The 282,143-nt window shown below is 47.7% G+C and overlaps 10 protein-coding genes and 1 long non-coding RNA gene across 17 annotated transcripts in view; 8 read left to right on the forward strand and 3 right to left on the reverse strand.

Annotated features, from left to right (window-relative positions):
- Positions 1-9,329: 9,329 nt before the first annotated feature.
- UBE2B (ubiquitin conjugating enzyme E2 B) lies at positions 9,330-16,478 on the forward strand. The gene is made up of 6 exons (XM_072348608.1): positions 9,330-9,485; positions 11,790-11,870; positions 12,604-12,629; positions 13,718-13,807; positions 15,190-15,278; positions 16,039-16,478. Exons 1-6 carry the CDS (start codon positions 9,442-9,444, stop codon positions 16,165-16,167), a joined length of 459 nt encoding a protein of 152 aa, XP_072204709.1. The 5' UTR covers positions 9,330-9,441; the 3' UTR covers positions 16,168-16,478.
- A 39,109-nt stretch (positions 16,479-55,587) lies between these two features.
- On the forward strand, positions 55,588-111,713 carry JADE2 (jade family PHD finger 2). 3 transcript variants are annotated; one of them, XM_072347925.1, is made up of 12 exons: positions 55,588-55,974; positions 61,486-61,543; positions 63,297-63,382; positions 71,582-71,739; positions 83,243-83,412; positions 90,915-91,126; positions 93,580-93,747; positions 94,659-94,775; positions 99,964-100,425; positions 102,432-102,549; positions 106,101-106,229; positions 107,825-111,713. In XM_072347925.1, exons 2-12 carry the CDS (start codon positions 61,486-61,488, stop codon positions 108,667-108,669), a joined length of 2,523 nt encoding a protein of 840 aa, XP_072204026.1. In that variant the 5' UTR covers positions 55,588-55,974; the 3' UTR covers positions 108,670-111,713. The 3 variants fall into 3 exon arrangements, with proteins under 3 accessions (XP_072204026.1, XP_072204028.1, XP_072204027.1); XM_072347926.1 differs by lacking the exon at positions 55,588-55,974 and adding an exon at positions 56,115-56,248; XM_072347927.1 differs by lacking the exon at positions 106,101-106,229.
- Positions 111,714-122,740: 11,027 nt separating this feature from the next.
- Positions 122,741-134,272, reverse strand: SAR1B (secretion associated Ras related GTPase 1B). 3 transcript variants are annotated; one of them, XM_072348631.1, is made up of 7 exons: positions 133,872-134,272; positions 129,151-129,224; positions 126,826-126,945; positions 126,073-126,138; positions 125,399-125,502; positions 124,455-124,586; positions 122,741-123,315 (listed from the first exon to the last, which is right to left on the reverse strand). In XM_072348631.1, the coding sequence occupies exons 2-7, from the start codon at positions 129,206-129,208 to the stop codon at positions 123,199-123,201; spliced, it is 597 nt and encodes a 198-aa protein (XP_072204732.1). In that variant the 5' UTR covers positions 129,209-129,224; positions 133,872-134,272; the 3' UTR covers positions 122,741-123,198. The 3 variants fall into 3 exon arrangements, with proteins under 3 accessions (XP_072204732.1, XP_072204733.1, XP_072204734.1); XM_072348632.1 differs by having other exon boundaries at positions 134,079-134,252; XM_072348633.1 differs by lacking the exon at positions 133,872-134,272 and adding an exon at positions 133,600-133,756.
- A 98-nt stretch (positions 134,273-134,370) lies between these two features.
- SEC24A (SEC24 homolog A, COPII coat complex component) lies at positions 134,371-156,930 on the forward strand. The gene is made up of 23 exons (XM_072348630.1): positions 134,371-134,571; positions 139,400-139,915; positions 141,548-141,715; positions 142,417-142,494; positions 142,822-142,985; positions 143,519-143,691; positions 145,293-145,395; positions 145,896-146,022; positions 146,345-146,454; positions 146,817-146,929; positions 147,673-147,791; positions 148,416-148,471; positions 148,779-148,985; positions 149,180-149,300; positions 149,830-149,988; positions 150,511-150,684; positions 151,150-151,260; positions 151,497-151,672; positions 152,111-152,248; positions 152,574-152,678; positions 152,816-152,908; positions 153,444-153,547; positions 153,940-156,930. The coding sequence occupies exons 1-23, from the start codon at positions 134,499-134,501 to the stop codon at positions 154,052-154,054; spliced, it is 3,303 nt and encodes a 1,100-aa protein (XP_072204731.1). The 5' UTR covers positions 134,371-134,498; the 3' UTR covers positions 154,055-156,930.
- Positions 156,931-157,267: 337 nt separating this feature from the next.
- On the forward strand, positions 157,268-161,573 carry CAMLG (calcium modulating ligand). The gene is made up of 4 exons (XM_072348582.1): positions 157,268-157,516; positions 157,734-158,188; positions 158,900-158,965; positions 159,701-161,573. The coding sequence occupies exons 1-4, from the start codon at positions 157,360-157,362 to the stop codon at positions 159,890-159,892; spliced, it is 870 nt and encodes a 289-aa protein (XP_072204683.1). The 5' UTR covers positions 157,268-157,359; the 3' UTR covers positions 159,893-161,573.
- Positions 161,574-161,981: 408 nt separating this feature from the next.
- On the forward strand, positions 161,982-180,162 carry DDX46 (DEAD-box helicase 46). The gene is made up of 23 exons (XM_072348178.1): positions 161,982-162,108; positions 164,176-164,358; positions 164,608-164,748; positions 165,811-165,928; positions 166,569-166,734; positions 167,031-167,182; positions 167,480-167,593; positions 168,135-168,300; positions 168,560-168,680; positions 169,035-169,210; positions 169,658-169,779; positions 170,623-170,701; positions 172,500-172,582; positions 173,166-173,330; positions 173,679-173,841; positions 174,581-174,774; positions 175,346-175,483; positions 175,865-176,014; positions 176,668-176,865; positions 177,404-177,622; positions 178,141-178,285; positions 178,879-178,952; positions 179,668-180,162. The coding sequence occupies exons 1-23, from the start codon at positions 162,092-162,094 to the stop codon at positions 179,713-179,715; spliced, it is 3,132 nt and encodes a 1,043-aa protein (XP_072204279.1). The 5' UTR covers positions 161,982-162,091; the 3' UTR covers positions 179,716-180,162.
- Positions 180,163-184,271: 4,109 nt separating this feature from the next.
- On the forward strand, positions 184,272-195,042 carry C13H5orf24 (chromosome 13 C5orf24 homolog). 2 transcript variants are annotated; one of them, XM_072348305.1, is made up of 3 exons: positions 184,297-184,430; positions 190,237-190,666; positions 192,621-195,042. In XM_072348305.1, exons 2-3 carry the CDS (start codon positions 190,240-190,242, stop codon positions 192,659-192,661), a joined length of 468 nt encoding a protein of 155 aa, XP_072204406.1. In that variant the 5' UTR covers positions 184,297-184,430; positions 190,237-190,239; the 3' UTR covers positions 192,662-195,042. The 2 variants fall into 2 exon arrangements, with proteins under 2 accessions (XP_072204407.1, XP_072204406.1); XM_072348306.1 differs by lacking the exon at positions 192,621-195,042 and having other exon boundaries at positions 184,272-184,430; positions 190,237-191,369.
- Positions 195,043-196,311: 1,269 nt separating this feature from the next.
- On the forward strand, positions 196,312-199,310 carry TXNDC15 (thioredoxin domain containing 15). The gene is given in 6 exon segments (XM_072348273.1): positions 196,312-196,394; positions 196,396-196,451; positions 196,534-196,925; positions 197,549-197,712; positions 198,226-198,356; positions 198,772-199,310. Coding segments are annotated over 6 exon segments (1,008 nt in total). The 5' UTR covers positions 196,312-196,326; the 3' UTR covers positions 198,969-199,310.
- Positions 199,311-199,605: 295 nt separating this feature from the next.
- PCBD2 (pterin-4 alpha-carbinolamine dehydratase 2) lies at positions 199,606-216,663 on the forward strand. 2 transcript variants are annotated; one of them, XM_072348358.1, is made up of 5 exons: positions 199,606-199,715; positions 200,965-201,096; positions 214,754-214,834; positions 215,534-215,630; positions 216,457-216,663. In XM_072348358.1, the coding sequence occupies exons 1-4, from the start codon at positions 199,632-199,634 to the stop codon at positions 215,627-215,629; spliced, it is 393 nt and encodes a 130-aa protein (XP_072204459.1). In that variant the 5' UTR covers positions 199,606-199,631; the 3' UTR covers position 215,630; positions 216,457-216,663. The 2 variants fall into 2 exon arrangements, with proteins under 2 accessions (XP_072204459.1, XP_072204460.1); XM_072348359.1 differs by having other exon boundaries at positions 215,534-215,634; positions 216,457-216,587.
- A 30,952-nt stretch (positions 216,664-247,615) lies between these two features.
- PITX1 (paired like homeodomain 1) lies at positions 247,616-261,175 on the reverse strand. Its single transcript, XM_072348402.1, has 4 exons — positions 261,114-261,175; positions 253,251-253,432; positions 250,376-250,581; positions 247,616-248,155 (listed from the first exon to the last, which is right to left on the reverse strand). Exons 2-4 carry the CDS (start codon positions 253,411-253,413, stop codon positions 247,616-247,618), a joined length of 909 nt encoding a protein of 302 aa, XP_072204503.1. The 5' UTR covers positions 253,414-253,432; positions 261,114-261,175.
- An 18,225-nt stretch (positions 261,176-279,400) lies between these two features.
- LOC140258028 (uncharacterized) overlaps positions 279,401-282,143 on the reverse strand; it is a 3,804-nt gene continuing 1,061 nt past the window's right edge. The window contains exons 2-3 of the long non-coding RNA XR_011905168.1: positions 279,879-279,998; positions 279,401-279,618 (exon numbers count right to left, since the gene is read on the reverse strand). This is a non-coding gene — a long non-coding RNA (uncharacterized lncRNA). The remainder of the gene's footprint in view (positions 279,619-279,878; positions 279,999-282,143) is intronic.

Below are 282,143 nucleotides of genomic sequence, written 5' to 3' on the forward strand. Positions count from 1 at the left end.
AAGATGGGTATTTTGAACTTGGATCCCTTTTCTGCACAACAGCCTCACAAAGACGCACATCCAGGTCTTCAAACTGCAGTGAAATGCAGTCTATGAGATAATTAGCAGCTGTATTCAAGTATCTCAAGGGAGGATTCAAGTTCTGACTTTTGAGAGGATGTTTGTATGTTTCATGTAATTCTATCTTGTCACAGTCTGTGTAAGTTTTCTGTGACAAGAACAGGAAAAAAATTAACCAATGAGCCTAAAATGCTGGGAAAATAACTGTTTTGTTTCAACATCTGCTACATCTTCACCATTAAATGTAGAGACTGCTGTTGAACAGTGCATTACAGAGTACAGCTTTTACTGTCAGAATTGCACTACCCCACAGACAATATGGGAGGAAATCTGCAGCACTTCAGAGCAATGCTCGATGTAAGGTGCTCTTTGTCTGACTCAGTCTCTGTTCCTTAAAATCAGCCTTTTCACTTGGAAGAGGTATCTCAGCAGTTGAGCAACTGTGGCATGTTTTTAAACAGTCATTTATAGGCAATCAATACTTATTTTTGGTATTTTCTGCAGAAAAAAACAAACAAAAATCATAGGAACTGTGCCTTCAACTGCAGCAGTAAGTGCAACAGATGTTTCTGTACAGGGTAGTGATTTTCAATTGTAAAAATACTACCCCCCTCTCTCCAGTTTTCTTCTTGTAAGGAGGTTCCTAAGCATTATGATTCCCCATTTCAGTGACATCACATTTGCTAGCTGGGCAGAGCAGTGGAGGTGTGCAGCATGCAGACAAATCACAGTTCCCTGGTATCAAAGCACTTAACAGCAGAACTCATTTGATTATCACTTCTGTCTACCCTTTTAAAACACTCTTTTGCAGTGCAGTTCTAAAAGAATTCAAATGTCATTCTTCTGTGGGGAAAACATCACATGTTAATATCAATCCTAGCCAGCATTTCCCATCGGTAGCTCTCAGAGGCCTTTCAGAAGTCAGCACCACTTCACAGATGAGGAATCTGATGTGTTCAGCAATAAGATTACTTCATTCACCCCAAGTCACTTCAGCCAGCAGCACAGCAAGGAAGGAGCGTGATCCAGCTGTCTTCTGGGCTGCTGTCAGATCCAGTTTGCCACTTTATATAAAATCTATTTTATTTTTTGTTCTTGGAGAATTTGCTCTGCCTACAGCACACGTCTTATCTTGGAGCCTCTGATGTACTGCTGTGCTTTGTGAGATCTTCCAAGAGTTCTCTCCCACCTTCCGAGCTGAGATGCAGTGAATTAAGTCTGCTTTTCTCAGCTCCAACTCAAACCTGGAGCTCATCTAGGCTTTTTCTGGATTTGGTTACATTAAGCCCCATTTTCCTACTTACTCTGAGCCCTCAAAATAAATTTTGAGATAGGATTAAACAGGAATACGCATTAGTAGAGGAAGAGATTTTAAAAATAGCCTGGCATCTAAATCTCAATTTAATCTCTTATAATTGTCCCAGTATTTGAGTTCAAGGCATGGCGATGTACCAGCTTAGTGCTGATAAAGAAGGGCTGTGTGTAGCATACACACTTCATAAAGACAAATCTGCGAAGCATTCTAAACTGTTTATTACACATGGAAGTTCTCACTAAAGGTTTAACTACAGTAAATCTGCTTTCTTCAGAGGGCCCGTGTGGCTTTTCTCACCCATGCGTGTGTGCTGCATACAGTAAATCTTAGATAGCTCATGGAAAGAGTTGCTACTGTTTGTTTCTGTCAGTCAGCACTTCGTTAATCCTGCCACAGCATTGGCATTGCTCCTGCATCGACAGGCTGGCAGCAAGTCACTGGCCAGAGAGCAAAACCAAAAGGGCCACACAGTTCTTACATTTAAGTGTAACACAAAATGCAACGTTAAATAAGAAGAAATTAAGATGTGCCCTAATTTTAATGGTCTGATTTTTTCGTTCCATTTCAGTGTTAAGTAAAATTCTTCTCCTATTTCAAGATTTTGTTTTGCAATTACTGAATTTAATTAGCTCTGGTGCTATAAGGCCATCAAAGAAAAGAAACATTTATTTAAAACAAAAATATAAAAATTAGATTTTTTTACTGTTATTTTTCTAGCATTCCAAGTGATTCCAGCCTGCAGCTGTTTAGCTCAGAGTGTCTGTACTTCTTTCTAGCAATGTTAGAGACCTCTTGGAAAATGCAACAGAAGAAAACTGTCACACCCAGTGACAAGCAGTAAGCACAGGCACTGGCTGACCTCTTGGCTTACACGGTAGTTACGCTGGCTGCTAACGAGTAACCGTTTTCCCTTCTGCAGACCTATAGTCAATCAAGGCTGGTTATAGAAAAACTCGAGGTAACTACAAAATACCTCTTCGTTCCCTGTTAGGATCTTGCTTTGTGATTCTCTGTAAGGTGTTTCCTCCCACAAGTGCCCACTCGTATGTTTTTTCTGATCTTTCGCTATTATGCGGATTCCTCATTTGTTATGTATCCTGATTTCTGTAGTATGTCATTAGTTCACAGCGCATTCAATTAATTTAGACATAAATATTGGAGAAACTTAATTAGAACATGAGTGTAGTATTATTCCTATGAAATGATTTGCTTTTTTTCCCACTAGATATTGAACAAGCCAAAGACATCATTTGGTGTTTCAGTGTGTGAAGCCACAACTGCAGTGTTATGAGTACACTGCCCTGGTTTCAGCAGCCCCTCTTTTCCCTGTGCCCTTTTTCCCTTTGCAGGCTACTGTTGGACCTGTACCAAATTTGTGAGGCTGTTGTGCAGGAAAGGGATCCAAGTTCAAAGTACGCATCTTTGGTCAGGTTATTTGAGTCAAGATCATGTCCTTTACCACGTTCACTGCACAACCCCACCAACTATTTCACCAGCACAGCTTAGGGAAAGATGCGGGACCAGAAACAAAGAATGTGACTTTGAGCTGCAAGCATCAGCACTGCAAAGAAAGGAGAAGAAATAACAACAAACCCCCCAAACCAAGACATGGATCAAGCTGTAAGGAATGTCTGTTTTGAAGCAGTTTTGAAGCAAAGTTGCAGAACGCTTTGTAGATGAAACGTGCTAAGTCGTTAGGATAAAAGGCTACAGCCACAGCTAAATGTGGCTTCTAATTATACCGAATAAACACATACGGAATTAGACTATGTGAATTCTAAATAGGTTTTAAACAGTGAATATTTAAATACTAGGTATTTAATAATAAATCATACTAAGTAAATATTTTTAAGTCTTTCATGTCTGTCATCCTGCTCACCAGGGTACAGCTGACAAGAGTTTGTTAGGAGAAAAGGGGTTTCATGGGCAATGGTGGATTGCTAACTGGGATTTTCTCACAGCACCATGAAAGTATGCTGAAAATAGCTCTCAGCTGAGATATTCCTCCTAACTTTGTTTGTACATCAGCTTTACTTTTGTTAAGGATGCTGTGGCTGGAAAACCTAACAAACAGCAATAGCTGTGGAGCCATCATCTGTAAAAATAGATCTGAAGTCTTGCACAGGAGAAATTTCCTTTTGTTCAAGCTGTATGTAAGATTTTTCACCTGGCAACTGGTTTCCCTTAAACTGACAAGACATTAAAACATGAACTAAAAATAATCATTTTGGCTATTCCAGTTCAGGAAATTTCTGAGACTAGTTTTTCTGAGTGTTATTACAGGCATGAAGGACCCCCACGTATGTAGCAGTCATGTTTACAACTATAGCTCCTGAACGTGCCCTGGGGTTTCTGATGCTGAAAGTAAGCTTGCAGTATTATTATATCCTTCGTAGAAATGGTCACAGAGATTTCATCCTCATCCGTTCACTGACAGCCGGTTGTTTCAGAGGCAGGACCAGGCTCTATAGCCACACCTGCTGGCTGGCTAGCTGAGCACAGGGCAGGGAGGTTCCTAGTGAGCCAGTGAAGTGTCAGGATGGTACACAGACAGCATGCTGTGAGGAGTGCTGTGTGTTACCACATACAGAAACAAACCCATGTCAGTTTGCAGTCTATAGGAGTCACTCGTTTACGAATGTGTGCGTAGTTATGAACTTGTATCTGTTCATTTCAAAGGTGCACACTGCTAGGTTATAAGGGGTTTTCACATGGTGTTGTTCAGTTTCTGTTCTCTACTTAAATTCTCCTTTATTTCTTTATTTATTTTGCCGTTCCACCTGCTTCAATATCACCTAGGATGTCTGGATCTTATTCTATTGCTGTGTAACCTAGTTCGCTCTTTTTTGGCTCGTCTTACTGAACTGGTACAGGGTCTTGATGGAAGGTGAGTTATTATTTTAGCTCCCAGTTCTAGGGTAGGTAAGGGCCCTAGAGCTTTATCTAATTATGCTGGAGAAAATATTCCCTTTAGGAGCAGGCTGCAGGCTGTCCCAAAATACTCCTCGGCTTTGTTAGATGGGGTTATGAATGGACTCTCAGAGTAATGTGGCAATGATACACCGACTCAAGATTTGTTCAGCTCCCCTTTCTCTCTAGAACCAATATCTTTATTTCCAGATTGCATTTGTGTATGCTGCACTTCTTTTTAAGCTTCACATGCACAAGAAAAGACTGAAGTTCCTATAGTTGTGCTTATTAAATGAAAAAGGCCAGGTGAGAAGGGTAGGAACCCTATACCAACAGAGGCATTCATCCTTCAGTGATTCAGAACTTCAGATTTAAGCATTCATTTCTTGCTTAAGTAGAATCACCTGAAGCATTTTCTGAGGGTGTCTGCTCCTCTCCCTTCACCATTCAGATGGAGACTCTTCTAACCTACCTAAGTAAATTAGATGGCTGAAATAGATGGGTTAATACCCCTGATAGTACCAAAAAAGTCTTGTCATAATTCTGAAAGACTATCCTCCGTCCATTGATTTCCATTGTTGCTTCAAACTGCCACAGCTTTATAATGGCAGCCAGTTCTGAAGTGAGTCACTCTGTAATGTCCCTTCATGCTGTCTGTGATTTCTCCTAAAAGAAACCCAAATAAACACAACAAGCCAAAATAAAATCAGTCCTGCAGGAAGTTCTCTAAATGTTTGTGACAGGATTTTGAAGGGTTAACAAGGCTTGTTTCCTAAGACGAATCCTAAGAGCACAACAGATTGGCTGTTTTCCTCTCACTCATACAGTTCAATTCAAAGCTGCATTTCAAGTAAAAAACATAACTGTTCCAACTGGACACCTTCTGAAAGTGTGTCTGTGATTCAGGCAACACGTCCTCACATCCTCAAGAGAAACGACTTCACAGACTTGTGCAGATTTCTCACTAGGATATCAGATCTTAAAGGGCACAAGAGAACCAGGCAGAATGATACTGTAGTGCCCTCTGAGCAGCACAGCAGCCTCGCTGCAAATGCTGTGATTCAGCCACTGAAGGAGATCTTGGCTGCCAGTCTTTGATTTCCTGTGTTCCCCGTGAATGAATGAGGACGTTCATTTCTCTGAAGCAGCTATATTAGTCATAGCCTTGCTATGGCCAGTGAAAGTGCATCAGAAAAGCCTGCTGGTGAAGGCTTCACTGGTCTGTGCTAAACAAGCACTTTGTATTCTTTGTTCAAGTTTTTGTGGCGCTAATAGCGATGCCTGGTAGCACCACTAGCATTGTGGGTTTGCAGATGAGATCTTTATCGTTTATTTTAAGACCTAATGAATAAGCTTTCTATGTGGAAGGGTACATCTTAGGTACGCTCTTAACAATGAAACGGAACAAGCTAGTAAAAAAAGAAAGTGCATCACAATTGCATTAATCTTCCTCCATCTGCTCTCTCTCAAATCTTTTTATGACAGGAAATTGCCTATTGGATTTTGTGTTTTTCTTAATGGAGGTGGATGTGGCAAAGCCCAAATCCATTTCCGTTCCCACTGATATCAGGGGAAACAAGATTCAGTGTCTGAACAGAACCGTTTTTTTAGAACCATTAGCATCTCTGACTGCATTTCAGTGAATATGGCAACTGTGACATCAGTGAATTTCAGTCAGCTGGCTGGATGCTGATGACACAGCGGATGGGCACTTCTGCTCCTGAATCTCGTGGGCACTTCTGAAAATCCCAGCTTCTCTAACTATCAATTTCTGATGTGTGGACGTTCCCAGTGAAGCTGTCTGAGTTACCCATATGAGCTAAGGCTATGGGCTGTCATGCAATGGGATTTCTTGTAGGAAACACCAGTTAGTAGATTAATTAGAATACTTTACAAAACAGCATTCGCACATTCAGCTGTAGCAAGAGGAAAAAATAATGTGTTCTGAAAAATTGTATTGTCTTTTTCTGGTCACATTCACGTGTTTCACAAAATCAGTACAAGCAGTGACATCTCCACCAGGTGCTCCTGAACGTGCATTTCTTGTATCCCAAATCTCCCTGCCCATCTGAATGTAACTGAATGAAATTCATCCTTTAGAGCAGACACCTCCTGCACATCTTCAGGTGACTCCTCCTGGAGCAATGCTCAGGGACATGCCGCGTCAGGTTATTGCCGAGTGGGACACGGGCTGAACAGACAGCATCAAGCCAGGAATCTGAATGGATAAGCTTGCAATGCAATGACAGGTTATGGTTCTAGGTCTGATACTTTGCAGAAGTTCAGTTAAATCAGAGATGGTTTCTCTGACTAAGAGGAATTCCAACATGGCACGTGTCCAAACCAAAATGCAACAAGAATCACAGAAATATGGCTCAGTGCAAATGTTCCCACTGAGCTTTGCAGGGAGATTGCACTGTGCCAACGCAAGAGGAAGAACCTTCCTTTGAGCGTGGCAGTGCCTGGCACAAGCTGCACAGAGGGGCGGTGGGGTCTCTCTCTCTCTAGAGATTCCAAACCCATCTGGCTGTTTCCCTGTGCAACCTCCTGCAGGACACCAGCTCTAAGGGTTGGGCTGCTGGATCTCCAGACATCCAGCCCTTACAGTTCTGCAATTCGGTGCGACTCTGTCATTTACAATGCTGAAATCTCTCGCCTCAAGGCAGTATTTGTAGATAATCCCTCGTCTGTTCGGGGATGGCACAGTGCTGCTACAATAAACACACCACCCCTTCTGTGGCCAATGTGCACTGAGAGTCCTGGGAAGGGAGCCAGAGCGAAGTGATGTCACCCGCAGCTGACAGAAGGGCCACCTGGGGCAGCGAGGGCAGCAGGGCTGACCTGTGGAAGAAAGGAGAACAAGGGGCGGCCTTTCAGACAGCCCTGCCTTCCTTCTGCCGCCTGGCAAAGCAGGATCGCACAGGGACTCCTATTCAAGAGGAATAACGCCTGAGGGCTGCACCCACTGCGCTGCCCCCGGGGTTTCTGCAGCCCGAGGCCGTTAACTCGGCTCTGAGCACAGCCGACCAGCAGCCTGCACTGACTAAACCCCACTTTAAACACGTGCCGAGTCGAAAGGAGGAAGGCTGTAAGCGGGGCACGCAGCCCCCGGCGGCGGCACGGCCTGCTCTGCGGAACGCGCGCCGCCGCCATGGCAACGGGCGGCGCATCCCTGTGACGTCACGGGCGCGTCGGGTGCGTCCGCACTCCCTCGGAGCGGCGCCTCCCAGCGGGCGGAGGATGCGATGGAGGGCGGGGGGTGCACGTGGAGACCCCGGAGAAGGGGAGTCGGCAAGGGCAAGAATGAGACGGCGGAGCGCTCGGTGCGGAGAGGCCGGTGTGCAGCTGTTGGTTTTGTGTTCCCTTCTCGGTGGTGTCGTGCCCGCGAGTAAAGAAGCGTGCAGTTTGCCGGAATACGTTTAAAGGATAATTGAGTTCTGTTGGTCACTGAGGTCAGCAGTTTGCTGTCAGAACAGGCTGAGGAGCTTCGTGCTCTGTTTCCTTGCAGGGACGGAGCCTGAGGTGTGTGTGCTCAGGAGTGCTTTGGGGACACGAGGCGGCTGCAGCCTCCCGGCAGTGTATGGTGGGTGACCCGTGTGACCTGTCCCCTTGGAGTACTGCGTTTGGCAGATGGGAACCTGGGCAGGAAGTGTGAGGAGGTTATTGAGAGCACGGGGTGCCCTCAGAAGCAGGAAAGCAGGCAGTGTGCCTCGTGCTGCTTCCCAAGCTCTTGGTCTGATGGACCTGAGGAATGATTCCGTTTTACAAGAGCTCTGCACAAACTCGGTGTTACCAAAGGTTCAAACAGAATGACTGCGCTGCCAAGTGCCGCCTTCTTATTTCACGTCACCCTTAATCAAATACTATTTTCCTGATAAAAGAGGAATCAATAACAACTAGAAAGAAGCTTCCGATGAGGGTTATTTTCCTCTCTTTCTGTACTACTGAAGTGGTTTGCAGATCCACTCACATTCTAGACTGAATGCTGCGAGGACTTGTTTTTTCCTTGCAGCTTTCAGAAGAGCTGCCATAGCAGATCAATCCAATGGCTGCATATGAAAATCCCTCCAGACACCGCATGACAAAGTATGTCTGAAGTCGAACCCTGCCTCTGATATTTATGGAGTTAGGAGTATAGTATTGATTTCACTATGGGGGTTTTATTTTAAACATTTTCAGTTTAGCAGTGATGCATTTAAATCCATTAAGTGGCGAAATACAGGAAATGATTAACTTCAGATAGACACCTGTAATGATTATTTACTACAGGTTTTGTTTTGAGATGCATTAATCCACCAAGGGCAGGGCCAGGTTTTTGTACCTGGACTGGGTTGTGGTTGACTGGATCTAAAAACCTACGTGCCAGTCAACGAGCAGAACATAAACCAGCTGGTTCTGTGGGGGGGAAGTGAAGCTTTTGAAGGCTTGTCCCCTCGCAGCACCAGCTGCATTCCGGTCCTTGCCAGTCAAAGAATTGCAGCAATCGCGTGCGGTCCCCGTTCAGCTCAGCACTCGTAGGCTCCGTCCAGAAGTAACTCGGCATCGATGCTTTTCAAACGCCTGGGCAGCTGGGGGTGAACCAAGCATGCAGGATGCGCACCGCGTTCATCTCTCTCGCTTCAGGATGAGTCTCCTGCTGGTCGCGACCTCCTTACGAACACCTGAAGGAAAGGCAGGTGGAATCGCTGAGTTCCGCGGCGAGCTGCCAGGGCTCTGCGTGAGAACTGGGTCAGGGCTGGGGGAGGAGCGGCTTCATCCCGCGCTGCTCCCATCCTGCGGGACAGCCCGACCCGCGGCCGGAGCCGCGCTTTGCTCTTCGTTCAGAGCTGCTTTTAGGGGCCGTCACTTAGCACAAACAACCCGCCCCAGGTCAGCAGCAGCTCCGGGCGCGGTACAAAGTCCTCGTTGCGGGGCGAGGCGCTTCCCGGGCCGCTCTCAGGGCCGTCGTTTCCTCCCTGCCGGCGCGTCGCTCCGCACGGCAAGACGGGCCGCCCCACAGCGGAGGGCAACGCCGGGCCGCGCCGAGCGCTCCTCCCTCCCTCCCCGCCCGCCCCCGCGACGTCGGCCGGCCCCGCCCGGCGCGGAGGGAGCCGCCATTGCGGGTTGTTTGTGCGGGAGGCGGTGCTGCGGCCGGGGGACGGTGCTCCGCCGCGATCATGTCCACCCCGGCGCGGCGCAGGTTGATGCGCGACTTCAAGAGGTGAGCGGCGGCGCGGGGCCGGGATCGGGGCCGTGCTGAGGGCGGGGGCGGGCGGCTTCCGCGCTCCTTCGAACCGCCGCGGCCTCCGCGCGCCCCTCCCCCGGCGCCTCCGGGCGACCCTCCCGCGGTCCCGGCGGCTCCGAGGCTCCGCGCGGCGGGGCAGAGCCCTTCCGCCTTTAACGGGCGCCGTGCGGCGCGGGTCGCGGCCGGCGGCGGTTCCCCGGGGCCGGTTCCGCCCGGGGCCGGTTCCTCCCATCCCCCCGGGGCCGCCTGAGGTGAAAGTTGTGGCCGCACGTCCCGCGCTGCGCGCTCCGTTGTGTTGGCCGCGCTGTCCGGCCGCGTCCGGAACGAACGGCTGCGGGGGGCCGCGAAACATGGAGAGCGGCAATTAGCGGGGTTGGGAATGTTGGAGGTGGAGAATACTTTGAAGCACAGCGAAACGTGGAACGCGCTCCCGTTTCTTTATCAGAGATCTGACCTCTTTAACACCCCAAACATCCGTAACTAGCTCCTGTCCATTTTTCCCCTCCCTCCTTCCCTCGGTTATATTTTCGTTCAGCCTTGCGTTCCCCTTACCTCATTCTGAAGCAGCAGGCTGTGCTGTGAGCTCTGATTCACCCGGTTAAATATAAACTCCTTTTGCATCTTGTAATTGCCAGGAGTGGTGGAGAGGGAGCAGTGTCTTGTACCACCTCATTAAACCAACAGAGAAATGTCATTTTTCCTATATTCACGTATTGTTATGTATAAGCATTGTCTATGTGTAGGTATGGCTAGAGAAGGGCTTACAAATATCATGTTTTCCCTAATTCTTACTGACTTCCAGGCCCTGTTGAGACTAGCCTGGTGTGCAGCCCTTGCCACAACCTGTAGTTAGTTAGACCTTTTGACAGCGGGCTGTGTGAGCCTTTAAAACAGCTCTAAAACCCAAAGCCGTCCTTCTGATACATTGATCAGGCAAGGTGCTCGGGCATTATTACCAGCGTGCAGTCTGGCATGGAAGAAAACACATTCCTGATCTCCCTGACCAAAATAGTAGGTGGTTTATGCTGTTCAAATTAAGCTGTCTGGACTGCATGTGCTCACAGAGCAAGGATGTAAACACAGTCCGCAGGGGATCTGGATTGCAAGCAGGCAGAGCCCAGCTGCCAGCCTGGCTCTGCAGGCAGCGTCATTGCTGGTGTCCGTGTACAGAGCAGCTGTACTGGCTGTCAGCGGTGCACATAGAGGCATAGGGGGACTTGCAGGCATCGCTGCTGGCGCTGTGCCTGGCTCAGCCCTAATGAGCTGAAACTGACTTCGAGTTTGTCCTTCGGTCTGTAGAGCTTCCAGCGAGGGTTTGTTCTTAATGTCATTCTGCTGCGCGGTCAGATCTCATGTTAACACCGAACAATTGCTTCAAAGCGAGGGCAGTTGCTTCATTCTCTTTCTTCTTGCATGATTCAAACATGTGCAGTGGATGGGAGCCGTCACAGAAGGATCTGCCCGGGCAGTCCCCAGTGCTGTGGGAGGTTACTGCTGTATGTTGTTCCAGGGTCTGATGTGATCCTTCAGCAGAAACACACAGAACGGGCAGAAGGAGGGAACCTGGGTCCTGTTATGTAGTTAGAGCCTATATTCGTCTTGGCATGAGTTAATGCAGCGTTCAGTAGGCGACGTGCTTTTCACTAGTCCAAGGATTAAGGATCTAAAAAGAATTGTAAATGCTTCCACTACCGCTTTGGAGACAAATATTGACATTTGTTGAACTGCTATCAGGGAACAGTACAAAGGTTTCCCCTTGCTCCCTCTTCCCTTTTGAAGCGGTCAGCTCAGCAGCCAAAGCAGGCTTATACCAAATTTAGCTGCATCATGCACAGACTTAGGGATGCAGGAAAAGCTCAGTTGACAGTTCTTTGCCCTTAGTTCCAGTCAGTATGTCCTGTAAGTGCTGTCGTGCTGTGCTCAGCTCCTGTTTCAGGCTGTGGCTTATTCTCTGTTTCAGCGTGGCAGCCAGCAGCAGTTCCTTGTTCTGCTCCTCCGTAGCCGTCTGGGTGGTGCTGCAAATCCATCCCAGCTCCGTGTGGTGCTTTACAGCATGGTTCCTTACGGTGCTTTGCAGCCTGCTGGGCTGTCATAGCGTGTTGATGTAATACAGGAGCAAATCTCGGTGTCTTTGCTAACCTGCGTGTAACGCTTTGTTTGGTGATGTGGGGTGAGAAAAGGTTGGTAAAAAAGTGGATGTTGCTATTGAATCAGCCTTGCAGGTGGGGTGGAAGCATTTCACTTACGTAAGGCTTGCTGTTCTATATTTGTCATTTCTAGACTGCAAGAGGACCCTCCTGTGGGTGTCAGTGGTGCACCATCTGAGAATAATATAATGCAGTGGAATGCGGTGATATTTGGGTAAGAGTTTTTGCTCGCTGTGAAGTCCCTTCCTTTGGGAGGGGGAGGAGGGGATGGTCTTTTTTATAACATCCTTTTTTTTTCCTTTGTGAATGTAAAGTCAGGAAATGTACAGAGATGACCAAGTGTGCAATCACAGTAAGAGTCTGCTCTCAGGGTAATAAGGAACGGCTAGGGAAAAAATATATTCACTGTCTTTTTTTTTTAATGATGTTTGCATGTGGTTTAATAAATAGAGGAGGTTTTATAGGAGCCGGGTTATGAAAAAGCAGGCTGGCTCTTTAAAGGTACATAAGAGCACCACATGTTCTTGGCCATCAAATCCAGATGCATTGGCAGCGTTTGGATTGATTCCTGGTAGAATGAGGCACAGGTTCCATCTAGGAAGTTACACTGTGTGTCCTCCAGGAGGGGAACCCTGGTAGTATCCCTACATAAACCTGAAGTCAGCTCACTGATGATCTCCTCGTTAATTCAGCTCTAGTCTGAAACGTGGCACACGCACTGCTTGGGGTGATAACAAAGCGGGTATCTTCACTAACAGATTGACTATGGGGAAGTCTGCTGGAAGTGACAAAGCTCCCAGAGGCTGCCTTTGGAGACTAACCTAAATACCTGTACGATTGTCTCTGTGTCTGTCTTGAGAAGAATAAGGAGTAATGTACATGTTTAAAGTGAATGTTTAGAAGTAATGGTCATTTTTAACTGGAATTTATGTTTTGTAACCTTTCAGCCCAGAAGGGACGCCTTTTGAAGATGGTAAGCAGCACACTTCTATATTCTCTGTTGCTCCTGTGAATATTGTCAGTATTAACATTGTTCTGCTCTAGTATTACGTAGGTTGGGATAGTCTAAACAAGCAAAGACTGATGATTCAAAGTCAGGTTAGCTATGAAAATAGTCAGCTTACCCATGAAAATACTGTATTTCTGTGTAAGCAGTGTCTTACTGCAGTGGTCGATGGTGAGTTACAAAGCTATGAAGCAGTGCTTATACCAAGACTTGTTTAGACACAGAACATTGAGCTTTTGGTGGGGGAAGTTAGTCTAATGCTGCCAGATGTGTTTTCCCATCTCTGCAGCTAAGCTCAGCAAGATAGCTGAGCAGGATGCTTCCCTGGCTTCATCTTTGTAGCATGTTTGATTCATCTCTGTTCTTCTAACTAAGAGCAGGTGAAAAATCTTGAATTGTTCTGAAAATAGAACTCAGTGAGAGGGGGGAATACCAGATCTGTACATAAGCATGAAAGTTGATGTGTAATGAATCTCCCCCAGGCATATGAGGAGTAATGAGTTTAATAATTATAGCGTTATTGCAGTAATCAGCAGCAGATGGGTTTTTCCTCTGTGTTGGGTTGGAGGAGTACAGTAAATTATTCACTGATCCGTAATAAAGGTTTTCAGTGAATCAGTCATGAGCCCCAAAGACTGAGATTGCTGATGATGGAATTCCAGTTTTTGCTTGCTGGCACCACGGGGCCTTCTTAATGAAACACCTTAAAGTCACTGAAGTCTGTAGTCCAGGCGTATTTGGTCACAGGGAAAAGGGAGGATGGCAGTGGGGTGATTGATGTTGGATGTAAGCTGCTTTCCCCATGTGTACAGTGGGTCTCAATGCTTGGACCTTGCTGCTGCTGCTGCTGCTTTTATTGCTGTTAGTAATTATTAGTTCTGTAGTTCCATTATCACGTGAAATATGTGAAATGAAAGCAGACTTAGTGTGGTATGTTTGCATAATGGTGGGAAGAAATATTAATTATGGAGTTATTATGAATTAACTTACCCAGTTGGTTCCTGGGGCATTTTTTGTTGGTGGCCATCTGATAGAATTTCTGTTCCTTTGGACAGGTACTTTTAAACTAGTAATAGAATTTTCAGAAGAATATCCAAACAAACCTCCAACTGTCAGGTTTTTATCAAAAATGTTCCATCCAAATGGTGAGTAAATCATTTTTATTTCACTGTAATACTTACTAACTCTTATGGTGTGGTCATGTACTCTGCAGAGCTCCAGAATGCTTAACGGTTTGCTCTCTGCTCTGCTACCTGCTAAGTGCTTGTCTCGGGATGATGGAAGAATCAGAGTTGCGGTGCTGTTAAGTAGCAGCTATCTGTCTCTTTCCAATCAATGTGACAGCAAAATCTGTAAGCGTTTTCAGCTACAGCTGCACTTAAGTTGGCCTAAAGGGGCAATCCTGCTTCAGGTTCCTGCCCCCGTCCATTTAACAGCACTTTTATCTGTGTAGACACATCATGAATCCAAGCAGGGAGCTGATGGTGCCAAATGTTACTTATTTCTGTCAGGTGAGAGCTCGGCCAAGCTGACCTGCATGGGGTTTCCTGTGCTAAGCAGCACTGGCAGTGGGAGGCTGGCAAGAAAGTGCACTCCTAGGGGAGATCAAAGGGGAGGGGGCTGCCCCCACCTCAGTGGGAGGGCAGCCATGGTGTGCTGTGCTTCTCGCTCCAGCTGTCTGTAGCTTTTATCTGGTTGCTGGATGCAGAAAACACAAACCATGCCTCTCTTTCCCATTCCCCTCTGTTACAAAGGGTTATAGATTCAGTTCAAGGGTTTGAAGCATGAACCCGTTTCAGCACTTTCTGTAGCTTGAGCCCTCCTTGAACAGAGGCTGGCTTTAACCACAGTTCTGTGGCTTAGGCAGTCTTCATAGGCAATACTCTCTAACCATTTATCTGTCACATAACAAGAAAGCCAATATGCTTCTGACCATTTTGTTTTATTATATTTCATTACTGGGATGCACAGGCTAGAAAAAAAGCATGTAGAAGTTTGCATGACAAATCTCAGTTTCCTGCAGGCTCTTATATTCAGACAGAAGTGCTGTTTCAGGCAGGCAGTATTTCCTATTGTCTGCCTTAGTGTCCTTCCTAGTGCTGAAAACACAGTGCCGAGTTCCCCCATGCAGTGCATGATGACTGAGATCCTCGGCTGGCGCAGTGCATTCCATGCCTGCAGCAAATGTCTCTGCTTGCTCAGAGGCATTACGTCGACTTGAATCTGGGCCAAGCACACAGGAGGAGCAAGAAGCTCCGTCTAGGTCTACCTGTTCCTGTGCTACTGCCAGAATGTTTGGACCTTCCTTCATTTCCTCTTAGGTGTTTTGTTACTTCCAGTAATACATCTCCTTCAAAATACCAGCTATCGAATTAAGATAGTCAGCCATAGCTGCTATAATCTGTCCTACAGCATTTTTTGAACACAGGCCAAATTGATACGGTAGTTTATGCTTGAACTGTATTAAATGAATGGAATGTAAGAGAAGTCTGATAAATGGTGACTGAGGTGTGTGTTGTGTCCACAGTTTACGCGGATGGCAGCATATGTTTAGATATTCTCCAGAATCGATGGAGTCCAACATACGATGTTTCATCTATTTTAACATCAATTCAGGTAACTCTAAATCTGTTGTAGCAGTTCAGGGTGTTGTTACAAGTTTGTATTGGAGAGTACACGGCTCTGACAAAACTGGTGGATACTTCTGTCCAGGAACTTCCAATACTTGCAGGCTGAGCAACAGCTTATTTGATCAAATAAGCAGAAAGAGCTGACCGTGTAATTACTGATTGTCAGCTACAAAATCGCTGTTGGATAATTTTCCCAAGAAAACAGATTTGGCAAGATGGGGAGATGGGCGGTCAGGTGTAACATTTGTATAATGTAACATCTGAAACCATTTCACAAAGCTTTGGTCTGTCACTTCAGGTGCTGCTGAAATCTGCTTTACTTGCCTTAAAAAGAAACGATTTGGCACACTGAAAATAAACTCTTTTTTTCCCCTCCTGGATGAATGTTTTTATATTTCTACAATGAAGTTTGTAGAAGTGACTTATGCTTCTCTTTAGTCCTGCATGACATTAGTGGTGTAAATGCCAAATAATCAGCTGGTTTCATACTGCAAACTGACACAAATGGCCGTGTGTCTGTAAGGACATGAGGAGCCTAACAATGTATACAGCGCTAAGGTACATAAAATGATAACTGGAAGTTCAGCTCCGTGAGGGGTGCCTCATCTTAGCTTCAATGTGTTTTATTGTGTTTTGTTTTTTAAGCGGGCTCTCCTGCATCACGTTTGTTTCCTGAAGCATTAGATAAGAAAGATGTTTTTCGCTGTTCTGGCTTGTCTCACTTTTTGTTTGTCCCTTCTTTACAGTCTCTGCTTGATGAACCCAATCCAAACAGTCCAGCAAACAGTCAGGCAGCACAGCTTTATCAGGAGAACAAACGTGAATATGAGAAAAGAGTTTCCGCTATTGTCGAACAAAGTTGGAATGATTCGTAACAGCTGCTTCGTGGCTCTCCATCCTCGTAATCATTATGTACAATTTAACTCTCGATAGAAAGGCTACCAAGAATTTCAAGTGCCACAGCTCTAAGAATTTGCATAAAAACTCATTTGCAAACAGAATTAAGCCCTCCAGTTTAGGAAACATAAAAGCTTGTGTATCTTGATTAACGTACTTCTTATTGCATGGTATGAACTAAGTTATTGCTACATAAATTTGTAATATATCCTGTTTGTATTTTTTTTCCAAGTGTATAATGTTGGTGTGGAATTTTCATGACAGAATATACACATTTTGTAAATCTGTACTTTTTCAAATATTGAATGCCTTATTTTTGAATTCTTTAGATTTTTAAATTGGAGAAAAGCACTTAACAAAGTTTTTATATATAAATATTTCATGTAAAACTGTTAAATACATAACCTCAGTGCAAGACACTCTTCTCTCATTCTGTATCTCTTTCAAAAGGCTCATTGAGTCCATTCTGCCCTTTGCCACATCCCGATTATACCGTGCACTTTAAAACCAGGAAAGTCAATCCATGATGTAACTGTCATCTCTGTGGGTATCCCTGCAGCTGCAGCAGGTCTGACTGGGTTCTGTGTTCCTCAGTTGTATGAGGAGGAGAAGTGTTGGTAGCTGATGCTTTGTGAATGGGGAGACGTAACTATAAAAGTTCCACTATGAACCAACAGCAGAGTTGCAAACAGGAGCTGGATCGGCAGGCTTTGGTAAGGGTATATTGCCAGGCTTTGGTAAGGGTATATTACCAGGCTTTGGTAAGGGTATATTGCCAGGCTTTGGTAAGGGCATGTTCTGTTCTTCAGGGAGATTGTGTTTTACCAAACTGTAAACTGTTGTCAGCTAAATCTGTCTTCTATTCATATATTGATGCTGTAACACAGGCCTGCATGTCTTCTAACAATTAAACAAGTGTTCCATTAGTTTCCCTTTGGCTAGGGGAGAAAATGACAAACAGGAGAGAACGTGATTGCAGCTGTAATGGAGTCCTATGGAGCATCGTGTCTGTGTCACAGAAGTTCTTAGTACTCCTGTGCTGTGGGTGTTAAAGCAGCCCGGTTCTGTCTGTAAATGTGGGCAGTCGGGGCTTTATTCCCTGTATCACGGAGGGTGTTTGTACTAAACAATTAGGACGCTGTTCCGGCGCGGTTTCCCTGCATCACACCGCGCTGGCGACAGGGCGGAAGCTCCGCAGTGCCGGGGAGGCCGTCCGGCCTGAGCCCCGCTGCCGCCGCCGGAAGCGGTCTCACGGGGACCGGAAGGCCTTCTCCTGCATGCCGGCTCCTGGGTCCGCTCTGCCCCGCGCCTCGTCTGCCCTGGAGGAGCGGGGTGGCTGCCGCGCAGGCGTAGTGCGTGCTGCCGCGCCCGGGCGGAGCGGAGCTGTGTGGGCCGTGTCCCTGACGGAGGAGTGCCGGTCGGTCACGGCTGCGACAGAGCGGGGCGGCACCGGCGTGAGAGCCGGGCTGCTTCTGGAACCCCGGGGGCCTTCAGCCCAACCACGCTGAGCCCGATGTCCCGGCCAGCCCCACACCGAGCCACGAGGCTCGGACCCTCACAGCTGCCATCTCCTCACGAGTGCGGGCAGCCCCGACGGGTTCCACGCTGTGTAATGCAGCAGCGTGAGCTGCTCTGCGTGCGGCCTCGTTTGGGGTGGGTTTGCATTAATAGTGAATACGAGGTGTCAGACAGACACACCTCCAAATGCCTCCGGATCAGGAGCTCCCTAATGCAAAACTTACAGAAGAAAGGAAGATTCCCTGCTCGTTTTGCTGCCGTTCAGTTACTCAGAGAGACAAGAGAATATGGGCGTAGAATTGCATGTCGTTGTGTGTCTGCACAGTTCTGTTCAACTAATCTCTAGATAACTCGTGTTTTTTTCCCCTATCCTGAAACAAGGAAGCAAATACAAGAATCCACTGCCTCGATACTGAAAGATAAATGGTATAAAGGGCAGCAGAAAAAGAAAAGCCCCGTAAGAAGCAAAGAAGAGAACCCATCACAGAACCGTAGGCTTCCCCGCTTCTGAGACTGCTGCGAATTCAAAGGACTGAAGTTGTCATTTAAGGAAATAATACACCCTGGGTGATGTGTGTGTGCGTACGTGGGAGAGCAGAAAGCGTTCTGAGCTGGTTATGGTGGAATCTTAACAAGGATGTGTTGGGTGGTGATACTGAAATGAGGTGGGGCTCAGGGTTTTCTTTCTGTGCAGCGCTGAAGGTTGTTATTGCACCTCGAGTTTGTCTCACTGCACAGCTGCCGTGAGCACAGAACAAAAAAAACACGCGGAACTTTTGAGACTCCCGATAATGGCTGTAATTAGCATCACAAGGCTGTGGAAATGGCAGTATTCCCTGAAGGTTTCTTGTCGTTCTCTCATGTTTCTGTGCTGGATATGAAGATTTCCAAGCAGGATACGTGCTGTGTTTGGTACTGTCCCACCCGCGGTAGCATTGCAGCCTCCACAGCAGCGTTAATCCGTTCTTAATGCCTGTATCAGTGTCGTGTTTCTGAGCCGGTCTGTGTGAAAGCTGCATCCTGCCAGAAAGTAAACAGACTGCTCTTAAACACTGCGCGTTGTTCAGCATCCAGAACGAGGCCTTTTCCTTTATGATGTGGTCAAGGCACGTAGCGTGGGATTTTCGGAGCTAGTGAAAATGTTGGTCGATGAAAGTGCGTTTTAAAATCCCAGTATGAGAATGTTATAATCAGGAATCCGGTGATGTCATAAATTATTATTGCCCTTAAACGTGTGCCAGGGCTGGGTCAAACCCCAGCATAAAGGCGGCATTATGGAGTGATGGTGCTGACTGATTTATTAGAGCTGCGCGGCGGAGGCTGTCAGCATTGGAGGTGGATGGGCTCAGCCTCCCTCAGCCTCCACCTGTAGCGTGGAGCAGTCGGTCCTCAACCCACACGACTGAAAAGATCGCGTGTTTCCTGCCTTGTTTTTTGACTCGGGCTCATTAACTGCCGTGTCTGATTAATTTCCAAGCTGAATAATTGTGACAGCTGCCAATTTGGTACACATGCCACAGGAGGAGCCGCGGTGCTGGGAGGGGTGCTGCAGCCCCAGCAAGGAGCACATCTGCACTCTGCACCGGGCACAGGGAGGACCCAGGGACGCGTGGAAGGGGGACCTCTCTGCCACAGCGAGGTCAGCCCAGGCTCTGAGCCCCACGCTGGGTCTTACCTGAGATAAGCCATCACTTACAGATCTCTGAACAAAGCCTGAGCTGAACTTTGAACTGTTGGGTCTCAGCATCAGATCGTTAATAACTTTTCATTGCCATCATCACCATTTACTCCTTGACTTTTGTTGCTGTTTATTCAGTCCTCACACCCAAGGAGAGCAGGCTGGGCTCGGGATGGTGTGCAGAGCTCTGTCCCCACAGTCCTAATGCCCAGTAAATGTAGATGTTGCTATAGTTAATCTGCGGTGTCGTTTCTGTTGTGATGAGAGTGGAGTTTGGTTCTGAAATGCAGCACTTCACCCAGACTGAGGCAGATTGTCTTCAGTGACTGACCAGAGCCAGCAAGGAGACAGAACTGCCATCTCTTCTGAATTAATGATGAAGCACACGGCTCTTGCTGTTATCTGCTTACACGTTGTCTGCCTTGTGATGAGCTGCTGAGAGATTTCCTTTCACTGTCTGGTCCAAACATACTGTAAGTCCAATTTCATTAATAAGCCCGCTCGCTTTACTTGTTAAAAGGGTCATTGTGTTGTTACAGTGTTTTCTTTGTGCTCGCTTCCCCCAAATTCCAGTAAGTGTTTTGTAGAGAAGTTTGGAAGTGAACTTTTGATGCCTGTGAAAGCTGCTTCGTTGACTTTATTGACTCCAGAGCCTCACGTTCTTTATCCACTGAGATCTTTAAAAGGACACTAAAAAGTTGCAGCCAAAGCTTATAGAATTTGGTACTTATGGTTAAGTATTATAGACCCAATGTCGTTCCCATGGAGACCTAAAGGAATTTTTCCATTGAATTAAGTGGTAGCAAAGCATACCCTTTATTAAGTGGGATAAGAAGCAGACCGGAGAGCTCAGTTTGTTTTTGCTGGTTTTGTTTGCCTGCTTGCCCTTCTGTAGCACAAAGTAAACCAGAAGAAATGACAGATATTTGCGCTGTGATTCATCTGCTTCGTCCTTGCTGCGTTTGGAGATAAGGCTGTGTTTGTGGTCACGGAGCAGTAACCCAGCAGGCGAGGGCAGCTCTGTTTCACTCCTTGCTGGTGCCTTTCTCTGCAATCTGGATGCAAGGGGAGCGTTTCAGACGCTGCTTCTGTTAAGGAGAGGTCAGCAGGACTGCAGCTGGGCACTGCAAGGTGCTCTGCTGCCTGCAGGTTGTGCAGCACGTGTTCCTAAGGGCACTTTGAACAACGTCGGTTTGTTAAACCACTCCAAGTTGTTAGCAAGATCCCAGTAATTTACAAAGGAATCCCAAATATAGTCACATTTAAAAGGAGATCTTCCATTCTGGAAGGTTGGGCTGTAGCTCAGCAGCTGCCAGGAGTGGTGGATGAGGTGTGCCCATGTGCTGCTGCCGACCCACAGCCAGCTCCTGCATCTCGTGTGGATGCAGACCCTGAGCGTTCCCACACAGCAGGGTTATTGAGGACTGAAACTGTGCCTTTTGGTGCTGCAGTGTATTGTGTTTTTATTTGTTCGTTTGTCGTTGGGACTGTCACGAGATCCACAACTACCGAAGCCAACAGATTTGTGGTTGGTTTAAATGGATTGAGGATTTCCTCTATAATGAAGTCCTTTCACTTTGGATCACTGAGATTTCTCTTGTTCTTTCTTAGCGCCGTGTGACACATTCACTCCATCCTTGCCTCAAACAAAGAGAAATTATGCTATCATAGCCTCCCTTTAAATATTTTCTATTTGACAGCCTACTGAAAAAGCTCCAGAGGCAAATTCTTGGTTTGGAAGTTGCTATTTATGTCTGTACACATCTGAACGTCGTTATGCCTTGCATGTTCTGGATTGCTTGCCATTTTCTTTGTGAAGATGTATGAGTCTAGGGAGAGAACGCATTATTTTAAATGAATTTGAAGCATGCTTTAAGCATCTCAGGGCTCTACTTGTTGCTCCTAGCTCCCTTGATAAAAACACATCAATATAAGCAACACTGCAGGGAAAATTTGTGTGTTGCTGTTATAAAGCAAGGGGAAGACGTCAGTGTGTGATGTTGGGTTCTTTTAGCATATGGCGTTGGAATGATGGTGGGCTCTGGGCATGGCTGCTGCTCCTGAGGGCTTGCAGTGGGGATGTAGGGCAGGAGGTGGTGAAACTCCACAGGACACAGAAGCACAAGAGAAGGACAAAATGATAAGGGTGACAACCAGGATGTTGGCCTCTTTGTTCCTAATCAGCTGTCCTGATTCTTAATGTTTGTGGGTTTTGTGTGTGTTGTTTTCTTAATGCTTGGCAATTGTAGCAGAAATGCTAAGTCAGGGCTTGAAGCAGTGATGGAGCACCTGGTGGGAAGGCAGGGCCAGCCCAGGGGAGCTCAGGTGTATGCAGTGCAATGCAGCTGAGTGACCAGAAGGGCTGGAGCCAGGATTCACCCCTTCCCAGACCTCATTTAAGAGCTGGCAGTGGAGGTAAAAGGATCCTGTTGGAGGTTCCTGCCTACCTGGGGCCTTCCAAAGGTACACAGTTTTTTCCCTTTATTTCTATGTCTTTGGCTGCTGCATTTGGGCTTGTCCTCATTTGCTGTAGCCAAAGACTTTGCCACCCCACTATTATCTCTGTACTTTCCATCACGTAATGGCATTACAGCATTTTGTATACTTAATAAGAGAGCCATACAGAGTTTATGCACACCTGGAGTAAGAACCTGGGCTGCCCTCAGTACGTGCATTTCAGCTCCAGAAGCAACCTACACAGTGCAGTGTTCCTAGACCAGGGGACCTCCCTTCCACCTTTATTTTCATACTGTTCTGTAATTCTAAAGGGTTTCTCTGAAGCATCCTGGAGTGCTGGAAATTAAACTGCTGCATGCTTTTGTTCTTCCTTGAAAGCTGTATTTTCATGCCACGCAGATATGAGTGCTGGAGGATCAGCATGAAAGCAGCCTGGCGCTCTCTCTGCCTGTAAAGGAGTTTGCGTGTGCACTTAGAGAAGGATGGACTCAGAAGTCTTGTAATTATGTCTGCCTCATTGTTTTGTGTGCATGGTGACTGTATGGGAAGGGCTGAGTTATGGCCTGAACTGCTGATTGAGCACCTGGGGAAAGGACCCAGTCAGCTCTGGGAGCACAGGGAGGTGTGACAGGAAGGGCTGCAGCCTGGCTGTACTTTCCTTAGGCCTCATTGAAGGGCTGACTGCTGCTGGGGAAGGTCTCTTTCTGGAGATCCCTCCTTGGTGAAGCTCTCCCCTGCAAACCTGGAATCTTCTGATATGGGTGAGCATTCTTCTTCCCTTCCTTCATAGCACCTTTCTATCGTGTTGGTCCTTCCACCATCACACCTCTGTTGTAATGCCTTTCCCATTGTATTGATCTGTCATGTAACCCTATGCATTAAATCAACGGAGGATGTTCTGGTCCGTTCTGAGGGATGGACCCTCCATGCTGGTTACAGGACTTGGCACCAAGGCTGGTGGGGAGCTCAGACAGCACCTGCAGGGACATTTCAGCTCCAAATGCTCAGGTGTGCAGGACAAGAGGGGAACTCCTTCATTTTGCATCACTGTACAGCATGCAGCACGTCACTATAAATGTCTGTGTATCAGTTTGTCTGACTTAATTGTGTTCCTGCTGACTGCGTTCTGTTACATTTCTTTCTGAAGGACGAAGGAAATATTTCAAACGAATGATCAAAAGAATATTTTACTCCCTTCACGTTCAGAGTATGGAGCCTCTGAAGGATTTATTCAGGAAATGAGTTATTAGGGCCTGACAGCTCCTGCAGCAGCACTGAGTGAGCAGGTTATCTGCAGATTGCCGCTACAAACATCCCGTGCTTTGATGAGTACATGAGTAATGCCATTAGAGGAGTTGGAAAGCAAGATGAGGTTGGTGCTGGAGCTCCGAGTCACTTCAGCAATTACCACGGAGCCTGAAATGTAGCAGTTCATTAAAACAGGTGCTGGCAGAGAAATTGACATCTAGCTGACATCTTTCTTCAGCGTTGGGTTTCGCTTTGTGGGGCAAATAATCTTGTCTTGGTTGTGCAGCCAGTGTTTGCCGTCAGCTCTGTGAGAGAAACTCATCTGGGGTTTGGATGTTTTCTCTCAGCATTGCCATCTAAATGATAGAGACCCTCTCTGTGAACTTCAGTGGTTGGAATCTGAGACCTCTGATTGTAATTACACTGTTTGATGTGTCAAGATCTTCAAAAGCGTATCGCTTCTGGTGATATCAACCTAAGCAGCTTAGGTGATGTAAACCTAAGTAGCTTAATAGCTTCACAATGCCATATAACGTATTGGGAATCTCCCCGCACGGAGAATCTGATAGGGGAAATCTGAGTCATGGTAACAGCTTTAACAACCAGGAAGGCAGCGGAGGGAAGTGTGATGCAATGAGCTGGGTTAGGTGAGCGTGGGGCTGCATGCAGCTGCATGGGAGGCTCCAAGCAGAGCTCCAGGCAGGGATATGTGGTTGGTGCTGGACGAAATGGCTCCTCTTTGGAGCTGCAGGGGAAACGGAGCTGGGAGCTGGCATGGCCTCCCAGTGCCATGATTGTGCAAACATGTGGATGTGCCACAAAATCACCTTTCGGTGACAGACTGAAGTACAGCACATCCCAGCAGTACAGACTGCTGAATTCTGTCTGCGTGCATCTTTTCCATACCTGAACCTTCACACCAACAGCACTTTCCTCTCAATATTAGAATGTATGATTCCAGAATTCATGTGTCCCAGTTTATTTTCTGATTCTGAATCTGGAGTTACAGGACTTCCCTACAGCAGTGTCCTCTTGGTGTGGGATATCACTGCTCAGAGCATCATCCACCTCTGTCCAACCAACTGCCTGCAAGCTCTGCCTTTGCATGGAGCTGGGTGGTGTGGGCAGCCCAGGGCTGCTGCTGTGCTGATTGCAGGGATGCTGCGATGGGATGCAGGGATCCCCAGGGCCCAGCTCTGCAGGTGTCTATTTCTAACCCCGTGAGTCCCTGGGTGCTGCAGGAGCTCAGATTAGAGATTGGAGGCTGTGGGGCTGTGCTGAAGTCCATGTCACGTGCCTCAAAGGGCAGCTACTTATTTACAAAAGCCCATCAGATCTGAATTGTGCCCTGATTGAGGCTATATGGGAGCCAGACATGTGACTGTGTTGGTGTTTGCGTTATTTCCCGAGAAGGTAAAACTCAGGCGTTTATTTTTCATGTTTTTGCACAAAGCCAGAAGGGTGATTTGTATTCAACTGCTGCATATTGAGGCCGGTCATCAGTCTTGTAAATGGTAGATAGGAGGAACAGCTACAGCACAGAAATATTTCCTCTGGTTCAGTATGGATCCTAAGCAGGGCCCTCTTACTCCCTGCAACCAAAGCAGAGTTCTCTGCCTGGTGTTCCCTGCCCCACACTTGTGGTTATTTATTCCACGATGTGCAGGAAGGAAGGAGATGTGTGCAATCTCCACTCTTGTTAACAGGAATTGTGCACCTAATTCTCCGTGCATTGTGCCGACCATGAACTGGTGAGACGTGTTCTGCATCAGCAAAAGGGCTGCCTTGTTCATCTGGAATGAGAGCGTGCACGCAGTAACTTAGGAGTAAAGAAAATCACTGTAAATGGTTTCTTTAAACTGAGCCTGTTGGGTTTTTCCCTAAAATTCTGCTGAGAGTGAAGATTCTGTAGCGTTTTTTCCCTCCTTTCTCCTTCCCAATCGCAAAGCTTTCATTGCGCGCGTTTCTGCTGCTTGTAGCACTTTTCATCTGGATGGCAATTCTTCACCTCCTCCCCGGCTCGTGGCTAAAACAGTTCTTCTAACAGGAATTGGTGTCATTTACTCCCCAGAATCAGTATTTCCATTTGCTCCTGGTCTCTCCCATCCTCAGGGGAAGGGTTTCCTTCTGTCTCACCTTGATGGATCCATCTTCCCTGCTCCCCTCCTTCCTGCAGATGCTGTCTCTGCAGCTGTGTCAGCTGACAGCACCTTTGTGAGTCGTTTCCGAGTTGTTACTGGTTAGTGCATGGCCTAAATCAGGGCTGAAATGCTGCTGACTGGCTGCTCAATTAACAGTAATGCACCGGCGTACTCATGCATGGCAATGGTACGATGTGGAACTGACTTTCTCTGTCTGAAAACTTAGCAGGACGTTTCACAGAGGTGCCACGAAGTGCTGATAGTCACATTGCAGAGACTGCTGACCAGTGTGAGGGATGGATGGAGCCTCAGTGAGAGTGCTGGACACCAAGTCATGGGAATAAGTGAAGGTTTTGGATATTTGATTGCATCAAATGTATGAATTCTGCCCGTATTCGTGGAGCTGTTGTATTATCTATTGCCTTACTGTGTAATGAGAGGATCTGTGCTCTGTAAGGGATGGAAAATCTGCAGCAGGAAGGAGCAGAGACAAATTTAAGTGCTGTTAAGAGGGGATGTGACCGCTGGGTGCAAATACACTGAGGGCAATGGAACTGGAGGACCTGTGAGCAGGGAGCCCAGGAGGCATCCGGCCCGATGAAAGCTGAGTGATGGCATGGGATCTGAAGGGCCTGGAAGTGCCCGGAAATGTTTAATGCTCTGCTTGAATGTGTGTACGCTTGGGTTATCTCTGAGTAACTGCCTTGTGATTCTTCTGGATTCCCCCGGGGAGCCCTGCTTGTACTGTGCTTGTTCACTCATTATCCCTGAAGGGTTAAACTATAAACTGAAGTACCCTTAAGTGTAGAGCTCAAGTGAGGGTGGTTTCTGAGCTCCCGCAGTCTGATGGCAGCTGGAATGCAGCATCATTCCCCAGCAGTGAGAGCAGTGGGGCTGCAGGAGCCGTTCACAACAGCCCCATTCTGTGGGCATCACTCCCTGGTATGGATTGGGGTTGGTGTGAGGACAGGCGCCCATGTGAAGTGTAAAGTGGTGTTTGAGAGCTGGATTAAAAAAAGCCACGTGGATGTCACTGCTGATGGGATTTTTCCCTTTGCCAGGAACAGTGCTGATGTATTGTAGGGCTGCTCCAGGATGGGCAGTTATACAGTGCCTGGTTGCTGTCTGTACTGCTTTGGTGGATCTTATGTTTCTTCCTGTGGGTGAGCATGTACAAGTGAAACACAGACCTCCATTCTTAACTTCAGGTTCTATCAAAGCCATTCACCTGGTGTGTCCTATTGGCTGGGCATTCCTGGTGGTGGGCACAGGGTCCCAGAGCTTCCCAGGAGTCATGGTTCTGCAAAGCCAGGAGGCTCCTAGCAGCAGAAGCATCGTTTGGCCATTTCCTGCTGATGGACACAGTGCAAGACCTAGCAAGGGTGCTTTGTGCCTGACACAGGAGAGCCTGGGCAGGCTGCTGGGCTGCCTTCCTGCTGGCTGCACCGGGTGGGTGGCTGTGTTCCCGCTGGACTCAGTGGTTCCCTATGGGAAGGACAAGCTGCCTTCTTGCTGCTGAGGTTCAGCCCCAGACAGGGTTCGTTGTGCATATGGAGAAGACACGTTATCAGCAGCCTTGGGTCCCCCCTGGAACAGCAGAATGACTTTGAGTGAAACCACGGATGGGAGATGAAGACAGCTCTTCCCTCCAGCTCCACGGCTCCTGCAGGCTGTAATTAAACGAGGAGTGAAGCTTTGCTTCCTGGCACAGGAGGCTGGGAAGCTGAATGCAGCTGCGGTTATGCCTGAAGTTAGGCCCGTCAGACATCAGCATCATCTCAAGACAGACATATCTGTAAAAGCTGACTCTCAGATGGTATCTGGTGAAAGGATGCTTTGCCTTTTTCTTCTGGGCTTTTCGGTGCAGTTCACCACACACCCATGCAGACGGACCAGTCGTCTTTATTTTTCTCTGCCTTGTTTTTGTTTTTTTTTGTCTGGCAACTGCACTATAAAGGAAGTATATTTGTGAGGTACCTGTAGTTGCAGTGCTTCCCTCGTGCAGGATGCTTGTTACCGATGGGATGATTCTACAGTCAAATACAAGTAAAATACTTTCTTCTCTGCGACCCTGGGGAGAATTTTAGAACATCAGATGTTTTTTTCCTCTCAAATCAGTGTAGAGCCAACCCTTCCGTGTTGCCCCTGCAGACTTGCTCAGCCAAGCATGCAGAATCTGGTGAGCTCAGCCCCAGTGAGCAGCTCTGACGTGTGGCTTTCACTGACCAGCGTTCTCTTCTGCTCACAGCGGCCGCCCAAACTCAGCACACCGGGCTTCATAATGATTAATTGCTCTAAACCAGGTGCTGAAAAATGTGGTATGGATGGCCTCCATGCGTGCGTATCATGTGAAAGCATTATGCTGTGGCGCAAACTGTCAGCGATCAGATTTCCATTACCCAGCGATGGGTGTGAACAGGCAAAAATACTGAGTCAACAGAATACCAGTTTGAGACCTGCGAGTATCCTGCTTTAAATATGGCAGCAGGGTTAGCAGATGCTTTCCCAGGAGGCTGTCTAATGAGTAAGCACTACTCAGTCCTTTGCATTTTTTTCCCCCTCTTTCTCCTGAGAAACACCTATCTCAGAGCATGCCATTGGAGAAATGAGATCAAGGTCTCTTGTCGGAGCCCATAGCAAGGATTTGGCATGGGTAGAAGTAGTGAGCAGGGCTGTTCTGAAGGTGATTTGCTTTGTAAATTGATCTCACTGATCTTGCTCTAGACTTGCTCTAGAAATCAAGGATAATCTTAGAGAATCTTGGGAGATTGGCTTTGGTTGGAAGGGACCTTAACAGTCAATTCTAGAATCATAGAATGGTTCTTAGTGTTGGCCTTGTGGGGTGTTTCTGTTCCCTCTGTGCCTTTGGTTTTGGATGCATCGCAGTTGCAGGTGGTTACTGGTGGTGGTGAAACCTTACCCACTCATTGTGAAAACATGAGCAGCAGCTGTCCTAGCAGCTTCGTGTTCACCTGATCCTGAGCACTGGGTCATCAGGAGGGTGGATTGCCGCTGGGTTCGTCGCGGTCTTTGTGCCTTTTTCAGTTTTGTAACTTTTCTGTTTTTTTGTCTCAAAGCTGGATGTCTCAGCCACATCGCTCAGGACTTGGGAGACTTAATTAATATTAATAGAGCCCATTATGGGAACTTAGCCATAGAGAGGAGTTTCTTTAAAAGGTGAAGTAATAATAATGATGAGAGTATCTGTGTTGCTTGGATACTGAGAGCTGCCCCAGTCTGCTCCTCGGTATTTGCCTTTCATTACAGTTATTTCCCCCCACCCTGTGGAAAATGAATTTTAAAAGAGAGTAATTATTCCATTGACAGCCATGACTACAAAGACAAGTCTTTCCCTGAGCTTCATTTTCTTGCCATTTGGTGTTGGTTCTGCCAGCTGGAGGCCACACAGATGCTTGTAAGCAATAGTCCAGTGAGAGCCACAGCTGGCAGGCAGTGGCAGAATGTGCTGCATCATTGCTGGTTTGTTTTGGGAGCATCTTTGCAATAATCCTCATTTCTCACTTTTCCAGTCTGTCTTCAGAACTGTCAGGACTGGTTCCCAAGCAGACCACACATCTGCCAACCCATCCATTTCCCAGCACAGACCTCGGCCATTCATCTGCAAATGTGTGCTTCATCCAACTTCACAGCTGCACATATTCTGTGGCTTACAGGTACAGCCTTGAAAGAGAGCAACCACGTCGTCTTGAAAGAGCTGCAGCAAAAGTAAGTGAGCATCAAAATAATCACAAGTGGCAGATTCAGCTAATCAGGAGTTCCGATTGTCTGCGTATCAAATCAGTTGTATTTAGTGGAATAAAGCAGGTAGTCACCACTGGAGCCTGATTACCTTTTTTAAAGAGAGCTGCCTGATTAGATTAAACTTGGAGCCATTTGTGGCTGATTTTGGGTAAATGGGAAAAAATCAGAGATGGGATCCAGGCATGTAAAGCTGGTCCAGATTGTGAGAGTGAAAAATTCAGACTCAAAACCAAACCAGGATCCATGTTCTGTTTCCACATCCTGCAAGTTGGGGCTCTTTGGTGTTCCTGTGTAGTGAACTATTTGCTACCATGCTTTATGTTGAGCCATGGATCGAACTTAACTCTTCAGGCCTTGTGAAGGCACGTGTCCTCAGTACTGAGCCTTAACCAAAGATAAGGTCTGAAACACGGAGTGGTTTGGATGTACATAGAAATGTGTGTAAGGAGATACTTCATCAGTTCCATAGTTTGCAATCCAGCACCTTCGCAGGTCACCACATGTATTCAGTTTGAGCCTTTTGATTAATTACGCCGTACCCAAACCATACGTATTTATAGCTTGCAGAACCAGATAAATTCTCCAGATGTGGCTTCCTCTTAGTTGAGTGGAGATGAATGGAGATCAAAGCCTTTCATGTGCAGCCTGCCTCCAAGTCACTGCTGACACCGGCCGCTGGAAATCATGCACTGAAGGGAAATGGGCACAACAAACTCAGGTATGGAGGCAGCTAAAGGAAAGCCTATGGGGAAAACACTTTGCGGAGGATAAATCAATATGCACCATTGAGTCCCTACTTGTGAAAGTGGAAGGCAGTATTCAACGAACCCTTTACTCTTAAACAACGTATTTAAGTAGATCGATTTTATGTTCCAGCCCAGAAATGATTTAAGGCTTTTCAGTGTATGGATATCCTCTGTGATACGCAAAACTGGCAGAAAATGTCATTGTGAGCTGCTTTATAGCCTCAATTAAGGCTATTTCCATTGCTCCAGATGTGTAAAGCAGACTTATAGCTGAGTTCCTGCTATAGAGAAATCCCTGGTGTGTCCTCGGATCAGCGCTGCCAGCTCAATGATGTTTTCTTCACGACCCTTGGAAAAAATGATGGATAGCCAGGGAGCTGCAAATTCAGATTGAACTCTCACAACATGAGCACTTATAGGAGTCGGTAGCACAGTGCTTACCCAGTGGCAACTCTGCCCATCTCTGCCCCTTTGGAAGCTGCTGTCTGCCTGCATGGTGTGCCAAAGGGGCTCTGGCTCATGTGCTCTGCATCTTGAACTGCTCTGTACAATGAAGCTGATACTACAAAGAAAAAACCCCAACCCAAGCTCAAGGGCACCATGAAAGCAGTGCCCCACAGCAACCTGGGCCGGCACCTGAAGATGTGGATCAAGGAGCCTTCTCTGAGATTTATAGGCAATTTTTTGGGTGTAAAAGATGAGCAGAAGTGTTGAAGGTGATGCTCTTGGACGCCTTAAATAGTGAGAAGAAAGGAGATGCATATCTGAAAGTGGAAGACTTTGGTGATGCTGCCAATTGAACTCTAGTGTTCATGGTCCATAGAAAGAAAGGGAAGCTGGCCTTCACAGTGGGTGAGTTCCATGAACTTGGGGAGCTTCCATGGGAGAGAAAAGGCCAAAATGGCAACTGTTCCAGTGCAGAGAAAATACAGGAGATGCAGCTGGTCTCCTGAATTCAATTCCTTATTGGCATCAGAGGAAAGAACTATGTTAGGTTAGTTTGTAAGATTACTGCAGGTCATCGTGAAGAAATAGATCAAATCTGTAAGGGAAAAGCATGAATGAAGAAAATCCAATGTAGCCAGCAATAGACTTCGGGAGCAACCAGAAATGGTTCTTGAACCCACTGATAACAGGAGGGTGATCAAGTTCAAGATTTGTCTGTTACTTCAGTGAGAGGAAAAGCTCCCAATCACTGAAAACAAAGTGTTTGTGTTCTCTCCTTCCATAAAAGGTAAATGGTGTATAAGCATCTGCCACAATTAATGTCAACACACACACACACAAAAACCCAGCCTAGATTAGGGGAAAAACAGATTAAAGAGCTCTTAGATAAGTCAGAGGTTTTTAAATTGGCTGGGGCTGCCTTAATCCTACAGTAGTGGAAGAACTGGCTTTAGTAATCTCAGAACTGTTAATGGTATCTCTGAATTCACGGGAGGGCTGGGGTGATAGCAGAAAACTGATGTATTACTTATCTCTGAAAGGTGGGAGAGGTGAGGGGAGAAGGAGCAGGAGAGTGATACAGCAGTCAGCTTACCCAAAACATCCAGAAAACTGCTGCAACAAATAATCACCACCCTGGAAAATAAGATGAGCAACAGCCAGTGCAGAATCGCTGAGAACAAATCATGTCAAAGCACTCTAATTTCAGTTTAAAGACTAACAGACCGTGTGGATAGAAGGAAAAGAGTAGATGTCAAATATATTGACTTCTGTCAGGCATTTGACACTGCCGGTACTTTGGTTTTGACCCCTTGCAGCATTTCCCTTTCTTTTATGTATTTTTAGAAAGATAATTTAGAGGGAAATCAAAATTGGGCATTACCCAATTTAAAGGGTTTTTTTAAGCCTAGTGATCCAATGTCCAAAGCTCAAGGCGAGCCTCAGAGCTTGTGAAGGCTGCAATGGCAGGCTCCTCCATTGCCTCTCAAGAGCTAAGCTGGGGGCTCGGATCACCTCCTAGGTGACAAAGTGTTTGTGCCTTGGCAGTCAGTGAGTACAGGGAAGAGAGCAAGCCATAAGGCATCCTCCACTGCAGACCCTGGAGCAGCATTTGACCTTCCAGGCAGTAGCTGAAACCCAAAGGCACTGCCTAGAAGTGATGGATGTTCTTCTTCATCACTAGGAACCCTGAGGCTTCTGCAGTGCCATGGGTGCGCAGCCCACACTGAGAGGGGTGCCCCAGTTTTGCAGTGGTGCCAAGGTTGCCGTTTTCCTTCAGCCTGTATCCTCTACATCTACTATCCAAGAAATGCCTACACCCAAAGCTGTCCCCCCAGAGGCTGCTGCTTTTCACCACGGTAGCAGTGGGCAGCTCCAAGCAGCACATCTGCCCAGGGCAGCCCTGCTCCTTCCTCACCTGGGCAGTGCTGTGCTGCAGGCAGCTGCTCGTGGCCTGGCCCTTCCCGTGGCAGGCAGCAGAACGAATCAGACACTTTGCATTTCATCAACCTTCACAGAGAGCACCGCACAATTGTTCCCACAGCAGGATGCTGAGCAAGCCAGCCTCAGCGAGCACCACCTTCCTCTGCATCGGTTCATCTGTCTGGAAGAAAGGAATCAAGGGAAGGAAATGAAGATGTTACATCTGTAATCATATTTCACAGCTGCACAGCAATTTTCCTCCTGGTGCATTCAGCAGCTGGGATGCTGTGACCTCTGCCATAGCAGACAGCAGCTGGCCCATGGCTTACTGTGGAGGCGATGGAAGAGTCACAGAGGAGTGCTTTGCTTGGAGCAAAAGAGGAGCCTTTTGTTTTCAGGTGTTCTCAGAATATTCCCTGGTGGAGGTCACCTTGCAGCGCTGGAGAGCCGGGCAGTTGCTCCCCTTGTAAGGTGGGGGTCAGCTGTGCTGCTGCATGTCCCCTCCCTGGCACGTGTTTGCTGGCTGTTTTCTCACAGGTACAGTGCAGTGTGAGGGATCTCCTTCTGAATGAGTATCTGCTCCAGCAGCTCTCCTTGCTGGGATGGGCTGTAAGGGAGCAGGCTGAGGAAGACAAGACATTTGCTAAGGAGGTGTGTGCTCCTGTGCTGCTTTCCTGGCTCAGCTGAGGTTGGGATGTTAAAAATGAGCTAATTTCTTCACAAGGCTCGTAACGTCATATTAAATGATAGGGGTAATGTATCCAATTTGAAGCCCTGCCTACAGACCTACATTTGTAACTTCTCTCAGCCACGTGCTGCAAACAGTCACCTAAATTTTGTGCATTTCAGTGCTGGGTTTTACACCTATTTTGTTTGTAACGTATGGCCCTTTTTAGGAAGGGTTGGGTTTACTTGTCTCAGTTATGAATCAACCATGTGTTGCCAAAATGATGCAGACTATAGGATGGGACATTACCGAAGTGCTATTAACTATGCCTGCACCTTGTACTTCTCCGAATATTTACGGTATGGCTTTCTTATGTCTGATTCCTTTGTTGAATGGACCAGAGCAGCAGAACCCAATGTGACGTGCCATGTGGACATTGGCTGTAACCCAGCAGGGCTGGCAGAGCTGATGGGCATTGAGGGCAGATTTCTGCTGCATTTGTTGGAGAAGCAGTGTAAAGAATTAATGCAAAATGCAGAGAGGACCAAAATTTAAAGATCATTTTTGCTTGCCTCTATTGCTCCTTAACCGGGCTGCAGATGTGGCACTTAAACAAAATGCCATCTGTAACGTATGGCCTTTGTCACTGGGTGTGCTGTAAGTGCTGTTGGACTTAGGAGAGCTGTGGTTTGTGAGAAGTCTAACTCCTGCTCCACTGCATCTGCATGTCAGCAGCACTGGAACACTCACTGGGGACATTTTTCTCCTTAACAACCAACTTCTGGTCATGCTTAATTACAGCAATCACTTTTTATTCTGCTTTATGATGATCCGATACCATAAATTTTCTCTGCAGTTAGTAGAGAGGTGGTTTCTTGTCAGTCCTGCAGTGCTTTAATTCTAGATGGAAGGAAAGCTGAATAATTCCCTCTGCCTCTTGGAGCAGTTTCTTGTTGGTGCAGTCCTATTCGGCTGGTAGGAGATGAGCAGCATTTCCCCCTTTAAACTCTCCTTTGCCTGTTCCTCAGGTTGCTCGCTTTGATTAGCACTGTTCCATTGGATGCTGCCAGCTGAGGTACAGGCACAAGACCAGCTGTAGGTACATGTTGGGGAACCCATGGCTCCTGGCTGCTCTGTTCCGAGTACCCCTAATGGAGACCCCTGGAACTTGCAGGTATGAGTGACCAACAGGTGGGACTGGAAGATCATCAAGTGATTTGGGTTGGAAGAGACATTATCTAGTTCCACCCCCTTGCTATAGACAGGGACACCTCCCAGCAGACCAGGTTGCTCACTGCCCCATCCAGCCTGGCCTCAAACACCTCCAGGATGGGAGCATCCACAGTCTTGCTGGGCACCCCATTCCAGTGACTCATCACACAGTAACAGATTTCTTCCTAATATCTAGTCTAAATCTTCCCTCTTCCAGTTTAAAGCTATTTCCCCTTGTCCTGTCACTACATGCCTTTAGCATGACGATCTGGTTTGTAAAACGGAGGTGATGCAGCATGGAAGTAGGAAGTAGGAAAATCACTCCATCACCTTTTGCAGTGTAGCCAGCAGTCTGCATGCCTCTGCCTGGCTCTACCTGCGTGCAGAGGTGTCCCTGGGGGGACCACTGGCTTCATCTGTAATGAAAAAAGCGTACAGCCTAACAAAAGCCCCAAAGCCATATGGTTCAACATCTGATTTGTTTCAAGTCACTCAAGTGACAAGCTGAAAAACCCTCCCTTTCACATATGCTTAGGAGTTGAGGTGTGGATTTCTCCAGGAACAAAAAAAAAAGCCTTCTGCCTGCCTTTGAAGGCAGGGCTCTGCCTTTGATGTAGCAGAGAGCAAGGAGGTGGCCGCGTGCTGCAGCACAGTGATGGCTCTGCTCCCTCCCAGGTACCTGCCCTGCCGCCTTATTTACAGCTCATAGAGAAAATGAGAAGCAGAGCCTTACAAAGCGCTGCTAATCCTGACCAGGCCAGGTTTATTGTAATTTGAAGCACAGTGTATGTTTTGTCATATCTACTCTGCTGTTAAGGAAGGGGGGGGTTCATTCTAACAGACTCAAGGGTCAGGTGAGGGCACAAGTGGGCACTTTTGGCCCTGAAATAGCACTCTGGGGCAGATTTGCTTGGAATGGGAAGAAGAGCAATATGGGGTATGATGTGCAGCTCCGGGCTGCTGGGAGGAGCTGTGGCTGTGGGGAGCAAAGTGCTTGGGGCAGTTATGAAGTCTGCAGGAAATGAAGATTAAGTAAGTGATAGGAATGGTTACACCACAGGAATAGCACAGTGTGAGAGATGTTGGGGTAAGACCTTGGGGCATGCTGGGGCATTCCTGGGCGTGCTGGAGGGCACAGGGGTGATGTCCCCCTGCAGCAAAGCTGCTCCAAATGGAGGCAGAAACAATGACATTCAAATCCCAGCTGGGACTAAGTGATGAATCTAAATAACGTGGGGCTTATTGCAAATTGAAATTTGAATCTAAATTTGAACAAACCCTGCCAGTCTCTGCTTTCTTTGGTATTGGCAGCCCTCTCCTTCTCCCCAGCTCCCTTACCAAGTAAAGCAGCACCGTAAGCATCCGGACCCTACTATGCTGTAGCATAGCTGCACAGCATTGCGCTGCTCATCCCACACCAGGTCTGAACCCAGAGCTGTGCCTGGGGCCATGCACTGCCTGCAGCCTGCAGCTCTCTGTGCTGTAATGTTGGCTCTGAGCTTTGTTTGTCTGAGGGGGAAATTTCCCTCCTTTCTGGTTATTAAATTGCCTGTCCTGAGTTGAAAAGTGCATTGCAGCTGAAAAAGGCACAGAGCGCAGAGCTGCTAATACAGAGCTATTGCAGCAATTTGGTTTGCTCTCACACGGTAAATAAGAGTTACCTGCTATTCTTTGATCAGCCTTTTTTTCTGTTATGAACTGAATGTGTTGACAAATCGTGTCACCAAAATGAAATGCAAGGCTTTGATGAAATGAAAGGAAACGAGCTTGTGCTGGAGGCTTGAAAATGCACCTGGGGAGGCTGGGTGGGATGCAGTGTGGCTGGGGGTGCTGGGGAAGTGGCCAGGATGGAATCAGAGTGAGCTGGGGGCAGTGCCTGTAAGTGGGGAGCAATGGGCACTGCAATGCTCTGTGATGAGGGAGCAGGAAGGGATGGGAGTTGGATCTGTGGCTTTGCAATGGGAACTGTGTGAAGCTTTAGGAAAATGGCAGTGGAGGTGCTGGAGGGGTTTGGTGGTGGTCAGATGTCAGCTGGGAAAATTCTAGGTTTCTGTCAACTGTTCCCCAGAATGCTGAATAACACCAAAACCAAGAGGTTTCTGTGTCTGCTTCTTGATTAGCTTGATGGTGGTGCCAGGGGGAATGAGGTGCCACAGATGAGTGGGATGCTAGGAAGCGCTGCTTTGGGATGGAGTTTTGCACAGCTGTAATCATAGAATCAAAGAATGGCCTGGGCTGAAGAGGACCAAAGGACCACAATGATCATCTGGTTCCAATCCCCTGTTATGCACAGGGTTGCCAACCACCAGACCAGGCTGCCCAGAGCCACATCCAGCTGGAGGCACTGAGCTCCCAGCACTGCACTCAGCCCAGCCAGCTCCACTCTCTTCCTGCAGCTCCAGGCTGTGGGTGCAGATGTGGGTGGCATGGTTTATGACCACCAGCAACCACTCCTACCAAATCTAACAGCACTTCATATCTGTTCTAAGTTTGTCTCTTCACCTTAATGAACACTGATTAATTAATCAGTATTAGTGAAACTATTCTTTATACAGTCATATACTCAAATTAGTCAGAATTAAGTAGAAATCTTTGTTGTATTTTGCAGTGATTCCAGCACATGAAGCCCCAGGAAAATGCAGTGTAGTTAAATCCCTGTGTAGTGTGGGAGGAGCTGTGTTATGGAATGGGTCTGTTCCTTCTGAGGAAGACTGAGAGATGTCCTCTGAGTGTGAAAACATTCAGGAACTCATCCTTTGCTATTTGTGTCTGTAGTTGCTGGATGTCATCTGCAAGGCACGTTCTGTGTTCAACACACACGGGTCAGCCTCGTGCTTGAAGGCTGTCTGCAGAAGTGGCAGCCCAGCAGGATTGTTTGCACAAATGGAACAGCACGGCCTGAACGTCCCCTTCTGATGCCATGTGCTGGGACAAGCAGTGAGAGGAGAGCAGCAGGGTGTTCCCAGAAGGGCTGAGGATGTGGCCAAACAGCTCCTGGCAGCAGGTGCCAGGGTGGAAGTGGCTGTGGTTCCAGATAAGATGTCAGGTGCTGTGTGGGACTGCTGGGGAGCTGAGAGCTGCTGGTGTTGGTTGGAGAGCACTCAGGGCAAGGCTGATGGGGCTTCTGCAATGTCCACACACCTTTAAACATCTGTTTCTAAATACTCAATATGAATTATGATGTAGTTGACACTAATATCTATTTCTCTTGCTTGTAAATGCTGAAGGCTGATGAAGTAACTTCATCCTTTACCAAAGTGGGATGCTCCAAGCTGAATGCCCGTTTTGTACTGTGTTAGCGGGGCTGCTGCTGTGCTATCAGCCCATTCTTACAGTTCATTGCTGGAGCAAGTGGTTTCAGCATGTCCTAATGCAATAGGTGAAGATTGTTCCTGGTTCTGTGTAGGTATGTATGGAACTGGGAATGATAATTGAGTTGATCCTTTCTCATTGCAAGTTGGCAGTTGACCATTGCGTATAGGTGCATTACTGCTCGTACTGTTTCTGTTTCCACCAGTCTGAGGGCAGCTCTGCCCAATGCTTTCAGTTCTCATTGCCATCTCTTGCAAACAAAACTGGTAATGTGAAAATTTAGCTACTGAGAAACTTGAAGTGTGTTAAATGGGAGCTCTCTAAGTGGAATGGCACTGGTGTAGGTAGGAGCACGCACACTCCACCCTGCCTTGTGCCCGGAGCCTGCTCTGAGCACATTCTATTCCCCAGCTCCATTGGGTGATGTGGGCAGGAGAGCACCCTTTAATCAGGCTCTGCACCTCGTGGCACAGATGTGTACCCCATCCCATATGGCTCAACAGATGCATTTGAGCACAGTTTTGTTGCAGCTCTGCCAGTTTTCCACCTGCATGGGTCCTCAGCAGAAGGTGTGGATCCATTTGTTGAAAACAGCTGAATCAGAAATGGAACATCTGCCCAGGAACAAACGTTCTGATGAGGCCATGGGTGGCAAAACACACTCCGTGGTACTTTATTTTTGCCTGAGGCACCTCTTTTTTGCTGTCAACATATTACCTTGTCTGTCTGGGAGCAAAGCAGTGCGATGGGCTTACTGACAGCTTCTCTGCTTCTTTATTCCTTCCCTCTCATCACAGCCACTGCACAGCATGTGGAACGACAGAACATGGAGCTCCTTTGCTGGTGCTTTGCTCAGTTGACCCACACAGGGCTGGGGACTGTCCTGGGGAAGGATGGGGATTAGCCCTGAAATCCTGAACCCAAAGGAGTCCTGTTCTACTCAGTGAGCCTTTCCATGTGCAGTGAGTGCAGAGGTGTCCCTGGGCTCCTTCCTCGGGGCTGGGAAAGGGAGCTGTGGGAAGCCCACCTGCTGTGCCCCAGGAAGTGCTGGGGCTGCAGGAACAAAAGCTCCCTCCCAAGGGGAGATGCATTGCTCCGTGTGAGCTTTGCTGCACTGCCCGTGCAGGGCAGGTCTTTCTCCTCCCCTTGCCTTAAGGTTTGCACTTTGTTTTGTCTGTGTCTGCTGGATCTTGCAGGGAAGTCTTCAGAGTGGAGGTCACAGCTGTGCAGGGGCTGAGCACCTTTTGCTGTGGAAAAAGGACCAGAGCTGGCAGGGAAAGGCCTCTGGGTGATGTGAAAGGCTCTTGAAGCAACCCAACTTCAGGAGAAAGCCAGGAGGGGTAAAACGGTCTGTGACCTCTCCGTGCTGGCCTGATTGGAGCTTGAAAGGGAGCTCTGGAGCCCTGCTGCTCACTGCTCCAGCAGTGACCTCCTCCCTGTGAAAGTTAATTCAGCCAGGAGCAGCCTGAAAGCTCTTGAGATCCGTATCTGTAAGGGACAGGGATGGCCCTCAGCCTTCAGGAGAACAGCAGTGCTGCGAGGGAAGGTCCGGGAGAGATTTTGCAGCTTCCTGGAGTTATCTCAAACCTTCATCTCCAAATGCAAAGGCTCGACTTTGTATTCTGGTAGTGTAACACCGAATGTCCTCGTTCTTCAGGTATTTATAGCAACTTACACAGCTCCCATAATAGCTTTTGTGCCTCAGCACCTCACAACAGAGTGCATTGTTATCCCCTTTCCATGGATGTGGAATTAGGGCACACAGATGCAGCCGTTTTCTGCTGTATTTCCTATAACCCAGAGCGGAGCCCTGGCCCCACAGTGCTGTGAGATGCCCCAGATGTGAGAGAGCCCTTGCTCTGTGCCTCGGTTTCCCCACCCACAAAGGCTGCATTGTAACAGATTACCCAGCAGGCTGAAGTGGTATGAAGCTGAATTACTTTCTGCTAACATTACTTCTCGCACCCTGATAGTGCAACCAGCACGATGCTCTTTTGCATTGTGGTGTGGTGGTGATGTTATGCTGCAGCATAGGAGTTAAATTCTCCAGTGTTCTCCCCTACTGACAGAATAACTTGGCAGTGGGGATGGAACTCAGGTTTCTCCTGGACTGGGAGCTCTGGGAAGATGGATTCCCCCAGCACAACCAAAGCTGCGGTGATACAGAGACGGTGCTCCATAATGTTTCCATTAATGCTGCCATAGGAATGCCTGCGGCTCGCAGCCCCTGCATCTTGTCCTGCTGGTACTGAACACACGTGTAGCCATGTGCCTGCTCCAGCAGTGCTGCAGCTCAAAGCCGTGCCTGCTCTGCAGAGTTGTGCTCCAGCACGTGTACATCAAAGGTCTGGGAGGCCTTCAGTGGAGATGTGCTGTGCAGATGGGAACTTAGAATTTCTAATAGGGAGGTACAGATGCAGGACCCTTTAAGGATTACGTTCTGTGCAGTGCAACACTTCTCTATGGCCAGGGGCTTAACGTGCTCTGTTTCCTGATGGTGATTAGCTGGATTAAGTTGTATTGATAGAGTAGGAGTGGGACAGTTGCAATAAATGCAATGAGCAGTGTTTGCTCTGTGCCAGCTGCGGAGCTTTGGGCACACAGGGCTGGAGGTGTTGTGCTGCACTCGGAGTGCCAGGTCAGCCAGCTGTGGGCTCTGTGGCATCTGCTGCTCCAAGCAGGCACTGCTGGACCCAGGGCTGGGGGCACGCAGGGCCCTGCAGGGCAGCACCAGTGCATCTGACCTGTGGGATGCAAAGGAGGAAAAGGTGAAGCAGCAGAGGGTAGCAGTAGAAGGAGGCTCAGATTACATCAGGGCTGCATTTTAATTGCATTGTTGAATTCCAGTTTCTAACTCCCCGAGACCAGACATCAAACGGAGTGTTAAAATTGCTCAAAACCAAGCTGCAAGTCTCAACACCAGAATGCCTGTTACACTTATCTGTGACCTTTTTAACGTTAAAACCGCCGTATTATTATTATTTTTACATCTCCACGTTATTATTAGGCTTCTGAAATCTGCTGCAGCTTGATTTGTGGAAACTGCTTAGTCACTGGCACCGGTGCTGTGCTGTGAGGGAGGGATGCTCTACAGTGCCTTGGCAGCCCAGCACCCCATTACCCAGGCAGCCCAGTGCCCTCAGCTGCTCCTAGCCTGCCTGCTGGCAGCCTTCCTCTGTGAAGGCTATGGGGGAAATGGCCCCACACCCAATTAACGAACCCTTCCAATCAGCCGGGTTGCACCAGCTTCATTCTTCACATGAAAAGCAAGCTTTGGTTCTGCTGCATGCTTTGCAAGGAGCTCTGCCCTAGATTTTAGACAGGTTGTGGGCTGATGAAGTTGAGATTTGGGTATTGGAAGAAGCGCCTTCGGTGACAGAAGCAAGAAATGCTGTTAGGAAACCTCCTGCTTTATTCTGGAGTGCTGCTGTGTCCTTTGCTGCCATTCAGCAGCCCTTGGAGTGCTTCCCCACAGATTGGTCTGTGGGCTTTCCCTGCTCATTGCAGGGAACGGGGACCCAAGAGGCTTGGAAGGTCCCTTCCAACTCAACCATTCTGTGACTCTGTGGCTCTCAAAGCCCAAACAGGGCAGGGTTCTGTGCTGAGCCATGCACTGCTGTCTGTGACCCAGCTCAGCCGAGCTCATACCCAGAGCAGACGCTGCAGGACAGGCCCTTACATGACAGCATTCATCCTGGGTTTTACATACACGAGACCATAGTAAGTGCTAATAATTGACTGCAGTCTGAACAAACCAATTATAAACCTGTTTCTCTCTGTTATTTGCTGAGTAATGGCTGTGTTGAGCTCTTCATAAAGCAAATGCAAGATCCCAGACCTCAGCCCTGCACCATGTGTGCCTGCATGGCTCTGGAGGGACGGCTGCTGTCCTCCTTGCTCACACCTCACTGTGCTGCAGAGCTGCCATCTGGACCGTAGCAACAGGCAAAAGGAGAGGGATAACAGATCCCAACTGCCTTCATCCCACTTTCTTCTGTGGGTAGGTTTGAGGCTCACTACTGGAGTGTGCCTCCTTGCAACACACTGGTGTCTTGGAGGTCCAAATGGGAGGGCCAAAGAGCACCCCTTGAGTAAGGAGCTTAGCCTTGCATGTCTTCGCACTGGAATAAGCCTTTGTTGAACACATTCAAGGAGCTACCAGAAGTAAAACAATAATTCTGCTTGGCAGAGTCTGGTGGACAAAAAGAGGCACAGATATAAAGTCCTGAACTGCTGAGAGCAGTTGGAAATAACGGATTAGTTCTTCTCTCCTGACTCAACGCCTTTATTCCTTCAGACATGATTTTTTATTGCCCGTGCTCCTGTAATGTGTTGTGGTGACTCAGTGAAAGGTCTGCAATAACGTTTCATTGCTGGGAAGTCACCAGATAGCCACAATTCATCGCCCAGGCTCACACAGTTACTAGTGCTTAGAATACAGCCAGAAATGGGCCGTAATTGATAGGAGAGGATAAAATAAGAGCTGGGGAAAGCATTGCAGAGCACGTATTGAGGAATTACACACTCAGAAAGCAATGTTCTGGACAAGTTCTGGGAATGACACGAGTTGTCTGATGCTTTACCTGATGGGACAGTAGTGCTACTTTCACCTTTCTATTCCAACAGACCACCCCAACCCTGCCTGCTCTGCATGACAGCCCGCCGAGCCCCTTTGTGGGGACCTGATTCAGTGTGCTCTCTCTGCAGGGCCACCTGAAGGCCACGAGCTAAGCTTGGCTTTGTAACAAACCTGTCGACTTAAGGCGTTTGGGGGCATAAATCCAATAGATCCGTGTTTTGCAGAGCGTACTGTCAGCCAAGTCCCTTTTGCTAAAAGGAATTATATTCTAAAGCAAACACAAAACACAGCAAAACTGGGAGAGTGTAAAAATGGAGAGCTGGCTGTGCAGCATCGTGCAGCCCTGTCCCGGTTTGGATCCATTTCTCAACTATTGTCTGCTTTCAGCCCAATAGTAAAGTCATATTTATTTACTTGGCTCTGCTGCGTTAATGAAAAAGCCACTTAACAAAACAAATAGAAGGAAGGACATTTGCAACCAATTATGGTATTGCTGATCAGTCAAATTGCGCTGGAAATTACATGTTGGAGTTCATTCGAGGCAGCTGATCAATTACCTGGTAGCTTGGCATCGGCGCGCCGTATCAACTTCATAAATCAATTTAATTTCAGCCTCTGCGCCAGAATATATATACATATATTCAATATGACATCAATATTATATAATGATGGTTAAAACTAATTGGCCGAGCACTGCGCTTTCTTATCTGCTTTGCAGCCCCGCCGCAGCCCGGCGGTGTTCCAGCGGCCTGAAGCAGTGTGGAATTTGGCTAGCTATTCTTTAAATATACCCCTGGGCACCATTTAAAATGGTGTTTTTAAAGCCTTTCTTTTTTGTGTGACCACAAGGGAAGTTCTCACTCCAGCATGTAATTCAGGGCTGGCCCAACTGCCGGCATGCTGCAATGGGAATGAGCTGCTGCTTTCCTTTGCACATCTTCGTGGCTTTGTGCACAGCTTCCTCCTCTAACTTAGCCGGGACATTTCAGCTGCCATAACACAGGCTTGGTTTAGAGGTGAAGGCTGAAAGGAGCAGTTTCTGCTGCAAAGTTTGCTTGAAGTAAAGGGAGAGATTTCTGAGATGGGAGGGCTCGGAGCACAGCAGTGTGTGGGCATGAGAGGGCCTCTGTGGGAGCTGAGCTGCAGGTGCTCACTGAAAGCAGACAGAAGGACAGCCCTGCAGTACTGCAGGCACTCGTACCTGTGGGGATGGGGATATAAAGGGATGGAGGGCAAAGACCTTCTTTGGGTCATGGTGGGTAATGCTTTGCTGAGAGCAGAGATTGAGAACAAGGAAGGAGAGGATCAGCCCATCCATCGCCTGCTCAAAGGAAGGGCAGCGCTGTGTAGCTTTGGGGGCACAGAAACCCCAAATGCTGCGGGCTCTCTGCAGACAGGGGTGGCTGATCCATGTCCCTGCGCTGCTCTCCTCCTCCAAACAGCCCCAGAGCACCACTGGGCCCAGTGCTGGGAGACCGCCGTGATGGCAACACGGGAAGGGTGGCAGCAGGGATTTGGGCTGCCCTGCTCTGTAGCTCTGTTGTGGTCCTTGGGGGATATTGGAGTATTTGTCCAATGTGTATTTTGATTACTGTGTATTTACTTTGATGTCACTACCAATTGGCATCACAAAGCGCGGGTGGCACCCCAGCTTTGTGCTCTGCCAAATGCTTTATCATCTGACAGCGGCTTCACGCAGATGAAGCTTCTCCTGAGAGTTCCAGAAGTTCCTAGCAGAAAAACGTGATGAGAAAATCTGGTGGTTTATGCTCTCTGACTCTGCCCATCACTCAGATCAGAAATGGCAGCGGGCTGTGGAAAAAAGAGTAATAATTAAAAGATTGATGCTTGCTTGTATTTTTCCAAACCACCAAACCAGTCTGCCCATTCCTGAGAAAAGACGCAATCAAGTAACGTTGTCCTTAATGCCAGAACGCAGAATAAGGCCTAGATGGGCTTTTCAAAGATTGTTATGCTTGTCCTGTCAAATGCAGACGATTATCAGCTGGCCTTTCCTCCGCCCCAAAACTAGAAATGTTAAGAGCTCTCATCTGCCTTCATTTCTTCGCATGGTTTGAGAGCATTTTCCTTTTATATCAATTGCTTTCATGTGAGAGTTCAAAGATGCAATGTAGAAGCGTTGGATGCAGATGGGGGAGTTGGGTCTGTGTATGCAAACAGTTGGACTGGGAGAGCATCCCATCACAGCATGGTGGGATGTGCAGGAGGTGTGAGATCCTGGGTGCACAGCAGCAGCACTTCCTTCAGCTTTCGTTTGATGTGAGTAATAGAATAACTCAAGATTCTTTCAGGAGCAAAAGCAGACGTCTACAAAGCAGCTCCTTCTTTCTGATTCTCTTCAAACTGAAAGCCACCATCACACTGTCTCAATTCTCATCCGCCCCAGCAGCAACCGCCTTTCTCTCAGCAGCGAGCCCTTTATCACAGCTTTGCATTTGGGTTGGTGTGTTCCCATGCAGGTGGGACAGGCACTGAGGAGTGATGCACTCTCTCCACCCAAACTCTCCACCTGGAGCGGGGAGCATCTGCCAGAAGTGCACGTGCTGCTCAGGTTTGGGAACAGCGATGAGGTCCTACGGGGCACTCTGCCGTCATGGGCAGGCAGTGGGTGCTAGCAGGGAGCAGTGGGTCTGTGCACTCACTGCATCTCCTCCTGGCACTTCTCTCCCAGGCAGCACTGTGGGAATACGAGCTCTCCCCATACCTTGCAGAAGTGGCTGTGTACTCGTGTGTGCTCCCACATGCTGTGACAGCTGCTGCCACTCGGCACACAGCTGGGGCTGAGGTGAGTGTGATGAAGGTGAAGGGACCCACTGAACCACGATGCTCCCGGTGCTCCAGCAGGGCAGGTCTGCAGGGTCAGCGTCTGCCCAGAGCACAGCACCGGAGCCCCGAGGCAGCTCTTTGCTGTGGACCGCAGGTGCCACGGAGGGATGGGCATCTCTATCAGCTTCAGACGGTTCATCCCGCGATCCCACTGCCGGCACATTTGCATAAGAAGGCAACTGGGTGAGTAATACCTGCTCTGCAGAGGTCGAGAGCTGGAAGGATTTTGCGGTAAACCTGTTGCTGGGAGGACGTGCTTTACTCAGAAAGCTAACGATGAAAGCCTGTGTGGCAACATCTGTCCTTTGAAAGTGACGGAGCCCAATCTCCTGTACAAGCAACTGTGCGATTATCAGAATAACTGATCTCACCGGTGCCTGCGCGGAGCGGAGCGGGCACAGCCTGCAGCCTCACTGCCTTCTGCTCGTGCTGCTCCGACAGCACACTGCTGCTAATTGCGGTGCGTTTCTTACCAGGAGATAACCACGCTGGTCCTGAAAAGTGGTATTAAAGAGCCGGGCTGTGCTGAAGGTGGTTGCTGTGTAGGCTGAGCAGCATGCAGGGCTGGTGGTGAGTTTGTTGAACTTCCCTGAGGAAGGTGTGCGTCTGCACAAAGGAAAAACAAACTGCAGGAGGATTTTCTCATATGTAGGCTGGGGAAATAAGTCATCTGCAAAACAGCCAACAGCTTTCAGTTACTGTGAAGATCAGAATCTCACTCCCAATTTCACATCGTGATAAAATCCAGGCATTTCGTTAACTTAATGCTCCCGAGGTTTAATTACTGCCGCTCTGTAATCAGAATTAAATGCAATCTGCAGCTCTGAGCTTCAAGGAGAAATGCAGCTCTGCACAAAGCAGTCAGGAAAAGGAACCTGCATGCACAGGTTCTGTGCTCCCTTCCACAGCTGGACTCGCAGCTCTGCTATTCCTGAGCATCCCTCTGGGCCTTGAGGTCTCCCCCAGCAGTCACTGAGCGCCGGAGCTCCTTGTTACTATGTTTTAACTTTGTCTGCAATTTCTATCTATGTGTCTCCTCCTGCGGGGACCTCAGGGCTCCCACACCACACCTCAGCCCAGCCGAGGTCTCACCCAGTGCTGTCCTCTCTCTACAAGTTATCTCCTCTTTTCCAGTGCACTTTCTGAGCACGGAGCTCTGCCTTCAGCCTCTGGCGAGAGCTGCGGTGCTCTGTGTTTTACTCATCGTTTTACACATGGGGTTTTAGTGAACAAAGCCGTTATCCCCAGCACAGCCCTTCCCACAAGAAGCAGCACACTTTGCAGGCAGCTCCTCCTCGGGGAAGCAGGAGATGCCCTGTTAACAGTCTTCAGACAAACACAGTGCTGGCCCGGCCACTGCCAGCACTTTCCATCCAGGAGCAGTATTTGTTTTTCCATCCTCTTAATCTTATAAATTGAATGGAAGCTGATAAAAGGGACTTCCTGAATATTACGAAACATTTGGTGTCTGTCAGGGTGGAAGACAAACAAACCCGACCTTGAACTTGGAAGGTCTCCCCGTGGCAGGTAGCACTTCCAAAAGTCCCTTTGAACAGCAGCTTCTCTCAGTAGCAGCCTCAGCCCCCCCCCCCCCCCCCCCCCCCCCCAGCCCATGCTGCCTCTGGAGCACCACATCCCTGCTCCAGGGGAGGAATCCTGTCCATATCTGGCATCATGTAGCTGCTGGGGATTAATTAAAGGCTTTTTCAGTTTTTCTTTCAATCCCCACAACATTCGTCTCCACCTCACCGAATAGGGGAAAGGGAGAGGCATTTTCTCTGGTGAATCACCAGGCTGTTTCAATTTTCAGTTTTACATCGCAGTAATGTTTTGTTCCTAGGGGAATACCACAGGAAGGCCCAGCTCCAGCCTCTCAGCATCACAGCGTTATGTCACTAACCCAAGCTGGAAATCTGCAAAGCAAACATTGTCTGCACTTGCTGGTTGTGCCCTCCTTTCCTTCCTGCTCCTTTCCCCTCTCCTTGAAGTGCGTGTTGGGGCTGCAGATCGCCCCATGGGCTGTGGTCTGGGGCCCTGTGTGCGGTGATGCTGCAGGGGCAGGAGGGTTTCCTGAATCCCAGAGCTGCTGGGACTGAGCCCTGAGAGCAGCAGAGTTCTGGGGCAGCAGGATCCTGCCTGACTCAGGCTGTTGCAGCTGGATGCAATGGGGAGAAAAGAAGCAACCCAACCCTTGGAGCTCCCTGCCTTGGTGTGTGTTGTCTTCTCCTCCTCCTTATTCCTTCTATGTCTTTCCAAGAGCAAGACACCAGGACACGTGGAGTTTGCCACGCAGGTTTCTAGTTGCCCAGTGCTGGAGGAGCAGGGTGCTGAGTGAGCTCCAGGCTCCGACATGTGCTGTGCCCTGCCTGGTGCCCCCCAGCTCCTCTGGCCGCACCGCTTGTCTTCTGACCCCATTACCTATTCCAGTGTGGATTTCAGCTGCTTAGACATGATTATTTTAAACCCCTTCTATCTGATTACCAGCCGCCCAGCCAGGGCAGAGATGCTGCTTCCGGGGGGATCCCCAGCAGCATCGCAGGAGGAGGATTTGCCTCAGCTGTGCTCCTGGGGTTCTTGGACAGCACTGCAGGGACTGTGCAAGTCTTGGGGGACCCTGCTGTGCTCCTCATGCTGCATCCTCACAAGGCAAAGGGTTTCCTCCTCGTTGCCATGGATAGCACTGCTTGCCCTGATGGTATCAGCACAGGGATGCTGTTGGGAGTGGGGTGATGTCCATGCTGGGCTGCAGTGGGTCAGTAAGGAAGTGATGCAGCCACATGCAGCCTTCCCAGCTCTGCACCTCACTCCTGCTTTTAGGTTCCCTATTGTCATCCTAAAGCTGTCCTCCTCCTCCTCCCCCTTCAGTGGGCTTCGGGAGCCTCCAGCTGGTCCAGGAGCTTATCAGCTCTGTCTGGCTGAGTGTTAACAGCTATTTGCATAAGTACCTGTCCCCATCACATGCTGCTCTGTTACATGGCTCGCTGCATTTGTTTAGTTTTGCTTGGCAGTGAGGCACTGTGCGCCTGAGGTGTGTCCAGCAGATGCCAACACCCCAAGGGCACACACTGTCCCCCTGATCACCCTCTTCTGTGCGCCCAGGGGATCTGCTTCAAAAGGAAACCTGAAACGTGCTGGGTCCTGTTTCTGCCTGGTTGTGAAGATTAAAACCCAAGTTCCCCTCTTTCACACTTTGACAGCTGTTCCAGTCTGGATGCTGCTCCCAGGAATGCTTATTGCAGGAGGCACTGCACCTGGCAGGGGCAGCAGGATGGGCTCCTGGCTGCTTTCTCCCTGAGATCCTTGTAGCCCTTTCTGCACCCAGATGCTCCCACCATGGCCATCACCCCAGCCCTGCTCCCAGCACCAGTGGTGACCATGGAGTCACCTCCCCAGGTAGGAGCCAAGTGCTCCTGTTTTGCTCATTAGCTCCAAAAGGTTTTTCCATCCATAATAAGAAAGTCATTAATGTTAAACTTCCACTGCCAGCTCCAGTTCATTTGAAGATTATAACCACTGTAAAAGTGGAATGCATCGCATATGCAATTGTTAAAGTCCTGGCATGCAATTGTTGCCTTGATGGTTGTCTGTCATCCCTGGAGCTCGACAGAAAAGGGCTCAGCAGCCCAGCAGTGCTGGGTAGAGGCTTATTTCCAAAGAGCAAAGGTAAATTTAAATCAATGGCTGCAAAGGGGCTGTAATCCTATCCTACAGGACAGCTGACTTAATGAGTTTTCATCCTGTCCTTGCTGTGCTATTTTACAATCTGAAGTCCTCTGTGCTTGCAGGATGGCAGTGCTCAGGGTGAGATCCTTCCCAGCAGTGGTGAGGTGCTGGCACTGCTGCCCAGAGCTGTGGGTGCCCCATCCCTGCTGGTGTCTGAGGCTGTGGATGGGGCTGCAGCCCACTGGTCTGGTGGGGATATTCCTGCCCTTGGGTTGGAACTGGGTGAGCTGTCAGGTCCCTTCCAACTCAGCCATTCCACGATCCTATGATTCTGAATGCAGCCCTGCCTGTTCATTCAGCCACCCAGCTGCTCCTTGTAGGTAGAACTTGTTTATTTTACACGCCGCACCTGCAGAATCGTGTGTTCCCAATGTGGCTCACATTCGTCATTTAAAACACTTTTGGCAAAAGCTCCCCTGAGCAGCACTTGGTGTGCATGGCTGCTCTGACGGCAGCGGGCAGAGAGAACTCTGAGCAGAAAAAGGAATAATTCAGCTCAGCTCGGCACATCCAGTGTGAGGTTCTGACGTGCCGCCTGGGATGCGATGTGACAGGGGCAGGCTGCAGAGTGCTGTTCAATGGAGGGAGGTGAGCGGAGGAAATAAACAGCAATTTGCTGTGAATGTGGCTGCTGCAGAGGACCAGTGGGTTAGATTGTCCAAAAGAAAATGCAGTGAGCAGCAGAGGGAGGAAACAGAGAAGGGAGAGAAGCGAGCAGACAATGCACTGCAGACCATATCTGGAAGAGGAGCAGAGCCTCAGAAGGATGCAATCGTGAAGCCAGGAGAGCAATATGGGTATCTCACTCCTTTTGGAAGCGCAGTGCCTGAGCTCTCAGCTTGGGCTGTCTCAGTGGCAGCTGTGGGGGGGGCACAGGTTGAGCAGACAGGACCAGCAGCATCGTGCTTCAGAGGAGCCTGATGTGGAGATCCTGGATCTGAGACCTTATTGACCACCCTGCTCTGACAGCCCCTTTGCACCCTTGCCCTCAGAAACAGCACTGCACATGTACACCTGGATCCAGGCCCTGCAGAGATCACTGGGATTCAAAGCCAGCACATCATACCACGTCCTTTCTTTAGCCAGACCCCATCAGTTTTCTCCAAAATAAATCCTGTATGAACTTGTAAGTCCCAAGAACCATCTCGCTTCTCATCCCTTCCTTTCCTGCCCAGCACAGCCCCAGCTGAGCCATGCACGCACAGCCGGCCCCATGAGCAGCCCCTCAGCTTCTTATTTATGAACTTGGGATGAGATAATGGTTTTCCACTTTGAAAAGAAAGCTCTCTCCCTCAACATTTATTTTCTATAAGTGCCTTGGCATTTATATTGCAACAGGAGACTCTTCGGTGACATTACCTGATAAATATCACGTTATGCAGCTGCAATTTACAATGCATATATTTTTTACGGCGCTTCTAAGCTAAATTAAATGCTTCTAAAATACGGCACTTATGGAAAACAAATGTCTGCTGGAACGGTTCTGTTTTCCAGGGTACACTATTTTTTTAAGAACCAGATACCATCTTTATCCTGTCAGGCAGTAAATTATGCACTTGCACTTTCATAAACTCCCCCCTTGGGAACTTAGTCAATGAAATGGAAATGTCTTTTTCACACCCTCCAAGCGCAGAGGCATACAGTGAAACAGCTAACTTGGTTATGAACCGAGCGTCTGGAGGGAATCCGCACCACGCGTGGATTAATTGCGGCCTCGGTGCGGGTATCATTCAGCGTATGTACCGTGTGCTCACGTGGTGCATTGAGTTGTGACTCAGATCTTTTAATCTTTTCTGGTTTGTCGCTGGTTTTCTTTCTTACTGGGAGGTAATGGTGTGTTCTGTGAGGCGGTGGGACCCGCAGGTAGGGGCTGCCTGCTGCACTCAGTGTGGGATGGGACCGGAGAAGGGATAAGCCGAGCAGGGGAAGGAAGGGCCAGGCGACAGGAGAGGGGCACAGGGCACAGCCTGGGGTGTGAGGGAGAACTGCTGTGCTGTGAGAGCGGCAGAGTCCTGGCACAGGTGCCCATACAGGCAGGGAATCTCCTTCCATGGAGATACCCCAAACCCACCTCGGGGTATGGGTGCACCAGGGGACCTGCAGAGGTCCCTTCCAACCCAACCATTCTGTGTTGCTGTGCTGTCTCTCCAAACATGCTCTGCCCTCAAGGGCTCTCTGTGATCCACACTTCTACCAGCCTGGGGCTCCTTGGGAAGAGTGTGCCATAGTTCATGTGCTCCCAGACAGAACAGAAACTACAGAAAGCAGAGAAACCAACCGGAAGGGAATCCTGCTATCTGGCAGCAGAAATTCAGCACACAAGAACATGAGCATCCCTACACAAAACCACTTAGGGAGGCATTTCTTAAAGACTGACCCTCTGGGCAGAGGGAACCGGCCATTTCCCTGGAATATATTAAAGCAGCTGTTGCTAGAACACAGCAAATCCTGAGCTCTCCATCAAGAGATGGACTTTGTGATGCTGTATCGGTGTTTTTTGTTTGTTTGTTTGTTTATGGTTTATTTTGATGCCAAATTTGCAGCTACTAGAGGTAATCGAGACTGCAAACCAAACCTCTCTATCCACTGATCTGCCAAATCAAATTCTCTTCTCATGTAAGAGCAGCGTTTTTGCTTAGCTTCAGAGAGGAAAAGAATTATACAGAATGACTGACAAAGCAAAAGGATTCGTTTGTGTAATGACCATAGCAGCCATCTCGCCCTTGATCTTTCTGTAGTAGTTTGTTCTCAAAGATGGGAGCGATTATTATTAGAAGAGAGCTCGCTCTTTTCCTTTTTACTGCATCTGCTTGCTCTTCTCAAATTAACACATTTTAATCAAAACTAGATATCCTGATTACAGCTGGGGTATCAGAGAGCCCCACCAGGGGTATGGATGCAGTGAGATCTGTGCACCTCTGTGCTCCCTTCAGAACAGCCACGTGCTGCTCTGCTCCTTGGCAGGAGCTGAAGTGGCCAAGGGGTCACTTTGCATTCTCTTGGCTACTGCAATGGGATATCTAAGGGGAGTAAGTGAGCAGCCATGAGCTTCTGAACATCTCCATGAGCTCTTTGTCACCAGAGCTGGTCCTCCAGTGTGCCAGCTGAATGCAGCAGGTGAGGAGCAGGGCTTTCCCAGCACTTTTTTACTAGTTAACATAAGGGTAAATGGATCGTTAGCAATGTCTCCAAAATAACACTGAGTTTTCATTGTATCTGGGGACCTCTCGTGCTCCCTTGGACCTGGCTGGCATAGCAGATACTGCAGAAACCCAGCATGATGGCAGCAAGGCACTCCTCTCCCATCAGCACAGGAGTTTTCAGGGCTCTCAAGTCTTCTTGACAAGTTTTACCAAACACAAGTGTCCTGAGGTGAACTCTTACATGGGATGCTCCATCCCTGGGGGTGCTCAGGGCCATGGATGTGGTGCTGGGCAGCCTGAGCTTTGGGGACATCTGGCCTAGAGCAGCACACTGGGGATCAGCAGGGTCTCTTTGTGCCCAGCCATTCCATGATTCCACAATATGCTCGTTCTTCAGAAGTTTGAGCAGCCCTGTAATCACAGCTGCATGGTGAGTCCACTCACCCATGAAATCAATGTATTTCCTGCAGGTTGTGCCACACTCTGCTCCCTCCACATCCCAGCAGCAGCCCCAAGGCGATGGAAGCAGCGGCATCGCGGTGCTTCGGGGGACTCTTGTAGGTACAGCACTGAGCCCTGCGGGTTCCTTCACTTAAACATCTGATAATTCAACATAGGTGCTCACTGTCAAAAGGCTGTCTATATTTTTCTCTTAGGTATGCAAAAATAAGCACCGGTGAGTGAAGATGAAAGGAAAAGTTTGCTGGCTCCTTCCCCGGGAGATCGTATTTCTTACTTGTTGCATAACTGCTTATTTTAGCATCCATCAGCTGAGCCTTTGTTGTGTAGACAATTCGGTCCCTTTGGAGGATTTGTGCAGCATTATTTCTCCCCAAATGCTTTTTTTTGTTGTTGTTTTTATTATTAGTTTTCTCTCTTCTCTGACAGCACCATGTCAGAGCTCTCTGTAACGGATGTGCGCTATGAAACAGAGCGTCATCTAAGTAATGTTTGTGACCTTCCCATAGTGGAACCACTCATGGGGTGTAAGCTCTGAGTATACTCTATGTATGTGCTACAGATATAGGTTCGTATACAAATTTGGGACCTATGCACATATTTGGTAACCAAAATCTGCTCGGTGATCAAATACTCAAACATGAGAAGCGTGAGAATTCTTGGTGCCGGTGCAGCTCCGTGGTGCTCATTCATCAGAGCAGAGAACTCTTTCACTGCATGTTTCCTTCTGTGCCACTGGGTCATGCAGTGTGTGGGATGAGCATCGAGGGACTCAGCGCTTTGGGTGCATTGCAGTTGCTCTGCATACAGTCCTAGGCCTTAGCTCAGCATGTTACGGTGCTCACAGCAACAGAAAATGCAGTTCCAGCATCTCAGTGGGCAGTTTTAGGGCCAAGCCAGGTGCTCATCATTTGGACAGGGAGGTGGCTTAGTGGGTGTGGGGGTCAGCAGTTGGACGAGGTGATCTTAGTGGTCTTTTCCAACCTCAACGATTCCGTGCTTCTATGATTTGCAGTTGAGGCCGTGCCTAAGGGCACAGCAGACCCATGGTTCTCAACCAGCCTGCACTGCTTTGCAGCTCTGCATTTTGACATACTGGGACATCCTTTAGTGGTATTGCCCCCAAACCCTGCAGAAATGGCCAGCAGGGGGGCTATGGGACCATAGGTCTGCACAAGGAAGCCAGCAGGCTGCCCTGAAAACGGAATTATTCCTTTTCCCACTGCTTCTCCCATGGTGCTTTCCACTACACAGCATCAGTGCTGCAGCACTTTGCTCATCCTCCCCAGGCACCCACTATGGAGATGGGTTGGGATGACACGTGGATGGATTAAGGTCAGTTTTGACTAATTCAGGGCACTCCTGAGCAGCAGTGTCTGCGTTCTCAGAGCGCTGAGTGTGCTCCAGCACTTCAGACATGCAAGCACAGCACCCACTGCTTGCAGCTGCACGACAGTGGGTGTCAGCAGTTCGGTTTCAAGCTACGCAACCCTCAGCACCTCCACGTTTGTTTTAATGACTTTGTTAGCACTGCCCCTGTGGCAAGGGCAAGGAGAGTCCTGTTCTTTGGGACAGTCCCAAAGCTGTGCCCTGCAGCTCTCACCTCACTGCTGGGGCAGCTTTTGGCTTGGCAGATGAGACCTGGTGGCTGTGGGTCTCCTTCCTGATACAGAGCAGGTCCAGCATGTGCAGGCGTTATAATATATAAGTGTGACAGCGTAACTCAGAACTGCATTAGGATTATGAGAAGGAAATAAAACAACAACAACAAGCTCTGCACAGAATGCCTCAATTTGGGCATACCCAGCGTTCTGGCTGCATGGCACGGTGACTTCACTTCCCAAGGGGAGCAGTGGGGTGCAGGGGGTTCTGAGAGCCTGTTGAGGTCCCACTGCTCCCTGCTGCTAGGAAAGGCTTTTCCTAACCAGTGCCTGATGGTCCCCATTCTTCTCTGGGGCCGCATCCCAGTAAGCAGGCTCCCCAGAGAAGATGACAACATCTTATTTCCAAACCAGAAATAGGCAGAGCGCTGCTCCATCTACAGGGAAATGGGAAACGTCCCTTGTTCCTCCAGTCTCCCCACACCATGCCCCATGGCCATCCCCAGCACCTCCAGGCCCATCTGCTGCCCGCTGCTCCCCAGCGCCCCCCACCCCCCCCCCAGGCCTCATTCTCCCACTTTTGCATTTCACTCTCTCCTTTCCATCCACCCTCTGCTCCTCATCCCAATACGGGGTGCCTGGGGCTGCAGGTGCCCCCAGAGCAGCTTCTAGGAGATCCCAGCAGCCAGGATCAGGTGTGTTCACACCATGCATTGCGAGCTGCTTTGTTGAGAGACCTCCAACACCACCAGTTTGGGCTCCTTTATCTAAAAGCCCATACAAGGCTGCCTCGTGGTTCAATTCAGGGCTGTATTTCCAGAGCTACAATCCTTAAAAGATGATCATTAAATGCAGCAATCCCAGCTGTGACCGAGGCAGTGCTCTTCTCCTCCTCAGTCTTCATCCTCAGAAGAGCTACTGGACTTGAAACGATCAGGAAATGCCCAGCACAGGTTCCCGAGAGAGAAAACCGCAGCCCGATTGATGGAAGTTTGGGCAATTCGGGCACCGCGCTCAGGGATGCTCGGCGCGTCGGTCCCGCTGCTGTCCCAGCGGGCGGCTCGGGGTTGTACAGCTGCCCGCTAAAGGCGCCCGCGGATGGGCGGCCGAATTTTCACCTCCCGCTGGAGAGCACTGCCGGACCCCCCCGCACTGTGCGCTCCCACCACGGACCGCTCCATCCCCGCTCCCCGTTTCCACCTCTGAACAACCAACAACCCCCCCCCCCCCTCCCCCCGCGCTATGGGGGCAGCTCAAACCCCCCGGGGTTCACCGCTCCGCACCTCCGGGAGCACCAAGCAACGCAGCGCTGCTCCCCATGGGGGGGGCCGTGCCGCAGCCTTCCCCCCCAGCCGTGCCCCGCTCCGCACCCGCGGAACTCGGCCGCGCATTGGGAAGTGTTGGGTTGGGGGGGGGGGAAGGGGAGGAGGGGGGTTGAAGCGGCTCCGCGCTGCCGCCCCCGCCCGCTCCGCGCCGGGCAAGAACCGTCTTTTTGACGCAGGAGAAATGGCAAATTTTAAGTACGTCATTAATATGGCGCCAAAAGGGTGGTTTTTTTTTTTTTAAGTATAAGCCTTTTTTTTTTTTTTTTTCATTTTTCATTTTCTTTTTTTTTTTTAAGGTTGCAGCAGCAGCCCCGCGTGTACCGTGTGCGTAACCGGGAGAGGGGAGCGCAGCGGGGAAAGGGGGGGGCGGGGGGGGAAGAGGAGGTAAAGAGTGAGCGGGGGGTGTGTGCGGGGCGGCCGCGAACGGGACGCGGGGCGGTGCGGGGCGGTGCGGGCAGCGCCGGGCTCCGGCCGCAGCCATGGGGCCCCCGCGGCCCGGCGGGGGCTGAGCGGGGAGCGGAGACACCTGGCCCCGCGCGGAGCCCCGGAGGGGGAGGAAGAAATTAAGGGGGAAAAAGATTTGGGGCGGGAGGGAGGGGAGGGTGGGGGGTTGGGGGGGGGGGGGGGGGGGAGCGGCAGCACCATTATCCGGCCCCGCTCCGAAAGTGGCTTCTCCGCCTCCCTCCTCCCGGAGCCCGAGCGGCGGGGCGAGGAGATCCTGAGGAAGTGCGGGGTGAAAAAAAACCCAACAGAGAGCACCCGCGGCGGGCGGGCAGGGCTCGGCGGGCCGCGCTGCGAGCGGCCATCTCGGCTGGGAGCAGCCATGGAGTTCCCGGGCGGCCGCCCCTGAGCAGGGCCGGGACGGCGGCGATGACAGCGGCGTGAGGGGCTCTGCGCATCCCCGTCCCCATCCCGTCCCCATCCCATCCCACCCGCCCCGCCCCTCCCCGCCGCCCCCCGCTGCCAGGCGCAACTCTCCGCGGACGCTGCTCCGGCAAAGGTGAGGCTGCGCGGGGGGAGGCGGATGGGAAGGGATGGGGGGGGGGGGGGGGGGAGGTCGATCGAGGGGGGGCATTTCGCAGCGCTTCTCTTATTTTGTTTTAATTATTTATTTCCCTATCTCCTCTCGTTATTTATTTATTTCCTCGTCTCCCTCCTCCCGGCTGGGGGATGTGCGGCATTTCCAGGGGGCGGATTGCGCATGTTGGTCCCTTCCCCGGTTTTAAAGTGCGCGAGGCGATGAGCGGCGGGGATGTAAACACGAACTTTTCCAGGTTCGCCCCGCAGCTTTTTGCTTTTTCTTTTCTCTTTTTTTCCTTCTCCCCCCTTCCCCTCCCCTCGTATTCCCCCGAAATTAATGACTGCGGCAGCGGCTGTGCGGACGGACCGCGCTCCGCGTTTCTAGGGGGCTCTGCGCGTTACCGGGGGCGGGGGGGGGGTGGGGGTGAGCTCCGGGGTGGGGGGGGCCGTAGGGGCTGTGCCCGGCGGCGCGGGGATCGGGGGCGTGGCGGCCGCCTCCTGCCCCCCCCCTTCCCCCGCCCTCCCCAGCTCTCCGCCACCCCCGGGGTTACCCGGCCCCTTCCCCACCTGCCGCCATCGGGGTTGTGAAGGGGGGGGTGGGAATAACTCGTACCTGTGAACCCCGGGCGAATGCGGAGTGAGGAAGGGGCTGAAGGCATCCCGGAGGGAAAACACTCAGCTCGTCCTCCCCGCCCCCCTGTCCCCCTCCCGCACCGCAGTGAGCGGTGTTGAGTTTGGGGGCGCTGGGACGGTCGGGAGAGAAGGGGTTTGCTTGGGAAACATCAGCGAGCTCCGGCTTCCCCCCGGGAGTGAGAGGAGATCGTAGGAACGGGGTTTGACCTTTAAGCGTTTATTGGCTACCGAGGTTAAAATAAGCTCGAGATAGGAGCAAAAATAGCTCGCAGAAAGGTTACATCAAAGGTTACGTTTGTTTTCCTTAGGAAAATTGAGGCTGATCTCTAAAAATGAAGGCTTGGAGCACAGAGTGGGAAGGGGACGTGCGAGATTTCTAAGCGGCGAGATGAAATTCATGTGGTTGCTGATGGGGTTTGGGCACCGAGTTGGGAAAGTCGGGCAGGTGGTCCCGCACAGAGGCAGGCACAGGGCCGGCGCGGGGCGCTGCGTGCGGGGTTTGGTGCGGGGGTTCCGCAGCGGCTCAGGCCCGTGCGGTGCTCCGGAGGTGCGGGATGGGGATGGCCTTGGGATGGCCCGGCTGATTGCCGGCGCTGTGTCGGGGCATTGCTGCAGGCAGACTGGGGAATGAGGGGATAACAAGTCAGGAAAGGAAAGTTAGAAATGTGAGTAATAAAGTTAAAAAAAAAGAAAATCCCCTGCTAGATTTGGGGCAAAAAAATGGCAAAGCACAGGAAGTAAACGAGGGCTTGTTTTGTTTTAAATTTAAATGAGATTAAATGGTGCCCCCGGGAACCGAGACAGCGGCGCAGCTGGAGCGAGGGGCGGCTCCACCTGGGCGCGGGGCTGTGCCGGGAGCCCTTAACCCGCGCCCCTCCATCTCCCGCTGCCGGCTTCGGGCTGCCCGGGGCTGTGCTGCTCTCCCCGGAGGGTTCGGGACGGAGCAGCGCTGACCCCCCGCCCCAGACGCGGGGCTGCGAGCCCACCCGTGCTGCTGGGCTGTGGGTACGCTGCGGGGGCATCCCCGGTCGGAAAGTACGTCTTGCCGTCGGGGAAGCGGGGCCGCCCGGAGCTCCCCGGTCTGTTATGAGGAAAAAGCAGCGCCGCCAGGACAGCGGAGCGGGGCTGGGAGCTTCCCACCGCCTCCCCACCCCTCCTCCTCCGTGAGCAGCTTTCTAACAACGCGCTGCTTTCCTAGACAGAGCCGGGAAATGGTTAACGCGGGGGGAGCGCTGGAGGCCGCCCCCATGGCTCCGTGCCCCCCCGCGCCGGGACACGCCGGGGCGCACCGGGATGCGCCGGTCCGAAGCCGGGCGGGTGCGCGTGCCGCTGGGGGCACTATTTTCTGTTTGTGTTCCTATTTCTGTGCCGGAGGAACAAACAGGGAAGTGGTTTTCTGCAGTCTCATTGCAGCTCACAAACACAGCGCATATCTCAGCCGCTGTTGCTCAACTGTCACCGAGCGGAGGTCGCGGTGTTGGGAGCGCGGCGCGTCCCCGAGCGCTGCCGCGAGCCGGTGGCCGAGCCCTGCTTTTCCTGCCGTTTGTGCGGATTTCTGTGCTGCGTTCCCTGTAGAAGCAACTAATCTGCGCGAATTTCTCTTGTCCCAGTTCAGAGCCGCTCCCCCAGTGACCCAAAGGGCCGCCGCACGCGGTGCCACCGGGAATCCCCTGAACGCACGTGTGATGCTCAGAGCGAGGAGCTCGCAGGGAGCTGGGAAACCTCTGTGGTTCCCCTGAGCGAAGGTGATGGCAGAGGGCGAGGAGACGGCCTGAGCCCTTTCCGGGCTACATGGGACCTGGGGACAGACAGGACGGCAGCTCAGGGTTTGGGCAGGTGCTTCTGCTCTGCCTCCACTTCTCCGCTCCTCTACTTCTTCCCGTGGGCAGGGCAAAACCGCATCCCCTCGTCTCATAGTGGCGATGGGGATGCTTCGCACCGGGGTTTCCTCCGGCAGGGATGCTCGAGTCAGCGGCACGGGCTATGGCAGCATCCCCATCCGCCGCCCACCCCCACTCTGCTGCCCATCCCGAGGCTGATTCGCCCCGGGTCCTGGCGATTTAAATTTGTTTAGGCTGATGGCAGGCCATCGCGTTCCTCGGTTTTGCATTTATTTGCCGTTTTCAGCTGGAACAAAGGCGATGCTGAGCATGTGTTAGTTCGCAATCAATCCGGTTTTCGAGTTTCCAGGCACTGGCGCAGTCCAGTCGAGTTGCAGACACTTCAGGGGGATGTTCATTTGTTTATAAAAGAAACCCACATCTGTTTCTATTTGAATCTTTTAAGCGAGCATACATAGAAACCTTTCTCCTGGTTTCTGGCTCTGTCAAAGCCAGATTTTGGGCCAAGTTTGACCTAAGAGCGACCTTTTCAAAGTATTACAAATTTTTTTGGTATTTGTTTATGACTTTAATAATGATGCCATGTGGGGAACGGGTCAGTTAAAGGTGAAATTAGCTCCTAATGTAAACGGAGGATTAATTTTGGAGCAATGCACTGCGTTTTGTGGAGACTTTGAATGGCTCTGTATCACACCGGCTGAGCCGAGCCCGGAGTTGGAGGCTGGTGGGGGGCAGGAATGGGCAGAGAGAGCTCCGGGGGTGCGAGGGCTGGGATGCAGGAATGCTGGGGAGCGGGAATGTGGGCAGCAGGGATGGAGGGATGCCAGCAGGGTGCCCAGCCACCATCAGACTTTATAGCCCTGAGCTCCAGATGGGGAAATGGCCCAATTACCCTTTTTCTACAGTAAATTCCTCTGTTGAGTACCGTGCTGTTTACTGCTGTTGGGCGGGCTCTGGAAGATGAGTCCTTCAGGAAGCTGCGTCCTGGAAGTTACTTTCTGAAAGGTCTGCTCAAGCTTTGTGTTTTAGGTGTTTCCCTTCCTGCAGGCGGTTGGTGCTGCTCTGTGCTGTCCCCTTCCCGGGCTGGGGCTGCATTTTGGTGCTGCTGTGTTCAGAAAGGTCCATACTTTGCTCAGTCAGGGGTTTCATTCAGAGCAATTGAAATGCAGTTTAGTTCAGAGGATGCTCTCTTGGTGCCTGTCACACTGGGGCAAAAATAATTTGTTGAAATAGGGCCACAATTTAACCTGTGGTGTTGAGCTACTTCTGTATGTGAGTACAAACTCATCCCACAAATACCCCATAGCCACAAGCAGCCCCCAGCCCTGACACCCCCCCTCCCCTTGTACTGGGCACTGAAGATGCACCTTCTTTCCCATGGTAGGACAGTGATGCCAATTGTGCTGTCTTGCTATAAAGCCAAAGATAGGAGAACTGGAAATGTCTTTGGGCCCCAGTAGCATTCCTTTGCTCCAGCTCAGGTGGTTTTTTTCTCTGTTGGCTTTGGTTTATGGGATGTCAGTGTTGAGCGGCTCCATGGATCAGTAAGCACAGCTCCATCTCTATGCTCTAAGAGCCAGCCAGTGGGAGCCAAGCATTCAGGTAGGATTTCCATTGAAAGAAAGCAAACTGCAGGTAAATCTGCCTTCAGTATCTTCTTCCCCAAGCAAAACCTAACGGCTGCTTGGAACACAGCTGGCTTAATAACAGCTGCTTCCCTGGGAATCACTGGAGGAATGTATCAGCATTGCCATATTCTCAAGGAACGTTTTTAATGGTGTTTTGACAGGGCAATGCCTTACAACAGCCTCAATAGTTCAAATGTTGATGGTGCTTTGTGGCGTTGTCCCTTCTGTTGGTGTGAAATGCAGCGCACAGATTGTTGGGTGCAGGTGCTGGGAGGGGCCGGTGGGGAACTGTGCCCAAGTGGAACCTCCTCCAGTGTGCGTGGTGTGCTGCTGCTGACCCTCACAGGACAGTTGTGTCCTTTCCCCTGGATCACAGAGTCTCTGTGCCTCAGGTTCTCACAGAATGTGCTTACAGAAGGCACCAGGGAGGTGTCTGTGGGGTCAGTGCCTCTTCCTGCAGGTGCTGGTGGCTCTCAGCAGCATGGTCCATGCGTAATGCTCCATTCAAGCCCTGGAGGTGGGGCTGTGCTGATCACCACCAGCTGAACCCTGAGGAACCAAGCTCTTCTCAAGTGAAAACCTTTGCTTTCGTTTTCATTTTTCCCTCTTTTTTTTTTTTTTTTTTTTTTTTTGCCTTTTTTCCAAGCACCTGCTAACACAGGTGTTAACACAAGTGCTTACCCTTCATTACCCTTCAGCTCTGCCTGCTCAGTCCCTGAGTGGAGGAAGTGTTGCTATTGGACACTCCTGCCTCGTTCTGAGCCCCACTGCAGCTCTGCCCTGCACTGGGTGCCCACTGCCCATCTCCAGGAGGTGACAGGGCTGTGGCAGCAGCCAGGGACTGCCCAGCAGTGCTGGAGGAGGTCTGGGCTGCGGGAGGCATGCTTCAGGCTGCGGATACATCACAGCTCTTAAAAGAAGTCAGTGCAGTCCGAGTGGGAAGATGACTCAGAGGGTAAAACCCCGGGCTGGTTGCACGCAGGGGTCCTCTTGAACTCAGTGCTGCATGGACTTCCCCTGCAGGCATACGAAGAGTGCACAGAGTTTCCATTCCTGTAGCTGTGCACTTCCCACAACCGCAGCCCGGTAGTTCTGGGCACAGCCTCCAGCCCTGCAGCCTCATGGGGCACCGCGCGGCGTGGAGCTGCACATGGCCCTGAGGCTGTGTGTGCTGCAGAGCACTGCTCTGAGCAGTCAGTGTGTGTTTCTGTACTGCCTGGGAGCAGGGAGAGCTGGGAGAGAAACACAGCCACGTGCTGATAAATGAAAACCCAGCGGGGATTTCACATGTCCATTTTTGGAGCCAGGGTGGCACCTGGGGCGGGCAGGTGAGGGTGCAGAGGGGGGATCTGGGAATGGGCTGTAATGTGCTGTTCATTTTTGTTGCAGATGGAAGAAAAACGACGGAAGTACTCCATCAGCAGTGATAACTCAGACACCACTGACAGTAAGACCTTTAATTTGAGACTTTGGGCTAGATAACTGAAGTGGTTCACCTCCAGCAGGGGAAGCGTTGGAATAATTACTTTGTAAAGAGCTGAGGAAGCTGTGTCTTCTGCACTTGCTGGAGATTTGCTTCACAGTGAATCGCACATAGGGTTGGGTTTGTCAGAAATGCAGCACTGATGTACAGCAGAAGCTGTTAGCAGTGGAGATGTTGGGCTGTGTGCACCTCGTTCTGCTTTAAGTCCCCCACTCATGCAGGGAGTTGAGCCCCATGAGCCCCCAACTGAGCTGTGCTGGGGGACAGGGAGACTTCTGCTGGGGTCAGGGTGAAGCCCCTTCCTGTGGGCTGAGGAGGGATGTGGGAAAAGGGACAGAGCTCAAGCCAGCAAAGCTTGCAAGCCCACGCTTGCTGTCAGGCACATACCTCACTTCATCCTCATTTGGTGGAGTGCAGAAGCATGTGCTCAACAATAAATATGTGCAAATGTGCTGAATTTTGGCTATAAATAGAGTGCTTTCCTCTCCCACTTGTCGCAGGGCTTTGCCCGCTGCAGCAGCACCACTGAACTACGTTGGGGGTTGAGGCATCCCCCTGGCATCCACGTCCTGGCATAAAACATCGTGCCCTTATCTCTGTTGGACTTTGATACTTGTGCTGCAGGTGATACTGAAGCTGTTGACAAATGCTCTCCTGCAGGATAACTGTAAACAGAAGGATGACCTCTTTGCTGTGCCTTTGCCCAGGAGATGTGGTGGTAGTGGTGATCTAAGGCTCTATGACTGCAGTGCCACATGGCACTGGTTTGGCACTGGCTTATAGGCACAGTGTGGTTCAGCCCTCCAGTGGTGAAAGCGGTGCTCAGTTGACCAATCAACAGCCAATTTGGTGTGCTCCCAAAATACTGCTGTGCATCCGGAAGGATCCGGTTGTACAAAAGATGCTACCAGCAATTAGTTTATCATTTACTATCACCAAATGCTAACATCTTTTTTTCTTGATGCTGGCAGTAGCAGTAAAAGTAACACAGGTGAGCTGGAAATAGGAATTAATAACAGAACTCCCATTGCATTTCAGGCTCCAGCAGCCATTGCCTCATGGAGGTGGCAGCAGCAGTGGTAGTACTGCATGAGTCAGGACAGTGAGAGTCCATTCATAATAATCCCAGAGTAAAGCAATCCCAGATCCCATAGCAAATACTCTCCTACTACTGACATGTGCTGTTGTGTGCAGAGGGGGCTGCTGAGCTGCACAGAGCATGGAAGTTACTGATCCTGCTGCTGGTGAGGAAGTTTTACACTTGCATCCAGTATTTCTTTTTGCTGGAGTCTGAAGTCCTTGAGCGGTTCAGGGCCTTCACTGGGAGCACCCATGCTGGAACAGTTCAATCTCACCTCCCTAAGTGGTGATTCCAGGAGATCCCTGATTTCAGGAGCATTAAGCCCTGGCTTACTTCCTCATAGAAGCTGTTTGTTCTTCTGGCTTTGGGTAGTTGTGATATCTCCTCTTGAGAACAGTTTTCTTAAGTTTAAGGGGCTGTGTTTCATTATCTGCAGCATCGGGAAAGCGATGTTAATGTGTTCTGGTGAAGCACCCTGAAACGCACACAGCAGTAATGCCGCCCTGGGGTTTATCACCTCCTAGCATTGTCCAGGGTTGGCTTGGGGCTGTAGTGGCAGCAGTGACACACAGTGATGCAGACACAGGCAGAACTTGGATCTCTTTGTTGGGTGACGTCTCTTCTGCCTCCTTGCAGGTCACACCACGTCCGCGTCCAGATGCTCCAAAATCCCCAACACCAAATCCAGCTGGTCCCGGCAGAAGGAGAAGAAGCCCTCTGAGGTATGCAGTGTGAAGTGCTGCCCGTGACCTGATATCCTGGTTCTCAGAGGGGTCCTGTTCTTGCATATGGGGTTTGGAGGTGGCCTTATGCTGGCATCCCAGGCTTGGTGCCCACCTGGTGCCCTTTGGCTGTGCCCTGCTGCCTCTGCACGGGTCCCAGTTTTGTTTCCAATAGACATAGAAACTATACTGAGCGTGAGCTGTTGTTGTAGCAACTTCTCTGTTTAGTGGCAGTCATCTTCATTCCCAGAGCAGTGTGAGCAAAGCCAGAGTGACATTGCTCACACATTTCCATCCAGACCAGTGTCCAAACAGAGCTAAGTTTAGCTGAAGGTGGAGCTGGCAGGGCTGCAGCCTCTCTGAACGCAGGCAGTAAATCCTGACTTGAGCTGCCAAGCTGTGCTGCTCCTGGGGCTGTGGCCTGGTGAGCACAGACCTTTGTAACATCCCCCCTTTGCTTTGAGCTGAGCAGAGATTTTGAGGTTTTCCTGTGGTCACTGCCTGAGTTACAGCTGCGCTTAGTTTTTATCTGTGTAACAGATTTACACTGATGTATCTAATGTGTTGGCAGTGTATGGGGGCTTAAAAAGCCCAGGTTGCTTGTGCCTTAAGGGCTGAGGAGCTGCTGTGACTGCTCAGGTACTTGGGAACTCTCCAGTGAACAAAGAGCCTAGAAGCAGGTGTCACTGCCTGCTGACAGCACTGCTGGGACAGTGTGCCAGGGCTGGGAATCTCGCTTTGTGGTTACCAGTGTGTGTCTCAAAATGAATGAAGGGGGTTCTGTGAGCTGAGCCCCAAGTGCCGAGACAGCATCTGGGGCATCTCCTGCTGCTGGGACACCATCACCCCTCCGTGAGATCACACTAAGGATGGGGGGTGAGCTGGGTGTGCGCCCTGGGGATGTCACTGGGCTGTGTCTGGGGCGCCCAGCAGGACATGTGAGGTCCAGGACCAGGTTCAGAGCATGCAGCTCTGTAGCAAGCAAAGTGGAACAAAGCTTGGCAGTGCAACGCTGGAGAACTGTTCTGGGTTCATGTAACAGTTGGGGCAGAGTGATCCACAGCAGCACATTGGAACTGGAACCGCAGGGGACCTGGGAAAGGCAACACGCAGTGCTGGAGTTGGGCCAGGACACTCAAGCTGACAAACCAACTATAAGAGTTCAGTGGGAACCTGAGCAGATGTGAGCTGTCTGGATCTCGGCTGGAATCCCCCATCTTGCTTCTTCCCTGTGGCTGCTGGGTGCAATGCCAGCCAGGTTCAGCTCTGGGTGGAAGCCAAGGGCTTGGCTGAGCATCATCGGCATGGCCCAGGGCACACAGCAGTGGTGTGGAGGTCTTCTCATTGAGCATTGGTTTATGCATTCCCCCTACAACAGCATCTTCCAAAGCATCCCCAGCTGCCTCATGTCCTGCTGTGGCCGTGGCACCCTGGGCATGCTGTGCCTGGTGCTGAGCTGCAGCAGTGCCTGCCTCTGTCCATGGGAAGTGCTGTAGGGCTTCGTGCAGGGAGATTTTTGGGCACAAAGCTGGGTGGGCATCATGTCCTGGAATGGCAAATGTGGAAAAGAGCAAAACCCTCAACACGCTGCTGTCAAACCTGCTTCACTTGAAATGGCCGGGAGCCTTGATCATCGTACTGAGAATGGAGAAGGCAGCAAGGGAAAGCACAATGAACCTACTGGACATCACGCCCTGCCATACAGCCTGCCTCAGTCATTTTGGGGTGATGTAGCCATTTCAAACACCAGCCCAGACTCAGATTTGCACAAGGCTTCTGGATCCAAGCAGCACTCTGTGCACTGCCAGCTCCCCAGCGCAGGCAGCTCAGGTACAGCTTGGGATGGAGGGGCAGTGGTGTTGGGGGACAGCCTGGAGACCACCCCCAACCTCTGCTGTCCCTCCTAAAGTTGTGTCCCTGTTTCCCTGCAAGAGGGCTGGAGGCCCTGCTGCCATCTGCATTCCCCTGGCAACGTGCACAGGAGATAAAAAATCAGAAGCATTAGTGTTACATAGTTATTAGCTGGGTCAGGGGGTGATGTTTATTATGAAAGACTCTGTGAGAAGGGATTAACTATGCACATTAAAAACCACCCGATAGGAGGCATCTGGAAAAACAAGCTTCTTAACATGGAAAAGTACTGAGCTGTTTGTAAACATCCGTGATGGTGGCCATTGCCAGGGAGGGTGATTATATTTATCTGTGCATGTCACAGGGCTCTGCCTGGGCTCCCTCTCGATGTGTCCCAGACACCAGGCTCTGTGAAAGCTCACAAAGGTGGCAGCTGTCCCCGTGCCCACCAGGCTGCTGGCAGGGAAGCCTCAGGGCTGAGGATGGAGTCAGGCAGCTCCTTGTATCAGCAGTGCCTGATTGCGTTAATCTCCTGATTGCTTTTATCTCATTAGGGCTCATTCATCCCTGGACATGGCCTGGAGGGAGTGGGGGTTCCTGCAACCCCAAGTACTGCTGCCCCAAGCAGTTCTGTAGGGTGCAGGGATGCTGCTGGTGGCAGCAGGGTGCAGGATGTGCTCCTCCTGGCTTTTGATGCTGAATCTGTAACAGAGTTGAGATGTGCCTGAAGTATGGATTTTTGCTTCTCGTGCCAGCATGTTAGTGCAATCCTGCCCCAACTATAGGGCTGCGGGGATGCCAGCGTAAGCCTTGCTGGGTCTGATGGGAGTCATCAGCCCTCTGTCCTGTTTCTGACAGGGAACAGTTGTCAGTGTCTAAGCAGAGGATATAAGAACAAGGCAAGTGTGTAACAATGCTCGCCGGTTACATCCTGCAGCTCCCAGCCGTCAGCGGCCTGGGGACTCTCTTGGATGCTACATCTGAGTCACTGTGTTAGCCAGGATGTTAGTCATTAGCTTCTGAACTATTCGGGATCCAGAGCGCTGCCGCGAGCTGCACTGCTGGAATGCTTTGTGGGGGCAGAGGTACCTGCTGCTCTGGGTCACCCTGCTGCCCGGCACAGCTCCGCTGTCAGCTCTCTCTGTGCAGCTGCTGCTCATCTCACCCAGTGTCAGCACTGCCCCTCTCGTTCAGACCCATCCTGTTGGGGATCTCAGGGCTGCAGCTGCACGCCGCCTTGAGGATGAGGGGGAAACTGTGGATTTATACAATTTACATTATTTTCTGCTTTCCTCCTTTAGATATGACTTCCGTGCTGGGAAAGACGTCTTTTTCCATCTCTTTACAAGCACTTAACCCTTTTTAAACACTCTCATTTTTATATCATTTACCTTCTGGAAAGCAATTGCTATTGCACCGGTTCTCTCTCTGTTGATATCTTTTCCCATTGCAGTTGGTACATACTGCTACAGGGCACTGTGAATTTAGTCCCTGGGCTCTTTGTGCTCTAAGAAAGACATTTGTAAGAGGCCATATGGCCAGGCAGCGCTGGACGTACTTCTGCTGTGCTGGATTAAGAGAAAATATGCCGCTGCTGAAAGGTTGGACTGCGGTGCCTTTGTTGCTTTTCCCAAGCCAGCGTGGTTCTAACAGATTAAAGCCATTGTCTTTTGAATGCTGAGAAGGGCAGGACGAAAATGCTTCTAGTTCCTATTTTAAATTCTCATGTTCATTGGGTCTTTTAACATTCAGCATTTCAAGAGGAAACAAGAATAGATTAAGAGATAGTGGCCTAGATCCCAAATGAACATGAGAGTAAGTATTCTTCTCCCCACAGGCAGATAATATCACGGCTCACAGACATGCACCAGGCACTGCCACGTTTCTGAGCCCTGCTGCTGCTCATTGCTGCTCTGCTCCTTTTGGAATGGGCCAGAAGAGTGTGACAGAATGCCTGGGAAATGAGATGGGGAGGGAGCTGGGTGGGCGGCCAAGGGCTGGACCCACAGAGGTGCCAGCTCCAGCTGATACGAAGACAGTTTGTCCAACCAGAAGATATTCCCAGGGCTCCCATTGTTCTCATTGTTTTCTCTTTCTCTCAAAATCCTTGTGACTCATGAGCTACAGCAAACAATTTTCTGCTTGAAAGAATGAAGGGCTCATTGCATCGCCGAAGGAAGGAGAGACCTACAGGGATGGGTGAGACCTTGTGGAATGGGTGGTGATGGAGGAGTGGTGTCGGACCAGAATCCAAAGGAAACCTTTTGTCTGAGCTTCCAGAACCGCTTCATGCTGGGAACCATCACTGCACAGCCATGGAAGAAACAGTGCCCAGTGCTCCCGGTGGTGCTGTGGAGCCTGCAGGGATGCTGCTACAGGTGCTGGGTATCAGAGAGCGCCGCACTCTGCAGCGTGGAGCACTTCGGGGAGGTTCATTTTTGCAAACCCTTTGTGGGATACAAACACCATCATGAACAAACAAGAACCTGTACAAGGGCTGCCACCACCGCACAGGACCCGGTGTGGTCCCCGGGCTCACTGCACTTCTCAGAGCTAATTAAAGGCAGCGCTAGACGAGTGTTTCTTTAGTTTAGATTTAAAGACCAAAACAGATTCAGCTTCTTGGCTCTCGCCCAGCAGCTGATCTCATATAAGTGGAAAGCAGTTAGTAAAGGATGTGAATCTGATGTTCTCGGGTCGGTGTGTGGGGCTGGTGGGGTAAGTGGCAGCTTTGGCCCCGCTGTGTGCTCCCTCTAAAAGCACAGTCCTTGTGTTAAGTGGAGCTGAGCAGTGACAAGCTCAGCACACTGCTGTGTTGAGGAGGTTTGTAGGTGAGTGAGAGGACCTTGAAATTGATATGGGGATCTCAGAGAGGCTGTGAAGAGGTCTGAAGGCAGGGCTGATGGGCAGTGAAGTGCAGAACTGGAGGAGGATGCTTTTTGTGTGGTGCAGCCCCACGTTGAGCTGAGCCCTGGATGCATCCCCAGGTCACAGGAGGGGACATTTGGGTTGCTGTTGCAGCCACAGGAATACTCTTCTGGAGCCAGGCAAAGTGAGAAATCAGGATGTCAGAATCAGAAGTTTTGTTTCTCATTAATGTAGTGTTTGGTTTTAGTTGAGAGAGATTGATATGGTTTTTGCTTCACAGCAGCGAACTACAGAAATAATAACAAAGATGGGTATATCCTTGGGTAATGTGATAGTTCTTGTTCTGCATTGACTTCTCATGTTTCTGGACCTTTAGGGTGGGCTGCCAGCCCAGCATCATGTGTTGAAGGGATGAGGAAGTGGCAGAGGCAGGTGTTAAGGGGCCAGTGGGCAGCAAGTGACTTGATGGCCCTGTCACCCCGTGGGAAGTCATTGGCTGGGTGTCCTGCAGGTCAACTGGAACCCAGTGGTGAAGCTGAGGAACAGGACAGATGATGGTCTCCGTGATGGGATTATTTCCTGGAGAAGCTGTTGTGCTGCTCGTGCAGCTCTTGGCAGCACATGGGAGGAGGCAGATGTGGCTTCTTCACATCGTTCAGAGGAGCATCACCCAGAGGTACCTCGTGCTCCTGATGATCTGTGTGGTTCATCCATGGGACGTGTATGGTAGGACTTGACTTAACTAACAAGAGCTGCAGGAGCCTGTAACCCAATGGTCATATATATTGACCAGGTGTTTCTGGGTGTAAGAGCTCTGCTGGCCATTGGAATCATGTAGTACCATGAAAGCAAAGGGAAATAATTCACATCTGCAGTTTTTGACTGCTGGTTCCGTATAGCGTATGACAGCTTGGCTGCTCTGTCCCTCTTGGTGCTGCCATTGGCCCTATGTGCCACTGAGGTGGGCACCCAGCAGTCCCTGCAGCACAGCAGTGGCATGGGGGGAGGTGGCAGCCGGGCTGCCGAGACAAACTGTGAGTTCCTGCGAGAGGGAGGAAACAGTAAACAGTGCTATTGAGGGAAAATTGCTTGTTTTCTGGTACACAACTTTCTCTTCACCGCCAGGTCCTCAGTTCATCAGTGCCCAATTTGTCCTTTATTTAGTTTTCATAAATAATTCAGAAGAGTTTGAGTAGAATAATTGAGTCTTTTCCCATCCCTAATCCCAGACAATTCAAAACAAAAAGGCATTTAGATTACAATTTGTGCATATTAGCTGTTGGGAGATTTCCAGACAACTGATCTGCTTTCCTTTACAATTTCTCTGGCGTTCTATCATTTCTAAAGTGTTCTGCTTTGATGGTTAATAATTTGAGCGTTTCCAGTTCTTCATGAAGAGACAGAGGCATCGCTGTGATAAAGTGCTGGCGTGCTCGCTGCCTTTGGAAGTGTGAGCTTATCTGTTTTCCAAGAAGGACTAAATAAATGAAGTGGTAAGATTGCACATCCAGCCCGCGATGCGCCTTATCATCATTGGGGAAATAGATACAATCGTGCTTATTTGGCTTAAAATTAAAGCTCAGCTTCTTCGGGGATGTGGGCTGAAGAGCCAGAAGGGGTGGATTTGGGGAAGAGACGGGGGGCAGGATCTGTAGGGAGGGCTGTGCAGTGGGGAGGTGTGTGCGCTGTGTCCTGGCCGGAGCATGTAGCAGTGGAGCTGCAGCAGGTTGACCTTGTTTACTTCTTGCTGCCTGGTGCACCAACACGCGGCTCTGCGAGGATTATGACTTCTTGCATACTCCTCGTGCTTAATTAGTGTTGATCTTAATCTCTATTTATTTATTTATTAATGCACTGACAGCATAGCAAAACGTTACCGTGGTGCTTGTAGCAAGGAATCTGTTGCACTCGGGGGCTTAGAGGAATTTGATCTTTCTGACACGGAACCCCATTCAGACGTGGAGTCCCTGTGTGACTGCAGTATGGAAGCTGTCAGTTGTGACCATTGAGGGATGCGCTGGGGCTGTGCTCAGATCTGCTTTGTAGGAGTATGGGCAGTGATGAGAAGGAGGTACCTGCACAGTTCCAGGAGGTCCCAACATGGAAAAGGTCATTTATTGTATTTAGCTCTAATTGGGTTATCAGCTGAGGCTCTGGGGATTAAACAAACTGACCTAAATCCTGGTCTCAGTGGTCTTAGTTAATGTTTAGTTTCCTGCCTCTTAGCTGATTTAGTTTCCAAAACATAGAGTGTTATCATTGAATTGAAAGTGTTAAACCATCCTGTGGCATCTACTGTGGATCTCACAAAGCAGTCCTCGATCTGAGGCTGACACTGCAAACAGACAAATCAGTACCAAAGGAAACACCTGGTCTGTCCCAGCTCTGCAGAAGGAGCACAGTGCTTGGAGCTCGGCGGTGTCCCAGTCTGGCTGCTGGCACCATTGACATCATTGCAGCTAATAGCAGATGGTGGAGAGGAGAAACCATCCATTTTCATTTACGATTTATTTTTACCCTGCAAGAGACAGGATTGCTCGCGCCGCTGCTGTCAGGCAGTCCCCTGGAAGGAAAGCCTTATTTACCGCAGTGGGTTATTTTGGAATGCTTTTCTCATCTCAGTGCATTGGGGGAAGGCTCTGCAGGGCCAAACGTGAGATGGGAGAGAGCCCATTCCCTGCTCAGGAGTTGGGGTTGTCGCAGGGAGGGCTCTGTGTCTGTCTCCGAGCGGGTTTAGTGGGTCAGGAAAAACCTCGTGTGTTTGGCTGTGGGCATGGACACAGGCATCTATATCACCATTTAGCCAGAGATTTTCCTGTTCACTAAGCAAACAGATTTTTTCCAAGACTGTAAACTCAGCTTTGCCCTCGGGTATGAGGGAGACAATAAGCATGTGAAATGGCATTACAGCTCAGCAATGCCTTTGTGTTTCCACCGGCCCATTAGGCGGCTGGGAGCCCATTTTAACACACCAGTTCCAAACTCCTCACCCAACCCCAGACCCAGCCAGGCAGGCTTTCCATAGCCATGGCTCCAGCTGTGGCCAGAGCAGCAGAGCTGCAGGATTATCGTGGGGATGCTCTGATGCTGATGCTCTTCACTTCAGCAGTCCTGGAGATGGAGCTGCTGTCAGCTATTCCCATAAATATCCCTTCAAATTCCTTCTGTTGACCCCAGTAACATCTGGAGTTACCTGCCAGTGTGCAGTGCCAAAACTGGGGCAGGGTCACCCAGTGAGGTGGGCTGCGCTTCATGCCTGTGGGTGCACAAAAGCTGCTCATCGCCTTTCACGTCAAGAATAAGGGGAGCATTTCCTGCCCCAGTGAAAGTGGTAGGAAGCCCATTGCTGTGAGCACCGATCACCCAGGAGAACGCAGCCCATCACGGCATCAGGCCAACATGGCACATCTACCACACCGTCGCCCATGGCCATGCCCCAGTTCCTGCCCTCCACCCACTGTTGGTATTTTCCCTTTGCAGGTTTTCCGCACAGACCTGATAACAGCCATGAAGATCCCCGACTCCTTCCAGCTCAGCCCTGAGGAGTACTACGTGCTGGCAGACCCCTGGCGCCAGGAGTGGGAGAAGGGCGTGCAGGTTCCGGCCAGTGCTGAGGCCATCCCTCAGCCTGTGGTCAGGTAAGCAGCATCCCTGCACCTTGTGTGCTTATGGCTGCAGGGTTCTGAGCTGGGAAAACCAGAGAGAAGCCGTGAGGATGATATTAGGTTGGATATTAAGATTGATTTCTTCTTGGGAATAGTGGTCAGACATTGGAGTTGGTGGAGGCGTTCCAGAAACATGGAGATGTGGCACCTGGGGATGTGGTCAGTGGGCATGGTGGGGTGAGATGGGTTGGACTTGAGGATCTTAGAGGTCTTTCCCAACCGTAATGGTTCTGTGATTCAGTGCTCGGAGGTGTGGAGCACCTCTCACATGTTGAAAAGGGCTGCGGCTGTTTGGCCTGGAGAAGAGAAGAAGGGAGACCTCGCTGCAGTCATCAGAACTTGAGGGGTGCTTGTAGACAGGGGGAGGGAGACTTTTTACATGGACAGTGACAGGACAAGTGGCTGATGGCTTTAAACTAAACAAAAGGAGATTTAGATTGGGTATTAGGAGGACATTCTTTACCCAGTGGTGGAGAGTCACTGGCACTCAGAGATGTGGATGCACCATCCCTGAGCAGCCTGAGCTGCCAGGGCACAGCCAGCCAATGCTGGGGGGGCTCTGAGGTCCCTCCAACCCAGCCCCATTCTATGGCTATGGTGGAGCTGTATGTCATAATGTGGGGGTGCAGGAGCTGGCCCCTAAATTAAGAACTTCTGTGAGCTGTTCTTATGTGTTGAAAATATGATGGGGATGCAGGGATTGGAGGGCTGGGGAGCCCAGCATTAGCCAGGCATCTGCAGGACTTTGTATTGGCCTAGATTGGTGCCTCATTAGCTATTTTAAAATGGGGAACTGAGTTTAAAGGAGACACTGAAGCAGCTGCTGAGGCACAAAAGAAACGTGGGCAAGCCACTGCCCCATCACAGCAGTGGCTGAGGATGCCATGCAGGGAGCATGGGGAGCTATGGCACGGGCATTGTGCTCTGTAGGGTGGGCTGGAGCTGTATGCTGCTCATCATAAGGGGTTCAGGGCAACACTGGTCCCATCAAGGCTCCATTTGTCCACAGCTGCTCTTGCAGCTGCCAGCCCTGGGTCTGATGCAAACTTTTGCGTGTGTCCCCCTTCCCCCCCCAGCTCTTCCCAGGGGGAAACAGAGAAAAAAACGAAACTTTAATGAATCCGAGCACATCAAAAGGGAAGTTGTAAAGGGGGCTGTTGAGTTGATTTAATCCTTAAGAAAAGAAAAAAAGAAAAAAAAAAAAAAAAAGGAAAAAACAAAAAAAGAAACAGTGAGTGGAGTATCTTTTTTAAGTTGTCTTTGATAGCTAACCGCAGTCTGTGCTCTGCTCCCCAGCTGAGGATCGTGCTGGGTCTATTTCCAGCTGAGAAGTGATAGCTTGGCGGTGCCTGGCCGAAGGTGCCCTTCTACAGCTGACCCCAGCAGCATCTGCATGGCAGTGCTGTGCCTGCTCCTGGGCAGCTGGCTGTGAGCTCTGCAGGCAGATCACACCTCTGTCTGCTCCCCACCCCTTGTTTCCAGGGCTCCTGAGCACTGGCAGCTCCGTCCTGCTTCCTGTGGGGTTTCTGTGCAGACCAGAACCAAATCACAAAGGCCTTCTGCTCACAATGCTCTGTTTCTGTGTGGGTCCCTGCCCAGAGGACAGCTGCATGTTTCCCACTGCAGCGAGATGAGCTCATGGCTGTGCAGGTGCCTTTTCTGGCAGGGTGGCACACGTGGTGTGGGGGACTCTGTCCCTCTGATGGCATCAGTATCCTACATCCTAAGTCAGTTAATGCTGTGGGCTGGTGATGCAAGGAGCTTTTTGCAGGCTGGAAGTTCCAAGCCCAATGGTTGTTGCTTCAGGGCAAGAGCTGGCACAGCCCCGGGTGCAGCACTGCCAGGGGAAGTGTTTTGCTTTGTACCTCATCTCAGAGCGGAGTAACAGAGCATTGCCCATAGAACTAAGGGGAAGTGCACTGAAAGGTGCAGTGCACGCAGCTGCCTCTCTTTTAATCTCTTGCCTGTGTGCTTGGAAGTGCGCTCTTCCTCCTTGCGCCTTGCCTCTAGGTTGTGCGAATCCAAAGCTGAAAATGAGATTTTTGAAACGTTTTATTTTGCTGGAGCTCTAAAATGTCAAAGCTGTGGGTGAAGCAGGAGGAAGGAGCTTTCTTTTTAAGGCATGCTTTACCCAGAAAGCAGCTGCCTGGAAATGCCTTTGCTGAGAGCCACCTTAACACGGAGTCCATTGCAGACTGGTGTGAGCCACAGAGGAAGAGCATCCTTTGGCCCCATGTCACTGTGCTCTGGTGCCCAGGGCTGGATGCCACCAGCCATGTGGGTGCTGCCTGCACAGCAGGGCTGCTGGGCAGTGCAGGACATCGTGTGCTTCCTTACCACAAATCTGACTCATCGGTGCTTAAAAGGAGGTTCATTTTATGCAGCAGCTTGCTTGGGAATTGCCCACAGCCTGAAGGGCAAAGCTTGGCTCTAAAAACCTTTGGAAGGCAGATGAGAGCAGGAAAATGAGGAGTTAGTTTCTCCCAAGAGTGGTGTTTCCCATCCCCGTGAGTCCCCTAGCCAGGAGGTGCTCTGGGCTGCTCACTATTATGGCTAAGCCGTGCAGCCCCCAGGATGGGTTCACAGATGGAGAAACCCTGGCACAGACATTTCCAGGATGCTGGATGCAGAGTGAGACCATCACAGCTTGAGGTTAAGGGTTAGCAAGTAAGGGAACAGCACTGGATGCAATTATCCTGATAGTCTGGGAGCATCAGAGTGTGGGGACTGTTCAGATACCAGCTGGGAACGAGAAGTTTTGGGGCAACCTATGTTGCTCCAGGGAAGGTTCAGGTTGGGTATTAGGAAAAATTTCATCTCTGAGCAGCCAGGCACGGAGACAAGGAGTGGGGGAGTCACTGTCCCTGGAGGTGTTTCGGAGCCATGGAGATGTGGTACGTGGGGACATGGTAAGTGGGCATGGTGAGTGTGGTCTGGGTTTGGACTTAGGGATCTTAGAGGTCTTTTCCAACCTCAGTGATTCTCTGGTTTTATGAGCTCTTCCTTTCCACAGTTATGCCATCATGACCTCTGGAAGAAGATGCTCTTTGCTTTCTGCATGGTTTCTTATCTGGGGCCACAGAGCCCTTCCCTCACAGTGGGTACAGAGCCTGACCCCAGCTCACCCTGCTGCACTGGGAGCATCGCTCCATGCGGCACTGGCACCTATCCCTGGTGCTGTGCACCTGCAAGCCTTTTGTTCCTTATTTACTGAATCGTTTAACATCTCCCTTTCCCGAGCTGACAGCAATGCAGGCAAGACCTCGAGGCGGCTCTGGGAGCTCGCATTAAGCTCCATCAGTATGTGCTGTATACTCTGCTTCCTGTGAATGTGCGCACAGCGGGAGGACGAGCAGGAAGGCTGCTTCTTGCTGGCAGGGTTCCCAGATATTCTTGGCGTCGCAGATCTCTCCTTGCATCGATGCTGTGGCCCTGTTTGAACAGAAAACAGAAAGTGCTGTGGCAACAGGAAGGCACAAATCCTGGTGGGGGGTCAGCGGGAGGGGATGAATGGCTGCCACAGCATCCGGGCAGTGATGTGACCGTCCCCTCTGTCCCATCTCCTCCAGGAGCACGGCTGCAGGTGGAGCTGAGCTCTGGCTGTGCTGCCTGGTGCTGATGTGGAATCCTGGGCAAGATGTGGGGCTGCCAGGTGTTGAACCCAGGAGGTGCCCCAGCATCTCTCCTGGTTCTGTTGGGCTGTGGAGCCAGCACACTGCGTCCCAGCTGGGGCTGTGCTTCCTTCCCTCCTTCCTCCCTTCCCTCCCTCTCCTGCAGCCGGCTGCCTGCTGCCTGTTGACTCATCAGCAGCTTCCCTCGGGCTTTGCTGCAGAAGGGGCAAGCAAGATTCTGCAGCACTCTGTGTATCTCTTGGAGCTGCGCTGTTGTTTTAACATGAGATGCCTGGGTTGTTTTTTCTTCTGTTTGTTTGTTTGTTTTTCCCACCCACTTCCAGCCTGTGGTGAAATTGTGTGAGCTCAGGGCTCCATCAGGTCCATGTGAGCGGGTTCCTTTCTCAGGAGCTGCAGCCCCAGTGGGGTTGTCAGGTTTTGGGGTTCCTACTGTGGGAGAAGAGCGTAGGAGCATCAGCATGGGTTGGGGCACAGCACTGGTTTTGTATCCAGTGCTTGGAGAGGAAATGGGCACGATTGCCTTCCTTTGTTATTTCTAATCATTTCTACTTTACAGCCTGCTTGACAAATCCTCAGGTATGCTTTCAGTTTTTATTAGTTTGCTGTGGGAAACTTGTTAATCCGGCACATTCTTACCTAGTGCTGAGCCACTTCTGTTCTAAATGTTTGCTGCTTCTCTCTGTGGATATCTGTGGTTTTTGCTGGATCTGGCTCGTGGCGTATCCCAGCAGTAGATGTGTGGAAGGAGAAGGGCTGGTTTCCACCGCCCTTGGGGAGCTGAGTGGAGCCTCTGCATCTTCATCACCTCCCATCTCCATCCTCATCTCTTCCCCACCCAGAAGTGGGTCTGAGCTCTGCTGCAGTAATTACAGCTCCATCCCCTCATTAGTGTGCCTTGCATCCCTGATGAATAAGATGAGAAGCTCTCAGGTGTCCCTTGGAGGTGTGAAAGGGCTGGCCTTGTCCAGCAGCACTGATGATGGGACCAGCTGTTCTGTGCCTGATGCTGCTGTTGGTCATCCTCATGGAACTGAGGTGAGAGCTGCACTTCTGTGAGCTAAGCTGAGCATGCAGGACCATGCCCATGGCACCTGGAGAGCTGGTGCGAGGTTGGAGCTTTTGCAGTGCATTTGAAGAAGGTCTGGAGGATTCACTGCGGCATGTGTCGCTTCACAGCAGTGTGGTGGTGGGAAGGTGAGGGTTCCTCTTGGCCACCCTCTGCCTCTGGTGACTCAGAGCTGGAACTGTCCTCCTGTGTTTCAGAGTTCAGTGTTCAAGCAGTGATTCAAAGTGCACTGCAGAGTCTGGCTGCTGCCCATTCAGATTGCTCACAGCCTTGCTTCCACTTGGATGGGTTTGTGCACAGAGGAGACCCATGTGCCCACACTCTGCTACCCATGGGAACACACAGCCCTGTGCCCCAGCTTTGACCTGAGCTTCAGCTGCACTCCCTTCGTGGTCACATGGGGTGGGTTTAGGATTTGGGACTAGGAAGCTCCTGCTTGCAGAAGAGCAGATGCAGGACTGCTGCCATTGCTCACAGCATCCTCCTCTGCTCCCCATTTATAGGTGCCTAGGAATAAAAGTTGGGCTATTGCATTATTGAAGTAATTGTGGAAGCATTATCTGCCTAAGACAATTAATTCCAGATGCTTTAATGTTAGTAGCATGGCTGAAGTTACATGAAGAAGCAACATTTTTTGTCTTTCCGTATTCAGCAGACATACGTGTAAGTCTCCCTGCCTTCACTGGTAGCAGCCCTAAGCTGTGTTACTTTACTTCCCACCCAGACGCTGCCATGCTCTGGTCAAGCAGAAAAACAGCTGCACTGTGTTGCTGGAATCAGAGCTGGGACCTGAATAATTCATCTGTTGAGCTGAATCTTGGGGAGATTTAGCTTGGAATATAACTGTGAGAGAGATGGGAACATCAGCACTCTAGTCTTCATCTTGTCTGCTGCGTATCGGGCTTTTATATGGTGATAAACAGCTCCAGAACGAAACTGGAAGAGCTGTCTGGGCTTAACAAGATGGCTGTGTGGTTCCTCCTGCTCGCTTGTTTTCCTCTTTTTAACACATCAAAGAGGAGTGAATTGCTTTCTCCAGGGAGGACTGCATGACTCCAGAGGGCTGGAAGGACCTACTCTGCTTACAGGCTGCTACCAGAGGAGATTGGAGATGCAGAAGGCAAAAGGGAGCGTTTTCCTGATGGCCCCTGCTAACTGTGGCATGGAGATCCAAGGACAAGTTACAGAACCATGTGTGCAGTGTCTGCATCCTAAGGACCACCCAGCCACCGCCCTGGCATATGTAACAAAATGGGGTTCTCAGAGGGGGATTTGCAAACCTGAGCAGCCCAACAGTGGCCAGAACCATAGAGCCAAAACAAGGATTTTTGCAGCTGGGACATGCCCTGTGCCAGCAGCTGCAAGAGGAGAGGCTGTGCAGGATGTACCTGCAGAGCTGCGCAGTGGCAATCGCTGTAAATTTGCAAATGCTTTCAGAGCCCAATAGTGCTCATTTATAGCAACCTCTGCTTGGGGAGCGCTGGGAGTTCAGCTGGGAAAAGCCTTGGCTGGACCCTACCTGGCTGGGGACACTGAGGTGCCTGGCACAGTGGGGTCCCTGGCTGCCCCCCAGCAGGATGGGATGCAGGACATGATGCGCATCCCGCAGCCAGCCGGGCATTACGTCACTCACAGCCGCGCTCACTGGCTGCTGTACCGGAGGGCAGGCTGATGCTGCAGGCAGTGTTAACCCTTCCTGGGCAGCCTGGGCAGCACAAAGGGACCGTGGCTGTGCTGAGAGATAGCCACTGGTGTTTGTGTAGTCATGGAGGGGGGGGGTGCTTTTAGGCACGGAGCTGCTGTTTCGGGAGCTTGGTGCATCCACCAGGGGCTAAATCCAGCTGCTTTGTTTGCCTGAAACAGCAGTAAGAAGCCAGGCAGGAGCTTCAGCACTGAGCCATGCGTTTAACCATGCCCAGGTGTTTAGAACAAGTGCTTTAGTGAAGGTTTGGGTTATACCAAGCAGGAGGGAGGCTAAAAGGAAAAATACCGCAGTCCTCAGTTGCAGTGCAGATTTCAGTCAGCTGGGGACCGCAGGGCTGGAACTGAAGGTACACAGCCTTGCAGCCCATCGGCAGCAGTGACAAACCATGCAGTTATGGGGGGCTGCTCACTGCCATGTGGATGTACCAGGCAGGGCTCTGTGGAAAGATCTTTTGCTTGAATTGTGGTAAGGTGCTGGCAGCAGGCTGGCCTCACAGCAGGGGGGAACACAGCTGAGGGTTTGCATTCCCCACCTTTGCTCCCCTGAGCTGATCCTGATTCTCTCAGTTACGTGTTTGTGTGTTTGCTAAGACAGTTGCCAAATCTTGAGTCCCCTGGAATTGACTTGTGGAATCAAACTCTATTCAGAATGGGAGCACTGAACACACTGTGCTGCTGCTGGGGCAGCATCCTCAGCCACCTGCTGGGACCTGAACCCACATCCCAGAGATGTTCCTTCAGCCGCTCCCCCCCTGACCCATGTGCTGCTTTCAACGTCAGGCCAGTTCATGTAGAGCCTGACTGCTGTAATATCTCCTTGGATTTCCCTTTTTCTTCTTTTGCGCTGAGCTTTCAAACTGTCATTTTTGGCTTATGGTTTTACAGGCTTTCAGAGGAGCTGTAGAGGTGGCATAACAACCATCGGTAAATCAGGGCTCAGGCACACGGAGGGTCACAGAGTGCTGTTTGTGGTGCAGCCCCCTGCCCTGCCACCCATTCTCCGTTGTGCTCCTTTTCTCTCACCTTTCACTCTGCCCTGCTATTTGGAAGCAATAGTGCTTATACAATCCATGAGCTTACATTGGTAAGAAGCTTGGGGCGTCTGGTCTGACTGCCTTCTGGATACTATTTTAATAAACAGAAAATGAAAATCATCCCTTTAAATTGTAGAATGCCTTTTTAAAGTTGGAGTGTGCTGCAGGAGAATTCCCCCGCGAGCAGAGCTGGCAGCATAGCAGGATCAGCATCCTCTGAAGGTTGCTGGCAGAATTATCTTTCCACTGACTTTCCTAAGCTGATTTATTTATGGACACTGGACAGGACTATTTTAGACTGGAATGTAGGTAGTGAGAAGATGAGTGGCTGAAGCCTTCATTGTCATAAAGCAAAGCATTTTCGGAAGGGAAGCACTGTGCAGGGTTATTTATTATTTCTATCTGGTGTATTAAAAGGGAGAATACAGGGGGGAAAAAAAAGCCTTCTTCCTTAAGCCAAAATGAAGCATTCCGTTTACAGAGATGATTAACCGTGGGAATTGGCTGAGTGTGTTTTATTACCACATAATCTTCTCCCAGGATAGATGTGATCCTCAAGAGTGTTGGGGTCCACTTACTCCTTTCCCTCAAGTGCCCTTGAGACGCACTTGCAGACTAATGGCCTCAGGTTTGTTGTGCTTTTCTGGCTGATCCCAATTTTCAGCCCTACGTTTAAATAAGCTCTTGATTGATACAAATACTTTTAAATGCTGCCTTGCTAAATAAAGGCATAAACTCCTGCTCATGCTTTCATTTTTATTTCCTGCTTTGCTGTCATGCACCCTCTGCCCATCTTCCCATTTTGGAGCACTCTGCGGCTCTGGTTATGAGTCATGGTGGTACTTCCATCATGCTCTCCTCTCCTTGCTGTGTCCAGGCTGTGTCCATGTGCTCCATGAAGAATCTCACTCTGCTAGGTGCCCCAGTAAGGGCAGTGAGGCACTGGCATGGGTTGCCCAGAGATGTGGTGGGACCTGGTTGAGCCATGGGTGTCCCTGTTCATTATAGGGGACCAGGTGACCTTTGAGAGTTCCTTCCAAATCAAGTGATTCTATGACTGTGAGTACCCAGAAGCTCTTTGCCATGTATGTTACCATACAGGAGGGAATGTGCTGCTGCTTCAGAGTGCTTTCACCTGCTGAAACCATATGTAAGAGATGTTCCATATCAGTGCTCTCTCCTATGGGATCAATGAGTGTTGGATGCAGCCTTTGACTATGAGCTCCCCAGGTTTGGGAGGTGCTTGGCACTGCTGCTCCAGGTATGTTTCAGATGCTGCTGCTGAGAAAGCGTGTGGGGCACCATTAGGTCTTCGTGTTTTCATTAACTTGGTCTTAATAACAAGAAGCAGAAAGCAGCTCTGTAAGTTGCAGTGCGCAGAAGACCCTTTCCATTTTGCAACACTGGGAGAAGCCACCCTCCAGGTATACTTGGCAGCAGTGCTGTTAGCATCAATCCTCACTTGAAGCTTTGTGATTGCATCACTGAGCTCTTTGCAAAGCCAGACAACACGCTTCGAGTACCTCCTGCAGTGCTGTGCCACCGGCTGCTTGTGTAACGGGGATTAAGGAGGTCAGGAGGCACAGCTCTGAAGGAATGCTCAGTGCTGCTGGGTGACTCTCCCACTGCTCAGAGCTTTTGACTCCATGCTGAGCTTGCTGCTGCTCAGCCCAGGGCTTGCTGCTCTGCAAACCACCCTGATCGTGGCTCATGGGACACAGAGTTTCAGTTTTGCTGAGAGCACGCTGCTCCAGGGTATTTAATAGGGCTGGGAGCTCCTTGGAGGAGAGTCCTGAAGCTCATTGGGTGCGTGCATATTTTCAGTGTTATTACTGCTGTCTGCATTAAATACATTAAATACAGGCTTCGCTGAATCCCCAAGCCCTGTCCTAGATTACAGTGAGCTCATTTTAAAATCTGGAGACTCACAGAGCGGTGCTTTCATGGCTTTACGTTTAGATCCTCAGCTGAGATTTGGAGGAGCTGTCCTTGGAGTGCTGAGGCGTGTGGTTATTTTCCATGCACTGATGGGGAAAGGAAGGCAAAGGAGGCAGGCTGCTTTGCTGAGGATCTCAGCAAGTCGTGAAAAGTTGCAGAACCTGATGGTGGTGGTGCAAGGAGGGTGGGAGCCCCAGGCTCTGCAGGGCTGTTGTTCCAGGCAGAGCAGCAGCTGGGAAGGGATGGCGGTGCTGTTTGCTGTGTTTCTTTGCAGCATTTCTGTGTTGACATCTGGCTGGGAGGTGGTATTTTGGGGGCAGAAACGTGAGCTGTGCAAATACAGCAGCAAGCTCCAGCTCCCGGCTTTGCGGAGATCTGTCATCTGGCACCGCAGGCTGCTTCTCATTTCTAGCTCGTCCTCTGCTTGCATGTCATTACATGTGACACTGTTGACGTGTGCATGGCAAGTGTCATCCATGTTGCTGCCGACTTGCCAAGAAGCGCAGGCGAAGTGACAGAGAGTGCTGGGCAGGAGGCCTGCAGCCAGTGCTGCTGCAGTGTGCTTGCTGCTGCTTAGAGTGCATTGCTCCGAGCAGCATGGGATGTGGGACATGCAGTGTGGGACACGGAATGTGGGACATGGCCAGGCATGAGGCTGCAGGCATCATAAACCAGGGCAGAGATGGGAGCTGGAGGCCTGCATGGAGCAAGTAGGGCTGCCCTTGAGCATCTCACTCCTTCAGCCCAGCACCAGCAGCCCATCTCATTGTGCTCCAGTCAGTGAGCAGTAATGGGAAAACTATTGCCATGAGGAAAGCTGCTCATTGTGGATATAATTTGGAAGGGCAAAGGGAAATGACCTTTAAGGGCACTTCTCCCGTGGCTGGCCGAGTTACACTTCCAGTGCTGCATTGTGCAGATGCTCTTGGTGCTGTATGAGCACCAGGACTGGCTTTCTGGGCAGGCAGCTGGTCAACATTGGTGTTTCCAGCCCAGCCCCAGCTGCCTGCGTGGTGCTGGGAAGGGGCAGAGGGCAAACCCCCAGCTCAGAAGGATGGGCGTGCTGGCTCACTTGGCACTAGAGCACACACGTGGGAGGCTGCTGGCAGCAGGCGTGCAGCAGCGCTCGTGAGGCGGAGAGGGAGCAAGGATCCCTGCAAAGTGTAACAGTGGCTTAATTTCTCATAGCATGAAGGGAAATCATGTAACTCCTGCAAAGTGAGAGGGTTCCTGCAGAGACCCCGACACAAAGCCTCCCGGCTGCTGATCCAGGCTGTGATCTATGGGGCTGCACCAAGCGAGGGGGAGTGGGAGAGGTTGGTTCTCATTGAAAAGCATCCAGGGGGCTTTAGGAGGAGTGGGGAGTGACGCTAAAGCCTGAATGTAGCAATGGTGCCAGTGTTATTTCTGTAGAGGTCAATGTGATGAGACTGACTGATAGAGGCTGAGGCATATGGAGGCATGAGCCAGCACAACGAGCCTCATTCCCAGATCAGTAAAAGCAGATTCTCTATATGAGCTGTGCTTGTGTAAGCCTAAATAGGGGCACTTTATGTCTGTGTCCCCATGGTCATTGCAGCTGGCACGGTGTTGTGTGGGCAGAGCAGGCAGGCAAAGTGCAGATTCGCTGCCCATGGGAACAGACTGTTCATCAAAGTCAGAAGTGGATATTTTTCTGGTTTTACGTGTTTTTTTTCCTCTTTGATGACATCAAAACTGTTCGTGAAAAAATGAGCCTGAGCCGTTTGTTTTGGTGCTGTGTCCCGTTTACTCTGGCACACAGCAAACCCTCCTCTTTCTGATGTGATGGCAGCCGCACAGCTCCGTTCCCGGCAGCCAGAGCTGTTTTCTTGCTGGTGGAAGCAGCCCCAGCCCTTCAGGTCCCCTCCTCCATCCTCAGGAGCTAGCAATGAACGCTTTAACTTACTCACTGCTGATTCCTTTCTCCTGTTCAGCAGTGCCTCATCTCCCTCCTGCCATGTTCTCATTTGTAGACTCAGAGTATCAGTGCCGTAAGTTCACCCTCATGGCCAAACACGGCCTCTGGACTCCCAGTGGGATGCTTTGTAGCTATCTCTCAACCTCTCATTCCTCCCTTCCAGAATCATACCCCAGCTGGAGAACCTGCCTTCCCCGGTGTCCCCCAGCAGCCTGCCGGGCTCTGAGATTTCGGAAGCCACGAGGACGTACCTGCAGGGCGTGAGCCGCTACGACCTGGACGAGCTGGATGCCTGCTGGTTGGAGCTGGTGAACATGGAGCTCAAGGAGATGGGTGAGTCCTGCAGGGCTGCCCTGAGCAGGCGTTAGGTCTTTTAAAGTAATCATCAGCGCGTTTTGGTTGAGCGCAGGTAACTGGACTGGGAATTTGACAGCTGGCACTTTGCTCTGCATGGTCTGCTGGGCAGATCTGTTGGCAGGGGCTTTGGGTGTGTAGTCCTGCCTGGGGGTGGGGGGATTTTCTAGTCCTTGTGGTCTGGTTGCTGCCACACAGGTAAGAATAACAAAACAATAATACGTTCACCTTTTGAGTGCAGTGAAGGCTGTAATATGCCTGCCCATTGCTCCCAGTTCCAACAATCTTCAAGGGTGGGACAAGCACATTATCAAGTGCTTGAGCAGACCTGATGCATTGCTGAAGAGGACAGATCTGGTGTTGTGGAGCTTGTGTAACTGGCAGGTTGCCATCAACATTGTCCTCATCAACTGGGCCTCTGTTAGCAGCCTTATCTCTGTCTCTACACACCTCAGTTTTGGTTCTTTGCAGCTCAGGCTGAGCCCTCAGGCAGTGCAGAGCAGTTGGTGCTCACACGTAAAGCCAAGTGCCCCCATACCACTCCAGTGCCCCAGTGGTCCCCCCCTACTGAAGCTGAGTGTCTATCAGAGGCATCTCTGGGCTCCAGGATAGGGCTCTGTCTCTACTTCCAGTTCCCCTTGCACACACTTCTTTAGCCTCTAGAAAGGCAGCGGGCAGAGAACTGCCTTGTCCAGCTCGGTTGGGTTAAACTTGTCTCGCTTTATTTCTTCAGAGTATTTGGTTACAAACACAATGCCTGAAATGGTTTTCAGATGTGGGGCTCTCTGGCTGATGGATCACTTGAAGGCTGAGCCGGGGCTGGTGCCACGGAAGCGGGGCGGGGATGCTCCAGCAGAGCCAGATGTGTGCTGGCCACATCCTTCCCATGTATGCGCCATGATGGGTACCAACCCAGAGCAGCTCCAGTGCTGCACCTGGCTCTGTGCAGGCTGCGTGCTGGGCTGGCACTGCATGTGTATGGACACACAGCACCCAGACAGATGCACCTGGATCCGATGTCAGGATGCAGCCAGCGCATTGCCAGTGATGCTCTCTGAGCTGGCTGCATTTTGTTCCTGCAGCTCTGTCATTCATCAGGCAGTAAGCTTTCACAAGAGCAGTCCTGTGGGGGTATCCATACAGAACAGGGACCGCAGTGTCTAGTGAGCTCTCTGTAATAACAACTGTGGATGGTAATAATGAGCCCAGGGGATTGCAGCAGTGGTAATGTGAAGAGACTCACTGCCCATCAGCTGATTCCTCAGTCCATTCTTGTTGGTATAAGAGCTCTGTAATTACTGTGTGAGCCTGAAATATGCTGGCAGCTTGGGAAAACAGTGTTTGCTGTGTGAAATCTACTGCAAATGAGGCTGCAGCCCAAAGCTCTCCCCATCCCCAGCTCTCCTCCTCGCACATCAGGGCTGGCTCTGGTGCAGTTCTTGCAGTGCCCCGAGCATGTGCAGCACTGGTCTGAGTCCCTCTAGGGCTCAGCCTCTGCTTCCTGCAGGGCAAGGGCCATGGGGTGTTCAGCCAGGTGAGAAATGGAGCTTTTGTGCCCTTCATCACCTCACCCAGAGGGCTGCAGTGTGCACAGGGTGGGCTGGAGGTGATCCATAAATAGCGCTTTCTTCCGGAAGCCCTCGACATGAATGACATGCTGAGATTTCCAAACCAGCTTTGCTAATCTCTGAGATCATTGACATGACTTAACTGGAGAGCTGCAGCCTCTCCCCGAATTCAGAGAAGTCAGAAGTTATCTCCCAGCCTGAAGAGATATGCAGAAGTTGAAATTCTTCCTGGGTGTTCAGCTGAGCTGCTGTCATTGGGCAGTTCATGGGCACAGTGTGTCATCCACAAAGTATTCAATGACAAAGAAGGAGCGTGATCTCTGACTGGCTCCTGAGCAGCGGTGGGGAGGAGAGCTGGAAAACACCTATTAGCTCATCTCAAGGCAGCGCTGATCACCGAGCGTAGCACATGCCTTTTCCAGTCCTTTTTAGGTCACCTCCGAGGTGGAATTTTATCACTGGGATCAGATAAACCCCCAGATAGCTGCAGCTATCTGCCGCTGCTGCTCCGCTCTGAGTTAGGGGGGCAGCCTCTCTGAAAAGGGAAAGTCTCACATACAATGGTTTTAAATATTTCTAAACCACCCCCACCAGTAACGTGTTTCAGTAGCTGGGACGGTACTTGATGGAAATGCACTGTTTAAAGGACTCCTGAGTGCTGGAGGTAAAATCAATATTTAAGCCAGCCTGAATGTTTTATTTGTTGCTGCTGCAATAGGAGACAGCACAAGAAGTGGGTCTGGAGGTTGTGTGAATGAAACCCTGAACCAGTTTATGCATGCGCCACTGCTGGCAGCACAGGGCTGTCCTTTCAGGGTGCCCTGAGCCTTTGTTTTAGTTTTCATTAAGATTTTATGCTACGTGTTGCAATCTCCGTTAAATACAAAGCTGTGGGAAGAGTGGGGCTAGGGAGACTTCAAAGACCTGGGCTGAAAGATCCCTTTGCAGTGATCAGCTCTTCATAAAAACATGCGGAAAATCCTAAAGAAATTGCTAAAAACGTTGCCGGAATCAATTTTGCTGAAAGCAGAATAGAAGTTTCTAAGTATTCCCTTGACTTAATCCATATGGTGTATGCTGCTCACATATGCCCACCACAGTTTCTATCTTGGGAGCTGGAGGTGTTCCTGTTATTTTATGGCAGGAACATGCAAAGGTCACATTTATTGCTTTTGAAGCTCCAGGGGGAATTCATCACTGCATACTTGAGATATGTCTGTGTACTAATTAGATCATACCTCCCTCAGCGGAGGTGAAGTTGGTCAAGTAGATGTGCAATAAACCTGGGTCGGCAGAGGAGCTGTGGGGAAGACACGCTTGCTTGAGCAGAGACTGCTGCTTAATGTACTGCAGGAGAGCAGGGATGCCCTGCCCAGGGCTGTCCCATCCCATCAGGATGTGGGACCCTTTTTCCTCAAGGCGTCGTGTTGGATTCTCAGGGCAGGGCTGCAGGTGGGATGTTTCCAACAACACCCCAGCACAACTGTGCCCAGCTGGTGCCACCTGCTTGCAGGTGCCACAGTGCACAGCCACTCCAATATCTGTCATGTGAAGCTGCTGTGGTATTTTTAACGTTGGGGACACAATTCCCTGCCGTGCTGTGGCTGAAGAGAAGTAACTCAGTGCCATACTGGTGCAGCTAGACAGAATACTGCAATGGGACTAATGCGGATGGACTGCCATGATGGGACTGCTGTGATGGGACTGATGCAGTGGGACCACTGTGACTGGGACTGCTCTAATGGGAACGCTGTGATGGAACTACTGTGATGGGACTGCTCTGATGGGACTGCTCTAATGGGACCACTGTGATTGGGACTACTCTAATGGGACCACTGTGATGGGACCACTGTGATGGGACTGCTCTGATGGGACTGCTCTAATGGGACCACTGTGATTGGGACTACTCTAATGGGACCACTGTGATGGGACCACTGTGATGGGACTGCTGTGATGGGACTGCCGTGATGGGGCCTCTGAAGCATCAAAGGACTGCCTGTCCCCGGGGGGCATTTCCCAAGCCCATCACACAGGAGGATGTGCACAGGATGTCCCTTTTCTAGTGGGTTCCATTTCCTTTACTCAGCAGCCCAGCTTTCCCCTTTCAAGTGTCTCCCCACATCCCACAAACAGGAGGGGCAGCTGATGTACAAAGGCTTCGCTGAGCCCTCCACCACTCGTGTTGCCTTCACGTTCCTCAGCCCAATCGGTTTCTGTGTCAAGCCGTTGTTCTGCTGTTTCCATAAATTCCTTGCAGTAATTGCAGCAGTTCCCAGCAATCCTCAGCGTGCTGCTGCTGGGTGGAGTGAAGAGGCTTTAATCAGAGTGCTCCAGGACAGCTCTGTCAGTGCGCAGCATTAGCGGAGGGAGACGGCAGATTATGAAGTGGCTTCTAAAACATTTTGTCATCGTCTTAAATTTGAGCAATAATTGATGTCGGTGGGTGGCATAAAGGGTGATAATTGGTTCCTGTAAATCTCTTAAGTGCATTAGCGGGCTATGTTTGTAACAAAATATCTCCAAGTTTCACTGCCTGTGTTCAGCTCACGCGGGCTGCGTGGTGCCGTGCGCTTCGACAGTCCCACACCTTGTTTTGGCTCTGTTTGTAAATAAGATCGATCCGAGATGGATGTGAAACGGACCCATCTTCCAAACGCAGTGTGGGCTGTGGGAGGCTGTTGGGCTGCAGATGTGCAGGGCAGGAAGACACAGCGGGGCTGCAGATGGTTCACCAGCAGCAGCTGCAGGGCTGGGGAGCAGCGAGGAGCACACATTGGGGTGTGCATCACTGCCTGCCCTAGTGGGGTTCCCTGGGACATAGTCCTGGGGCTGAGCAGGAGCTGCATCTTTTTGCCCCTTGTGTTTCAAAGGCATCTCCTTTTTTTCTTTCTTTCCTTCTTCTTTTCTTTGGTTTGTTTTGTTTCTTTGCAAACGGAGCAGTAGTTTTGTTTATGCATTTTTGTGCTGAAAAAGAGACTTGGAGGTTTATGGCTTGTGGATCGACTAATGGCCCAGCCTGCAGCCCTGATGAGTCTTTGTTCGTGAGCTGTTTCATCTCCAGGTACACTATGCAGGCTAAAAGGATTTATTGTTTCGGCAAATTGATTTCAGCAGAGTGCAGTTTAGTCAGAAATAGGTCTCTGTTCTGTGAGAGGTGGCTCTCCAGCTATTTTTCCTCCCTGCACAGTGAATAGGCTCATACCAGGATAAGGAGTAGCTGAGAATTCATTTAGCAGAATATTGCTCCTTCATGCCACATAAATTATGGCGTTGCAGAAATAATGATAGCGGAGGCTGGGAGCATGCAGGGGAAGTGTTGGGATGCTCGGGGTGGCTGCCCACGAGCACCCAGCTCTGGGGCAGGGATGGGGGAGGTTTTGTCCCAGTGGGGATCCCGCGGTGGCTGCACTGGTGCCTGTGCTCCCTGGTGTTGAGTCCCCAGAAATGTGGGTGGCAGCGGGAGCCAGAAGGGAGCATCGCTTTCTAGGGAAAAGGATAGGAAAGCCTCATCTCTGAGTATATGGGATAATGAGCATATTCTCATTTCTGTGCCTCGTGCCCTATAGAGTGTGATAGCCATATCTCCATCTGAAGGACCTTCCAGGAGCTTCATCTCTTGCTGTTGACCTGGGTGCCATCTATGCTGGGAGCATTTCGGTGGGGTGTTCTCTGCCGGGGCACTGAGCCACTCGTGGCTGGGTGTGAGGGGAGTTAGGAAGACCTGCAGGTTTGGTGAGGTTCAGAGCCACATCCAAGAGTGATTGTTGTTTCTATGAAACATGTTGGACCACAGTGATGAGCATGAGGATGCTGCAAGTCCACAGTCTTGATTACAGCTCAAGCCATGGTTGTGAGCTGAGGTTTACTCCTTGCGCTTGTTCACCTGGAGTCACCCAGTGTATATCCAAGTGGATCTGAATCTGGTTCTTGGCACTTCATGCCCTGGAGCAGGTAACAGTGATACTGCATACTGCACAGGCAGTGTTTTGGTGGAGTGTTTTTGGTTTTGCTTTTCGACAGGCCGTGATCAATACAGATAGCGTTTTCTCAGCCAAAAAAATGACAATTTTATGAATGGAGTTTAATAGCAGTGCCTTTATATGATGCAGAAGGAGATAAATGGAGCGCAAATGGGAAAGGAACTTCACCCTCAGGCCCCATTGTTTAGTGTTTCATAAGCGATTAATCGCTTCATCCCCATCAAGTGCAATTGTCAATTCAATAAGCTCCGAGGTATTCTGAATGGCGCTTGGCAAACGGATTCCTAATGTAATTACATCTAAGCGGAGGGTGAGAGCGCGTGTGTGCGGGAGGGACGGAGAGATCTGTGTTTTTTGGTGTGACAGCGTAACAAATACGTTGCTGTAAGCCGGTGAGAAAAGCCCTTCTGCTGTGGGTGATGATTTCACATGGCGCTGGGATGCAGTGTGGGATGGGAGCTGAGCAGGGGTATGGCAGACTCCAACCTCCTTCTCTTGTTTTCTGCTGATGCTTGAAATGTGGGAAGCAATGGGATTTGGAATAGTACATTTGATATATATGTATGTGTGGTACAGGCTGCATGGAGAGCTGTGGGTTCCCCATCCCTGGAGGTGCCCAAGGCAATATATGGGGCCCTGGGCAGCCTGAACTGGTGGGGGGCAGCTAGCCCATGGCAGGGTACCTAGATGGTCTTGTAGGTCCCTTCCAACCCAAACCATCCTATGATTCTATGGAAATAGCATCTTCTTCCTTCCTACAGCAAGGGCCTTGGGGTGGTGTGTTTATGAAGACTACTGTTGCAGGAAAAAGAGTGCAGGGCTGGGGCTCCTCAGGCCCCACAAGCCCCACAAAGCCCATTGGTGGGGCTCGTGGCTCCCAAAACAGGCCGGACCAGCTGTGTGTTGCAGCACGGCCGCTGAGCACTTGGCAGGGAGCGATGGGGAGCGATAGGGAGCAGTGCTGTCTGTGGCAATGGGATCTCTGCCTCGACACAGATGTGTGCAGTGCCAGGCCGAGTGTTTGCAGAGACTTGTCAAGCCAGGGGAAATCGTGCCAAGGCAAAACATTGGGGAAGATCTCGAAGAGGCAGACAATGGTGCGTTTGCTTTCTGGTCTTGCCTGCGGGTCTCCTTTGCCCCTTGACTCAGATTTTTTGGCAGATTGGTGGGGGAAAGGAGCAGCTCAGCAGCCTCATCCCGCTGCAGAGCTCGTCCCAGCACATGGATGGCACCCTGCAGCCCAGCAGAAGCCCAGCGAGGCGAATATTTCCTTGTACTCTTAATAAATAACCGCACATCAGTTCTTCCTCGATCCCTTTTCTCCTCTGTTCATAAAGGAGATATTGTCTCCTGTTGCCCTGTAGCATGTCCATGTGTCCACCACTGGTTTCCATTAAAGGTACTGGTATGGTGGGGATAACAGGCAGCACAAACGCTCTGAGCCCCCACCCCAGGTCCGACCCTGTGCCCCTGGACTCAGCCAGTTAAAAACACTTGTTTGTCTGCAGTTCCAACCTTTGACTTCCATTTTACAGTTCCATTTAATTGGCCTTTAAAGGGTCAATATTCACAGTCTTAGCAATTAAAGCATTGACTTTCTGTTGCGAAAGCTTGTCTGAGCCCTCACTGCAGAAAGCATCTTTGCAGAACTTGTCTCCTTGAACGTTTAAGCTGTCAGACCTAATTATCCGCATTGGTTCAGCTGAATGGATTTCTCTCCTCTCAGCCAGCAGCAATATTTTGTTACTGTCTATGAAACATAAACTGTATCCTGAGTTAGAAGCAGCCGTTTTCTGAATCGCAGATCTTGCCACTGTGGTGGATTTGAAGTTTAGATTAGAGCTGAAGTCTCAAGTGCCCCCCACCTCGCATGGTGCTGTGGGTGCTCTCAGGGTGCCATGTCCCCATCAGAGCTTTGCTTTGTGCTTTGCAGAAAAGCCCGAGCTGGATGAGATCACCCTGGAGAGAGTGCTGGAGGAGCTGGAGACGATGTGCTACGAGAACATGAACATTGCCATTGAAACAGAGGAGGGTCTGGGCATCGAGTACGACGAGGACGTGGTGTGTGATGTCTGCCGCTCGCCAGAGGGGGAGGATGGCAACGAGATGGTGTTCTGTGACAAGTGCAATGTCTGCGTGCACCAGGTGAGCAGCAGCCCGAGAGCCACTTCCCTGAGCGTGCTGCGCTCCTGCCCCTCTTTCCTTCAACCCCGTGACCTTCTATTTCTCCTCTTCCATGAATGTGCTCATTGTTCCTTGTCCTTGCCAAGCTGTGGGATCCTAAGCACCTCGGGACAAGCAGCATGGCTGCTGGCTTCCCTTAAGTCTGCACTTTGTATTGGGCCATTAGGACCTTCCAGCTCCACCAGCTTTGTCACACATCACGGGGCTTCTGTCCCAGCTTCCCAGTGTATGATTTCATTTTATTTCGCTGCCTGGAGGAAAACATTTTATTTTCAGAACTGAGCGTAAAGGCTTCAAGCCTTTGCTGGAGGGAAGAAGGAAGAGCAGCAATATCTGTGGGCTCCTGTGCATACATGCTTGGAGCAGGGAAGTACTTGGCTGCATCCTGCTGCTGAGCATCCATCTCTACTGCGGGGGCTCCAGGGACACTTTGCTGGGTGGGCTCCAATGGGAAGTGGAACCCTTGGATGTCAGCATCAGCCCCATGGCCTGGAGAGTATAAAGCAGAGCCCCTTTTCAGTTCCTTTCTGAGAAGGGTGTTTTGTTGGCCTTTTTTTTTTCCTGCATTTTCTCATCTTTTGGGCAGCTTTTCCATCAGCATTTCCTGGAGGTGGGAGAGTGCAGGAGATATGTATAGTTGAGAGAGGTGGGTGTTTTGAATGGTTTCCATCAGTGAATCAGATTCCACAAAAATACCAGGATGATTTGGGGATGGTTTTGGGTTGGTTTCTTCCTTTTTCTTTCTTTCTTTCTTTTTTTTTTGGCGATTCTTTTTTAGTAAGCCCAAGTAGAAATTTCTGGCCATGGGCTGACGTGTACCCATTGTGCAGCAGTGTGGGGGCCAGACTCCATCAGGACAGACAGACGGACCCGGCAGCAGCCTTAGTGCTGAAAGCAGCATGATGCTGCAGGAGGAGATGCTGCAGAAGGAGATGCTGTGGGTTGGATTTAAAGGCTGTTGGAAAAAATGGGTGATTTTATCTTGTTTTCAGGGCACACGCTCAGGTCTGAACCCCAGCACCCCCCTGTAAGCTTTTAAAGATCCCACCTCTGTCCCCATTCACATAGCAACAAAGTCCAGAGCCTCCAAGCAGGGGAGGAGCTGTGCTCAGATATGCATGCTGGGGTCGTTTGTTTGGCTTTGCCTCATACCAAACCAGGTGTTTTGTAAACATCTCTTACAGAAACGATCTGTCTGTCCAGTTTGGAGGTGCTGTGAAACACATTTAAGTCTCCATGAACCATGTCGACCTGCAGCAATCATACTACCTCCTTTAATTCTTCATTTTCCCAATAGTATGTTCATAAAGTGACTCTTGCTCCATGGAAGTTACAACTATCAGAGTTCATCTGTGGTTTGGGGCAACTTAAAATTGTGCTTCAAAGTCTCTCCCTGGCCATGATGGCTGAGCATCCCCCTTTCCCGTGCTCGTGTGTGTACCATGCTCATGTAATTACCTGTTATTAAATCATCTCTTGTGACATAATAGCACAGGCACAAGCTTCTCCACTGCTCTCAGAAACCCTCAGTGTCCTGCAGCCTCATGTCAGTGGCCAAGGCAGTTGTCTGCCACTCTTTAAAACTCTTGAAGTACAAGTTATAGGGACCTGCTGGCTAAAGACTGTCCAGTTTTAGTGGTTGCTCTTTAATACAATCATAAGTTACTGCCGAAGTGGAAAGTATTTTATCGTTATCATTATATGATAGAGCTTATCATTTGGCTCTGCCCCAAGTACGGAAGAGAAATATTTATTGAGCCCTTTGGCTTGTCTGTGCCGTGTGTTATCGCAGCAGGTCTGCTGGCTCTGCAGGCAGCACAGTCCTTTTGTTCTCTTCTGCTTCCCACCGTCTTGGCCACAGATATGTCCTCGTGTCCTTTGGGTTTATTGCTCCTTCTCATTGAGGCTCCTCCCTTCTGATTTATATTCATTACTGTCAGTTTCCCCTTTTTACTTTTACGCAGTTCTTTTCACTTCCCCTTTTGGTCTGTGCTGGGTGTTTAACCAGTGTGGCCATCTTTCCCAATCATGGGGTTGTGGCTTCACAGCCCTCATCTACCCTCAAGGTAGATTCACCACCCCGTGCCTCATGGGATGGGTCAGCTCAAGGTGTTGGTTTTACATTCTCATTGGAGCTGCTCTCACTGCTTTTGCTCCCATTTGCAGGATATAAAACACATTTGTACACTCAGTTTTTAATTCTATCCCAGGACATACTGATAAAGCATTAGTAGCCATGCGAAAATAAGAACATGACAAGGAGGGAAGAACTTAAACTAGCTGCTTTGGTTGTGGAGCAGCTTTGTTCTTTACCAGGACACCCAGATGCTGTAGTGATCAGCCAGTGTGCCGTGCTGTGGGAGGATGCTCGCTGCAGGATGGCCAGGTTAACCAACCTTACTCCTGCCTCACAGGCATGCTATGGAATCCTGAAGGTCCCCATTGGCAGCTGGCTGTGCCGGACCTGCGCCCTCGGCGTCCAGCCCAAGTGTTTGCTGTGCCCGAAGAGAGGGGGAGCACTGAAGCCCACTCGGAGCGGGACGAAATGGGTCCACGTTAGCTGTGCCTTATGGATACCTGAAGTAAGTAAGATGCTTTCCAGCCTTCTCTTGAAATATGGCACAGACATGATTTCCAGGTGTAGCGGAAATACAAAGTCACAGCTTGAAGCAGTGATTGAGCACCTGGTGGGAAGGCAGGGCCAACCCAGGGGAGATCAGGTGCATGCAGTGCAGCTGAGTGACTGGAAGGGCTGGAGCCAGGATCCACCCCTTCCCAGACCTCATTTAAAGGCTGGCAGTGAAGGCAAGTGGCTCTTGTTGGAGATTGCTGTCTTTGTGAGGCCTCCTGAAGGTAAGCAGACTTTTATCCTTCATTTCTTTATCCATGGATGCTGCATTTGGGCTTGTCATTGTTTGCCATAGCTCAGGGCTTTGCCACTCCACTATTATTGCTGTACTTTCTATCACATTATAGCATTGTACCAGGTCTGAGCTCAGATATCTATCAAGACTAATTCTAGTTGGGCTCATCGAGCTGAGGTTGGAGTCACGATGCCCATCAGGCTCCAAGCTGAGTGTTAACAGCCAAGCAGCTCCCCATTAAGGAGAAAACTGGAGGGTGCAAGCTGCTGCCCTACTCAAGCACCCACACTCCCCAAGGAGGGGATGAGGTTGGAACAGTCTGTGAAGTGTCACTTTGTTCTCCCATGATGTGAGGTGCAAAGAGGAGTGCCAGAGAGGTAGGGATGTACCAGCATTCAGAACAGTAAGGATAAACACCAGCTCAAACTGGCAGGCAGATGGATACAAAAGAAAGGCCAGAACATCACCTGTATTTGTTTCTGGGTTTTGTGTTGATTTTTTACCCAAGTTATGAGTGACCTGAAAAATAAGAAACAAAATACACCCCTCGTTCTGACTGCCTCAGATATCCCCTGTAGATGATTTGGGATAGTAACAGGTACTGAACATGTCTTCTATTTTGTGACCAGGTTAGCATTGGATGTCCTGAAAAAATGGAACCCATTACAAAGATCTCACATATCCCAGCGAGCAGATGGGCTTTGTCCTGCAGCCTCTGCAAGGAGTGCACTGGAACCTGCATTCAGGTATGTGAATCAGCAGTGAGGAAACTCAGGCCCCTTGGTTGTGCCTATAGCAGCCACCAGAGATTCTCGGGCTGTTGGTGGACGAGATCCAGGCTGGGATCATTCCTGGCCTAAGTCCCAAGAGCGCACCTAACAAGAAGCATGAACACCAATCAGACATCATTAGCCATTGTTGCTTGCAATCTTTTAATGTATTGAGTGCCAGGAATCTAGATTAACTTTCTTTTGCATAATACAGCGATGTTGCTGTGGTGACACTAATTACCAGGACTGCAGATGACCTTGGTTGGAGATAGGAACCCCCAGCGGAAGGGCTTGGCGTGGCTGTCAGGAAGCCCATTTCTCATGGGATTTAAAGCCTGAGCATTTCACAAGCTATGGGGTTGAATGTGAAGCCTTTCTCGAGGGGGACAGCAGGAAGCCTCAGGATCAGGCAGCCCCCCTCCTCACCCACCCCCAAGCCTGCTGGCTTGCAAAATAGAGTATTTACTGCATATTACATTCCCAGCTGTTCTCCTGTTTTGCTGCACCTAAGCAGAGCACCGCAGACATCCGATTTCCTGCTCTTCCCACAGCAGCAGCACGCTGACGAGGTGGCGAGGCGTTCAGCTAAAAGCAGGAGCTCAGGACTCTCCTCTTAGAAAAGTGGAGCAGAGCTTTGGGGCTGTGCTGTCAGTGCAGGAGCTTTGCTGGGTCGCTTGCATCAAGCTTCACTCTGGTGGTCCCAGAGGATGGGTTGGGATCTGCAGCTGTACGGTGCTGGTGCTCATGCTTTCCTTGGCAGACCAGTCGTGGAAGCAGTCTTGGCATGCAGTAGGGAGATGGAATAGCCATTAAGCTTTGAAAAATAGGGAGAAAGGTTTGGATGCGTCCCAATCCCAGCTAATCAGCTCCTGTACAGCACCGGGAGCTGCACCATGGAGGTGGATGCGTGTGGCAGTAAGTACTGGAGAGCAGAGCTGGTGGCAGGAGGGTGATGGAACAGGGCTGCAGGCTCTGCTGCGTTGGTGTGACTGCCTCAGGTTTAATACTTTAAAGGGAGCTATTTAAAAGCAATCCCCTTAGCTTGAAATGAAACCTCACAATACTTCTTTAAATCTCTAGTGTTGACTCACTTCTTTTTTTTTTTGATGGTTCTGGGTGGATCTGCTTATTCACCCTGCCAGATGGAGATACTGTGTCATAGCGGCAACTGCTTTCAAAGAACGGAAGGGCAGGGAGAGGAGGCAAACAGGCTTGGCAGCATCAAAGAAAATTCAGCTCCTCCAGGGCTTCATCCTCTCAGCACTGGCATTACGTGTTAGCATTGCAGTCCCCGGGACTGCATGGATTTGCATTAAATGTCACCTGAAATGGAACAGGAGCTTTACCGTCCGATGTGACTTCATGAGGCTGTCAGCAGAGTGTCTGCTGATGCCACCTGAATGCTTTCAGGGTGGGTTTTGCTTCAAGGAGGAGAAAGAAGCAAGCAGTGCCTTTGTTTGAGGATTTGTGGAGTAAGTCAGCAAGCTCACTTGTAGATAAATAAACACGTTCCGTATGCATCAGAGGTAGAGATCTGTGTTTTGAGAGCTGATGTTTATGGAGCATATTTTTGATTAGTGCCTGTTTATACAGGTGTAATCTAACTACCTTTGTCAGCGTTTTAGGTTTATGACACAGCTCTGAGAGGAGAGGGTTGTTTGCTGTTAAGGCATTCAGCTTGCACTCCTGGCAGCAGGAGCTGATGCTCCAGGTACCCGCAGGCTGCAGAAGGTCCTCGCTGCTTCCAGGGCAGGTTTATCTGAGTGACTGGAAGCAGGCTCAGCCAGAACAAAAGGCAATATGTCTGGAAGGGAGCTGGAAAGCAGGAGCTCATCATACCCAACAGGCAGAGGGTAACCACAGGCAGAACTGCTGCTTCAGAAGCCTCCACTGCTGTCAGAGACCAATGTGAGGCATCTCTGTGTTGAGGTATTCCTTCCCGTCCAGATTTGACCACCAAAAGGGAAGCATATCTTCTGCCCTCTGCGCCTTTCTGTGTCTCTGGTATTTCTGATTGCACATCGGTACTTTTCTTGTTTTTCTGGTAGAAAGCTGTAAACTTGCTGTAGTTGATCCAGTGCTCCCTTGTGCTGGGTGTAAGTAATACAACCCTGAAAACACCCTTTTCCCATTCCCTCTTAAGGAGAAGTCATGACTTTATGTGGTGGTTCTTGTGGTCAGACATCAGGATATACCAAGGAGCACTCGGTATCCAGCAGGAATTTTCTTGTTTGCATTGCTGAACTGCAAGAGAGAGTGCCAGGAACCAGGATCTGTGCAGTCCATGTCCTGACACTCTTGTGGACAAGAGGAACCTGCTGACCTTCTCAATGGGAACAGAAACAGTCTCTTCTAGAAGAACTTAACTTTCAGGACAGCCCGAAAAGCTGCATCTCCATTAATTGGTGGCAATCTTCTGCAAAGGACATCATCTTTTGCTGGCATCATCCAAAAACTTGAGACTTGGGAGCAGGGGCAGAGCAGTGTGAGTGCTCACCAACATCCTGAGCCCCAGTGTGAAGTGGAGCCCCGCCATCACATAAGGACACAGAGGGGCTGAAACTGCATTTTCTATCTGAAAAGTGCCACCAGGAACCAACCCATCTGTGGTCACTAAAAATTGCATGGTATTTCTTTATGAGGATGCAGAAGTGTCATATTTGATGGCTTGGCTGGGGTTCAGCGCTGGTAATTGGTTTTTCCTTCCTAAATTTCCCTTCCAGTTCTGTTGGAGTAGCCACTTCCTTCCACTTCTGCCTCAGAACTACAGTGTAGCACCACTGTAAGCTGTTAAACGTCTGCTGGGTTTCATGGTTAGCAGTGTTTGAATTCCATGGGCAAGTAAAGCCATCCCTCTACTTCTTCCCACCAGGATCGGTTTGAGAACTAATTAATAGCCCACATCGATCTCTGGTGCAGTTTTTGCCATCTCAGAATTGTGTTTGGGAATAGATTTGCTTCTACCTGGTGCAGCGGATGTTCTGAAATCCTGGAGCTAAAGGCACCGCGGGAGCGGGATTGGATGCAGAGCAGGTCAGGGGGTGCCCACTCTGTACACCCAGGCTATTCCATGTGGCAGCACCCACACAGATGAGTCCAACCCTGCTCCACTCTGCTCACCAGGGCTGGGATGGATCAATGTGTGCCTACTTTTGGCTCAAACAAGGTCACTGAGAGCTGCTGCTGACCAGATATGTTCCTTTGTTGCCATGTCATTGGAGCAGCCTCATTGTTTTCTGTTTGCTTTTCGGGCACGGTTTCTGACAACTACTGCTTGCCATCTGCTGGAAGAGGAATCTGGGATGGATGTCATTCACTTTGCTTTATTCCTGAAGTGTGATTGCCCCTGGTGCTGTCCAAGTGAGCCTTGGATGTGTTGATGATGACATCACACTGCTGTGGGCTGCCCCCAGTTCCGGCTGCTGTGTCCCTGTTTCTGTAGGTATTTATGTGCATTGCAACACAAAGAGCTCTTCCTGATGATTTAGTTTGAAGCACCCCCAGCTGTTACACCAAAATAGACACAATGGAGTATGTCCATGGCCGTATATCTCTGTTCGGTAAGATTACCATCTTGGCTACCAGACAAGAAAACTCAATCAAGGGAACTTACAGCTGGCAAAGGCTTCCAACCTTAATGTGCCATTAAAGTGAGGAAGAGGGACTCCATCAAACGGCATTGCATCTCTTCCTTGTAGTAAATCTCTCTCTGTGACTGCAGGAGCGAGCGTGTGCACTTTAAAAGCCAGCACATGATATATTAACTCCTCCAAAAGCTGGCAGCCACCTTCACATGCAGTTCCGGGCTGAAATTAGGAACAAGAGGATATATTTGAATAGAGCGAGTTGAGCTGCTTGCATTCCGTGTCAGCACCTGGAGATGCGAGTATGGATGGACACAACAAGTATAGTGGATGCGGAGCCCTGGCCCTGGTGGCAGCCTTGTGCCACCAGCAGCTCCACCAGCAGCATGTCACTGCTGGGAGAACTGGTGCCCAGCATCCACCCCTGGGGCATACTAATGCTTAGCAATCCAGGTTCTGGTTCCTCAGATACTATCAACATTTCTATTCCATTTGAAAATCAAAGTGCAGCACAGCAGAGCCCTGGTGGAACCCTACAGCATCCTGGTGGTTTGTGTTCTGTGTGTGGGGAGGTTTGTGGCCAGGCTGGTGCTGCACCACGCTGCCCAGCCAGAGCAGTCCCTGCATAATGCTGAAGTGCTGTGCCTACAGTAATAGGTCACTTAAAATGCCTCATTATTGCAGTTAAACTGGTCATTAGCAGCTGGAGGAGAGTGATTTCTTATGGGTTATGGTTGAAGCAATTACTTGACATTATGAACCATTAAAAAACAGTTAATGAACAGAGGGGGAGGCTGTGCTGATATGGGTATGGGTGCTGCGATGGCAGTGGGTTGCTTTTCATCTGTAGGAAACCAGGTCTGGGGTTCTTCTGTTTTGCTGATGGTGAGATTCAAGTAACTGAAGTGTAAGGTAAGTTAGGGAAGTGGTCAGGTCTTTGATAAGTCTAGACACTGAACCAATTCTCAAACCTTATTTCATGATCATACGGAGCATGTTTGCTCTCCATATAGTGAATTTCATTCTTCTTTCCTATTTTTATTTTTTTTTAATGGAGCTAATTAAAGTCTGTATAACTTCCAGAAGAAAAAGGCATTGTGATTTGGGAGCATTGGCTGCTTCTTACATACTCCATTCACTCCCAAACCCTAACACCTGTTGGCTGTCACTAACAATGGCATAGCAGTGGTGTAGGGTAGGGAGCGGGATGAAATCAGGATGGAAATTTCTCAGGATGAATCAGCTTTCAATCTTTGGGCATCCCATTGGCTTGACATGTTGCTGGAACAACCATCAGAGTCTCATATTTACGATAGGTAAAAGGCATCATGGCTTGTTGCAGAGAACACAAGCAGGTTAGGTGAGGAGGTGCCTGGTGAGCCCTGGGTTCCTTCTGCTGGGGATTTTGGTGCCCACCCTCATTGGTGTGTAGGACTGGGGCAGTGCAGCCTGAGCAGCATGTTATAGAGCATCTATTGCTTGGGGGTGGGTGCTGTCCCCCTGAGGGCATCGCTCCCTTAGTGAAGCTGTGTTGTGGTCCTGTTGTGCCCTCACCATCAGCCCTGTCCTTCTCCCCACAGTGCTCCATGCCCGCCTGTGTCACCGCGTTCCACGTCACCTGCGCCTTTGACCACAACCTCGACATGCGGACTATTTTAGCAGACAACGATGAAGTGAAGTTTAAGTCCTTCTGCCTGGAGCACAGCACCGGTGCCACCAAACTACCCGAGGAGGCGCGGACAGAACCTGACCAAGCCCAGCTGGACCTGGAGAAGGTGACGCTGCGGAAACAAAAGCTCCAGCAGCTGGAGGAGGACTTCTATGAACTCGTGAAGCCTTCCGAGGTGGCAGAAAACCTCGATTTAAGTGAGTCGCTGGTGGATTTTGTCTATCAGTACTGGAAGCTGAAGAGGAAAGCAAACTCCAACAAGCCGCTGCTGACACCAAAAACGGATGAAGTGGACAACTTGGCTCAGCAGGAGCAGGATGTTCTCTACCGGCGCTTGAAGCTTTTCACACACCTCAGGCAAGACCTGGAGAGGGTGAGTGTGGTTTTCCCTGTAATGGCAAACCCATGTGCTCCATCAGGGTTGTTGTTGTGCATCCCTTTACAGACCGAACTCTCCCAGGAGGCTCAGTGTGGATTTGGGGTGATGGCAGCCCCCAGCAGCTCTCCAGGCAATGCTTAGAAATGAACCGAGGGTTGAGGTTTAGCTCTGCAAATATGTCAGTCCCATTTCCTGGATATCCTGATCTGGTCCTCCCAGCTTTTCCTCCTTTTCTTCTTGGCCTTTTTTGTTTAAAGCCTTTACCAAGAGCTGGCTGTTTAAATTAGTTGTAACAAAAAGCTGTATGGTTCCCAGGCTTTCATCCCAGCATCTCAGCTTGGCTGGGGAAGCAGTGCGGGTGCTGTCTTACTGTCTAAGTGTGTGTAAATACCAGCAGTCTCTCTAAGCAGAGTGCAAGTGATGCTTTCTTCCAGGAGTATAAAATTGCAGAGAGGAGATATTGCCAAACACTTTGATATATTGCTTGCCAGAGGCAGTTGTTTTCCTCATAAAGAAATTTCAGTTTGATGTTTTCTTCCATCCAGAACAAAAAAAAAGAGAATGTAGTAAAATATGAAGCAGCGAGCTGTGTGCTGTATATTTACAGCTAAGAGATGGAAGGGGGAAAAAAAGCTTTTCTCTCCTGTACACCTGGGTGTTTCCAGACTGTCCCCAGGTGGCAATGAGGCCACAGGCTGCTCACTGTGCCCATGTGTGGGTTCACAGGTTGGCTAACCCCACCAAAACTAGTCATGTCCTGGGGAACCACTGCATGGCTGCAGCCGTGGTGACAGAGCTGGGCTGCCCCAGTTGTGCTGCACACAGTGTCACTGAGCCTTAGCACCAGGCTGGCAATGGAGCTGTCTGCAGCTGCATGCCCATGAGAAGCAGCTGTGATACCACTGGTTTGCATGAGAGCTGCAGGAACTGGGGGATGCATCCTGCCCTTGATGGATGTGCTGCTGGTGGGAGCTTGTCCTGGGGGGCTAGGGCTGGAGAAGGAAGCATTAGGGAAATGCATATTTCTTATCCTCGGTGTCTTGCATGTAGAGCTTCCCTCTTGGTTGGTAAAATGTCATGAGCTGTAGTACAAAATGAAGTGAGGCTGCAGGTACCTGTGGGGCAAACATGAATCAGTGTGTGGAGGGGAAGGTGCTGGCCAGCTGTGGGTCAGGACAGCCACACCTGCACGTGGCTACTGGCACAGTCTGATGTCAGCTGGGTGTTCTGCTGTTTGTACACCATCAGCACCTGCTGCAGGGCAGTGGGCAGTTCTGCATGGCTCATGCAGGCAGCACAGCTGTGCTGCTGCCCCCCACTGCTGGGCCTGGCTCTGCCCTCCTTGCCCACCTTTATGCTGGATGCAAAAGGAGAATTAATGGATAAGGATGGAAATAGTTCTCCAATAGCCCCACAACTTCTGATGTGAGTCCCTGTGTCGAGTGTGAAGTGGTCCATGATAGGAGGGGATGCCCCAGCTGCATTACAGTACTGCTCCTGTGGCATCCCAACCTCTGAGACTTGCATAATGCTTTAGAAACATTAACTGCATCATTAGGCCTGTGAGCAATTAATGGGAGATTACAACAGCTTGCGCATCCACACTGTTGCTGTGTGGTTTCTGGTAAGGTACCTGGGGTTCTCTTAGCTCTGTTCCCTTTTGGTGAGTATTGCTCTCTTTATGCATTGATGTTCTTCAGCAGAACAGATTGAAGGATGCACTTCAGGTTAACCCTGACTGCTCAGGGCAGTGCCCTGGACCTGTTTTCCTGCCCAAGAGCTGTGTTAGAAAGTATGGGTGCAGAAGTGTGAATCCTGCTTGTGAGTTCTGCCTGTGAAGGAGAGGTTACAGACTGAGGTGGGTGTTTGTGTTCAGCTTGGGTGAGGCTGGGATGGACAGCCAGGCACAGAGCTGTCCCCAGGAAGCAAAACAGTGATGCAGCTTGGGGATTCATTTCCAGCCCTGCTAAACCAGACACTGTTTCTTGTGTTTCTTTTAGGTTAGAAATCTCTGTTACATGGTGACGAGGCGGGAGAAAATGAAACACACCATTTGCAAACTCCAGGAGCAGATCTTCCACCTGCAGATGATACTCATCGAGAAAGATCTTTACCCAGGTCAGTACCACTTGCAGGGTCTGCTCAGTGCCCTCCTCTGAGCCTCAGTACCCCAGCAGAGGAAGGCAGAGCCTCCCTTGCCCTGCTGGCTGCTTCCAGCGCGGTTCTTATGTTGACTCATCAAACACTGACAGCTTTGTTCTGAAGCGTTCAATAATGCCTTACCGAGGAGGACCGAGGTGCCAGCAGTCCTTGCTGTCACACATCTCTCCTGATCCTCACTCAGATGACTGCTGTTAGGTGCTGGTGCTAAAGCAGGATCCCAGGGTTCACATGAAGGCGCTGCTGCAGTAGCACTTGATTCCATTCCTCACTTTAAAAGCAAGTCCTGAGCACGGGGCTGCTCCTCAGCACTGCTTGGCCCTATGAAGCAGCTCTGGGGTCTTGTTTGGTTTGCTCTGGTTGTGTCAGAAGTTAAGCTGTGGATGGGATGACTTTTACCTCCATCAGCTCTGTGGCCTGTAGTTCTTCCTGCTCTGTTATACTGGCTAGTAGGAATGACACACGCACTTCCTGCAAAGCCTCTGGCACCTCTTCGTTAAGGAGCTGAAATAAAGTTGTTTTCCTTCTGTCTTTTTTTTCCCCCTTTTAAACAAGCACTGCCCAAACCCGCAGCCCTGCATCCCTCCTCCTTTATTTCAGTGGCAGCACAGGACCAGGCTCTGTGGCTGCAGAACACTTTTTCCAGAAGCAGCATCTGGAGCTTTGGCAAATGCTCTTGTTGTGTTTGTGGCTTTGGAGTTGCATTTGAATCCATCACATGTTTGGGGTTTCTTCAGGAACTGTCTGGGCTGAGCTTTCCTTTACAAAGGTTCCCTTTGACTGAAGTTTTGGAGGCTGAGACGTGTGTGTGTTGAGACGTGTGGAGCTTGGATCCTGTGCAGCTTGCCTTGCATGGCAGCCAGAGCTGGGCAGCACGCGGCCCAGGCTGTGCAATGGGGATGTGTGCTGATGGCGGGGGCAGGTTGCTGCTCCCCTGGTTAGCAGGTTTCACTGTAAGGGCTGCTTCAGGAGCACAGCCTGCTGTCATGTCGGCTGTTTGGGGAAGCTGGCTGAACCCAGTTCTTCAGCTTGGTCCTTTTCCAGGAAGGCTTTTGGCAGGATGGGAACTCGCTTCCTAGCACAGGACTGAATGGAGCTGGAGCACCAGAGCATGGGGTGAGAGCTCCCGGTAGCATTAGGTGTGCACTGGGGGGAACTGGAGCACCTGTGAGTGTTTAGCCTGCCTGGAGGACTGTAGTTATGGGGTGATTGATACAGCAGATAGGTATGCAGGCTTTGTAATTGCATTTTGATGCAAGTGCTATTCTCATGTAGCCCCAAACACTTTGCATTTGCCTATGAGCTTTATGCTCATGTGCTTGTCTGAGCCAAGCTGCTGTTCATCTGCTGGGTGGCCTCCCTGGTGCACTTTCCATGGGTCAAAGAGCGTTTTGGTGTTTCATTTTCTGTTGACAGCACAGCTCCCCACTGTGGGGTAGCACATCCCAGCCCTCAGGACATCCTTCCTCCAACCCTACACACTGCTCCCATCCTCAGTGCTTTCATCCTACACGATGCTCTCAGCACCCATGTGTTTTGCTGGGTCTCCTCGCTTCAGGTGACTTAGAGCTAAAGGTCCTCAGCAGCTCACAGGACTAAACCTATGGATACCATGCTGCTGTGTTCTGCATCGTTAGTGGCTGGAAAGTGATTCAGTGGCTGAGTGAGTTGCAGTCAATGGGGAGTGGTCCCTGTAGCAATCCTCTGTGCTGCTCCTGACTGGATTGCTCTGCACGCCTGCAGTTTCTCGGAGAAAGAAGAAAATCTGTACTGTTTTGCCTGGATGAAGCTGGTTTTTATCCCCTTTCCTTATAGCTGTAACCAAAGTCTGTTGGGGTTATCCCAGAGATGGTTTAAGCTCAGGTTAGTTTTGGAATGGCTCCTATATGAAGCGCCATTCTTGAGGGGTTATTTTTCTCACTGATAGATGGTGATTTCAGCAGGAGGTTTTTAATAAAATCAGTGAGAACTGCCCATGTAAGATGAACCCATCTCTCTCTCCCTTATTTTTATTGCATGAAGCAGAAAGAAAACTCTGCCTGTCTTTGAAACATGGCTGCTGTTTTGACAGGTCCCTCTCCACAAAGTCATGTTCATGTTTTTCTTTAGATCCGTTGTGCTGTCCAAACAAAGTTATGTTTTTATTTTGCAAGCAAAGTGAAAAATGTGTCTGTTTCTCCTGTTATTTGACAGGAATGGCAACAAATACCCGTTTTGCTTTTGCTTTTCTTTCTTGTGGTGAGCCCTGTGCTTGTGAGGGGTTCTGGCAGCTCTGGGACTGTAAATCCCCTGTGCATGCAGGTGCTGTGCAGATGCCCTCCTCTGCTGCCCCCTACGTTTCCAGCCCAGCTGGAAGAAGAGGAGCTGTTCTCTGGGCTGCCCCCATCCAACACAGTAAATTGATGCACTTGCATCAGCAACAGTATCCAGTTCTTAACATCGTTGCTTTGGTAGCTGCATGGCTTTTGCAGGTCTGAGCTGTTGGCCAGGCTGGCAACCTCCATCAGCTCACCTCCATCAGCTGTCCAGATGCTGGTGTAAGAGCACTGTCCTTCCCCCTTCAAAAATCAAAACGGATGCTTTAGCACGGACTTCTCTGGGCCTGAGAGAGTAACTAAAAACCTTTGGAGTATTGCGCTTGGCAATACAGGTTGTACTTTTATAGGGTATGTGTTTGTCCTGTTTACCCAAGAGGAATAAATCCAGTAGAAATTCGAAACCATTTAGGACGCATTGATTTTTAGCTGAACGGCTGCATAGCTTGCAGTTACATTCCTGGCTTTCCATAGGTGATGTTGCTCATCTTTCCTCCTCTGTTTAGCTGTGTTCAATACACCAGTTTTATAGCTTTGTTTTTTTTTCCACCGCCGTCTGTAATGAGTGTGAACAGTTACCACAGCTGAAAGGTAAAATCACACCGAGGTCTGCTGAGAAACACTGCCAATGCCATGAACTTTGCAGCTCAGTCCCTCCTGCAGCTGTGCCCACAGCCAGCCTGGGGTGTGCGCAGGCAGTTTCCATGATGTGCCAGCAGGTTTGGAGTGTCCCTGGTCTCCTGGAGGGCTTTGGAATGGTTTGGGTGCGTTGCTGTTCTTCTGCAGGGTTTCTGAATGGAGTTTGAGGTTATTTCTCATCTCCCAGTGGGTTTTACAGCAGGCTTTGGGCTTGTTCCTGGACTCTGTGAAGTTTCCAAAGCAGAGTTTGGGGGCTGTCCCCTCTGCTTCTCCCTGCAGTCCCCAAAACCCCATTCCAGGAGGGTGCCTTGGTGGCTGCACGATTTCTAGCAAGTTCTCTGCCTTTGGTGGCACCGCTCTTGTGGCCGTGCCACAGCCCAAACCTCTTTTGTGTAGCCTACAGGATTTACGTTGCCTTAACCCATAGAGACGTGAGCCTACTTTTTGGCCAAGAGGTGGCACAGCCTTTGTCCCTGTAAGGTGCACCCTGTGGAGCTGGCTCACCCTGGTGCCTTGTCTCACACAGAGTTTTCCTTTTTCTCTAAAAAATGCCAGAACAAACTGGGAAGAAGACAAAGGGTAAGAAAAGTGATCCGAGAAGGAAAGGAAGAGATGGTAGAAAAAATAGCCCTGAGAAGAAAGAAAAAAGGAAATCAGTCAACGAAACTGTGTTGGGACAACTGGGTAAGTCTGATTTTATGGGCTTCTGGTGGGCTGGCAGCTCTCTGGAGGCTCCTGCTTTTAGGGAGCAGAGTTGAGGAGTGCGGTGCAGCCCCCAGCCCATCCCATGTGGGATCAGCCCCAGCATGCCATGGCCACAGTGCTGCAGCAGAGACCTCACCCTGCTGGGTCCAGGTTATTAAACAGCCTTGGGGTTGCACAGCGTGCAAGAAAAGCTGCAATTGCACTCAGTGATAAAATCAGACTTACCCACTTCAAAGCAGGGCGGATCCTATACATCTTCTGTGCCATTTTGCTTGCATGTACCTCCAGCACCATCAGGGCTGTTCCAGCAGATGCTTCTCCCACGTCCTGCTCTGCTTCATCAGCTTCAACCCCACCAGCAGAGCAGGGGGAGTTTTGGGGGCAAACTTTGTCCTATTGAATGGGTCCTATGGGGCTGTGGAAAGAAACTGCCCTTCAGTCAGTCTGGAAAACCAGGCAGCAGAGAAGAGGAGCGAGGTCTTGCAAAGCTTCACCAGGGTCTTGCAGCGTGCTGGATTTTACAAAGAGCTTGAGGCATCGCTTGGGGCTGCTGTGATGGGGGAAGAATTTTAGGGTGCCCTGAGCTGATTGCCTCTGTGCCACCTGCCCTGCAGCACCATCAGGGCTGTTCTGTAGAAGAACCACAGGGGCACATGGGGACTTCTTCAGGGTGACGGTTCCTAGACTGGGCTCACTGCAGCTTCATACCAGCAGTTAGCCCCTGGGGTGCTCACCCATGCAGAAAGGCAGCACTGGGTCATGCACCACAGGGAGGTGATGTGTTTGCCATGCTGTGAGTCAGCACCATTGCTCCATCTCTGCACTGCTCCTTTGACAGGCGAGCACTCACAGCAAAAGTCAGATCTCATCTTTTCCCCCAGCCCTGAAGGAAGCTGTGATGTCGGACTGATGGGTTTCTGTTGTAGGGATTGAAGTTGGTTGTGTGCCTTTGGCATTGCTTCTCAGTCTGCTGCTTCAGCACGTCCCAGCCCATCATGCTCACTCTTGCTCTCAGACAGAATTATTAGGATGCTTTTCAGCTTTTTCCATTCCAGCCTGTCATTTCTGCTGCCTCTCTTTGGTTCTCGTGCTTCCAAGTGCTTGGAGAGAGCTCCCAACCCTCCTCCCATCTCACCCAAGGCATGCTGTGTTAGGGTTCACTGCCTGTTCAGGAGTGTGCTGGGAGCTGTGTTAGTGCTGTGCTGCGGGCAGTGCGGCAGCAGCTGGGGGGGTGGGTCAGACAGGACATGTCCCTGAGCCAGACTGTGCAGCAGCTCCTTGTGTGGGGATGCTGAGCCCTCCTTGTCTTGCTGCCCCTGCACTTGTACTGTGGTCCTAGGCTGTGTTTCAGTGCTGCAGGAAGATGCTCCGCTCAGATCTGTATGTGATATGACCCCAATTCACCATTCATTTCTGCAGCAGCCCCCCCCTCCTAGCTCCCCACGTGGCACACTGTGCTTTGTCATTCTGAGTTTATCCCATGTCAGGGAGTTTTGCTGAGCTCTGCGTGTTCTCAGTCAACGGGAAGAGCTGCTTCTTGTTCCTGAGCCAGTCCTCCACTTTTGTTTTCCCAGGCTTGTCGACTTCCTTCCCCATTGACGGGACCTTCTTCAACAGCTGGCTGGCGCAGTCGGTGCAGATCACAGCCGAGAACATGGCCATGAGCGAGTGGTCCCTGAACAACGCACACCACGAGGACAGCACACCCGGCCTGTCCGAGGAGCTGCTCCAGGACGAGGAGACGCTGCTCAGCTTCATGATGGACCACTCCCTGAGGTCCCCATTCAAACAGAGCGAGGCCGCCAAGAAAGTGAAAAGCAAAACGAGAACGAACACTAAGAAAAAGCTGCCCCGGAGCGGCCTGAATGCCGTCTTCAGGAGCCAGCAGGAGGGCTCTGAGCAGTGGACTAACCACGCCAGCGACCTGTCAGACGATGCTGCCAAGCCCTGTGCCCAGGAATCACGGCCCGGCAGGTCGGAGAAAGGGGCGGCGAGGCCCGCGGACCGCAGGGGATCGGGTGAGGCAAAAAGGGTGGCGAGGAAGGGGCCCGGCCCCAAAGGCAGCGACCCGTCAGCCCCGAGGAGCTGTGCAGGAGAGGAGGAGGCGGTGGTGGCGGCCAACAGCGCTCGGCCCGAGCCCAACCCCGCGGCTCAAGTGCCTGACCCCGTAGGTAGCCCGAAAACCATCGTCAGGTTCAAATTACCAAAGGAGAGCCGAGGGACCCGGCGCTCGCAGCCTCCCAAGACCGACGGCCCCGGAGGGCCCCCCCTGCATCGCTTCGAGGCCGAGACGGACGGCTACTTCTCCGACGCCGAGATGAGCGACTCGGACGGGGAGCCGCGGGGCGGCCGGGCGCAGCGGGGCCAGCTGGAGCCGGGCGGCGAGGAGATCGTGCGGATGAGCATCCTGGCTTCCTAACGGCACGTGGCCACCCCGCTCCTCCCATCACAACTGCCATGTCCGATTTCTGCCTAGTATCACAGCGAGAGGGGGATTTTTAATCTGTATATATAGTTGGAAATTCGGCACCGTTGTCTTTCTCTTCTCTTTTTGCCTGAGATACAGCTTCAGCTTCACCGACGTAGATTGCTGTGACAGTAGTTGTCCCCTCCGGCTGGCCTGCTCCCTGCAGGGCTGGCCACGCAATGGGCATTATTCCAGAGGGGCAGATCTCCCTCCTTGGGCTGTATCGGGGTAAGGGCAGGGGCCGGGAGCTGAGCAGGGAAGCCAGCCATGGGCGCGTGCATTGACAAGGCAGGAAAGTACGTGATGCTAAAATAAATAACGACAAAAGCACAATGAGTTCGGTGGGGGGGGAGCGCTTGGGGCGGGAGAGAGCCACTTTGTGTTTGTGTTTGTAGAAGAATCTCCATCATTGCTTTTTTCCCTTCTGACCAGAAACCATCCTGGGTTATCCCTGTCCCCGAGGCGGCAACTCGGCCGCAGCCCTCAGAAGCAGTTTGCTCAGGTTCATGGGTTAGCACCCAGCAAGCTGGGATGGAGGTGTAGGGAAGGACAGGGAGGGAAAAACCCTTTAGGAGCAGTGAGGGACTGGGCAGCCCCGCACCCAGCTGAGCCCCCCTGCACAGCAGCGTGCTCAGCCCCAGGCACTGCACTGGGGGGGTAAGGAGCACGCTCTGCCCTCTGATTTTCTAATGAAAACGCTACAATGGAAACGGTGAATTTATTCCTCCCCATCCTTGATCCTTTTTTGTTGTTGTTTTTCTTTTAATTCCTTAAACCCTGGTTACGAGCTGTTGACTCCTTGTGTGGAGGGTGATTCACAGAAGCTGACGTTATCAACGATGACAATAATTTAATGCATAAAACGTCCCCCAATAAGCCTTAAATATTGTTCAAAGCCCACGTTACCGACGAGGCAGGCGAATTTCCGTGTTTGCACTTAATTGCACCATTACTTCAGTTTTGGCTTCAAAGGTCACAGTGAAGTCGCGCTACGTTGTTTTATTGGAGTGACCCCAGTGTGAGCTCAGGGAACAAAAAGACAAAAAAAAAAAAGGAATTCACTGAAACTTTTGTTGTTGTTTTTTTAAGAATAATTTAAAAAAAAAATGTTTAAAAAAAGGAAAAAAAAAACAAAAAACAAAAAAAAAGGAAACAAAGTAACCTGGGACACTTCTGCAAACTGGTTAAAACCCATCACTTCTAACAGGAAACCCTACGGTTGTCCAACAGAGCAGTCAAATCTTTTCTTGTGGATGCCAAAGAATTACGTTGACAAGTCAAGCAGCACAGCCAGAAACCGGAAACTTCTCACTAGGAGCAGTTGGAGTTGTTTAGCACCCGAGGACTAACGACACACTCATGCACACTGCTGCGGCGTTAGGTTCCAAGCTTGCTGAAGGGGTGCTGAGCCCGCGCCCCTCCCTTTTGATTTCCAGTGCTTTTTGCTCATTTCACTGTGAGCTTTCTTCTGATACTCTGAGACTCCTTTAACCGACTGTCCCGGTGTTTTAGAGTAGATCAGCTTTTATCGGCCTTCAGAGAGTCCTTATTAGCAGTCAGATTGCAGCCCGGCTGACCCCAGGCAGCCCACGGCCCCAGGTGCTCCCCGAGCTGGGATGGAGCACCCAGAGCACAGCTGCACTGCGGGGAACAGAACCATGGATCGGCCAAATGGGAACCACCTCCCTTAGAAATTCATCCATCGAGGCTGGGAATGGAAATCTGCTCATTAATTAAGGCTCGGTATGTTCAGATAATGTTAAATACAGTAAATAGGACTTAGTTTATCTTATCAGGCTTGCTAGCTTTAGCTACAGTATCCTAGTATAAGAGTCATACCAATAATCAATATGCTGCCTTTTAATGAATCTTGCTTCCGTGTGCTTCACTCAGTTATGGTTAAACAAAAGCAATCCACAACTTCTCACTGTCCGCAGCTCCACTCATCGGCTTCTGCACTCCTCGTCTTCTCAGTACAGGAAAGCAAACGGGGGGACCCTGCGGAACTCTGCCGCGTGGTTTGGCACCGGGTCGGGAGGAGCCGGGGGCTGCGTGATGAGAGCGATGCACAAGGGCCATATTACTTTTTCTTTGTTGGTTTTTCTTCTTTTTTTCTTTTTTCTTTCTTTTTTTTTTTTTTTTTGATGATGATGATGATGATGCTGTAAAATGTATTTTGAGACGAAGAGAAAGAGAGAATCTAAGGGGTTTATTTTGCTAGAGGAAAACAAATATATATATATTGTCTTTTCAGATGTATAAACTGCAGTTTTGCACTGTTAAGAGCGCCCGTCGCCTCGGCAGCGGGGCAGCCCCATCCAGCAGCCCCGGCAGCAGCGCAGCGCTGGGTCAGCCCCCGCTCCCAGCTCCGCTCCCCAGACCCGCTCATCCTCCTCCCCTCTCACCAGGGACGGCGCTGTTTTGTTCCGCCGGGTCTCCCCGTTTGCTCCATCCGCACACAGCCCAGACCCACCCCACGTCAGTCACAGGAAACGATATGAATGTCGCAGGAGGAGGAAAAGCCTTCTGTTTTCTTTGTTTCAAAGAACGTGATGTGCCATTTGTTAATATAAAAGAGAAATATTGAAAATATATTGAAAAGAGCAATTTTAAATTATTTTTGGCTTATGTTGCAATATTTATTTTCTTGTATTAGAAATTCCTTTGTAGAGAAGAAAAAAATGTATTTTTCATTAATGCAAAAACCTATTTCTCCTTTTTGTACATTTTCCATGTTAGTTAATCCTTAAAGCAATATAACGTTATCAGACTCGTTCTGTGTGAGACTGTATTATGCATGCTCTTTGTGTTGCCTTGGAATAGCTCTGTCCGCCATTACTTTCATCCTGTTTAGGTACAGTGTATGCTTTAATACACGTTGGGACCATGGCCCATTGCTTATGAGAGAAAAAAAACAAAACAAAACAACAGAACAGAACCTTTGCATTCCTCAATGTGTTGGCAAATGCAGTCAATAAAGCAGTGTTTTACGTGTGCGTGCATATCGGCGTGCTCTGTACCACTGGGTTGTGTGGCTATCTGTGCCCAGAGGGTTTGCACTTGGGCATCAGTGCCCAGAGGTGTTCCCAACCCATGGAGATGTGGCGCGTGGGGACGTGGTTATGGTGGAGGGATGGGGTTGGATGGGGGATCTGCGAGCTCTTAACAACCCGAATGCTTCAATGACTCTGAAACACCGATGGGGTGGAGCTGTCCCCATAAACCCACTGCGATGGATGTGGAAGTGAATGAATGTGCCCTCAGCTTCCCTTGGAAGGATTGCGGTAGGATCTCCTTCATTGTGTTTAATGAAGTGCTGGTGGCACAGCGTCGCTTTCTCTCCCCATTACAGCCACTGCCGTGCTGCTGCCTAACTGCCTCAAATGTGACAAGAGTGCCTTTAGTATTTACTCTTCTGAAGTTAATACGTCGAAGGGAGGCATTTAGCACTCTAAAAATAGCTCCTTGGCTTTGGATTTCCATGTAGGGCTGTGAAATGATGCGTTTGCTGTGATTGCAACAGATGAATAATAAAAAGCTCTAAAAAAAATAATAAACAACCCTCCGACTTACCACGAAATGAGGGAAGCATCCAACGTCAGCCCCAGGAGCCAGCTGTGATCTGCTGCCCCAAAGCCCTCCCAGGGGCTGCTGATGTCTCACCCATCCTGGCCACTGCTCTCCAAGCATCTTCCCCATTCCTAAAGCAAAAGCCAGAATACTCATACATGGAATGAGGATGGTTTTAATGCAGCCACACCGAGCCCATCGCCCACCCATGGGCTGTGTCTGTGCAGAGGGCAGTGCAGATGGCAATGGAGACCTGGGGGGACTGATTGCATTGCTGGGGGGGCGGGGGGTCAGGCTACCCTGGATGTGTCCCAGTGCCACACGGTTCGGTGTAGGAGATGCTGCTGCACCTTCAGCTGCAATGGAGATTATAATAATGGACCACATGTATTTTAAGTGGCACTTTGTAAAGCTGACAGTGAATGCTGGGAAAAAACACGGAGGTTAAAGCACTGCTGGTGCAGCGCGGTCATTAGCAGCCCTGCGATGGGATTGGAATGGTCTGATCGATGAAACAAGGAGAGAAAGGTGGTGTGAAAAGCCAGATAACACGTCCACAGTGAAGGGCAGCTGGGCTGTGCCTGGCAGGAGGGGGGTACCCCGCTGGGGTGTCATTGACATGAAGGAGGTGGCACTGCCATGAGGGACAGCACTGAAAATCTCAGCGTAGCACTCGGCATTTCCCTGGCTGTGCACTTCACTGCGATGAGCTGCCTGCCCACTTCCCCAAACTTCCCAATGACCTTCCATTCATTTGCCCATCTTGGGGCACTCAGTGCTGCTCAGGTGCAGCAGCAATGCGGAGCACACAGGTGCTGTGCGCTGCGTTGTTCTCTTCCTGCAGATTTTGCTGTCTTCTAGCTAATATTTAAGTATGGAGTGATTCCTTCTTTAAGCACCCCATCTTATCTGTGCGCTACGAATCTGCAGCTGTGACATTTCAGGGTTATTGCCTTTGCAGCATCTGTACTAACAGAAGGATGAGGAACGTCACCGTGCACGCAGGATGGATGAGCACATGGCAAACATGCACTGAGCATTTGGGATTGTTTTACAATGGAGAAAAAAGAGAAGGGGTTGTTTTCCATGTGAGGAACCCGGCAGTCGCAAGGAAAAAAGTTACAGGTTGATTCCAAGTGATGCCATCGGTCCATTTCCCCTGGGTTTGGCCTCAGGAGAAGGTTTTGCAATGCACTCACCTGAAGTCTGCCTTGAAAGGGAGGGATGTTGTGATGCCTCCTGTGCTGCAGCCCAGCAGATGAGGGCCCCATTTTGGGGTGCAGGTGGGGTCCGATGTGCATGTGGTCTCCAGGGGCACAGATCAGGGCTGTCCCCATCCCACAGCACAGCAAAGCACTGCCGTCTCAGTTCTGCTCTGAGTTTTGACTCATCCCAGCCCAACAGTCAGAGCGAAACTGGTGAGGGGACACATAACCCTGCAATGGAGGCAGCAGTGCTGAAACTGCAGGGCTGCAGCAGGGGTGTGCGCTGCCTTCATGTTGAGCTGAACATGACCAGAGCAATGGCATTGCCAGGAGTTGGCTTTCCATCCTGTGATGTCTTTAAGGTTGAAGGCAAACCCCATACTGCGGCAGCCTTGACCCTGCCCTATTCTTCACCCCACTCCTCTAATGGCTGTCCCAAATTCCCTGCCGCTGATTGGGAGGGTGCTCTGCACACACACCATCACATGCAGCGATGGTCCCGAATTAACAAACCAACCGTTTCCATGGATGGGAGTGCAGGCAGCCCAAGCCAGGAGGAACTGCAGACTTCCAAAGACTGAACTGCTTCATCAAGGACCTGCTGTCACTCAATGTGCCATGGCAGTGGGCACAGATGGAGCTGGAACAGCACAGTGACAGCCTGAGCCTGAGCTCTGTGCTGCAGCAGCAACCAACTGCTGCTCTGTAGTGTCTCCAAGATGGAAATTGCTCCCTGCGAATCTCCCAGTGAGGAAAGGAGCCCTCAGAAGCTCGACTGTTCCTTGGCCTCTATCCAGGTGCAGGACCCCATCCCCATCCATCTGTGTCCCCCCATGCTGCTGCCTCCTAATGAATGACCACTGCAAACATGACCAAAAATCAGCAGCTCATTTTGTGTTAGGTACTGTACTGACATAAGATGGTAACGTGAGTTTAATTACAAGGTAATGAAGCCCTCATCTTTCTGTTATCTGCAGCTGTCAAGGACAAGCTGAGAGGACCTGCTCATCTGTAAAAGCAGTCTCTTGTTGCTGCTGGGTTCTGAAGCATCAAAATGAGGAATTCTGCCCTTAGTGTGAACTTGTCACCATTAACACTCCATTGGGCTTTGTTCTGAGCTCCGGTGTGGAGCAGCTCATGGGGAATGCTAAGGTGGAGAGGCCAGATGTGTCAGCCTCTCAACATGATGCCCATCACTACACATCACCCATCCTAACACAACAGCCATCTCAACATGGTGACCGTCACGGCACAGCGCCCATCAGCCTGGCCACCTACAGAAACACTGCATTTCAGGTTGAAAGATTTCACTCAGGATTGTTTCTCTCTGACAAAAAACCCTCTGCTTTGGTGGGTTACAGCCGCCATCACTCCAGGAACATCTCGTCAGCCAAAAGGAAGAATACCTTCAGGCAGAGAAGAATACCTGATTCAATTAAAGGAAGGATTCATTTTTGCAGGTAAAAAAGTGCAATTCAGCCTAAGCTGGAGTGATCACAGCCCTGTTCTCCTACAGAGGGGAATCACTGAAGATGCTGAAAGAGCACAGCTCCATCCTGCCCCACATTTGCTGCTCTCTGGTCTCACCCAACCTCAGTGCTCACAGCATTCCCCATTACATCCCTGTATGGGAAACTGCTGATCACAGCCTGAACCTCTGATTGACCATCTGAGGCAAGTGATGGGTCAGCTGTGGGAGCACAGGTGAAGGTAATTCAGCTGTGCTCCAGGAAGGGGTAGAGCTTGACTCCACCTCTCCTAGATCCCATTTAAGGGCTGACCAGCACTAAGGCAGCATCTCTTTCTGGAGGTTGCTTCTGTGTGGAGTTTCTACAGTGAGCTTCAACATTGGTGAGTCTTTCCTATATGATCTCTGGCTATCCATTTACTTTACCTTTGTATAATTTCAACTGTACAGTCCCCCAGTGCTGCAGCCAGTGTCCCACTGCCTCCTGCAGTAGATGCTCTCCTGGCCTGCAGCTTGCCAGCCTTCCCATCCTGCCTGCTGCTGATGGAGCCCATCTCTGCTATGGCTGCATCCCCAAGTGCCACATTCCCCTGGCTCTTGAACACCTGCAGGGATGGGGACTCCCCCACTCCCCAGGCAGCCTGTGCCCATGAATCACTGCTCTTTGGTGTTCCCTAACACCCAGCGTGGACCTCCCTTGGCACAATATGAATCCGTCACCTCCTGTACTATCACTGTAACCTGGGAGCAAGAGGCCACAAAGTTGTGCTGGAACAAAACTCTCCTCTCCTGCTACCATCAAGTTTGACTTTGCTATCTGTCTTAATAGCAAACCAGGCAAACAGCACGAAGGATGCTTCGTTCCTCTTGTGGCAGCATCGTGCACTCAAGGTCTGGAAATCATTGCAGAAAAAGCCAGCGGCTGTGAGGTGACAGATGTGAGGGCTGCTGCCACCTATGGATGGAGAGCTGCGGGAGCAGCCCGGCCTGCCCGCACCCATTGGCTCCGCGGGACCTGAGCTTCCTCCTGCACAGAGCAGCGCCGCAAGGAGGGAGCCGAGGGGAGCTGCTGTCCCCATGCAAACGCATGGAGTACAAGAAAGGACCTTTGCTGGGAGCTTGCTTGGTTAATCCGGCTGCATTGCTTTCGTTCACAGCCCGTAGCTTATCCTCCCTTTCACCTTGCTCCTCTGATGTATTGAAATCTTTTTCAGGTGTGCAGCTTCATGCTCAGGTTGCTATGCTAATGATTTCTGCGCTAAAACTGCACCGCGTGCTGCTGGCCCATGGGAGATGCATTTGCTCTGCGCACACATCCATGTGTGCTGGGACACAGGGAGACGTTGGGGTACATAGAGGTGAGGCAGCTGCACACAGCCCCACACCACTCCCCCTGCCAGCACTCTGTTACCTGTAGGAAAAGATGTCATCTGGCAGCACAAGGTTAAAGATGTCCCCCTGCTTTACTCCTTCTTGCAATCTTACAGGCTTCAGCTTATTGAAGAACCTGTTTTTCTTTTACCCTGAGTCACTGTGCATGAAGAAACCATTGTTTTAAAGGTGACTCATCCGTTTGCATCACCAGCTGCCATGCCCCCCAGGGGTACACAGGCTCCAAGCAGGCAGCAGCCAACAGCTTGTATGTCCCAGGCTGCAGGCGCTGCACTCTGGCTCATCCCTACCAGCCCAGCCCTGCACTGTGGGCACCTGTTTGCTTCCACGGTCTTCCTTCATGAAGTGCACCTTGCTGACAGGCTGCCTGCTGCTTGAGCAGGGAAACCTGTATGGTGAGATACGCACCTGATGCTGAAATAGCCCGGACTAGTGAGTTTCCTGAAACCAGCATTCTTCTGGGTAGGAAACTTCTTTGCTTATTACCAAGACACATCAAACACCCTGGAATTACAGGGCAAAGGAAGGCAACACCCAAATTACCCACTTCACAGTGCTTTCTCTCTTACCTGCTAATGTGGTTGGGTATGGTCAGGCACAGCTGCCCAGGGAGGGGTGGGGATGCCACCCCTGAGCTGTTCCAGGTTGTGGAGATGTGGCACTTGGGGATGTGGTCAGTGGGAATGGGCTGGGATTGGATTGGGTAATCCCAGGGGTCTTTTCCAGCCCTACTGGTTCTGTGATTCATGCTGGTGTTTCTCATGTCCCATTGCTTGACCACCTTCCAGCAGCACCACGTTCTACAAGCTAAGTCCAAGCAAACCCCAGGGACAGCTGACCAGGTCACACAGGGACGGCACCGGCATCATCATGTGGAGCTCATTTCATAATTGCATGTTTACAGAGACATAAATAGAATCCATCCAGCAGTCACATGCATACGGATCTGTTACACATTCCTTGCTGCCGTCAGATAAACTTGCAGGACCTCAGCAAACTTCAGCTAACCACGACTGCAGCTCTCTGGTTTTCACTTGCTTCCCCCAGAATAACAGCAAACACGGCGTAGATCTTTCCCTGGCTCTCTCTTGTGTTCTGTCTGACAGCAGAGAGGAGAACACAGGCAGGATTCCGGCTTTGGCAGATTTCTTACCTGGGATTTCAAGCTAAAGTCTCTTGAGAAATGAAAGCTCCCCAAAGCAGCCTGGGGGAAGGAATAAGAAAAACTCATGCTGAAGAGGCAATTCAAGTTAGAGATGAGGAAATAAAATGGCATTACAGAAGGAGCAACAGCAGATGGCAGGACTAGAAGGCGAGTAAGTTACAAGTGCAAATCAGAGCCGTGCTCTCTGTGCAGACACACCTCCAGGCACAGCCATCGCATCGCATTGCATTGCTGCTCCTTCTCCCAGGGCAGTGTGCTGGAGTTGCTGGAGATCAGTGGGTGGGAGGCAGCCAGTGGGACGGCTGGTTTCATAGGAACACCCGTTATCCTTTGGCCAGCTCTAAAAGCATCTCAGATGCCCGTAACAAAGCATAAGCTCTAAAGAAGCACAGTGGTGCCATGAGCTCTGCCTCCTCCTGCTGTGCCCCAGCACTGTGCCCCCAGCAGCACCCAGAGCTCCAGCTGCTCTCCTGCTGTGGCTGCCCATCTCCACTTCTCCATGTATTTACTCACAGTAAATTAAAGATTTCTCTCTCCCCTGCAAATTCCTTCTCTCTGATTTTTTCCTTTAGGACCTACTGAGCACTTTTGCTGGATGTCCTCTGCAATTCCGTGCTAATGCATCCCAGTAACAATGCTTCCAAAGGGTTTGTTGTAAATTCCTTCTGTGTGTATGTACACGTATCTATTGACACACTGTAGATGTTTTACATGAACCAGCGGCAAGGAACAGAAGAGCGGCGGCACACCCAGGAGCCTTCCCTCCACAGCTCCATGGAGCTGAACCCTACCCAGGATCCTGCTCCAGGAAAGCAGTGAGGAAATGGCATCCAGGCCCTGGGCTGGAACTGAACATCTGCGGAGCTCAAAGCCCAGCTCTGAGTGCCAGCAGCCATGAGAGCCCCAAATCCAGTCCAACATCCTGCAGCTCATGCTTATCTCTGGTCAGAAACGCTGAGCTTGAAGTGATGCCCCCAGCACTGGGATGCTCCACTGGGGCTACTGAGAACCGCTCTCCCCTTTTGCTCTCTGACGAGGGGCCATATTTCAACCCAGATAAATTCTCCTTTCCTCCATCCCACAGCTGTTCTCAGCCATTAGCTGCCAAGGAGCTAAAGCCATCAGCAGCTCGGCTTCTCCACCAGGACACAGCACTGCAAGAGCCGGACTGATCTTGTCCCAGACCAGCAGCTGTCACAGCACACCCCTGCCAGGGGACTCCCAGGTTTGGGAGCACAGCTAAATCACTAAAAGCAAATGCAAACCAAGCATTTCCTCTTCTGTCCACAACGCGGACAAGCAGGGTGCAGGTTCAGAGGCACTGCTCCAGGCTGCTGGTGGTGGCTGTGAGCTCTCCCTTCACTCAGGCAGTGACCAGGTAGGACATCTTCCTTCTGGACCTTGTTCTCCTCACGCTTAATCAAGGACAAGAGCCCTCTGCAGCACAAGGATGGCGAGGCAGCATTTGCATGTAAAAAGCCAGAATGAAAAATCCTGGACTGAAAATTGCATCAAAGGCTGTGAAAACAGGTATCGTTTGCCTGTAAAACTGGACCCTCCTATCCCATTTCAACATCACAACACAGGTAACATCATCTTTTTGTGATGTTTTCTGCATTAAGGATCTGCTTGCATGCAGACGTGAACAGAAACACTGATGAAGAACAGGCTGAGCTTCCATTACAGCCAGCTGAAGAAACCCCCAGTCACTACCAAATGTGTGCTATGCCACAACACTTCTGCTTGTCCATGGGCAATGTAATTATTTGACAAGAATTACCTGCTTAGAACTCCTCTTCTTCACGCTCCAACACAGAACTTTATTTTCTATTCCCAAAACTTAAATTCCAAGCCTGGGATGCGATAGCGTAATAATAAGAAACACCACATTAAGAACATCTTTAAGACCGCTTTCATCTTTAGTTTTTCCTCTGCAGTTTATTATATAAATTATGCTTTTAAACATTTAGAGCACTCACATTTCAAAACAGAAAATGGTTAGTTCCACGCTGAGATACTAGTGCAAAGGTGGTTTATCTAAGTGCAAATAAATTACACGTCCCCACCGACAGCCAATGGATTAGGCTGTTTGTAATGCGTCTCCGAAGCCCATAACTCACGATTACATTATTTACACTAAGTTTGAGCATGTTGTGGTGGATAGAAATATTGGACTTTGGTTGGTGACAGTACAAACCGGACAGAACAATTCTACATGAAGCAGACCTGTTAATTCACTGGGACTGAAGAACAACAACATTGTTTTTCTGAGTTGACTTTAGTTACAAATAAGCAGATGTCAAACGTTCTATTTGCTGCTGAATTGCAGCTATTAAAACACAACAAGGCTCGCATGCATGCAGGTATTACGTTCCAGTGAATGCCATGGGTCATCTTTGGCACATCATAGACAGTACCTGAACACTGAGTACAGCATTAGATAACACACTTCATGAAATAGCCTTGGTCTGGACAAGGATAAATGAGAACAGTCAAAGATCTTTCCCATCTCCAATGCCAATAATTGTTGCTAAAATAAATGTATTAAACCAAGACTGAAATACAGCAATGCCTCTCAGTTACACAGTACATACTAAAACCAATGTCTAATTAAATTCAAGCAAAGTAAACCTCATTCAACTCACAGATGCTTCCATGTGGGGTCACCGCAGTGAAATACGGGCTGTTTTGTCTCAAGTTGTTGTTAATAGTTGTTGTTAATATCTTTGAAATCTGCACTCGTTTATCTTAAAGTTGCAGTGTAAAAACAAATTAGAGACTCTCCACAAATAACGTATTTATTAACAAGTTTTCTTTTTCACATTCTTTGAAGTGACGCTTAATTGAAATCTGCATAGTCAAGAGTGCAAAAGTAATTCACAACAGTCAGACCCAGATGTGAAGGCTGCTTCTTTTATAAGCAGGTAGGACTGGTCACAATCATAGGAATAAGCAACCTCCAGAACTACAGGTGTGGGAGATGCACAGGTGGTGGGGATGAAAACCACCAGAAGAACACTCACGAGTGTATTTTTCTATCAATAAAGTCTTCACACAGAGATACACAACACCCATTCACATTCATGTGCACAACAGAATGTAAACTACAGAGGAAATATTTCCTCTCCTGAATGAACAGTGAGATTACTGGTGACTGCTGTTCAGCTGCTCCCACAGCGGGAACCATTACGATACCCAGACAGAAAACGAAAGGTCCAAATTTCTTCATGCCCTTATTACAACCACATTTAAACTAGCATCTCACAGTATGAAACATGAGATCTGAGTATTTCTGTAACACTAGGAATTACCCTTCGCACACAATTTTAAAGCAGCATCGCCTCTGCTCTTTATTAGCTCTTAAAACTATCATCCCTCTCCTTACAGCTCATGTTATTCACAGTTGGTTGAATGGCAGCTGAAGAGGACCCAACACCCGTGGAATGGCTCAGCCTTTGGAAGGGGCCTGCAGGCACCCCCCACTGCAGGGAGGAGCACAAGGGCAGCACATCTCCACTTCCAGCTTCATTTCCATCAACACGGGCAGCACAGTCCCAAGAGTCCCCCCTTCAACACCACTGTGTGACTGCAAGAAGTATTTTTGAATATTTACACTGTTGCACTATAACCATTATCAGAAGAATCTGGGGGGTGGGGAAAGATTCGTGTTCCCCAAACGTAACTGCTGGAAGGAGCAAAGACTCACGTGTTGTCCACACACCTGTAAGATGATCTACAGTTTGACTTAGGCAACACGGAGGCACTGCTCAGCAGCACAGAGCAGCACATTAACTCATGCTGGTCAATCTACCTGACAGCCTCACTTCTGTTCCTCACCATGCACAAACTAGGCTTAACATTGTGCAAGATCGTGCTGAAACTAGTGCCAGCTATCTTCTATATCAGTTAGGTTGTGGATTATTCATTCGATTCAGATGCACAACCTTGGACTGAGGGGGAACCATCAACATTATTTAATCACACAAGCCCTGACCTGGGCAAGGAATGCACCCCATTTATTCACCATGTGCCTATTTAGAGACTACAGGCTCACATTTGAAGTCTGTAGGCTTTAAATCTGAGATTCAAACTCAGTAGTTTAAGAGAGAAAATTATGAAACCAAGACACAGACATTTGTTTGCTGCTATGGATTTTGAAGAAAGAGAGCCTAAAGCATTTCAGAGAAGATCTACAACAGTGAGTACAAAGTAGTCCCAGTGCTGGGATTCTGTAAGAACATCTGTAGCAGTTCATACTTTTCACCCTGGTGCAAAGTGAAAGCACAAGGGTGAAACCCAAACCCACTGCAGTGGGCTGAAGCCCTACCTTCATTAGCTACATCACAGAAGAAAGCATCCTGCTGCACACAGAAACGCAAATCACAGTTCCACGGCAATGTCAGCAAGTGTCAACAAGGCGTCGATGCATTCAGTGCGTCACCACTCCTTCTTAGAAAATAACCTGCTCAGGGAGCTGATGCACTGAGAGATGGGGAAAAAACAGTCACAAGTCTGGAAACACGCACTGAAGATAATGAAATTTTACCCCAGAAACAGACCACCTGGGCACCAACAACTGCCATTCTGACTAAGCTTCAGGGCAACACTGCAGAAAACAATCCATCTTGTTCCGACTCAGAACACCAAAAATAAAGTTGGCCAATTAGGTGTGGGCTGATCAATTTTCACAAGCAACAGCAGCAATTCTTTTTTTTTTTCCTGGCAATGTCACAGGCAAATCTTCTGGCAGAATCCAAATCTACTTAAACCAAGAACAGAACAATTTAGTGTCGTACTGATGTTAATTGTGATTTTCGTGTCGTTTCAGGGGTATAAGTCAAGGTACCAGTTGAGTAAGACCACTTTTTACATTGGTTCAAGATCTACATTGGCACAACTGATTTCCGTGATTGGTACTTTTTAAAGGTGGTAGTTATACGGGCATCAGATCCGAGTTCTATTCATGTAAAATCCTAAAGGAGATGCAATTTGGTAGTCTGAAGGAACACCTTACTCTTTAATATACAATAGAAGTACTTTGTGGCCTTCTGTGCTTCAGGAAAACATCCCCCATATTCAGATCGTCAGGCAGCCTCACTAGATAAGACACATTCAAATGAAACATTTTCCATTAAAGTTGCCAAAAAACTGGATTTAAATTTATTGCATGACGTTGCATAAGAAAGTATATTATTGAAAACTGTAAGGCATCATGCAATCATCCATCAGCTAATTATTTATTATTCCTTGAAAGATGGTTATATACTCTAAAGTTATAAAACCAGTTTCAAAAAAGTACATAAAAAAATTTAACATGATAAGCATTAAATATTTTTCATGTTTGCAGTTTTTAGCTGTTAAAAAGTGCATTCAGACATACTGTACTGGAAAGTCGCTCTGTCCAAAAATGGTGCTGGAGACTTGTTAAATTAAAGGTTGCAAAAGAACGCTGTATGGGATTAGAAAGCTAACACGTCGTGGTACTTCAGCTTACAAACTTGCTTGAAAGAATTTCTCAATCCTCACACTTACAATTTAGCATAGGAGATACAATTATGTAAAAATGTATGTTTTTATAACTAAACAGTCAAACGAATCCAAATTGCATACACTGAGTGATCAAATAAGGAGCAGACTTAATATTCAGACATGGGACAGGATGTACTAATGTGATCTTGGCATTAATCAATGTACTGTGCCATCCAACGGAATCCTTCTCCATAGCCTTGTCTCTTTAGCACGCTGCACATGAACACTTCTAGTGGCCTTGCATTCAGTTCTTTCAATGGTATATTGCCCTGCAAAGAGACAGAAGTATTCCAAATTACAGTACCTTTACAAAGAGGCAGCTGCTTTGCACTGACACTTGTTTCCATACAACAACATTCTTTAACTTACGGTTGATGCTAGAATTTTGGGGCGAAAAAAATGACTCTAAAACTTCTGCACACAATGCCAAGCTTACAGTCTCTGAGCATATTTCCATGTGCAGCCACATTCAGAGAGCATAAAGTGTATGGCACCCGAGTGCAAAAGCAAGCACTGAGAATTTGAGAGCTTATGCTCAGTCTTCAGAAGCGGTTCCCTGCTCTAACAGCTTTCCAAGCAGATAAAAAGAGCATTTGCTGCAAATTGTAGGGCTGACCACAGTCAGAGTGCAAGTTGCTTTCTTGCCAAGAGCAGCACAGTGTGACAAAGCTATTGCTCAACTGGAGGCTCACGACAGGATTCTGACTTCACAGACTGCATGCGGTGTTGTAAAGTACAGAGCAGGATACAAAACAGAATGATAAAAAGAAACGACTAATAATTGTTTATATTCCATTACACCTATTCTAAAACTAACCCACGCAATTCTTGTTTCTATGTAATTTCTTTTTAATTTCTCGTACCCAAAACTCCATTACAAGCAGTACACGGTGTTTCCTTTAAGGAAAGCCGAATTATCACAAAGATGGGTAATATAAATCTGCAAGTAGGAATGTTTTTCCACAACCTACAAACTCAGATTTCTGCAGCAGTATAATCGTGTTTCTAAATTTCAGTTAAATGTGTTAAATAATAAATTGTATTTAATCTGTACTTTGAATGAAACAAATCACTTACTGGAAAGATATCTCAAGTTTTCTCTTACAGATCCCACTAGAACTGTAGCCTATGAAAACATGCTCATCTTTTAAAAGTACTGCACAAAAGTGTTCAAGTACTGAAATCTATACTTAGTACAACTACATTTTCCCTGGCAAAGTGTGTTATTGGAAATGATGAATAGAAGCTGCAGTAGAGATGCTTCTAACACACACAGCATTCATTTCATATAAACCTACTAAGTAGATTATAAACTAAAAACCATTTATTTTGTGTAGCTGCGTGGACCAGAATGAACACAGAACTGCAGGGTAAACATGAGATCTCTAACAAAAAAATGGAGCGTTACCTTTCCTGTTGTCTGGCCATACAGACCAAACATCTCTCGTAACCTCTCTTCACTGATGGCTTCAGGTCTGTCAATCTTATTACCAAGGATTAGTATAGGCACATTAGCAATAGTTTCATCTGTCATTAGTGACTAGAAAGGAAGGGAGAAAGGGGAAAGCGATTATTTTAGGATATAGTCTGATCTAAAGGTTTTTTTTAGGATATTGTTTGATTTAGGGCTTTACATTAAGATAAAATGTTAACAATGGAATTAAGTCATTTGGTGAAAGTTGGCCATCTTAAAAAGTAAGGGTAGCAAAATTCACTGTTATTTGGTCCAATGAAAGTAACTGATGGGAGCTGTTTAATGTGCTTGGGATAAAAGAAATTGTATTACCCATTCACATCATAGAAAACATCATAAATGGTTGTATGGGAAACTGGTAATCACAGCCTGAACCTCTGATTAATCAGTTGAGGCAAGTGTTGGGTCAGCTGTGGGAGCACAGGTGAGAGTAATTCAGCTGTGCTCCCAGAAGGGGTGGAGCTTGACTCTACCTCCTCCAGACCTCATTTAGGGGCTGACCACCACTAAGGCAGCATCTCTCTTGGAGACTGCTTCCTGGTGGATACTGCTCCAGCATTTCCCAGCGAAGGCATCCATACTGGTGAGTTTTTCTTATAAATAACCTTTTGAATATCTGTTATCATCTTTGTATCACTCCACCTTACAATGGTGAAATAGTGATTCAACTGGTAGAACAGAATGTTAACCTACCTTCAGTGCACACGGCAATGAATAGGATGAAGAGGGTAACAGAATACAACTAGTTGGGAATGAAGATGCTAAAGGTGAAATTGCTAGATTACCAGGAGGGCAGGAGAGCACTCTTGAACATGGGGAATTTGAGCTTATTCCTTAGAAGTTAGAATCCAAACTTTCAAAAACACAGTTAAACTTACATCGAGCTCTTCTTTTGATTCAAGCAGTCTGTCATGGTCTGCACAGTCCACCAAGAACACAATGCCATTAATAGCAGGCAGGTAGTTTTTCCACACTCTGCGAGCTACAGGGAAGACATGAAATAAAACCAGTGGAAAATATCCCCAAACTTAGAGCAGTGCACCTCAGTAATGAACAAGCCACATGTATTTTTGAAATCTTAGCATATATTATCAGTCTTCAGGATGCAATCCTGTGTCTCATAGAACTTGAGATAACAGAGCAAATGCATAATTCCCTCTACTGTTATCACTACTCTGTCTCACATGCACACACTGATGTACTGAACCTTTTTGTGCTTCCCCAAGAATGACATCAACAAATCTTAGTTTGAAGCACAGAGGTTAAAGGTATACACACAAGGAATTCAATGTCCTAAAACAAAAACTATCTAATCCTCCTCAAAATGCTTGCCATCAGTCAAAAAATCCTGCTCTACTGCAGCTCCTGCCAAATTGTATTTGGGAGTGCAGTATGTGGCAGAGACAGGAATGGAGCAGTGAATGTTTTTAACGCTACCAAAGAGAGTGTGGGAAGCTGATCTCTGCAGTATGGTCATATTTCTGATCTGAGGCAAACTGACTGTAAACAACTTGAATTCACTGCAGTTAAATGAGTCAACATATTCTCTTACCTTGAGCATGTCCACCCAGATCAAAAGTAGTGAAAGTCATGCCAGCAATTGTCAGCTCTTCTGAAGCTACAAATACACAGAATTATGTTCTCTGTGAGGATTATATCTCATTATATACATACTACACGGTATTCCACTACACGTAATAGCCTGACTATTCAGGGTACGGATTTTACTTTCTCTTGTTATTTCCAGTTTTGTTTCTTCAAGAAATTTGGCAGTGCAATACAATTTCTTTCAAAATCAGTAACATTTGTGTAATGACAGAATGTGGTTAAAACAAATGTCAAAAATCTACAGTGTTAAGAGAACAGTAGAGAATGTCTGTACGCACGCGATTTATCCCTCCCCATTACAAAAACAACAGGTAGCTCTGGCATCTGGTTTGCCACATAGCTGGAATTTCACATGCAGTACTGCCAGAGGTCGCTCCTTGTTGTGTCCTTGCTTAATTGCTCACCTCCTCCTTGGACTTCACCAGTCCATATTTTTAACCTCTGTTGAACTTTTCCTCCTGCAAGCTGCCACAGTAACAATCACAGAGCAACCTTTGAGTCAATGAAAATCCAAACAGTGTATGTAAATGCTAACCTTCCAGCTACCCAGAGAAGCTGCTCTCAAATGCTCTCAAATCAAGTGCCAATTTCTCACAGCTTCTGCAATTCAGAATTTCTCAATTCCATTACTCTTTGTGATGTATAATCAGGTTTCCTGCAATACTTCCTAGCAAGGGAATTGGGAACATTAACTTACTGGGGTGTAGTGTGGGGACATGCTGTCCCAGTCTGTCATCTTTGAGCATGTGCAGCAGTGTAGTTTTTCCAGCATTGTCCAGTCCAAGAAAAACTAGTTTGCCTGATTTCTTGTACAGTCCTGTAACAAAGAATAACCTACTGAATAATCAGTTCTATCAGTGGGAGAATTATCCAAGCAGCACTGTCCAACAGGAGCATACATCACATACATATAAAATACAAAGATTTAGAGTGACAGCAATAGCATATTCCAGCACTCCTAAGCACAAGCTTCCCTCAGATCCTGTGTGGTCTGCTAATCAGCATGACCAAAACACCTTCCTACATGTGTGTCCTACAGATTTTTATTGGCAAAGCTGTAACAGTCAGTAGAGAAAGGGTGTGTGATCACTAACTAAAGCAGCTATGTGATGACTTTGCTCCCAGGAGAAAAGTCGTACAGTCATGGCACAAAATACAGACCTGGCAAGCTCCACAGTGCACTTTATCGATGCCCTTTGTCAGCGAGCGCTCTCCTACTTGTACTAGCCACATTCATACTTGCTCATGTGCTTATCACAGTTATGCTTGCTACAGACAGCTTATGTGATGCTGAGTGGCATCTGGGGAGAGAGGCACATGACTGATGTAAATGTGTCACACATACTTGCATTTACTTTATCTGGGCAAAGCTAAAAGAAAACTCAACTCAACTTTGCCATGGTAGTTTGCTCTGCCCTTCAGAATGACAAATGACCAAATGAATGTCCCCTCCAGCCCAAGCCTGTCTATGATACAGTGTTAACAGTGGACTCTAAAATATCAATAATCCTGGATCTGGAAAAGAGTATGTTTTGTTCAACTCCATCCCATTATGACAAAAAAAAAACCCAAAAACTAGATAATGTCACAGTATTGTGGCAGACACTGAAGAAAGGTTTATTTTCCAGATGTTGTGATGACACAGAAATACTTGTGTGGTGGTGACTTTTAATCAAATACGCTATCCTTGCACATACTTCATTCTTGTCAGATTTTAAATAGCACTGTTACACAGGGGGTTCCTCAGCCACCCCTGTGGATGCTGCAGCAATCCACAATCACATGTGCCTCTATCTGCCTGACCTTTACACTGCTGCTGTTTGCTCACCTTTCCCCCCCCTTTAAGCTAATCTCTGGAATTGCATTCCACCAGGGCATGCTTAATAACCTGCGGGGCAGAATATTCTTTCATATTCCTCAGCTTGTTTCATTAATAACTTTCTTTACTACAAGAAATGTAGAGTGTTTTCATAGTTCTTTTTCAAATACAACTCTTATTTCCCAGCTCACCTTCTCATATATCCAAATATCATTAACTGTTAATCTACAGGACAGAGGTGAAAGTACTGATGTCAATAGGGGGAGAACTGAACAAGCATTTCCATATACAAACTCGTATCACAGAAGAAACTCCAGTTTATACTTACCTTACAGGTTAAGTGAAACACCACTAAACTCTAGTAAAATAACTGCATGTTTTGCCACTCTCTCACTGGACATGAGAAGGAAAAATGTCTTTTTTTTAGAATAAGAGGGACGTGTAAAGGAAAATTTCTCTTTTCTAATGTAGGCTTCAGCATCTCTCACTAGAATTAGACTTTGTATGAGCAGGTATAGGAAAGCAAGCTAGCGTGCAGCAATCACTGCTTGGCTAAGTGAGATAAGAAAGATTAGTCAACTCAGTTAAAGTTTTACTGACTAATAGTTCAATGGCAGGCCAAGGGTCTAACATTAAGCGAAGAAGTTTAAACTTTCAACTGATAAAATGCAGGTGGCACAGACTGCCATGACCCATTCATCACAAATTCTTTTTATTTACTTTATTAGAATCCCTGGAACTTGTAAACTGCCCTTTTTATCTCCTTTATCTGCAACTTCTGTTCCTCTCCTAAGTACCGTAACATTCCCTTTCCTCTTGTGCCATTTTTTTTTCTCCTTATATCCCTATGCTCAAAAGAATTCAACCAAAATAACTGAGTCCAGTTCTTTAAAGCAGAGATAAAAACAAAATCAGGGGAATCTTTGCTAAAGTAAAGTGAACGACACCAGCTTAAATGTAGTAATTAAAAAAAAAAAAGCAAGCCTATTATGTTCGTGAAAGAAAAAGTAATTTTCAGGAGGTTACAGGATTAATGTAAGATTGAGTGGAGAACACATTATGGAAATATTCAGTGTTGATATGCAGAACTTATTTTTGAGTGATACCAAACATACACTAAAACCAATATGATTATTTATCAAATCCCTCTGTTTGAAGATAGGTTAATAGACATACTATACAAAAACAGCAGGAAAAACTTACCTAAGAACTGTAATACACTACTGAAACCACTGTAAATCCAATCAAATATGAAGGACATATCTGAATCTTTTAGTCTGAAATAAACAGAAGATAGAATGCTCTGTTAGAACAGCACACCAAACATTGTGAGGTGCTTACTCAAGCTGACTCCTGAGAGGTTCCACAGGTAACACACTGCTGTCTGCACTCCTCCTGTCTGTTTGCCTTGCAATGGGCCCACGGCACTGGAACCTCCACTTATGGCTGCAACCCCCAATACTGTCTTGTACAGACTTCTACCACCTACAGCTTAAACATTTAAGCTCATCTCAAAGCAGAACTCTAGCACACCACGTTCCTCCCCCATTTCTTTTGGACGAGGCTCAGGAACAGAGGGGTCGAGGTGAGGGTGCTCAGGGTGGCACCAGCTGTGGGGCAGATGCCATTTGACAACAGGATGTACACTGGGACTTTGCAAGATCCCCTTCTTTCTAGGATGGTAAAAACAACACTATTCCAGCCCCTGGGGGGCAGCTAGTGGCCAGCTGGGCCTGCAGCACACAGCCAGCCACAGCAGCAGCTTCCAAGGGACACCTCAAACCTTAAAAGTCTGGAGAATTCATAGAGCACAGAGGGAGGCAGGCCAGGACCTCACAGAGTCACTTAGGTTGGAGAAGATCCTTAGGATCACCAAGTCCAGCCGTCACCACCACCACTACCAAGTGCACCTTTTCTGAAGCTGTGCCTTCAGGTGTGAGAATGCTGTCACTAGGTTCGCTGTGCAGCCAAGAGCAATTAATTTCTTAACTTCCATCTTAATTTCCTCATTATCTAAAGTGAGGGTAGTCACACCGAGAGCACCAGTCTGACAGAGCAAATTAGTACCTAGCAGAAAAAGCTTTTGCAAGACCAAAGGGCAGCTTCCTTAGAAGCATTAGCTAGCTAACCCTGCTGCAGTACTTAATTCCTCCTAACAGACAGGGAAGTTGAAGCCCAGGTCTTTGAGCTGAGGGCAGCACATGCTGTGTGCCAGCATTTGTATTTGTGTGCTCGGGCTTGCAGGATGGCTTTAGGACAGTTCTGAACCTGAAGCATAGCACAGAGCACTCAAACTACAGGTCAGCACCAGACCCAAATCCATCTATCTGTCCCACTGATCGCACTTATGACAACACATGGAGGTCTTCCTCCGCACAGCAACAGGGATGGCACAGCAATACTGAAAGAGGATGAAACATGATTTATGTTTGCTCACATAGGAACAAAATCTGTTCAGCCTATACTTGTCCTCCCTGATTGAGGATGACAAAGCGTTAGGCTTCCCCATGACTAACCCTGACACCCTTCCCTGCCTCCCACAGCTGACCAACTGGAACAGTTGCAAATTTCAAGAAACACATAAGCTTGTCAATGCATAAACAGCCAGTTACACAACGTCATGGCTGAAACTGTCACTTACATGTCTAAAAAGCAAAGGTCAAGAATAAGCAAATATGGCAGGATGGACACGTCAGCAGATTTATTTATTGCTTGAACAGAGCAAGAAAAGCCTCTGTGAGGCTTAGGAAAATGATCTGCTCAAGTAACTCACAAATCAGTGCAAACAGCGTGATGCAAGAGCAGCGCTCGGATTACTGAGGTGAGAATAACCTCACAGAGTTTAGTTGTATTAACCACTTCCTTCTGTGAAGCTTATGGATGAAAGAAGGAAATCTTCACTCACTGCTGAAAACCTCTAACAAGGCAAGGTTCCAGATACACCAGAACCTGCTTTGGTATCAGCCAGCAGCCCTTAAAGGGAAATGCTACTTTAAAAATGGGAAAGAAATTGACAGCAAATTGCAAAACAAACTCAAGCTATTTGAACAGAGATATTAAATCTACTCTTATCGCACAGAAAAAACACCAACACAGCTCAGGGCACACTGAAGCACAACAGCCTGCAGCACACCGCACAGCTGGGCCATGCAGACAGCATGCATCAACTCTGACCTTCTGGCCCCTCGTGATGCACCATTAAAGCAGAGCAGTGAAAACTGTTTTAGGACTATTTCGAGAGCTCCCTTGAAAGTAATGAGTCATGAGGAGTCAGACTCGAGGAGAAATTGTTACAGACACCTGACAACCCGTTGGTACCGACTGTTCACAGCCAGCGCCATCATCCCCACTTGTGGATTCTCAGAAATATGAGAACAATTTTCTAGCATCAACAACAGATGGTTCCCACCTCCAAACACCTTTAACAACTCTGGCTATCATTATTTCACAAGCAAAGTGTCACTTGTGTCACCTGTGGAGCCCCTCCAGCCCATCTTCTGCAAAATGCTGCTGACAGGAGGGATAAGCCAGCAAACTTGCTCACAGTTGTTCCATGTTTTCTTTTTCTCCTGTGAGAAGCAAGGATTCTGCCTTGGATCTGCATTTTCCTGGCTAAGATTTAATGACTGCATTCCAGAAACAGAACAATGCTTACTTCTCAAATGTGCAAACCTTCAGATAAGAGAGGAAGGACAGCAGCCTTGTAAAGACAGCTCTCAATCCCTGTATGGAATAACCAGGAGGCGGCAGCTAATTGCACCCTACCACACACCTCATGCAGCTGGAAGTCACTGCACCAAGAGCTACCAAAGGAACCCTGATTCGCTCCCTGAGAAGACGCTCTGCTGAACACAATTTGCAAACCAGTGCTTAAAACCCACTGTTATGAGCGTGTTCATTTGGTGCTTTTTTTTAACTATAATCTTAAAAATGATCGCCTGAATGGTCATTTCAACTAAGATCACCTGAACGATCGAAATCATTTCTGCACAACAACAAGAATCAAAATCCGTCGCCAGTTCAGCGAGTAAAAGGACAGTCTGCTGCCTCAACCAAATACATTCTATGACACAACACAGTCTGAAAGTGAGCTAACAGCAGGTTTTCTTTGGGTATTTTGATCAGTTTTCTGATAGCAAGTCACCTCTGAGATTTCAGAAAGTGCAATCACGGTGCTGCTACCAAATGGGCTGAATAACAAAGATTATATGCTGCGTGACATATACTTAGCTCCACTGCATCCTTTATTCCGAGACAATATATTTGAAGTTAGCACTGATCCAAAGTGATCTGAAACTGCAAAGTACACAGTTTATCTGTCAAGGCAGCACTGCAACAGGCACACGAGGCCCTAAAAGCAGCTGAGTAAGTGCTTCAGTCGCAGTCCAGCTCACAGAAGTTGCTCTCAGATCACAGTCTCAAAGTGGGGCCCACTACAGCCATTTCTGTACTTGCTTTAAAAACAGGCCATCAATAAAATAACATATTGGAGCATGAATATGTAATTATTTTTGATCTGCCAGGTGATCCATCATGGTCTGTTTTTGAAGAAGTGATGCTCAGAACAAACGTTGACAGTCCATTACAACGTGCCAAACAACCAGATGAGAAAGTTGTAAAGCATCTGCAGGTTAGTACATCGCATTGCAATACGCTTTTTGAAATCACAAACACCAAAGTGAAATCTGAGCCGGGACTAAAAAGAACCTGCCAAATAATCATCCAAGATTAATGAAGCGGATGGTAGGCACAGGGCTGGTTATCTCAGAGCAAGAGCAGAGTCTGCAGAGCACCCCCCAGAGGGGGGTGAGCCCAGAGGGGCTCTGCACAGAGTGAGCAAAAAGAGGAAGAAATTAAATGGGAAGGAAATTAAACCACATGCTTGCAGGCAGGCAGGTGAGGGGAGAGAACGTAAGGGGTGAATGGGATTTTGATTCACAGCATTCAGAAGCTATAGGCTGTTTCAGATGGTGCGGAAACCAATTCTAATTCTATCTACAAGCAAGAGGGCTGTGGGTTGTTTTCCCTTCGGGAAACGTGACAACAGCACACAAATCCAGGTGAGAATTCAGCGATGAATGTACCCTAAGCAGCCTGACAGAGCCTTGAGAGCCCGAAGAAGACACACCATGCCACACCGCAGCCTTCATAGCTGTCAGCTCAGCATCACTGACCAAGAGAACAATGGCTCTTTCTGTTGCTAGGAGCACGGGGACAAAACTAACAGGAGGGAAGCGTCGGGCAGAAACGCAAAATTCACCGAGTTCCCCACCACAAGGGTTATTCTTTTTAGCGGCATTTGCGAGGAAGGAAACACCGAGCTGACGGGACGGGCACCCAGCGCGGATCAAACCCCTCCAAGCCCCGCTCCCTCCGGCCCTACCCACGCCACCACCGCCGGCGGCCCGACTCAGCCCCGGCCGCGCTGAAGCGCCGTCCCCGCGGCCGCTCTCGGTGCCCGATGCTCCGGGCCCGGCCGCCCCGCAGCGCGACCCGCGCAGGCCGCTCTAGGCCGGAGCCCGCGGTGGCCAAGCGGCGGGGATCGGGGCAGGCCGCGGCCTCACCACCGCCCGCAGCGCGCCGCGGGGCAGCCCCGGAGGCCGCAGCCGGCACCGAGGCCTCACCCCGTCGGCTCCCCGGCTCCCCGCTCACCGCCGCCGCCGCCGAGCCTCAGCTCCGGGCGCTCCGCCGGCACCGACACCGATCGCGACCCCGCGGCCGATCCCCGCTCCGCCCCCGCGCGGCGCCTTCCGGGCCCGGCCCGGCCGTGTGGCACAACGCACGGCACGGAGCTCCGCCCGGCGCCTCCCCCCGCTGCCATCGCGGCGCGTCTCGGCTCCGTGACAGCCGCGGGTCCATCGTGTGTGTTCCCACGTTCCCGTCGAGGCGGCGGAGGGGAGGCGGGCTCTCCTCACGTCCTGCACCTTTTCTCCGCAGTTGCTGGACGGGCACGGGACGCGGCGGGGAAGTGTCACCACAGCGTCACCGCGGGAGCGTCCCGCACAACCTGCCGTGTCACGATCGTGTCGGCTCGAGCAGCGCCGTGTCGCCGCGCCGCCAATCCCGGCCGTGGGTGACTCGGGGCGGCTGCCGGCTCTAACCGGGCACCGCGCACTGAAGTGCCGCCTCACCGATAGCGGCCGTACAGTGGGGACGAGAGGAGCGCGGGATGTTGTTGTACCAATGACCCCGTGTTTCACACGCAACTCCCTGCCCTGACAGGTGACAGGCTGCCCGGACACGTCGCACGGCCCGTGGGCGCGGGGCGTTCCCGCACAGCAGCCCCACATGGGCGGACCCCGCCCGCGGCCCGTCCCGCCCCTCCGCTGTCCCTTTAAGACGGCCCGGCCCGCCCACTTACCGCAGCGCTGCCGCTTCCGGAAGTGCCACGTGTACGTAATGCGCATGCGCGCGCAGCCGGGTAGTTCCGGTGTGGAGAGGCCCCGCCCCTTCTCGCAGCGCTGGGCCGGGCGCCGCCACTCGGGCGGCTCCGCTGAGCCTCCGTCCGACCCCGCCCGGCCCGGCCCGGCTCGGCGCAGCTCGGCGTCGCCATGGCTCAGCCGGCCCGGTCCGCCGCCGCTTATCGTAGTCAGAACGGCGCAGGCCAGCAGCCCTACAGCAACGGTAAGGCGGGACGCGGGGCTTGGGAGGGGGCCGAGGAGCTGAGGCGGGGGGATGGGGGTGCGGCTTCCGCCTCGAGGCCTTCGGGCGCCCGGCGCCTCCCTTAGTGCTGCCACGTCCCCGGGGCGCCGGGCGGCCCGCGCTGAGTGGAGGTCCCGGGCCTCGGTGCGCCGTGGTGCCGGCGGCGGGACGAGCCGGCTGCGTCGTGCAGCAGCGCGGAGTGGCCTCGGGTGCACGGAGCGCGGTGTTCTGCTCAGTGCGACTCTACGAGTCGTTTGGGGGCGAAGTGACCCACGTCCCACTTGTTTTAGTGACACAAACATTGTAAACTGACACGAGTGCGTCTCGGAAAATCTCAGTGTTCACTGGGTGAAACGTGCTGCGTGTTGCCTGTCTGCAGCTCCTCACCGGCATGGAGAGACAGCGCTGAACTCTGCTCCCACGGAAGAGTAATAGGGCCCGAGGAAACGGCATGGAGCTGCGGCAGGGGAGGGTCGGCTGGGGGTTAGGAACAGGGCCTGCAACAGAGGGAGGTGGATGTGGAACGGGCTGCCCTGAGCTGCTGAGATTCAAGAAGCATTTTGATGATACAGCCACAGGGTTTGGTTTTATTTTTGGTGCTCCTGTGTGGGGCTGGGGGTTGGACCCAGCAATCTGTGTTGGGTCTCTTCTAGCTTAAAATGTTCCGTTCTAAATGGTTTGTATTAGTCATTACTTTAGGCCGTGTCCCCAGTTGTGATAACGCTGCGATGGCCAAGCGAGCTTGGCCCTTTGGAACCGAGCTGTACATGTGGCACCGGTTATTGCCCGGAGGAGGACCCTGCTGAGCTCAGGCAGCCACTCACTCGCCATGTTTTATCTTGTCTGTCATGTAAAGCCAATATTATCTTGTTCTGTACACTCTGGTCTGAGAAAGCCTTGACTGCCTTCTTCTACTCAAAATATATCCCTTTTTGAAGCCAGATGCTGAAAGTGAAACCAAATAGCTGGCTGACCTTCTAAGCTACAAAGAAGGAAGCACAAAAGCAGCCTTGTCTCTTTCTGCTTCGCATGTGTGGAAATCTGTGCTGTTGGGAAGTGTTTTCTGATTTCATATGTACTTACAGCATCCTCTGAACTTCATTCCTTAATTGGTTAGTTATGTGTTTCAGTGGTTATGCTGCATCAAGACAATTAAGATCTTTTGATTTTTCTGCTTTATGGCTGAGTAGTTAAATGGTTTGACTTGTCACCCCCCTCTTCTTTCCCAGTGCTTGTAACTTCTGAAAGTCATCTGCACAATCTCATCTTAAAAACAACTGTATAGCTGCTCACAGGGTCAGCAATGTGGGTTGTGGATGCATAAGTCTGAAAAGAGAGTCTCTGTTCTGGGGAGCTTATGGTCTAAGCAGAGAATGTACAGAAAGAATGTTAGCTAATGGAGTAAATACGTGGGATGATTTACGTGTTGGAGTCATTTTGTTTGATATGTAGTCAAGCTAAGCACACAGTACAAGTTCTTGCAAGGTAGTAGTAGTAGGAAGACATTTCAGGCTACAGCTGTATGAAAACCAGAGAGATAAAATCTGAAGTTGTGCAAGCATGGGGTAATACAATTAATCAGCAGTTACAGTATACAGATATGTATATATGTATAAAATATGTTGAGAAGGTGCTGTGATCCAAGGCTACCTCAGGAAAAAAATAACGTTCCATACAAGCGATCTAGGGCATGCTGAGAGTGCTGTTAGGCTATTTACAATGGTCTGTGAGGAAAGAGAGCTGCCAGAAGGATGATGAGCTGTAATATGGGTGTCAGCTCTTCCTCTCAACCTGTTGCTCACCTTCCTGTTTGCAGGTAACTCCCTGAGCTTGCATGCTGGCCCCACAGTGTATGGCTGTAGCAGCAGCACCCTATGCTGACCTGGAAATGGTTTAGCAGCAAGCATCTGGTTGCTTAGTAACAGCCTTCCTCCACTTCACTTGTTTTTGTAGGATTGCTATTCTCTCTTCACTTAACTGAAAAGCAGATTAGTAATCTGTAGCTAATAGGTCTGAAGTGTAAGCAAGAGGGAGAAATTATTTTAGGATTAGTTGCTGTCTTAGTTTGATATCCTGGCATGGTGCTTGGAAGCCATGCGAAGCTTCAGCAGCTTTTGGTTTTGGTGTGCTTGGAAGCAATGGGTAAGGCCCTGTGGAATGGGGTGCTGGTGGGGGTCCTTGCTATGTGGTTGAGTGTATTCAGCTCTGCTCTGCCTGGGGCTGGAGAAGCTGTGACTGGTGAGAGCAATGTGCTCATTGGTGGGCCTGGAGAGAAGTGACACGGAGGTTCTGTGTGGCTTCCATAGCCTTCTGTGCTCATTCTTAGCTTTTATAAAACCATTGAGCAGCAATCGAATGCATTCCAGTACTGTTCCTGATCTCCTTGAAATTTCATGTGATTTTTGTGTGCAGAGTTGTCTTCTAATGTTAGGTACGGGGCCTCTCTTGTGTTACTAACTCTTCTCTTGTATCCTGAGTGTTGATGGCTTTGCTGTTGTGATGTAGATCCTCAGTCCGCGCTGTTTTCCTTGTTGGCTTGTGGCGTTGTAAGAGTGTGTAGGAAAGAAGCAGCAGACTATGGGGGGGATTCCACTGGTGTCGGTTATTGAGGCTTTTCATTCTGCTTCCATTTTTTACCTTTTGAAGGCAGATGTTGAAATTTAGAACGCTGCTTCCAGAATGGAATTCATCACCAAGTGCCACAGAAACATCAGGTCATTGTTTTTGGGTTTCACCTCAGTGTCACTGCTTTATCCTCAGACTTATCCCTCGAGCAGGAAAAACAGAGCAAAATACTCTGATTCTTGACCAGGCTACAGAGTCATGCCCTAATGCGAATAATCAAGTTATAAAATTAATTACTATTTGTTCTATATCTTTTATACAACATACTGCAGCGTTATATCAATGTACATGCGATATAGTTGGGGGCCTGGCATTACATAAGAAACCTTAGTCATTTGTACAGCTAGCAAGTTAAATTTACAATTCATTTTGTAAATCAGTTTTTGAAAGCCCATCTGATATGCTGCAGGGTAATTTTCAAAGGTGAGTCATAACTGTGGGAATTTTGATGTTTGCAGGCTTTTTGTTTAGTTACCATTAATTTTTAGAGCATTAGTAACTAATAAGATTTATGAGCAGCATTGCAAGGACAATGAGCTATAACTGGATTTCCTAACTGAACGGCAGATAGCGTATTGAGATTAATGGCTAGAGAATAATATGTATGTGCTGTTTATGCACAAATAACAGGCAGAGTGAGGATGAGGTCACCAGAGCTGTAGTAGAACCTTGGCTGTGCAGTTAGCATGGAGATGCAGCGTTGAAGGAGATGACAGCTGTCTCTGAGCTGCACCCCAGGGCTTTCTAGGGAATGATGAGTTGCGTGGCAGTCACGGTGTTTGTCCTAACTCGGGTGTTTCCACGTGTTCTGTGTTTAGCTTATTTTACTGTCATGTGTGCCTGAGCTCAAAGCTATTTTAACTAGGAAATGTGAACTTCCTCCACTCTTTAAATGTAACTGGAATGTTCCAGTAGATGAAGACAGCTAAGAAACCAGTTGTTATTTTGACATTAAATGAAACTCTGTGATACTGGTGACAGCTGTTCCCATTACCTGTAAGCAAAATATACATCCACATGCTCATCTTCATAGCATGCTTTTGAAAATGCGTGTGTTGAATCTTGCAGTGGTTTCTGGTCTTTGTTTTCTATGCTCTTCCCCCCAAAAAAAAGTAATTCTGGAAATCTGGGATGTAGTACAGGGTAGCAAAGAAGAACTGTAAGCTAAAGTCACGATGGGGATCTCTTCTGATTTCAGGCATGTAACTGTGTGCATGGAATGCCTCCAACATTCAGACTGTGCTTAGGGGTGGAGCGCAACAGTGTGACTGGCTGATATAAATGATACAGCCCTAGAAAGTGCTTTGATGTGTGTGTATGTTGTGTCTAGCTGTGGCATGGGGTATCTTGTGTGTTCTGCTGAAAGGATTTCACTTGGAAATGTCTCCTCTCTGAACGTTCTTTTTATGGCAGCAATATGAACAAACTGGGGTAGCATCCTTCTTGATGGAGCTCTTAACACACTGGGAAGCTCACAGGACTCTATGTGTCACTGTGTTAAACATTTGATGATGCTCTGATGGTGCTGTTTACTGTTTTGAGTTAAGCTTATTTTTTTTCTTAAAGTAATTACAGCTTAGTTCTGTTGTACCACCCAGTAGATGAGAAGCACTGTTAACCCATCAAGTTGTGTTACGATAAATTATCCTTCTGTCCACGTTCCTGACCAGTTGGTTATGTGAGCTGTATATGCATGAGAAGCTCTTTTACTAAAATTAGCTGCAGAACCTTTTGTGGATTAGCTCTGTCACTTGAGAAATAGCATGGGGACTGGAGTTGAACCTGTTAGCATCTTTGCTGTAAGCTGAGGTTTAAGTCAGTGCTGGTCCTTAAACTGGGCTGTAAGGGCAGGTTCTGCTGCCAGCTGTGTGCAAGCATGTGTCTCCTTGGCTGATGGCCTTCTGAGTGCTTTTGAAATAGCCCTGTGTGTGCATTGCAAAGGGCATGGATTTTGTTTGGTCACTTGCTTTGTGGGCTGTATGGTTGTAAAGTTACTGTTAATAATAATAATATAGAAAATACAAGTGTTGATAGCAGAATGCTATCAAAATAATTTCCCTTGTGGTAGTATTTGTCTCTTTTATGTCCTGAACACTAATAAAGCTCCAAGGAAGGAAAATTCCATGGTCATGTTTTATTTTCAGAAGTGATATGCAATGCAGACTTAAGGGTTTTTTCCTTCTAGGTCCTGTTCAAAATCAAATGATGCATTCATCAGATGCCCAGGGATATAGCCCATCAGTTCCAGGACCGTACTCACACCAGACGCCGTCAAAGGTTCCTCCGCATCCATCTTCTGGACAGTATAACTACAGTGGCTCTCAGAATGTTTCTCAATACAACAGTTATCAAGGACCTGGGCAGACTCTTAATAGAACACCAGCAGCACCTCTATCTGGGTCACCAGTGCAACAAACAGGTCCTGTACCACAAGTGCTGCCACCTGCATTGCAAAACTCAGCTGCTGTATCATCTGCTGGTAGCTTTCCTCCTGGAGCTAGCCCGCCAATGCATCCCAACTGGCAGTACAGCCAGGCTCCCGTGAGCCACCCAGCTGCTGCTCAGCCAAGCCATTCAGCTCCTGTGGCAGGGATAGGGACTGCTCAGCCTCTACCACCGCTATCAGGAAATCCTCCAGGAAGTTATCAGTATGCTGCTTCTCCAGGAGGTCCTTCACTTCAGAACAGCTATATGAAGCCAGGTAATCATAACTTTTTGATACCGTTCTTTAACTGATATCCAGTGCCTGCTTGTGGCCTTTTTTTTGAAAGTGATGTTAAGAACAAAGTTCACTCTGTAGTAGCCTTTTGCATGTGGAACTGGGTTATCAGACACTTGAAGAAATGTACATAATAAGTATTGGGATGGCTTCTTTGGATGAGGAATGGGAATTTGGTGTGTGAGATTTCATTTTGTTTGAGTGGCTGAAGCAGGTAATTTCTGTTTTGGGAAGCTGTGTGTGGGTAAGGCTGTTTCTGTTGCCTTTTTTTTACCTTGGAGTGTTGGAGTGCTTGTGTGCTTCAGTCACATGAGGGCTCCTGCTCTTCCCAGATGAAAATTGGCTGCATTTAGTGAGTGTGGTCTTCTGCAGTTTACAGTCTCGCTAGCTTTTCTATTCATGGACTGATTCTGGTAGTTCTCAGAATGGCCTCATGATGGATAACTAACTTGACCACAGCCTGGTAAGAAAACTGAGAAGCATTCTGTATTGTTGAAATAGAGGCCAGTTGAAAGAAAAACTTCATCACAACTTGAGGTTTTAAAATTGGATAAGAATTGTCAGCCTTCAGAAAGAATTCTGACAGTGAAAGATGCAAAGAGTTGGTCCTTTTGCAGCCTGCTTTCTGCTTTAGCTTCATGTGTGCTGAGGTGTAAAGTTTTGCTAATACTAAGTATGATTTCTTAATACGACTTGTAAGCATTGTGAGGAACCCACCTTAAAGCTCAATTTTCATTTTGCCAAACTATTGTTCGCTATTATTTTTAATCACCTTTCTGAGCATGATAACAGGAACTAAGCATAGAAATGGAAATATTTTCTATGTTAAAGTAAATCTTATGAAATACTTGTTAGCTTCATTTAATGTTTTTCTAGATGCTGATTACTTGATGTATGCCTAGCTAGTTGTATGACAGTTTATTGGAATAGTGGGTATTTCAGAGTTAGTGGTGAAAATGGTGAGTAATGAGAAATCTTGGTCGATGGCTTATGAGATAGAATGCTTATCTCCACTGAATGGTGAATCTTCCTGAGCAATTTCCCTGGTAATTTCCATTTCAGTGGAATGGTGCTCGCTTTTAAAATGAGTTTAGCTCATTCTGCTGATTATGCTCATCCTTCAAATGAAGGTCTGCCAGCTGCCTGCCTGCGCGCCCAGCCTTTGGCAGCCTCTTAGAGACACAGAATCTGTACGTTGCTACTTTGCATCAGGTTATTGAAGTGGAAGGTGAGCTTCCTGTCAGAAGCAATCTGTTTTAGACACTTCTAGTTTGTTATATGCTGTCTGATTTGAGGCTGTTCTAAACTTTGTGATGTCCAGACTTCGTAATTCAAATCAGGGTGCTGTCTGTACCTCTTAAAATCCTTACCAAGAATTGTGAAAAAAATAAACCCCTGAAACTGGAAGGATCAGAGTTAACAGATACACGAATACAGTATGTTGGGAGCACGGCAGAAATGATCTGAAGTTGTAAAATCTTCTACACGCATGTTAGGGTTTGTTTCATGCTGTGTATTGTGTAAATAGAGACTTATCTAGAGTTCAATCTGTGTGTTTTCTTAAGAGTCTTCTGGCTTCTTCAATTGGGTTACTAAAAATTAATCTATTTACAGGATCTGTACCTCCACCTGTGACTCAGCCTTTAACACCTCTCCACCCTCCCCCGCGGCCACCTTTGGGACCTCCTCCCCTTAGTGGTCCACCTCTAATTAGGCCATCCACAGTGACAGCAGGAGCACCTAATACACAATCTCTGCTACATTCAGCTACAAATCAAGAAGGTAAGAAACAATTTGCTCTTTCTGTTGAATTTGCATTTGGCAGCTGTGCCCCATCTCTGCAGGTGTTCAAGGCCAGGCTGTATGGAGCCCAGGGGAACCTGGTCTAGTTGGTGTCAGGCAGCGCAGTCGTCCTTTGGAGGCACTCTCTCAATTTCATTGTTTTTTTTATCTCAAGTGGAATTTGTGTGACCATATCAGAGCTGTTGGTGCTTTGTAAACAGTACTGGACTAAGTGCAAAAGTGAAAGGAATTTGATGTTTCCATGCGATATCAGTGGAAAAAGTAGTTCAGGGAACTTGGTACCTAAATTCCAAGAGTCTTTGGAAACTGCAGCCAGCATACAGAGCCTTCCTCTGAGAGAAGTGCCCTGATACTTTACTGCCTATTAGCTTGGAATTTATGAAGAATACTTAATGTAAGGTAACCTTAGCAGATCATTCAACCAGAAATGTAGACCTTTACATGTTTTCCCTGAGAAAACTTGTAGGTTTTTGTGAATGTCCTTTAAGGTCATGTCAGCAGGGGAATTGCATGTGAGAAATGGGGCAAGAGGTATGTTTAATCAAATTCTGCCCCGAGTCAAAGGTAGATCAAAACTATGCTAATCTAAATATACACTCAAAGAGAATTGCATCTCACTTACCTTGTTTCAACTTGTTTGTGACTTGTTAAAAGTTTTTACTTGGACTCTTTCTTAACAGGTGACGCTACATCTATTGCTGGCGATGGGTCTGTGGTCCAAAACAGCTATGATGCAATAGAAGGAGGTGGCCTCATGGGTAAGGTTTGGGAATTTAGAAGTACTTTCCATTAAGTAATTTGTTTAAGAATTTGGCAAAGATGGAAGTTTAGGTGTTAAGGTACACGTGTGCCTAATCTAATGTCTGACATGAAACTAAGTGTGATTATTCAAGGCATTGACAGTTTGACCTTGACATGTAAGAATTATAAAGTAGTTAGTATCTTGTAAGATTGATGGCATGTGTTAATTGTTTACACTTAGAAACTAAACAACAGAAAGTCCTTCTTTTTGTTAATGTTTTGATAATGAGTTGACCAAGCTGCAGTTCAACAGTTCACATTAGGTATATCTTTCCTGCTTCTAGCAACCCCACATCCTCCTACACCTGCAAATCTTAAGGTGAATAGAAATGTTGGCTATTCTTATCCTGCATTGCCGCCAGGCTACCAAAATACTTCTCCACCTGGAGCACCAGGAGTGCAAGCATCTGCTTTGCAGTATCCAGATGGATCAAAACATTTCCACCAGGTGAAGTTCTTGTTTCACTTGAATAAAGAAAAGTGTAGTGATCTGTGTTGTGTCTCTGTGGGGTTATGGTTCACTGCTTGTTATGCAGTTTGCTCAAGATGACAGATGTAGCCAGAAATTTGTTTTCTCTCTTGTCACTTTGATAGCAGTCTGGGAAAGCGGTGCCGGCTCTTTCTGTAGTGTCGTCATCTTAAACAGCAGTCTTCAAAAATTAATTAGTTTTCTAAAGCATCCCATAGGCATGTTTTTCACCCCTTATGTTAGTATTGCAGCTGAAATGTTGTTTTTTCCCCTGTACTTTCAAACTAATCTGACCAATATTTTTACCAGCTAGGCCTCTGTATTTCAAGAGTTTTATGGCATCTGTATGATAATTTTAACCTCGTTTGTGTTACAAAGCTAAGCATCAAGTATCAATTCTAAATATAAAGCAATGACAGTAAACACGAAATTTGAAAGAATAGTACTTGCTTTTTAGGTGGACTGTGTTTCATCCAAATAATCAGTATTAATTTGTGAAATATCAACTTTAGCCTCCCCTAGGCACTAATCACTTGAATGCATCTATGGGTAGCCTGAGTTTACAACAAGAAGGATTAAGACCTGTGAATCTTCTTCAAGAAAGAAATATTCTTCCTACAACCATCCTCCAGGCTCCCGTCCCAAACTTGCATGAGGATATCCAGAAGCTCAATTGTAACCCAGAGTAAGATTATCCATTTCCTGTAATTCATCAAAAGAAATGAATTACTGGTTGTAAATGTAACTTTGCTAAATGTTTTTAACTTTGTGAGTTGAAAAAGATTGAAAATAAGCTTCACTGTGTTAAGATAAAGGTGGTTGAAGCTCTGAAGTGAGGGGTATGATGTAGAATGTATTTATTACGATTTTAAGTTCATTGATAACTGGTTTTTAGATGCTGATGTTGTAGTCTTCAAACTGTCCCTTAATTTCTCACATCATAGTATAACCATTGCCATTGGTTCAGTGGTATCAAATGCTGGGGCTTCTTTATAAGCTCTTTCCTTTTATAAATTGAAAGATTTACATGTATTTTTTCAGAGAAGTCATCTAGGAGATGTTTGCAAGACTTACGAGGTTGTCAAAATATGGTGTTTAAATGTGTAACATTGCATTAAACAGCTGCGTTCTACTGCAGGTCTTTAGAAAGCATGTGTATCCAATTGCTGTTGCTTTTCATTGGAAATATAAAGATAATTTTATGGGATTCATTGGGTGGTTCTATCTGTGAAACACATCATTACTGCTTGCCAGATTTCATTGACTTGTATTCCTTTTTCCGGTTTCAAGATTGAGGCAGTTGGCAGAGCTGACCCTTTTCTGGTGCAGTCACCAGAATTTTAATGGCTTGCTATTTTTGTTTCTGTCTAGGACGTGTTTCAATAACTGTCTTCAGATCTGTAGCAAGCATCTCATAACCTTCACAAGCTTTCTGTCAGGGTTCTTAGCTCCTACTAAGTGCATTTTCTGAACCTGTGTCACCAGGAAATTGTGTAGAAAATACAAGGGAAAACATTTATAGCTGCCTTGCAAGCAGTAGGTACAGTGCAAGAACTTTGCTATGTAGCTGACAGTGAGCGTGACTGAGGAGGTGTGAAATAAGAAAAAGAAAAGTGAACCTATTTGAGTGAAACATATCAAGAAGTTTGTGAATGCAGAAACAGCCTAGGTCTGTATTGAAAGTAACCATTTAAAAGAACGGAGTCAAACAAGAGGCTGTCAGTTGGTAGTTGGAGTAACCTCACTGAGCAAACCAACCAAACCACGTATGAGCAGGCAAGCTTTGCAAGCCTTTTCTGAGAGGTCAAGGAAGTAGCACCTTTGAGAAGTGGCTCACACAAATAAGCTGTGCCAGGTCTGCACAAGTATGGTGCACATCTGCGCTTTGTGAAAACCACTGAGTTCTGAAGTTACAACTGTGTGGTTGTTTATAGTTGTGTTAAACTTCGCTGGTTCAGATTGGTATATACGGCCATTTCAAACTTTCTGCTTTGTGTATAAAGATTAGATGAAGCTTCGAGTATTGTTGGGCAACCTTAGATTGGAATCACTAAAGTAGCATTAGTGCTGTATGAAGAGTGTGTGTACAATTTAATGTAAGAGCTCAAAATACGTGCTGTGGGTCAAGCTTGGACTAAAGCAAAATAATGACAGTTGGAGAGGGTATTTTATTTGGAAGTGGATGTTCACCATCACCAGCTCTGGGAAATGTGAATGGTGTTATGTTCTACTGAAATAACCATTTTATTATCTGAAAGTCATTGAAAATAACTATCTTCTTTGTAGGTTGTTCCGCTGTACCCTGACTAACATTCCTCAAACTCAGGCCTTACTGAATAAAGCCAAACTTCCTTTGGGGCTCCTGCTTCATCCTTTCAAAGACTTATCGGTATGACATTTAAGTCTTAAATGCTGAAATATCACTGTAGTTGGAGAATGAATTGCAGAAGGAGGCCAGCTGCATTGGTGTGGGATGTTAATGCTAGTTAAGCATTAGCAAAGTTAAAGGGGTTTGGCTGTCCTCAGATACCCTATAGTCTTTGAATTTCAGTGCATCTTTTGAATGTTGTCATTTTCCTCAACAGAAGGGATTTTGCTGAATATGGTGGTGTTGTTTCTTGTATTTCTGTATTTGCTGTAGGTCTTGATCTTACACCATCAATGTAAAATTTAGCACTGTAGAGGCTTGAAGGGGGAGAATATGCAGCCAAAAATGTTAGAGCTAGGTTCTGACCAGTATTATTATTAAGGAAACTCGTAGGGGTGCTGCATGGATGCAGAAATGGGCAGAAATATGCTTTGAGAGCTCAGGAACTGCAGTGTAGATTGTTATCATAGGTGAATGGCTGTAGTGCTGATGTTCTAAAATAGGAAGCTTTTCTTTTCCAGCAATTGCCGGTGGTTACTTCAAGTACTATTGTGAGATGTCGTTCCTGCCGGACGTATATTAATCCTTTTGTCAGCTTTCTAGACCAAAGGAGATGGAAATGCAACTTGTGCTATAGAGTGAATGATGGTAGGTTTGAAATGTGTTTGCTTTAAACTGCTGTGGTTGACCTTTCATATCTCATCCTTTGATACAGTCATGTTTTTGGCCATCTCAGTACTACTGGCTCATCTTCTGTTGTGCCCTGTGGACCTGAGAAATGTTCTCCATGAGCAAAGACACTGAGTCTGAAGTAGTCTTGGATGGTACCCTTGCAGCTGACAAAGCTGCTGCCGCATCTAATCTAGTTCTACAAGAAGCATTGCCCAACCAGCTGAAATGAGCTGACATTTTAAAGTGTAGCACAACTAATACTATTGTGGAGTAGTAATATATTAATTTATTTGCACAGTTCCTGAAGAATTCATGTATAATCCTGTGACAAGAGTTTATGGAGAACCTCATAAAAGACCTGAAGTCCAGAACGCTACGATTGAATTTATGGCTCCATCTGAATACATGGTGAGATTTTATTTCTACTTATTCTCTCCATTTTTATTTCCATGGGGAAGTCAGGACAAAAAAATTCTCTTTACAGAGGATGCTTTCCATTTCAGTATAGTAACTGCTGCTTTAGGAGTACATCTAAGGAGCCTTGGGTGTTACTTCAACTAGGTTGTCATTTATAAACGTTTATGATCTCAGTGTTCTCTGTTTAGAACATGTAGGTGTTTGTGAGCCTTTTGAAAGGAAACCACAATTACAGAGTTACCACATAAGTGAAATGTATTTAGAAGTTTTGGCATCATTTGTACTTGCAGTGGAATTATCACAATCTAATAAAAATCACCCTGAAAATTAAAGGTAATCTTTTCTTTATTTAGCTACGTCCACCTCAGCCACCTGTGTACCTCTTTGTTTTTGATGTCTCTCATAATGCGATAGAGACAGGATACTTGAATACAGTCTGCAAGACCTTGTTGGACAATCTTGACTTGTAAGTAACTTTTTTTGTCTTTAATGTCTTCTTTTTTCTTATGGAACTTGATGGACATTAACATGACACTGCTTTCTGCCTAGCAGTTTGCTGTAGTAGCAACTTCAAGGTACATTTCTTAGTTTGAGTCTTTCCTATCGGCTTTGTCAATCCCAGAAAGGAGAACATGTATTAATGATGTCTTTCAAATTGTATTTCATAAAAGCTGAAATATAGGTAGGTGTCCATCTTCCTACTTTGACTAGCATTGGAAAATACTGGAAGGTAACTCAGAATAATTCAGGTGTCATTCTGTTTTGAAAGGATTGCCATACTGGAATTCTAAAGGGTGCTACAGTTTAAGTCTTTGAAGTCCAGTGCTAAGTAGGATAATTGTCTTAGCACTGGGTGCTCTTACAGCTTCTCTTCTAAAAAGCTAGACTCTAGGATAAGGATAATTAAAATTAAAAACAACAAAACCAAAACAAACAAGCACTTATTGCTGTGTTTGGGAACCTTGTTCTAAATGGTACTCATCTGTTTTTTATACTCACTTTAAAAAAAAATCCTTGAATGTCTACTAGGTGATTCTACTACAAACTGCTGCTTTATCTCCGACATGTCTGCAGTGTTTGCACTGTAGCTGTTAAGGTGGCTACTTGCTAACACCCTTAGACAGGTGCAGTGAAATGTATTTAGAAATAAAAAAGCCTTGCAGAAATGAGATTTCATCTTACTGAACACCATATGTCTGACTTTTTTAGGCTTCCTGGGAACACTAGAACAAAAATAGGCTTCATAACATTTGACAGCACAATTCATTTCTACAGTCTTCAGGAAGGTCTTTCTCAGCCTCAGATGCTTATAGTTTCAGATATTGAAGGTATGTAGTAATGGCTTTAGTACGTATTAATGACAGTTCAGTATGTCAAATGACTGTTGCTTTTGATAGCCCTTTTTTAAAAAGTATATGTATGGTGGGAGTTGGTAGATCAGGTCATCATCCTCTCTCCTGTGTAAGTAGGTTCCTTTATGAAGCTCTGAATGTCTGAGCAAGTTGTGGCTGTTTGTGACTTAAAACATGAAAACAGCCTTCTTAACATCTAGTTTTGTTTGCATAGCCACCCAAATTTCTGTTACGATCAAAACTGAAATGATGATGCCTGGTAAATTAGTATAAATTCTCAGTGACTGTGTAGTGATGTTCTGCTTGTATTTTCAAGATACTTTTTACTTATGTGAAGGAGCAGAGTTAGTGTACTGGAAAATCTTCTGGTGCATTTTTATTCAGTGGATTTTCCTATCCTTCAGCACTTCCAGCTGTTATTCTGAAGTGGCAGTCTAGCCACAGGTGTGCTTATCAGGGGAAAAAGGTCAATGTTTGTATGAATTTACGCAATGATACAGTTTGTTTTTTCTTAATAGGGATAATGATTCGGAAATAGAACTCGGGAAAGCTTTGTTCTGTCTCATTAAAAACAATTAACACTTTTTTTCTTTTTTCTAGATGTATTTATACCAATGCCAGAAAACTTACTAGTAAATTTAAATGAAAATAAAGAGGTAAGAACTGCATTAGGTGAAAAATGGCATTCATGTAACGAGATATGCGTGATAGCTTATGGTTTTATTTAGTGCTCTTTAATATCTGAAGTTTAAATGTCAAGTTTGAAGTGAGGAAAAGTCTTTTAACTTGTGCTTGACTTTAAACATTTAACAATCTAAAGCAAGACAATAGTTGACTTTTGCTGGGATTTATTTAATTTACTGCTATAATATTGGAAGTATTGATACATATTTGTCAGTAATAAGCTTGATAAAGAAGGAAACTCCAAAGACTTTAATCTTAATTTGGTTTTCTAACTTGCAGCTAATTCAGGATCTGTTGAAGAGTTTGCCACAGATGTTTACCAAGTCCCTGGAAACTCAGAGTGCTCTTGGGCCTGCATTACAGGCAGCCTTTAAACTGATGTCCCCTACTGGAGGTAGAATCTCCGTCTTCCAGACACAGCTTCCATCTGTGGGAATGGGAGCACTGAAATCTCGAGAAGAGCCAAACCAAAGAGCAACTGCAAAGGTTAGGAAAGCAAAAAAAGGTTGAGAACTGGTAGCCCTGTTCTGTACATACATATGGCTCATGATTTGCCTCCTTTTACAGATGTTATTGAAATAGTGATAAAGAATCAATTATTATTAGTGTCCCTGAAAATAAGCAATGAAAATATGAATCTTATTTCCTTTGTATATTGTAATACTCCCTTGTGTTAACAGGACATACACCTGACGCCATCAACTGATTTTTACAAGAAGTTAGCCTTGGACTGCTCAGGACAACAGGTTGCAGTGGATTTGTTTCTTCTTAGCGGACAGTATTCTGACTTGGCTTCTCTAGGTAAGTTGTATGAATTTATGTGACAGGTAACTCTAGAGATTCTGTGTATTTGTCAGAGAGATCAGCATTTAGTGTTTGGACCTGATCTGAAGAAGTCTTGCATGTCAGGATGCAAATTCATCCTTGATGAGTAGTAACACTGTGAGCAGAATGCAGTCTTTCAGTGATTTAGCATCATTGTTCTCACACTGTCCCTTACCAAACGGATCAGGGATTTTTGTGGTCCTGGTTGAAATGTTCCTTTTCTGCCTTCTACCGCCAGTGTAAGACTATTGTTAGAGCAGGCTTTTAATATTTTCCCTCCCTTTAACCAAACTATGAAGTGACTGAGTACCTGTAATTTCAGGCCATGGCTATGTACATACTTGAATGTATAGTTGAATCTCTGTGTGCATGTCTCTGACCGTGCAGCAAAGCTTTTTTCACACGTTAACAGTGTAGCAATTAAAGGGTATATCACATTCCTCTGGTATATTTCAAAACACAGCATCAGCTGCAGATGCTCTGACACCATCTCTTTTTGTTTCAGGTTGTATATCAAGATATTCTGCGGGTAGTGTCTATTACTACCAATCTTATCATCATAAACACAACCCCGTCCAGGTGGAGAAATTGCAAAAGGAGTTGAAACGATATTTAACTAGGAAGATTGGATTTGAAGCTGTCATGAGGATAAGATGCACCAAAGGTTTGAATGTGTTTATGTGTGGGCAGGAGCAAATGGTGGGGGGGGGGGGGGAGGAGCATGCAGTATTCACTGTTGTTTGGGAGGGATTGATTGGTATTTTGACCTAATATAAGTTTAAGTGGTTATTAAGAGACAGGGTTAAGAAATGTAAAATCCATTGCCAAGAATTAAACCGTTTTAAAGACAGTAGTTGGAACCTAGAAGTTGAAATATATTACATCTTATGATGGTATTAATACTGGATGTCTTGCCAGGTCACTATTTCAACAGAGGTCTGCTTTTATAGCATAAAGACTTGCTATTACTCTGCATCAACTTCATTTCTGAATTCCTGGCTTCTGTTAAGTGTTGTGGATTCTGTTGGTTAATCATCTGTGTGGGATGTTTACGACTTTATTTTATTGAGAGCGGTCTTAACACTCTGATACAGAGCCATCTAACAGCGATGTTGGATTTGTAAATGGCATCTGCATTTCACATCTGACTATAAATAAGTGATTAAACCTAACGCTTGTCTTGCAGGTCTTTCCATTCATACCTTCCATGGGAACTTCTTTGTACGGTCTACAGACTTGTTGTCATTACCCAACGTAAACCCAGATGCAGGATATGCCGTGCAAATGTCAGTAGAAGAAAGTCTTACTGATATGCAGGTTGTTTCTTTTCAGTCAGCTCTCCTGTACACATCCAGCAAAGGTAAAGTATCTATATATTGTGAGCTGAAAGTAGTTAGATTCAGGTACAATGTTTAGTTAAGTCATTTTGATTAATTTTAGTTCCAGTAGCTTACATAAATATATCATCTATGTCAACATCACAGCTCTGATATATTCTTGCATGTTGGTGTTACTACTTCTTCCAGACCAAAAAGTTTCCTGAGGAACTTACCCTGGTCTTAGAATAGGTGGGCTTAATCCTAGAAACTGAGAACTAACAGTTTATAAAAGCTACTGGAAACAATCTCTATTTGTATAATAAATGGAATTGCCTGTTTGGTTGAACACAGATCAGCTGGTAGTGCTAATGGGGAAGTTATCCAAGTAATTCAATTATGCAAGTGTGCAAAAGTAACTGAGTAAATAGTAGCAGTTCTCTGATTGCTTAAAAAAAAACCCAAGTTTTTGGAGTATTTGGACTCTCTAGTTTTTAATTTTCTTACAGGTGAGAGGAGAATTCGTGTCCACACTATGTGCTTACCTGTTGTAACAACACTGAGTGATGTCTACCTGGGGGCAGATGTACAGGCTATCACTGGGCTGTTAGCCAATATGGGTAAGCACAATAAGAGCTTGTTTGGGTGTATATGGATGATATCCATAAAGCTATCAGCAGTAATCCTCTGGACGATAAGGAGTTAGAAGTTAGAAGGAGTGATTCTCTCTGTTTTTAATGCTAAAGTGAAGTATCAGCACAGTTGTATGTAATCTCCTGAATGTAGTATGGAGTATTACCATCATGGTCGAAAATATTTTAAACAACTTTTGTTTTTTTGTTGTTTTTTTTTTTAGCTGTGGATCGATCAGTTTCTGCTACCTTGAGTGATGCTCGGGATGCCTTGGTCAATGCAGTGATAGATTCTTTGTCTGCTTACCGTTCATCAGTCCTGAGCATTCAGCAGCCTGGTCTCATGGCCCCCAGTTCCCTGCGGCTCTTCCCACTTTATGTACTGGCACTCTTAAAACAGGTAGGAGTTCAAAGGAAGCAATGCCAGGGGAGGATAATTGTCTATGCTTGGCATGTCAACCCGAAGTGAAAGAGTTGATGTACAAAATAGCGTACATCTTCTTCCAACATTTTCATAGGACTCAAAACTCAGAAACCGATTGATTTGGATTGCTTAATAAAACCAGTCTGTCTGATGTTTTTGTTAGAGTATTGAGATCTTACAGATTTATGAATATTCTTGTATAAATAAAATGCTCTCAAGGTAACAGTTCAATTTCTCTGCTCCCCCGCAACTTGGTGACTAGAAAGATGAATGTAGAATGAAGCCTGTTTATTGTCTCTTAGGTGTCTTATTGTATCTGAGTAGATAACACATACTCTGACAGGTGGTAAATGTACATAGTTGCCTTGGAGTCTGTTATAATCTTTAATGGTCAAATTGTCTTTTTGTTTGCAGAAAGCATTTCAAACTGGGACAAATGCTCGTCTAGATGAGCGCATCTTTAGCATGTGTCAAGTGAAAAACCAGCCTCTTGTTTACCTCATGCTTATGACGCACCCCAGTTTGTACAGAGTTGATAATCTCACAGATGAGGTGAGCACTTGCATTGTTACATGGCCTGTTTGTGTCTGGTCCCATAGGTTTGAATTAGGTGAAGTAGAAAGACAATTCTAGTTGTAAGTCCTCCATATTTAAGCTAAATAGCTTAAATGTGATGTTTCACATTTTCCCAGCATGTAGAACTGGTAAGATAAACATGAAGTGCACCTCTCAAAATGTGAAGAAGTTTAGTAGTAAGTTACCTACTTGAAGTGTAATTGGAACTATACAGTCTAACTTCAGTACTCTTTTCTTATTTAACTATCTGTTCTTCTGCCTGTTTCAATGCATCAAGATGTGAACTGTGTTTTTTCTTTAGGGAGCTCTTAACATCAATGACAGAACTATACCTCAGCCACCCATTCTCCAGCTATCAGTGGAGAAACTGAGTAGGGAAGGTGCCTACCTTATGGATGCTGGCTCTGTAAGTTGTGTGATGGCGATTTTAAGAAGTATTCCAATTTATACTGACTTGAGTTCTTGCTGAGAACTCAAAACCTGTAGAAGGCTGCCGAGGTGGAGTTTTACTTTAGATGGCTGTTATTCCTGTTTACTTTTCAGGTGATGTTTCTGTGGATTGGGAAGAGCTGTGGGCAGAACTTCATCAGCCAAGTCCTTGGAGTTCCAAATTATGGCTCAATACCACAGAACATGGTATGTGCTAGCTTTGTTGTATTCTATTTGTGTAGTGTAGTAGAATATTATCTGCATGGGCATTAGAATGCCATGTTCAAGTATTAACCCTCTAGTAGTCACTACAAATCTGGATCCAGGAAAAAAATTGTTAGCTCTTGGAGTTTCTCCTGACAAAAGATTTAATCTGAATCTTCCCCTGAAAGGACATTAAGTACAAACTGGCAATGATGACGTTTATCAGAACTCAACGTACTAGAAATGTTTGGGAATATTGCTAGATATAGCAATAGATAGCAATTGCTCTCCCTGCAGTAAAACAAGTATCGACAATCACTCAGTCATAACATTCTTGTAGTCACTTGCAGGTGTAGTTTCAGCGTCCTTGACTGTTTTAAGTCCTTTCAGAAGAGATCAGAGTAAAATTAAGCATCACAATGTGTGTCTGGGGCTTCTTTGTATCTGATTGGGGTGGGGTTGGGCTATTTTAAGTGTTCCATTTACTGCTTCCCTGAAAAACATCTTGTATGTATTAATGATACTCTTTGCATCTTAGACTCATCTCCCAGAGCTTGAAACTGCAGAATCCATCCGAACAATAGCTTTTATTTCTTGGCTGCGAGAACAGAGACCTTTCTTTCCTATACTATATGTAATAAAGTAAGTGTTTTTAAGAGTCTTTGGGACCTTTTACTATACATAGTTGGATATTGCGTACCGCACTTTCTTAATGCGAGTATTGTCAGTGTTAAATGCTGTGTCTAACAGCCTTGACAGGAGATATGACTTGGTATGAGTTGGTTTTGATGTAGAAGTTCTGCAGATTAAGAAAGACAAAATGTCATAGAAAAATCTTGAGGCTGTCAGATGAACAAAGTGTGTTCTGGGAAGTGTGTTTGTTGGGGTTATTCACAAGGGCTACTTGAGATCTTCTTTCATATGTTCTTGAGCTCTGGAAGTAGCTCGCACTTGATCTGTAACCTTCTGAGTGTATTGCACTGAACGTTGTGGTGAGTATTTATTTAACTCCAATGCTTATTTTTATTTTGAAGGGATGACAGCCCACTGAAATCAAGCTTCCTGCAGAATATGATTGAAGACAGAACTGAATCAGCCTTATCATACTATGAGTTCCTCCTTCACATACAGCAGCAAGTGAATAAATGAAACACTAGCCTTTGGTTTACATAAAGGAAAGATTTTTGCAGTAAAGGACACTTGTGTTTGTAATACCTTCATGAAATCTGTGTCTGGAGGCAGTCGATGAGAGGTTCTCACTGTGATTTCAACAAGCTAAAGCAAATAAAGGACCACATCTGAGAATCAAATGTGCAACTACATATTGTACCTTAAAAATCAAACTATTGGAACTGGTTGAGCACCTTTAATTTGCTGCAAATCATGTTTTTACTGTAAGTAGTTGCAGCATGAAGTACATCCACAAAGGCAATATTGCAAAGGTGAAAGACATTTTGTAAAATAAAGAGTTCTCTGTTGTTCAAAATGTATATTTCTGTAACTCTTTGCTTTTTGTTTTTTGTTTTTGCTGCTAGATATAAAACCTCACAATACTGATCATGATTTGCAGGGAAGTTCTTTATAAGTGCATCCAGTGATCACAGACAGAGCGTCTCTGTGTTCAGCTTAGAAATGCTTAAAGTAGCAATGAAGCAGCTGTTCATTGTGAAACGAACAAATACTTTATCAAACTTAGAATCCAGTGTTTGGGATGGATTATGGCTAATAGCACTCAAGGTAAGCTTAACCTAGACAAGATAGCTTAATTTATGAAAGCCTTTAGGAAGTCAGTATTCAGATATTAAACGAACAACCACGGAGGAGCAAGCCCTCCTCGTATGAGATGCATTCAAGTCAGTGACTGAGTGGGCAGCAAAAGTAGACTTACGTAGCTTTGGTTTTTCTTTAGTAAAACAATAGTTTTACTTTCAGTTTTCGAATGGTGTGGGAGTGGAAGGTCAAGTAAGGTTGTCTCAGATTTTTATTTAATATACTTTGCTCCTGTTTACATTAACTGAATGTTAGGCCCCCAAAAGGCTTCTGCGATGTTTGTGTGATGGCACATAGGACACAATGCTTTGAGCCCGCGTTCTGACTCTAAAAATTGGAAGAGAATTATTTTTCCAAAGACAGAAGTGTTGTATTTGAGGACCTGTTTATGGCTTGAGGCACACTTGAAGTTTCCTAGTCTTTTTTACTGCAGCTGCTTAATGAACCTAGATCCAAAGCCAGCATGCACCAAATGAAAGCTTTAAATGTACTCTCAGATCCGTGCCAGAGCTACAGGTGGAAGCTGACATCAGACTTTTAAGTGACAATTTATATGCAAAAAAAATACCTTTTTATAAAAGCATACTAATAACTCTGTTGGAGATCGCTGATAGCAGCATAAAGAGTGTTTATGTTATTGTATCTGTGCACCTAGAATGTAAAGAGGGATGTGACAAATGGAAGACATACTTATGGAAAAATCTTGATCTTGTTGTTAAATGATGATAAACACAAAGGTCTTGCAGAGTCTTTCTGGGGCAAGTAATGTGAACAGTTAAAATGTTTGTAAGAGGTCAAGCACGTACTGTGACTGCTCTTGTTAGCTTACATCTTGTGACAGAATGTGAGAGGACATCACAGGTTAATCATTTGCTACCATTGCAGGCCGTAGCTACACTTGTCAGGAGTTGCCTTATCTCGGGGGAGGAGTTTCATTGGACACTGAGCACAAGAAGGTAAAGTCCAGAACAACGTCTGGAATAGGTTCTGTTAGAGTCTTTTCATTCTATTTAAGCTTCCCTGTCTGCTGTCTCTGTAGCACACAGGAGTGTATTTACTTGAACAGCTTTTTAGAAGATTGCACAGTTTCTAGTCAGAATGCATCAGGTTTTTTAAGTTCGGACAGTCGGATAATTATTTTTCCAGAGAAAGAAGTCTCTTTATTGAAATGGAAGCTATGCACTTGCATAGGTTATCACTTAAACCTTGTATTTGGGGTATATTATCACTCAGATGCTGGAAGCTGCCGTTGCATTTAACAGCCCACCCCAAATCTGCTTCTTATGATGTTATTGTAGCCCCTCCTTTGTTCTAATAAGCGTTGGAGATGACTTCACTGTTCCATGTACACCAGACTAGCAGATACAGATGTCAGTCTGTGTGGCAGTTAACTTGTAGGATTCCCTAAGTTTTACAAGGCAAAACGTATCATTAAGCCCCAGATGAAGCCTCTTGGAGCAGAACATGCCTTTTTCACCTTGGATTTTCACCTTGAAAGAAATCCTGTATTGGAATTTGTAAGTTTATTCCCTCACAGTGGGAAAAGCCTGCTGGGCTGTAAGGTCAATAGGGGACAGATGAGCGCAGCTTCACTTTTAACCTACCACTGGGAAAACGATGCTGATGATGAACTATAATAACAGGCAGGAGTGGCTCTGGTTCTTAGATCTCATCACAGCTCTACCACTGCAAACGTGCTCTATTTTTCTAGTTGAGGAGTTTTATTTTAAACTCATTGTTGTATTTGACACATTCGTGTTCAGCCGACGTTGTTACCATCCATTTTCCTTTGCTTTCATCCTTGGTTTTAATTTAATATATTTGAGTCTTAAGTCCACATAGGTTGTTTTGCAATAACTAGAATGATTCTCTTTTATTTAGGTTTAATTTCTTAACAGTATTTAATAAAAAGATGCAAAATGGCTGTTAAATAAGGGACCATTAAATGTGATTTGAAGCTTCTGTTTACTATTACGGATGTCATCCTTATAGTAAATTTAATGTTGTAAAGTAGTGTATAATATTGTATTATTAAATCTTTCCTTTCTGAACGCGGACATTTGATCTTCAGTATGAAACGACCGACCTTTCCCCTTTCCGAATTAGGGGTTTCCTTCTCCTCCTTTTTACACTTTGTAATTTTCACTCTTTTATTCCTGTAAAAAAAAAGTCATTTGTAACACACGCAAATGCTTATTTTATCCGTGCTAATTTATCAGATTTGGCTACTCAATAAAATGAATTGAAACAACAATTGAAACGGCTTTCTGCGTCCTGTTCCTGCGTGTCACCCCAGTGCTTCCCGGGTTACACTCGCTCTAAGGCTCAGCCCGCAGTGCGCTCGGTTTCTCTCTCGATATGGCGGCGCTGTGGTGATGCTCGTTATCATCGGGGCCCCGCGGCCCTCCCCGCCCTGATGGAGGATTGGGCCGCCCTGTCTCCAATCGCCCTTCGACGTCACTTCCGATTCTGGGGCGGCCATCTTTGTTGAGGGCTCAGCTCCGCGTTGTCGACGGCGCGGCCCCGTCAGAGCTGGCAGAGCGGCGGGCTCTCCCCCTTCTCTTTGCCATTACGCAAAGTGGCGGCGCGGGCTTCGGCTCCCGGAAGTGGGCTGTGATGGCGCATGCGCGTTGAGGCGCGGCGCAGCCCCTTTTTGTGCGGCGCTGCGGCCTCTCGTGCCGGGGATGGAGGACGGCGGGGCGGGAGCGGCTGCCTCGGGGCCCCCCGCGGGGCTCTCGGCCTCCCAGCGGCGGGCGGAGCTGCGGCGGAGGAAGCTGCTGATGAATTCGGAGGAGCGGATCAACCGCATCATGGGCTTCCACCGGCCCGCGGCAGCCAAGGGTGAGCCCTGCGGCGCCTGTGGGGGCTCGCGGCCCGGCCCCTTCCCGGCCCTCCTCAGTAACGGCAGAAGGGCGCTGAGCGCGGTCCCTGCCCCGCCGGGTGTCTTACATTGCCTCGGGGCCCTTGGCTATCCACGGGCTGTCCGGACATCAGCGGCTGAATTGCTGCTCTGAGCGCTCAGCGTGTGTAACTCGGTGTTTTTGTTTCTCTCCTTTAGATGATGAAAGTCACGTAGAATCAAAACTTCAACACGAACAAGATAAATCGAATTCCCTTCCTCTTCCTTCTGTTTCTAAGCGAATCGTGCTTGGTGATTCGGTCTCCAATACGTCCGGAACAACTGACCATGCAGTCAGTATGGGAGACCTCAAAGGGGATAAGGACTTGTTCAGTAAGACTCCGCAGCTGGTCAGTGAGGGTACAAGTGAGCTCCGTCACCGTAACAGAGGGGAGCTGCCGTCTGAAGCCGCAGCACGGCCACCCAGGCATGGATTAGAACAGTACTTATCCAGGTTTGATGAAGCTCTGAAGCTGAGGAACCAGCTGATGAATGAGAAGCCAAGCCAAGAGAACGGGAATGCGGTGGAGGAGTTTGATTCTTTCCGCATTTTTAGATTAGTGGGATGCGCTCTGCTTGCCATTGCAGTGAGGGCCTTTGTGTGCAAGTACTTGGTGAGTTCAGGGCAGCAACCAGTCCCATTCTGCTTGACTTATTAATGGCAGGCTTAGGACTCAGCTCATATAAAACACTGTTTGTCTGGGGTTGAAAGCTATTTATGTAGGGCTAAGTGGGTTGGGAACTTCAGGCATCCTTTATATTGCTGACAACTAGGTAAAAGATAAGAAAAAAGCAAACCAAACAACCCCTCTGGCATTCCTTGAGATGATAACTGTGTCAGAATCTGCATTATCTAGCACAGCTGCTAAGTTACAGCTGAGAGTTGGATGCTTTTGGTCCTTAATGTTTTGAGGAGAAGCAATGCTAGAATAATTATTATTGCTTAAGTCTTAGGCAAGTTTGAGTCAACTGTTATTCTTTAGGAAAGAATAGCAGAGTAAAAACTTGTGCTGTGACATGCAGATCCTGCTCATTTATCAGCCTGCTGATGAAGAACAGTTCCTCAGTAGTGCAGGTGTCTGCAGGCACATCTTGCAGAAGTGCATGACTGGTGCAGCCTGCCACCTTCTGGAGCTTGTTTTTACACACTGCTCTGTTGTGCAATTTCATGTTTCAAGATTGAAAGCAAGCAAGGTGGAACAGTGCTTTTCACACATCACTTGTCTGCTTACGTTTGTAGTATTCAATGGTAGCGCCGTTAATTAAATTTCTGTGTTCTTATGTGTTATTTCTGAACTTTAATATATTCTTTTTTCTTCCGTCAGTCAATATTTGCACCATTTCTTACTCTACAACTTGCTTACATGGGACTATCCAAGTACTTTCCAAAGGTAAAGCAATTTTTCACAATTAGATTAACTTCAAATGTTTTAATCCCGTGCTTAGGTTGTATTGTTGCATGGGGAGTGTTCTTATTCTGTTTTGAGCTCTAGAAATGAGAATTATCACATGCTCATAGCTAACGCTAGCTGTTAGTATGCCCACATTTAGTCCAAATGATTTTAAGAGTTGTTGTGAAAACACGGGCTAGCAGCTTATCTGGCTATAAGATAACTGAAAGCATCCGACCGTATCTTTCATGTCTTTAGGATGCTTCTGCTTTTCTTCTAGGCAGCGCTCTCCTGTGGTTACTGTTAGCTCTGTCAGCAGCCATTGGGCATATGTGATTCCTGGGCAAAATCTGTGGACGTGGTCATAGGGCAGCGTTTGGGCTCTAAGGGCTCTGTGTTCCAGTTTGAAATACAGCTGGAAATGAGACATTAGTGTGTGAGGCTTTGTGTTTCTCTTCAATCCAGAACTCCACTTTACAGCTTGATTGGATTGCCACTGTGAAGTGGGCATAACGTCTGTGATGCAGTTTTTCTGCTGTTAACGAGCTTCTCATTCAGCTCCACAGCTTGGATTTGTAGCTGGGTTAAGTAAGGTATTGTGAATCCTGCAGAGGATCAGTGCAAACATGCTGTTCTTGCCAGCGAATCTGGAGGTGCCTGGGTATGTGAAACTGTGATGTGAAACAGAACTGGATTGTAGCATAAGAACTAACATAGTGTTGTTTTTCCTTCTAGAGTGAGAAGAAGGTGAAAACTACAGTACTAACTGCTGCTCTTCTGCTGTCTGGAATCCCTGCAGAAGTGATCAGTCGCTCTATGGACACCTACAGCAAAATGGGAGATGTTTTCACAGACCTCTGTGTCTATTTCTTTACTTTTATCTTTTGCCACGAACTCGCTCTGTTATTTGGCTCTGAAGTACTGTGATGGCTGTAGAGTTCAATGCACTAAAGCTCACTAAAGCTTTCTGGTCTGTATGCCTTTAACATCTGACAGGTTTAAACCTTAGTTAACATTCTTTCCTGTTTTTGAATGCTTGAAAGGAGCCTTAAATTCAGTCATTTGGGAGATGGAACAGCGAGGTCCCAGGCTGCCAGTCGTATTAGTTTGGTTTATGTAAATACTGTGTCTGCCCACTGAAAATGTGAAGAATAGAATGCAAGTGTTGCTGGATGATTTGTTTAGTAGGTGATGCCCTTCCCACCTCCTTTATAAAGATTTACAAAGCTGCCTTTGTTCCTTCTGGTGAGAGCAAAGAGAATTGCTTTCAGCAGAACCCTATATGTAAATCTGGTATGAATATAGCTAACATAGCTTGTTGGTGAGTCCCAGCAGCCTGTTGTTGCACTTGTTTTTCCAAAGAAACAAACAAGAAATACCAACTCACATCAGGAGGGGAAAGTTGTACAGACCAGCCACCAAGCTGCAGTGTCAAACGTTTGTGTGTTAGATGTAAAAATAGCTTCGTGCAGGGCTAAGACAGTTTTTCTCCTACATGACCTTCATTATCTTGATACGTTCACGATCAACCAGTTGCATGTAAACAGAACCATAATTGCCTAGGAGTTCTGCTACTGCTGTGCCACAGCCCTACAGCCCAGCAGTGTGAACAGGGCCTTTGATTCAACAGATCTGTGGATGGTAACTGAGTTGCTAACCGTCCCCTTAAGTGTTTCTGAAATGGCCCCAGTGAAATCCTATTAGCTGTTCCTGTTTTAAATCCCATGCGTTACACGTGAGAGTAAAATAAGAAACAAACTGCTGTTTTTAATTGACTGCCACGTAAAGATGGGCATATATAGAGAGAGAAAGCATATTTTTCCTGTGGGTGTCCAGCTGTGTAGCTGAAAAAACAAGAGATACAAGTGAGTCCAGGCTGAAGGAGCAGGCTAATGGATGTTCTTGTTTTCCATTGTAAGGATTTGGTGAGAGGAGGCAGGTGTCATTCCAAACAGCCGGCCTTACACGCTGGTGATGGGTGAACATTTACGCTGCAGGTAAACTTGGTATGGTTTGGCTTTGTAGTTTAATGGTTGGAATCTGGACACTGAGCTAACAGGAGCTAATGCACTTTTTTAGTGTAGAGAAACACGTAGCTTACCTTGTTGTTTGCAGAGCTGTTTTAGGGAGCCAAAGTGGTTGATGATCCTGACTTAACACACACGGCTCTGCTTTCTGCCTAGTTTTTCCTGTTAAAGACTTCAGCGCTGGACTTGAGGCTCTTGTGTTAGATATGTTTGTGGCATGACGGCTTGTGTATTGCTGTAACAGCTGTTTGTTTTACTGATGATTTTCCAGTGAATGTTGTATTTCAGGTGTCCGAGGCTGGGTTGGAAAAGGTTCTGACTTAGGCCTGTTAGCACAGATAGAAGTAAAGCTCCTGAAACGGACAGCAATTCCACCCAATTGAAAGAGCTGCTGGGACTGGAACATGGACTTGTTGTCTATGAGGGATGGCAAAGGGCTGGCTGGGGCTTCTGCTGGGCGACTCCTCATCTTAGGCCAAGAAACGAATCTCCTTCATTCCGTTTTAACTTATCATTGTCGATGGATGTTTAATGTATATTGCTGAACCGGTCATTTTCTATTAAATTTGTTACCCCCTTCCTTTGTGGTCAGAATGTCTCTGTCAGCCCAGCAGGTCGTGGTGTGTTAAATCGCTTGTGGAGCTGGTTGGTGCTGGGAGGAGCACCTCTGTGTTTTGGTGGCAGGGCCGAGCCCTGGCCCTGCTGTAACTCTTGGTTTCCTACCACGCACTGTGACCTTGGTGCTTCATAGCCGCAGTGAATGTCACGCTGCGGTGCCGTGCAGTGTGCTTACTGAGGACTCGGGAGCAGGAAGCGGGGCTGCAGCGGTTATTATGCCCCATCTCTCCCGGCGGACCCAGCCTGGCCCACCAACACTTTGCTTTCCTTCCCCGTTCTGTTTTCCCCCGGCTCCCCGTTGTCCTGCACGCTCAGACGGCGCTGCGCCCTCCGGCCACCAGGGGGCGCTGCCGCACGGTCACGGGCAGGAAGTGGTGGAGGCCGCTTCCCGCCGCGCTGCTGCCTCGCCTCGTCGTTCCGGGTGCTGAGGCGCCGAATGGCCGCCGTCTCCTAGCGCAGGGCCCGCACCGCCGTCGCCGCCATGGGCCGGGAGTCCAGGTGAGGGCAGCGGGGGCACGAACGAGGCCACGGAACGCCCGACCCTCTCCGGGGCCCGCGGGTGCTTCGAGTAGCGGCCCGGCGCCGCCGGCGGGTGGCTGCGTGTGGGAACAAAGGGCCGCGGCGGCCTGCGGCGTTCTGAGGGCACTGCGCGGGTCCTTCCGCCGCCTGCTACGGCCCTGTGCCGTTCTGAGCAGCTGCGGACTGGGCTCGGGCTTTGAGGTCTCGGGCTTTGAGGTCGGGCTTCGGTGCTGTGTGACGGCTTGGCGCTGCTCTCGGCGCTTACTGCGGGTTTCCCTGCCCGGTGCGGTCGCTTTACTCGCATGTTTCAGCCCGGGCCGAGGGGGGCTTTGTCTGGCCTGGGGTCCTCAGGGGGCGGCGGTCCGTAGCGGTGCACTGGGCGGGACCCTGGGGCTCAGGCGGCGGACCTGGACCTCTCCGTGCTCATGTGGCCTCCTCGGGTTTGGTGTAAAGTAACAGCAGCGTATCATCAGCCTGCTGCGCTTTTGAACTTTTTGTTTCCTATTGTTGAGGCGTTTATGGAACGTATCTCTTTAAGTTTCAGCGTCATCTTGTGCCTTTTGTCCTCTCACAGCTGATCCAAGCACCTTATTCGGCGTTTTAACTAATTCAGCAGTAACGTGATCATACACTCCCTGCGTGTCTCGGTCACTGCTGCCAGGTGCTGTGGAGCTGCTCTCACCTGTTAGGCTTTAAACCAGCTCTGCTCTATGCTCATGCTGTTGTTGCATCTGTACTGACTAGTTTAATCTGTCATCAGATTTTAATGCTGAAACAGTGTTAACGCTCAAAGCCTGATAACAGTCTGCAGGCTACAAAATCTGCTGGCAGCTCAGCTCCAGCCGCTGGCCCTGGATCTTTTGGGACTTCTTTGCTTACCTCAGTACAGCTTCCATTCTGATAATGGGTTTGGTTTTAAATGGTCTTTAGGGTTGGACTGAACCAAAACGTTTGCAGAAAGCACTCACAGAACGTGTTTGTCAAACCAGGCCATGGGTCTCTTCTTGAATAAGCAGCCCCCGCTGGTCCCACTTGCATCCCTTGCTCTCCTAGAAGCCTCATCCCCTTCTGCAAGTCTTTCTATGTGGGGCAGCTGCGTGGTGAACTGGGTTGTATCAATTAAAATAAATAAAGTAACATGGGGTTTTAAACTCAGCTGTCTAACGTGGTTTACAGTGTTCAAAATGCTTTAAAAGATGGTGAGAGGGAGTGGGGGGTGGAGAAGGGCAGGGTAGGTGCTGGAGTTGCTGTAGGGACTCATCAGACTGAAATGAGATGCCCAGATTTGTTGCATGTTGTAGAGGAAGAAAAAGAAATCATGGGGGGGAGGAAATGAGGAGCAGTTCTCATGGCATTTTGTGGCTGAGATGGAAAGAAATCAGAGATATCTGACAGTGACAGATGTTTTCCATGTTCAGTCATACTGCTGTGGGCAGGATACGGACGTCACACTGCTACTGCACTGATTCCAAATGTACATGGTACCTAAATATACCAATGTGCTGAAATAAACTCTATTATTTTTAGTGCAAGTACTGTTGTAATACAGCTCTGTTGGCAATGACAAAAGGGAAGGGACATGGAGGACTTGAGGTCTTGCTTTCTCTACTTCTTCCTGCTTCACAAGCCTTGGGGAGTGTGGAGCGTTGGTGTCCCCTGGGCTTTGGGAGGGTGGAAAAAGGGGATTATTCTGATGCTTTGACTGATAGGAATTGGAAAAAGAGGAGGCAGCGCACTGGAGGACCCTCAGTAACACATATGCTTATGTAAGGAGATTCTGCTGTCTCCCACAGTTTGATTGAGATTAGTGAAGGGAGAAAATCTCCCATCTCCATCGTAATTCATCTGCTTTCAGCATCGTAAGGGATGTGTGCATACTAATTGGTTTTGCCAAGTTACTGCAAATGTTTAGGAATGGTACAGGTGCCACAAATGATGATAAATGCTTCTTTTGTCCAATCCACGCAGATACAACAAACCTCTTCTTCCCACTGCAAACTGTCCTCAAACTGACTCTCATCTTTATTCTGTGAATTCACAACGCAGGCATTATCGGAAGCGCTCTGCGTCGCGGGGACGCTCCGGGAGCCGCTCTAGAAGTCGTTCTCCATCTGACAAAAGAAAACGTGAGGACAGACGCTCCAGGAGCAGAGATCGGGATCGCAGACGGGAGCGGTCGCGCAGCAGGGACAAGAGGAGGTCTCGTTCACGTGACAGGAAGCGCCAGAGGTATGAGCTCCAAAGTATGGAAGGATGCTTGTTATCCAGTGCTGCTATTCTTCCTCTCCAGTTGTTCACTTTGTTGTTGTTCGTGATAGAATTTACTGTGCTTAATATTTTTGCTTATTAAGTGATGTCTTGTTGCTGGTGCTGGTGTTTGTAAGCTCCTAGTGATCCTGATGATTATTGGATTCCTTTTAAAAGCCAAAATTACGCTGTTGTCACATGCTGAGTAAGTCCTCTTTTGTTCTGGGGCAGACGTTCAAGAAGTAGAGAAAGGGAACGGAGTCGGGAGAGAAGAAGATCACGAAGCCGAGAGAGAAGGCGCTCCAGGAGCAGAAGCAGAGGCAGACGGTCTCGATCCCCCAGTCCAAGCAAGAACAGGAAGACAGAAAACAGGTATTTGTGTTCTCTAGTTACAGTCCGGATCATAGTTACTAATTACTGTAAACACACTGATATATTGGAAGGAATCATTGGGCAAAACCAACCAAAGACTTTGTGTGTAGAGCAAGAAGAATTTTCCTAACATACTGTAATTTCCCATCACTTAACGTCCATTGAAGGACTAAGTATTTTTATATTCCTTTCTTGAGGGTGTGTAAATCCTATTCTGGGTATGCATAATTATTTCTAATGCTGTTTGTTGTGAGAATGTTTTTGTAAGATGAGTAGTAGGTCCACAAGTTCTAACAGCAGTCTGGATAGAGAACAAGCAGGTTTACAACAATCCAGAAATTACAAGAAGCTGGAATGAGTCTTTTAGGATAATCATATGGCTAGAATTAATTATTCAGTGGGCTATGAAGTAATCTTAATGAGATTTAATTGGGTAAAGTGAATTTTACATTTATTGTTAGGAGCTAGCAAACATTTGGTTCAGATGCATTTCTTTTTAATAGGAAGCATGTTATGGTAATAAAGTCTGTGATAGTGGGTTTTGTTTTAAATGGAAGTCTGCATGTTGCATACGAGTTCTATAAGTAGCTTTTCCCAGATAGAGGTGTTTCAGTGTTCTTAAGGCAGTAGTGTGCAGAGGAACATTCAAACTTTCATAGCAGGAAGCAAGATCACTTTACCTTCTCCTAGAAATAGAAGAAACAGGACTTTTTTAGTATCTCTTTTTCAAACTGCTGCCTTCAATGAGGTGTAGAATAAACAGAACCACTGGAGAGTCAGTACTGAGTGTTCTGCAGGTGAATGATGCTGCTTGGCCCTGTGAACAAATGAGAACAGAACCAGAGCATGTGAACGAGTGAATTGCAATAGGCTGTGCATTTCTGGCAATTGCAGGACATGTTTCCATAAAACAGAAAGATTCTCTAGAGAGACAATGTGCACTTCATAAGATATTTGAAAACACAGCCCCATTCATTGTGTTCCTGGTTTTGTTTCTATCCAACACATTTACTCCCCTGTGAGAAAAAAATGTTCTAAGAAATCTTTGCTATTGCCTTTCAGATCAAGATCTAAAGAAAGGACAGAAGGTGTGGAAGTTTCCAAAGAAAAGAAAAAAGAGAAAGATGACAAGGAAGAGGAGAAGGATAAAGATGCCAGCGCATCTACTGTGGCCACTGAGGTAGAAGCTCTTAGGATAATCTTTTAACTTCTAAATGTATAAAGGAGGAGCTGAGGTAGCCATAGATTACTGTATTAACAAAAGAAAAACTACTCTCAGGATTGGCCAAAATCCCTGCTGAGTTAATGAGTCCCACTCTCTTCTGTAACTCCTGTCACAGGGTGTGCTTCCAATTCTTGCCATTAGTAACACTCTGTTTCTATTGTGCTGTCAGCAAGGGCTCACCATGCATAGATGGGTCCCTTTTTTTGTTGTTCTTGAAGGATTTTTGCAAGTAGAGAGCAACAAGATGGATCTTCAGTCTTTTATAGAGGCTAAGATGATTTGAAAGTCTCTGATAGACAATATGCTGCTCTGCTAAAAAAGAGGGAAGTTTTATTCATAATGGAATTTTTTAATTCATTATTTACAGAATTGTATACATGCTACTCTTGTGAAACATAAAACAGCTGAGTTTTGTATTTTAAAGCATTGTAGCTGCTTTTAGTGTTTTTTGTTTACTCCTGTTGTGATAGGTCTTTGTATGCCCATGGATCAACTTCATGCTCAGTTACATTTGTTTGGAAAAGGCACTTTGACTGAAGCATAGACAAATGCCAGTGGCCGTTAATTTTCACTGTTTGGTTGTTTCCTGTCATAGAATTTTGATCAGAACAAACTGGAAGAAGAAATGAGAAAACGAAAAGAAAGAGTGGAGAAGTGGAGGGAAGAGCAACGCAAGAAGGCAATGGAGAACATCGGAGAACTGAAAAAAGAAATTGAGGAGATGAAACAGGGAAAAAAATGGAGTTTGGAAGATGATGATGGTATTTTGATTTCAGATGTAACATTTAAAACACGTTTGTTCCTAATAATATTTTTATTATCTTTAAAGCATTTAAAGACTTTTCAAAAACTGAACTGTGAAATAGCAAAGCCTAAATCTTGTCACAGCTTCAAACGTTTTAAGGTACTGTTGAGATTAGCAAATTGGAGAGATTTTTTTAATGAAGAAAAATAATACAGTAATAAAAATGGACACTAATTATTTGGGCAGGCTAACAATGTCACATAGGGATTCTATTTCCTCTCTGTTTTATTCCTTCTTTCTTAATCATATTAGATGACGATGAGGAAACTGCAGAAGGAGAAAAGGAAGGCAATGAGGTTGAAGATGAAGAATTAGATCCATTGGATGCTTATATGGAAGAAGTAAAAGAAGAAGTCAAGAAGTTTAATATGAGAAGTGTGAAGGGTGGAGGTGGGAGCGAAAAGGTAAAATCGTGTGCTAGAATATTTGTCTTTTGAAAGTAGCTTTGTGTTTCAGTGTGGAAATGATTTTGGAAAAAAGAAGGGAAGAAATAGGTTAGATCCGTTCAGTGATTGTTTGCCTTGAATTTTCTGATGTTTTTAATAAGCTGGTAGCAATATCCTCTTAAAATTTCACTGCAAGAGGTGTATGAAAAAACAGTGTAATATGTTCAGAAGTAGAAATATTCAGTATATTTTATACAGCATGTCTTTCATGTGGTGATGCAATGATTTCTATTTTTTCTTTCTTTTTTTTTGCAGAAATCTGGACCAACTGTTACCAAAGTGGTAACCGTGGTGACAACCAAAAAAGCAGTTGTAGAGACAGAAAAGAAGAAAGGGGAACTCATGGAGAATGACCAAGATGCAATGGAGGTAATGGAAGTGTCTCATGAGCACGTATGTGGCAGCTCAGTCTGCATGTTCTAATATGTGTCTATGAAATAAGTGGTTTTTGAGGGTATGCATTTCTGTTTCTTTCCTAGGTAAGTATAAATATGTTTAATTTCAAATGAACTGTAAGTTCCTGGTCTCAGAACTCTTAAACCATAATTCTTTATTTTGTGTCTGACAAACTAGTGGCATGTAGTGGCATAGTAGCTATTCTATACACTCATTTTTTTTAAATACTGTTCTCTTAATAATTTTACTGTATAGCTATGATTACTTCTGAATGACAGGAGTGTTCTAGTTAGTATTTATAAAGTCATAGAAGCGATATGGAACAGTGAAATTAAGGTTTGGGAGGAACATGAAATAAATCAATGAATGAATGGTAGTGAGAGCAGATTTTCAGCATCTGGTTTAGTGGGCTAAGAAAAAGCTTTTGCTTCCGAGTCAAGTTTCTGTGTAAACATGTAACAGCATCTCAGAATGTCATTCACAATAACTTAAACACTATTAACAATCTATACAGTATTCTTCAGAAGAAGAGGAAGTTGATCTTCAGACTGCCCTGACTGGCTATCAGACCAAGCAGAGAAAGCTTCTAGAACCAGTGGATCATGGAAAAATAGAATATGAGCCCTTCAGGAAAAACTTCTATGTTGAAGTACCTGAACTAGCTAAAATGACACAAGAGGGTAAGTACAAGTATGAGCAGAACACATTCTGGTGTGCAATGAAGCAGCAAATTCCGATTCAGTGTGGAGTGTTCTTGAAGAAAGGAGCAAAGAAGTGCTGTACAGTTCAAGTTTTGTTGAGAATTTGGATGAGAGAGATGATTCTTTTTGAGCAACAGAATGAAAATGAATCAGATCCTATTACCGATAACCCAGTGCTATCTCAAGGTAGCAGATAAATGTCAGGTTTGATTCTGTTCTAATGCATACTCTGTTTCAGAGGTGAATGTGTACCGACTGGAGATGGAGGGAATAACAGTCAAGGGAAAAGGCTGCCCCAAACCAATAAAAACCTGGGTTCAGTGTGGTATTTCCATGAAGATCCTTACTGCTCTCAAAAAGTAAGCAAGCGATGTACCACCGATGTCATGCTTGGTTTTGTCTACTGTGTTTTATCATACATATGTTAGTGAGAAAAATGTTCTTTGTTGCATAAAGCAACGTGTCCATGTCTGCTGGTGTTACATGTGTAATCCTCAGGTGTTTTGCAGTCAGTATTAAATGGCTGTCACAAACTGTTCCTTCTGCCATTTGTATCATGTGACTGCTCATTTTTGAGATGTTTTTAGAATGACACCAATGCTTAGAAGTAAATACGAATGTGCACGTTTCTTCTAGCATGACTGATATGTGTCCATCAAATCATATTTTGATTTTTAATCTCTTTTTTTGATGTTTCTCTCCCCTTCTTTAAGACACGGCTATGAGAAACCCACACCCATTCAGAGCCAAGCTATCCCAGCAATTATGAATGGTCGGGACTTGATTGGCATTGCGAAAACAGGAAGTGGAAAAACTATCGCATTTCTGTTGCCCATGTTCAGGCATATTATGGATCAGAGAGCTTTAGAAGAAGGAGAAGGTCCCATAGGTACAAAGCTCTTATTTTCAGAATTGCTACTTAAGTAAACGAAGGCTCAGTCATACGCTTTGGAAGGTTCTTCAGTTTTTCTCTTTTTTATGGGGATGAATGCTTACTGTTACTATAATCTGTTAATGAGCACTGTGCTGTTCGTTGTTGGTTGTGGTCATTCTGCTGTTTAATGCTGTATTAAGAGCACTTGCATATCCATATCTCTGCAAGGGAGGCCTAGCTTGATTTTGAAACTTCAGCACGTTTTCCACTTCATCCTCATGCTGTCATAGCTCTCTTTCTTGAATTTGCATCTTTAAAATAATAACATTAATAAGCTTGGGAGTGAGCTGCATATATTACACACAAATGCTTTGAACTTCATTACAAAAGCTTATTTTTTTATTGCTTAAATAACAGCATTCCTTACATTACAACATATGATGGATATGCTTTGCATTTCAGCTGTCATTATGACACCTACTCGTGAGTTGGCCTTGCAGATTACCAAGGAGTGCAAGAAGTTCTCCAAGACCCTTGGACTTCGAGTTGTCTGTGTTTATGGAGGAACAGGAATAAGTGAACAGGTATGCATTAGACATACGTTACTTGTCAAACAGCTGTTGGACTTCATTAGTCAATGCTACTTTTGAAGTGGATATAGTTAGTTCTCCTTCCCATAAAATCCAGTATGTTTGCAACATTTATTCTGAACTTTCTCTGTATGAACAGCACCCATGTAAAAGGGTGTTTACATGTAACTTAGTCCTAAACGTAGCAATATGTTTGAAAATTCTGAAGAGTGGTCTTTAACTTTTCAGACTGTTTCTTTTTATACATGCACCGAGCATGACAATAATTAAACTAATTGTGAGATGTGGTAGTAGGACAATGAGGGAGAAGCTGTATTCCTATGGGTATTCCCCTCAGGAGTTATCTCGAACAAGAACCAGGAATGTCAGCTTTGATTGGATGCGTTATCAAATATTGCATCTTGGTGTAATTTGGAGATTAATTTCTGGGGTATTTTTCTACTCCACATTTATGGAAATTTGATCGTTTGGTTGCCTGTGTGTATTGGAACATGGCTTTTAAACACTGTGAATGTATCATTTGTACTTCCATGACACACAGTATTTCACACAGGCTGTGAACTGTAGTGAAAGTCCTATCCCCACTGTGAGATCTTCAAGTGAAAGTAACTTAGTTTGACAGAGGTCACTCTTGTGGAAAGCAGTTTTGAAGATTTAGAGAAACTGAAAGGTTTATGGAAATTGCTAAGTAAAGTCTTTTCAATAAGCAGTTTCCATTAATGAAAAGTATGAAAGTCATTGAAAATGTATGTAGCTTTTTTGTGAAGTCATACATGTTCTTTTAAAAAAACAACACTAATAGTTTGTTAAATTGAGTTTACTGTCTTTTAAAATCAGATAGCTGAACTCAAAAGAGGTGCTGAAATTATTGTTTGCACACCTGGACGTATGATTGACATGTTAGCAGCTAACAATGGTGAGTAGAAAACCTTTTCCTATGGAGAATTGTTTATATTTGTTGTGTAATTCTAACAAATTCAAAAGATCATGTATTTTGCTAGATGCTTTATGGAATTTTCTTATATCTCTTCAGGCTGCACTATCTAGCCATTGACAATATACGTCTCTAATAATAGGTGTAATCATATTGGCTTGACTTTTCTGGGGGAGGACAGGAAGTGTTGCATTCTTGAAGAGTTTCTGAGAACATTTGTTAAACATAAAACATGGTGTTCTAAATTTTTACCTGCAAGTTGTTTTGATAAGAGTTTTCTGACAGTTACTTACTGTGTCTGCCCATTGGTCTGACATTACTGTTAGTGTAGCTCAGCAGTTACTCGCTTTACTTGAAGAGTATTTGACTGTTGGAATAAAAAACAACAACCAAACTACCAGACAAAAAAGCCCTCCCTACGTGATTGTGAAAGAACTGACCTGCATCCAGTATTCAAGTTGGTTTAAACTGAGACACTGCAGCTTTAAGAGGTTTTGTCCTAGTGTAACCATTGCATGCTTGCTAGATAAAGTTTTATTATTAAATTATTCCACACCAAAACCTCTACTAAACTGTTGACATTATTTAACTTCTGTGGAAAAAGTACCTTCAAGAGATATAGAACTGGGATTCCAAGACTTTAATCGTCAAAGGTAGGTACATTAATGCTGTTCCCAAGTCAATTTACAAAGTTATTATTTGGGGATGGAAGTGTTAGGGTGTTAAATAGATAACGTAGATTTTAATAAATATCCATTTTGTTACTTAAGTGTGAATTCCTTTTAAAAAATGCAGCGCTAAATCACCCCCACAAAATAATTGGAAGCTTCAGCTGCAATTTGCTGAAGCTGTAAGGACCAAATTCTGCTGTAGTTTGATAGGCAGAAGCCTCAGTCTTGGTCATAGAGAATATGAAAGTATATATTACATTTTGAGAGCGCTTGGCAGTGTCACTGTGCAGTTGTTTGGAAATGAATATGTCCACGTATTGATATATTTTGAGAATGCGATTCCTAAGTCCTCGAGTTAAATCCTTTTGATGAAAGGGAACCTCTTAGGCATTTGTTTGGGAAGGGTGTTAATTATCCCGTTCATCCTCAGCTGCCAATGTTCGCAGATACACAACTTGCTCATTTTGTTTCCAGCTGTCCCAGAGTTTGGGGTGGTCCTTATTTTTAAATCTGGTAGTGATACTGGGTAGGTTTTAATCTTTAATATATTCATTTGGAAAAGACTGCTTGCTCTGTTATATGCGTGTTATACCCTCAAATAGTTATTTCTAGCTCCAAGGAAGCATTACAGATAATATGTATAAAAGGAATCTTTCTGAGGCTGCAACAGTTAGCACTGGACTTTGCCTTCCACACATGCGCTGTAATCTCTAATATGTTTTTTTCTAGGTGGCGCTGTCAGATTATGGCTGATGTGGCTCCTTGCTTCATCTCAGTCTTAGTTTTATGATGTGTTTTGGCGAGGGCAGTTTTCTGAATTTTACAGGTTCTTCTGGCCCTATGATGGTATGCAAGAGAAGAGTTTGACAAAATAAAGGGCCTAGTGCATACTTTACACGTTTCTCAGAATGTTTGAGATTAAAATGAGAACATTAAAATTCACTTCTAGTGAATTTTCTTAAAGTAATTAATGCATTTTTTGGAAGATAGTGAGAATATTTGTAACATTTAAATATATACATATATACCTATATAGAAATAAATTCCTGAGGGAAACTAAATTTCCATTTGATTTTGTTTCCCATGTGCTTTTTCCTCTCCTTTCTCAGGTCGGGTGACAAATCTCCGCAGAGTCACATACGTTGTCCTTGATGAAGCAGACAGAATGTTTGACATGGGTTTTGAGCCTCAGGTAACTGACGACGTGCCTGAAAATGCCATGAACTGCTACTTTTCACTTAAAGGATTTTGCAGTATCCTACGCTATGTAATTATTAGACTACCAATAACAGAACGTGCTGTATATAGATGGCAGTTTAAACTAACATTTTCATTTTTGCATTATTCTCACGCTTTAGTTTTGATACATTCTTAATTAGAACATAATTTCTCTCTATCTTATATATATTTGTTTGTTAGGCATGTTGGACAATAGTTGCTGGCAGTGTTGGGCAGCCAGAGCTCTTTCAGTTTTCTTCTGCTATATTATCCTCCAAAACTAAAACTACTCCATCGTCTCCTGAGCTGCAGTGTTTCTGCAGCAACTCTCAGGTTTTCTTTTGGGTTGCTGGAGAGTGGCACGTTACCACTCAACTTCCTGTTGACTTGAGCCTGTCTTGCAGTGCTCTCACCTAGGTCCCAAGAGGAAGTCTGCAAAGAAATATTTTGTATTCGATGTAATCCATACATTGTCTAACTTATTTAATAAGACAGCTCTTTATGTATATGAATTTCAATTACAAAACTTACTAATAGGAAATGTTCTCTTGAACCAGGTTATGCGCATTGTAGACAACGTCAGGCCTGACCGTCAGACTGTCATGTTCTCTGCTACTTTTCCCAGAGCTATGGAGGCATTAGCTCGGAGAATCCTAAGTAAGCCTATAGAAGTGCAGGTTGGAGGCAGAAGTGTTGTCTGTTCTGATGTGGAGCAGCATGTTGTAAGTATCACACATCCACCTTGCTTATCTTCTTTCAGAAGATTTCCAGGAGTATAAGAAGAGCTTTTATTTTTAGACATTCAGTGAGTTTTGTTAATGTGAACTGAAAAGGTAACACAACTTAATCTGCAGCTGCGGTGTGATCACTTTTTTTAACTTGTTTTTGCACCACTGAGCTGTGCAGCAGTTCTGCCACTAGTGATGGGTGCAGCATGGGAAAGCAAGCTCCTGTTCCTGCTTTTTTTTATCATTTTATTCTTATGCCTTTTATCCTGAATGTGTTTAATGTCTGAAGGTACCATTTATATCCTTTTTGCTTTTTCCTTATTTATTTATTTTTTCTTCCAGATTGTGATTGAAGAGGAGAATAAGTTCTTAAAGCTACTAGAGCTACTAGGACACTATCAGGAGAAAGGATCAGTTATCATATTTGTGGACAAACAAGAACACGCTGATGGGTTGCTGAAAGATTTAATGAGAGCTTCTTACCCCTGCTTGTCTCTTCATGGAGGTAATCTGCAATTTTAGGGGCTCACACCAAGATCACCAACCTGGAATGTTCATATGTAGTAGTTAGGAAGAAAAGCATCTTGCCTAGTGCCTGGGTAGTACCAGGTTAGAATATTTTGTTGTAAGCAGCTTTTGCTTTGTAATTGGGGAAATATATTTGTTTATTAATTTTGAGACAGACGTGGTAGTTTTCTTTTGTTCCCTGTGAGATGTCATCAGGTACCAAATCTTGTCTCAATACAATGGGGTTGTGAACTGAGTGTTAACACTTCTTAGGAAATATTAATAACTCCATAATGTAGAGTAGTGAACACCAGCTGAGGGAGTATTATGTGAGATTTTGTTTAAAATTCCACCATCATAGCAGCTGTTGTCTCACTTTTCTGCCCTCAAGAGGTAATACAATGGAAGTAGTTTAGCAGAGAGAAGAGGCCATCTCTTTAGGATGTTGTCCATCACAGAGTATTTGTCTAAAAAGTGCTTTAGAACATACAGTAACCAGTAAGTACAACATCACTGAATTTTTCATTGTTGTGGCTAATAGACTAAGAGCTTTATTATTCTGGATAATTCGTATTGCCTGTGAGTGTATGTTTATAGAAATGTTATTTCCATAGGGTTTGAGTTGTTTGAAGTTGGAGAGTATTTTGACTGATGTACAAATTCTTGAGTCGAAATCAGAAGATAGTTAATAAAAATGAATAAAGGCCCAGCTTCATAATGTGTCTGTTTTCCCGCAGGCATTGATCAGTATGACAGGGACAGCATAATTAATGATTTCAAGAATGGAACTTGCAAACTTCTGGTGGCCACATCTGTAGCAGCAAGGGGTTTGGATGTAAAACAACTAATGCTAGTGGTCAATTATAGCTGTCCCAACCATTATGAAGATTATGTGCACCGAGCAGGCCGAACTGGACGAGCTGGAAATAAAGTAAGTGTGATCACTTGCCTGTTGTTGTTAGTATTGAAAAAAATGGCCTTATTTACTGCTTGATAAAGGAGTTTTCAAGGGGTAGCTACAGAGGGAATATTTTGTTACTGATATGAATAAGGTTTTCTTTTAGAGTGCCCTTAAGGTTTGTGAGAGATGTATAAAATATGTTCTGAATTTTTAGCAGTGCAAAAGTTGGAGTTTTATATTTTCTTCTGCCATGTGGATGTCCTTTTAAATTCCATTTGTGACTTAAAGTTTGGTGTTTTTCACCGCTGGAAATGTGCCCTGCTAAGTTTCTAACGTTTTCTTTTCTGAACTTAAAACCATGACAAAACTGAAAGGAAAGAGTTCAATTTCTGCCATCCTTGGTTGATGACCTCAGTATCAGTTTCCTGGGAAATCACATTACTCAGTCTATAATCCCAATGGAAAAAAAAACCAACAAGAATACCACAGTTACTTTTACTGACCAGAACAACAGCATCTGTGCAAGGGCATGGCAGGAAAGTTAGAGGTAAAGTTTCTGTAGAGGTTGTTCTTTACCATCTCTTCAATTAATTTTGACTAGGGATTTGCATATACGTTCATTACCGAGGATCAGGCACGGTATGCTGGTGATATCATCAAGGCTTTGGAGTTATCCGGGAATCCAATTCCTGCTGATTTAGAGAAGCTCTGGGCTGACTTCAAAGAGCAACAGAAGGCTGTAAGTAATCCTTTATTCCGTAGTGCGCTTTGCTCTGTGTTTAATGCGTATGCTGTGGGTCCAGTTGTACTCTGTATACAACTGTGAGTCGTCGCTGAGTTCATTGAGAGCACACACGTGTGCTGAGGCGTCCAGATTTTGGGATTTGTTGTTGTTGTTGTTTGATTTTTGGTTGCTTTTTGTGCAGAATCCCAGTAGTGTATTGCTTCTGTCTGCTGAATTAACACAGGTGTTTTTATTGCACTTCATTGAAGGGATTTCATACTAGGGTTTGCTTTTTTTAAAGAAATAACTTGAATTATTTGCACATTTCCATAGTTATCTTATTACATTCGGAAACTGATTTTAAAACTTTACATGAAAACACACTTTTTATTTTAGGAGGGAAAGCTGATTAAAAAAAGCAGTGGATTCTCTGGCAAAGGCTTTAAATTCGATGAAACAGAACAGGCCTTGGCTAATGAAAGAAAGAAGCTACAGAAGGCAGCTCTTGGCTTGCAAGATTCAGATGATGAGGATACAGCTGTTGATGTAAGTGCCTGAAGGTTTTTGAGGATTTCCAGTGTATTTATGTGTTGTATTTTTTTTTTTTCCAGTAGGTTACAGAGCATGCTGCAGAATGCATGAATTTTTATTATTCAGTGTCCTGTGCTGCTGATTTAATGAATTAAATTCCATGGGTGGATGTGTATGTGCTCTTCGGTAGAAAAGATGCACAGCTCTCCTATGAAGGTCTTGAAAATCTGTTCAGGACCAACTGGTATTTTATACTTAAAATATGTAGTGGTGCAGATGTCCCAGAGGTTAATGCTGATGCTAATCTTCCATAGATGAAACAGAATGATTGCCTCAAACTACAACTGTCCTCAATTACAAACGTTTTTTTTCCATGTAATGTTTGAAAGAAATTCACAGTAGTGTCTTCTTTCTATTTCTAAATCCTTACTAGGTCTCACTTTCCAAATATTAGACTCCTTTCTGTGAACTTGCAAGTAAATGCCATGTTCAAGCTTCTTCCTGATTAGTAGATCAGTTCAGTTTGTCCTGTAGTTCTGAGCATGCTGCCATCATTTATGCAAGATTTACATGTAAACCATGTGAACTAAACAGTCCTTAGTGTTTTCTGTTTTTAAGATGATTTTTAAAGGTAAATGCAGCGATTTAATGGTATTTATTTTGTTCAGATTGACGAACAAATTGAAAGCATGTTCAATTCAAAGAAAAGAGTAAAAGACATGGGAACGCCAGGATCATCAAACGCTCCCACACCATCAGCTGGTAATGCAGAAAAACTGGAAATTGCTAAAAGATTGGCTTTGAGAATCAATGCCCAGAAGAATCTCGGAGCAGAGGCACAAGTGTTTGTCCCCTTCCATTTTAAGGTAAGATTTTACAGAACTCTTTTGTTTTTCTTAATAGTACAGTGTTTGGTTTTTCATTTTCTGACGTTTCTCCTCTCTGATGTCGTACTGCATCATGTGGCTCGTTTACACCGCTGTCCCAGTTGAAGGTTATAGTTTCTGTAACTGAGCTGATTTAATACGGAAGTAGAAATGCTTTGTCTGCCCTGGCAAAAAAAAAAACAAAACAAAACCTGTGTCATTTTGTCAGTAATGGCAAATGAATTTGATTTTGTCGGCATAGCAGAGCTGAAGAATATCTGCTGAAGCACGTAATGCAGTTTGGACTTAGGGTCACATGGTCTGGTATGTCCAAAGGTTTTTGATTTGAAGGTATGAACAAATTAAGATCTTCTGTACACAAGGACATTCTGAAGATGTGTTTGTTACGTGGGCATTTATGATATGTAGAAAGCTCTAATGAAAGCCTTGCTGGCTTGTGTGGGACTTGTTTTGTCTGCATTGTTTTCAACATGGACCTGTTCTTTCTTTTTTGTTTCTGATTGGTTGGTTTTTGCAGGACGTGATGCAGCAGGCTACAAACGCTATCCTTAGGGGAGGCACAATTCAAGCTCCTACAGTATCTGCCAAGACCATTGCAGAGCAATTGGCTGAAAAAATCAATGCTAAGCTGAATTACGTACCTATAGAGAAGCAGGAGGAAGAGAAACAGGATGGTGGACAGAACGAATCCTTTAAGAGATATGAAGAGGAATTAGAGATCAACGACTTCCCACAGGCAAGTAAACATTTTGCTAATGGCTGTTACTTAACAAGTATAGCTTGGACAATTTCTTACTCATTACTTCTTAAGTCAGTACGTCTGTGGTTACTTTACAGCTTATGGACAGTGTATTACAGAGAATATCCCCAAAACAATCATTCCTTACTATAAAAAAATCTTTTTACACTCTGCTACTGACTTCTCTCATGTCCAAACCTTTGACATTGTCTAGTGTTATATTTGAAAGGCCGTACTACTATCTATGACTGATACTGTTCCTTTTTGTTAAATGGAAGTACACAGAATATTTGCCCTGGAGGTCTGTTCTTCCTGCAAGAAGTATTAAATAAAATACCTCAGTGCTGTTTTGGAAAACTGTAAGAAAAGTTTTAAACTTTCACTAAAACTGAAGGTCTGTAGGGGGTCTTGCTCCTGTTGTACTGTTGTTTGTCTAAAAGGTCAACTATGCTTTGAAATGCTGTTGTGTTGATGCTTTTCTTCTTGTTGATTCTCCTGTATCCTTTCCCTTGCAGACTGCCAGATGGAAAGTTACCTCTAAAGAAGCACTACAGAGAATCAGTGAATATTCTGAAGCTGCTATTACAATCAGAGGAACTTATTTCCCTCCAGGCAAAGAACCCAAAGAAGGAGAGCGAAAGATTTATTTGGCTATAGAGAGTAAGGATTCTTTAAATAGTTCTATTAAATTCTCCTTTACTTTCATTATTAGGCATGGAATCTCTATAGTCAAAGTGTTTGGATGCTCAGTTACAGACTTGCTGTAGGTACTTGACAGCTAAATGTAATTAGTAAGAAAAAACTCATTTGTCTCAGTGCCCTTTTCAGATGATCGATGGGGAGCACGGAGATGCTGCTCCTGAGAAGGCTGACCCGCTGCAGAACATTAGCAAACATTTATGGGATCAAAATAAGCACAAAGATGTTGTTTGTGCCCACATGAAATAAAGAGAAAAATTGAATTTATGGGTTTTTTGGCTGTTAAAAGACTAAGAAATTACATCAACTACTATAACAGAAACTTAGTGGTAATCAAGTAGAATCTTTCTTAAATAAATATGATATTTATACATTTATTTATGAATATTGTAGCTAACAACTGTCTGTTTTAAGCACTTTCCTTAGAACAGACTGTCACTAGCTGTGGCAGTTTATTCAATACTGCATTTCATCAACAAATAGCTGAGGATATTTGGCTTTACGGCGTTTGTGAAAATAGCCGACGTTGGTTCACTTTTGTTCCTTGTCTTCAGGTGCTAATGAACTGGCTGTACAGAAAGCAAAGGCAGAAATCACACGACTTATAAAGGAGGAGCTTATTAGATTGGTGAGTGAAATGTTCAGAATGCAGAGAGGGAGTGCTTCAGCTAATGCGTTATGAAATTGATTTGTACAAATGTTGGTGCTCTGGCATACATTCATATTAATACCAGGGACTGGAACCTGTACAGGTTTAAAAAACAAAAGATTGACCAGCCCAGAAAATACATTACTTTGTTCAATCAACTAGACATATGGCTGTTATCCAGCCACCAGATGGAGATAACACCTTAACAGAGCTATTTGACCAAATACTCCTTAAATACTCAGCTCCTCATTAATTTCCTGGTTTCAGCACCATCAAGAAGGGGGGAGGACATTTTATTCCCCTTATTTCAGTCCTTTATATGTCCTTAGAGATTTGGTTTGCCATAGCATTACAGCATACCCAGCTGATAATCAGCTTTGTACATCTTTTTTTTCCCCTGTAAAATACTGTCTTGATAAATAGTGGTGTGAGTTCTATGGCTGAGGAAACCATGGCTTCCTCTGAAACAACCCGAGTGTGACTGTGTTACATTAATGCCTTGGTTGTTTTCCTTTTAAGGAGTCTTTATAGATTTACTTTTTTTCTCAAAATTGTTGAGCTCTGCATACAAACATTTTCCCGAGGAAGGAGGGTTGCTAATGGACTGTGTGGATTTACTGTGAGTGAGCTTTTATCGCAATTAATTTCTCCGTTTTTGCTTTTAACCATGATTTATTCTCTCCTCTGTTTGCAGCAAAATTCCTACCAACCAACCAACAAAGGAAGATACAAAGTTCTATGAGTGCTTGGAGCAATCTGTCTGCTGGTGGCCGGTGTGTGAGACTTCGTGGCTTCTGTTGTTTTGCTGTTTACACTGCTTATTGTAAATTAAGATTATTTTTTTTTTCTTATTATTTTGTCTTGCGGATATTTTTTAACAGAAAATTGATATTTGCTGAGACATCTTAATTCTTTCCACTGAGGTTAGCAGTCTTAAAGCAGGCCAATTGTGGCAAAGCATGACTTAATTTAAAAGTGCAGTTTATATACTTGACACCATAAAGAATATAAAATAAAATGATTTTAATTTTCCTGACAGGCTGTAAAGTAAATTGAACAGTGTTGGGATTTGTGTTGGAAATTGTTGGTATGTACCTGCTTCGTACCATGGGGAGGATTCACACCATATCGATTTATACTGGTATTAGGATAAAACACCAAAATAAAGGCAGGATTTTCTCCTGATCGATCCATAGCATCTCTCTGGCTGATTCCACACACAGAAATTCCCTGTACAAATATCCCTCTAATGTCAGAGAGAATTTTATCAGGAAATACTTGAGGTCCAGTTTTAAACTCTTCTCATCCCTTTTGTCTCCCATTTTGTCTTTATGATCCAGGTAACAGAATAACTCTTCAGCAGTCTTTTCTTTTTTCTTCCTTTTCTGCTTTGTAAAGTGAAATGTTTTGTAGGATGAAAATTGTTTCCTTGTTTTTTTTCTAAGCATCAGAATTTTAGGATTTGTTTTTTTTTTTTTTCTCATTCTCTGACAGAATGAAAGTCTGTTTCATTTAAAAAGAAATACTCAGAGAGAGGAGAAAAAAAAGAGAGAAGCCTCTTTTGTAATGAATATATGACTTGGTCACATTTTTTACAGTGTTCTTATATATATACATTTAATGTGATTGTCCACGGGGTTGTAGTCTTTATTACTGTTAGGACACGGCTTTAAGTAAAAATTGATAACAATATTTATGAATTGGATCCACAGATTTGGACTATCATTGCAGTCAGTAGGATACCACATTACTGGGACAGGCAAGACCTTTCTTTCGTTTCGAGATCTTATCCACATAATATTAGTATTCGTGATGGACTCTCATCCTTTAGCTTTCCTGACTCTACTTATTTCCAGCATAAACAGCAGTAATTGAACCATCTTGTTCTGACAGCTGCACGACTCTGGAGATGACGACTTTCAAAAGGACTTTTGTAGAAAGCTTTTCTTACCCGACACGCTGAGAAGCAAGGTGTCGTTTTAAAGTAGCTGTGTATAGACTGCTTTGAGTCCGGTGAAGACAAATGGTACAGTCTGCATCGTAGCTGTATGAATTTACAACTTTGGTTTCCAATCTTCAGGTAATTTAAAAGGCCGTTTCCATTTGCGTTATTCTCACGTTTGTGTCTTACTTTCAATACAGGAAAGGGAAGTAATGATGATGTTAACAGCATACATTCAGTACAAAAACACCCATAATGTAATACTTGCCAAGGTTAATCCAGTAAGTCCTTGGGTAGAACAAAGAGAAGCACACAATCGTGCATTTCAAAATGTCAAGCAGAAATCTGAAGCTAAAATGTATGGTTCCCTTTAAACACATCGGATTTCTTTCTGTTAAAAAGCGGATGTTGATACGTTTCATACAGCTTCTTTGTGGAACTGTTTCACTTTTCAACACCGTCCCCCAAGAAGAGTAACAGATTTTGATGTATTTAATGAAGAGCACTTTTAAGTTCAGACGGTCGGACGCTTCTCTGGAAATGCTGTTTCAGAACGTTTGGATATTTATTGCTATGTCCCAAAACCAACCAAACAGAAGGGCGTGATGGAAACATCCTTGTGATTTCCAGCTTTGCTCTGTTGGATTTCAGAGCTCAAACAGTGTCTAATCTTTCACCTTCCTGGGGTTTTTAAACGCAATGTCAATATTCCTATGTTTTTTAAATTCCAGCAAAAATAAAACAATAATTTCGATGTATATTTTTCAGAAACAGACTTTTTGAATAACTCACCTGTTTTATGCACTCACCTTGCTTCCACGTTTCCTTTGAGTTAGCCTTATGCTGTTTGGAGTAGGAAAATACGCGGAGTAACTGTTTCTTGTCATTTTCTGCTAGAAATGCAGTAGGACGCAGATCAGACTCAGTTAAGGGGTGCTGCTGCTGGGAAGGAAGTTGCAGTTAGAGGTGTCTGAATACACGGAAGCAGGAGCCAAATGCATATAAGGCAGAAGAAGGAAATTCTCAAATTAACAAGCATGCGAGGTGGAGGTGAGAATGAAAACAGGGAAAAGAGAGAATTAAGTACTGAAAAAGAATGCACTTGGTTATTTCCGTATGTGCACAGGGATACTGAGCACAGCTTTATAAACATCTCTGTTTCACTGCTTTCCAGGGAATCTGACCGGGGCGGATTCCTGTCCCCAGCTGCTGGAAGAGCACAGGGGTGTGCTGGACTTGTATTTGTTTGTTAGAACAAGCTCTGCTTTTGTGTTTTGTTACCTACCCAAGGTGCAGCGCTCCTGGCTTTCTCAGTTACCGTAGTGCTTGCAGTGCTTGAGTAAACAGGGAGTGGTATTTTGGGTGGGTAAGTAAAGAAATATTTGGTTCTGGGTCACAGACAAGTTTTTGCTTATGTTCATGAGAAACTGCTGTTATTTCAGATCTACTGCCATGCTTAAAGAAACAAATATGTTTATTTGCAAGAATGGAGCCCGCGGAAGTTGCCAGAATTGATTTCTAATTCTCTGTCGCAGGCACGCACTCAGTGCTGTGTCGCTGTACAACTTAGTGCAGCTGTTTCTAAGTTAGCCCGAGTGCCCTGTGAGTCGAACCGAGGTGCTCAGCGTGTCAGTGTTGGTGTAAGCCCAGCCCTTGCCACCAGTGTAGTCACAGGGAGGTATTGGTGAGCGTCGTGCACGGTCCCTTCCCAAGGGCAGGACGTGTGTGTGCGCGCACGCTGACCTCACGTGATGCCCGAGGAATGCACTTTCCTTTTGATTATTTTTCTTGACCCAAATCGCTTCCAAATATGGTCTCAGCTTAAACAAGTTTGTATTCTTAGAGCTTGGGCGTTTGCAGAAGAAATTCTGGCTTCCAGCTGACTGTGCCAGCATGAAGGGAGAGGAGGCGGAGAGCAACCTAAAAATGTAAAGATAAAAGGTGCCCAGCTGGGCTCCCGTTTGTCCCAAAATGTCCATTTTGTGCGGTGTTTATACCACGGTAGACAGGAAGATTTGTTTGGATATTTTTAGCCACAGTGGAAACCACTGTTTTAAAAGAAATGGCTATTGCTGAGTGATTGCCACCCAAACATTGCTGCCCTGAGACTTCTCATCTGAAACAGATTTAAACAGTTTTCATTATCCAAACTAAGAGAGAGAAAATTGTTAAGCTAATCAGCATAAGCAGAGGTAATTAATGCCTCAGAAATTACGAGTTGTAATGAGCTGAACAGTTATTAATAACCTGCTATGAAGCGTGTGGTTATTATTCTATACTTTGACCATTCTAAGTATGAAGTTTATCACAAACATGTTTCTCAGAAAAGCAGACAGCACTGGGCAGCTGCTCTGAAAGCAACTTCTTAGCAAGGGAAATGCTACGCTGAACAAAAATCCTTCATCTTAACGAAAACATACATTTCCTCTGCCTGTGTATGTTAGCAAACAAATGAACTTTCAGCTCCACTAACTTTGCTTCAATAGAGCTGCTTCTGGTCTGCTTCTGGTAATGATAACTTAGAGAAAGTGGGAAGCAAATTCCCACTCTGTGCAATGGCTGCGCTCCAGACCCAGGGAGATGACACTAAACAAGATGGTCACAGGCACAGTTGTCTTTTTGTTTGCTCGCTGTTTTCATTAGCGGTGTGTGGATGAGGAAACCAGACCCCATCGCTACCAGATGCATATTTGAGCTCTGTGGGCACTGCAGGTGACTCATATGGAGTTAGTTTGCCCAGGGCACAACGCAGAGCAGCCACATGGGCACAGCACCAAGTGCTCCCAATGGTGTAAGAGTGGAATGGCATGGGGTTGGAGAACGTGTGGGCTCCTTCAGGTGACACTGAGGGGTGTATGTGCTGTTTGAGAACTTGTACTGCGTTATTACGGGCTGCCCACAATACATGGCACTGTTGCTGTTAGAGTAATTAAGAGCACTGATGATGATCGGTTAGTCGTGCCCTCCTATGGGTGTTATGCCTCTCACGGGTCCTGTCCTCGGTGGCAGGAGGTTGGGTGGTGGGAAGCACTGCGCACAGTTCTGTGTGGGCTCCGAATGGCCTTCGAAGGTACAAAGCTTTGTTTTTAACAAACTGCCCCGCACTCTTATATAAGCTCTTTAGAACACGGATGGATAAAATAGGGCAAAATGTTCAACGAGCGTCAGCATTCCTTGCAGCTGGTGCTGCGAGATGGCTGTGCTCATGGGGCACGGGCTCACTCCGCCGCCAGCTTCCGATCCCGCTCCTCGCAGGGAGAAAATGGCGGCGCGGCCGCCGGGCGCCCCCGAGGCCGCCTCCTCCCTCCCGCCCCGCCCCGCCCGGCCCCGCGCAGGCTCGCGGCGCGGCCCCGCTCGGGAGCGCGCTCCTGCCGCCCGCCCGCGCCCGCCCGCCGCCGCAGCGCCGCTCCCTGCAGCCGCCCGGCGGGGTGTGGGGAGGCGGCCTCTCGATCCCGCCCGCCGCCACGCGCCGCTCCCAGGCTCGCAGGCGCCGCAGGCCGCTCCGATCCCCGCAGGTAGGTGCGGGCCGGAGCCCTTCTCCTCGCGGCGGGAGGGCAAGATGGAGGCGGCGGGGGAGGGGAGCGAAGAGGAGCGGTGCGGAGCAGGCCCCCGGGGGTAACCGCGCCGCGGGGCCCTCGAGCTCGATTTGCTCGGGGCCGGGGAGAGGGGCCCGCTCGGCCTCGGCGTCGTCTCCCGCGGCACGGCCGGGCGGGGCGGGCGGCAGCGTTGCGGCGGGGCCCGGGCTGGGCCCTGTGGCGGGGAGGGCCCTGAGGCGGCGCCGCCGGAGCGGGGAGGCAGCGGGCTGCGGCGGGGCAGCGGCGCGGGGGCTGCGGATGGGAGCCGGGCCGCCGTGAGCCCTGGCCATGCGGGAAGTCCTGCGGCCTTCGTGTCTCACTCCATCCCAGATGCGGGGCCACGTATTGTGCTCCGGCCGCTGGGGATGCCTTCTGCTTCTCACTACAGCAGCCGGCGTGTGGGATTGCGGTTGGCATGGATGTGTTTCCTTGAGGTGTGCAAGCAGTGCACAGCCTGCTCACGTGCATTTCGGGGCTGCCGAGCGGTCTGTTGCTTCCATCCCTGTTTGTTGGTGCACTAACGCATGTGTGTGCCGTGTTCCTGTAAATAGCCCAGCGTGCCCTTAATTCTGCGTAGTCCTTCCAGGGTAGTTCATCAGTAGATGGCTGCGCCTTCAGTTTGTATTTCTCTCTTCAGCGTGTCACTGAAGAAAGCAGCAGTTATTTGATCTGTGTTCTCGTTGTTGACGTTGTTTTGTTTTTGTTTTCAAAATACAAGGAACACTTGGTCAGAACGTTTCTTAACTAGCAATGTATTCCTGTGTCAGTATTTAAGTACTGGAGTTTCTGTCTGTGTCATTTACCCCTCGGTGTTAGGAGCACCCAGAGCAGCGCTGTGCCTTTGCCCACTGTGGCACAGCTCCGGCAGGTGGGTGGATGTTGGCTCTTGTGCTGTGTCTGGGGCTGTTGGTAGTTGTCAGAGCTAATCCTGCTGCAGAGAAACCCTATGGAAGTGCATCTGGGGAGCTCAGCGCTGGGACTAGGGGATGTTTGATCCCTCTTTTAGACTCCTTTTGTGGGAGGAGGCTGAGGAAGGTGAGAACACCCACGGAGATGAATGAGCACCTCGTGCCTCTCAGCTGCTCCCTGGGGAGAGGAGAGGTGGGCGAGAACACCCGCAGAGATGAATAACCATCTCCAAGCTGAGATCTCCCCTGTTTTTCTTGGGAACAGCTCCTTTAGAGGAGGAGGCAGCTTTACAAGCACTAATGATACTTTCTTTATAAACATGCACCTCCACCTGCTCTGTCATTCATATGCATATCTGGCTTGCTTTGAAATTTGGTAATTACAGAACCGCAGGATAATCAGGGCGCAGTTTCACCACTGCACTTTCTCAGGCACAGCCTGGCCCGATGGCTGCCTTGGTTCCATGCTGCCCTGCTTCCAACTGTCTTTGCTTCTTCCCCATCTTCCAGTCCCTGTGCAGCGTTTGAGCTTCATCAGACCCTTTTGTTCGGGTCTTTTAGGTTTGCTGAATCATCACAGTCATCTCTGTGAGGTCTGGTCAGTGCTGTGAGTAACTGTGGTGGGTGATGGAGGAGCGAGAGCAGTTGGCGGCAGTGAGGTAACATGGCGCTGGCGTTATAACCGAGTCCATCTGTGCTTCCTCTCTTGCCCCAGTGCCAGCCAACTGCTGTGTTTTCTCATTGGATCAGCTTTGGCCTGGATGTTGGCTTGTCCTGCTCTTGCACAACAGTTAGTGTTGGTACAAGGAGTGGGAGTGTATAAGAAGAGGAAACAGCAAGATCGTCCTGCTCAGAAAAAAAACAATGTGGGTTTGGAGTGGTTTCTGCTGGGTGTGAAGCCAAACTGTCAGTTGTGTCCAGGTAATCGGAGGTGCACTTAATTAGATTACTGACATGGTCCTCGATTTCATGAAGCTGTACTAACTCGTATAAGCGTCCTCTTTCTCATCATCGTGGTTACATGATCTTAATTCCTGTCGGAAAAAGTCGAGGTGGTGTTGATATCTACTGAAACACTGCCCTGGGTAGGACAGACTTATTTCTAGGGCTGGGGAGCCTGAGGGTTCCATGTTTGTGGGCTGTGCTGTGTGCTGATACAAAGGCATCCAGTATTCGGGCTCTCCAGGGGACGGTTTCCCTATATGAGTGTCTAAGTCTTATTTCCTTCTGTTAGATATTGTGAATTTTGAGTTAATAGCGAGCAAAAGCAGCTTTCACCTATTGCCATCGAACAGCTAGAGTATTCCACTGAGGGAAGCAGTCACGTGTGTTCAGCTGGACAGAAATGGGTCTGGGCCCCAGCAAAGTGCCCCTGCACCTGTACTGCCCGAACAACAGAGCAGTGCTTCTGTGCTGAGAGCTGAGCGTCGTGGGGGTTGGGGGATGGGGAGGATGCCTCCAGCTCCCGGAGGGACAGTGCTTCTAATTTGTTGCATTGCTTGGGGAGTACTTTGTTTCTCCATCTTTTTTTTTGGACAAAGAATAACTGGAAGGTTTCAGGATGCAATTTCGATTTGCAGTCTTGCGTTATTGCAGTAGTACCAGCAAACCACCGCTGTAAAGAAATCCATTTATATTTGGGCTCATTTCAGTTTGTTTTACCTGCTGTCAACTGATGAGAAAAGTTGTGTTATACAATGAATGCTTGGAAAGTGTTTTGAAAGCACAGTGTGGAGGAACTGGTTGACTGTCTTCAGGCGTTGGTTATGTATTGAACGCTCATCTGCTTCTCACACTGCCCTCTGCAACCAAACGGAGCCTGCAGCCCTTGTGCTGCTGAATATGGCACAGAGCCTTCTTTATGTAGGGAGCTCGAACAGAGTTGGTCCTGTGCTTCATTCCAGCTATTCTAATTGAGAGAAGCGACGTTCCGGCTACTAGCACAGAAATAATGCTTGTGTTTCTAAGTGCTGTGTCACAGACTTGGTGTGTGTTTGCTCTGTGCAGGATTGGGTGGTTATGAAGATGTGCTGATAATGTCTCCTGCAGCTCTGTCTGTATTGCTGAAGCTATTGCAGGGAATTGAGTGGGTTTTATATACTATCATTAAAAGCAGAATTCTCCATATTGGCAGTAGGAGTTTACCTTTCCTGCTGTACTTTGAAAAGCTGTAGGTGAGCTTCCAATGTTGTTCAAGGGCCCTGATTCCAGGTGTGTTTCAGCAGCTCTAAGCTAGAAAAGTGCTGCATTTGGGGTAGAGGGAGGCACTGTTTCTGCCTAACCAAGAGTTACAATATCACAGGAATTAGGTGAAACTTATTAAGTTTCTGCTGTGTCTGTATTGCCTTTAATAAGATTTCTGTTTCATCTCCCAGCAGAAAAGAGCAAAGAATGTCAAGTTTGACCATGAAATACAAGATGCTTAGAGGCAGCCTCACTGTCAGAGCTGTGAGCCAAGGCAGACCTCATGCTCACCTCACTAGTGCTGAGCCAGGTCCGCTCTGTGGGCACTCAGAAGCGTGGTAGGGCAGCAGTATGCTGACAGGTGGGGTTATAGCCACAGTCAGAACACCCCCCAGCAACAAAACCCACAGGTCCCAGATAGATGGCCCTGTTCCTGCCCTCATTCCTAGCAGCTGTGCAGCTTCTGTGCTTCGTTGTGTCTGGAGCTCTTGTGCTACCTCTTTCCAGAGCTAGTTTATCCAGTTGTCTCCTCCTTTCCCCAGCATTTGAGTGAAAATTGACTACTAGATAGAAAAGGATCCAAACAGAAAACTCTGTACGGCCTCCAGTAGAAACCCTCTCAAATTGCCACTGAATGAGTTTACTGCAATGCCTGGTGTTAACTATTATGTTGAGAAGTTCAGCAAGATTTAAAACTGATTTAAACAAGCTTGTGCATTTCTATTTACATACTTAAGTATGGGCTGAAGACAAGCCCGTTCTGTTTCACTGGGAACTTTTCAGGCTGGTTTTGCTGAAGAATGCTTGGGCACAAAGTTGTGTGCATTTGCTCATGCAGTATAGCTGGAGTGGGATTTGTAAGCTGGCATTGCTTTGGATTTTGTACCGTGCTTTCCTCAGTTATATCCCCCCACCCAAACACTTGCTTCTGCTCTACAGATGACTCATGCAGTGTGCCTGCTTCATTCTTGCATTCCCTACTGCAACATGAATACAGAAAAACAGGGCGGGCAATGTCTGTGCCAGAGTAACTAAGGTAGACTAGAGAGCTCTTTGCTAAAGAAACCTTTTCATAAACATGTCTCAAATAAAAGAGAATACGGAATACAAGCTTTGGGTACTACCTGACATTTTCATGACTTTAATAATGGCATAACACAGACCATGACCAGATGCAAGGAGAACAAGCACCAGGCAAGTTTTCCACCTGAAGGCAGTGTTTGCAGAGCGCGGTTGCCCTGGACACTGGGTGCTGACCCTGCCTGTTCTCTGCTAAGGGCAGCCTTGCTAATTATTCTAAGTTTTTTCCACTTGCTGGCCAGCATCTGCAGTAACAGTGGTTTCATGTTTGTTCCACCATTTCCCCATTCAGCACAAAGAATTGTAGCACGTGGGTAATCTCTGCTAGAGCCATTTATTATTTGGACTATAGTGCTATCGCAGTTTCGCTATTTGACATAAAACCATATTCATACATTTGCACAAGAGTAATGCTTGCATTGTAACATGCATTTGTGGAGCCAAGGTAAATGGGAGTTTGAGCAGGGAGTGTAACCATTGTAGTCAGAAGGAAAGGGTACGCATGGGGATTTTCTCCTGGGTAGACAGGCTGCTTCTGGAATTCTGTTTCTCTGGCTGGGAGGAAATCCTTGCAACTGTGGGATAAATTCAGTGATCAATGGTAGAATGTAGATTTGTTTGCCTTAGGAGATACTCCTTATCTACAGGAGGCAAAATACCATCAGTATTCCAGACCTTACCTGCTAGAGAATGTACCACAGCAGGAAATGTTTGTCCTCCCAAGTGTGACTGTAGGGCACAGAATTGCTCTGAAGAGCTGGATACTGACTGGGTTAATCATGGTTAAATGTTATACAGGCTGAATGGGTGCAAATGTCATCCTGTTCCTCTTTGAGCACCTCATTGGCTGCTGCTGTGCCTACCTGCTGGACGTCTGTCTGTCTGCTGGAGCTGGGGCAGTGTGCAGCAGCATGCACAGCAGTCACCTTCATAGCCTCCTGAAGTGTCTGCTTTGTAATGGATCCCTTGTGTAGCTTTGCATTCCCAACAGGAGCCTCGCTGTCTTTGCAGAGTATCTCACCTTTTCTGTGTTTCTTACATAACTGTAGAAAGAAACAACAAAACTGATTAGTGTCTTATTAATTTGCTGCTTTTAAAACAGCAGCACAATCTCTGCTAGCCTTTATCTTTTGAATCAGGAGAACAGTGTGGTGTTTCTCCTTGCTCACAGATGCAAACTAATCTTAGAACTAGAGCATCTAGAAGGTGGATGAGGTTTGGTCAGAAGGGTTTGAAATGGCAGCGGGTGAGCGAATGTTGTCTGTCTTCTGGCTGAACTTCTCTTGTTCAATCCTTTAATGCACTCCTTCCCTAATTGTGTGCTTCTGAGTAGCGTTGTCCTTTAAATAGTTGCTTTTAACTACACGTAAAGGTTACCATGCAAACCTTCAGGTGAAATCTTATTAATACTTTTCATCTAAAAAAGTAATTTTCTGGCATCGATGCTGTTCACCAAAAATGGCAATTGCTTGCGCTCGTGTTAGAAAATAAAAGTAGATTTTGGAAGATTTTCTTGTGGAACAGTGCAGTATTGTTTCTTATTGACATAGATTTCTCTCTCTTATTTTTGATAGAAAATGATGCACCCTGTTGCCAGCAGTAATGCAGCGTTCTGCGGGACGGGCAAGAGCTCTTGCCTTAACGAAGACAACATGAGAGCTGCTGACCAGTTTGACTTGTATGCCACGCAGCAAAGTAAATACAGCCACGCAGTGAGCCACAAACCGATGGTGTGCCAGAGACAAGATGCTCTGAATGAATCCCACCTGCAGACCACGAGTGGCAGGAATATAGAAACAAAAGATGAACTGAAGAAAAAGAAAAACCTCAACCGATCTGGTAAACGTGGGAGGCCGTCAGGGACCACAAAATCAGCAGGGTACCGAACCAGCACGGGTCGACCCCTGGGGACCACCAAAGCAGCTGGATTTAAGACAAGTCCAGGCAGACCCTTGGGCACAACTAAAGCAGCAGGATACAAAGTCAGCCCAGGCAGACCTCCAGGTAGCATTAAAGCTCAATCCCGGTTTGCAAATCTAAGTTATACTTGTGGCAGTGCAGCTTTTCCTTATCCTATGATGCATAACAGAGGAGTACATGCTGCTGGTGAAACTAGCAGCAAACTCAAGCAGCCTAACGAATGAAAGGAAGGAAGTAGTAACTGCTTACTGATCTGCTTTACTCTGGATTTTGGCATGTTTCTTGCATTTTATTGTAGCATTTGCATACGTTTGAGTTTCTAGATTTTATTTTCACTCAAATAATGCCACAGTCTACGGGTGCAGTTCAGTAACTTTTAAAGCAGTGTCTAGAGGGCACTGCTCTGAAGTCTTTTTAGTTGTTGTTTTTAAATCGTAATTGAAAAGAAAGGCTGAACTGGAGGTGTCTACACCTGAGTAATATCTGTGTTCCTAGTTTTACATTCAGTTTTGGGTAAATCTAGTTTTGTGGTTATGCATTAAGTAATTGAAAGAAGGAAGATAGAATTAGCTGGCTGTTGGCTCCCGATGGGGCCTATCTCACCATAGGGAACTGGTGCAGATGAGTTCACACTCGATAAAGAAAACTATTTGGGACTGTTTAACTAGTAAAAACAGCAACCTTCTGAGTTCCTGTGTGTTTTATAAAGGAATAGAAAGCAAGCTACGTTCTTCATTTCTACAGGAGCTTCTCCAGACCTCAGACAGATCCATAGAAACTTAACAAAGCAACCAAAAAAAAAAAAAACCAAAAAAAAAAAACCCCAATCTTCTTTTTGTTTCCGTGTTGATTTGTGGAGTTGTAACACGAAGTCAATTTCAAGTCCTGTTCCAAAACTGTTTTTGCAAATCAGACCATAAGGCTGAGCGTTGGCACAGCGCGCTGCAGCGTCACGGCGCCTTATTAACACGAGCTAATTTGCCTTTAGGTGATAGCTGTTCTTTTTGTTATGCTGGCACAGGATTCTGCTACGGAATTTAGAAATGCCTAAATATATTTACCAAACCACAGATAGTTCTTTACATTTTGAAATATTTTATAAGAAATTAAGTACTGTTCATTCTAGGAACGCACTTGGTTAATATTAAGCAGTACGTCCTTAATCTGTAAATAGCTATTTACACTGGTTTTTGCCTTTAAAAATCTCTGCTTAGGTGGTGACAGTTTAATAGCTTTTAAAGTATTAATCTATAATGTTTACAAATTAAACTTTTTAAATAGACACTGTTGCCAAGTTTTCAGGCTTCGTTTTGCCAGATATTCCTGGAAATACAGTTATTGCATTGTCGGACACTTAGGCTATATTTAAGTTACGGGACGTTCTGTATCTACCAAAGGACACCATTTTCATGATTTATAAAAGCAAACTGTATAGCTGATGCAAACAGGATGCAGTTTACTGCACTGCTAGACCCCAGAGATGAAGTAATTCATAGGAATTCATCTATGCATGCAAGCTGAAAAAAAACGTTGTTGGTTGACTATAAATACCTTTCTTGACTCAAACTTAAGCCTTCCCTCTTTCCAAAAGAAATGTTCCATTTTTCAGCTGGGTGTGCTTAATTTAAGTGTGAGAGAGTGTATGTGTGCGTGTAACGCGCACATACTTTAATCTAGACTTCAAAAACATCCATATAAATCCTCAATGTTGCACATTGCTTGTTCTAAATTTATTTTTACTGGAATCCAAGCTCTTTTTTTTTTTCCACCTGGAAGAAAGTTCCTATTTAAGTTGTTTGAAGCAAAATGTGACTCGGTGATAAATTTGTAGGCTCATGCATCTGGGGAGGGGGTGGTTATATATAAAGCTTGGCGATCTGGGGAGCAAAAGAAATTGGGTTAATTAGTGCTTATGCTGAACTGATAACTTTTGTTAACATAAATGCTATTCTGGCCTGCTGACATTTTGATGAGAGCTCTTGATTTCAGTGATGACGACTTAAGAAACAGATGTCATGTTTCATACCTTTTTTATCAGGAAAAAAGCAGCAAGCCTTCAGGTGTTCCAGTGATGCCTAACACATAATGAGCTGGACTTTATGCTGTACTTTACGATAGGTGTGTTGAATTGTTTTTGGGGAACTGTGTATGCACTGGCAACTAAGACAATGAACCTCAGCTGTACTGGATGGCTCCTTAGGCGATATCTGAATTAACGGCAGCTAAACTGCTACTAAAAATAGTTTCTTCATGCTGAAGCTATGAGATCCAGTGATACGTTCTGTTCCTCAGCAAACTCACAAGTCTGAAATCTAGCGATTTCTCAGAGCGATGTAACTTCTGACACATGCAAAATGCTAACGTGAGTTAATTCACCCTCAGGATCTGTGTTGTATTGGCTGTTTTTAATCAGATGATTTTTCAACAAAAGACTGCTTTAAGTTCTTACCTGAACTCAGCTGGGAAAGCAGTCCTCTTCAGCTGAATGTAGTACCTGCAGGAGCGTCACACCTCGCTGGCAAGGAACGTGTTGCATGTCACCACTGTACCCTGGAGAAACTCCACTTACCTCCTCTGTTTATCTGGTTTGCTCCTGTTCCATTTCTCCCTCGTGCATCTACTCGATGGTGCTGTGCTGTGTGTCAGGAGATAATGCAGCTGTATCGCTGTTCTGCTAGTGTAATGAATTTTAATCGAGTATGCTGATGAAATAATGAAATCATCAACTTCTGTTCGTTACAGTGTTTATTAATTATATCAAATGAATATAATCCCAGTTAAAAAAACCCAAACAAATCAACAAAACAGCAATTAATGTTGTCAATTGTGAAACAAGGAACATAAAGTAGAAAAGTGTTCTGCAAAGGGCTGCGTGGCACCTGGGATCTGGCAAGGAGACCAGCAGGGTCCTGCTGGGCATTTCCTCATTCTGCTTTATTTAGGTCTGACTGTGGTCTACTGGCGCCATGCTGAGAGGGGAAGAAAAAGGAAGGAAGACATTTGAAGTGAAAGAGGAATGGAATTTTCGAATACTTCTGCTTTGCCTATGTATAATCTGCAGAAAACGTTGTGCTTTAAAAAATACCCAAACAACCCAACAACACTTTTCTTTCCACGTAAACACTGAAGCAGCATGTTAATGCCTAAACTTTACTAGTACCAGTGGGAAAACTGGACTTCCCCCCCCCCCCGTAGTATGAAAACATAACTTGTAAGGTAAATTGCTTCTTTTATATTCTATATCATAATTCAGCTATTCATAAGCTAGGATCACTGTTGTGTGTTAACACTGTTCAGAAGATCTACACGTCGAGTTTGCTTTTTAATGATCTCTTTTAATTATCAAGTTTCTAACGTCTTATTTATACATGAATGAAATGTATTCACTTGCTATTACTCTTTGATGATGCTATACAAGTTCACTGTTTAATATACATAGAGTTACGACTATTCAGTTTCTGATTAAATTTACTTAAACTTTAAAACCAAATAGTTTTGCTACTATAAAGTCTTGCACTGGACATATTCAAGATGATAGCACCATATTTTGGCAGGAAAAAAAAACCAACGGATACCATCCATCAGAAGAGGCTAACAGTGAAATTCAGTACGGTGTTCTTAAAATCAGCTGTTAGCCTTGCTGTTAAAGCAGCACTCTTGATATCTTGGATTTAGTTCAATGGAAATAACTCCGTATCGAGAGCCATTGAAGATCTCTTGTTTCGAAGGAATATATTTTCATTTCATCCGAAAGATCTGAGAGTTTGGTTGGGACAAAACCAAGCCTCGTCAGTGTAATTTGTCTATGAAAAGAATTACTTGGAACTACGTACAGTACGCAGAGTAATTCAGATGTGAATTGAACTCCCTCCCCCCTTCTTGAAGAGCTTTAAAAGGCAGAGTGAAATGAAGTCATTTGTCTGCTGGCTTCGTTAACAGAGACTCTGCTATTCTTTGTTGTATGTATAATAACATTTCATGCTATCCCTAGAGTTGACAGTTAAAACAAGTGATAACAATCATAAATACTTTGAACTGCAGACCTAATTTCTGACCACAAAAGAAGTTTATTCTTCTCTATTTTAATGCATATATTTTAACACCGCTTAAATATATTTATGACTTTAGTAGAGGCTAGACTTTCCTCTTTTAAGACTCTTTTTTTCAGGTAGATAAATTGGTATTCTGAAGTTTGGAACCACTTTCTGATCCTTTAACCTTTCATCGTTTGCTTTTCCACAGGTTTACTTTGGGAAAACAGTAATCTGTTAAATATCTAGTATCAGCACCCTGTCCTCTGCTGTAAAAAGCCTGATTAGATACTGTGTATGTTTTTATGTCCATGAACTTGAGCTACTCGTGTGCAATTATGTGTATGGGAATGGAGTAGTGTTCATGATCTGTATTTACATCATCATATGGATGTATATTTATTAATAAAGTTAATACTTTAAAACCTATTGATGATTTTGTATGTGCTTTTTGTTTATATATATGTGTGTGTGTGTGTTTTAAATTCTGGCTTAAGATCCTTACTGCCAGCGTGTCAGAGCAATAACTTTAACCCGTCTCTGCTGTAAATAGGAATGTTTGTTCTCCCAGTGTCTCCATTGTAGTTAAGTGTATAACACTGTGGTGCAACTTGTGCAGGTGTTGCTTAAAATCAGCTGATCAGTTTTGTTCTTTGCCTCCTTGAAGTTCAGGTGGGTCTGGCTCCAGCAGTCTGTGTTCACACTCGTGTGGACTTAACAACGCACACAGAATTTGTGGGAGGACATTGATAAATTACACAGTTTGGCTTTTTAGCTGCCTTGGAGGTTGCTTTGCTGCTGGCATTTATCACAGGTTACAGTTCACTAGTAGTGTTTGTTTGCCGGCTGTGCAAGTTGGACCTTCATGGAAGCTTTATGGTGGCTTTATCTTCCTGATAATGCCATTTGTGTGTCTGATTTGACACTGGGGTGTGCTTTGGAGCTGGACTGGCATCCTGATGCTCTTGTGAAGTACCTGTCTCAATGGGATCTCCTCCAGTAGCACAAACAATACAGTGTGAATTAGCAATATCGTACCTATTCAGTATGATGGCTCAACAAAGTGCCAACATCACAAAGGACCAAGAGAAACGAAATTAGTTCTTAACACTTAATCATGTACAGCTGTAACATAATGGGCTGCCTTGCACTGCGTGCTGTTCTTACCAGGGTCTGCCCATGGCTGTGTATTGTTTAACGTGTAAGGGAGAGGAGTGGCCTGGGGATGGCAATGTCTTTCATCCCACAAACACTTGTTGCCATTAGTGAGTAAATACCACAGTAGCAATTAGTTTTATAGCAGATAGAGGCTGATTTGATTATTTAGAGCAGAAATACATAGACTTGAAGTTGCCGCATCTCAGGCTACAGTTAGCAATGGAAGGTGGCTTTTCCCCACAGCCTCTTGTTTCCGTGTGTGTGTGTTTTGTGCTCGCTTGTTTTATTCTATCAGCCTGTCCGGTGTGTTCTCTATGCAAACTTCACTTTTATATCTTAAGGCCGCTGTACCTTCCAGATTTATTCTCACACAAACGATACCGGCAGTGACTGCGCTGGGTGGTGATTCTGAACGGAATAGTCCCTCAGTTCCCCAGCAGTCCCTTGGTGCGGACACTCGGCCGCAGCCCCGGGCCCAAAATCGCGTCACGCCCCGCCTCAGTAGGCGAAAGAGTCCAGCCAAAATGGCGGCACGCCTCCTTCCGCTTCTAACGTATGCACGCATCGCACCGGAAGCGGAAGCGCCTGCGAAGTTCCGGCGGAAGTGACCGTTGTCCGGGGAGACGGGATGTGGTGGCGGCTGCTGCTGCTGGCCGGGCTCTGTCGGGCCCTCCCGGAGGGTGAGGCTGGGGCTGGGACGAGCGGGGAGGTGGGAGCGGAGCCTTCTCCGGGACCGGGGCTGATCTCTCCCTCCTGGCGCAGGGGCGGTGACGGAGCCTGGCGCAGACGGTTCCGAGCCGCTGAGCGGCGGGGCAGTGCGGTACCGGACGGCGGAGATGGCTGACGCGATGCTGGGCAGCGGGACGCCCGTCCAGCCGCCCGTGGTGCTCTCGGCGGTGCCGGGAGAGGTGAGAGAAGGGCGGGCGGCGGAGGCGTGCGAGGCGGCGGCTGGCGGAGGGCGGTGCGGCGCTGAGAGCGGGCCCGAGGCTCCTCCCGGCCCGCCCGAAGCGGCCGCCGTGCTGGAGAGCGGGCTGCCCGCCGGAGCGGAGCCCAACGGCACTGCCGAGAGCCTGAAGGGCCCCAAGGTGAGCTGCGAGGAGAGGAACGTTACCGGCATCGGCAACTTCACGCTGCAGATCCTGAACGTGTCCCAGGTGAGCCGCCATCGAGCAGCTCCGAGCGTATCGGGGTGGGAAGCGCCGGGTCTGTGTGTGCGTTTGTGTCTTTTAGTGCTTGACTTGGTGGGTTGCTTTGTGTAACGGGGGAAGTTTGAGCAGGGGGTTGCATTGCAGCATCCTGAGCTGGAGCAAATGGAACAGCAGCTCAGTCCACAAGTACGTGTGTCTCAGGTGTGTTGTGGTGAGTTGTCAGCCTGAATGTTGCGTAGATCTGTATCTTTAGGTTTGTTTGTAGCACTTATAGCCAATACCGGTAACTGTATCTAGCGTGGCTCTTGTAATAGAGATGGTGTATTTTCTGGACGGGGTTGTGTTGTATTTCTCTTCATTTCAGTAATTTTTTTAATAAAAAGGTTAAACATGCTGTCATTTCTTTTAGAATGGTTAAACAAATGTGTTTCTATTTGATAAACATCATCAGCTGTCTAATTGATAGCCTGGTCTAGTGCTAGTCATGGCAGGGGGTTTAAATGATGATCACTATGGTCCTTTTCAACCCAGGCCATTCTGTGCTATGATTCTATGATTGCTGAGTGATGCATTCCTACATAGGACAACTTAACTGAATGTTTCTCTGCATCTGTTATGGTCTCTCTAAGGATCTGATGGAGTTCTTAAACCCAAACAGCAGTGACTGTACGTTGGTCCTGTTCTATACTCCGTGGTGCCGCTTTTCTGTAAGCCTGGCTCCTCATTTCAATTCTTTACCTCGAGCGTTTCCCACTCTTCGCTTCCTGGCACTGGATGCATCGCAGCATAGCAGGTAATTTACAGCTCCTGTGCTCTGCTTTCAGTATATTTACAATAGCAAGTGCTGTGTTTTTTTAACTGTTTATTATAAGAAGTTGTGCCTGTTTTCTTTTTGATGATAGCTTTTCTGTATTTTCTTCCTCTTGACAACTTTACAGGAAGGAAATGGTTCTCTGTTGGTAGCTTACTTGGCCTGGAAGCTGTTGTGTTAGCTGGCTTTTGGGTATCACGATTCTGAGAAGTTCTAATTATTCATTCACCTTCTATATCCTTGGGTAACAAGACCTGGATCCATACAACACTTGTGTGTGTGGAGAAGAAACATCCACTGCTGAATGTTATATTATTAACGTAATCGATGAAGCTTTCATAAGCATCCCTAATACTGCAACAAGTGGCTGCTTATTATTTTCTTATGAAGTGACTCATTAGTGAAGCTGACACTTGCTGTGCTGTGGCTGCCTTTGTTCCTTTTTTCAGTAGGTTTCTTTCCCTTCATGCCTTGTTTGTGCTTTATGTTCTCCAGCTTATCAACTCGGTTTGGAACTGTAGCCGTACCCAATATCCTCCTTTTCCAAGGTGCTAAACCTATGGCTAGATTTAATCATACAGACAGAACGCTGGAAACACTGAAAGACTTCATTTTTAATCAAACAGGTATGTAAAGCAGCACTGAATTATCAATAGTGTTGATATCTATATAGTTGGTTTTAGCTCCATACACAGCTTTCCTCTTCTTAGTGTTATGTGTTCCTCTTGTGTTGTTTTTTAATGTGAATTTGATGAAAACCCTGAGAGGATCCAGCAGAGATTGCTGTCGTGAACTGAGTTTTGAGGCACGGTGAAACAAGGAGCTGACTGGGCTGCTTTTGCAGTGTAGAAGGAAACAGTGGGGTTTAAGGTAGAAGGACTGGGCACATCTTCATGCCCAGATTGTTCATTTGGGTCTAAGGGAACCTTGAGATTGTTGCCAGTGTCATGCAAGGGTGATGGCAGCTCCTTGATAGCTCTCCAGTCTTCCATAAGTATTGAACGATCGTTAGAGGCGTTGATGAAGGACGTTCTTTTCCAGGTATAGAAGCTAAAAATGATGTGACTGTGACAGAGGAAGACTGGAAGGGGCCTCTGCCCAGTGTCCTGACCAAAGGAGTCGACTGGCTGCTGGTGTTTTCCGTGCTCTTTCTGGCCAGCTTTATCATGTACGCTACCATTCGGACTGAGAGCATCCGGTGGCTGATCCCAGGGCAGGAGCATGAACACCAGGAGTGACTGGAGGTGCTGGAGCAGGGACACAATTTCCTGTGTGTAAAGCAGGTTTTGTGTGGATTGGGAAGTACTTGAGGATGAACTGTTGGATTTGTTGGTTGTCATTTATAATGTTGATGGAAAATCAGCTTCATTTACCAACTACTGTGTTTTTTATCAAGTGAACCGAGGTCAATAGAGTGGTGAGTGAACTGACATCATGGACAAACTAAATAAGTATTTATTAAAGTGCTCTGACCTGTTTATTTTTTCATGGACCTTAATGTAAATACGGGATAACATTCTGCTTCATTTTATGCAGAGATCTCTGAGCTCTGTAGATCTAATACAGCACATTGACCTGCGTATGTGGCAGTGCTTGGCCTGGAGAGCAGGGCTGCTTCTGTACTGCTGAGATCTGGGGACCCACAGATGTATGAGGTGGTGCTTCTCCACTGAGCTGTGCTCAACGCACTGGAATCAGGAGCAGCACACAGCGCTGTGTACGAACAGAAGCAGCTTGCAGGCAGTGAGGGCTGCAGAGCTGGGCTCGAGCTGCCCGGTCGGGCGGTGGGCTCTGTCCGCTCGTACCCAAACCCACCAGCTCCCACCGGGATCCCTTGTGTGCCCGCATCCCGCCCCCCGGTCCCTCCCCCGCTCCTCCCGAGGCGGGGCCGGGCCGGAGCCATGCCGGGCGGAGGGGCCGCGCTGCGCCGGGCGCTGCTGGGAGCGGGGCGGTGCGGAGCGGGCGGCGGGAGCCGGGCTGCCATGGTGAGCGGGGAAGGGAAGGGAAAGGAATGGAAAGGAAGGGAAAGGGAAGGAAGGGAAGGGGGGCGGCTGCGGGGGCTGCGCTCCTCGGGGCAACGTGCGGGCTGTGCTGCAGGAACGGGGGGTGGGGGCGGGGGGCGCGGCCGCCTCGTGTGCGTGATGTCATTGGTAAGGGAGGAATGGCGCTGTGCGTGTGCGATGTTTACGTGCCTGCCCAGCGACGTCAGCTGCGTTGCGCGGGTTTGTTCCGCCGCTCCTCGTGTGTTGAGCCCTGCTGCTGGTTGTCAGCGCTGACCCTGCAGCGTCAGCCCGTGCGGTCTGATGGGTTCCATGGTTCTATGGCAGCTCTGTCAATTGCTTTTACCAGCGGCGATATCTGCGTGTGCTCGAGGGCAGTGGGCGGCTCTGTCCCTGCCGGAACGCCGCTCCCGGAGCGCTGCGGAAGTCGCGTTGTCCGTCCGGGGGGGGCCGCGCTCCGCTCTGCGCTGCTCGGGCGGACAGCGCCACCTGGCGGCAGCGGCGGGACGGACGGGGCTGCTGAGCTGCTCAGAGCTTCTCAGCAAGTGGAACGAGTCTGTATGGACTGGAGCAATCCGAGCTCTGCTCCGAAAGGGACAGAGCTTCCCGGCTAAGCGCTGAGTTCATAATGTGAGCCTGACAGCGGTCTGTTCGGATATAGAGTCAAATTCATCACCCGCTCACTTTGTAGGTCTTTATAGGTCTTTCCCAAGCACCCTATAGGTGAATATTTCTTCTCTCCTTGGTCTTTCCCAGGAGTAAAGCTGTGTACAGTGCCATCTGCTTCCCTTGTTTCTGCCTTTCACAATGCAGCTATTGCCCTGCTGTGCCTTTCAGCCTGTAGTTGGGCATCCAGAGCATCGTGTAAATAATCTGTTACTTATACAGCAAAGCTGAATAGCAGGAAATTCATTCACATTGGAGATCTGGGTAGCTCAGGTGGAGGTGTGGGTGTAGGTGTGCCGCTGTCTGTGCCCATCACTGTATGGAGGCATCCATCCCAGAGTCACTGCCCTGACAGAAGCCGCCCTCCTGGGCTGTTCCCAGTGACAGGAGTTAAGATGGTTGTAGGAACTACAAAAAGGGACACACCATACAGTGAATTTTCCACCTCTTGCATCTTAAGCGTTTGCCTCTCTGCAATATGTAGCCAAGATTTCATGGCGTGGTTCTCTCGTTGTACTCAAGCAGCTGAGCCTTGCTGGGGTGACGTGCTCTGCTTTTGCCTCCACAGTCTTCCCAGTCCCACTGGCTGACAGCAGAGGAGAGGAACCAAGTTCTGCGGGATCTCAAAGCTTCGGGCTGGTCTGAGTCGGGTGAAAGAGATGCCATCTACAAAGAGTTCAACTTCAAAAGCTTCAATCAGGTAATTATCGCTATATCCCATTTTTAATACAGAGGAAATGTAGTTGCTTTCATTTCCATTTGTAAGTGGAACTTCAGGAGTGTCTCTGTAGGGCCAAACCCTGTCAGGTTTGCCTCAGTGAATCGTTTTCTGATTCTGAACTTGTTAGGTGGGGTAAATGAAATGCCGTGTTTCATCTTCCCAGCTGGAAGCTGGTGGCCGATTGGTTCTTCAGTGAATCCTCATCGCTGCTCCTGCAGATCCCAGCAGCTTTTCCTTCTGGGCAATGTCAGAGAGCTGCAATGTGTTCGTGTTTCCTTTGTGGGGATGAGATGGTTTTCTTACAGTGTCAGAAAACAGCAAAGCATGCAGAGGGGATGGAGGATGCCAAGCCCTGGGTGCTGCTCCTCAGCCCTGAGAGCGAACGTGGGGCAGGCAGAGCTGTGGCAGACAGCACAGGGCGAGTCCATGGCAGGGGGCTGACATGAAGATCCAGGGGCAGGAGGTCCCCTGCAGGTCCTGGAAGGTGGATGAAGTATCTGCAATCACAGAGGATGTCTGTGTTACCAGTGAGGGCACAGCGTGCTCTGCTGTTGCAGGGGGAGCATTTGCTGCAATGCAACAAAACAAAGCGATGCACCTCTGCTTCTTGGTGCTTGTATTTCTGGTAGCTACAAGTAAATGCCATTTAGGCGACAAAGGGCAAATCCAAAGCTATGGACCTGCCTTGTGCTTGGGAGAGGCATCCCTCAGTGAAAACCAAGAACTTTTAGGCACAGATTCTTTTATTTCAGTTAATACGTTTTGTGTTTGCAGTGCTGACAGTGCGAGTGTCCGCTGCAAGTGCCATTTCCACAGTGACCCCCCTTCTGCAGATGGCACAGAGTCAGGTGTGTTTGTGGGCAGCAGGGCTGACATGAAAGGTACCCCAGATTTACGTTTCGCAGATGATATCGCTATGATTAATGGATTCGTTGCCTCTTTTATTGCTCCTCACAGATAATGTTCGTGATGCATGGAAAGTTCTGCGGCTTTAAAATCGATGCCAGGTTTACAAAGTCTGTATATGTCAACAGATGTTAAGAATATAAACACGACTTTTATTATAAAGTCGTGCAAATGTGTAGACATGAACTTGGTTTATGTATATTATTTTCAGCATGAGGATGAAATGAAACTTCTGTGAAACGAGAGTTATTTGGATTCCTGAAGCTTTCAGGCTGAGATTAGCTTGGTTAAAAGCCATCAGAGCCGAGCTGCCTTTTTAACAGCTGACAAGCTAATGACACTTCTGGCTTAGGGAATTACTTTGTGACATGGAACTTGAAACTGCTGATGCTGTTTGTTAGTCTGAAGATACATTTTCATGGAAATAGGCTTTGGAGATGCGGCTCTCTGAAAGGGGCTGGAAGGCAGCCTGAAGCTGTGGCTGGGAGCTCTGTGATTGCTCTGTGCTGTGGGCACCCACTGCATTGTGCTGGGTGCACCTGGTTCTGCTGCCAAGGTGCATCCAGGGAGACCGCAGGGCTGGGCTGAGGGCTGGGCTTGGTCCTCTGGCCTCTGGCTTCTGTCATCCCCCATCTCACTCTTTGCTGTTCTTTGGTTCCATGTCCCTTAAGCCAGACCCACAGTGACATCGCAGCACTGGGTTGGGCTGGGGGGGCAATGTGCAATGCAGTGCCCTTGCTTTGGTCGTCACACCAAGGCAGAAAACGCCACTGGGAGATGGCACGGGTGGGCGTGCTTGGTGATGGCCAGGTTCAGTATTTACAGCTGTCCTCTTTTACAGGGTGAGCTTTTAATTGAGCGCGTTGGGTTGCTTTTAGTGGGTTGTTTTTTTTCAGATCTCACATAGGAAGTATCCGTGAGACCTCTGGTGTCATCCTGTAAAATGACAGGAAACCAAACGCTCTAAGACTTCTCAATGTGTTTTCTGTTTTGGAGATGCAGGACACAGGTGAGGGATGAGCCTGTGTGGAGGTGACAGCACGGAAACACTTTGGAGGGCGATGCATGGGGAGAATGGAAGCACGTGTGTTTGACTGCACCAGGGGAGCCTTGAAGTAGAACTTAGAGATGTGCAGAAAACATAGAGCTGTTCTGGAAGTGCATATCCCCATTTTGCATGCCTGGTGCTACCTGCAGAGCTGAGCTGCTGCCGCTCCTGCTCTGTCCTCCGTGTGGATCAAAGATCGTAACGTTTGCTTTTAGGCAGTGGAGTTTCATTGCCTCTTTACGGACATAATCTTTTGGCTGTTGGTCTGAAATACGTCCACGCCTTCTGCGTATTGAAAACATAATAGCCTTTAACCTACAATCTGCAGAGTTAAAATGAGTTTTATGTTAAATATTCGGTTGTGGGCCACATCTCCAGCTTTTTATATGCCACAGAGGTCTTGTTTTTTGGGTTGTTTTTTTTTCTTCTCCATTGTCTGATAGTGAGGTCATTTTCAGTCCTCTGAGAAATGTTATTCCCAGCCAGATGCGGGCCATATATTAAAAGTAGCACCTGTGGCTAATATCACAGCAGCTTACCATAAATTTACATGGTAACTAGGATTATATCTGTCAAGACTGTTAAAAAATGTCTAGATTTAATTTGATTTCCAGTATTGAAGGAGCTCTCCAACATTTTGCTTCATAACTGTATTTTAAAAGTTAAAATCACTCCATTGTTAAGTTTTATAGCACTCCCAGTGCCCATTAAGTTGATTTGTTAAATGGAGGTCAGAATAAAGCGAGTTGGCTGCATTAGGATCGGAAACCAACCCATTTGCCACAAATTCAGCCCTCGCGTGTGAATCTTCACGCAGCCGGGCACTGATTGGTTTCAGGTGCTCAGCCTGGAGGATCGAGCAGCCCCAGCCCCTCCTTGGCAGCTTTGGCAATCAAAAGACGAGCCCCTTTTCATTTGTTTGGGTGGAATTTGCTGGGTTTTAGTGTCGCGTTTGTCTGCTTGCCCCCTCTGCTAGGCTTTCGTGCTAGGCCGCCTGTTGAATGAAAAGACTTGATGGGGTTTTTTTATCCATCTAGGTAGGTGCTGTTTTTCATATACTCTTTCCTAAACTGCTTCATTTTCCATTATCCTTTGAGTCCTCTCCCATATGCCATGATTTGTGCACCTGCAGAGTTATGAAAGTATTTCTTTTGGTAGTTATGTTGTTCACTAACTTCCTTGCGTTTATGAATACAATAACTGATTTGCAATAAATCAGGGTTATTTACAAGGGACTTTACAGAGTTGAGAAAATCTTTGTATCTGAAAATAATGAATTTCTGGCATATCTGCCTGCTGACATTCGCTTTTATTAGAAACTGATAGTGAAATTCTTGGGACTGGCAAAGGTTAACTTGTGGGCTAAAATAGTGTGAGCGAGGCGGTGTGAATGTCGGAACAGAGTGAAGTAAGTGTGTGTTATTGCAATAGCAGCTTCCTGGGCTTTGTGCTCCTCACTGACTTGGTGGATAGCACCTGTGCCTTGGGATGGTGGGTCAGGGTCCAGCTGGGGGTTTGGGACCCCATCCCTCCATCCCTCCATCCCTCCATCCCTCCATCCCTCCATCCCTCCATCCCTCCATCCCTCCATCCCTCCATCCCTCCATCCCTCCATCCCTCCACCCCTCCATTTCTCCATCCATCCATCCATCCTTCCATTTCTCCATCCATCCATCCATCCTTCCATTTCTCCATCCATCCATCCATCCTTCCATTTCTCCATCCATCCATCCATCCTTCCATTTCTCCATCCATCCATCCATCCTTCCATTTCTCCATCCATCCATCCTTCCATTTCTCCATCCATCCATCCTTCCATTTCTCCATCCATCCATCCTTCCATTTCTCCATCCATCCATCCTTCCATTTCTCCATCCATCCATCCTTCCATTTCTCCATCCATCCATCCTTCCATTTCTCCATCCATCCATCCTTCCATTTCTCCATCCATCCATCCTTCCATCCCTCCATCCATCCACCCCTCCATTTCTCCATCCATCCATCCTTCCATTTCTCCATCCATCCACCCCTTCATTTCTTCATTCATCCCTCCACTCCTCTGTCCCTCCATCCCTCCATCCACTTCATTTCTCTATCCCTCCATCCCTCCCTTCATCCATTCCTCTATCTACCTGCTTGACAGTTGTATTATTTACAATCTTATCATCTTCCATCCCTGGCTTTAGAGGTGATGATGCCCCGGTCAGCACATCCTGCTTCCAGTAACCTTTCCACCTACCCAGCAGTGAGTATTTTTTCTCCTGATGAGCAATACTTTGCAGCAGGTGGAAATATGCCATTGGGCTGCATCTAGGCAGAAATGAAATCCTCAGTGCTGGAAGCTGGGAAGTACTGATGGCAGCTGTGTGTTGCTGTCTGATGCCGTCCCCTGTCCTTAGGAGCTAAGTGCAGTTAGGAATGCTCATGTTGTGGATGAGCTAAGTTGTGCTGCAGAGCACGAACCCTTGGTTTGCTGCCTGTAATTGTCTGTTGTGTTTCCCATCACCGCATTTGCCGTGCTGAGCAGACCTGTTGTGTCTCGATGCTGACATCTGCCCAGCCGACCTTTGGGCTGCTCTCCAGCTGCCTCCAGTACGAGCACTTCCTTTGAAAAGATGGATTCATTACCGCTTTAATAGAAATGATTACACCATTGTTTCAGGCAATGAGCCGAAAGTGCAAAAAGAACTAATTTGTCAAAACGCCATTTGGGTTTCCCAAGCCATCCTGCACTCTGGGAATAGAAGAAATGCTTCTCCCTTGTTTTCAACCATTCATAGTGTGTGCCATGACTGCTCCCTCTGTGCGGGTTACAGGGAACAAACATTGCACCAACCACAGCTGCACCCAAAGGCAGCCAATGTGAGCAGGTTGTGTTTGCTCCCTGGGTCTGACTGCGCAGCTCTGCGAGGGGAGGCAAAGCAGGCTGGTGCTGCCTCTTCCAAAGATGTTCAGCCAGAATATTGGGTTACTTGCAGTTAACGAATCCTCGTGTCTTGTAATTCCTCGTGCATTAAGATTTATTTTTATGGGGGTGCTGGAAAGATGCTGATTAGGTGCAAAAAGCACATCTCTCCGCGTTGCTTGTTTAACCTTTCCCATCCCCTTGCTTTTGGGATAATGCCTGGCTACGTTTCCAAGCTGCAAATCGCCTTTTGCAGTTTTCTCACTTTCTCCAAAAGGGAGCACGAAGGAAAGCCACGTTTCGGGATACAACCCTCTGCAATTGCAATTACAAACGGACTCTGGCTGGCAGAATCAACTGAAAGCAAACCGCAGGCTGCCTATTGAAAAATTAACCATTGCTTGCCAAAAGCCCATCAGCCCCACTCAGCGGACATCCGCTCACCGGCGGCGGGCCGGGTCCTTTCATGCACCCTGCTTTACACGTTAACGGGTTGGAAGTCGCGGGCCGGCGCTGACCTTTCACATCTGCAGCTCTCACAGTAGGAATCTCCACTCGCTGCTTCCTGTCAGGGCGGATTAGAGTGACGAAGCCCAGCGCTCGCACTGGCTGCCATTTCGTTTTTTGATCAGAATTATTTCTTTCACAAACAATCACGTTTGCTAAGATGTTACATCTGCTCTGAAAAGCCACTGGCAGACCCGCGGTTTATCACTGTGATGCAAGTGTAGCTGTAGAGCAGCTTCAAGTGGGGTTGGGGGAGAGCTTCCCAACCTCCTCCTCCCCTCTGTGTGCTTCTCTCTGTGTTTTCTTCCTTTAGTTTTGTTGGGCTGAAATGTTGAAGGCTGCAAACTGGAGGGGCTTGGTGGGGCTGGGCCAGCACCACCCGCTATTGCCTATTCATCACTCTGTAGGAAAGTGGGATTTGCTCTTAGGTTCAGAGCCCGACATACAGGTGTGCTTTTCCGTGTGCTGGGATGAGAGTAGCAATGGGCGTTCCAACACACGTTTGTGGATGGCCAAGGTGGGAGAGGCTTTGTTCCATGGTGTGCCGTGCGTGCCTGCAGCCAGCAGGAGCTCTGATATGGAAACAGACCTGTGTAGATGTGCTTCCCTAAGCATGCTCTTGTGCAGCTCTGAAAGAAGTGTGACCAAGTGGTATTTGCTGGCTGTTGTGCGTGTGCCTGCCTGATCCAGCAAAGCAGGAAATGTGATGGGCTGCCCGGGGGAACCCTTACAGATTGAAGGGGTGGCTGAGGTTGGAAAGGACCGCATAGGAGCAAGGCAGCAAGAACTCACGGACCCTCTCAAAACCTTCCCATCTCAAAAGATGGGAGGATTCCCCAAAGAGAAACGTAGGAAGATGCCTGTTCCCACTGTTTTTCCAAAGCCTTTTGTCACTTCTGGACTTGAAATGCGTGTCTGCAAAATACTGGTTGAATGTTATGGTGCCTTAAATGTGAGAATCCTGACAGTGCTCCCGTTCAGCCTTGTGTTGAGTTTAATGTGCTCACCTGAAATCTCTGTCCTACCTGAAAAGGTGCATGTGTCAGTTGTCCTCTGCTTTACAAAAGCCTGCACACAGTGCAGTGGTAAGAGAATGCTGAAGGATGGCGTAGTCACGAGAGCGGTCGGTGCTTCTCTTAATCCATCACAAGGCGATGCCTTTCTTATCACTCTTTGATGTCTTCTTAGGATCATAAAGGGCAGAGATGTAGAGGATTAGCAGAGGCAGGGACTGCTTGCCCTTGGATATTCAGCAGAGAATATTTTGTATATTGAACTGGTAATATGTGTAATCTTGGCTGAAAGACGAAGGAAAACTTTGCCTGAGCACTCCTAATGTTATCAGCTGTATGTATGGCACGAGAACTTCATGTCTGCAGAGTGAAATCATTCCTTCACATGCAAGTTAGAAGAACGGGGGGGGGGGGAGAAAGGAGATATTAGTTCTGCTGTGGCCAAGGTCTGTAGGTCTGTTCTGTCCAAAGTGTGATGCAATGGGTTGATGAACTTCCCTCTTTTTCTGCACTGAATTGGATAAGCCCTCCAGGGAACGAAGCACCCGAGCTCCATAGAAGAAGATGGTGAGGTTGAGACGTTGCGTGGACAGGTTTCCCTTTGCTCTGCAGAGATGAGTGTTGGTGCTCAGGATGGGCACTGTGTGGTCGTTCCGCTGCCTCTTCCATCCTCATGCTGGGCCATCCATTTCTTTCACTAAGTTCTGTTATCTTCATTCTCTCAGTTGCTCTGCCAGGAGAGTTATTATTTTAAGTGACTGATTGCTTTAGCAGTTGCTCAGTTAATGGGGGCTTCGTTGTGCTGTTTAATGGTTTGAGGTTGGGTGCAAACAGCTCATTTTAAAAAGCCACATTTTGTGAAATAGCCCTTTTATTTGGTGTAAACCTCCTAAGTGCAACCTTTACATTCCTTGTTGGAGCTGGAGTCTTTCTTCCACCTTCTAGTTCCATTGTGTGATTACTTTCCATCCCTTTCCCATGTTGACTAAGAGGAGAGGCATTGAGGAAAGGCCAAGTGAGGAGCTGCATGGGATCTCTACAATCTGAATGCTCCTCATTGCTGAATAAGCAATGGCTGTGTTTACCCAGCATGCTGAAAGAACTGGAACTTGTAGAAACAGAAAGCAAAGCATTTATGTAGAATGCTTCTGTAGAAAGTGACAGGTCACACATAGGTGTTGGAAAACCCTTGCAGTGGCATCTGATTTTAGCTGGCTTGGGTTTGTCACTGACAGCGCTACGATGGAATATATTTTGTTCACTCCTGTCACTTGGCTGTGCTGACTCTGAGTTCCCAGGCAATGGGAAGAGCCCAGCCATGGCTGTGGTGGAGATGGGACCTTGTCACCGCTTGCTCTGGGGTTTTAAATATAGAGCTTCTGTGTGTTTTGCAGTAGACTTTGTGGACAACTGCAGTTAATTTTATGTGCCTGTAGGCAAATGGGTGTTCTTTGTGATATGGTTGTATTGGGTCCAGCGAGTCTAAGTAGCTTTGAACCTTTTGTTTAAGAAAGAACAACTTCAGGAGGAGGTTGGAATGCTGCTTTAAGACGCCTCGCTTGCACCCCGTCGAGTTCATAAATCTTTTTGGTGGATTAGGTGATTAATTTGGGCGTGAGGTCTGTTCGTTGAATCACTGTGTGTATTATCTGCTTTCTGCTCACGAAGCCCAGGTGCAATCACTTACTGTAATAAAAACGAGAATAGGAAAAATGATCTTTGGTGCTGCTGGAAAAGTAAAAAATGTGATGGGGAAGAGGGTAATAGATGTAACATTTTGTATCATATTATCACCAATGTGAGGAATAACAAGTTCAGCAGTCATGGAAGTGCAGGTCTCGTGTGTGTGATGCAAGAGTCAATCCAGAGCAGGAGGAGCAAGTCAGTGCTCCTCCATCTTCCTGCCAGCCCCTTTTCTCCGCAGAAAAGCGGTGTTTTTCAGACCCGTTAGGTCTCAGGTGGGGCAGGCTGTGCCTGCTCCTGCTTTGCATCCTCACAGAGGTTGCTGCCACGCATGGTGGAAGCAGCCCTGGTGCAAGGCTACTGGAGCGTGGCATGGCAAAGTGTGTAAGACGTGACAAAGCATGGCAAGGCATGGCATGGCATCACATCCCGCTGGAGCAGCACCTGACCTGGGTCACGCTGTGTGGACATGAGCCTCCCCATGCAGCCTGCAGCGTTCCTGCGGACAGAATTCCTGGGATCACAGTCTGTCATCTCCTGCAGCGCTTGACATTGTGCGGTACCTGCATGAGCAAACGCCCCTGGAATAAAGGCCATGCCTCAGAGCTCCGGCTCTGATTGCCTGCATTTATTCTTCGTGTTCTTCAAATTGGTAAATCATATGACAATAAACAGAAATACCCTCAATGAAGAGAGAAGGGGAAACTGTTGTTTATCTGGTCAGGTGGTTTAGATTAGCAGTGATGCTGGTCTGTATTATGTTACTTTAAATCATAGTGTCCCAACAGGACATAAATTATGAAGATTGTTACAGTATGTTTCATCCAATGTAAGATCAACAAATTGGAATAATTTTTTTATAGGAAAATCAGTGCTTTGGCAAGGTTATTGTTGAAGAATTTAATTTAACTTGAGCTTTGCTTGCATTATTTCTTAATATATAAAAACTATTTGCATAATGTATGAAGTATAAACATTTTTAGAATCAAAGGCAGGAATGCCTTTTCCAAGATTACATAGAGTGGCAAACTACTTAGAATAGATCAGTGTTTGTGCTTTTGCTGTCAGAAATGTTTGATATAGAGCTGGCTAGCTGGTTTCTTCACCGACATAATTGTAAACAAGTGCTGCGAGACAGAAACAGCGTTCTTTGTGGAGCACAGTGTAAAGGTTTTCACATAGGCAGCGTGGAACTTGGAGGGCAGCGTTTGCAGCCACGATATGCATGCAAATAGGTGACTTCTTTTAGAGGGCAGAGCAGTGATTCGTGTTTGTGTAAGGGACGTGTGCTGCTCAGTACGTGGGATGGGGGTTATAAGTGCAGAAAAGTGTAGGTAGGGAAGTTCTGACTGAAGGGTATTTTTTCAGTTGTTTTGCTTTGTTTTATGCAGCTTTGCGTTGCTTTATGAGGACAGCAGTGGTGTCCCAGTGCATGGCAGCATGTTTGTAGCACTCCACGGCCACACTCCCCTTTACTTTGAGGGATGGAGGGATGGTACACATTACCACGGCAATCGCTGCTTCCCAGGTTCCCTGGAGGTGGTTCTGGCAGCCCAGTGGTGCCAATGAGCCCAATGTATAACCGTGTCTTTCAGAATGAGCGCCAGACCTCATGTGCTGCCTTCACCTCTGAAACGTCGGTTGCATTCTTTGTTGCGAGGTGATTTTTGCTTAAGTATACAACGGGAGTATTTCCTAATGGAACAAAGAGAATGAAAATGAAACAACCCGTGGGGTTTTCATGGGAGCACAGCTCCGGATGTCATGAGACCGAGTTAAACCCTCAGGGCTGGCTGCACGGAACTCAGTATAGCTCGACATCACAGAGCTTTCCCTTCGCTCTGCTGACCTGTTGCTCACTGGAAGGTGGTGATGTGAGCTGGGTGTGTGAAAGCTGCTCCAGTTTGGAAACGGACTGCAGTGATTTGAGTTTGTTGTTAGAAGTGTCAAACTGCAAAGGAGAACACGTGCTATATGCTGTGCACAGGGAGGGTTCTTCCTTGGGTGGATGGAAAGCAAGCATCCTGAGAGTGGTCATCTCTTGCCGTGTATGACAACACTGTTGTAATGGGTTTTGTTTGCTCGTTTCTTACTGATAAATGACACTGATGGAGCGCGGGTGGGTGTGGAAGGGAAGACAGGTAGCCCTCACACCGCAGAGGGCCAAGGTTAATGCTACCTCCAGCATTATAATGACAGATGGGAGGCAGAACCCTTAGTGTTCTTGTGATTAGCATATGGTTTCCTTGGCCGAGCATCTGAAGGATTTAGGAAGCCTCAGTAACTCCCTTTGTAACTCACGCGCTTTAAAACAAATAAATAAAGCCTGTTGCACGGCCACATCATTGGGCCTTGCGGCTGTTTTTCTTGAGTACCTCCATTTTTGAGTCAAGCAGTGTCAGCTGCTGAGCTCGGGAGATGCACTGCGGTGATCCATCACCGGGGACGCACCGCTCGGTGATGTATGAGCGAGACACCCCGACCCGCGCCGCTTTGAAGTGTAACTCATCGAGATAATGTTGGCAAGAGCCGTACAAAAGCAGCGTGTTTAAAAAGCGTTAAGATGAATTGATTCCTTGCTTAACAAGTGTGAAAGGAAGAATAATAGCAGATTAGCCCCAGGATCCCACGATTCTCCCGAAGCTGTTAAGCGCGGTGCAAAGCGATGGATGGAATTTCAGCTTTCCTCCCACTGCTGAGAGCGCAGCGCCCAGCCCTGCCTTTCCCATTCTCTGGCAACAAAAGTGACATTAAGTCTCGTTTTCTGATGGCGTGTTTTGTCACTTCTCAAAGCATTTTTTCTGTCATAACTTTACGAGGTTAATGTGTTCTTCTGAGAGTAGCTCTGATTTTTATCTCACGGAGGCATGCAATGGCATGGCTTAAAAACCATTTTAGAAGTGATATTGCATCTGAAGCACCCTTTGCTTTTCGTTCTTTCATTATCTTAGAAGACACGAATGGAAGAGACGTATTGGCACACCCAAGGATCTCCCTGTCTGCTCGGGGTTGCTTCGCTCATCGCTTTCCAGGTGCTGTTTCTGACTCACTGCAGGGCTCCGTGATCTTCCAGGACCTGAGTGATGCATCAAGCTCGGAGTAACCTGTGTGTCCGGGTGTTACTTCAGACAAAACATCCTGAAAGGTCGATGTTAGAAATGTCTTCCTCTCATTCTGAAATAACAGAATACATGATGATAGTTAATACATCAGAGGCTCCTTTCTTCATGGCTTCTAGAAAACGCAGGCATCCTTTCTCACCCCTCTCTTTGTTTTTCAAGGAAAGATGGGAAAATGTGACCGTTAACTTCAGAGGGGCTGCAGAGCTGTTGGTGCAGTGAAGGTCACGATCGGCGTTGAGTTCCTGTCCCAGCTTCACCCAGCAGTGTGCGCTGGGCTGATGGATTCTGCCCGATGCTGCACTCTTGACAATGATCTTGCACTGCAGACCGCTTAATAATTTTCATTATTTTTAATTAAAGTTGAAGAAGTGCAGACTCCTGCTCAAATTAAGGTTGGTTGTGTTGCCGGAATGTGGTAATTACTTTAATTGATCACAAGATAGTTTCCTTGATCACCAATTAGACCAAATTACCGATCAAGTTTCAAGACGTGAAGAAATGTCCAAACTGATTTTATGTAATAGTGTTTTCATATCTAATCAAGCCTAAATATCTTTTCCTTGCAGAGCCAATTGTATTTTCTCAAAGAGAGGTTACGGCTCTACAAATATCAAGGCGATTCCCAAACAATAGCATTCCAATTCATTTAATTATCAGAGGAAGTATTTAGGACCGTAATGGAGATTGCGTTGGTGAAATTGCTCGGTGGAACTGTAGCTCATTTTCTTAGCAGGAGATGCTTCTATTTTGTGTGTAACTGAAACGAGCTGGTACACAGAAGTGAGGGGCTTCAGCAGTTTGCAGTCAGGGAGAGCAACGGGGCAAGGGCATGAGTGTGGGTGCATAGTGTGCTTGGGAATCCCTCGTGGGATTTGGGCAACCCCAGTCCCAGTAACCCAGGTATGTATCTGTCAGAGCTGCCCAGGTGGACGCACAGACCCTGGTGGGGCTTTCTGTAGGTTCAATCTGACTTTCTTTCTGCTGTTCTTTCTACAAAGGCAATGCGTTGGTGGTTGCAATGCTGTCTTAATTTTTCTCTCTACAGGCTGCTGTGGAAATGTATAGGTTGTCAATTGATTCCCTAAGACCTCAATCTTAATAGAGTCTCGTTTCATTCTTGTTGTGACCCTGGGCAGTCTCAGAACGATTGAATGCAGTGTTTCAGAGCTATTAATGCAGATGTGTTTGGTTGCTGATGTACATCGTACCGCTTTGTGCTTCACCGCGTGCTGCAGGAACATGGGGCATCTTTTAACAGTAATTGTTCGCTCCGAGGAAAATGAAACCAAATGAGAGCTTCAAGGGAAGCTGGATTTCCCGAATTTTGGAATGCTCTTGGGTCAAGGAAAAAAGCTTTTTAATTGCTGACAGTTTGGTGATTTCCAAATGACAAGCCTCATTGGAATGATTTTCTCTGATTATAACGTTTGCATTCATTGGGCTGGCAAAGCGAGTAACAAAGTCATACTTCATCCAGGCACCGATGCTGGGTTTTTTTTTTTTCTTTTCCTTAAAGGTTTTTGTAATTTGTGAGAGGAAAAAAGACTGAAACTATTATCAGCCATTATATGTTATTCATTGACCACATGTTTGTTTGAAGCGGCCATCGCTTGGTGGAATGCAGGCTATATACGTTCTCTTCCATAAATGAGTGCTAAAAACTTACCTAAATCAGATAGGCCTTTGTCGAGATTGTTGCATTCTAATACAAACCAGACTATACCGTGGATGTTACTTTTGCTTTGCATGTTAATTTAGGTCCCAACCCTGATGGATGGAGCGCAGCTTGAATAGAGCCCATTGGCTTGGAGGCGTTCTGCACACGCACTGAGGCCCTTTGGACCCCGCTGCATAATTGCATTCTTGATTTACATGGACGTTCTCATTTTCTTTATAATGCAGTGATTTGCTCTTAAGCATTTTGGCAAGGGCATGCTATTATTTTCTTCTTGAGCCCGTGATAAAACCTGCATCCTGGGGGAAAGTCATGTGCAGAATATAGGGGCGGAGGATTGGGAAACCCATTTTAACTCACTTAAGGTAAAATATTTCCTCATAAAGCAGAGAGGCAAAGCCACCTGCCTTCTTTCTCCCCCCCAAGTAAAATAAATAGCAAAATAGTTACGTGGGAGGATGTGTTTCTGGGAATGGTATCTGTCCAGTACAAGAATATTGTGGCATGGGCCCTAGATGGAAACAACACATTGACAAATGTGTAGTGAGGGTGAGGGCTGCTGGATGGATGTTTAAAACCATTTTTGGGTGCGAAGGGTAAAATCATTCCTGTGCAACAGCTTTGAAACATGGAGCAAGTAACATTGAGCAGTCATTCACCAGGACTCAAAGGGGAGGATTTCAGTGAGGTCAGGAAGCTCTTTGGTGGCTCAAGGACCAAAAAACATTTCTCCAGCAGGTTCTGAGATTTCTTTCCTCTCTGTTTTTTCTCCCCTAGGCGTTTGGATTTATGACACGAGTTGCTCTACAGGCAGAGAAGATGAATCACCACCCAGAATGGTTCAACGTCTACAGCAAGGTAACGTGCCCAGCAGCCTGAGTTACACACACATACACACACCAAAGTACTGGCCCGTCCTCTGTGCCCTTCCTGTGGTTTGTGTGCAGTGGAGGAGCGGAGGGAATGGGGAGGTGATGTGTCTTTCTCTAGAGATGTGGGACTTTAAAGAGATACTGTGATTAGTAGTGGAGAGCTTGCACCAGACGTCCGGCTGTTTGTGGCTGCTTGCCGTGTGGCTTGAGGCTGGCACTTTGCCTTGCTGGCTGAGAGCTAAGAGCAGAAGCCTTAAACCTCTTCTGTAGGCAGCCTGTGTGAGTGGCTGTGCTGGAACCTCTGAGTGCCCACCAGCTCTCATTTCTGCCTGTGCAGCGTGCAGGTACCTGGATGGCAGCCTAAATTTGGATTTGTTAAACATCCCCAGCCCGTGTCTCAGCATAACAGCTTATAAAACTTGCATAGCATTGCCTGGCTGCTGCTGGTCTTACGATTACAGAGGTCAGAATGCACTCTGCAACCCTTGGAAGAAAGGTGCTGTGTGAGGGGGGGAAAGCACTGCTCCCCATCATTTTGATTTCCTGGTGCTTCTCACTGCATTGTGTTGCAGTATTGGCAGATCCGTGCTGTCCCATTGATACACCTGGAGGAGCTGTGGGTGGGCAGGCATGGCTTCTCTGTGGGACACCGTCCTTGTAACACCTTGCTGCTCCTTCTTGGCAGGTTCAGATCACCCTCATTTCCCACGACTGCGGTGGGCTGACCAAGAGAGACGTGAAGCTGGCTCAGTTCATTGACAAGGCTGCTGCTTCCGTATAAGGCAGGTATTACAGCATTCTAAGGCACTGCTTTGTATTTTGAATGGTGTCTCTCATTCACTGTAACTCTGATTTCACAGCCCCCCTGAAGGGACAAAGTATTCTATAGAGTGGCATAGCTTTGTCTTTAAGGCTTTTATCTGAGCAACCCCTCTGAATGCCTGTGCTCACCAGTTTCAATGCTGCCTTCCATATCCCCCGTGCTGCTCCAGCACATAGCACCAGGTCTCAGTTCCCGGTGCTGTTAATAAAACTCAGTACATCTGGGTGCAGTGCTGGGTCAGGCAGTGCTGCAGGATGGAGCTGTTAGCTCTGCTCGTACCTGCAGGAGGGGAGGAGGAGCTTGGCCAGGGAAGCAGCATTAGCAGGATTCTTGCTAAGCTGGGCTTGGCCGGAGCTATGCTCACCCTTCTTATGGCTGCCAGTCCCTGTGTGCCCTGCGAGCCCCTCGGGTGCAGCACTGGCAGAGTGACCCCTGTGAAATGCCTGCAGCATGGCTGGGGGTCACTGAGGGCATGGCTGGGAACTGAGACACACATTGAGGGGCAGCAGCTGCCAGGGTCTATTCTGGGTGTGTGTGCAGTGTGTGGTCTCTCAGCTATTCGGGATGCAAAATGCCAGTAGCTGAAATGCAGATACTGCTGTCGGTAAAATAGGAATGGTATTTTTGTTAATGCTTAGCAAGTGCACTGTCACGTGCTAATTGGTGGCAGGAGGCAAGATGTGAGGTGTTGGGCTTTACTGGTGCTGATGGTACTGGGAATATTGCTATTAAAACCTAAGAAAGACCTGGATTCAAGCAATGTGCTCCAATGTTCTTTGCTTCAGAGTGCCTTTCCCCACTGGAGTGGTGGATTTCGCTGGTACGGCTTCAGGTCGGGCTGTGATGTCTCCAGTTCCTGGTGGAGGAATGAAACGAGTCACACCCAAAGTTTGGATGGTGTCTGCAATGAATGGTGCAAACTCTGCTGTTAGAAATTGATACAGAATGCCAACGCTTTGCATCAAGCCAATAAAATCAAATTCCTCCTTTGTAATTTGTTTCTTTATTATTATACATATGTGACAAAGCTGTTTAGTTTGAAGATAAATAATATTTAGTCGCTGGGTGGTCTTTGGTTTAAAGTGTTGATATTTATTTACATACTCGGAGGAAAAAATCCCCACCAACTAATTTCTCCCTGGGCGCTGCTGTCCGTATGGCACAGAGATGTGCAGCCACCGTACGTCGTAGCTCCCAGCCCGAGGAAGGAGCAAAACCAGCCCAAGAGGAGGAGCACAGCTTTGAAACGCTCACAGCAGTGTGGTCTCCAGGTCAGTGCTTGTTCAGCTGTTTATTACTGGGGCATTTCTGAGCTGCAGCCCAATCATGTGGGGAACCCCCAGCGAGCTCCTCGTCCCTGCAGCATCTCTCACCCCCATCCTGTGGCTCTCTGAATCCATACTGGGAGCCAGGTGGAGCCACCCAGCTCCATTGCCTTCTCCTGTATCCCCTCAGCTCTCCTCCACCCATGTAGAGGTGGTGAGGGCAGGATGCTGGGGCACTGATCAGGGCACTGTCTCCCTGACCAAGCTGGAGCTTTGTGGGTAATTTATACAGCATGGATTCAATGACAGGTATGGGATCCCAGCCAGGAAATCCCAGCCTGAGGCTGCATTGCAAAGAGTGTCACTGGCTCTGCTCTGAACAGAAGTAGCCAGACTGTGAGCACTGGGGCTTCTCTAGGTGATGGCATCTCAGGAGCTGCCCGGCTCCATGCAGCAGGTGGGCTCCAGCAACTGCCCAACTCCCAGCTTTCCCTGCTGATCAGCTCCTCTTTGGGTAGATTTGATGGCAGCAGCATCACACTCTCCACCCTTGCAAACTAATTGCATTTCCCTTCTTCCTGTGAGGCTCAGAGCATGGCTGGAAGCCACCAGCTTAAATATTCCCCTGGAATATTTGTGGTTCTTTTCTGCTTTAAGATTAATTGTGGCTTGAAGTATTGGGATAATCCATTGTGAAATGGCCTCTTCTCCTTGACAGCTACGTGGGTGCATCTCAGCTGAGCCACCTCGCTGTGTCCCACACCGACCCACCCCACAGCCACTGGGAAGTGCAGTCCCTGCAACACTGATCTGCAGCCACAGGAAATTGATAGCCAAACAAACAGGGCTGGGAGTGCAGAGCACGAGGGATGCCTGCAGCGCACTCTTAGCTGGGGATTGCTGCTCGGGTCCTGACAGCCCCAAGGACTGCTCAGCAGCAGGGCTGGCCCATTATCCTATCCCCAGAGTGGGAGCCCAGCTCCAGTAAACTGCAGCATGCACACCCAGTGCAGCAGGAGGTGACCTCCCCTCCCAGCACAAGGGCTCCTCCTTGTCCCTTTTTGCTCCTTGAGCCTACAACATCGATTTTGAAAGCTCTGAGCTGGTAGGTGTGTGCACATCCTCTGGCTTTTTCAGCCTCAGGTTAATGAGCCAATTGCCAATTAACTGAAGCTAACGAGATCCTCAGCGTGAGCTGGGTTCAGTTTTTCACAATTGTTTGTGCCAAGCAACAAATATTCGTGGCTTGAGCAAAGCTGCAGCTCAGGATGAGCCAAACATATGTGTGTCCTGGAAGAAGCGCTCACGGAGCAGCCAGTCTAGCAGGCACAGCCATGCTGACAAATTGAAATACATTAGCAATTGCTCATCCCCTTTCTCTTTTCTCTCAAGAAAAGAAAAAAAGCAGAAAGCAAACATGGATGTGAGTTCTCCCGCTGACATCAAAGGCTGTGTTTATGTAAGCGCTGCTTGTGCCGAAGATCTGTTGCAGAGTTGGACCCTTTGGTGAGGAGCTGACAACTCACTTGCAAACGGACTTTGGAGGCAATCCAGGCATGGCTGCCAGCAGTGCTCTGTGAGAGCCAGGCTGGGCTGCAGGACATGAAGCTGCAGCAGTGCAAGGGGAAACTGTGATGCTGCTACTCATTGAGCTGATATCAGCCCTGCTTTGGGATCAGGCAGATGTGGAGGCACGGGAGAAGTGCTTAAGCACCTACACGCCAGTGGCCAGTGGAGGCAGAGCCCGTGGGAGGGCTGTTGGTGCCTCTGGGGTCTGTCCCCTACTGCAGGGCTGCATTAAAAGCAGTCTTGCCAATAATTTCCATAAATCTTTAGCCAAAACAGGCATAGTTTGCCTAAACTGCTCAGTAATGCAAACTCAATCAATTAAGAATCATCAGCATCTGTTGTTGTAGTGCAGAGTTTTTGGTTATCCTGGAGCAGTGGGGTTTCCTCAGCTGGAGGTGACCTCACAGAGTGATGACATCAAGCAGCAGATCCTGGCACCTGCTGTGCCGTGGTGTGGCATGGAGCATCCAGGCTTTACACAGGGTGGGTGACCCACCTCCTGTTTTCTTATGAAATTCTCCTATTCTCTATATAGTGTAACTAAAAGATACACTCGCTTTTTCCAGTTCAGGTACTTGTGGAGCAAGCTCCTTGTAGGCTGGAGTTGGTGTGTGTGTGTGGCACTCATCATCTCCACTCATCACCTCCACCAACACCACCCTCCAGGCTGCGGGGATCAACTGCTTCTACCAGCTGAAGCCGAGCACCCTTTTCATGGTGAGACATGGTAGCACACTATGAGGGGACAGATGCAGCCCCATTCCTCCCCAGGACAATGGCACATCCGTGGTAGTAGCCACGTGTCACCAGCTGGGCACAGTCCCCATGACCACCCAGCAGTGGTACATCCAAAGCTTGATGAAACCCAGGGCTTTGCTGTGATGGGACTGTGCCAGGGAATGCATTTCAGGGGCAAGCTTCAAACCTCTTTGCTAATTCGATAATGATCATCCTCAAAATGCAATTGTTCAGTCCTCCCCGTGGTGGCCCTTCCCCCCCTGCAGGTTTGGCACAGTCAGTTTTAAGCACCCTTTTAATACTCAGTTTTCACATTGAAAATCCCACTTGGTCGCACACCCTGATTTCCTTGTCTCACACGAGCCAGCTACTGTATGCAAACCTCTGCGCCTTAATTATATATCCCCATAATATATAGCCGGGCCTGGCTATCGTCAGGAAACCCTGTCATGAGCTGCGGAGGTTTCTGAGAGCTCCAGCAGCTGCTGGTGTGGGAGCACAGGGCACATCCCTGGGGCAGGGACTGAAGGGGATCCGTGGGGATGTGGCCAGGACCCCGTTGAGGAGTGAGCTCACTGGGTTTGAAGAGGTCCTTGGGGGCAGAGCGGGTTGTTGGTGACATTGAATGTGAAACTGGGAGCTCCTCTCTGCAGCTGGCAGATGTGTTCTTCCTTGCTGCTTATACCACTGAGCGCTCGGTGAAACTACATGGATCCCATCAGCTACAGGAAGAGCAGTTGTGGCACCTTGGACATCCTCCTCATTGCCTTCTGCCTGCATATCCACCCCACAGGCTCCAACCTGCAGGAGGTGACCCACGTGCTCCAGAGCATCCGCATCGTTAAGGTCACAGCGAAGGGATGAAGGTAAAGCACTGCTCTCTGATTAAGCCGCGGCCCTTCTCCTCCTTTTGGGGTCTCCTTATGTAAGTGAACCCCACAAAACCCAGAGCTGAGACCAGCACCACCAACTGGGTGCTCCCCAGCATCTCACTGTGCCCCCTGGCGTTGGGGTCTGCTGCCCTGAGAGGGGCTGATTCTTGCAGCAGCTCAGAAATTAAAGTGAAGAGCAGCTAATTCCTGATTTTCTGAGATGCCTGTAACTTGGCCAGCATTTATTTCCCCTGTTTCTCCTTTCCCCATTGAGAAGACAGTTTTTTTTTTCTTTTTTACTACAGCAGAGCAGACACACAAAAAAAACCCCGTAAAACACAGGTCACGTCCTATTCTTGCTCTGTGTGTATTTTTCTCTCCAGCACACCATCTCCTCCTTACTATTCTCCTGACAGCTCCAGAGGTTTGTTTTTCAGCAAGGAGCTTATGTGGGCAATGAATGCTCGGCCAGCATTTCTGCCTGTGATTAATTGGCTGGGTAGCCCACCAGAAGTGGGATGTTTATGGGCACAGGGCTCTTATAATGTTCACTTCTGAGCCCTCATTCCTCTGGTTTGGGTCGTAAACTTCACTTATCGCCAGACTTTTATATGTTAATTATTCTGTGTTGCTGGGAGAGGGGACAGCGTGTGGAAGTGCACAAAATAAGGCAAGGTTTTGTCGTGGTGGATCAGATGCTCCTGTAGGGGCTGGCTGAATGTATGGGAAGATGAAGGTGGGTGGCAGAATGGGAGATGTTTGTGTTTGGAGAGGTGTGTGCTGCTCTCAGCTGCACATTCGTTTGAGGATATCTCAGCCCTGAGATGCTGCATCCAGAGACCAGGGGTGGGATCTGTAGGGTGAGATTTGACACCGTTCTCCCCCGAGATGCTTAAAATGTTGAGGTGCTTTGAAAAACAAATCCCAATTGGCACAAATCTGTAGGTTTAAGGGCCGGAACACCTTTGAAAATCTGGTCAGTGCAAGACCGAGTTTTGCTGGGAGTCGATGGGACTTCTTAGCAGCTAAGGAAGAGGGGAAATCATCCCCTGAGATGGGTGAGAAGGCCTAGAATGCGTTGTTTGGGGGGAAAAAAATGCATAAAAGGGAAAATTCTTTGGGCTCTCCCAATCTCTTCCTGTTCCAGAGGCGCTATGCATGCCCTGTGCTGTCCCACCCGGGGACTCTGGGCGCTGCCTCCATGTCCTGACCTGGAGAGGAGAGCCCTGGGCGTTTGGCATCCCAAGAGACGACACCTCTTGGCTCCAAATTTGTTTTAGAATGCGATAGGGCCGCCTCCGTGCGTTTTGCTGAAGGTGTGGGAGGTTGTTTATACTCTGTGTGTATAGTAATTTATTAATTGAAGTCTAAATTAGCCCTCAACAGGTTAGCAGTATTTAATGCGGAGAGCTCAAACATGCAACACATTCTTGGCACGTTTCCCTTTATTAATTAAAATCCTCTTTAAAACACTCTGCCTTCCACCTCGGAGCAATAAATTTCCACCTTGAGGAAATAATTTCCTTGTTGTATTCCATACAGAGACGTTCTGTTAGCTGCGATCCCTCTTCGAGTGTAGGCCCCATTCATCTTTCTTTCAATCTCAAAATAAACTCTAAAAACGCCGAGTTGTTCTTGAGAAAAGAAAAAAAAAGAAAAAGAAAGAAAAAAGAAAATAAAAATAAAAATGGACTTTTTGAACCACAAAGCTCCTTATTAATAGAAGCTCAGAGGACTTCGGGGCGGCTCCTGGCTTGGCCCTGGCGATGGGAATGCCGGGACGGTCCTGCACAACATTTTATGGCCCTCTTGTCACCTCGGCCCTGGGTGGCTGTTTTTCTTTCAGCCCCACGTGCCCCAGCCCCGATCTGCCCGACGCCGTGACATAACATGGCAAAAATGTCTCCTGCTCACAGCGCTGAGCGGCTTTTGTTCCCTGTGAGCGCCCACCGGGCCGGGAGCTCTCTGCCATCTGCCTGGAGCTTGTGCCATCATGCTGGGATTCATGCTGCTCTTCCAGTTTGGTTTGGAGGCTCTTCTTAAGGCAGTGAGGTTGGGTGTGTTATTTTTGCGATGGGTGCTGCCCACATTGACTCTCTGTTGCACTCAGCATCGTTTCCTCTGTGTTTGGGGCTGCTGGCACCTTGTCTCTTGGTGGTGCAACCCAAGTTATGCTTTCATCACCACCACCACCCCCAGTAGGCAGGGGATCCTCTGGCTGAGCAATGCTGGTGCTGCCATTCCCCAGCAGCTTGGGCACTGGCACAGAATTGAGCTAAAAACCACGCAGAGACCAATGGAGACGCTGAGAGCTGCTGAGCTCCCTTCCTGGGTCCATGGAAGCAGCATGCCCTTGACTGACAAAGCACAGGGACAAAGCAGCTGCTGAGGATGCCAAGCACAGGTGGGAAACATTGTGTTTGTGTGGTTTCTGCACAGAGCTGGCACCTATCTGGCACAGAGGTGGCCCGGGGAGCCCTCATGTCACTTCCTGTATTCTAAGCCCCTGCCCTCATCCCTTACCCTTGCATCCCCTTCCTCGCCTACAGAGCATCCCCTTGTTTTCTCTTTGGCAGTCTTTCATCAAGTCCTTCATCTGGACACTACAAAGAGTGATGTGTGCTCTATTCACAGGTCGCCCAAGGAGGCTGTGGATGCCCCATCCCTGCAGGCATTCAAGGCCAGGCTGGATGTGGCTCTGGGCAGCCTGGGCTGCTGGTTGGTGACCCTGCACACAGCAAGGGGTTGGAACTGGATGAGCACTGTGGGCCTTTTCAACACAGGCCATTCTATGATTCTGTGATTCTATTCCTGCTGTACTTCCTGACATCGGTGTTTGCCATTCTGGGACATGAATTGTATGGAAATCCCAAATCTAGAGATGCTACAAACTGGTTCCAGTTTTCCTCCGCCTTCCTCTCAGCCTTCACTTTAATGACCATCAGAGCTGCAGCATTTTCCAGTCTGTATCAGCCAAATTACCAGTTCTGGGTTTTGGAGAAGCCCTGTAACTAACCTGTGACTGCAGCAGGGACGGCGTGAGCTGCTCTCCATATTCCTGATGCCTGGGAAAATTTGCTTTGATAGACAAACTTCCCTACTTGGCCTTGCAAATTCAGAGGGGAGAAATCTCTCAAGCAGACAGCAATGAGTTTTGCACTGTCTGCTTTCAACCCAGACCTCTGAGGAACAGAGAAACTGCTCGGTTTTCAAACAGGAAGAAAAAGAAGAGGCAGATTTCATATGACTCGTGAGTTATGCTGTGGTTTGGAAGTAACTCTCTGTGTAAATACATTCGCAGGTTGGTGGTTGGTTGCAGTTACAGGAGAAGACCAATGGATACGGGTTTAAGCACAGCCTCTTGTACAGCGTCATGGCCATCTTGCTGGGCTTTTTTGTCTTCTTCACTCTCTTCATACTGAGCTTCAGCAAGGCCAGAGAAGCACATGGGAGTGGGGGTGGGAGAAGCTCACCCAGCCCCGTGGTTTGCATTGGCAGGGCTTCACTCAGGAGGACGAGAGCTGCTGCAGAGCAGCTCGGGTGGCTGCAGTCTGAGCCAGAAAACAAAATAGCCAGAGAGAGCAGAGGAGAAATGGGAGCAAAGACACAGACCAGCAGGTGGGCTGCACTCTGCTCTGGGCCCAGTTGCAGATATTTAGCATAATGTAATAGGGAGAGATATGGATGAGTGCTTTTTGGCAGAGGAAGGTAAGTCCCTTTTCTTCCCTCTCTCCTTTTTTACACCAGAGCAGGCTGCAGAATCTGTGCCTGTTTGGTCAGTTCATTGCATGTGCAGCTGAATGTACTACAACCGTGCTTAAAGCACTGCGAAGGTCTCGGAAAACTCCCAATTGATTCTGATGTGTTTTGTCTGAGTTTGTTTAACTTCAAAGAGATGTTAAGGAGAAATGCTTTCAGGTCATGTCCAGCCAAAAGCCCTGTCCAGGAGTGGCTTGGACTCGTTTTCTGCTCGAGGGAGGTCGCTCAGCACAGCATCCAAGACATTACCATGGGCTCGAAATCCACGCTGCAGAGCCTACAGGAGTGCTTTGCGCCGCTTGATAAAGGGCTTCTGCAAAGCCAGCTTGAAATAAGTGCATAAAGCTGTCACTGAAATGTAAATGATTGGAGCGACGTGCTTCCCTCTTTCCCCCAACTCTTCTGCTCTTTGTTGCTTTTAGCAAATATAATTTGAAAATAATCAGTTCAGGATGGCTGGGCTGTTCTTTGGGCCAGAGATCTGCTGGGTCGAGGCCTGGACAGACGGCTGCCCCGCAGGCTGGGATGGCAGCAGGGCTGTGGGACTTCTGGGCTGCTCTCCCAGAACACAGGGATGAGGTGCGGGTGGCTCCAGTTTGGGTGCATAAGCCACAGTGGGGGCTGGCAGGGTGACAATGCCTGGTGTCACCTCCTCCTTGCTAACAGCCTTTATTTTAATTTTCCTGGATTTGTTCTTTTTCACACCAGGAAATCCCTCAGTCTGAAGAGTTCTATGAGCTGGTGGAAGACGTCAAAAAGAAGACGTACCTCTCTGACATCATCATTACAGAGGAATTTTGTTTCAGCTTCCGCTTTGCTCACCTGTACATGACAGCCCTGAGCATACAGGATCACAAAATGAAGAGGTCAGTAATGATGGAGATGCTGGGTGTGAGGATTACAAAAATGATGACCTATTGATGCCCTCAGTTGTTTCTTTGGAAGAGATTTTGAGGGTGTTGTCCCCAGGAAAAACACTGCATGAGCAGCACTGGGTGCCTGAGAAGGTCCCAGCATTCAGCATGTGCTGGAGGAGGGCTGACATCACCTCCCAGCACCTGCAGAGCTGTGCCAGGAAGGGGCTGGGGGTGTAAGTGAGCAGGACTTGGGTCCATCACCAGTGTGCTCGCTGGCAAAGTCCCCACTCCTCACTGCTCAGCTCCAGGAGGTGGGAGGGAAGCAGCTGTAGCCAGGGCTTGCTGGGTCTTGGCCTCAGCAGCAGACTTCTCTGGATCCTGTTGAGGGAAAGGACTCACCCTGAGCAGTCAGCTTAAAGCATGTAACCAGAAAAACCTCCCACAAATCCCCCAAAAGGAGACGGCTGGATTTTACATGTCTTAGGTTAACCTTAATGCAATGCAAGCCTATGATCACAGCTTGCTACCTATTGTTTAAAAGCGCCGCGGTCTGGCCTGGAGTCCTGCAGCCTTTTCATAGTGAGGACTCTGGAATAGAGCAAAGCTGCTTCCGTGCTGCTTCCCTGGGCTCACAGATCTGCCCCTGCCAAAGTTCCCTTTTGTCCCATTCCACTCTCAACTCAGGTTCCCATTGGGAGCCTTAGTACATCATCTCCCCCATGAGCAGCACTGCTGAAGATCCCATGCTGTGCACATACGCATGTTGCTGACCCAACCCCAGGCTGCACTTCTGCCCTTTGCATCTGATCTGTGGGAGGAAATAGAAGGATGCAAGAGAGATCCTGCAGAGAAAAGGGACTGTCACAGAATGTGTGGGACCTTGTCACTGCTCCTTGCAGTGGGTTTCAGGAGGGCGCTGTTCTCCATCTGCCTTACCCTCTGGCATTTTGTGTGATGTTTGGAAGAGACCCAGCTGCTATCAGGATGTTTTTATCATGCCCTTCTCTCACTACGGGTTGCAGCTACTCTATCATGAACTTACTGATGTAATGAGAAAGATGAGAGAAGAACATTTGCTGGATGAGTTGGAGACAGAATGTCTCCTTCTGCTAGGGAGACGTGAAGCTCGGTGTGTCTCCACCCAGAGCCTTCCCTCCAAGTGTTCCTTTACATCACATCTATGGTTCAAACAGTTCAGAGGAGATGCTCTTTCCCTGGGCTGTTCTGAGTCAGAGGGTGCTGAGCTGTGCTAGAGCAGCGGATTGTAATGGCTCTGAGCAAAGCAGGTCCTTTTGTGCCGGATGGCAACTGATGTCCTCGAGGAACCCACACAGCTGTTTCGGTGCACACCCACCCATTCAGTAATCAGAGAAGGAAGGAGGAGACCTCTGCATAGCACAGAGTGTACAGGTCATGGTACAGCTCCTCATCATGTGTGTGGGCATGATGACTGTGATGGTGGGACTCGACTCCAAAGGTGGCAGAGAGGAGGCACTGTGCCCTGCAAACAGGATCAGCAGTGAGGTTGGGTTTGCAAGGCCCTGCTCGGCTGAGGCTTTGCCTGCTGGTAGCACAGTGCTGGGAGCTTGGAGCTGCAATGGGAGCTCCTTGTAAAAGGGCTGGAGAGAAACCCCTGACACCAGATCCTCCTCAATTTGTTTTTCATGTTCTCGTTTGTAATAATTTTGAATTTTATGAGGGATACTTCCTAAAACTTCCCCAACATGATGGAAACACATGTGGTGCTATAACACACGATGTGGCCATTTTGGGGGAGAGACTAGATCAAAACCTGCTTCCTTCTGACAGTTATATGGGATTTGTTCCAGGGGACCGGACAAGTGGAGGAGTGCAGGTACAGATTTCCTGCACCATCCACCCCTCCTAAAATACTGCATGTACATCTTTGCATCCAGATGGATTCTTTTGCTCACATGGTATTAAAAATGGCTCTTCTCCCTTTCTCTAGGAGTAACCCAGCTCAGTGCCTGCGCACATCCCTGTGCATCGCTCAGGATTTCACTGATGCGCAGGTTTGCTCCTGTGCTCTCTTCAAGGACAGGGGAAAACCAGGGAAGAAAATGCTCATCCTAGAGATGGGCCCTGTGAGCTGATAATGCCAAGGTTAAAGGAATTTTGCTGATCTCAAATAGCAAATCCCTGTAAGGTGGGTAGGACTGAGACGTCAGCAAAGCAGCATCACTGGCTCTGTTGGGGTCACCTGCAGCAGCATCTCAGTGGGCAGCCCCGGCGTGGGTTGCAGGCTGGCAGTAATCCCAGTTCTCATTATTTTAATGGCAAGATAAAACTTTTGTGTAATGTGTAAAATAAACCTGAGCCTCCCTGTGTTTATAGGAAAGGCTCAGATGGGCCGGGTAAACGATGTGTAAAAGATGTAGGCTGCAGGACAGTACCCAGTGCTGGGGACACGATGCAGTTTGAGGGCCTTGTAGCTCTGCTTTCCCTTATTCTGTGCCATACAGTGATACGCTGAGCCTTCCGAGCTGGGCAAGCAGCTCCTCCTCTCCAGGACTGACCCAAGTTCTCTGCTCAGGTAGTCAGAAAACACAGCCTAGGGCTGAGCCTCACTGGTGTGCCCACCCCATGGTCTGATGCTGTCCTCCAAGCCGCAGAATATGAGATGGGGGTTCTCAGCAAAGAGGTTCTCCGTATTAATGAGGGAAACTGATGTATACGTACTTGAGTGTGCTTCTCCTGGTGTAAATTAGGAGCAATCCAAAGAAGTCAGGAGAGCTGTACCGGTGTGAACCAGACTCCATAATATAGAAGAGAGGCCCCTTTTGTCAGGCGATGGCTTTTCCTCAGAAGCCAAATGATACATAATGTTTATATAGTGTTTTGCCTCTCCTAAATGCAGGCTAGACATTAATTGATTCCAGGTTTGCTCTGTGACGTAGGTCAGCTCTTTCCATTTTGCAGATAAAGGCCGGGCAGTGATTACAGTGGGGTGTGGGGGTCAGCAGTGGGGTTGGGACGTGGATCCGAAGCCGGCGGACCACGCTGCCTCACTAAATACACAACACCTCTGATGTATGTCGACATCCGCTGCAAATCTGTAAACCCAGTTACATTAAGCCTGGCTCAAATGAGATCTGTTTATGTCTCCAACGCTCAGAGCTGCTCAGAGCAGGACTTAACTAACGTACCACTGTTTGTGTTCGGAGCCTCTTAAAGCTCTGCCCGGACCATGCTGGGGTGAAACATCACACACTTCTGAGGCTGCTCCAGCATCACCCTCTGCCTTTTGCTTGTAGGGCCATTTGGAGAAAGCACTGCCCATTTTAAACAGTGATGGAAGGAATGATTCTGGTTCACTTGTGTTTACATGGCATTGGAAGCCTGTAGAGATGCATGTGAATGGTTTAAACTGGTGTGGGAAAAAGTTGCCTTGGTCTGTGAGCAGAGGTTGGCTCTCAAGCCCCCAGCACTGCCTTGGCCAAGGACTGGTCCCTCAGTGGGAGGCTCTGGTTCTTTGGTGGTTCCATCACTGCTCTTTGTTCTGGTGTATTGGGAACAAGCTCTGGCCCATTATCATGTAATCACTACGGTTGGAAAGGACCCCTCAGATCTTCAAGTCCAACCCCACCTCAGCCCCACTGTGCCCACTGATCATGTCCCCAAGTGCCACATCTCCTCCATTCTGGAATGCCTCCAGGATGGTGAATCCCTGGGCAGCCTGTGCCACTGCATCACCGCTCTTTGGTGAACGCAATATCCAACCTCAACCTCCCCTGGTGCAACTTAAGGCTGTCACCTCTCATCCATTATGATAACATTGAGCTGTTAAAATCCAGTGCTTAACTCTTGCTTCCCCCATGCTCAGAGCTCTGCTCCCTGCACTCAGGTCTCTAGGCCACCCTGCAAATCCTCAGCTGAGCCAGATGTGGACATGAGCAGGGATTTCAGCCCCATTTGAACTGCTCCAATCATCTGCTGGCTGAGGATGAGCAGGCACAGGAACACCTGTGGCACAAGCCTGGCTGTGTATGACATACATCCTTGCATGCATCCATCAGAAGACTCAGACGGGGTTTTACTGGTCTATTGCACAGTGGGAACCTGTACCTATAAAACAACTCTTAATTACTTCCTAAGTTACTAAGCAGGCTGATGTTGCTTTTGTCTTATAACACAACGGGATTTTGTCTATTTAACATGCAATGTTAAGTAGTGGCTGTAATAGCATCAGGAATAGAGGAGAAAGCAATATCTGGGAACTAAGACCATGCCAGCACCAGTTCCTGCAGACTCCAGACTCTGCTTTGAAGCTCTCCAGTCCAAATACTGCCTCTGTGCTGCCTCTGTGATCCTCAGGGATTACCACGTGGTGTAGTACACAGCCTTGTGCCAATATTACAGAACACATAAGCACACAATTTAGCTGCCTACTTTGCAAGTCAGCCTTACACAAGAGATTCCAGGGGTGCCTGGAGGCATGCTGCTGTTACTTACTGGCTGGATCTGCTATTATTGCCACTTCTGGCTCTAGCTGAAACAAGTGTAAGATTAATCTGCCTCATTAACTGACTCTGATGTATTCTAAAAACTAAATCTGCAATGTGTGAAATGCTGCATTTAAAAGAAAAAAAAAAACCAACAAAATCAAATCCATTTATGAGGATAAAGATATTTAGAGGCTTTTGCATACATACCAGAGACGGCTCTTGGCTGCCTCCAGGTCTCATGGCATGTCTTTCTCCAAAGCTGAAGAGATGTGGGTAGGGAAGGGGCCTTGGTGGGTAGGGAAGGGACCTCATAGCTGCGGGTGATGGGGTGGCAGAGGAGGGACCTCGGGCCTCCCCCACCATCGCTCCCCTCTGCTGTCACTTGGCTGCACCGTGGCTGTTGGCTGCACTGGGACATGGCATCAGATAAAAGACCTGTGAGTAACGCAGGGCCTAGAAATGCTTGGTGTACTTAGTCATCTCATCTGTGAATCAGCCTTTTGTTGGCAAGATGACCCTATCCCAGAGGGATTTTCCTTGAAAGTCTCCAAACTTGTTCCAGAACTGCTCTGCTGTGTAGAGTCCTGCACAAGAGGTAACTTCCAGATGGATGCTGCATTTGATGCGAGCACAGGTAGCATCCTGCTCTAACACATAAATGTTACGAGACCAAGAACCATCACCACCACATGCCCTCACAGTAAGAACATCCCAGGGGGGTCTGACCTCAGTGGGACCTCCCCAAAGTCAGCAAATATGGAGTCTGGCTAGATGGAGTCTAAGAAAAGGCCTGAGAAATGGGTTTCTGTTGTAATAGAGATAACTGCCTCACTAAAGGGTGAATCATTTTGATTATGATTCTCTTGTCTTCCTGTGCTTCAGGGATAATTCCAATTGGCTGAGTTGTTTTGGACTGATGTTGGCATGAGAGGAGCCAGTCCCAGAGCTCTGAGACCCAGTTTTAAGAGGTATGAGAGCACATGGGAGCAATGTAACTGGGAACAACTGCGATGGGAAGCAAAGCAAAAGCTCAATCCAGCACAGAAACTGGCTGCATCCCTGGCCCTTGGCATGTGCTTGTGTTGGACATTTCATAGTTTACCATCCATAGGCCTTGTTTCCTATCTATTTTTCCATTTTGCATAGGAGCTGAGCACTTATGAAGACTTGTCCACTCAGTTGTGTTGATGTGATACGCTGCTGGTCCAAGTGACATGCTCTGCTTTGATGCCTGCCTGGAAAACTATGTCCATTCACAGTACCTATGGGCACAGCTCCGCAATACAGAGGGAAAACTTTATGTGTCCTCAGAATCTGCACTTGGATGCTACAAGGAAGAAAACGGTAAAACAAAACACTGGAAATCTGTTTCTTATTTTCTGTACTGCCAAGCTTCTGTGAGACTTGCTAGAATCACAGCCCCAGAAAAACAGAAAGAGCAGAAAGAATTTTCTTGCTGATATTGGTGGTAGTAGGGGAGACACATCTGCCTGCTACAAGCTGGGGTGGGCTGGGGACAGAGATAGGGGTTCTGCATGCTTGGGAAGTGAGGAAATATGTGCAGATGCTCCATGTCCAAGAGAGAGGTTTATTAAATGTTGTGAAGGATTGAAGGCAAACTGCAATGCCTGGGGAAGAGACATACCTCGTGGGTTAGTTTTTGGTGACAATGATAGGTAAGACACGATGTTGGCCCATGATGGCAGCAGAAAAAGCGTCAAATGCTCAGACCAAGGCTGGATGTTTCCATGCTCAAGGCATCTTCTGCATACAGGCACTCAGGGGAACGCAGGGAAACCTCTGATTCCACAGGCTGTGAAGGTGTTTGGTGACACCAGGTTGCTCTTTCTGAGGTAGTAGGGCTTACCTTCTCCATCTCCACCTAACAAGTGCCTGCTGCCATCCTGGGAATGCATGTATGGCAACCTGGACATGCTGAGCTGGGGAAAATTTCCCATGGAGTTTTGTACCATGATGCCAGGAGCTGTAATTGCCTTGGCAGAGGCGGCCACAGCTGTTGGAACCTGCCCTCCTGCCCGTGAGTCAGAGTGAAAGTGCTGGAGCCATGAGACGGCTCTGAGCAAAGACAGATGCAAAACTGGGAGGTGCTTTCTGAGCTTTTTGTTTCCTTGCGGGCAAGGCTGAAAAAGATGAGCAAGGGAACAGGAGAACCTACTGCAGCCTTGGATCCTCATGGCTGCTGCTGTGCTTGGCTCTGCACCATGGTAGCATCACATCCCTGCCCACAGCCTCACCCCTCAAAGCAGCCCCCAAACCCACCTGCAGATGTGGGACTGTTTCCAGCACAAAATAACCTTTTGTGTGGGTTATGACCAACCTGCTCCATGGGATGGCTGAAGCAGTGGGCAGATGGCAGCAGCAGGGATGTCTCGAGGTGGGGATGGGACCTGTCTGGAGATGGGTGGGATGGGAGCCCATCACCGAGCTCTTCCCAGCCCTGGGGAGGTCCTGTCACCTCCGTGCTCCTGGTTCATGGCTCAGAGCCATCTCTCGTTTAGTCCCAGTGAATTACTGAGCCCCAGGAAGCCTACCTTACTTAGGCTTTTGTAGAAGTCAAGGGCTCAAATTGAGCAGGAGCTTGGGGAAACCATTTCCCTTGTTAAAATAAATGTATTAGTTTAATACGTACCAGGAGAGGATAGGGAGTTCTCCTTGTTAAATATTTACCAGTCAAACCCTGCTGAGGACTTACTTGGAGCAATTGAGCTTTAGTGATTTCCTTCTATTGTGGTCTGAGTTTCCAGCATCGCTGGGAAACCGCCTGGCAGGGCTGGGAAGGCTGGTTTGGATCCACATCCAATGGAGGGATGGAGCCTTGCTTCCCAAGAGCAGTGGGATGCAGCAGAGATGCCCCCAAACCACTCAAAAATGAATGAAAAAGAAGAAAAAAAGGTAATGGGTGAGCAGAGCCACAAAACACTGCTCTGTGCCTTACCTGGCTCAGCTGCCCCTGAGCACATCCGAGCAGGCACACAGCAGTGGGATTGAATGAGTGGGATTCCATGGGGCTGATCCTCTTGGCAGTGGGCAGGTGGCTTTGGAAAGATCACAAGCTGTGAATTATCTCTATGTCTGCATGATGTCTGTTCCGTCATTGGTGGTGTCAAGCCGAATTCTGAGAGTCTATCCTAACTCAGGATTTTCCTAAGGTACCTAATTCTACTTAAGAGAAGAATTTTAGATACATGATATTTGCTTGCATACAGTAATTCAACACTCTCTTATGTTACAAATCACATATTGATTTACAGTTTATCTGAGCTTCAGCTGCGACAAGCCTTAACTAACCCTAACCCAAACCACAACACGAGTTTACGCACCAGCAACCTCTAAATATTCAACATTTCTTAAAACTGGCATCTCTTATTTTCCTTATCAAGCTAAATTCAGATGATTTGATGACTCCACGTCATTTTGCAACTCATTGCTTCCCCTTACATTCCCTGGAACGAACAGGAAGCGTAGCCCATAGGGATGCCCAGGGATCTTGTTGGTCATTTGCTCTCCTGAGTGCAGTGGATCGCAGCTTTTTAAGGGTTGTGTTGTTGGGTATTTTTTTAAAGAATGACTCTATTAATAATGCTAAGAGAAAACAGATGTGTCAGGTTTGCAACCAGAAATGTGGATATTCCAGGAGACATCAATTGTTAGAAGTAAACACCAGCCTTGATTCAACAAAGCTCTTAAGCAGACACTTAACTTTAAGCATGCACTTATGCGGGCGTTAACATATGTTCTGCTATATAAGGAGGAACTTAAGTACGTACTTAGAGTTAAGCTCATGCTTAAGTGCTTTGTTGAATTGGGGCCAATACTTCAACTCTCCCTCTGTCTCCCTAACATTAACCGTGCCTGACATCCAGGAAACTCGAACAGGGATGGCTGTATTTACCTACTGCTGTTTCTTTTCCCCTTAGAGTCCCTCCGTGCCCGCATGAAGAAACCATCATCCTTGTACTCTTCTCTGCATTTATCTTTATGGATTTATTCTTTTTTTAATCAAGATATATTTCAGAGATATGTTTGTTTAAGACACTTGTTGATTTTGTGCTTTATTATTAGGTTGGCTGCTTGTTTGAATCCTAAGAACCAAAAGGTGCACTGTGCAGCAGTTTAGGCTCCTTAGCCAACCCTACTGCATGAAAACCTTCATTTTCAGTTTTTGCTTTTGTGGCCTTTTCTCTCACTACAGCCTCTGTTCACCAAGTAGTGTATGTGGACACTCAGGTAGGAATGGAGAAGACCTTTTTGTCTTCGAGGTATGTTAGTGACCTCCTGAACAAGCCTGGGTGCCCTACTAGCCTCTTAGTTGCTGCTGGGAGCCTTCACCTCCAGTTACAGTGATCTCATGCTGAGAGCTTCCCCTCCTGCTCACAATCAGCACCCCTACAAGTCCTGACTCCCAGCTTGTGTCCTATGTGTGCCTTGGGAGCAAATCTGTTGGTTGCCTGTAGGTTTTTGTTTGCAGCAAGCAGTGTTGCTGTGAAAGCTGAACAAATCTGTTTCCATGGGCCAATGAGAGCTCAGCAAGAGTGGGAAACAACATTGGCACCTGCAGACCCAAACCACAAAGGGAGAACTTAGGACCAAACGTTTCCAAAGTATTGATTTGTAGATGAAATTCTGCCTTTGTTACCATCATCCACCCCAGTGGTGTCAGTGTTCCTTCCTCCCCAAGGCACTTCTGGACAGCTATTTGAGGATGCAGCAGGAGCACTCTGGAACAAAACAGCCGTGCCTTCCCCAGCCCATGCTTTCCATCTAGAGCAGCCCAAAAAGTCATGGCTAGAGGGGTATGGTCACTGAAGAAAAGAGTTTTGTCTTACAGAACACAGCCAAATGTGATGTGCTCTGGGCCTTCACTCAGCTGAGATGCAGAGAGCATCACATGGATTCTGCTGTGACTTTTCTTGAACAGAACTATTAATACTGACCTCAAGGATCAACCCTCCGCTACCTATTTGCAGATGGCAGCATCCAAATTCCATGTTTTTTTTCTGTCTTGGAAAATAAAAAACCCCACCAGAAGAAAAGGAATGTGAGTTTGTACCTGGAAGGCTCCGGGCTGGAGCGCGCGCCCCTGATTTATGGCATACTTGTTAAAACCACTTGTTCTTGTCATAACAAAACAGATTGGAGCGAAGTTTGGTGGAAGGTCTCCTTCTAGTTGGCACTTCATCATGGCTTCTTACTCTTTCCTAGGTTCTGGGGGTTTACAGTTATATAAAACTTAATGAATCAGTATACTTTAGATTTCCTTCCTAATGCATATGGGTTCAATTAACTGCACTGTTTGCTTATTTAAGCGTTTTCATTAAATTGCTTTACTATATTTTCCCGCAACTGAAAGGGAACATGGTGGGACCGATGCCATCTGCCACCATCGGTTTAGCAGAACCTTTTTCTTTGTTCAGACCCATTCTTTTTTATTACGAGACCTTCCTACCCCGTGTGCCACGCACTTATTGCATTCTCCTCTTCCAACTGCAGACTGATAAATGAAAGGCTTGTGCAAGGACCTTCATGCGTGGTACTTTTTAAGGCGTTCTTTTACAAGGTCGGGTTGTGTTTTACTCCCCCTTTCTCTCCCCCTGCTTGCAGATTCCTCTTTGCTCCAGCTTGTGAATAAATAATTGTTGCTATTACAATACCTAGCAGCTCTTGCTGCCTGGCTCTGCTTTTGCCAGGCTGCACACTCAGTCCAGCACAGCCAGGACAGGACAGGGCTGCTTGCTGTGTTTAAGGAAAAGCACATTGTGCCATCCCACCTAAGGTTCCTTCTTACAGCAAGGCTGCTCCCCTTGCTACAGCTTTGGATCCTGCGCCTTCAGGACTTCCTGCATTGCCCTCTCCCAGCACAGAGGCAGTGGTTTGATGCCTTCCTCCTTGTTGCTCATCAGAATGGACGATGCCTATTCCATTTTGCGGACAGATTAAACCAAATAAACTCACCTGCTCTGCTTGGGATGCAGTCTGTGGGCTGCTGCATAAATCCACCACTATTAGAGATCGCTAATAGGAAAAGCACCTCCTGAAAAAGAGAAAAGGGGAAGTCATTCATCCTAGAGGACTCCATCCAAGGGTTGGTGTTTTGATGTGGAAATGCAGTGATATTGCATCTTTCATCTGCTGCCTCTCGGTGAGGGGTGAAGCACTCAGTTCTCTTAGAGCAAATTTTGCAATCTAAGGAGGAAAACGCCCCATGTTTTATCATCTTCTGTTCCATGCTGGGGGCATTTTATAGAAGGGGAGATGCAAAGAGAATAAATAACTTGCCCTTAAGATGCACAATGAATCCATGGCATAGAGGAGCAAGAGAAATGCTTCCAACAAATGCTTGCAAGAGCCTTTCCCAGGCAGTAATTTTGGGGAGGGCACCCAAAGCCCAAGGAGAGGACTGGAGGGTGATGCTGGGGAACCTTTGTTGTGTGCCTCTCCGCTCTGTGGAGCAGTGCACCAGAACATCGGGACCGAGAAGGAAAAGAAAGCAAAAAAACTAACAATAAAAATAATGCTGCACAAACATTCAGTGCTCAGTGAAGAGAAATGTAAGAAAAAGGAAAATGTGGGAACATACATTTAAACTGGAAGGAAAAGCATTTCCTCTCCCCTGTTCCTCCAAGCATTTAACAAACATTTTTCTTCCCTTTTTTCCCCCCTTTCTTTCCTTATTTTTAATATTCTCTGCTTTCTTTGTTGTTTTTTCCAAGGGCAAACATGGCAAAGACAACACAGACTGTACAAACCGTTATGGGGTCAGCAAATGAACCACTGTGGGAGTGAGGATCTACAGGAGCAATGGCAGCGGGGACCCTCAGTGCTCACAGCCCACATCCCACAGGGACCCACATCTCTGCTCTGCGGGACCTGAGTGCAATGGGCTCCATTTGCTGAGACGGTAAGGAATCACCTGGAAAACCCCAACTGGTGCAGAGCCTGGGTTGGCTGACAGTGGATGGAGAGACCTGCCAGCCTCCAGCTCTCTCTGGTGCCATTTTTTTTCTGGATAAATGGAAGCTGCTGCTGGCTGGGGTATACATTCCCTCAAAACATGCCTGTTCTTGATACCCCAAATGCAGATATTCAGTTGTGGAAGAAAAGGGAGAGAGGCAAAAAAAACCAACAAAAAACAAAAAACAGTAGAAAGAAAGAGAGAAAGAAAAGAAAAAGGAGAGAGAGAAAAATCCCGACGCTTCCAAGACACTAAAAATAGACTCTGATCACTTACCAAATGGTAAAATGAAAATGATTTGCTTTGAATAGTCTCCAGAAAGGCTCAGATACAATGTCTTGTGGAGCAAAATTGAATCAGTTGAAAGTGCAGACGCCAGCTCAGCCTAATCCCTCCCAGCTGCTTTGCTTTGCTTTTTTTCCAACAAGCAGCCCCTAAAAGTCGTCTCCCTAATCCTGCAAACTGAAATTCAATCTTGTATTTTTTTTTTTAAATCAAGTTTCAAGCCTGGGGCTTGCAGGGTGGGGGAAGAGGAGGAGGGAGGGCTTTGGGGTTGCCTCCTTCCCTCGCCCTGACTGCAGTAAACACAGCCTTGAATTCAAGGAAAAGCTTTAGACTCCAATTCGCTTGGCTTGAGCCAAACACACAAATCTGATGTCTTTAAAGCCCCTCCAGCAGACGGGAGATAGCTTTGAGATGCTCACTAAATGGCTGTCTGGTTGCTGCCTTTTTGTTGTTGATTGGGGGCCCGAGGAGACCTTGTCTCTGGATTGTTTTTTCTATTTTTTTTTTAACTAGTGTCTGCTTTTATCAGTGTCTTTGGGTTGGGCATTTACCGATACAAAGACCAAGACAAACAATTTCTTACCCGGGCTGTGATTGCGGCCAGCAGTGCCTGTTCGGTCTCTGCTATCTGGGGGAATATCGGGAGGTATTTATGACACTTTCCTAAGAGTTTCCCGACTCCTGCCCTCTGTGTGTGCCTTGCAAGGACGCAGCAAACACCACCGGGCTCTCCACAGCACCTGGGTGCTCTTCGCTGCTCGCTTTGGTCTCTCTTTGCTACCTGGTGATTCCCTGATCCCAACATTATTTGGCACAAAGTGATGCAGTTTGCATTTTGGAGGGTAATTAAGAGTAGATAAAGTAACAGCAAAGCACTCAAAGCCAAATTGTGTGGCTCAGCATCCCGATAACTCGAATTCCTGGGTCTGAACACTTCCAAACGCAGAGGTTCAAAGGTTTTCACCCCCTCAGACATGAAGGTTCACCCTGGGAGGCTCTTGTTTAGATCCAGGTTGGGATCCAGAGTTTAGCAGGAAGGAATCAATGGTCAGAAGGGGGAGGTGGGGCGGGGGTGTGTATTTTGCAGGGCAGAACTCCGCTCGGAGCAGGTGTAGGTTTGTGTAGTCAGGGGAAGGTTTGGAGCAGCAGAAGAAATTAGGAAGTCAGATCTGTAAGAAGAGAATGAAAAGCTCACGTGGGAATTTTTGATAGCCCTTTCCTCATCCTGACAGATGCCATGACAGATGATGTACCTACAGAACACCCATGCAGCTCCCGCGCCCTGTTAGCGCATAGAACAGGCAAAGCGAGTCCCATGTCATGAAAATCACATATACTACAGACGTGGACTTCACAGAGAGGATTATTTTGTCTTTTTCTAACATCCACTTTTCTCCAGCTTATCGGCATAGCATTCTTGACCCCCCACACTGTGCAAGGAGCAAACTTCTACTTGCGTGCAGCTGGTGCATTTCTGCTTGGAGGTGCATGGAGCTGCATGATGTTTTACTCCGATAATACCTGTCCTTGCTCTCCATATCCCTGAACCTATTGGTCTGATGCAAGGCTGGGTCACCAGGAGTGATAAGAGCATTACTGCTAAAGGTTACTTTGAACAGAATTGCCTCTCATATAATGAGGGAGAGTGTGTTGGGCCCATGGGCTGAATGGCCACTTTGGTTGGCTTCTGGAGTTTATGATGTAAACTGATGGACAAGTTAGATAACCATATGGGAATAAATGGGTAAAGGTATACAGAAAAGTATGTGGGAGATGGATGAACTATAGTAAAGGGTGTAGTTGTATAGACACATAGAGGGTTTATGCAAAGGGTGGGTAATTCCATATTAATGCAAACAGGGTAATGATAGAAGGAAAATGAATGTATTTCACATGGAAGACAGCCTACCCAGGGGTTTGGCCTGGTGACTGTGGATTCATTGGATAAGAAAATATCTGGAATAGATGTGGGATAGGCAGTGTTAAAGCAAGTCCCATGTGGGTGGGTGGAAAGTCTGGATAGGAGCTGGGTAGATAGGTAGTGGATTGAGGTCAGAGTGGGCTGACGGGCTGCTTTGCGCATCTCTGGGCTGAATATGCATCCAGAAGAGGCAATGGCTGTATTTGCCATAAAAATATGTTAAAATGTAGAGTTTGGTATGGGAGGACTGTAGAGGGAAAAATGGAGAGAAAGAATGATCGGTTACATAGTATAGATTAAACTTAGTATGGTTTAGAATAAGGCAGAAGTTAGCTAGACAGATAAATATGCACGGGATGGATTGCAATATACTTAATCCTTATTGCCATGTTAAAATGAGCAAATAGGTGTCTATACACCTGATATCAGCTTGTTTGATAGGCGTGAACTAGATAAGTGTGGAAGAGACAAAGGTAGACTGGGTAAGTAATGTAGGTAACTACTGGGTGGCTGGGAAGATAGGCTAAGTAGGAGCAACATGGACAGAATAAACATAGGAGCATGGACTTTTGCAAGTAGGTATGTGTTACATGTACACAGCTATAATAAGCAGAGATAGAATAGAAAACTTAGCAGGGGATGGGGAACAAATGGAGGCAGGAATTGATAGGTGTATCAATAAATAGTTTAGGTGAAGAGATGTAGAGATGTTCTCAGCTAAATTAAATATGTGACATGAGCCACAGCGACCCAAATAGTTGTAATGTGGGAACTGAATTGTGGACAAAAAGATGATCCCCTTTAAATACTGAGAGCAGTCTGAGGTTAGGTCAGCTATGTAAAAATTGGATGGAAGGATGGGTAGATGGGTAAAGAGTAAAGGGATTACTAACTGAGCTTTCACGGGTTAGAAAGATTGATCAGATAAATGTGTAGAGGGCAGATTAATAAATTAAAGGCCAAAAGAGAAAGAGATTAGATTGAGACGGACAGGTTTATGGCAGACAGAACACGTGTTGTTTGGGAAAAGAGATGGAAAGGCCTCTGGAATGATGGAATAAATGTGTGACTAATGCAGGCAGAAAATGTGGACTGATAGGGTGAGTAGGGCATCGGTTATGGGGAATGTAGACAGATAGTAGAAGAGCAACAGCAGAGTTAATAGATGAGTAGTTAATAGGGTAACAGATGAGCAATTCCCGTATGAGGGTAGCTGGTCAGTCAGACTGCCTACGAAGCTTTGTAGACAGAGGAGGGGAAAAAAGGAGATGCAGAAGACAGATGAGCAAAGGAAGCATTGGGAAGACATGTACAGCAAAGATAAAGTGTGCAGATGGGAGAGAAAAGTGGATATGAAAAAAGGCAAGAAAGTACTTAAGGAAGAGTCAGGTAAAATAGGCACAGAGTAAATAGATTACATATAAAATGCATACAAAGTAAAGAGATTATGCTGAAAAAAACAAGCTTAGAACATTTAGGGAGCTAACAGGTCAGACTGGGTATGGGTAGAGAAAGAGACAGAGGAGTATTCATGAGCTGGGAGTGTTGTGAAATTAGGCTGATGATCGGGTGCGAATTAGAGGGATGTTAAATAAGGGAGTAAATCCTGGACAGGATGATGGATGGTGGAGTAGGTGGGTGCACATAGAGATGAGTAGGTACCAGGAAGCTCAGGAGAGTGGTATGGGTGAGCAAAGAGATGAATATGGATGGAACAAGGAGGAAGACAAAAATATATCATTTGCTGTATGCTATGGAAATCGAGAGATGAATTAGAATTTGCATGAGATGGATGAGATAGGTAAGTAGTCACAGACATTAGTGTAATGAGTATGTAATAGCACAGACTGCAAAAAGGATCAGTTAATCATGGCATTAGTTGCTTTGCTGTCTCAGGCAAGAGCAGAAGTGGCGAATACATTAGTGTTATAAGAGAGGATGAGGGTTAGTAGACTGAATGTGTGAGACATGAATGTAAGCAGGATAGGCAGAGAGGTCAGGTAAATGAGAATACACGGGACAAACGGATTGCTAAGAGTTCTGAAACTCCAATATAAACACCTATATGTGTGGATGTGTGGGAGAGAGGAATAGATGGTCTGCACTCCTAAGGGAGAGAAAGAGCTGTTTGCACAAGAAGTAAACAGAGAACTCGCATGATGAATGCAGAGATCTGAGTACTCACCCAATTTGAAAACTAACTAATTTTCAGTGCTGACACAAACGTAACCCTAACCTTAAATCTTGTCCTATCGCAACGGTAAACCTAACCTAACCCTAACCCCTAGCAGTCTATGAGCACAGCATTAACCCACAACCCAACCTCATCCCAAATCCTCACCCCATCCCTAGCACAAGCCACGAGCTACCACTGACCACAGTCCTATCCTAAAGCTAATATGTCCCCTCTTAGCCCTGCCTGAGCCCAGACATAATCCTCAGTACAGAACCAACCCCACCCCTAACTCTAAACCAACCTCAGCCCTGACTCTAAACAAACCCTGACCCCTCCGAGTGCCTCAGCCCTACCCCTGCTTAAATTTAACCCTGTGCCTTAGAGGAGCAGGGAGCGATATATGGCACATTTTGCCTTTAGCTGATACAGAACTGTTAGAAAGAAAGCTATGAGCGTGGCACTGGGCAGCCACATCACAAGGGCAGGTGGGCATGGGGAAGCCAGGGGCAGGCAGGTGAGGAGGGAGGGGGGAACTGTCTCACAGGTGAGCACACAGCTGGGAAATAGATAGCAACGAATATTGTCAGGCAGTGTTGAATTGTGTGGGGAGGACAGGTAACAGCCTGGGTTTGGGTCAGGAGAGAAGATGGGGCTGCAGAGCAGCAGTTTCTGCTTTTTATTCAAATGATGAGCCCTGCATATGCGACCAGCAGAGAGGTGTTCGGATGGAGGTGTCAACCCCGTGGGGAGATGTGGATCAGTGCATGGGATGGACAGCTCTTGGGGAGGAAAGGCAGCTCAGAGGGGCCTGGAAGGGTGCACCAGGGACAGAAACTTGCTCAGTCAGCAAGGGTTGCCTTCACCTTTCCTCCAAAGTGTGCTTTGGGACCACGTCTGCTGTCACTCTGCCAACCAGGGACACAGTGGGGGCTGTGAGCTGGGCCAGGTGTGAGGCTGAGCTTTCAGATGTCAGGATCCAACCCAGCAAAGTGCTGTGAGGTGTGTGGAGAGGTGTGAGCCTGCTTCCCTGCCACAAAGGGTGATGGGTTTTCTTCCAGCTCTGCACACCCTCCCTGACATTGGCATTCCCTTCTCATTTTCCTGCTTCCAGGGGATACTGCACCCAAGCCAGGCAGTGCGCAGGGCTCCATCAGTGATGCTGTTTGTGCAGCATCTCTGTGCTGAGGAGCGAGCAGATGGCATGGGCAGGGACATGGGGATGTGACAGCCCTGCTGCCCTCTGTGGGGTCAACACTGCCCACAGCCCCCCAGACTGGATGCTGATGGGATGCTGGATGCACATGGGAAGCTCTGGAGTGTTTCAGGGTTCCCACAGTTATCCAACCAGCACGGCACCTCAGATTCACACAGCACTGGGTGCTTATAAAGATCCCACTGTGCGCTCAGCTGTATCTTCAGACATCTAAATCCCTCTAAAAGTCTCACTCTTAGTGTCTAAATCCCAGGTGCCTAACTCACTTCTAGGAAAATCTCACACCAGGACTGATTCACTGAATCATTTTTGAAAATCTGCTCCTCACTCACATAGGGCTTTTGAAAATCCCACTGCTAATCTCCTATACCCGGGCATGTATCACTTTGAAGCCTGTAAAATAAATTACTTGGTGCTCCTGTGGGACGGCAGCTACTTTGTCCCCGCTCGCACTAAGTCAGATTTTTGTTTCTTGCATATTAACACAGCGATTTTTTTGGAAGCCCTGAAGCTGTTATGCGGGACCCGAATGAGGAGCGTGGGTCGGGCGCAGCTCCCCGTGCTGCGGTGCCGCTGCTGCGCCTGCAGAGGTGTCGGGAGGAGCTGCTGCTGGGCGGCTCATTTACATCACTGTGGTTCGCCCGTGGGCACAGCGCGTCTGCTCTGCTCCGCCGATCTCCTGGGAAGAGTTGGGAGCAAATCGGTTCGCCTCTCACCGAGCCCCGGCGGTGTTTGCTGCCTTCTTGCAAGAAATCGCTTGGCTGAAGGGAAAAATCCAAGTGCATATGTTCTTTCATTAGTTTTTTTTTTTCTACCCCCCTCCTCCCCTTTTTTTATTTAACTTTAATTTCCTATTTTCATTCGTTGGCGCGTTCTTTTCTTCAAACCGTGCCCGTGCTTTCTTCATTAGAGAAATCAGAGCTGGGGGATAAACAAATGATTCTTTCCTGTAACAACAACAACAGCAACAAAGAAGCACGGGCTGGCTGCTGCTGAGGCATTTTTGATAGGAAATCTGCCCGCAGCCCTCCTGTTAATCAGTTTGGCGCAGCGCGAAGCCTGCAGCTTGTTAATGGGAGCCGCACAACGGCGAGCTGCAGCGGAGGAGAGCTGCGTGGATTTTACTCTGCAGCTCTGTTAATTAAAACATATTTCACTTTGAAGGAGGCTTTTACTGTTTTCTACGGGGGTGAGCAGAAAGCTGTTCCCTCGGTTAGATGAAAAGAAGGAATCGGAGGTATTTCTTGCAAGTAACAACTTTGCATTGTTTGACGGGCGAACTCATTTAGCAAAACGAATGTGCAGCTCCTATTTTTATTTATTCTCGGTCCCCGTGCACTTTGTGAGTCTGAGCACCTTGGCTGGTTGGATAATAGCAAACCAAATGTCCACCTACAAGTCGCCAGACTGGATCGGAAAAGCTGTCACAGATCCTTTTTAATTGGTAAAGTAATTTTTACTTACACACTGGTAAACTAAAATAATAAGGCCTGAAATGGTGCCACTGAAGTTAATGACAAAACCTTCAGAGGTTCCAAGTCAAGCCTGCACTTTATGATCCCAGTCCCAGCAACTTTTGTTGAGAGTTTGCAGCAAAACGTTAGGGCATTTCTAAGTGTTATTTTTATTATTCAAAATCCCATTAAAATCAGTACTGAAGCATCCCATTAATTTAAATGGGACTTTGCATACTTTGCCGAGTTCCAGGCCACAGATAAAGAGAAGTATGCAGCACAGAGTTAAACTGACCACAGCTTTTTATTAGAAGACATTTAATCTGGAATGAACAGCGCAGTCTTAGGCACTGGGGCTTTGTGGACTTCATCTGGGCTGTGCAATAGGAGCCTCTGCAGTACAACAGCCTTTGGGACCACTCAGCACATGCAGGGCTCCCACGCCAAGCCATGGCCCAGGTAGGTATGCAGAGCGCTCCCCAGGCTGCTTGGCCTTGGGAATGCTAATAGGTGAGCCAGCACGCCCAGAACGAATGGAAAACTTGATTCAGCTCTTTTTGGGGCTCCAAGCATCCGCTCGCCTCAGCACACGAGGCTGCAGGCTGTGGGTAGAGCTCTGGGGCTCCGTACAGCATGGCCAAAGGCAGAGACCCAGTGGGGATGGAGTGACGCAGCCTCAGCAATCCTTGCATGAGCTTCCCACGCTGGAAACCACTTGTAGGAATGTTCAGGGTGAGAAAAGCATCACCTCTGGTGTGCGACAATATGGCTTTGGTGAGGGGAGATTGAAAACCAACACACAGAGAACAGCGAGGCAGGGAGTCGTGTATGGGGGACAGCCCTCTGGGGGCTCAGGGACTATGTAATAATGTCCCCCCCAGGGCTGGGTACACACCTGGGTTGTGGCAGAAGTGTCCTCTGAGGACATCCCTAAGGAAGTTGTGCTTGGACAGGAGGTCTCATGCTTCGAGCCCACCAAATCTCCCCACTAATTTGATTGTAACCACTGTGGGGGAGACCTTCCAGGCTGCTGGAAGCAGGACATCCATAAAAATGCACGGGGACGGTGTAGGAGGTGTTTTCTGCTCAATGTCTACTTGGAATTTTCCTTTCTCTGAGCCATAAAAGGGTCGAGAAACCCACATTTCCCCCCCACTGTGGTGGGTGAGCTTCCCCTGGCACATGGCAGTGGGGGGAAGATGCTGATGGTGGTAGCTGCTGGCTCTCATACACAAGCTGCATTCTGGGGGGTTTCAGGGCTCTGGCAGCAGGACTAGGGCTGAACGCGTGCACCGTAGCTGCTGCCCTGATTTAGGGCTAACAGTGCTGCCTCCAGGAACAGGAGAAAAACCAACGCAGCCAATCCAGGCTGAAATAACTGCGGAGGGCTTTCAGATAACCCCCCCCCCAAGGAAAGAGGACGGAAAAGCAGGAATTTTCCTGACCTGATGTGCGTGCTCGTGCAGCTACAATAACGGACAATGTGAGCTCCCCGCCCGGTGCCCTCCCCCCCAACCCTCCGCCTCCCCAGCTCCGGGGCTCTGAGGGCTCAGGAGGACCCAGGGGCTCGGGCCGCGGCTCATTATTCCCCCAGTATCCCCCCCAGTGTCCCCCTGATGCCAGAGGACCCCGTAGGGCTCGGCGGGGCCAGGCTGCAGCTCACATCCCCCCCGCACCAGGAGCGACTTTGGGACAGAGGAATTCTCGGATCGTTTTGGCGAAATGATGGCGTATTCGGCAAAATGTCATCGGAACGACAACGGGTGTGAAATCAGCGAGCGGGGCTTGGGGCAACTTGGGGTGGAAGAGGAATGCTGGGGGGAAGAAAAAAGAAAGGCATCGAATAAACCTTAAATTGAGAATATCTGGGAAATCCGAGAAATAAGGGAGAAAAACACCTTAGTAAAACGGAAGGAACTGTTCAGAGGGATCGATGGGCCCCGGGGCTGTGCTACACGGAGGGGGGGGGGGGGGGGGGGGGGTTCCTCTCGGGGCGAGGATTGACTCTTTTGAGGGGGGAAAAACGAACCTCTCACAGAGCTCGGGGTTATTATAGCGGAGGAGCAGAAACCCACGAGGCATCCACTGCCACGCCGGAGCAGCGGCGATAGGACGCCGTAAAGCTGGGGGGGGGCTCTGGCCGGGCTGCACCCGGGGGCCGCAGGGCTGTGTGCCCTCCCCGGGGCCGAGGGCGGGGAGGGGGGTCGTGGGGACGGCGGAGTTACGGGAGGAAGCGGAGGGACCCCCCCGAAATACCATCACCGGGCAGGGAGGTGGGAGGGGGGGTGGAGGAAATCTCCTTTTCTTTCAAGCGGTCCATCTCTCAAACCCAGAAAAAAAAAAACATTAAAGGCGTTTCTACATTTCGTTTCACCGGTTTTGGTTTTTTAGTTAGTTTGTTTGTTTATTATTATTATTATAATTATTATTCCCATGCTCTTAATTTTGGAAGAAGAAAAAAAAAAAGAATTAATAATAATAAAATCACAAAACATAACTTATAAAACAATATATATACCGCATCCGTATCCACAACAGCATAACTGAAACATCCAGCGTAACGTTACCACAGGTGTGAAATACACTGGGAAAGAAGTACCGTGTGCATTTTATATTACGTTTCTTTGTCATCTACAGGTAATAAGAAGTACCGACAAAAAAAAAAAGAGAGAAGCAACAAATATGCCTGCAATGAAACTTCATATGCGTTTGGTTATGCGTATTCAGAAAGATCATATTTATCAGTTCCTTTTTTTTTTCCCCCTTTTTTTTCTTTCTTTTTCGCCAACAAGCACTTGTTAAAGTTATCTACATTTACATAAGAACTCCTTAAGATAAGAACACCTGAAGATTTCTCTTTTGGGTTATTTCTTTTTTGGTTCCTTGGTTTTCCTTTCACTGTTAGAAACGCTTTCGGCTTTGCCGTGCAACCCTTCCGGACCCCGAAGCTCACCGTTCTCAGATGCAGTATCTGGATTCGCTTCATAACAGACCATTTTTGGCCTTTTTTTTCTTCTGTTTTCCTTTAGATTCTCTAAAAGTTCTTTAATATTATTATTATTTTAAGAGAAAAAAAATAGTAAAAGAAGACTGGAACCCTGCGATTAAATAAAGACGGGTGATAATTTCATTATCAGGATAAGAGTTTTGGATGGGGAAAACGCTGGAGAGTTTTCGCATCGCTGGAGGGTGTCTGCGTTCTCACGACCGGGGATACTGCAGTCGTTTGGAAAGGACGAAGAGGTAGGAACCTGGAGCTGCTTAGGATCGGGAATGACTGGATTATAGCTTCCAACTAAAGAAAAAAACATCAAGAATCATGCATTTTAAAAACAGTTTATTCAACGGCCAAGGACAATGAGCCGGCACAACGTAACGGCGGATATAAATATAACCTTATATAAGTGGTTGACCCTTGTCATTATTATACCTAATATTTTAACCATTTCCCCCCGCAGAACCGACTCTGCGAATTATATCTTTTTTTTTTTCTCCCCTCCCTTTTTTTTTTTCTTTTATTTTTTTAATTTATTTTTTAAATCTTTTTTAATTTTTTTTTTTGTTGTTATTTCTTTTCCTTTTTGTTCCCCCTCCCCCCCCCCCCATCCCCCTTTTTGGACTGCGATACCGTTTCTCAGTGGTAAACATCACCCGAACTCCCCCCATCTCCCCCCACCTCCCCCCCCCCACACTCCACCCTCGTGCGCCCGCGGCCGCCGCCGCCCCCAGCGCTCCCCCCGGGCCGCCCCCAATGGCCGCGCTGCCTCGGGGAGCGGCCGCCTTACCACCTCCTGTGCAAGTTCAAGTAAACACATACAACCCGCATCATCCAGAGAAAAATTGCAACTCATCCATGTACCAGATTTCGGTGTCTCTTGAAAAAGTTTTCTGGTCCGTTTCCGTTTTTTTTGGATTTATTATTATTTTTAATTATTATTTTTAATTATTATGATTGTTTTGGTGGTTTGCTTTTTAATGGTTACTATTGGCTTATTTGTTTTTAAAGCGCTGCTTTGTTGGTTGTGTCGTCGGATCTCTTTTTCTATTTCCTTATTTATTCTTATTTTTGTTGTTGGTTTTTTAGACAATCGAAGTCCGCAGAGCTTTCGGGTTTCGTTTTATTATCATCATTATTATCATTATTATTTTGCCTTCTCCCCCCCCCTCCCCCTTTTTTGTGCTGTTTCTTTCCCTCTCTCACTTGCTCGGGTTTTGCTTTTACACATCATCGGGTTCCTACATACACACACACACACGCACACATATATATATATATATTCATTTCCGTTTAACGTCGCTTTGTTTCTGCTTTATTTTGTATTTTTTTTTTCTTCTTTTTTTGTTTTTGTTTTGCTTTGTCGGCGCTGTTCGTCGGAGGTGGTTCGTGTCAAGTCCATCAACTGTTGTACTGACAGGCGTTTAGGCTGGAGCCGGGGCTCTGCAAACTGCTGTAGCCGAAACTGGAGTGCTGCTTTGATTTCAGTCTGAGGCTGGCCAGGCTGGAGTTACAAGTGTCCCGGTACACGCTGTAGGGAGAGCCCGGCGGCCCATAGGGACAAGCGGGTGACGACATGGCCGAGTTGAGCGATGAGCCGCTGATGTTGTTGATGTTGTTGAGGCCAGAGTTGGCCATGCCCGGCACGGCCGAGTGGCCCATCCCGGAGGGCATGTTCATGGAGGAGATGCTGCTGGGAGCCGAGAACATGGACTGCGAGGAGAGGGGGCTCATGGAGTTGAAGAAGGTGAAGCTCTTGGTGGAGAGCGGCGCCGGGGTGAGGCTTTTGGTGGCCCAGTTGTTGTAGGGGTACCCGGCGTACATGTCGTCGTAGGGCTGCATCAGCCCGCTGAACTGCGGCACGTAGCCGTTCTTGCACAGGTCCATCTGCTGGTTCCGCTCCCGCTTTCTCCACTTGGCTCGGCGGTTTTTGAACCAAACCTGAGGGAGGAACAGGCCACGGTCAGATCTGCCCCGCCGCGCTCGATGCGCTCCCGGCCGCGCAGAGGCGCGCAAGTAGCGCTCAGACGCTCCCGGCACCCCCTCACCCCTCAGCCCATCCGGGCAGACGTCCCCCACCTCCCCCACGCTCCGGCACGGCCCCAGTCGCTCCCAGTCCCACCGCTCCCGGTCCCATCGATCCCTGCCTCTCTGCTCCCTGTCCGCGCATCTCCGCTCGCAGCCGATATTCAGAGGCATCTGCGAGCGGGGCTGCTCGGGTGTCCGCATCCCCCTCCGCCCCTCTCCCCTCGCCATGGGGAGAAGGCACGGCCAGCTCTGATTAGGGCCGACTCGCCCCGGCTCCGCCGTGTTTCCGAATGCTAATGCTGTGTAATAAAAGTCCCCTGTTACAGATCATAAAAAAGAGGATTGGATTAGTATGTTTAGGTTTAAAAAAAAAAAAAAAAAAATCAGTCCCTGCATGGCCCTTGGATGGATGCAGCCTCTGCCTTTATATCTAATGAGAATTTACAGCCCTGACTGGGGAACAGAGGAGCAGGGGCCGCTCCTGGTGTTTGATGCAAAAACCCGATCCAGGCTCTCTCCTATTTTATTTACTTCTTTTCTTTTAGGAAAGGGTTTGAGCCCCCGCGATGGGATCCATGAGCCGGGGCAGGATGGGGCTGCTCGGCTCCCAGATTCTATTCCCGGGTTAAACCCGGCAGCACCGCGCTCCGTTTCCAGCCTCCTCCGCCACCCCCTCCTCACTGCGCTCGGCCCCGCGGAGGCTGCGCTCCTCGGAGCGCCCCGGCCCTCCCCTCCCCGCTCAGCGATGGCGCAGCGCTCTTTCACCGACGCTCATCGGGATGGAAAAAACTGCGAGGGAAGAAGGGATGGCGGAGTCAATTGAAAAAATAACAATAATAAAAAAGAATCCCGTATTAAATACGAGGAGGAAACGAAAGGCAACGTTTTCAAAACCTGTAATATACTCCTCGGAAGGTGCTTCCAGACAGGAATTTCCTGAAAATGAGGGTAATAGTTTTAATTATGGCTCCTAGACATTTTAAAGGAAGGCCCTCACAGCAAATTAAGGTTAGATTTGCAATCTGCAATCTCAGAACATCAAACCAAAACATCTCCACACAGAGGGAGAACGAAATGATGTTAATGGCCACTCGTATATTAGTTTTATTTGCTTCCTGAAATATTCCAGCAATATTAATGCCGTTCGGTCTCCTCTCGGGCTTTGTTTTGTTTTGTTTTAAACGCAATTAGTACAATGCATTCGGATGCGGAGCGTGTTTACTCACGGAAGATTTTAAACGGAATTGTTTGCTATCCGATTGGATCACTCGGAGTTTAACTACTAGAAAGGGCTCTGAGGGGCTGAGGGGTGACTCTCGAACTCCCTTTTTTCCTCCCGGATTTCTGCTCCGGCCCCGTCCGGGTGTGAACTCAGCGGTACCGAAACCACGCGGGGAAAAATCTCGGGAGGAAAAGGCGAAGGGAGGTGGGAAAAACTGCTGCGGATCGATACGGCCCGGGCCGTTCCGCTTTGGTTGTTCGTTGCAGCGCTATGCCGCACGTAAATCTCTCTCTAAATAACCGCCGAGGCTATATATACTCCGGGATGGCATCGGCTCGGCTAGGAGCCGTGGAAAGACCCAGCGCCTTCGCCTTACAGGAATGTGTCCACAGCGCTTATTGACTTTGGAGGGCGGTCTCCCCCCAGCCCCCGTCCCTCGCTTTGCCCGCAGTCCCGAGAGCAGCGGAGCCACCTCCGGCGCTGTCCCCGCGAGGGATGCGCGGCAGCTCCGCACTTCTCCGCTCGGATCCCGCGGGCTGAGCCACGATCCCGAGGAGCCGCGGAGCGGTGGTTTATTGGGGACGGGGTCCTCTTTATTAACGGGATTATGGGGGTAACTGGAGCGATACGAAGGGCCCGAGGGTGTGGATCAAGCCGAGGGGTTTCACCCCACAAACCGGCTCCATCCTGGGCTCGGCCCGGTCCCGCCGCTCAATTTTTGAGGCCCGGCACATCCCTAATTCATCTCCGCAGCCAGGAGCTGAATTTCTCCTCTCCAATCTCACTACACCAATCTGAACAACCAAAACCAATCCCACAGCGGCCGAGCGCTGTTCGCGGCCCCTCTCCCAAAAGGAGCCGCTTCCCTCAGCTCCCCCCGGCCCAGCAGAGCCCCGCAGCACCCAGCTTACCCGGACGCGGGGCTCGGTGAGGTTCGTCCACACGGCGATCTCCTCCCTCATGCTCATATCGGGGTAGCGGTTCCGCTGGAAAGTGGCCTCCAGCTCCTGCAGCTGCTGGCTGGTGAAGTGGGTCCGCTGCCTTCGCTGCTTCTTCTTCTTCGCCGGGTCGTCGGCGGCCCCGTCCTCGTTTTTCTGCTCTCCGCTTCTCTCTTTTTCTACGGTGGGATGTTGGGGTTGGGTATATATATATATATTTTCTCATACATTTTTTTTCTTTTGTTTGTTTGTTTGTTTCACACCCAAATAGACGCACACAAAGGCAGCCCCCCCACCCCCCACCCCCGGCCCTGCCCGCCCCACTGCAGCCTCGCTTGGGGTACCCAAGGGGATCGAAACCACAGCACCGAGTGCAGCCCGGCCCGGCCCGGGGAGACCGCGGGACCCGCATGGCTCGAACTGAGGGGCGAAAGGGATCGAGGGGAGCAGATTACAACAGCGGCATCGCCCTCACTGCGGCCCACGAGTTTTTCTTTTACTCCTTTAAACCTAAGGCGCGATCTTTGCTCCGTTTTCTTTGTTGTGTTCGGCCGCGACAGGAAACATTGGAAGGGCAGGGGTGTAAAACCCGCAGCAATTAATTGCAAAAGTCGCCCTCCCTCTTTACTCCCCCACTTTTTGTTGTTGTTTTGTTTTCTTTCTCTCTCTTTTTTTCCTTTCCCCTCTTTTGCTGCTTTTAGGACCTGACTGTTTATCTTAACCCCGGGCCGAGCAAAGCCCTCTGCAGAAAGAAAGAAAAAAACTAGTTTCGAAAGAAGCACAAACAACAGAGACAACAAAAATCTCAGTCGCGTTTTGGCGATCGGGATTTGAGCACTATAGAAACAGGAATGCGGGAATCCCTCCCGGCCTCGCGGCTGCGGGTGACAGAACCATTCGGAACGCACTCCTGGGTTCTCTCCGAACTCCGGTTCGGCCGTGTCGGAACGGCACAGCGAGGCCCGAAAGCAGCTCGATGTGGGCCCGGGGACGAGGGGTTGGGGGGGGGGGGGCTGAGACTCCGAGCAGTGCCGCTGCGGGATGCGAGCACCTTTGCCCCAAGGGGAACTCCGCGGGTGCGCAGCCCGTCCGCTCCCCCCGGGCTGAGCTGTGCGCCTTTCCCGCAGGCTCAGGCGGAGGCGGTGCGGAGGCATTTCTGCAGCCCTAATCCCTGCGAGGTTAAACAGAATCGTGGGCTGCGTGCGGCTGACGGGGTGGGGGGGCTCGGGGGCTCGGCCTTGAAAAGTCACCCTTCGCTCTGGGTGCCCTCCGGAATAAAAGGGAGGGAGAGAGAGCTTCTACGGAGATCCCAACGCGGTGATAGGGCCGATCGCAGCTCGGATGGCCTCTCCCGGCGTTAAGTGGTTTGCAGAGCAAACAAGGCCTGCAGCAGCCCCAGAGCTGCCCCGGTCGCTGGACCACCGAGCAAACAGAGAGCAAAGCCCCCCCTTCTTCACTGCCCTCCCGGGGCCGCCGTCCCCAATCGCGGCCCGGCTGTGCGGGGGAACCCGGGTGGGTGTGTGGAGCGAAGTGCTGCGGCCGCGGCCCCGCGTTCAGCCCCGCCGTGATTTCAGCTGAAACCCGGCCCTTAAATCGGCCTCGGTGCCATTGCAAAACAGGGAGAGCATTTGGTTCAATTGGCATTTGTGCCTTATTTTTTTTTTTTCCTTTCCCTCTTTAAAAATAAATACATAAGAATAATAAAGAAAGAAAGAAAATGCGAAAGGTATTTTGTAGCTCCTCGGAGATTAAAAAAAAAAAGAAGGAAGAAAGCAGCAGGTCTTCAGCCCTGCCCCGCACCGAGGGGTCACATAGAGGGGTACGGTAAAATGGAGCAAATCTCCCTCTCTAATCTCCAATAATCCCCTCTAATCTCGGAGTCCCTTCCAGACGCCGGTCCCTCACTGTTTGCCGAGCGGTGCGCAGCGCTGCGTATCGCCGTGTGCCGCTCGGCCCTGCCTCGTGCTGCAGCGGCGGGACCTGCTAACACCGACACGAGCAGCAACACCGTTTAAGAAAATAATATGAAATGAAACGAGAGAGAAACTCCTGCCGAGAAACGCAGAACGGCCATCGGGGTCCTTCCTACAGCTTTTGTTTCCCTCTCCCAGCTTCCCTTGTGTCACCCTGGAAATGTTGCTACCTCAATTAAAATACAAACTGGGAAACCACAGCTTTCCCTGCAGCCCTCGCACATGAAGGTCAGGGCGCGGAGAGGCTCCTCAAAATGCGCAGTCCCCGCGCAAAGCCCAACGCTCCCTCCGTTCTGAGAGGGACTTCTTATTTTACATATATTTTCTCCCTCTTCCCCCCCCCTCCCCCAGACAGTAAAATCTTTTTCCATGTCCGCACCGCCCGAGCTGGAAAATAAACCCCGTCAGAACTGACATGATTTCACAAATATCGGCCAACAGCTCGCTCCTCGAAAAGCACCCTTCCCTTCAGAGCGATTAATTAATAGCTGTTTAAATAATTAAGAAAGAAAGAAAGAAAGAAAGAAAGAAAGAAAGAAAGAAAGAAAGAAAGAAAGAAAGAAAGAAAGAAAGAAAGAAAGAAAGAAAGAAAGATGGGAAAGGAGAAACGAAATCAATCACTAAAGCAACTCCAGGATGGGGCTCGGAGGCCGCGCGTGTCCTCTCCGCGGGTGACAGCCGCTTCGTGCGGGTCCCTCTCACCCCTTCCTGGGGTTCGGAGGGGATGGGGACAGCAGGGACAGCGGGAACAGCCGCCCCCCGGCCCACACCGCCGCTCGCTGCTGCGCGGCACCGCCGAGCGCCCCGCGGAGGGAAAGCGCGGAGAGGAAGGGGGGAGGCGCGGGGGGAGCGGGCCGGGGCCGCGGGGGGGTTACCTGGCACCTCCGTGTCGGAGGATTCACTGGCCGAGTTCTCGATCGGGTCTCTGGGCTCCGAGGATCTTTGCAAATGGAAGCTGGAAGCCATGTCATGGGAGGGTTGGGGTCTCAAGCTCTCGGGCAGTCTCTCCAAATTCATTCCACCTTTAAAGGAATCCATGGCGGGGGCGCCGGGCTGCCTGGGGGAGTTTGCAGGTGTTTATTCCACACAGAAAGGAACAAGGAGGTTTGTTTTTTTTTTTTTTTCCTTTTTTTTTTTTTTTTTTCTCTCTCCCTTTTTTTTTTTTCTTTTTTTTTTTTCTTTTTTTCTTTAAGGGAAAAAAAAACAACACAACAAAAAACAAAAAACAAAAAGCAAATCCACTTATTACTAACAGTATTATTTTAAGGGTGTCGGAAGAAGAGATCTGGGCAGCGCCTGGAAGCCGCCGGGCTCTGCGCGGGGAGAAGCACGGCAGTCCGGCCGCATAGGCAGGAAAGTGGTAAAGATCCCTTATAGAGAAACGCGAGTTGCGAGTTGGACAGTTTAAAGCTAAAGAGATTAAAGTGACCTGCCCTAGAACAAATGCCTGTAGTTAAACGGGGCTCCTCCCCCTGAAGGTTAAAACCTCCCCGTCTCGCTAATGCATCACTCCCATCTAGCGCTCGCCCAGCCCGGCCGCGCGGGCGGACCTGCCTGCTCGCTCCCCGCCGAAGTTGCGCGCTTTTTGCGCGGCCGCCCCGCACCCCTTCCCCCCTCCCGACCCCTTCGTGCGAGCAATGCAGCTTTGAGGGTGCTCCCCCCACAGCCCCCCACTCCGCCTCTCCCCAACGCCTCCCCCAAATACCTCGCCGAGGTATCAAAAATATTTCATAACGAATGGAAAGGTGGAAAATCATTCCCAGCCGTGCGGAAGGCGGCTCGGCCCCTCCTCCCCCTCTGCCTGCCCTCAACCTCCGGGGGGGTGGGAGGGGGGAGTTGGGGGGGTGGCAGCACCCCGGGCCTCCCTTCTTCCCTCGCAGGTTGTGCCCGTTCGCATCTCCGCTCGCATCCCCCCCCCTCCCCCCCCGCGCCTCCCTACCGAGCAACCTGCGCACCCCGCGCAGCGACCCCACGGCGAGTTCGAGTCCCGCGAGGAACGGATCCCTCCGAGCTGCGGGGGTTGCCCTGGGAACGGCCTCCAGGGATTTGTGCCTGATTCGGTTTTATCCCTTTCTAACACTTCTTTATTCTTTTTTTTCCCTTCTCTCTAAAGGGCAGCAGCGCTGCTCTGGGGGACGGGGCGAGGGGATGCGAGAGGACCTCGGCTGCGCTCTGCCCGGGGAAAGGAGCTTCTCTCCTCTTTATTTTCTCTGCTCACTTTAACTGATCCATCCTGACACTCTATTTTGCTTTCAAATCAAGTAAAGATGTGGGAGAGAACTTTTGAACTGTTTTATGGAAAGTGGAGTGAAGCAATGCTGCAGTGCGGGCTTTTTTTCCTCCCTCACGGGGCTGATGCGTCCGGCCCTGCACCTCTGATCTCCAAAGCCTTTTTGAAGCTCAGGGTGTGCACAGGTAGGTGCTGTCACACTCAGGTCTCTATCCATTTTCTTTCTTTCTCAGCGCCGCAGCCGATACGCTTCACAGATCCCTCTTTTCTTTCTTTTTTTTTCCCTTTCTTTTAAAATTATTATTATTATTTGAATTTCTGCGGGGCCGGAAGAGGGGCAGCCCCGGGCAGCTCTCCGGGGGCTCTCGGCTGGAGCCAGGGTTTCTGTGTTGGAGGGCGGCTGCCAGCAGCCCGGCTGCTCTGCTCTGGCTATTTTAAACCCTCTGCTCACAGCAGCTTGAAAACCGGAGGCGGGATTTTTCCTTCTTTTTTTTCATTTTTCTTTTTCTTTTCTTTTCTTTTTCTTTTATTTTCTTTTTTTTTTTTTTCCTTTTTTTTTTAATTTTTAAATTTTTTATTTTTTTTTATTTTTTTTTTTTTTAACCCTCAGCCCAATTTTCACTTTCTGCTCTATAAAATGCATCTTCAGAATTCGTTCTAGGATCAAATCCCTCGGCTGGACTCAAGGAAAGGCTCAGCCAGGACACAGAGGCTTTTCCTGGGATAGCTCCGAGGGTGCCCCTGGGGCATGGGCCTGGCAGGAGGGGGGGAAGGGAAGGGCTCCGTGCCTTGCCCGGGTTCCTGCCCTTCTCTCCATGTATATCCGTGCCCAAGCCATTTACTGCACACCTGTATACGGACCCAGAGTATCACACCGGGAGATGTGCGTATTTTATTTGCCATATATATGCCTTATATATGTCATACATATGCCTTACGTATGTCTTATGCATGTCGTACGTGGGTCTCAGGGCACCCTCTTGCTCTGCTCTTTAGGAGCTGGGAGGGCTCTTGTCCCACAGTTCCATCTCCACCCTAGAAAGGACTCGGGACAACATATTGTCGGGACAAACCGATCCTCCCAGATTTGCATTTTTCTCTTTCCCCACCCAGGCCATCTGCGTTTTAGGGCACCGGGGACATCCCTTCTCTGCATCCCTCTCCCCTAGGCATTACGTCACGGCCATCCCTGCGTGACGTCACGCCCCGTTTCCCCTGACGTAACACCTTGAATCTTTTGATGCTGGATGAAGGGAAGCGAGGCTGCAGCCATGGGGCAGCCTCCCACCCAACCCCGCGGGGACACCCCCTGAGGGAGCAGTGACCCTCGTGGGCGTGGGAAGGGCCGAGGAGAACTGGAGCTGGGGGCTGTGGTGGTGTGGCTTGGGAAAATTCCTCTCAGAGCCCTCCCGAGCCAGACCCGAGGCCCACGCAGCCGGGACTCCCCCGGCCGAGGGATACAGGGCCGCAAATACACCGCTCCTTTCCTCCTGCCATAAATAATGCAAGAACGAGCCGCGGCTCTTATGAATAAACCAGAGTTGGCCATGCCAGTGGTAACTCCGTTAAGAAGAGGATGAGGAAGGACCGAACTGGAGAAGCACCCAGTGGTCTCGAAGGGGCCCACAGTCCCTCCCCATAGTCCCGGGACGAGCCTCGAGCCAGAGACCCTGCAGGAGCTTTCCTACTTTTGGAAAGGAGCTCCCACCCCCGGCTGGCGGCCGCTTTTGTAGCCAACACAAAACCACCTGGGCCGTATATCAGGCAGCGAAGTTAAGAAGTCTCCGCCAGCTTTTCCTCTTCAGATTTATTAGCATTGTATGGACTCAGATTCAGTCTATAAATTATTGGGAATCGTTATGAAAATGAAAGGGTCTCCTCCCATGTGCACCTCTGCGCGAGAGGAGAGTGAAGCCCTCCCAAAATAAACACATAGGCAAACAAACAAATGCATAACAATAAAAATAGCAGCAGTGAGGCGAAGGATAAGGGAGACGTTCCCTAGCCAAACCAAACCCTACCCAATCCAACCCAACCCAACCCAATCCAAGCCCAACCAACCCAAACTGACTCAAATCAATTCAACCAAACCAAACCAAACCAAACCAAACCAAAACAAACCAAACCAAGCCAAACCAAACCAAACCAAACCAAACAAAACCAAACAAAACCAACCCAAACACGACCCAACCAAACTCATCCAAAGCAAAGTCAGTCAAAACAAGCCCAAGCAAAGCCAAGGCAAACCAGCCAACCTTCACCTGGCGACCCTTCCCGAAGCCCCGTGGAAGGGAGTTGACTGCAGGAAAACAACGTCAATAATAAAACCCTCCCAAAAGTGCCCGGCTGAAGGTGCGGGGGGTGGTGAAGGGCCACCGCCACTGACTGTAGCAGGAGACAGCGACAGGGAAGTGACAGCCGCTGGAAGCACACAGCTCCTCTGTGCGCATAGCCGGCTGCGCTGTGACAGGGGCATTTTTGAAGCTCCCTGGCAGTGAAAATGCCCCCAGCAAGAGTAGATGAGCGATTATTAGCCTCCAGCCCATGTCTCCAGCCTTTGCTGCGTGGTTCTGATCTACGGATACCCACGGGGGTTGGGAGGAAGCAAGCAGAGGAGATGCGCACAGCATGCGCGGATTGCGCGGTGCCCCGCGGAGCTCGGACCGCTCCGGTGGGACGGAATTCGCTGTCGCGGTGTAACGGGGGTGGTGTTCGTCGGTGCTATGTCCTGTGTGTCCTGCCCCAAGCAGCATCACCCTAACAGAGCCATCTAGAAACCCGAGTGTACGCCCCGGAGCAAGGAAAATCTCAGTACCGTCCTGTTGGGGCTGATAACACCCCGCCAGCATGGCTCTAAGGGGAAGCCGAGCAGTCCCCAAAAAACGGAGAGCACGAAACGAGCCCCGACACGGAAAGCTCTGCGGCCACCCCGTCCGAACCGGGTCCCCCTCGGGTGCCCAGGAGCGGGCAGAGGGAAGCGGAGAGGGGGAAGAAACCCAGCCGAGAGAGCATGTTAAATCGCTCAGGGTAGGAAGGTGGAAAATTACGCTGGCTCCTAGCCGGCCTGTCCTCCTCTACGCAGCCAGGAGAGCAATTTTCCTAAGAAGCTGAGCAAAACGAAATCAGCCCCTTTTGGATCTGCAGTCCCCGTCTCTCCTCGGCACGGCCAATCTCTGGCTCCGCGGGCGCTCAGGGTTCCCCCGGCCGCCCCCGCCACCCCCGGCCTCCCGGAGCCTCCCGAAGCCCCCCGTTACTCCCCGAGATTTGCTCGCCGGGCTCCGCGCTCACCTCGGGCTGGCCGGCCCTGCCCCACCGCTATTCAAACCCAGTGGGGAAAGAACAGTTTTCGGGGGGAAATTGATTGGCTTTTTTTTTTTTTTTTTAATTTTTCTTTTCAGGGAGGGGGAAACGGAATGTTTCGGTGGCATTCGGCCCGTGACAGCCGGCGCATCTCGGTGCCTCTCGGAGCCCCTCTGCACTTGGACCCCCACGGGCCCGGGTCTGCCCCAGGCGCAGGCGGCCAACGGCAGCGCTTCCAAAAAGTCGGGATGAAAAAGTTGAAGGCTTAATGTTTTCTGACAGATACAAATGATACCCCAAGGCTTTCTTAAAACGCGGCGAATGACGGGAGGAGAAAGGGTTTTCCTATTCGGGTTTCTGCAGCTGGAAGCAAACGGGGTAGGGGATTCTCCTCGGCCCTCCTGTCCCGAAAATTAAACCATCTCCCGGGATAACTCCGCTTTTCCCAAGTGCCTTCGGCACAGCCCCACTCTGGCTCTGCTCCGTGGCCCTCTCCGCGTCCACGAGCACAGAGCCATGCTCTGAGTAAACCTGAAACCGCTGTCAGCAGCCTCTCGGGTTTAGTCCTGGTTGTCCGCAGCCTGAACAGAGTGGGATCAGCAATGCCACGGCCAGAGGATGGACAGCTCGGGGTGCGGGGGCTGCTTCTTTCGGTGGGGAGAGCAAAGAAAGGGGGAAAGTGCCATATAGTCCCACAATTCCCTCTCCGAGCAGAGGGAACATGCTTTTCTTATTAATTGATGGAGGAAGGGGCACCGCGCTTGCAAGGCAGCCTGCTCATGTTACTCTATGCATCTTTAGGTCCGAAATGTGTTTGGTTTGTGGACTAAAAAAGATGCCTCCGGTGCAGGGTAATCTAAAGAGCGGGCACTCCGTTAGCGTTTTACTGTGATCGTTCTTCTGCAGAAAAAGGGGCTGCGTTTGGTACCACCGATGCTACGTTTCTTTGTGGGTTTCCCTCACCTTGTTTCGGACGAGCAACCTCTTAATTGCTGCAGCATTTGGATGGGGGAAACGCATTTCCCCTAAACAGAACATTTCCTGGAGCGCTGAAATATTCTAATAACGCGCTTTAATGTTCTCAGAACAGCCGTGAATCTCTGCAGGGCCACACGCTTCCTGCCTTAAAAGCAAAGTCGGCGAAACAATTCACCTTTGTGTGCATTCAGCACCCTTCTATTTTCTTTTCTTTCTCTCCCTTCCCTCTCCCCTCTTTTATTTCCCCCTTCTTCTTATTTTTCCTCCCACAAAGGCTCTGCGTTGCCCCGCGATGAGGAGCGGGGACAATTTTCTTTCCAGTTTCATTGTGGGAACGGCCGTATCTTAACGGGCACATCTGAGCTAGAGATAGGAGAACACCACCGCCTTCCAGAGGGCTGCGCTAATCAGCGCACGGGGCAAGATATAAAAGTTCAGGGCAAATAAAACGAATTAGTTTTATTAGCACGTTTAGGAGGCGGTCTAACGAAGGAATTCGGCTTTACTAGAGAATGTTTTCTCCTCCCCTTTTGTTATTTAAAAGCAGCATCTATGCGGGCTGTTCGGAACGAGGGGGGGAAATAAACGCACCGTTCAACCCGCAGTGATTTTCTCCGAGGAACGAGCTCTTCTCTCCACCCGGTAAGAGGACAGAGCCCGGCAAATACACGATTTCACAATGAAATCTGCTCGAACAATAAAACCGGTAGTAAAGGAGAGGCTCGGGCCGTTCGACGGCGGCCGTCGGGGGCAAATCTCTGCCCCGCTCAGACGACTAAACCGCGTTCGGGGAACGGTGCCACCGCTCCGGCTCTGGATGTCCAGGACTCGGCCCATATTTCAGGCACCAGAAGGATTCTGGGGACGTTCTCCAAGCGAAGCAGCTCTCAGCAATTATTTGGAAAGGCGGGTTTTAGCTCAGAGGCGCAGGGAAAGCACCCCTTGGTTTGGGAGGCAGAAACTACGTATTTTAAGGCTGTGAGGAAAGAAACAAACGGCGTCTCGGTCCTCACTACCCGCAATGTATTTTTTCTTCTTTATTTTTGTGTGTGTGAGTTCAGTTCGCGTCTCGGCGTTCGTGTTCGCTTACAGCGACGCTGGCAAAAGTTAAGGAATAAGGACGAAAGGACAGAAAACGCTCGTAGGGACGATTTTTTACGTGACACCTGAAAATTCTTCCAAAGGCACCGTCGGGGGGTGGAGGGGGAGGGAGGGAACTTCGCACGTCCATTCGACGGAGTTAACACGAGAAAAAAAAAAAAGCCTTTTTCCACCGCTCCGAGAATTTCGCCCCCGTTGGATGGAGCGGAGATGCGGGACATTGCTGGAGCGCGGTGGTTCCTAAAGGTGTGCTCATTCTTTTCAATCAGAAAGTACATAATGATACTACTACTACTAATAGGAATAATAATAATAACAACAACATACACGCAAAGAAAAAAAAGAGCAAAAAAAAAGCAGGGGAATGGAAGAATATTCTTTCCCCAAACAGATACTTAATTGAACGGCAGCCCAGGCTCTCTCCACCCGCGTCTCTTCCGCGGCCGTGCAGCCCCGGCTGAGCCCCCCGCAGCCCCCCGCGCATCCCATCCCTCCACCTGTCCCGGCTCAGCTCCTCCGCACTGCCATTCCATGACACCCCCGGGACCCCAATCCGGCCTCCCCATCCTATAGTAGGGGCCGTGCTTTGCTCCTCGCTGCTCTGAGTTGCTCGGAAGAAGAGCTTGGGGTTGAAAACGGCGCGCTTACGAGAAAATAATAATAACACAACAACAACGACGACGATAAAAATCTGAAATAAAGTGAGGTAACCCCTTTGGAATTGCGTTTCCATGCGTGTTTGTCAGTGCTGACGAAGCGCAGAGGCCCTGAAAAGAATTTACGCGCTAGAACGATGCCAGGGGCCGCGGCAGTGCGCGGGGCGCCGTGCTGCGGGGCGAGTGGCGACGCGGAGAGGTGAGGGGCGCAAACCCCCATCCCGCCGCCCGGCCCGGCCCCGCTTTGTTTGCCGGTCCGAACCGCGCAGTCCCCCGCACCGCTCCGCACCTTCGGAGAGGGGGAAACGAGGCCGGGACCCGAGGGACAAGCGTAGGGGGGGGAACGCGGCGCGTAGCACATGCGGGGGGGGCGGGACGGGGAGCGCGGGGCCGCCCGTGCGGGACGCGGGGAGACACGCGCGGGGAGGGTCGGGAGCGCGGGGACACGCGTGGGGCCGTCCCGGGGCACTTACCGGGCGCTGCGGGGTGCCGGGCCCGGCGGGCGCTGTGCGCGCCCTGCCCGCCGCTCCAGGGTTTTCTTCGGAGATTTCCCCGTCTCCTCCTGACGTCAGCCCCGTCCCAGGGTGCCGCACACGGGGGAGGGCCGGGGGCAGGGCCGGCCGCACCGGGAGAACGGCGGAACCCGCAGCCCCGGGTCCGGCATCTCCGTCCCGCGGCAGCAGCATCCCGGGTCGGGCCCCCCCGCCCCAAAGCCGGCGGCTCGGTGCTGCTCCCCGGGCGGCTCCGTGCTTAGGGTTCCACGGCCCCTGCCCTTTTCATTTCCTCCCGGCTGGTTTCCTTCGGCTGAGGGGGCAGGGAAAGTAATGGCCACATTTTTTTTTTTCTTCTTTCTTTCTTTCTTTTTTTTTTTTTAATTTTCCCCCCAGAGAGAAGCCCTGAAGAAACGCTACTGCTGCAGTGTTTGGTATGGAGGTGAGGCAGCAAACAGAGCTGGAGCAGGGACTGGAGAGAGGCCACGGGGCTGCAGGGATGAGTTGCATGGGTCTGGAACACTGTGCTGCCCCAGCAGCCCTACATCCCTCCCCAAATCCTTTATCCATTTTAATTTTCCAAGGGTAAGTTTTGCAGTTTCAGATGCTTTGCTGCCAATATATGCCTCCCTCTTGGGCTTTGGGGAGCCTAAAGGGTCATTCTGAAGAGAGCAGCATCCAATCATGCAAGGACCAGGCAAGCACTGCAGTGGGGACATGGCTTGTGCTTCGCTAAGGACAGAGGGATACACACGCACACACACCCGGCCCATAGCCACAGCCGAAAACCAAGGACAACGAATATGGAATGGATCAGAAAGATAAATAGCATAAAATCAGGAACAGTCCGGTCCCACACTTGCCATTTGTTATAGAGAGAAGAAGTAAATGGGATTCACATGTCGAGCATTAGCTGGTTGTTAGTCTGTAAGATAATATTAACTTTAGTGCTTGCTGGTTTACTCCAGTTTTCCAAAGGCAGTTCCAGAAGGCGCCCAGCCTGTAATTTAGGATGGCACACACTGTGTGAAAGAGGCTTTGGCACTGGGGCCTACCAGCACATCAAGGTGATATTAACATAATAAAACGTTTGGAGAGCGAGTAGGAGCTCATAAATTAATGCATTCTACTGTTTTAATGTGAGGAGCTAACAATGCATTTCCTGTTGGGCTGATCGTCCCGCTGCAGCCTAACAGCTGTTTTAAAGGTGCTGTGAAATTAAAGAGAGGGAAGACGATTGTCTTTAAATCAATGTTTAATGATGTGTTATTAGGAGAATAAGTCTTTCTCCAGCAGCTGTTTACATGTCGAGGATGGAGGGAGCTTCCCCGGCTGTCTTCGTGTCTGAGCAGTGTGGGTGAGATGCCCCCATGCCCCTCTTCAGATGGTCCCAGTGTTCCCATTGCAGGGTCAGGGAGGCTTGGTGGAGAGCTGGCACTGGGAAAGGCTTTGCCCAGGTCTTCCAGTGGGAGCTGAGGAAACTCCTCCAGGGTACTGAATGGCCACAAGGTTTTGAGTGGTGGCTATGGATAAGTGAACGTGGCAAAAGGTAAAGACTTCCTACCCACATTCAGCACAGGTCAGGGCTGCTGGCTTCCTTTCCCCATAACAAACAGATGTGCAGATGAGCGTGTTGTAAAGAGATCCCATGCCTCCTTGCGTAGGAGATGATCCTTGCTGGATATGAGCAGGCTGGGAGAATGGCTGAGCCCCCATGGAGGTAAAATGAGGCTCAGATAGGTCAGCAGGGCTGAGATGCCTCTGGCCATGCACTAGCAGCAGGCTCCAGGTGCTAGAAAAATACATGTACCTTTGAGGCAAGACGTGGGAGTGAGCCCTGGAATGTGGTACCTGAAATAAGGTACCTGCAATCATCAATCTGCAGGCGCCCAAGGCTTGTCATTTCTTTTGCGCTTGATCAGAAGATGTATGAATGAATTACCATATCCGTGGGTTTAAAAGATGGCCATCACAAGGCTTCCCACCTAGTGAAATCATCAGGTGGATTCAGCTGCCAAACGTACATGGGGTAGATGCTGGGGGTCACACAGGGTTACTGGGGGCTGATGGGAAGGTTCACCTGCTCTTGGGCACCTTATTGCCAGGTGAACTCCTGCTGCAAGCCAAAAGAGCATCAGATGGTCTCCAGACCAACCCAAGATGTTTTCTAAAGGGCCGTTTCCAAAACCAAGCGTGGTGGTACAAATTGCTCCCATGCAAACAAAAGAACCCCTTGTAAGTGCTTACTTTCATCATCACAAATGTTCATTAGAGTCTTTCTTCATTTCCAAATATAGCAAAGATGGCTCTCCAAGATTGCCTGTTCCTTTATTCATGCTCCGTTAGTGCATCTTTGGAATAGTGTCTAGGAGGCTGCACAGCTTCTCTGGGAGAAACGGGGATGTTTGGAACATGATTCTAACATTTCTAAACTTCCCAGAAGAGGCAGATTGTAAAGGAATAAGATTCTTTCTGTGCACGCACATTTGCTTTGGAGCCAAATGGAAAGGAGAGCTCAGAAGAAAAAAAATGACAAATTGTTTGGAAAATGTTGTCCTTCCCAAAGCAGACCTAACCATATGGGGGGAAGGCACTCAATACCGAATTTTTCCCTTTCAATCCTAGTCCAGCAGCCCTCCCATTCACTCTGCTAGGGGACTGCTGTGAGTCAGACCTGCAAGATCATCCATTCAAAGCTGGTCATATTTCCAGCACTTCACTCCTCTCCTATTCCCTGCTGAAACAAGATGGAAAACGTTCTCCCCTCCCCAAATTTATGACGGAGAGCAGTGGGATGGGACCCAGGGCCACCCCCATCCCTGCCAGCGAAGGAAAGGGCAGAGCTGCTCCAGTGCTCTGAAGAAATGATGATAGACCTGGTTTCTTCCTGGACAAAATGAGTGGTACATTCTGATCTTGGTGGAGAGCCGGAGCACAGAAAGTACTTTCTGCGGTGAGGAAACTCCTTCTCTCCTTTCAGTCATCAAACTTACCATCACTGTCATCTTTAAGTAATAAATAAGCTTGATATTTTATGCGTTCCCAACTATTAATGGTGACATTTATTGAAGATCAACAAAAGCTGCAGCAGTTGTGTACATCACCGGTTAACAGCATGGGCAGAGCATGCAAAACTTTGAAGAAGATGTTGGGGAAAGAGGTTTTGTGTGTGGTTGTGTTTATCCCCTGGTGACACGCCGCTAACAAGCTGCAAAGCAGGGATCACCCACAACAAACAAACACAAACAAACAAAGTTCTGTGGAGGGTGGTAAGGCTTAGTTTAATTCTCTTAGGCCTTTAAAAATAATTATAGCCCTTTTTGTGACAACTGGGATGGCCACACTGACTCCAATAAAACCGCCTGTTATTCTTTAGGAGTTACATTTGGAGATGTTTCCTTACACAGTGGGGATGTCAACGGGGGTTGATCTCAATCAATGCAACGCATCAGTGTGCATCTCTAATTGTATCTCTCCACTTTGCACGAGCAGTAGTTTTGACTCTGCAGCTTGTGGTCAGCTGTTTACTTGCCAGTTAAGTTGCAACACATTTAATGACTTACTAGAGATCTGTCTGAGCACTTACTGCTGCCAAAGAACAGGATCTGGGGGATTTTAGCATTAGTGAAAAGTTACTTAAGGTCTACATGTCGATCCAAGTATCTTTGCTGCAGTTATGTTTCATGCACTATAGATTTTGGGGAAGCTGATAAATGACATATATGCCTTAAGGATAACATGTACCCCATGTCCTCAAAATGTATCATTACCTCTGGCTCCAGATGTGCTGCGTATTGCTTGGCCGTGCTTTGCCAGCAGAACAACACTGTGGCTCACAAGCTTTCAGGGTGCAGTGCTGAGTTTTCACGTGCCACCTGTGAGCCCTTGGCCATTGCTTCAGCTCTGTAGGCCTTGGTAGGAAAAGGGACCCTGGGTAGATATGCATACTCAATTCTACTGCTAGCTGAGAAACATTTAGATCCATAGAATCATTAAGGTGAGAAAAGACCACAAAGATCATCTGTCCAACCATCACCACTGTGGTTTGGCTTTAGCAGTGAGTGACCAAACACACATTTAAGGGTAACTACATTCTCACTTCTGGAGTGGCAACTGAGATCATAGAAGTGCCATCTTGGGAGACCTATCACTGAATATTTCCTTTGTTCCTCCCACTGGGGAGGCTTTGAGCTGGGACAGGGGGCAGGAGAGCAGAGAGGAGCAGAACTGCCTCGACTCTTGCCAGTGGGACCATCTATCCATCTCCATGCACCATCACTGCTGTATTCATTACCATTAATAACTTCTACAGTTGTTCATTACCATTTAAGTGCCTTGTGACCATCTGAAACTCACCTCTGCCCTGCACATGGGTCCCAGGTGCTGATTTTTAGAGGTGAGCAATCTGGTCTGGGTGGGGCAAGGAGACAGGGATTTATTTGGCAGCAGTTACACTGCTTCCTGGCAGCATCCGTGAGGCCTCATACAAATGAGAACTGATGGCTTAATATTTTGTTACATTTTCCCACAAGAGACATTACCTCTTCATTGTGGGGATGGATTAAACTGAAGAGGAGATGCTCGGGGAGAGACTGCCCTGTGTTGGCCTTGAGCTGCCATGCCTTTGTCCCCTGCTCTGCCTCCTGCATCCTCTCCTTGCTGCCCCTGCACAGAAAATCCAGTGTGCACAGAGCACCTCTTTGCAAGAAGCTGTAGAGAGACATAAAGTCTAAAGGTATTAAAGGGCTGAGATCTGTCCTGCTGAAACATGGTGGAACTGAACCAAAAATGCTTGCAGCGATGAGAAAGCATCCATGGATCTCAAGTGAATGAGCTTGAGTGCAGACATGTTTAGAAAACCAATGAATTGTCATTGTGCATATCTTCAAAATACCCTTAGCATTTTTGCTTTCCCAATGGGCTCATCTACATCAGAAGACTAACCCAAGTCCCTCCTAGCCATGGGGCTGATCACAAGATAATCACCAGAACTGGGTACCAGGTCAAAATTACACACCCATGTGGAACGTGTTCGCAGAAGAGAAGTCCTCATTTGCCTGTGAGGAAGGGAATAAAGGCATTCATCCAGCCCAGTGAAACACCGTGAGATCTATGGGGGAAAAGCGCTAAGTACTGCAATTATTATTTACTATATATTAATATCAGCTATTCAGAGGATTTGTGTGTGGAGGAAACTTGGAGGATCTGGTCTGGCTCTGTGTGTGTCAGGGCTCTTGAGGGATTTTTTTAGTGTCTACCATAATTAGAGATGAGGACTGAGTGAAACTTTGTGGTTTTGCTCCAGAAGACATTAAGTTCAGTGAACTACTCCCATGTTTTTTGGTTTAGAAAAGAAAAAAAAATTCTTTCAGAATGTATTTCGACAGTGATTCAGTGGTGTGGCAAGAGTGGAGGCTCTGCAAAAAAGGATCACACTTGCCCATGAGGGAAAACCATCATAGAACAAGGTGAGAGTGTCAGATATCTTAATTCTTCTCTCTCTCCCCACCCCTGCAGGCATAATCCACCTGCTTGCCCTGCACGCAGTGCTGGCTTTGCCTCTATGTTGCTTGCAGTCATGGGGGTTTTGTGTGAAGTCCACCTGGCTGGGGATTCCCTTGTTCACCAAAGAAGAGCAGAGAAAACCTCACCGACCTGAGGGAGCCTGATTGTCATGTTTTGAAAGATGACACGTCCTGCTGGGCGAACAGCGAAAATTGCCAGAAAACATTTAAGGTGTGTTTGTATAATTGCTTACTGTATGCCTCGGGATTAGCGAGTGCATTTCGATGTTTAGTTTTAAGGATGAGAGTTTATTCTGCTTCGTGCTTATGTAAACACTGGGAGCTTGGCTTCTCCAAACCGGATGGGATCTTTGGTTGGCCAGGGCTGGTGTCCTGCCTGGCTCTGACTCACGTCTGATGGGAGATGTGCTGTAGGATCAGCTGGGCATGGAGCTCCCACCAGTCTGCTTCCATATCCCTTCCTCCTGCTTGGCTTTAAGGCCCCAGGAAATGTTGGAAATGCTTCTTCCAAGAAGTCTCAGCTCTTCAAAGACAGCATCTGCACACCTGTTGCTATGTGGACTTCACCACATCTTGGCCATGCTTGCAATCCACCATGAGAAACCTCTGCTCCTGTCACCGTGTGTTCCTGCAGCCTGTGGTCACAGGACACATGCAGAACAATTGCTGGCAGTTACAGAGTGTGGGTGGGGAATCCACAGTGCCTGCAACCACTCACACCCCTGCTGTGGTGTGTCTGAGCCGAGCTGTGGTTTGGTCTTTTTTTCAGCTTCAACATTTTTGTGACGTATAATAACTCTAAAGTGCATTATAAGCCAAGATTACAAGGTATAACATACGGTGAAATACTATATGGGCAATAAGGACGCATGAAAGGCTTCATACAAAGGAAGGAACCCACTGTGCATAACCCAGGGAGATGCTCTGGGCAACATTTAGGATTTGATTGATTATTATCCCTGGGATCCAGTGTTAAAGACCTTTTATTCATTAGAGTGCCCTCATCCTGCTCCTCCCAAGATGTCCCAGCCTTGGTGCACCAAAGCTCTCAGCAGTGACACTTCTCCCTCCTCACCGCTCTCCTGATGCTCACTGCATGGGGATCTCAGTGTAAGGCTGGAAGGAAGCAGACCTGCAGTAGAAGCGCAGTACAGCAGTGTGGGTTGGGCTCTCCACACTCAGGAAAGGCACATGGGAATGCTCTGTCCACTGTACACATGTGTCCCAGCCCTGCTGCCCTCCCAGCACCCAGTGCTTTTCGCAATAGCTCTGAAAGGTGATATTGTTCCAGTCCTGTTAACACCTGACACTGCTGAGCATCCCCAATCCCATAATTACAATGCAAAGGCAGTGACTCACATCCCGGTGAATGGCTCTTCCAGATGCCTTCTTCTTTTTGGTGACTGATTCTTCCCTATCGAGACTGCATGGAAACTCTCCCATTGAAATGATCATGCATCTGGTTTCCTGGGTAGGGTCACTGGTTTGTGTGGCACAAGGATGTCCCAGCTCTGACCTTTGATGCTGAGCTGAGACCAATCCCTGTTGCTCTCTTGACAAAACAGGCAATGGAAGAAGAAGGATACTGTGAGTTTGCTGGGAAGATTCGCATTCTTCTTTGTCTTCTTGTTTTCTTTCTAATTTCCCCCAGCATTTCATTTGGATCAGTTTCTTTTCCATTTCACTATTTCATTCTATGTAATTTACAAACAATGCAAAAATTACCCAGATCCACTCTTTATTTGTATTTCTTTTTTTGAAGTGCAGCTTGTATTTGGAGTATTTCAGCTGGAGTGTGGCAGAAATGGCAGTGCCCTGAAGTCAAGAGATGAGACCCACAGAGCTGAGTGCATCCCCAGTCTGACAGCAGTGACCCTCCTGGCAGGGCAGGGAACTGGTAGTAGCTTTGGTCTGTGACAAAAGGAGCATCATGCTAGAAGCACGTAGTGCTCGATAAGATATTCCTTCTGTAGACACAGAAAGGAAATATCCTTGGAGGCCAGAGGTAGGAATTACATTCTCCATTACGCCTGGCAGCACATAGCCCAGGGTTTAGTCATGGGCAGTTGTAACCATCTGAACTGCTGTGCTCCTGTGGCTGCCTTGGAAGGATTATTCTGCAGCCTAATGCATCTCGTCGTTGGGAAATATTTCCTGATGTTCAGACTAAACCCTTCCTTTCTTAATCTCATCCCATTACTCTTAGCTATGCCCAATGTAGAACTGTAAATAATTCCTCTCCCTCCTTGATGTTTACAGCTTCCAAATACTTGCAGGCTGTTATCATGTCCCTTCGCCATCTCTGCACATATTTGGTGCTTTTAATCTCTCCTTAGAACTCAGCCCACAGCCTGCGTCCTGCTGCCTTATCACAGAGCTCTGTGCTCCTCCCAGCCCCTTCCCAGCACCGCCATAGATGTGTTTGGGCAATTGTGTTTCCAACCTATCTTACTTCTCCTCTCCCAGATCTCTTCTCAGCTCCCACCCTCCATCCCGAGGGATGGGCAGTAAAGAGACACAGCTTCCCCTTCCCAGGGCAGTGGGACATGCTGAGCTGTGCGCACATCCCGTCTCACCATGCCTTTGTTTTCTCACCACGAGGAGATGTTAAACTGCAGAGCTTATTTGTAGGATTATCGAAGCTGGTGGCTGGAGAAGAGCCTGAGGGTGTCTGCATTCAGACAAGCACCTGCGCCCGCTGCCTGCAGCTGCAGGATGATGCTGCGAGGGGCAGAGGGATGCAGCACACACCTCCCAGCAGCTGAAACCTGAACTCCCCCCCCCAGCCCACCGCTGTGGTGTAAATTCACACCCAGAGCTGTTTTCTGACAGCAGGCGGAGGGCAGCGGCAGCCCGACATCCTGCCGATGCTGCTCCCTTCCTGACAAGCTGCCCGCCTCAGGCTGCAGGCTCTTGATGCTCATTGCAGTCATCATGGTATTTCCCCCTGGGTGCACTGCAGTTAATTATTGCTGCATTGGGTTGCAGCTATCATCTTCCCCTGACCCAGAGGGCCTGCGGCGATGACATGACCAAAGCAAGCAGGCAACTGGGAACCCTGTGCGGTGGGAACAAGGACTCAAGGCAGTTCTCCACCAAAGGGACGGCTGATGTCAGTGTGTTGGTGAGGAGCCCTCAGCCTGGGCACCTCCAGATGTCCCTGCTCCCTCTTAGGGAAGGCAGACACACATTTTCAGTGCTATAGAAATCATAGATCCATTAAGGTTGGCAAGCACCTCTAAGATCACCCTCCCTACCGTGTCCACTAGCCATGTACACAAGTGCCACATCTCCATGTTTCTTGAGCAACTCTAGGGACAGTGACTCGCCCCCTTCCCTGCGTAGCCTGTGCCAGTGCCTGACTGCTCTTTCAAAGGAGAGATATTTCCTAATATCCAACCCAAACCTCTCCACCCCACCAAGGGCAGCATCACCAGGTGTCACCATGGAGCAGGGCATGAGCAGGACACAGCTGTGCAGGCTTCGAGGGCTGGCAGTGACACTTGGCAGTCCTGTGCAGTGCACCTGTTGCTGCGGGCAGCTCAGCTGGCAGGCCCAGAAAGTATGCTGCCATTCAGAATGTTCTTTGCATAGAACAAAACTGGCACCTCCTGGAAATTCCAGAGTTTGGGAGTTATGTTGGCAAAGTGAGTCATGCTGCCGTATGCTTTGTGAAATGGGTTGTCCATGTTGTGCACACAGGCAATCCAACACACACTGAGTGTGAAGAGCTGCTGTCACACCTTCCTTTCCTTCAGGTTAGTAAATTAACACTATAGGAAATGCACCTAGGTTAAACAGGCAGTATTCCTTGCTGTGGTCCCGTGAGAAGCTCACTCATGTATGCAGAGTAACTCAGCATATGGCTGCCTAAATTTGCTGTAACCATGAGTATTTTAACAAAAGTCATTCTGTGATCTTGTTTGCACGTTGCATGTTTCTAGTCTGCAGCAAATAAATCAAGTAACTGATTTGGATATACATTATTTAGGCACAGATTTTTCCATGCTGCGTGCGTGGCTGCTGCAGTAGCCACCACTGGCTTTGCTCAACTTCAGGAGCTTTTCTTGCCCTGCACAGTGCAGTTCATCCTCTCTCCATTGTATGCACCTGGATCTGCTGATATTTGGGACTTAATTCACATTTTTTCCCATAGCAGGAAAAGGTTTAATTCTTTGTGGGGAATTCTATTGCTATCAAGCTTTGTGTAGAGAATAGTTTGATGCTGTGTGTATCCTGATTTTCCAGAGGTTTTGCTCAGCTGCATGTTTGCACAGCAGAATACTTTCTGCTGCTCTTCCTTTGTACCAGTTCTTTCAAGAAGAACAGTTTTGCTGTGACCTGATAAGCTCATACTGTTCCAATTGCAACAACTTGCCCACACGTACTGCAGTGTTGCATTGAAGGGCTCCCTCATTATTTCAGTGCAGTGTCAAGGCTTGCTCCATTCAAACATGTTTGTCTTATCTGGGAGAAGAAACAACCAACCATTTAGATCTGTCACTGAAGACAATTCATAATGTTAAAACAACACAGAGAGCAGTGTGCCATGAGGAATGCCTTGCTGTTATGGCACTGAGGAGGAAGCGAAGTTATACAGCCAGGTTGGAAATGAGCTCTGTGTTCCAGGCTGTGTGTGTGCCCAGAATGGGGAGCGTTGGAAGGGACACAATGGGGATGGGGCCACTGCTGGGCACCTCTGGGGGCTGCAGTGTGGCAGGTAAGCCTCTGTGCCATGCCACATTGTGGGGAGGTTTGTGGGGGCTGAAGCTTTTCTCCAGCTCCATGGCTGTTTGGAAGACCTACATGAAGCATTTCACAGCACTCCTCATTCATACTTCTTGTTTTCAGGCAAATGTGGCTAAAAAGATTAATTTCATATTTTTCGACTATTTTCATTTTTATGCTGCTTTAGGAGCTGGCAGGTGGAATAGAGATAACAATTCCAAATCCTCAACCTACAAGGCTTAATTCTTATACCACTAATACTAATTTAATCCTGACACAGGCTCACTGACATCAGGGGAATTACACTGATGCCATAGGAATTGTGCTGGTGTCAGCCCCATGGAGCCGTGGGGAGGCGAGGACGTGTCAGCCCCCTGGGGCAGTTTTACACCTGCGGAGCCCTCAGTTTGGTTGGTGAGCACAAACTGTCACTTCTGCCTTTTTGCCTCGGGAGCCCATCAGCAAAATGGATGTTGCCGTATCCCATTTCAAAACGCTGCTGCTGGTGATACAAGAATACTCCCAGGCGTCTCTTCTGCTGGGTTAATTTCATTTTCAGATGATAAAAGTATTCTTTTTTTCTTTTTAACTGTCAGGGTACATTTTAACTTCTAATTGCCGCTTTCAAAACCCTGCTTTGAATCAAATCCGAGCTGTCCCAGTGAATGACCTCAGCTCTCGCATCTGAGGTTTGGGAGATGTGTGTGGTGCAGTTGGAGCAGGGAGCTGAGATGGCTTTAGCACCATTTAGCACTGCTAGCAAAAAGCAGGGCACTGAATTTGCTTTAGCGCTCGTTTTGCTCTTGCTGTCACACGGTGCACAACCAAGAGCTTTCCTTCCACATGGATGTGAAGTTACCCAGCTCAACTGTCTGCACCTTGGAACCGCTCTGAGGTATGCGGAGCCAAACTTTGCTCAAATCAAGAGGTTTATGAAAATTATAGAGATGAATTTATTTAGCGTTTGGAAGCACAGAGTGTGGATGGACACCCCAGCTTGCATTCTCGATGGTGCTCCTGCTTTTTACCTGCTGGTTGCTGGGGAACCTCTCACTCATGTGTGGGGCTCGCAGGGTCCCTCTGGGAGGATTTTAAGACAGAGAGAGCAAGATCCTGAGGAGAAGCGGAAGGTCAACCTGCAGTACTGCCCTTAACTCACAAGGGATCGTTTCAGTTGATCGAACTAGATATTGTCATGCCATGGGGCATGAGTGCACTCCTGGAGTCTTCTGAGCCTCTCCTTTCTTTCCTTTGACTGCAGATATTCCTGGCAGCGGGACGTGGAGCTGTTTGCACTACTGATGCTGTGTTCTTGTACTCTTACTAAATGGAGCAGAGCAATTCCCATTGCTCTCAACCTGGATTCCATTGCCAGCGCGCAGTTCACTTGGAAAGCTCTGGTCTGATCACACACATTCAGCACATGCTTTTATAAGTGGTTTCCAGCACTCTCCATAGAAAGAAGGGAAAGGGATTATGATCCTGTGGAGACTTTGGAAAGAACTGAGCATAACCCTGGTGTCCAGGCTGACATTCAAGATCTTCAAGGCTATTCAAGAGCTCTGCTGCTCTTTTGCGCTGCTCCAAGGCAATGGACCAAACAAAGACAATCAGAGGTGGCTGAACTCCTCATTTCCAGAGACATCTCTCCACACAGACCCATCTTGTCATCGGTATTTTGCTGATTGCTCCCAGTGTGTGGAGAGATCTTGCATAAAAGAAACATCTGTTTTTTTCTCCTTTTCTACCATTTCATTCCATTCAATGCATTTTTTTTTCTTCCTGAAATGCTCCAAGACAGGATTCCAAGCCTGACATGCTTGAATTTTACTGGGTTCTTTGCACACGTCTCTGGCAACGGTCTGTAACCCTAATTATGATGGTTAGCAGAAGTTCAGTACAACTGAACTCACAACTAAAGTCCCAGAGCTGCCTTTCCTACCTGAAACCAAGATTTCGGGACTGCTCAAATTGGGCATGGCTGCTGAGGAAGCCTGTTGGTGCATCTCCAACATCAGGCTGCTTCTCTGTGCTTCACCCCTTGGAGCCCTGGTGAGCCATCAGGTCCACCAGACCCAGGTTAGGTTAAGTCAAAAGAAGCACGAGACAAAACAGGGAGTTCCCTGCCATTTTTCCCCAGGAGCTTTGGACATATCCTGGGATAAAGGTGAGAGCTTCCCTCTTGCAGAGCCGTGACAACATGGTTCCTACCCTGTAGCACTGGGTTCCAGTGCTGGATTACTCAAACCTTCCCTTTTTTGATGATTTTCCAGTATATACTGCTGTCCTTGCAGGAAACAGGGCAGCAGTAGCTATTGTATCAGAGCTCACTGAATCTTTCAGGAGTTTTGGGTGTTTGGGCTCATGCCCCAAGGCTCATTTCCATCTCTGTTTCTGTTGCTGCTCTTTGGTCCCACAGTAGCTCTGATGAATCCTTTTTCCAATTTAGACTCCTGTTCCCAGGGGAAATACATTGTGATCCCCCCTGGCTTCCTTCTGGGAGACTCTCTGTTTGAGCTTTGAACTTTACAGGAAACATGAGCAACAGCCATAAAATCTCAATCTCCATTGTCTCTGGAACAGCACTGCGCTTGCAGTTGATTCTGTATCCAGGGCTCTGCACCTCTGAAGCCTTTTTGCAACGTGATCTCTGTGCCGTCCCTTCCCAGATGCTACGATCAGCTCTGCCTTCCTTTGCAGGTTCAAGCAGCTGAGGCTCTCGTGCCGGAGGACAGTCCAGGTTTTGAAGGTGTGGTTCTCAAGTTCACCAGAGCCTCAGGCCAGGCTGTGCTCAGAGCCTTGTTCCCTTTCCCACTAGACCATCTGATTACAAATAACCGTGACTGGATGGTGGATGTCGAAATCCATAATCCCCTGCAAATTGTTTAAAGTCTTGTCCATTGAAATGCAGACCATTATCAGACAGAACAATTTATAGGATTCCATGTCTGGCAAATGCAAATGCAATGTATCCTATGACATGTTTCATTGTCAGATTCTTTGTACTATTGGATAATATTATATAGTTCCAGACCCATGTGAATAATAACCCCAATTAATATGATCTTCGCCAAAACATATAAATAAGTCTATTTTAGACAGCCCAAGTATTTCCTTGTCAAGTTATTTTATTTTTAAGTCCCCCTTTTTACTTTACGAGTTACTTTTCTCTGCATTAATCCATGAGCAGCACACTGCATCACAGTCTCTCCTTTCATTTTACTCTAAATGGCAAATGGGGAATAGCACTTCCATGCCCAAAAATCCTTGCTGACGCTTGTGCTGGAGGACTTGGATCAGGATTTGCACAGTTGTACTGTTCTGTGAGAGAGACTTTCAATTCTTTTTCCTTTTTGCTGGGATAAACTCTAAAATACCTGATACAGTCTGCACAATGTGCAGTGGTGCAGGTATCCCCAGGCAGGACTTACACAGCCATCAGAGGGTCAAATGCAGCAGAGATGGGCAACGTCTTGTGGCTCCATTATTCCTGTGCTCAGTGCTGCATTAGCAGGGCCATCATGCTTTGGGTACCCAAGTGACAGGCTATGGGCAGTGGGAAGTGTTTTATAGAGTTGTCTATATTTTGCTTGGAGCAAACTCATGGGTCTCAAAGTCCCTCATTTTTCAGTGGAGACATGTTAAGATACTTAAAATGCTGTTTGCAGTCATTCGGCTCTATTCACAAGCACTGTAGATCTTTGGGGCTTTGTTTGGCAGGGGATTGTGCTAAGTATAAGGATTTATTACCTGTGTTGCTCATGCATGCTATTCCTTATTCTACCAGTAAATAATGAGGATGGAAGAGCTGCAGTTTAAATGCTCACTGAAATTTGGTTCATGGTTTCTTGTTGGATGGCTGGTCTTGGAAGAACCACTCATCCCTATGCTGATGAAGCTAAACAGGGGGCAAGAGATGGGCATTACCAGGCACCTGTATTTGAAGAGGTAGAGAGCACAAACATTTCCATGAACCTTACTCTCACCTGGAGAAAAACACAACTAGAAGGAAAAAATGAAATGGCGTCAAAAGTGCTGCTGCAAGAGTAAGCCAGAGTAGTGCTGTAACATCAAGGTGGCTTAGAGCAGCTCTGGTTCAACATGGGAGAAGCCGAGTGAGCTGAAATGCATAGGGTGCCTGTAGGGTTGTGCATGCGGGAGAGGGCCCAGGTCTTACAGCACGTGGAGAGAGCAGAGGTGAGGAACTTGATGGAACTGTGGCTCTACAAGAAAAAGTCCCCACTGTAGGAAGGGATTGATTTCCTCAATATCAAAACCAGTCCAGTCCTCCAGGGCTTGGCTGTGACTTTTTCTTGCTGTGAACTTAAGTAATGCTTAGTTTCATTGCTGGCGGGGGAGGGTCTATTTTCAAACAGTATTAGTGGAAATTTTGAATCACGACTTTCTGAAAACCCTGGATCTGACAGCACGAAGGTCAGGCTGCTGCACGATTTCCGTGGAAGCGTTCTCTTTTTCTGCCTGGAAATTTTAGATGGCTGGAATTAGGGAATGTGACAGATTTATCCAGGATTTCCAGCATCTGGTGCCTGGTGGGAATAGCAGCTCTGCCTGACTGCTGCTGATGCAGACTCCTTCCATCCGCAAAGCACTGGGTTCACCTTCTCATCCCCAGGGCTAACTGATGCCACAGAGCAACTGACTCCGTGGGAATGGCCAATGTTTTTATTCTTGTTGCTCACCATTTGCTGCCACTGCCCACAGTGGGCTTCATTCCCAGGTAAATTCTCAAAGAGAAAGGGTTTCCACTTCTGACTGCAGGCAGTAGCTCAGTCTGATCGGGTCTAAGCTGAATAAAGCAACTAGGGATGGGAAGTGGCAGTGTCCAATCCAGTGTCCAGCTCTCCCTTCAGGTTGTCCTGAAGCAACTCCCCAGTAAGCGGTGGTCACTTTTCATTCTCACTAGTCCTGACTGATGATCTTTTCTATGGACAATGGCACTGGTTAAACCCAACGGCTTTGCTAATCTGTAATTCGCCTATAAATCTGCTGACTGAAATCTGCATTTTGCTTTTCTGAAGGCAAAAATACTCTTGGTAAGAATGTCTTCTATTTCAATGTCCAACTGGACTGGGCTTTCAGATCTGGATGCCCACATTCATTGAGATCTCCTTTTGGAACCTTGCTGCACATTTTAGGCACTTCCTTGCTGTGGTGGTGCCTAAAGCAGGTGATTAAAAGAAGGAATCTCCATTCAGAGCCCTCCTTTTCCGTCGAACCTTCCTCCAGCTCCCATTCCAGGTGTGTATCTTGCATTATAAAATTTGAACCAGCTCGAAGGGCTTTGACCTTTTCCTCAAATAATGTTGAAAATCACTTGAAAGGCACCAAAAGTTTTGTGATTTCAGATGATTTATGCTTTGAGTTAAGGACAAGTAAGAAAGTAGGTAGTCCTCATGTGCTTGGATCTTCCAGGAGAGCTTTCTGTGTAACAAACTTATCCCATTGCTGAGGTTCCACCATGAGCCATTCATTTATGTTCAATGGGAGACAAACGGACTTTAGTGGGTCTCAGAGTAACAAAGATATTCATTGCTAAATATGGGAATTGCAAACTAACACAGTTTTTAAGTGAGACAATAGAAATCTATTTAATGAGCTAAATCTGACCAGAGATTAACTTCGTTCAAGACATCTTCTAATAGGAAAGAAGCAGCAAAGTTGCCCAGATCCCTTTGAAAATTTATTGCTGTGCTCAGGAATTCCTTGTACATACCAGGACTGGGAATCTGAGCAGCAGGCTGTTGTGGCAAGTAAAAAAAATGGTGTTATCTTGATAGCCAGATAACACAGTATCTGCTCACATAAAGTCATTTGGAGAATATTGTTTGTGAAAACCACTTTGCTTTGGATCCATTCCTTCTTCTTTCCGTTTTCTGATAAAAAATCCTAAACACCAAGCAGTTAAAGGCTGCCATAAAACTGAGAAGAAACACTGACACTGGTGCTTTATCATGCTCCATCTGGGAGGCAAGCCAGCTCTTCCTACTTCAAGTTTATTTCTCCTACTCTGCTTTACCTCAGATAATGTCTCATAAACAGTTAAGAGGGTCATTTATAAACGTCTCGGAATGGTTATTGCTCTCATCATGGGCTTTGGATCTTCGTGCTCTCAGCTAGTGAACATCAAGGTAAAAACCCAAACAAATTCCCAAGCCCAGGGCACTGCCTCTTTGGGAATGAGTCCTGCTCACAGGACAGGAAAGCTCCTATTTTATCCACTTTATTTTTTTTAACTCTAAGGCTCATCTCTCAGCTTGGAGCAGGTTTGCTAGCTTTCCAACCTTGGCATACAATTGTGCTTATGCTAAAACTATGGACTGAAATATCTAATCTATGATCTTCAACATTTTCACAGAGTAAAATTCAAAACAGAGTGGGCTATCAGGCAGCAAGGTCCTTGGTGGCAAACCACTCATGCTGACCAACCTTACATATGTTTTACCCAAAGTTTCGTTTTGTCCAGCTCTGTTACATTGAACCCCCTTGTAGCCAACAACAGCCACATGCAGCAGGAAAGCACAGAGCTCTGTGCTTCCCTTCTTGCTCGTGCCTTGCTCAGTAGCTGCTCCCCTGCCCATGGGTTGCTTGTAAAGCCCAGATCAGTAGGCATGTGATATACCCAGTGCCTCCATCAAATGCTGTGTGCTTATCCCCTGCATCTGTCCATCAGCAGATAGTTCTCAGGGCTGTGAGTGATAGCAGTGCCCAGTGGTGCCAAGCCATAGAAGAGCAGCACAGTGGTGTGCAGGCACAGTACAAGCTAATTTCTTGTGACTGTGCTTGGAGAGTCAGGCTGCACAAGGAGACATTTACAGTAATCTCTTGTGCTCTCCTAAGGAAAAGAATCCACCTGTGTAATCTTTTAAGTTAAGCTTCCCTCTGGTCTTGTTTAACATTATGAAAATAGCAGCTCATATAATTTTATTACCTGAGCTAAATATGATTCTTTTTCTGTCTTCCAGCTATTTCTCCTAATCCATATCAATAAAGCCACTAGGATGCAATGATTTTATAGGCTGCTGCTTCTTTGTCCTCTTTCTTTTATTACTCCAAATGTATTCGCTTCAAATAAACTAATTAATCTCACAATTAGAAACCTCAAGTAGCATTGTGCAATGCATGCAGGTACATCACAGGCAGAAACAGCAGTGACCACATATTATCCACTAGTCCTAAGTCTAAAACTTTTCCTTGGAAAGCAGCAAAAAGAAGAGCTCGATGAACTGGGGGAGGAAACTGGGGACTCCTGGTATGTTTGACCCAGAGCATCGGAAGTCAGGCTGTTTGGTGACACCCTGCTCTGAGCAACTGTGCTCTTCTTGGGCCACAGGAGAAGGGAAGAGAGAATGTTACCCAGATTTATTGCGTCTGGAGCGTTTTGAAGCCAGGAGGCTGAATGCTGCACAAGGATGTTGCAGCTCCAAAGCTCCAGATGGGACAACAGGAAACCAAACCACAGAGGCACAACAAAATAGGAAACTGATTTACTGCAGATATCAAGGAAAACCCAACTGCTCTGAATAATGAGACCCAAGGCTGTGACTTGTTGCCTCTAGCTTCACCTGTTACTTTGGCTTTGAGCAAACTGGGCATTCTTGGTATCTTGATCATCCCTCCATAAGACTAGGGAGATGAGAGAGAGAGACCTACACAACTGATGTTCCACCTCAGTTTCAGTGCACCTTGCAGCCCTTACTAACTAATAATTACATGTTGTTTTTATTTAACCCACTTAGTAGTCGCTAAGGAACACACTTTACCTTTGTTGCAGCCAGTGTGCTGTCACTGCTGAAGCTGAGCACTGTCTGAGTTTCAGTGAAGCAAAATCAACACAATAGATGCCATTGTAGGCAGGGTGTATTGGTTGCCCCTACATGCATGGAAAATAAATGACCATAAAGATTGCTAAGTCACACTGTCTGTATTGATGTTCTGTGTCAGCAGAGATTCCAATACAGGATCTCTGTGATTTAAAAAGAAAATTAAACGCTCCACCTAATTATAGGCCCAGGCACATATAGTTGCCTTTGAGTATTTGCAGCTGTCAGGTTCAAATATTTCTAATAACTGTGGCTGTGACATTTGTTCAACAGATGAGGTAAGAACAAAAAAGACGAAGGGGCACCGGGCTGGTTACAGGAATGGAAAGAAGATCAGATACATAACTGGATGCCATGGAGCGCTGTAACAGAAGTTTGACAGTGGTAGCAACCCTGAAAAACAAGATGGGAAAACACCTCACGGAGGAAATGGTTGGGAAAAACGTGTTGCTCCAAGCCCAGACCTGAGATGTCTGAATGTCAACGTGTCTCTCAGGAGTTTTTAAGATCCTGGAGCACCTTGTGCCACTTTCCCATGGGGGCATCACTCGCGTGTTTCCCCTCCAAGCTGTGCTGATGTTTCAGGAGCACTCTATCCCTGTCTTCCGTAGCTGATTTTTCTTTCTTTTTTCCCCTCACAAATAATTTCTTACACATTTCCGTCCTCAGCTGCTGTGATACGCTGTGTGTAAGCCACGAGGTAATGACAGAAATACTGTTTTGCAAAGACTTCCACTGAGAATTCCCATCATGACATCGCCGACAGGGGATACCTTAAAAAGAAAGCACTGTAAGGAAAAACACATGTTTGGGTTTCTTTGGGGGGGAGGGGGGTGAAGGCGAAGAAGGAGGAAAGATTAGGAGACTATTCTCAATGTGTCTTAGATCTATAATCTTTGCTGCAGAATCCAACTGTGCAGATCTATCAAGTTCAGCCATGCTTGAGTATACCACACAGGTGGATGGTTTAATCTTGACAGTTGAGCTTCCAACTGAAAGGAGGCAGAAAGAATGAGATGAGAGAACATGCTGAAACCTGTTTGGCTCCCAGCCGGGCTCTGGGGCTGTGCTGCTGTATAACTCTACTGCTTGTAAAACAAAGGCACAGCGATGGGTGGCTCCTTCACTCGTAGGCACTGCATTGGTTTTCCTACGGCAGTTGCAAAATAGCAAGGACCCTCCCACCTGACAATATAAAGGAGTCGGGTGCAGCTCTGCTCTTATAAGGAAGAAACAGCAATGCGGATGTGCCCTAGGAGAAATTAAAACTAAATGCTGCTGAGATACTAAAGTGGAGCATGTGTTTCAAGGAGGAATTACAATATACCCAAGAGCCGTGGATTTAGAGCTGGATCTTCAAATCTGCCCAGGTTGTGCATCCATGGAGTTTGTGTCTCATGTAGATGAGTCAAAACATCCAGTTCTCTCAGCAGGAAGAATTCAGAGTTGCCTCATGTCCAAAATGCAGTGCGTTTGGATGCGAGTTACATTTCTGCTGCAATCTTCTAGCCACATATGTAAAGATAGCGTGGCTTGTGTTAACATTAAGAAACAGAAATGCTAATGAAATGCTTAAGCACATACCTATGACACAATCTGAAACAGGTGGATATGGAGCGACTGAAGGCCTCACGCTTCACTCAAACCATATGTGGAACTCCCATTGCCATCCTGGGAGCAATGATCAAGGGCGGGAGATGGCTGTTAGGGAGCATGATTTAAAACTGACTTTGGAAAGGGTAATTTATGCTTTGGAGTCTCCTCAGATGTGTACCCGGTAGGAAATTCTGTAGCTACACCTGTTTACACATCTTTTGCTTCACCAAGATGCTAATGAGAAACCCAGCCCTCATGGTCACAGTGAGAAACTCTAACAATTACTAAACTCCAGAAAGAAAATGGTTTTCAGGGACTGATTTATCAGCAGGTTTTCTTATGGGACAGATAATTCATGCCAGAAGCTTTGAGGGGCTGCTGAGCTGCGCTCAGCTTTTTGGGTGCAAACATCCAGAAGCCCTTTCTAAACCCCCAGCGCTCCAGAGCTAAAGCTGTCCCAGCCAAACTCTCTTCCATCTTTTGCTTTTCTTTTCTTTTTTTCTTTAATGGCACCAACATGTTTAAATCTCTTCTGTCTGCCATTTGTATTTGTGAAGTTTTAGACTTGATGGGTCTTCAGACCACTGCTTTTGCTGAGATGTATTCTTCATTTGTTTTTGGTGCCCATGGGCATCTGAGGGCTCCACACTGTGCTGCTGTTTGCTGTGGGATTGGCACCTACTTAATGTCCCCCCTGAGACCCAACCATAAGTGCTACTTCTTACATTAAGTCGTGTCCTTTGATTAGAGTTGCGTTCAGAGATGACCGTCCAGCTTGTCACAGTCAGTTCCTGGGGGACCTGTAGTTGCAGATGGACAGAGTGTTCTGCAACAGAGTTTTGCCTCATGTGTGACAAAACCACCTGGAGAGGTCTTCATGCACCTACAGAGAGAGCCTTAAGGAGTGGTCTAATGCAAGAAGAAAAGGACTGTGCTGCACCCTCTCATAAGCCACAATGGTGTCAACTACTTCGGAAACAGAAATTAGGTTCAGTTTTAAACCTGGATCCATTTCCAAAAATCTGCCTAGAAATCCTCACCATCTCCCCACCTGGCTTTCCAGGTATATATTGGGGCAAAAAGATACCCACTTTGAGCAGCTGCTGCCAGCCTTCTGCAGGTGCAACCAGTAGAGGTGCCCTGTGGTGAGTTGGTGATGGAGCAGTGCCTACAGCACTCTGCATGGCTGTATTGCCTGCACCTCATCTTGCACAAAGAACTAGCGATGGGAGAGGCAGGAGTGAGGAAAATGCTTGGGGAGGTTGCAGGATCAAAAAGGTTGCTTAAACAATTGGCGTTTGTTTGGGAACCATCATTTCACT

The sequence above is a fragment of the Excalfactoria chinensis genome, chromosome 13, assembly GCF_039878825.1.
Source record: "Excalfactoria chinensis isolate bCotChi1 chromosome 13, bCotChi1.hap2, whole genome shotgun sequence".
Taxonomy (NCBI): domain Eukaryota; kingdom Metazoa; phylum Chordata; class Aves; order Galliformes; family Phasianidae; genus Excalfactoria; species Excalfactoria chinensis.

Bases quoted from the DNA above. Each gene is read 5' to 3' on its own strand.
- UBE2B (XM_072348608.1), top strand. From the start codon at position 9,442: ATGTCCACCCCGGCGCGGCGCAGGTTGATGCGCGACTTCAAGAG. The intron at 9,486-11,789 runs GTGAGCGGCGGC...TGTCATTTCTAG, and splicing joins TTGATGCGCGACTTCAAGAG to ACTGCAAGAGGACCCTCCTG. The intron at 15,279-16,038 runs GTAACTCTAAAT...CCTTCTTTACAG, and splicing joins CTATTTTAACATCAATTCAG to TCTCTGCTTGATGAACCCAA.
- PCBD2 (XM_072348358.1), top strand. From the start codon at position 199,632: ATGCCGGGCGGAGGGGCCGCGCTGCGCCGGGCGCTGCTGGGAGCGGGG. The intron at 199,716-200,964 runs GTGAGCGGGGAA...TTGCCTCCACAG, and splicing joins GCGGGAGCCGGGCTGCCATG to TCTTCCCAGTCCCACTGGCT. The intron at 201,097-214,753 runs GTAATTATCGCT...TTTCTCCCCTAG, and splicing joins ACTTCAAAAGCTTCAATCAG to GCGTTTGGATTTATGACACG.
- SAR1B (XM_072348631.1), bottom strand. From the start codon at position 129,208: ATGTCCTTCATATTTGATTGGATTTACAGTGGTTTCAGTAGTGTATTA. The intron at 126,139-126,825 runs GTAAGTTAATGT...GTGTATTTGTAG, and splicing joins TGTCCCCACACTACACCCCA to CTTCAGAAGAGCTGACAATT. The intron at 124,587-125,398 runs GTAAGTTTAACT...CTTCCTTTCTAG, and splicing joins AATCAAAAGAAGAGCTCGAT to TCACTAATGACAGATGAAAC.
- SEC24A (XM_072348630.1), top strand. From the start codon at position 134,499: ATGGCTCAGCCGGCCCGGTCCGCCGCCGCTTATCGTAGTCAGAACGGC. The intron at 148,472-148,778 runs GTAAGAACTGCA...TCTAACTTGCAG, and splicing joins ATTTAAATGAAAATAAAGAG to CTAATTCAGGATCTGTTGAA. The intron at 151,673-152,110 runs GTAGGAGTTCAA...TTTTGTTTGCAG, and splicing joins TACTGGCACTCTTAAAACAG to AAAGCATTTCAAACTGGGAC.
- DDX46 (XM_072348178.1), top strand. The intron at 164,749-165,810 runs GTATTTGTGTTC...ATTGCCTTTCAG, and splicing joins AACAGGAAGACAGAAAACAG to ATCAAGATCTAAAGAAAGGA. The intron at 168,301-168,559 runs GTAAGTACAAGT...ACTCTGTTTCAG, and splicing joins AGCTAAAATGACACAAGAGG to AGGTGAATGTGTACCGACTG.
- PITX1 (XM_072348402.1), bottom strand. From the start codon at position 253,413: ATGGATTCCTTTAAAGGTGGAATGAATTTGGAGAGACTGCCCGAGAGC. The intron at 250,582-253,250 runs GTAACCCCCCCG...ATCCCACCGTAG, and splicing joins CTCCGACACGGAGGTGCCAG to AAAAAGAGAGAAGCGGAGAG. The intron at 248,156-250,375 runs GTAAGCTGGGTG...TTCCTCCCTCAG, and splicing joins TCACCGAGCCCCGCGTCCGG to GTTTGGTTCAAAAACCGCCG.
- CAMLG (XM_072348582.1), top strand. From the start codon at position 157,360: ATGGAGGACGGCGGGGCGGGAGCGGCTGCCTCGGGGCCCCCCGCGGGG. The intron at 157,517-157,733 runs GTGAGCCCTGCG...TCTCTCCTTTAG, and splicing joins CCGGCCCGCGGCAGCCAAGG to ATGATGAAAGTCACGTAGAA. The intron at 158,966-159,700 runs GTAAAGCAATTT...TTTTCCTTCTAG, and splicing joins TATCCAAGTACTTTCCAAAG to AGTGAGAAGAAGGTGAAAAC.
- C13H5orf24 (XM_072348306.1), top strand. From the start codon at position 190,240: ATGATGCACCCTGTTGCCAGCAGTAATGCAGCGTTCTGCGGGACGGGC.
- JADE2 (XM_072347925.1), top strand. From the start codon at position 61,486: ATGGAAGAAAAACGACGGAAGTACTCCATCAGCAGTGATAACTCAGAC. The intron at 100,426-102,431 runs GTGAGTGTGGTT...TGTTTCTTTTAG, and splicing joins TCAGGCAAGACCTGGAGAGG to GTTAGAAATCTCTGTTACAT. The intron at 106,230-107,824 runs GTAAGTCTGATT...TTGTTTTCCCAG, and splicing joins AACTGTGTTGGGACAACTGG to GCTTGTCGACTTCCTTCCCC.